The sequence below is a fragment of the Melanerpes formicivorus genome, unplaced genomic scaffold (assembly GCF_026170545.1).
Source record: "Melanerpes formicivorus ecotype bairdi unplaced genomic scaffold, bMelFor1.0.p_v2 SCAF_11, whole genome shotgun sequence".
NCBI classification, from domain to species: Eukaryota; Metazoa; Chordata; class Aves; order Piciformes; family Picidae; genus Melanerpes; species Melanerpes formicivorus.
Window position 1 is genome coordinate 16,838,993 of NW_027142363.1, and position 248,685 is coordinate 17,087,677.

Genomic DNA, 248,685 nt, shown 5'->3' on the forward strand with positions numbered 1-248,685 from the left:
GATCATGTCGAGTGATAATACACTGGATGATGTTTCAGCTCTCAAATCACCTAAGAGAAAAAGCAAATAGACTGGTATTTTCTATCAACTCTTGTCATCACTTCTGTTCCAAGTCTCACTTGAAGGCAGTCTTGATGTAATTAAAGCTTAAGGACCAAAGCGTGAGTTTAATTTTCAATGCAAATACAGCACTAACCCTTTCTCTCCCACATGTCCCTGGTTATTCTGTTCTGTGGCTCCTCCACTCAAAGAGCATGACAGAGCTGCAAATTAAGCCTCCCACTCTGAAAATGGCATGGTTTAATATTATTAGCCTGCAGAAACATAATTTGCTGGGTCACTAGGAGCTGGCTACCAATGCGTCTGCCACGCCAGCCATGTTGGGAGGAGAGTCCATATGGTAATACAGACAGCTTCTGGCTTCTGCTGGGTGCAGCTTCTGAAAACTTGGCATCTTGTATTAGATGTCTTGGGATTCTGCTGGCTTCTGCTTTTCTGTCTCACAGAAGGACCGGATTCCTGCATGTGCACCACCAAGACCTCACTGGAGGCTGTGTGTAGACAGAACGGTCTCCTGCAAATGGTCCTCACAGAACTGGAGCGTTAGGAGGGTAGCCCACTCTGCTAGTGCTGCCTTACCTGACCTCTTGTATTTGTGGGCAAACAAGCAGCTAGGGGTTTGTTTGCAAGGACAGTTGAACATCTGTGCCTTCGAAAAGTGCGTTCTCATTCATTTTTTACTTACAAGCAGCATAGCCTGGACCCTCGCCCCCCCCCTCCCCCCCGTTACCCTATTTCTGCATTTCAGTGTTTTTTGGATGTCCTTTTGGTGTATTTCTGCCGTTGATACATGGTAGCGTTGACATTGTAGTGTTGATTGCTTGGGCAGCCTCTCAAGTGCAGCAGTCCTTGCGCATGGGGAGGGCTCACATCTGGCAACCTGTCATTAATACCAGCCCCGGATTCAGCTCTGGGTAGCAGACATCACAGAGGGACGGTCACGAGTTGGTGGAAACTTGGGAGAGCCTGGCTGTTATTTTTGGTTTGCATGGGAACAAAGGGGAGCATTTATACAATTTCCCAAGAAGCCGGGTTGCCGAAGAGCGCCCGAGGACTCTTTTTTTCTCCCTTAAAACAAAGGAACTCAGTTTATCCCCGCTCTCTTTCAGAGACCCCGGCTTCGCCCGCGCCCTCGGAGCCCTATGCCTCAACCTCCGCGGTGCCCTCCTCGACCCTCGTCCGAGCAACGCCCACGCACCGCGGACACCCCCAGCCCCTGCCCGGCTCCACAGGCCCGCAGCGCGCCCTGCCCGCCGGCCGGGGGCTGCCCACCTCCCTCGCCCGTCGCCGGGGGGAGCGGGCGGCGGTGGGGCGGGCCGGGGCGGGCCGGGGGAGGAGTTTGGTGGCGCGGAGGAAGCGCCGGGCACCCCGCGGCGGCAGCGCCGAGCGGGCGGGCGGGCAGGTGAGGGCGGCAGGCCGGGGCAAGCTGGGGGGCGCGGCGCCCAGCTTATTTTTATAACTTTTCGGGGTGGGGTCTTTTTGTTGTTGCTTTGTGTCCCCACCCCGCGCCCCGCTTTCCCCTTGTGGTTTTCTTCTTTTTTCCGAGCCTTGGACGAGACGGTTTCTGCCTTTCTTCCCGCCTCTCGCCCCGGAGCCGTCGACGCGGAGCGGCGGGGAGGGGAGGCGCGGCGGCCGCCCCGCTGCGGGGGCGATGCCCCCGCCTGCCTTGGCGCCTCCCCGTGCCGGCCCCGCTGCTTTCCCTTTGTGCCGCCGGGCCCGGCGCGACGCCTGCCCCGGCAGCTGGCGCCCCGCGGCGCCCCGCGGCGGGAGGTAAGGGCGGCCGCCGCCCCGCGCCCCGGCAGCCATGCGGACCCTGCGGCCGCAGCTGGCCTCCCTGCTACTCCTCGGTAAGTGCCAGTTGCTGGCGGGGACGGGACAGGGGTCCTCGGGGCGAGACAGGACGGGGCGGGACCCCCAGGGAGTGTCCTCCATCGCAAGGCTTCCGGGGGTATCACCGCTGCTGGAAGTACCCCGCGCCTTTCCTCAGGAGTTGTCACGGCTGTCCCTGTTCCCGTGGTCGGAGGGAGAATAAATGCATGTGTGTGTGTGTATATATATGTATACGGAAAAATAAACCAGGGGTTCGTCTCTGCTTGTAATAGCCCGATGCTCTCTCTGGTCGAGCCCCGAGGCACGGCGCGGGGTCTGCTCGGAGCGGGCTGCCGGGGCGTGGGAGCGGAGGGATCGGGCACCTCCTTCGCGCCGGCCTCTGGCATCAACTTGGGAAGGCGAGCGGCCGGTCAGGGGCTGCTCCGTACTGGGCTCAGGGGGCGTCTCGAGGGGGAGTCGTGAGAGTAAGGAGTTACGGGTTGAAGTGGAGCTTGCACGATGAAGGCAGAGAAAATGCCTGGGGTAAGGTAGGGTGGAGAAACGAAGTCCTCCGCTTGGCTCTCGAAGAATACGTGGGAATGTAGAGGGCAGGCAGTCCCTGCTGTTGTAAAATGCAGTTTGATTGCTTTGTGCTGTCTCTCCAAACTCCTGGAGTCCCTTCTCTTCCTGCCTGCGTGTTGTAGCTTGTGAACCGTTAAACGTGTCGTGTTGTCCCATCCCACAAGTGCCTGCCCAGGGGATTACTGTACGCGATTCTGTAAAGTCCTTTGGGATCCTACCGGTAGGTGAGAGATGCTGTGGCAATGCAAGCTCCATTCCTACAAATTTGGGAAATCAGAATATGAGACAATGAAAATGCCTTTTAGGGGTTTTTTTTTGTGGCAGCCCATGTGCTTGGCTTAGTAGTGATGAGTCGATAGGAACGTTTGTGGAAAATAACGTACGGCACCCTTGCGCTGCTTTCTGCCTGTGTCTGTACAAAGCAGCCCCGGAGTTGTTTTGATTTGCCTTTTCACTGTTAAGAATTTCTGCTGGCATTAGTGGCACTGAGGGAAGAAGCAGCAAGGCTGGCGATTTTACTGTCTTGAGAATTGTCATCTTTGCCAATTTGGAAACAACATCTTTACTTGAAGCTGTGCTTCTGTGCCTCTAATTTGTCGCTGTGTGTGTGGTTTTTCATGCTGTCTGTCTTTAGGAAAAGAGAAAAGAGTGATGACTCTTTGAAATGGTTTTGGAGGGCGTTCAAGCTTCCCTTAACCAGTAGGGTTCTTCCTTGGGTTCTCTGAATAAAGCCATCTTAGAGCTAAGTTTATCCAGGGTGACTTTGCTCCACGAGTACAGGCAGTCTGTTGTAGCCCACAAGATGAGTGTGGACGAACGGCAGTTGCTTGCTGATTTGGCTTCACATGCTCAATCTCTGCTCTTGAAGAACAATAACACCATTCTGGATTAAGTCTTCCTAATATGGAGGGAGCAAGCGGTCGGTTGCCTGCATACTGCTCCAAAGCACGCCTGGCTACTGCAGCGGCGTAGCAGTAGAGGGCATCGCCTTTCTGGAGGTTTCCCACGGCTGTGGAGAAGTGGGACCTGCCAGCCTGTGCTGGACGCACCGTGTCGGAGCTCCCCCCGTGCCTGGCTGACTGCCAAGACTGCCCGGACGCTTTGCGTGCAGGAGCTGGCTTTTCCACCATGCCCTAAAATTAGCTGTAACGGGCTTTCAGCTTCCCCAGGGTGTAAGTTGCAAGGTGTCTTCTGCTACTTGGGGAATCAATTGCTTTTTAGTGGTCCCCAGTTCCCACGGACATACCTGCTTTGTAAAAACGTTGTGCTGGCCTCCTTGTGTTAAACATGGGACTGTTTTCAATGGTAGGATGCATATCATGTTAATGCTTGGAGTTAGTTTTCGTTTGGTGTTTTTCCCCGGGGTTTCTTTAGAGAGTTGCTCTGCATTTGCCCAGGTGCTGGTTTTGAACAAAGCCAGGGATGTGTGACCATTCATCAAAGCCCCGAGTTGCACAGCGGTGCTTTAAGTTGTTCTTTCTAAAACCGAGACGTTACTTGGCTCAATGAGGAAGAGGCAGGGCTGACACAAATCTCTTGAGTGGCTAGAAAAGGACTGTTGCTTTCCAAACAAGTAACACTACTGCTAAGATACATGGAAGAGGTACTATGGGTTGAGTATGCAGAGAAAATAAATACGACTTAATTTCTTCTCGTCCCTTTTGCAAACTCATTAAAATCACTGAAGGAGGAATTGTGGTTATGGAAGGAGCTGGTGGACGATTTGATGTATGAAGCATTTAGTAGCTGCAGGAATCCAAGTAACTGAAAAACCAGGGTTTGAAAACCCACATCTGGCCTCTGGGTGTAACGTTTGTAGATATTTGCTGGGTTATTTTTTCCCCCCCTCCCTCTTGCTGCAGTGTTTGTTACAGGGTTCTTTAAACAAGTGGCACTTCATCACAGCAAGTACAAAATAGGAAAATAGAGCAACTGCTGTAAATAATCCTCATGCAGCGATGAGACCATTAATACTTTTGCCAGCCAGTATTAATCCAATGTGTAGTTGCAAGATTTACCTTCCTTTTTCGTTTTTTTTTTTCCCTTTTGCAGGGATGCAAAGTCTGATACTCCTCATATTTATAGTGTAATATATAGGAAACACAATAGACTTCTGGGGAATGCTGAATTCATTCATGTCAGTGACTGGTTTATGAATAGTTCTGCTTTTGAGTCTCCTGCAGTCTCCAGAATACCACCTGTGAATGCAATTTACAGCTCTTTGTGTTCAAACATTGCATATGTATATATGTACATAGACTCATTACCCTCTTCCTCTCTCTATTCATGCATAGTAATTGGTGAATTATTTGTGATTCCTAGAGGGGAGTAGAGCCTGTGTAAGGTCTTGAAACGGCATCTTACTTGTAAATGGCATGTTGGAGTGAAATTATGATGCAGAGGTGACTCTTGGAGAAAGAAGGGATGATCTTAAAGGGCTGTCTCCTGGAGGGGAAGGGGTGCTGGCTGAGAAGCAGTAGTGTGCAGTTGATTGCTCCTCAAGTGTTCTGCTATCGCACCCTCCTGCCCTTCTTCTGCCTGCTCAGGTGCAGGGGCTGAAGGGGCAGTGGCTGACCACACGAGCCTGGATGCAGTAACGCTGAAGGCTCCTTGGCTGGAGGGGAGCAGACTGGCAAAACAGCAGAGTGGGTGTTTGCACACATGGGGTTTGGGGTTGTTTGTGTTTACCAAAGCTAGCAGCCCAGGAATGTTGCTGGCGCCTCATCTGCTCCTCAGTGCATTGTTAGCAGCAGTGGCCAAGATTGTGCTTTCTCCATCTGCGTCTGCCCAGAATCCTCTGCTGTGAGCTTCCCTTTGCAAGGGGGTGCTGCTTCCTTCACCCTTGTGTTTTCTGACTCTAGATCACTGTGGTGGGCAGTGCTGGACTAATCCCAGGTGCGTCAGGGTGGGCTGTGGCACTGCTGCTTTTGGGGCATGTGTTGGTGAGGGCTGTGCAGATGCCCCTGGCAGTTGCCTTGTTTCTGTGTGGGGTTCAGCTGGCTGTCTGGGTTTCCTAGGTGTGGCGGGAGGCTGCCACAGCCCTTGGTGCCAGGCTGGCAGGCTCTGCTCCCAGATACAATCCTTCATGGAGAGTCTCCCCTCCCTTGCAGTCTTGGCCAGACTGCCTGACATCCTGAGGCTCCTGCAGATCCTGTTTATTTACACAGGAGGTTTTGGTTTATGTGAACTGTCATCTTTTAGTTGACCTTCCATCAAGTTAGATGTCTTTATTAAAGCAGTTTTTATTGTAAATCGAATATGTACTTGGAACACTTTTACCAGACCCATTATACAAAGTGAAAGGCAGAATAAACAGCACTGCAGACCATAGGGCGAGGGGTGAGACAGAGAGGGTCAAAGGGAGAGCATTGCTTTTGCATTGGGAAGCTTATTGGATTGTCTTCTTATTTTTTTCTACACCAGGAAACTGCATTAAAAAAAATACATATTTTAAAGTTCTTCCTTTTGGTGTCTCTTGTCTGTCTCACCCCTGTAAAATCAGTTACCAGTCCAGCCACTGACCTGAAGGTTGTAGAGTCTAGTACGAAGCCAAAGATGTTTTAGCTGGTTTAATTCAGACAAATCAAGAGTGCTGTATAACCTGAAAAATAGCTAGTAATCTATAGATTATTTGCTAGTAATAGCTAGTAATCTATAGATTATTAGCTAGTAATCTATAGACACATCTCAGAAAACTATAACAAGGAGAAAGTTGCTTGAAAGGAAGGGGGAAACTTCTCCAGCACAGTTAGGTTTTCTTCTGGTTGCCTGTGTTCCTGTCCTTGTGATTGAATTTGTTTACTGATACCAAGGATGTTTAGGTGCTTCAGCCAGTGTCTGGAAAGCTGCAGAATTGTGAATTGCCTCTGGCTTTTAAGTTGCTAAATACTTTGTAATGATAACTCACTGAAATGGTTTTGACTCCCTTTTTATGTTGGCATCTCTTTCATAGCCATATAAAATCTTCTTAAGGAATAGTTCTCTGCTTAAATGTTAGAAGACATTCAGCATCTGTTTCTTATCATCTAGGGAGAGGCTAAAATGGAGTCTTTCTTGGCAAAGTGGGGTTTAATCGAATTGCAAGGCAAAGAAATCAGGTGTGCAGCTGTCTTCAGTGGGTCTAGGATGTCTGCATGTGTATATGTCATTTCCAGCTCTAGCCTGTTGCTCACCCTGGCTCTGTCAGCATACCAGGAATGTGTGCCCAAGTGGTCAAGAAGGCCAATGGCATCCTGGTCTGCATCAGGAATAGTGTGGCCAGCAGGAGCAGGGAGGTCATTGTGCCCTGTACTCAGCACTGGTTAGGCCACACCTTGAGTCCTGTGTCCAGTTCTGGGCCCCTCAGTTTTGAAAAGGTGTTGAAACGCTGGAAGGTGTCCAGAGGGCAACAAAGCTGGGGAGGGGTCTGGAGCACAACCCTATGAGGAGAGGCTGAGGGAGGTGGGGTTGCTTAGCCTGGAGAAGAGGAGGCTCAGGGGAGCTAGAAGGGGGGTTGTAGCCAGGTGGGGGTTGGTCTCCCAAGCAACCAGCACCAGAACAAGAGGACACAGTCTGAAGCTGTGCCAGGGGAGGTTTAGGCTGGATGTTAGGAAGAAGTTCTTCCCAGAAAGAGAGATTGGCCACTGGAATGTGCTGCCCAGGGAGGTGGTAGAGTCACCATTACTAGAGGCATTTAAGAAGAGCCTGGATGAGGCGCTTGGTGCTATGGTTTAGTTGATGAGATGGTGTTGGGTGATAGGTTGGACTCGATGATCTCAAAGGTCTAGTCCAATCTGGTTAATTCTGTATTCTGTGCTTGCAGTGATGTACATTAGTTAAGGTTTTTGTCATTAGGAGGTTAGCAAGTGGCAGTGAGACAGGAGGAAATCTCGCCTGTCTGGCTCGTGCCAAAGTCACATTTCAATAAGTAATTGAACATAAGCACAAAAGTAGACCATCTCAGCTAAGTGATGGGGAAGCTTTTCTCAGAAAGGGAGAGGCTTTGGCAGTCAGGACTTGTACTGTTGCTGCACACTGCTTGCATAAATATTAAAAAGCAGCGCTGCTTGCGAAAGTAGTTGTTCCAGGCTAGTTCCTGCCTGGCATGGGGTGCTCACATGAGGAATTGGTTGGAGGCACTTGCTTGATCTGAAAACTAACTTGGCAAGCCCAGTAAATACATAGAAGGATTTGGGGGCTTGTCTGACTTGAAAGTAATCAATTTTTTCACATGGTCCTGCAGTCATTTATGGGGGACCAAGGGAAGGGAAGGTGTTTGGGAGGCTAGAAGACACCGTGAATTGATGTGGCTGGGTTACCTTGGTTTGCTGTTCATGCACCAGGGCCTCAGCACCATAGGTCTGAGGTATGTGTCCAGCTGCCCAGCCCTGCCAAATAGATGAGGTGAATCCAATGTTTGACTGCAGTCAGTTTCTTGGTTGTTATTGGCCTCTGACTGAGGCTGCCTGCCCTAGCCTTCATAGTCCTTAGTCTGCAGTCTCTTGCTGAAGCCACTGCCTGTACTGTCCTGTGGCTCTTTCTATTTTACTCTGCAGCTGGTGGTTCTTTAGTTCCAGTTCCCACTCTCCTAGGGTGATGGTCCCCAGAAAAGGAAGATGTGGCCCACTGTGGAGTGGGGAAGAAATGAGCTAAGGGAGAACAGTGGCAGGAGAAAGAAGGTGAAAAATCTAGCTGTTAAGAAAGATAGGTGAGAACAGGTTCTGGAGGATGGATCTTACCAAGAGCTGAGCCCTGCACCACACCCATATCTTTCAAGATTCCAGAGTATAAAAGTGGAGACAGTGAGGATCCATCCTTATTTGTTCTTTTGTTCCTGTCCACTTACCACCCCTCTTGGCTGACTTCTTTCCCATCAAACTATTGATTCCATTTGGGACTCAAAAAATCATCTAGCACTTCTCCTGTCTCTTCTGATCTTGGCAGCTGTAATACTTGCCAGTCAGGAAGGGCTAAGAGGTGGCTGCTGCTGAAGTACAGGAACAAGGAGATTCCTGTGCTGTTTCTGGCAACAAAATTGACCTCACTGGGATAGCAGAAACCATCAGGATCCAGAGCCTATGCTGCAGAGCAACATGTGTGGCAGCTATGCAGCCATTAGGATTGTCAAGCATTGCACTAACACAGATTTTGTTTTTCTGGCCCTTGCAAAAGAGTTCATCAGGGTCTGACACGTTTGAAGGTGACTTTGATGTACAATTGTTGTGTCACTGCTAAGCTTTGTTTTAATTGGTGGACTCTGGAGTAGGTGCAGTTAGCCTGGTGTTCCGTGCTGCACACACAAGTGGATTGTTTCACTTCCCAGCAAATGCTGCCTCCTCTGGAGTTGTGATTACAGGAGAACAGCAGGGAATGGGAGATGCACCTGGGCTTTGGGGGTATTTGTTAGTTTCCTTTCTTTGTGGTTGTTTTCCCCCCACCAGTGCATTTGTGATATCTGCCTGAGGCATGCTGTCACTTTCATGGCTTTTGGGCTTTGTGTGGAAGGTAATAAGCCTTTTGAAGGGAGCTGGGAACACAGGATGAGCTAGATGCATTTTTCTAGGGACCCTGTAATGCTAAATGTTTGTTCTGTGTTTGAGAGGGTCTTGATGCTGACCCTGGCTGCTGTGTGAAAGGGATGGTTTCTGTAGCCTTCAGAGAAATGGATGCATTTACCTCTCAGGGAAAGAAGGGCTCTGACCTCTTCTTGTAGCGTGGCTATCTAGATTTTGCTGCTTAGATGAATTGGTATTTTGATTTCTTGAATGAATCTTTCTGTCTTCATTTAGTGTCATCACCCAGGTTCCTTTGGATCTCTCTAGAAGTGGAGCTGGGCATTGAGTAAGAGCCACAGGGCTGGGCAGGTGCTTGTAACCACAGGTTGTCCAGAAGCTCTTTACTCTGAAAATCTGTACTGCTGAAATCTGGCACTTATTAACTCAAGTTATCCAGTACCTAGGATCTAGCCAAAGGCCTGTGGCTGGCTGCCAAGCTGAAATTATCAGCCTGGGTGTCAGGCTTTCTTGGTTCCTTCTTGCTAGCTTGAAATAGGAGCTCCCAACAAGCACGTGTGCCAGCCCTTCTTCTAGTCATGTTTCTTCTTACAGCTTTGTAAAGTGTTTGAGGTAATTATAGTACTTACTAATATTTATTCTCTTCTAAGCAATTATCTGAATGCATTTATCTCCGGTGTGCTTTCAAAGTACTCTGCCCCCCTCACCATATAATTTCATCTCCCTGGCTCATTGCTTTCTTCTCCCTCTTCTCATACCATTCTTGGTCCTCAGCTTCCTCTGCCTCCTGAATGCACTGTAAAGCTTTGCTTTCCCTTCCTGGAGGTTCCTGTACCCCATCTTCCTGCTCTGCTGTCTAATCCCATTACAGAGGAGGGATGTTTGCTCTGTCTTGTAGGGTATGATTACTTAACTTCCCTGCCAGGTGCTAAGATGCTTTGCACCGAAGAGCATGGACACCAAGAGAAATTGGGCTGGCATCATGCCATCTCCCAGCTTTCTCCTGACTGCTTGTGACTTGCAGACAATATCGTGAGAGCTCCTGCTGAAGGGCTTGACCTTTATGCCTGCAGTGTTATCCAGCATCTACAGCTGGAGTCACAGCATGCAAATTCCAGTGCTTCCTTCTGGCTTGTGATACAATTGCAGATAAGTCACTCTGTCTGTGCTCTCGGCTTCTTGAAGTAGAGAGAGTGGCTTAAGCAGTGTCATGGGATTTTTCTGGAGGAACAGTGCAATGTTAGAGCTGAGATTTAGCTTGCTGTTGTTCAGCAAGCAGGCTGCTTTTTTCTTATACATGTTGGGACTGTAGCGTGGAAGAGATTGTTATGCCCTGATTGATTTCACTCTTTGTGTTAGGAAGAAGAAGAAAATTGATTTTTACTTGGAGCTCTGTGATGTTACTTAGCTACACAAGCTCTCTCACTTACCCTAGGTGATTGGAACCAGCCTGTCCTTGCCACCCCATTACACTCGTGGGGTGTAGCCCATGTGACTGTATCTGGGAGCTGCTGCCATTCATTCCAGCCGTCAGTGTTACAGCAGCACAGTTAATCTATGGGTCACTGGCATGTGAGAAGCTGTTAGCTCTAATCAGTCCCATGCCAGGAGCTAGTCGGCAGTTAAATCCAATCCAGAGTCTGTAGCTGCCAAATCCTTCAAGGTGCCAAGCACTTGCTCCTTTCTGCTGTAAATAAGGCAGACGAAAAAGATCAGCTCCGGGTGCCCTGCCTGCAAGCAAGGATCAGAGTTCAGTCTTGGGTGCTTGTGCTGTGGAGGGGCAGAGGTTGTCCAGAATCTGAAGGGCTGCAAGGGCGGGTTTACATCTACAACTTCATGTGTAGATATCAAAACACTTTCCTTTTTGTCACCTCACATGCTCCCTCCTTTCTCCTCACCTCTCACCCTCCTTAGGAGAGGGGTGTTCAGAGGTGGCCCCTCATGTACTGCTGTCCTCATTACACCTAGAGTAGAAAGGGTCCCTATCTGCATTCTTGCATGTGTTTGAAGTGTTGCCTGAGACGCCTGATTTTGTTCTGTTCTTTCCTAGTGTCTTCTGCTCTTACACCCCATCCACTCCTCTTGAATTTTCCACTTGTGCCTGCAGCCTCAGCTTAACCCCTTTCTCCTCCATAGTGAGAGCTCTCTCGCATGCTTGGAGGAGCATCTACTTCTGTCGCTGAAGTAGTGAGAGCTGAGGCCAAAAACTTGCTTCCTCTGCAGTTTCCTCTGCCTTTGTGGGCCAAGTCATGGGAGATGATCCCAATCATCTTTTCAATGGGATAACTTTACAAAAGTGAAAGATGAAGGCTGCCAGTTGCTATGCACATGGGTCTGCTGTCTATTTGCTTTGCCTTGGGTGCTCCCTGGGAACTTGGCAGGGGACTCTCGCTGCCTTGGGACCACCACGCAAAGGAAGGACAGCAGCAGCTGCTGATATTTGTGCCCTGTCCTAGTCCTTGGGATGATTTTTCTTTTTTTCCCCCCCCAGACTTCACAGGGGAAAGGGTGGCAGCAAACATACGGTGGCAAGGAGGTTGGTTTACTTTTGACAGGGGGGAAGAGCCATCTGAGAATTCCCCAGAGGTTCATAGAGTGGTGTAGGGTAGGCCAGGGGTCTGTTGCTGCTGCCCAGGGTCACAGAGCTGTGTCACAGGGTCACAGTCTGTTCCTGTCTTGGTTGGTTGGTTTTGGGGGGAGGATGTAGGGATGAAAGGGGTGACCATGAGGAAAGATGCACTGTGGTCAAATACCTAATAGCTGCTCTAGCAGATCCAGTGGGATACACTAATAAAAGCATCCTAATGATTCTGATGTAATGGGTTTGAGCCTTGGAAACTTGCTTGCTGGAAAAGGCAGCCTAAGGCTTTGTGCTCAGCTCCTGGAGAAAGGGGGCTGGGGCAGGTGTCATGAGTTGGCTCTGGGATGCTGATGGGTACCCATTCCTCTGTGAGAAGGAACTGGAGGGGAGCCACACACAGGTCTTTGGTATGGCAGAGGAATCACTTGGGAGGCTTACCCAGGCACTAACTACTGCTGTTACCTCAGAAATGTATATTACAGTGATTGCAGCTGTATGGTGGCCAACTGTAGTCTGAGCACAAGGTAACTTTCTTTATGGGGACATTTGAGTGTTGGTAGAAGAGAGGGAGATGTGTGCAGGAGCATGGCACAGCTGAGTCCAGCAGTCTCTAAACATGTCTACTGGACATGCAGGAGGGAGGGGTGCTGGGGGTTCTGACTCCCACCCTGGCTGCAGGAGCAGTACCTGGCTGCTTCTCACCTGCAAAACTGATTAATGCCAGGTTCATGTGAGAAAAGAGGGCTCATCAGTCCTGGAAGATGCCAGTGAAGTCATGAAGTCCTCCAAGATAGGTGGGAGGGGTCAGAATGAGGGTAGAAGACAGCAGGAATCCATTTTTTCAATGAATGGATAGATGTAGTGGAACACTGGAACAGGTTGATCAGGGAGGTGGTTGAGGCCCCATCCCTGGACACCATAGAATCAATAAGGTTGGAAAAGACCTCAGAGGTCATTAAGTTCAACCTATCACTCAACACCTCATGACTAACTAAACCATGGCTCCAAGTGCCGCACCCAATCCTCCAGGACTCCACCACCTCTCTGGGCAGCACATTCCAATGGCAAATCTCTCTTGCTGGGAAGAACTTCTTCCTAACATCCAGCCTGAACCTCCCCTGGCACAGCTTGAGACTGTGTCCTCTTGTTCTGATGCTGGGTGCCTGGGAGAAGAGACCAACCCCCACCTGGCTACAACCTCCCTTTAGGGAGTTGGAGAGAGCAAGAAGGTCTCCCCTGAGCCTTCTCTTCTCCAGGCTAAACAACCCCAGCTCCCTCAGCCTCTCCTCACAGGGCTGTGCTCCAGACCTCTCCCCAGCTTTGCTGCCCTTCTCTGGACACGTTCAAGTGTCTCAGTACTGAAGGTGAGGCTCGACAGGGCTCTGGGCAACCTGATCCAGTTGAGGATGTCCCTGCTTACTGCAGAGGGGATTGGGCTAGATGACCTTTGGAGGTCCCTTCCAGCCCAGCCCGTTCTGTGATTCTGTGTAAAAGAAACGCGTGTGTGCTGTCCTGGAAGTGCTGCAGTGGAGGTTCTGTGTAGTCAATGGGGTGATCAGCATCAGTTTCTAAATCACTGTCCATATGTGCATGCGAGTCTGGAGTGTGGGTGGGGTGAAGTGAGGCTTCTGGGGAAGTGTGCTAGCGGGAGGCCAAAAATAACTGATCAGAAGAAAGATTTGAGAAATTACCCAAACCAAACAGATGTATGCAGCTCCAAGAAAAGGGTGTCGTATTGGAAAGCATATTTTTGACAATCCATTTGCTTAGTCATCTTACAGATAACTTAGCTATTTTTACCACCTTCTTCTCTGATGGCACTTGGCTGTCTATATAATGGCTTTGGCATCTGCCCTCTATTCTAGTGCACAGGAAGAATCTGCTGGGTTGGAGTTAGCTTTGTGGGATTGCTATACCTCTTGGCTGTGAAATGAGTAAAATACTGTTCTTAAAACTATTTTAAAGGAGCATAGTTGGCATTAGTGCCTTTCCAGTCCTTGTTTTTACCCACCCATCTCCCATGTCTGCAATCAATTTTGAATAGAGAATATATTCCTTTGCTGTTTCAAGTGTAATAAGGATCGTGCTCTCAGCTGCTCCAAATGGAAAAGTAGTGATGCTTGGGTTCAGCACAGTAATCTACTGGGGAATGAATTCAAGATCAAGGGCATTTGCAGATCTTTATTTCTGTGTGTTTGCAGGGGCTGTGGTGTTGCCAGCAGGTCGTTCCCAAATGTGATAGCTTAGATTACCTCTCTCACAGGCATCGAGATTTGCATCTTGGCATTCGTGTTTGATCTGCGTGTGGTGATGAGAGCTGTATACTCAATTCTGATTTCCAGAGCAGCAGTCTGCAATCATTAGGGCAATGCTTAGACCCCAGAGGCTTTTTCCATGGTTTTTATCCTGTTTCAGTAACTATGGCTCCTGTTATCTTGTTCCTGAATATTTTCTCTTGTAAAAGGAGACTGTTTGTTGCAGCTGTTAAATCTCAAACGTCTTGAATGTCCCTTAGGGAAGTGGAGGAAGAGTTCCTGAGGTTTCTGCATAAGTAGACTATAGAAACACCTATGTGTCTTTCCCAAGTATACAGCCATCAGGTATTACTGGTGCTCTCTTAACCAGCTGATGGATTCTGGCTGCTTCAGCCTGCCATTCCTCCCTCCTGCTCGTTTGCTGTGTTGAAGGGGTTTAGTAAGGGAGCTGGAGTTTCTGTTTCTTTGGCATGTAATGGTGCTGGACACCTCTGCTTGCTTTTGTGAGATCAGTGTAGCTAGGAGATGTCAAAGGAAATTATGGATGTTTGTTTGGTCTCCTGGCTGGATATAACTATGCAGGGTTTAGGGAAATGTGCATTGAATAAACATTGGGTAGCTCTCCTAGGACTGGTGCTGCTTGGAAGGCAGTGTCACAGCAGCCATGCTTATCTTCATGGCAGGATTAAAAAAACAGCCCACCACATTTGTATGAGAAGAGTTTTGTACCCTGTGTTTGGTTTCCATCAATCAGTGGTTTGTAATGTTCCTCTTCATGTTTCCTTCAAAGCTCACTGGCCAACCTTAAAATCATTTGAGTAAAATTCTCCAAGGACCATATTGCTTTCAGAATTTCTTCTTTTCTTCTTTTTAATGGTGCTGGTGACTAACCCAGGTGCAGGAGTCACCCTGTCGTGCTGGGGTCATTCCCTGGGCTTGGTGGAGCCCCTTGGTCTTGCCTGGAGAGACAGGTTGAGCCGTTGGACTTGATCTTTGAGGTCTCTTCCAGCCTTGGTGATACTGTGATATTCATTCTGCTTTGCTATAGGTGGCAGTGGCTGAGCAGGCTGGCAGGGAGCCAGTGAGTCTGTAGCCTCCCAGACAGGAGAGAAGCTGTGTTGGGAGCTGCCAGCATCCTTCATCTGTGGCTCTGTCCCAGCTGGAGACAAGATGGTCCCTTCCTCCTCGTGGCCTGGCCCAGGATGGAAATCTGAGCAGTGTGCACCACAATCCTCTTGCTGCCCCTTCGGGTTGTCCCAGGGGGTGCCCTGGCAGCAGGAAGCCCCAGCAGAGAGGGAGTGCTGGCTTCCCCAGGGCTTGGTGGGGAGCTGGCAGCTGCAGTGGCCCTAGTGGCACCTCCTCAGCCCAGGATGACTGTGGCTTTGGGTGCCAGGGGTGGCTTTTGTGTGATGTGGGACACTGACCAGGAGCAGCCATGCATCAGGGGCACCCTGGCCTTACCTCACAAACTTGAGCAGGGCATAGAATCTTTTGCATCCTTGTCTGAAGATGGTGTTTTGTAGCTGTTGTGGGCAGATACTTTTGAAGCTGTGCTAGTGGGTGCTTAAGTCAACCCTCATCACTTGTAGTCCACTGCAGTAAACTGAGGAGGGGAGGTAGCATCAGTAGCTGCTTTGGACTTCCCTTCCCAGCTTCCTGGCCCTGCCTCATTCTCCCTCTCTTCTCCCTGTCTTTCAAATGGTCTCTTTTAGCTCTCTTGGTCCCTGACAGGTCTGGAGTGTGTGTGGTGGTTGGTGCAGTTGCTGTGTCTGTTCAACTTGCATCAGTTAGTCACTGTTGAGGCTTATAATCAGTATAAAATCTCTGGGGCACAGCTATTTACAGAAAAAAACACCCCACCCTTCCAGACTTGCATCAAACGAGTTTTATTCTCATTAATTGAATTCCTCTAGAGTCTGATAACTTGGGCATGTTCAAATCAGATAAATAAAAAGCCTCCCTCCCTGATAGCTATGTAAGCCTTTCCTTAACTCCCTGATCAGAGGGGTCTAGGCTCTGCTAAGTAAGGAGCTGAAGATCAAAACTTATGTATACATCTGCTCATGGGGGACTGGAGGCAGGATGATGCTCAGTGTGGTGCACTGGCAGAGGAAGGGTTTACCTCATGCACCCCTCCACTCCTCCTTTCCTCAACTGATTGGAAGGACTTATTGTTTGCTTTTAATTCAGTGACAGCTGCTGTTTAGTCACTCACAGATGCATAGTCTGTGTCTAGAAACTGGGGACAAGTGCTTTCTTCCAGACCTTCAGGTAAACCTGCAGCCCTATTGAAGAGGCAGGTCTGCTCTTGCTGCGGTCAGGGTGTATTGCCTTTGGAAGATCTCTTGGGCTGTGCTGCCCTGTTTTGTCACGTGAGTGCCTTGCTCTGGGAGGCAGGAGGGCACCTGGACTTGTGCCAGAGGTGTGGTGTTGCTGAACTGATGCTGTAACCCTGAAAAAAATCCAACTTGCAGCTTTTTCCAGACTCCATATATCAAATCAAACTTATGGTCGTTCAGGTCGTGTCCCTCCCTCTGTCACATCTCTTGTAAGTAGTTCTTGTCCTAGTGCTGAAGGCTGGGCCCCTCTCATTCAGCAGATGCTGTTGGTTAAGCCTCCCGGTGTCAAGGTCGCCCACGTCATGGTGAGGTAGTTGGTTTGCCAGCCAGTCTTTTGCTTGTCTTTAGAACAGAATTAACCACCCAACACCATCTAATCAACTGAACCATGGCACCAAGTGCCTCATCCAGTTTCCTCTTAAGCACCTCCAGTCATGGTGACTCCACCACCTCCCTGGGCAGCACATTCCAATGGCCAATTTCTCTTTCTGGGAAGAACTTCTTCCTAACATCCAGCCTAAACCTCCCCTGGCACAGCTTGAGCCTGTGTCCTCTTGTTCTGGTGCTGGGTGCCTGGGAGAAGAGACCAACCCCCACCTGGCTACAGCCTCCCTCTCCTCTGTATTTTCAGCCAATGCCACTCTCTCACTCTGGGGCCTTCCCCATACCTGCCACCCTTGGTACCACCTTTCTTTTTGCACCCTGGACTTGGATTTCCCCCCAAGCCTCCTCTTTGTTGGTGTTTGTATATCCCATACCACCGACACAGTGGCATCTGCCCCCACCCCCTGGGACAGTTTTTCCACCCTCTCTCCTGTCTCCCAGCCCTCACCATCTGCTGCCTCTGTTCCTGCTGTCGTGCAGTGGCGTGAAGCCGACATCAGTCCTCTGACTACGCTGACCTCTCTGTCTTGGTGCTTGGCTTCTTCTCTCTGCCTTGTTTCCCACAAGAGCTTAACTTCTCCTGCTTCATGGAATGCCTCTAATAATACTTCACCCCCAGCCCGGATATCCCCTTCTCCACCTTCAGATTTGTTCCCCAAAACTTGAGTTTAGCAAGGGCACTGGACTGGGGCATAAAAATGAGGGCCTGCCTTTATCTGGGGGTTCATCCTGTACTCCCCTCTTTATCCATGCTTTTCACAAAGGTTGATTTTTCTAACTCTTCTGCTTTCCTGAAGGATCCTATCTCATTTTCCCTTGTCTCTGTTGTTTGCTTTGCTACTTAAAGCCTGTCTCCCTCCGTGCAAAGCTGCTTTATCCCATCCTTCAGCAGCTGCTCTGTCCTCCGCAAGCCCCATGAGATGCTCTGTCTGGAGCTCTCGCCTCCCAGCTCTCTGTCAGTTTAGCCCATCTCTGATTTACTTTGCAAGGGTTTTCTTAACAGCCCACACTGCTCTGCATCTCAGTTGTGATCCAACATTGCCTTCCTTGACTTGGCAGTTGTCATTGCCTTAACTAGTTCTTGTCTCCTTCCAGAACAGTTTCTTCCAAGTCCTCTTTGCCTTCTGCCTGTGACAGAGCTTTCCTTACATCCTCATGAGGATACCCTGCTCGGCTTCAGGGGTTGATTTTTCTTGCTTTTTATTTTTTCCCCCCCTCCCCTCCTGCCTGTATGGGGCCTGTTTTGTGATGCTGTCCACCTACAATCCCTGCCCCTTGGTAATTTTATCCACCCCTAAAAATGGGGCTGGCCTCTTTCTCTGATGTTACACGTTCATAATCCTGTTCCAATTAAAATCTCAACCTCTTGTCTCTGGCACCTACTTAGCTGCATGTGCATGCACCTGAGTCTGCTCAAGAAGTGTAAGCTGCAGCGTTTTCTCTCCAGCTCTGCCTCTGAAATTTGTTCAGGGTTTTTTTTTGTGTGTGTGGTTTACTCATTTGTCTGAAATTTTAAATTAGTTCCTCCTACTCCTCTGCCCTGCCAAATACATGATGCTTGCCTTCCCTTTAAAAGCCCTCAGCCTTGTTCTACCTTGTCTTTTTCTAGCACTTCTTCCTTTCTGTGTGGTTTTCTATTCCCAGCTTCTGCCTCCTGTTGGGTTCCCTCAGGCTGGCTTCTCAGATAGCGATGGTTATCTGATCATGCTGCTTTGTCTGCCACCCCTTCCTGGATAACCTGGCAGCCCTTTGGCCAATTTCACGCAAATTTGATGGGAGCAGAGAGCTTGGAAAGAAATGTGTTCCTGCAAGTCTTGTGAAGAGTAGGTAGCTAAGTTGGGAGGTGTGGGACTTGGCTGTGTGGCAGGAAAGTTATGACAGTTTTCTTCAAGGGCTCCAGCAATGCCTCCAAATGACTGTGCCAGCTGCAAGAGAAACTCCAGCTGAAGCTTGCAGTCAAATCATTAGTCTCCAAGACAGCCTCCCTCCTGAAGGCATAGGAAGCTAGGCTTCATTAAGTCTCCTGCTCTTAGGGTTGTTTGCTGAGAATGGTGGCTTGGAGCTGTTTGCTTCTGCATGACTGGGAGTAACTGCAGCAAGCATTTGCAGCACTGATGCCTTGCTGCAAGGTCTGTTACAGACCCCACCGTCAGGGTCTCCCAAGCGGAGAGAGGCCACGGCACTACTGACCCACTGCTGCTCCCCAGCCTCTCTTGACCCATCTGCTGCCTCTCTGAAGGTGCTGTCTCACAATATGGATGAGCTGGTAGAATATTCCAGCTTCTAATGAAAAGGGTTGTTTTCCCCCAAAGAAAAAAATGTGTTCTTGCTGTCTTAGTGGAAACAATACTTTCCTTGGGTAATTCCTCTTTCAGCTCATTGAGGGTCAAGCATGGGAAGAAGAGTTGTCTGTGTGTTGCTAGGAATAAAGTGGGTGAGAAAGCAAGACTTTGGGGGTTGTGTTTTTTGTTTTCTCCCCGTGGCATCTGGTGCCTAGATCACTTTAGACTGCATTGTGACACTGGAGAAGAGGAGGCTCAGGGGAGACCTTCTTGCTGTCTACAACTCCCTGAAGGGAGGTTGTAGCCAGGTGGGGGTTGGTCTCTTCTCCCAGGCAACCAGCACCAGAACAAGAGGACACAGTCTCAAGCTGTGCCAGGGGAGGTTTAGGCTGGAGGTTAGGAAGAAATTCTACACAGAGAGAGTGATTGCCCGTTGGAATGTGCTACCCAGGGAGGTGGTGAAGTCACCATCACTGAAGGTGTTCAGCAGGAGACTTGATAGGGTGCTTGGTGCCATTGTTTAGTTGATTAGGTGGTTTTGGATGATAGGTTGGACTTGATGATCTCAAAGGTCTCTTCCATCCTGTTCTATTCTATTCTGTTCTGTTCTGTTCTGTTCTATTCTAGTCTCGTCTTTCCTTTTCCTAGTCTCGTCTTTCCTTTTCCTATTCCTAAACTGTATTTCCTGGGATGAGGGTGTTTCTGCTGCTATTTTCTCTGTAAAGGAGCTGGCACAGTGAGGCTGCTTTGAGTGGGGTACTTGGTGCTGAGCTAAGGTAATGAGCCCACAGCAGTGGTGTGTGGAATGTCCCCCTCAAAATGGTTGAAGTTGGGACTGACCTTTGCAGGTCATGTGGTGCAGGTCCCCTGCTGAAGCAGGACCAGCTTGGAACTGTTGCTCAGGATCAGGTCCAGACAGTTTTTTAATATCTTCAAGATGGAGACTCTACAACCTTGTGGGGCAGCCTTGTGCCAGTTACCTGTCATGGCTTTGAGGGTTTTTTTTTGGTGATGTTTTGGTTTAGGTGTGGGGTGTTGTGTGTTGGTTGTGTGTTTTGAAGAAAAATGTAAATTAAACCCCCCCTGCTTTCTTGTTCTGTGCAGCTGGTCTGTCTCCCCTGGTGTGTGGAGTTATTCCTACCCAGGAAGAAGAATCACATCTGATTGTCCTTCTTCCTCATTGGTAATAGCATCGTGCTATGAATGCGTGTAGAGGGAATGATTATACTTTTATTTCTCCCAGACTGTAAGCAGTAGTAATGTAAATGGTTCTGCATTTATCTTTCTTTTTTGTTGTTGTTCTGTTCTTTTCTCTTTTTCTTTGCTTGTTTTGTTTTGTTTTCCTTTCCAAATGCCAGGAAGCACCTGTCCTCCCATTTGAAATGGGAGCCTTGGTAATTTGGTGACAACTGCTGATAGTCTCTGTAGCATGTCAGGCTCATAAATTACAGTGTAAGGAGATGAAGAGTTCTGACATCTTAATTAGCAATATGAGGCAGCAGGTAGCTGAAGAATCTCCCTGGATCTGTGTCTTTTAGGGATGGTGTCTAACTGAATCACAGAGGTTTTGAGAGGCAGCATCTTGCTGGTGCTTAGCAAGCAGAAAAGAAAGCAAAAGGAAATAGGAGGTGTCTCTGCTGTACATTCGTGCTTTGTATTCTTGCGTTCAAGGGGGGATTGGATGTGGCACTTGGTGCCATGGTCTAGTCATGGGGTCTGTGTTGATAGGTTGGACTCAATGATCCTTGAGGTCTCTTCCAACCTTAGTTATACTGTGATATTGTGATCCTTTGTGGTGGGATGTGAAAACTTAGAGAAATGCTTGCTTTTAGCCAATATCCTTGACTTTGGGGATAACTTAATTTGCTGTTTACCTGAAAGCTCATTCTTCTACAGTGGTACAAGATGGCAGCTTTTGGATGTTCTCTCGTGCTTATGGACATGGATGAAGGACATAAATGTTTCTTTAGCGTGCCAGAAGAGAGTGGAATAGATTGCTCATGACCACATTAATTTCTAGCCATTACACTTGCTGCAGTGTCATTTCTTCAGAACCATATGCTCAAAAGGAGGTAGGGAGACAGTGCAGAGCCCACAGAGCTGGCATGCTGCAGGAACAGTGTTCTTTGGTAGTGAAGGAGGGATGGGCAACAGGGCAACTTGTGATTAGATCTTCACACCTCTTAATAGAATAGAATTAACCAGGTTGTGAAAGGCCTTCAAGATCATCAAGTCCAACCTGTCCCCCAACACCATCTAATCAACTAAACCATGGCACCAAGTGCCTCATCCAGGCTCTTCCTAAACACCTCCAGTGATAGTGACTTCACCACCTCCCTAGGCAGCACATTCCAGTGGCCAGTCTCTATTTCTGTGAAAAATTTATTCCTAACATCTAGCCTAAACCTCCCCTGGTACAGCTTGAGACTGTGTCCTCTTGTTCTGGTGCTGGTTGCCTGGGAGAAGAGACCAACCCCCACCTGGCTACAAGCTCCCTTCAGATAGTTGTAGACAGCAGTAAGATCTCACAGGTTATTGTTAAGTGTCTCTCCTTAGATTTTGGGTGAAGCAATTAATAAATGGCTACTTGAGGGTGCTGATTTGGAGGTTGAAAAGGGGATATTTTGGCTCTACCCAGAACAAGCATGCAAGTAAAGGTCATAGAGAAAGTCAGGCTGCTGAATGCCTGCCTGCATGCCATCCTTATCAAAGTAAGGGAGACCTTGGAGTCAGTTGGAGAAAGGGGAGGGGAAGGAAGCAGTTTCCAGGAGTAGGGAAAGATGGACCAATACACTGTGGAGTTTCTCTTTGGAGGTAAAGAGATGTGCTTTTCTTCAGGAAAATCAAATCTGAGGTAAGGTGAGGAAGCAAGCTCTCTGTGGATCAGAAGTACTTTGAGATACTTCTGCATGAAAGAGAGGGAATTCCTTTAATGAAAGGCTGGGTGGTAAATGCTCTTTCCTTTTGGCAAGGATAATTTGAAGGTGAGGTTTGGGACTCCGCGCTCTTCTGGGAGAGTGTGTTAAGCGTCTGGCATGTTGTGAGGTGAATTACAGCAGTAACAGGGACATGCAGTTGTTTAATCTTGGGAGGGATTGCAGAGCATACAGGAAAATGAAAAAAAGAAGTGACATTAAAACATTATTGACTGTGCAAGAGAATGAAGTTTCCTATTGTCTGAGAGTGACTGATCGCACAGGGAATAACGTTTGACAATTTGAGGAGTGACCCTGGCTGTTGAGCATGTAGGACCTGAAGACTAAAGAACAGTAATAAAAAGAAATACAGAGGCTGCAGGGCATAATGAACTATGTCAGAAATTTCCTGCCTAGCTTTGTTGCCTGAACGATTTCATTTCCCCTCCTTCTCTTGGTAGGTTGGGAACACATACGAGCCAGGAGTTCAGTGGTCTGAAATGTGTTTTGATGCTTCATAGCTTTGGTACTACCATGACAATGCTGAATCTTTCAGAGGTCTGGGAGCAGTACTGGAGGCACCAGGGTAAATAGTGTGTCCTTACTTGTATTTTAAGAGCTAAAAGAACAGAAGGAAAAGCCCCAGGAATCTTGGGAGACTTCACTTTTTGTGCAGGTCTGTGCTGAATCTTACAGTGGAGTACCTGTGGTTACAGCTTCAAAGCCCCAGAGTGGGTAGGCAGTAATGAAGCCATCACTGCTTTTCATTGGAAAACACAAAAGTAGACATTGCCTTGGGCATTCCAGCAGGCCACTGCAAATGTTGCTGTGTCTTGTAGTGTTTAACCAGACCTGGAACAGCAGTAGTGATTAAGTCACTAGGGCATCTATTCAGTGGGTTGTATGAAAAAAACAAACACACACAAAAACCCCAACTCCCAAGAGACAAGGAGCAGTGCAAGTTAGAAGTATTGCATGGGCAAACCAACACTTCCTGCATATTCCCAGTGTAAATATAATCTACAAGGGAACTTCTGCTTGCATAGAATCAATAAGGTTGGAAAAGACCTCAGAGATCATCAAGTCCAACCTGCCACCCAACACCTCATGACTAACTGAAGCATGGCTTCAAGTGCCACGTCCAGTCCTGTTTTGAAGACCTCCAGAGATGGTGACTCCACCACCTCCCTGGGCAGCACATTCCAATGGCCAATCTCTCTTGCTGGGAAGAACTTTTTCCTAACATCCAGCCTAAACCTCCCCAGCACAGCTTGAGACTGTGTCCTCTTGTTCTGGTGCTGGTTGCCTAGGAGAAGAGTGGAGTATTGTGTCCAGTTCCGAGCTCCTCCATTCAAGAGCAAAGGAACTGCTTAAAAGAGTCCAGCGCAGCGCCACAAGAATTATTAGAAGAGAAGAACAACTTCCATATGAGGAGAGACTGAGAGCTGGGGCTCTTTAGGTTGGAGAGGATGAGACTAAGAGGTGACCTCACAAATGTTTATAAATACATAAAGGGTGAGTGCCAAGGAGATGGAGCCAGGCTCTGCTCAGTGATTCCCAATGACAGGACAAGGGGCAGTGGGTGGAAGTTGAGGCACCTGTGAGGGTGACAGAACCCTGGAACAGGCTGCCCAGAGGGGTTGTGGAGTCTCCCTCTCTGGAGATACTCAAGACCCACATGGATGTGTTCCTGTGTGACCTGGTGTAGGTGATCCTGCTCTAGCAGAGGGTTTGGACTGGATTATCTTTCAAGGTCCCTTCCAGCCCCTGACATTCTGTGATTCTGTTTTCCCTGTAATGATAAGGGTAATGATAATATGGTGTGTAAAGAACATGCTGATTTGAGAGTTGGAAAAGGATTGGGAATGTCCTGTTCTGACCTTGGAGGAAAAGACACAGATTCACAGGACAGACTCTACCTTGTATACAGAAAACAGTCCGTCCTGCTACTGGAGCTCTTTGCTGATCTGTGGGGTTAGTCAAAACTGGTTTCTCTTTTGGGGAATACAAGGTTTGCATATTATAAGAGATTCTTTCCCACCACATTTTTGCAGGAAAACAGTCAAACTATAATAAGCAGTAAGTGTGTTGCACAAAAATATTTCAGCCCACAACACTCATTTACCAGCATGAATCTGAGCCAGGGGGACAGTGAACTCAGGTTTTCTCTTGTACATCAGCACCATTGTTCACCTTTTACATCAGGTTCACCTTGATCCACCAGCTTCTTCAAAGCTGGTGGGAAGTAAGGAGGCAAAGCGCCATGAGCTTGGGAGCTCAGGAATCTGTGTCCAGGAAGGCTGTCCTGTCATCCTGCTTGCTTTTGCAGGGTATCTATCACTTTTCTCTGACCACAGGCATGGCTGTCAGGCTTCTGGATGCTTGATTCTGACTTATCTAAGTAAAGCTATACTAGATTAAAAAGTAATTTCAGACTTCAGTGCAGCCAAGTAACTTTCAAATCTACTTTCTGGGTGGATGTTTAAGAACAACAGAACTGTAAGAGCAGGGAGATCTCATCTGGCACGCCCTATGGCAGGTATTCCTGAGGAAGGTAACTGTCTTCCAGAGGGTGCTGTACTGTGACAGAATTCAGCCTTATAAAGCACTCTTTATGCTACCTTAATTGCCTTGCTTCTGGAAAGTTAAAGATATACCTAGCTCCCATGTCCAGCTTGTATCTCTGCTGTTCAAGTCCATGACTATTGTTTCTTGTCTTCTGAGCTTCCAATGTATAGAGTAGAACAGAATTAACCAGGTTGGAAAAGACCTTTGAGATCATTGAGTCCAACCTATCACCCAGCACCATCTAATCAACTAAACCATGGCACCAAGTGCCTCATCCAGTCTCCTCTTAAACATTTCCAGTGGTGGTGACTCCACCACCTCCCTGGGCAGCACATTCCAATGGCCAATCTCTCTTGCTGGGAAGAACTTCTTCCTAACATCCAGCCTAAACTTCCCCTGGTGCAGCTTGAGACTGTGTTCTCTTGTTCTGGTGCTGGTTGCCTGGGAGAAGAGACCAACCCCCACCTGGCTACAACCTCCCTTCAGGGAGTTGTAGACAGCAAGAAGATCTCCCCTGAGCCTCCTCTTCTCCAGGCTAAGCAACCCCAGCTCCCTCAGCCTCTCTTCACAGGGCTGTGCTCCAGACCCCTCCCCAGCTTTGTTGCCCTTCTCTGGACACCTTCCAGCAGCTCAACATCTTTCCTAAACTGAGGAGCCCAGAACTGGACACAGGACTCAAGGTGTGGCCTAACCAGTGCTGAGTACAGGGGCAGAATAATGAATTATTCCTTCCTCCTTCCAGCATTTTTAGAAGTTTAAAGGTTGTAGTAATAGACAAGATCTGTGGCTCAAGAAGGTGCCATTCTAAGGGGATACTAAAACAAGTGAATTTGAACATGCATGATTGTAGACACAGAGAAGGAGCAGTTAGCAGGATGTGACATCCATGGAGTATGAGATTTGCTTGTACAATAAATAAATAAAAAACTCACAAGGGCAAATCACATTTAACACTGTGCAGCTGCAGAACGGCAGTGCTGTACTGGGGAAAGTAAGAAGTTGTCTGTCAATATAAGGACCAGATCTGAGAAGAACCAAAGGATGAAAAATGGCTCTGATCTTGGCGAGGGAGTTGGATGTCTGACTGACTGCATAATAATTATAGCAGAAGTACAAGACCTCTTTTGCAGTCAGGAGCTGGGAAGCTAGTCACAGGCCAGAATAATCTATGGTGATTAAAAGAAATGTCACCCCTTTCATATTTATTGAAAACATTTTTCTTAAAAGACAGTAAACATCTGCTGTAGAAGTGAGTGACTGTAAGACAGAGCAGCAAGCAGGGACGAGTGAGAGCGGTTGTGGTGGAAGAACAAAGAGCTTCATTGCAGCTCCTGTCTTGTTTGCCCATGCTTTGATATTTCCCCACTGATTGTGATATTTCCATACCAATTATTGTATAAATTGTTCCTGGCTGACCTCTCTACTTAGCCATCCTTGGCTGGCTCAGCAGTGGGAGGAATTTGAATGAGGAATTAGTAGCATTTTAAGTTGGTTCAGGAAGGACAGTCCATGTGCTGGGGTGGTGACAGGAGTGGAGAAGGAGGAAAGGGAATCGAGCACCCTGATGCAAACATCAAAGCAGAAGGGACAGAGTTGTTCTGCAGGTGGCTCCAGCCAGCCTTTCAGTCCACTGAGCTCTCCTGACACGACAAAAAAAATGCATCAAGTGAAATACTGTATTTTCCCAGAATGAGGCTTTACAGTAAGGGGGTGGGGGGAGGGTTGCCACATGTTTTCTTCTGATAGCATTGTTGTTGTTTTCCATCTGGCAGCAGGTTGCAATGTACAGAGATTGTCCCTGCTGTGTCTCATTTAAGCAAAAATTAAGCCTAAACCCAATTCCTATTTGTGCATGTTAACAGGAGATTGCACAGAATAGCAGGTGTGTGTAGCTAGAAGATTGTCTCTGTTTTGGTGTTGCCTATTGGAGCAGAGCCTCTTATAAGGACTTGTGTTAGTCTTTAGGCAGTGTAAAATAAAATGACCCTTTGGGGAAGTGTTCTCAGTGGCTGGACAGTGATGAGCTTGGAAGATCCTTCTTGAAACAAAACACTGTTCTGTGGATATTGGTCTTTGCTGTGAAGCTCACAGAAAAAGCAGGGCTAAGAAAGAGCTGGTCTTGGTTAAGAGCTGAGGGACAGAAGGGAGAGAAGGACCATCCCATGGGAAGTATCATGCCTAAGGGAGACTGAAAAATTAATTGCAGTTCAGATGGAATATGAGCTTGGAGTATGTTAACTGTCCCTCAGTGACCTGCTGGAAGCAAAGACCTGTGCAGGGCATGATGTCTCTTATGGGGTAGGGGAACGGAAAAGCTGAGGAGGAATGAGTTGCTGAGCTGCACTTAACTGCATGTGGCCTGTTAACTTGTGAAAGTAGTCAACACACAAACTGCTGCAGATCAAAGGCTGCTTCTGCCTGCCCTGCTGTTCCCTGTTGCCTGCTATCTGTGAGCTGTAGGCTATGGCATCGTCCTGCAGTGCTGCCATCCTTGTTTGTGGTGGTCTGCGAGTGTGTGGGAGATAGAGGGGAAGCAAGAAATTAACAACACTGCCTAATAAAGCCACAACACCCTTGGACTGGCTGAAAACACTTTCCTTGTGGGCATGGCATCCTTTGCTCACCCATGCTTACAGTGGGGGACAGGTGTGCTTGCTGCCTCTTGTGGCATTGGGCCAGGGCTGAAGATGCTGAGCACAACCAGAGGAAGGGTTTGCTGGCACTGGTCTCTCTTCAAACTGCATCACACAGTGCATTGGAGAACAAAAGCCAGCTGGGTGGCAAATCTGGGCTCCTGCACAGCTTTTGCCTGAGCAAGCCTGTGACAGGGCAGCAGTTGCCACAAGCTGTGATGCACTCGGCGCTTGCACCTGCTCTTCGGTTTTGTGTGCCCAGAGCATCTTTCAAGCTAGGAAGTAGATGCTTTAGCATAACTGCTCTTTAGCACTCGTGCCTTTATTGTCTTCATTACTGGGAACTGTCTGCCAGGTCCTGGGGTCTGGTGCAGATGATAATTTGTCATAGCCAAACAGGATTTATGCACGCTTCCCTTCCCTGCACAGGCTCCTGGTTCGGTTTTGCAGGTGTTTTGGGGGAGGCAGTTCAGTTGGCCATGTTCAGAGAGAGCTTCACTTCCAGAGAAAAAGCTGAGATGTTGTCTCTTTTAGCTTCTGTTGTGTTATAGCCAATGCATAGTCCACAGACCCATATGGTTGAAACAGCCCCCAATGACAGGTTGTGAGAGAGGTATGGGGAGAGCTGTACTGGTTCAGACTAAGGTGTCCTCCATTTAGCTCAGTGTTGTGTCTCAAAAAGTTGCAGGCAGACAGCCATGCAATTGTAGCTTGTTTGGGGAGCCTCCCAAACCTGGTGTGGTCTACCTGTTTAGTAGTCCTCTTTCAAGTACTTGTCCTACTCACATTTTGACCTGTGTAAACTTCCCATATTCACAGCATCTCTCACCAACGGCACCCCCAGGTCTACCATGTGCTGTTACAGGAACTGCTTCACTTGTTATTAAACTGAATCTGACCAGTTTCAGTTGTTGGTCCTTGGTGTTTTAAATGGAAGAGATGGTAAATTGTCAATTCTTGACCATTGTCTCCATGGCATGCATGTTAATATAGACCTTTACTAGATCTTTCTGAAGTCATCTTTTTTCCCAGGCCAGAGTCCTTGCCTGCTCTAATATTTCTCACATAGAAGTCATTCCCTAGTGTTTATCATTGCTGTTACTTTTCAGGAGCAGTTACAAATTGAGAAAACAATGGTGACAATAACCCAAGTGTGCTCTATTTGCTCAAGTGAGAGGAGAGGATAGTGAGAGGAGGGACAGGGGTGTTTCTGGAAATGTTTTCTGTCTAGTAGTTGTAGTCAAAGGCACAAAGTAATTTTTAAAGCAGAATTAGGATTAGCATTATCAGTTACTGACAAATACTTCTTTAGAGCTTCTCAGTCTGGGAAGACTGCTGTAAAGTTTCTGCCCCTAAAAGCATCTCCTTAAGCTATGTAATCTACTTGATGTTCAGCACTCTCAGACCTATGCTTCTGGAAGATGCTAAGAGTACAAAGACTTTATTTTTTTAATTGCTCTCTAATGATTAGAGACCCAGGATAATACTCCAAGAGCTCAAATTTCTCCCTTAGTTTAGAGGTCTACTGGCAGTGATAACAGTTGATAGCTTGATGCCACTTGCTGTTGCACCTGTGGGTGTGGTGCAGGCATGAGCAACCCTCTTGGAGATAAGGAGAGTGTTTGAGGGGGTCTTGGTCATTCTGTCCCTACCCGCCCTGGGCAGCCTGTTCCAGTGTCTCACCACCCTTACTGTAAATAATTTCTTTCAAATATCCAGTCTAAATCTACCCTCCTCAAGCTTCAATCCATTCACTCTTGTTCTGTCACTAGAAGCCCTCGTAAAAACTCCCTTCCGGGCTTTCTTGTGGGCTCCCTTCAGGTACTGGAAGGCTGCTATAAGGTCTCCCTGGAACCTTTTCTCCAGGCTGAACAGCCCCAGCTCCCTCAGCCTGTCTCCACAGGGGAGGTGACCCAGGCCTCTGATCACTTTGTGGCCCTCCTCTGCACCTGCAAACTTGCTGAGAGTGTACTCAATCCCACTGTCAATACACTAACAAAGATGTTAAACAACACTGGGACCAGTGTTGTTTAACCCCTGAGGGATGTCACTTGCCACTGGTCTCCATTTGGACATTGAGCCACGGAATGCAACCCTCTGAGTGCAACCATCCAGCCAATTCCTTATCCAGTGAGTGGTCTGTCCCTCAAGTCTGTATTTTTCCAGTTTGGTCACCAGGATGTCATGCAGGACAGGGTCAAACACTTTACACAAGGCCAGGTAGATGACATCAGTTGCTCTTCCCTTATCCACTGATGCTATTGACTCCATCACAGAAAGCCACCAAGCTTGTCAGGAATGACTTGCCGTTGGTGAAGCCGTGTTGGTTACCACCAATCACTTTTTCTTCATTTTCTGTTTTGCCTTAGCAGAGCCTTCAGGAGGATCTGCTCTGTGATCTTGCCAGGCACAGAGGTGAGACTGACCCACCTGTAGTTTCTGGGGTCTTCCTTTTTTCCCTTTTTGGGGATTGGGGATTATGTTTCCCTTTTTCCAGTCAGCAGGGGCCTCACCAGATTGCCATGAGTTTTCAAATATGATGGTCAGTGGTTTGGTGTCTTCATCTGCCAGTTCTCTCAGGGTGGATCTCATCAAGCCCTCAGGGACTTGTGCATTTTCAGGTTCTTTAGATGCTCTCAAACTGAATATTTGCTAATAATGGGTGGATCATCCTTTTCCTACTCCCTGCCTTTGTTTTCTGGAGCTTGGGCAGTGCAGCTAGAGCACTTGCCAGTGAACACTGAAGCAAAGTAGTCATTGAGCACCTCAGCCTTCTCCATATCCCTTGTGACCAGTCTCCAAGACAGGGCCTGGGAGATGGGTAAGCCAATGGAAGAGTTGAGAGCTGCCTGTCCATTGTTTGGCTTACTCTCAGCTCAGAAGGCAGGTAACAATAGCCCTCATGTGAAGGGGATTAAGATCAGGGAATGCTTCCTCCAGATTGTAGGGGATTTGCTGCTGTGTTGGTTTTATTTTGGGGAGGAAAAAAAAAAAACCAACCCAGATGCACAAACCTATAATTTCTTATTAATTTTAAAGTAGTTCTTGGCTCCCTACCTCCTTTGTACCAGCCCTTGCATTGTCAGTAAATTATTTTGGATTTGCAATTAAAAGCCAGCTGTGCCAGTGAAGTCCTAGCCAAATGCCACCAGAACTCTCTCCCAGGCCTCCTAGGGGAGGTGTGAAGCGCACAGCTCCTCTTCCAGTGAGCTCCTCTCTTGCTTTGAGAGGGAAAGATAAGAGTTTAAAATGGGATCTCAGGCACATTATTTTCGTTCATCAGAACACTTACTTGCTAAGAAATGCAGTTCTTCTCTTCATACTGCCCGCTGTTGGATACAGTGATTCCCAGAGCTTGGAAACTGCCAAACACCCTTCACTGTGCAGCAAGTTAATTGTTTGAGGAGAAGACTGGTAGTGGTGGATGCCTGTCTCAGGCTGATTGATTGCCTCCTCCTCTTTCTCAGTTAAAATGATTTTTTGGAGCAGCGTCTCTGCTTCTGCTATGTGGATTTCTTTTAAGTGTTGAAAAGCATTTGTGGCCATCTGTGTCAGAGCAGGAGTGTGATGAGGCAGGGGGAGGAGCGCTGGGGATATACTCCCTGCCCCTTTGGAGATCCACCAGCTCTGCTGAGTCTTTGTGTCTCGCCTCTCAAAAGCTGAACAGAAACTTGCTGCAAGTTGTAGCAAAATCCTGACTGTGTTAATCCTTCCATAGTGGAGCTGGGTAGGGCCTTTTCTGCACATCCTTCTTCAGTCCCTCAGCTACTTGGGCTTCTGGAGTTGCAACAAGCAAGAGCTTTTGAGCTCTTCCCTCAGACTTTTGACTGGATCAGGAAGGTGCAGAAATCCAGGACCAGAGGGAATAGGAGAGGAGGAACATAGAAAGTGGGTGCCTTTTGAGCCTGGAGCAGGTCTCTGGGTTGCAGGATTACAAGCAAGGAATGAAAAAAACCACTGGCTAAGGAAGAAGGAAGCCCACATTAGTGCTTGGTCATGAGGGTGGTGGGATTTGTTATCTACCAAAAGGCTGCATGCATCAGGATGCAAAGATCTGTGCTCTGGGTCTTTGAGGTCGTAATTGCCAGTGAGCTTTGGAATGGTCAGTAGGCATCTGATAAAATTGTTATTCACCTGGATAGTTGGAAAACTCCTCAAAGAATTCTGTATTAAAAAAAATCCAAACCAGCACTGCATTAAAACTCTGCAAAACAAGGTCGTGCACTCAGCTGAGAAATACTTAAATGAGTTTTGTGTGTGCCTCTTTTACTTCCCACCACTGCATGTTTGCCTTGTGGTGCAATTTGAATTACATGAAGGTTATCTGTATGCTGTAGCAAGGCTATATGTGCACAAAGAAATTGCATTATGGGCTGTCTTTAGGTGTGCCATAAAGGTCTTTCCCTTCCTGCTACTTCAAAAACAGTTCACTTCAAAAGGCTGCAGTATTTGTGCTTTGTCCTTTGGCCTTTGTGGGGTGAGAGAAGAGGCTGTCAGCACCTTAGATGTGTTAACTGTCTCTAGTGGTATCTTTCCCCAAGATGAAGAGATTGGTACAGCAAACAGTGCCTCTGCTGTTCCTCTCCCATTTGTTTTGGACGTGCTAGTTTTCCCTGTCCTCCCCTTAAATCACATTATGTTTCTTTTTACTCTTTATGAAATAATTTGGAGCAGCAGCGAGCTGAGCCCAAGTTAATAGTTTGAATTGCACTCCATCTGTTCAGCTGCATGGCCTGATGGATGTGCTGAACCCATTTTTCACAATTTGTTTTAAGCTGGTAAGAAGTATCTCTTCTGGCTCCAGTCCAGGCTAGCTGTAGAGAAGAACTTCGTATCTGGACATCCATGTCCAGAGGGTGGGATTGAGTCGGTAGTTCCCTAGATGTCAGCCTACCTCTTCCACCTGCAGGATGGTAGCTTCTGAAAGGTTAAATTCTTCTCTGGGCTTGAACGTTGTTGTTGAAAATAAGAGAGGGAGGGAGGAAACCCCAACATGCACTGGCACACAGAGGATGAAATTTGCAAACGTGATTATGCAGGACCGGCTTTAAATCGGCTTATTGCTGTTTTATAATGGCAAGCAAGCGGTCACAGAAGCCGGGGTGATTGGCTTCGCCATGTGCGCTTGCTGCCGGTAACTCAATAACCGATGAACACCCACCGTGGGCTCCAGACCTCCAGCCTTTGATGTAGCAACAAACAAGATAGATTGCTGTAATTTATCTGGCCCCTGGAGGGCCGTGCTGGTAATGTGCCATGAGCCCAAGGGCCAGCCATCCATAATCTGTGTAAAAATACAGCAGATCGCAGTCGCCGTGCTGCGGGATTGTCTTTGTTCCGTGCTGCAAGAGTTTGCGTGCGTACAAAGCGCGGGGCTGGGTCTTGATTTCCAGCAGCCAGGGGTCCTGGTGTAATATGTCCACTCCCTCCATTAACTTTAATTGGTTTTGTTATGTCCTAAATATACTCGTCTCCAATAGACTTAGGAAGGCAGTGCTGGAAATGTGGTGTTTTCCTGTGTGCTTTCACAAGTGTGACAGAGACTTGAGATGGTGTGCTGGGTTGAGGGGGAAAGGAATGGGATGTTGTTCCAGCCAAACGGCGGAGGCTGAGCACTTGTGCCATTGCTGTTGGGTGGCCCAGAAACCCAAGAAGAGGGAGCATAGCCTCCTGGTTTGCACATGAGCCTCCCTCCTGATGGAACATAGCCTTGATTGGGCTGGGCCAGGAGGAGCTGCTGCTGAACCAGGGAGCCCTACCAGTGGCACCAGATAGCTGCAGAGTGGCCATGTGCCCTCCAGCAGCATCACATGGCTGGGGTCACAGAGTGATGGGGCTGTAAAATAAGAGTAGCGCTGAAAACAAAGCCCTATTAGCTTGGCTTTCTGGATTGTTCTCATGAAGCAGAGTACCTCTTTATGCCTGGATTCTTACAGCTACAAAATGTTTTATTTTACTTCCACGGTACTTTTTTCATGGGGCGCTTTAAAAACACTTTGCTTGAGTCAGTAGGAAATCTGCAGCATGGCTCAGGGGCTGCTGTGCCAGCTTTAAAATGGGGTGTGAAGCCTTATGTTGCTGAGCATGGTTGCAGAAGGAGTAGGATGGGTACATCTGTGGGGAGGCAGTGGGGCTGCCTACCAAAAAGTAATGCTGGACTCTTCTTATCCTACAGGCATGGCCTTGGCCCAGCGGAAAGTGACAGTGCAGGAAGGACCTCTCTACCGCACAGAGGGATCCCACATCACTCTGTGGTGCAAGGTGAGCGGCTACCAGGGTCCATCAGAGCAGAACTTCCAGTGGTCCATCTACCTGCCCTCTGCCCCGGAGCGGGAGGTGCAGATCGTCAGCACCGTGGACCCCTCCTTCCCCTACGCCATCTACACCCAGCGCGTGCGCAGCCGAGGGATCTATGTGGAGCGAGTGCAGGGGGATGCTGTCCTGCTGCACATCACCGAGCTGCAGGACCGGGATGCTGGCGAGTACGAGTGCCACACGCCCAACACTGACGAGAGGTACTTCGGGAGTTACAGTGCCAAGATGAACCTCGTGGGTAAGCTGTCCTGCTAATGACGTGGCTGGGGGCAACGGGGTGGCTCCCAGCCAGTGTGCAGCACAAATGCATGAACCCCTCGTGTGCGGTGTGGTTCCAGAAGCTGTCAGGAAAAAACAGGAAGGGAGAAAAGAAGTGTAGAGCAGGGAACATGGTGGTGTGAATTGCAGGAAATCAGCATGCAGGGATGCAGAGGATACCAAGCTTTCTCTAGTAATAAGGGCCATTACGAAGACGAGACACCAGGCAGTGTAGCTGGGGAGGGGAACGTTTGAAGTCGTGGCTGAAAGCGAGAGGGATGTGGAACGGATTTACGCAGAGAGGTGTAGAGATTGCTCCAGATGGCAAAAGCTGCAGAGGAGAGAGACATGTGCCAAAGCTGGCAAAATAGCAGTGGGGAAGAAAGAAGCAATAACAAGCAGTACTTAAAGGGAACAGGAGGGATGGTTGTTTTCAGGCTCATAATAGAGGGCAGTGCTGATTATGTCCTGAAACTAAATCAAATTGAGTTGTCCGTGGATGAGCATGGGGGATTTGCTTTGGGCTGGTTTTTTATCTGTTAGAAAAATTGAGAACAAGCTCTTAAAAATCTAGAGGATTTCCATGGCACCTCTCTAACTCTTTCGACCTTTTCCAAGGTTCAGCTTGCTTTCTGTATTTCAAAATGGGACTGGATTTGAAGTCTCTAATTTGCTAACCAGCAGCTAAATAGCTTCCATCACACTCTTTGGCTGAAGGACTCCTAAACTCTGCCACGGCAGAGATGCCATGCTAGCAAATTTAAGCCCTCAGGCAGCAGGCTTGCTTTCTTTGGGAGCCCTTCCTGAGCCTGCAAGTCTCTGGCTTGGTAACCACTTTGCCTTACAACCTGCTAGCCAGTCAGGGTGTTGCCTTGTTGACACAGGAAACCCGTTGTGGAAGGAGCTGAGGTGTGAATTTAAATCACAATAGCCCTTCTTTAGGTTGGACTACTTGTCTCCATTTCATGTGCATTTTGGCTCGTTCCCTTCAGAGGTGCCAGCCCAGACACACTCATAGATGAAGCCCCACAGCCTGGCTGCAGGCACTTATTTTGGTGCCTGCTTTCCCATCTGATGTTCCTGAGCAGTGGGATATAGACACCTGGATACTCTTTTCTGTTTGTTTGCTTTTGTTGCTGTTTGTAGCTCTGTGATTTGCTTCGGGTGTCCAGGTTTGCAGTTCCCCCTTCAGTTTAAACAAGAGTGAGTCAGCACTGCCCCTGTGAAGTCACTTTAGGGAGCAGAGCCCGTTGAAAACCAACACCCACTAAAAGAAATTGCCTGAGGTCAGGGCGAGGTTGCAGTCAGAGTTTGCAGCTAGGAAGCTCTGCTAGGGAGCTGCACCCTCTGGAACCCAGTCTGTGAGCCTTACAGGTGAGCCCTTGGAACAAGTGAGGGTATCTGCATAAGTTGCTAGGTGGGGCTGCACAGGATGAGTATGTGGGTGTCCATAGCCAGCCTGTCTGATGGCTGGACAGCAGGAAGCTCATCCACAGCTCTCCCAGGAAGTTTAACCCTAGCTCAGCAGCTGCTTGGGTGGCCAGCCCAGAGCATGCAGTGTTAATATGCTTTTCGCTCTGTCCTACTCTTGCTACAGGGACAAGGCACCTAAGATCTGGAACTCCACAAAAACCCTGTGAAGAGTGCTTTAAGGATGTTGGCTATGGGGGTTACGGGTTTCGGGCATGCTCAAGGAAATTGATCTGAAGTTACTTTTAGTGGATTAGTTAAATCACATTATGCCCCTTCATGGATGCTTGGGGCCTTCATTTGGTTTAGCTTAATTAATTTCTGAAAATTCACTTCAGAAGTGACTTAGGGGCAGTTGTGTTTTGAATGTGTGCATCTGCAGAGGAGTTTTCTGTGGTTTAACCAAACTGGCAGGAACTGGATTTTCTAGAGTGTGTTCTGCAATGAGTTGTAGAGGACAAGTCATAGAATCAATAAGGTTGGAAAAGACCTCAGAGATCAAGTCCAACCTGTCACCCAGCACCTCATGACTAACTTAACCATGGCTTCAAGTGCCACGTCCAATCTTTTTCTGAACACTTCCAGAAACAGGGACTGCACCACCTCCCTGGGCAGCACATCCCAATGGCCAATTACTCTTTCTGTGGAGAAGTTTCTCCTCACCTCCAGCCTAAACTTCCCCTGGCTCAGCTTGAACCTGTGCCCTCTTGTTCTGGTGCTGGTTGCCTGGGAGAAGAGACCAACCCCCACCTGGCTACAACCTCCCTTCAGGGAGTTGTAGACAGCAAGAAGGTCTCCCCTGAGCCTCCTCTTCTCCAGGCTAAGCAACCCCAGCTCCCTCAGCCTCTCCTCACAGGGCTGTGCTCCAGACCCCTCCCCAGCTTTGTTGCCCTTCTCTGGACAGCTTCCAGCAGCTCAACATCTTTCCTAAACTGAGGGGCCCAGACCAGGACACAGGACTCCAGGTGTGGCCTAACCAGTGCTGAGTATAAGGGCAGAATGACTTCCCTGCTCCTGCTGGCCACACTCTTCCTGATGCAGGCCAGGATGCCACTGGCCTTCCTGGCCACCTGGGCACACTGCTGGCTCGTGTTCAGCCTACTCTCAACCAGTACCCCCAGGTCCCTGTCTGCCTGGCTGCTCCCAGCCACTCTGTTCCCAGCCTGTAGCACTGCCTGGGGTTGTTGTGGCCAATGTGTAGAACCTGGCACATGGACTTGTTCAATGCCATCCTCTTGGCCTCTGCCCATCTGTCCAGCCTGTCAAGGTCCCTCTGCAGAGTCCTTCTACCCTCTAACAGATGAACTCCTGCTCCCAACTTGGTGCCATCTGCAAATTTACTCATGATGGACTCAATCCCCTCATCCAGATCATCAAGAAAGATATTGAACAGGATGGGACCCAGCACTGATCTCTTGGGGATGCCACTAGTGCCTGGCTGCCAGCTGGATGTGGCACCATTCATCACCACTCTGTGGGCTCTGCCCTCCAGCCAGTTCCTAACCCAGCACAGAGTGCTGCTGTCCTTACAGAAGGCCTCCCCTGACTCCCATTTACATGACCTGGTACTGACTCAAGCCCTGTGAGACCCACAAGTCCTGCTAAGGAAAGGAGCCTCTCTCTGCAGGACTGGGCAGAGCATGCACTTTTGTTTTCTGTCATTTTAGCTCTGAGCTACAGGTCATGGATTTTCAGGCTGGCTTTGTTTGTTGCTGCAAGAAGAGGTACCCAAGCTAAATGAGAGTTATTGTTCTCGTTTTCTCAGAAACAGACTTTTTTTTGTTGGCTTTATGAATTTTTAATTGACTCATTAGATTGAGTGGCTCATTTTTGGCAGACTCAAAGCCTGGAGGGAGACAGGTTTGTTAGCACCTCTGTTCTCTCCATTTATGTGTGAAATAGATGGGTTTGGAGCACTGTTGATTTTTAGACTTGCTGCTCTGTGAGTCTTGTGGTTTGGGGAAAGAGCTGAAGAGTTCCTTTCCCCTTTTGGCCTGGGTGACACAGCCCTGTGATGGGGAAGCTGGGAGCTTTTATGGAGGCTGGATGGGACACTGGTTAGGGCTGCTGTCTGCACTGTGACATCCAGAGCAGCTGGGCAGTGTCTTTGCTCCTGCCATCTGAGCAATGTTGAATGCTCTGTATCCAGGGCTCTGCAGCTGCTAAAAAATAGTCTTGTCGACTTCAAAGATGTGATGGGTGGGCTTGAAAATTACATTTCCATCATGAACAGCAGGCATAGTTGGTCCTTCTTTCATTTTTGGTGTTTCCACTTGGAGTTCCTTTTCTTTCATTGAGATCTTGTCCAGGAACTAGTACCAGCAGGAGCAGGGAAGTCATTCTGCCCCTGGACTCAGCACTGGTTAGGCCATACCTGGAGTCCTGTGTCCAGTTCTGGGCCCCTCAGTTTAAAAAGGACATTGAGACAGCTGAATGTGTCCAGAAAAGGGCAACGAGGCTGGGGAGAGGTCTGGAGCACAGCCCTGTGAGGAGAGGCTGAGGGAGCTGGGGTTGCTTAGCCTGGAGAAGAGGAGGCTCAGGGGAGACCTTCTTGCTGTCTACAACTCCCTGAAGGGAGGTTGTAGCCAGGTGGGGGTTGGTCTCTTCTCCCAGGCAACCAGCACCAGAACAAGAGGACACAGTCTCAAGCTGTGCCAGGGGAGGTTTAGGCTGGATGTGAGGAAGAAGTTCTTCCCAGCAAGAGAGATTGGCCATTGGAATGTGCTGCCCAGGGAGATGGTGGAGTCACCATCACTGGAGGTGTTTAGGAAGAGACTGGATGGGGTGCTTGGTGCCATGATTTAGTTGATCAGATGGTGTTGGATGATAGGTTGGATTCAATGATCTTTGAGGTCTCTTCCAACCTGGTTAATTCTATTCTATCCTACCACTCTGAGGACCTGTGTTCTCTGGTGGCCTGGGGTAAGAAGTGCTCTCCAGGCATTCTGTGGGACTCTTATCTGAATTTAGGCATGCAGTGCAAGTGCTAATTTCACTGAACCAGGGATTGAGGCCAGTGATGCATTCCAAGGGCCTTCTCCACTGGGAAATGTGTATCAAGACTTGAACTTTTTCATCAGTCTTCAATTTCCTTCACCAGCTTGTTTTTGAAGCATTTATACATCATGCTGTGTCTCTCTCCTCATCTCCTCCTGAATCACATCATTTGCTCAGACTCCTGAGACACATCTTTGAAAAGAAGGAGCTACACCTGAGCTGCGAGATGTGTTAGGAGGAAGAATTTAGGACTCAGCTGCAGGTGCTGAGAGAGGTGGTGGAAAATAACCTCACCAGGAGTGTAGCTCTTCAGGATGTCATGAGACCATGGCCTTATGGTTGATTTATGAGAAAGGATTAGCCCATGTACAAATCTGCAACTTCATTGCTTGCCTTGAGAGTTCAGTTCCTTGAGGCTGAGACAAAATTGTGAGGTTAGTTCATGGTCTTTTACTTGGGGAGGGAGGAAGTTGTTTAGAAGATTGCATGAGTGGCCTTCCAGTCATAGAATCAATAAGGTTGGAAAAGACCTCAGAGATCATCAAGTCCAACCTTGTGCTCCAGATTTCTCACCAGCCTCGTTGCTGTTTTTTTTTTCTTCACCTGCAAATATTTTGCTGTCCATAACTTCTCCAAAAGAAGGAGCTGCCCACATAATTCTCAGATCCAGCAGTTAAAAGGCCAGGACCCTGATGCAGTTGTCAGTCAGGTATGCATGTTCTCCAGATCTCCCATTTAACTGATCTTGTTTTGTAACTCCCCTCTTCAATATGCCCATGTGTCTTCCCAATTCAAGCAGAAGCCTAGAGTTTCCATCAATTGCCTAGAAGCCCCATGGGGGGAGTTTCCAAAAGCAGCCATATTCTCAGCCACTGCTGGAAGAATTCATTTAGCTCAGCATCAGCTGCCTAGCCCAAGTCTAACATATAGGCACTCTCTCTTTAGTCAGCCTCAAGAAGGATGCAGTGAATTTCAACAAATAAAGGCTGCACTCCAGATTTGTCTCACTCTGTTCTCTTATGGAAGACACTGCCTTGACATCTACTGCAGGCAATGTGCCTTGTGTTAGATGAGTCCTGTGTCCAGTTCTGGGCCTCTCAGTTTAAGAAGGATATTGAGACATTGAATGTGTCCAGAGAAAGGCAACGAGGCTGGGGAGAGGTCTGGAGCACAGCCCTGTGAGGAGAGGCTGAGGGAGCTGGGGTTGCTTAGCCTGGAGAAGAGGAGGCTCAGGGGAGACCTTCTTGCTGTCTACAACTACCTGAAGGGAGGTTGTAGCCAGGTGGGGGTTGGTCTCTTCTCCAGGCAACCAGCACCAGAACAAGAGGGCACAGTCTCAAGCTGCACCAGGGGAAGTTTAGGCTGGAGGTAAGGAGAAAGTTCTTCCCAGCAAGAGAGATTGGCCATTGGAATGTGCTGCCCAGGGAGGTGGTGGAGTCCCCATCCCTAGAGGTGTTCAGAAAAGGATTGGACATGGCACTTGAAGCCATGGTTTAGTTAGCCATGAGGTGTTGGGTGACAGGTTGGACTTGACGATCTTTGAGGTCTTTTCCAACCTTATTGATTCTATGATCCTAGTAACAGCATCACCACTGGCCAGGCAGCAGGGTTTTCCACGTTGTCACTGGAATTACTGATTGTCTTAACTCTAGCAATATGGGCAGAAGAGGAGGGCTTTGTGTAACAATTTCGGTGGTGAAGCTGCAGAGGAGTTGTGTAATCTTGGGATGTTGATTTGAGCTTCTCAGGTTGAAGGGTAAATAAGTGCTGTGCTCTGCTGTGGGGCAGAAGTGAGTGGATGGCAGAGGGCCTGAGTCACTGCAAATTTGTACTTCACTCTATCTCTGCAACGAGTTGGTTGTGTGCCTGTACCCTTCCTTAGATAACAGCTTAGAAGCCTAGGTCTAACCTCTTCAGAAGCTTCAGACTTTTATCTCAGTGGGTTTTTTTATCTGTGTTCCCAAAAATGTTGAGCTGTTATTCAGAGTAAGTGATTTGAGGGAAGAAATCAAGCTTTAAGGTTTTTCTTTAACAGATAGTGACAGAGCAGTAGGAAAGGTTTCAAAGTACTTGAGGAGGTGGCAGTTCTTATACTTTTTATTTTGGGGGAAGCAGCTGTACAGCATCAATCCTAAACAAGTTAAAGCAGGGAAAAAAAAGAGGAGTTTGTGTGGGAGGAGAGCCCACAACCTCCACTGTACTGCAGAGTGGGAAGGAACAATTTTGCTGCAGACTTAAGAAACAAGCAGCACATAGCTGTCTCAGCAATGGGCAGGAGCTGGTAGTGCCTGCAAAGATAGTTGCCAGTGTCTTCTTCCTGCTTGGGTAGAAGGAGGCCAGAGAGGATTCACACTAACTGGGTGCCATACAGTGGCTTCTCTTTCTATCCTCTCAGCCCAGTCATGCTTCTGGTCTCTGCTATTTCTCACTGGTCTCACAATGGCCTTATAGGTAGATGCCTTGATGTCTGATCTGTTCCCCTGTATCTTGTCTGACTGGGTGCATTTTTTGGTTGCCAACCACACTGCAGTGAAGTTTCAGTGTAAGCACCAGCCATGAGAGTGGTGCTGGGCAAGGGCACTGCATAAGATCAGCAGAAGGTGCAGCTGCTCTCGGGGTGGTCTCGTCTTCAAATGCTGAGCTGTCAGAGTCACTTGCAGCTCTCTCCAGACCAGAGCTCAGTCCACAGGTGCTCTGACCATGCCTTTATTAATGTGTCTTGTTCAGGTCCTCTGTGCCCTTGAACTGTGTGGCAAGCTGTGAGCTCATGGCTGGAATGGGAAGCTATAGAGTGTATCTGAGAGGCTTTGGTGCCGTGAGAGATGAAAGAATGGTTTATGCATTCCAGGCAGCACTGGCAGGGAAGGAGTTGCATGTTTCTCAGGCAAGCATTCAAGAGAAGCAAGCAGGTCTTTTTCATTGAACCAAAATTTTCTAGAATCTCTGTGGAGAGCTAAAGGGCATGTAATGGGCAAAAAGGAAAAAAATTGCTTTTATTAGCCTGTACCAGCTGCTGCTGCTTGTTGCCAGCAGCTTCCTCTCTTCTTCGTCAGTGCTGCCGTACGAGATCTGTCTGCACACAGAGCAGAGGGAGAAAGTCATGTTGCAGGTTTGCCACGTTCAGAAGAGCACCATCTGCTCCTGGGTACCTAGAGGGACTCAGGGCAAGAGCAGTCACTTTTGCTCACATGGGGCATGTGGACCTTGGTGGGTGTGTTTATTCCAGCCGTCAACTGAGCCAAAGGTGGCTTTGCTTGAGGGAGATGTCAAAGAGAGAGATGGCAATCTTGCAGACAAGGATCTACCAGTTTTGATAGAAATCTTTGGGGGCTCTTCTTTCTGTGCTGCCTTCTCCTCCTGAGAGGCAGCAGAAAGTGTTTGTACGTGAGCAAGCAGCTTGTGTCCTGGGGAGGTTAGGCTTTTTGCTGATGAACAGCAGCAGGCAAAAATCAAACCAAGAAGTGTTCAGACTGCCTCAAGAGGTTGTGCAAGCTCCATGTCTGGAGCTTTTCAAGATATGACAGGATCAAGCTCTGAGCAGCCTGGTCCAACCTTATAGCTGACCCTGCTTGACCCCATAGTTGCACTACAGATGCCCAGAAGTCCCTTCCACCCTGAATTTTGCTATGGTCCTGCTATGAACCACTTGGCTGCTGTGCAGTGGGAACCACTGTTAGAGAGAAGTTTAGAATAGAATAGAATTAACCAGGTAGGAAAAGACCTTTGAGATCATTGAGTCCAACCAACACCATTTGATCAACTAAACCATGGCACCAAATGCCTCATCCAGTCTCCTCTTAAACACCTCCAGTGATGGTGACTCCACCACCTCCCTGGGCAGTACATTTCAATGTACATTCCAATCTCTCTTTCTGGGAAGAATTTCGTCCTAACACCCAGCCTAAACTTCCCCTGGCACAGCTTGAGACTCTGTCCTCTTGTTCTGGTGCTGGTTGCCTGGGAGAAGAGACCAACCCCCACATGGCTACAACCTCCCTTCAGGTAGTTGTAGACAGCAAGAAGGTCTCCCCTGAGCTTCCTCTTCTCCAGGCTAAGCAATCCCAGCTCCCTCAGCCTTTCCTCACAGGGCTGTGCTCCAGACCTCTCCCCAGCCCCATTGCCCTTCTCTGGACATGTTCATGTGTCTCAATGGCCTTCTTAAACTGAGGTGCCCAGAACTGGACACAGGACTCAAGGTGTGGCCTAACCAGTGCTGAGTCCAGGGGCAGAATGACTTCCCTGCTCCTGCTGGCCACATTGTTCTTGATGCAGGCCGGGATGCCACTGGCCTTCTTGGCCACCTGGGCACACTGCTGGTTCATGTTCAGGCAGCTGTCAGCCAGTTCCCCCAGGTCCCTCTCTGCCTGGCTGCTCTCCAGCCATTCTGTCCCCAGCCTGTAGCACTGCATGGGGTTGTTGTGACCAAATTGTAGAACCTGTCACTTAGATGTGTTGACTGGTGTAAAATGGTACAGAGTGGTGATGTCAGTGCTAAATAATGGTATAACATAGGTGTGTCCAGTTCTGGGCCCCTCAGTTTAAGGACATTGAGACACTTGAACGTGTCCAGGGAAGGGCAACAAAGCTGGGGAGACGTCTGGAGCACAGCCCTGTGAGGAGAGGCTGAGGGAGCGGGGATTGTTTAGCCTGGAGAAGAGAAGGCTCAGGGGAGACCACCTTGCTGTCTACAACTACGTGAAGGGAGGTTGTAGCCAGGAAGGGGTTGGTCTCTTCTCCCAGGCAACCAGCACCAGAACAAGAGGACACAGTCTCAAGCTGTGCCAGGGGAAGTTTAGACTCGAGGTGAGGAGAAAGTTCTTCCCAAAGAGAGTTGTTAGGCTTTGGGATGTGCTGCCCAGGGAGGTGGTGGGGTCACCATCCTTGGAGGTGTTCAAGAGGGGATTGGATGTGGCACTTGGTGCCATGGTCTAGTCATGAGGTCTGTGGTGACAGGTTGGAGTTGATGATCCTCGAGGTCTCTTCCAACCTTGGCAATGCTGTGATACTGTGATCTCAACCAGGTGAGAACAGCAAGCTCAAACTCTTTTTTTCCCTGGCATGTTGGGGGGTTTTGGTTATTTGTTCGGGTCTTGGGGGGGGGGGGGGGGGGGGTGTTATGTGCTGTGGTTTTTTTGGTTTTCATTTTTCTCCTCTGGTGTATTTAAGGTGGAATTTGGACGTCCTAAACTCGGATGTTCTAATCTCTGTGAGGCCATCTCCGTGGCTTTGCTGCCTTCCTGAAGCATGGGTATGCTTCCTTTGGGCAGGCTATCAGTTAAGCAGAGTGAGTGGTGGTGTTGAAATTCCTGTGTTGTGAGTTACATTCATCTTTGCCTGTTTGGGCTGTGCTTTTGTTGCAGTAATTAGCTCCCCAGAGGAGTAAAATGTCCTTCACTTTGAAATTACCCTTTAGCTGACATTAAAAAAAAAAAAAAGAGAGAGAGGAAAAAAAAGTTTAACAACGACAACAAAAAAAATCAGTCCCTTCTCTTGGGTGGTCCTTCACAGCTAGACACAGGGTATTTTGTTCTCACTGTCCTCCTTTACCTGCCTAAATCTCTCTGTAATAGCCTTGGGGGGGTATGGGGGGAAGGTAACCTATGTTGCTCTGCCTTCTTTTTTTTCTGTTCCTGCTGTGGATAGAAAGGAAGCATTTGTCTGTTAGTGGGGGAGGATTGAGGAGAGGTAAACATTTTTACTTCTGGCAGTTCCTGTGGGCACAGCCTGGGGAATTGCACCAGCAAACCAGAGTACCTGCTTTCTGATGCTTCACAGCAGTGGGGGGCTGCAGGCATCAGGTCCTAGCATGCTGCCAACTGGCTGCGAGTCACTGGGTATGATGTTCTCTGCCTTCCTCACCATTTTCCTGCTGGTAAAATTGGGGATAATAGCATACAAGCCCTTCACAGAGTCTAAGCTAAATAATTGTGAAGTGCTTTAAGCTCCTCAGATGGTGGGAGTTAGAAACAAAGGCTTGTATTTCAGCTCTGCCTGGTAATGATGCTGAATAAGATTCATCTCCAGTCCTGCTTAGTCATTTCTGATGTCTTTAAAATAGAGCTGCTAAGCTCACCCAATTTTGCCCTTGCAGAAGCTGTGAGGCTAATAGGCTCTGCCAGACTGAGTGGGTTACTGGTCTGTGGTGCTGTGGGCAGGTTCTTGGGGACCCAGCACAGGCAGCCCTGCAGCTGGTGGCTCTGGAGCTGGCACTGAGGGGGCTGCTTGCTCACACACCCCTGCAGCACCAGCGCATGTGACACTAGTGCAGAGGCTCCATGCCCCTTCCGCATACAGCAAGAGTTTTAAATCTGGAAGTCACTCAGACCTATTTAAATTTCCAGTGGGTTTTCTTGTCTCTTTCATCTTCACTTTAGTCATGTAGCGTCTTGCACAATCTGGCAATGAATTGCATGGGCTGGTTCTTCCTTGTGCTTTCTAAAATGCTGCTTTTGTTGATGCCATTCAGGTTGTAACTGAAAGCTTATAACAGAAATCTCTGTACATGTCCTCACACTGCTAGACAAGGTTCACTCATCCTTTTGTGTATCTTTATCTCACCCTCTGTTACTGTATTTTCTTGCTAAGCACTTACAATTATTCCTGTTTTGCTGCAGTACACTGTTTCCTATTCTTTCCTGTTGGAATCTCTTGCCTAACTTTTACTGCTTTACTGTTGCATTATGTGACATCACTTCCCCACCTCTATCTGTGGAGGAGAAATGGAACAAATTTGAGGCAGACTAAGCCTGCAAAAATGCATAATCCATTCTGTCCACTCTCCCTTCTTTATCCCCTCTCTCTTTCCTGCTCTGTCCCTCAAAACTGTGGGCAGCTTGGTGGCATGACATGCTTTGTGGAGAGGGTTCAGTTGGGGAACTGATTCTTTCCTTCTTCCCCCCATCCACCTACCCATTTCTCAAAACCCCAGAGTTAGACACATTTGGGGCACATCACTGTATCCCATATGTTTTTCCTACATTGTCCCTTCTGAGACAGAGGTACTTAATGAAATTTAGCTGGAGTGTGGAGAAAATCTCCCCTCAGGATTAGGTGCCCTTTTTTTGTGTGGGGCTGGAGATTTATACCTCTGCATTGTAAGACACAATGTATTCTGAAATGCATTTCTAAAAGTGTGAATGGTGCAGCCTCAGGTGACTGCTCAGCCCTCACAAATCTAGGCAGGTCTTTAAATGAGCCCTCTCACTCCCAGCCTTTCTATGTCTCTTAACTTGTCAGGGAGGGAGGTGTGGAAGCCCAAATACTGATTTGCCTTCAGACTGTAAAGAGCTGTAGTGTTTTGCTTGGGTAGGTTTCTGTGCAGCACTGAGCTGTCAGTTAAAATGATCTTTGAAAACTGAAGTAATCTTTCCTGTGAAAGCTGCTTTTCAGAACTGAAGACTCAGAGCCTTGCCCTCTAGTCTGCTGCTTTACCAGCTCCAGCTATGCATGACTCCACTTAGGTGTCTGGTGTTTGGGTCTCTCCCTTAGGTGTTTGGGTCTCTCAGCTTGATGGCACCATGGCACTTACTCTTCCCCCTCCCCCCCAGCTCTCTGCCTCTGGTGGCAGTGAGGCTGAAGACTGCAAGGCTTGGGGTCCTCTGCTGTCCTGAAGAGTTGCTGCAAAAGCAACACTCTGCTCAGCTCATGCTCCCCTTTGCTTATCTTGCCAGCCCTTCTCTCATGTGCTTTGTGAGTCCCTGTAGAGATGAGATATTTGGTAGTCTTAACTTCACAGATGCACTGGGTTGGAAGGGACCTTCAAAGGTCATCTTGTCCAACCCCCCTGCAGCAAGCAGGGTCACCTCCAACTAGATCAGGCTGCCCAAGGCCACCTCAAGTCTGATTTTGAATGTCTCCAGGGACAGGACCTCAACTACATCCTTGAGCAGCCTATTCCAGTATTTTACCACTCTCATTGTAAAGAATTTCCTTATGTCCAACCTAAATCTATGCTGCTCCAGTTTAAAACCATTGCCCTTTATCCTATCACTTCAATCCCTTCTAAACAGTCCTTCCCCAGCCTTCCTGTAGGCCCCCTTGAGATACTGAAATCTAGCTCTAAGGTCTCCCTGGAGCATTCTCTTCTCCAGGTTGAACAGCCCCAATTCTTTCAGCCTGTCTTCATAGGAGAGGTGCTCCAGCCCTCTGATCATCTTTGTGGCCCTCCTCTGGACCTGTTCCAGCAGGTCCATGTCTCTCATGTTTTGGGGACCCCCGAGCTGGACACAATACTCCAAGTGAGGTCTCACCAGAGCAGAGTGGCAGTATCACCTCTCTTGACCTGCTGGCCACGCTTCTTCAGTTGCAGCCAAGGATGTGATTGGCCTTCTGGGCTGCAAGTGTGCATTGCTGGCTCATGTCCAGCTTCTCATCCACCAGTACCCCCAAGTCCTTTTCTGCAGGATTGATCTCAATTCCATCATCCCCTATCCTGTATTGATACTGAAGATTGCCTTGACCTAGGTGTGGGACCTTACACTTTGCCTTACTGAACCTCATGAGATTCTTCTCAGCCCACCTCTCCTGATGTTAGTAGTAGTATTAGTAGTAGTATTACTAATAACATGTCCTGCCATGTCCCATTTATTTATAGGTTGCTTCTCAGTCTCTCCCTCTGAGAAAAGCAGTCTGGAGTACAGACTGTTAGTGCAGATTGCCATGAAGTTTGGATGTTAAGTGCTAATAGGAGATAAATGATGCAAAGGTTTTTAACTAGTATAGAAAAATCTTTAGCCAGAGATCCTGGTGCATTTGAAGGCTGGCTCTAACCACAGCTGGATTACTAGGGAGTCTGGGTTCAATTCCTGAGTTCTCTATCACTTCCAAGAAAGTGAATCAGCATGCAAGGAAGCTCTTTCAGGTCAGACTCTGCTTGCTAATCATGGGAAGCCAAAGGTTGTCTGCTCTTAGAAATAGTCTGGTGCCACCTCCCATCCTGAATTGAACATTTCCTCCAAGTGTCCTCTGGGCAGCTCCCAACCTCTTTCCCCCATCAATGGGTTACTTTTCACTCCATGCACAACTCGGAAAAATCTGTAGAGAATGGGGAAAAAAGCCAGGAGCACAAAAGGAGAACTGGAAGGAGTTGGGCTGGGTCAGGCAAGCAGGTGGTGGAACCAGCAGGCTATAATGTGAAATGGGCAGAGCCTGGTACCTGCCTCCTATCTCCAGAGCACTTGGCAGCTTTCCAGGTGCTGCCTCCAGCCCTATTGACCACTTCACTGGAGGACAGCTGAGGGGCACTCATCTGTTTTGCCTGTGCCTCCCCACTTGTGATGGGTACAGGCAGGCCTGAGTGACCAGCACGGTTTGGTGACTCCTGGCATGGGGGACTTGCCCCTGGACTCACTGGCAGAGCCTGTTGGCGTTTCTTGCAGGTTTGCCAGAGTACCAGGTCAGAGGGAGAGGCACAAAGTGTGCAGGTTTCTCTACTTCTGTGCCTCCAAACAGTCTCTCAGCATTAAATGGGGAAAGTGATAACTGTGAGTGCAGCTGGTAACATATGGCACCCGTCCCCTGCCTTAGCAATTGCTCAGTGAACTCTGAAAGTGGAATATGGTCCCTGTGGCTCCAGCCAGCTGCAGTGCTGAGAGATCCCACAGTAGAGCACTCCCTTACTCGATTACCAGTGAACACTTCACGTTCCACGTTGCCTGTTTTTCCTGCTGCCTCCCTGGGGAGGTTTTTGCTATGCTTACTCCTTCCTCCCACTCCTCCTTTTCTTTCTTTCTTTCTTTTTTTTTTTTCTTAATTAATTTCCCCCAGAGCATTGCTTTATTTGTTCTTTAGTTCCAGCCCCTTTAACTTGGTTGCTCTGCATTTCTGTCAGTCCACTGCTCTGAGAAGCAGGGGCAGCTGTTTCTGCTGGTGGTGCTTTTCTCAGGTCCCCTTGGAGAACAAGTAGGATCTGGTGGAGTCCCCATGTAGCAGAGGGGAAGTGCAGTGCCTATTGCTGAGCCAGCCTGCTTCTGTGCCATGAAGCTGCATGCTCATTGTGGTGTGGATGTACATCTTTTTGTTGAAGAAATACAAAACCAAATAAAGCCAAACTGGGGGCCAGTGCCTAGGTGAGCCACAGAGCAACAACAAAGCCAGAAGCCCCTAGCAGCTTTACCAATTGTAAATCAGATCTTTTTTGCCCAAACAGATGTAATAGCATAGAAGCTGAAAGCCTGCTGCTTCTGTCTCACCCTTGGGAGGGCACAGAAGTATAAGGGGGTGCCCTCTGATTTGGACTTCTTAGGTACATGCTTAGAGATGTTGCTATTGAGCATCCGAAGGCTGGGGGCAGACTTCCCATTTAAAGCATCAGAGTCCCTCCCCTGTTTCTACTGCCCACTGGGGGAGTGGGAAAGGGAAACCAAGGCTTTCATGCTCCATGGATAGGCTTTGGGTCCCAAGGCAGCCAGTTCCCACTTCTCCAGCCCAAAGCCTGTCAGGACTATCCTTTCCACCCTTCCTCAAGCTCCTTCCAGTCCATACTGAGAGGGAGAAGGGCAACAAGGCTGGGGAGAGGCCTTGAGCACAAGCCCTATGAGGAGAGGCTGAGGGAGCTGGGGTTGCTTAGCCTGGAGAGGAGGAGGCTCAGGGGAGACCTTCTTGCTGTCTACAACTAACCTGAAGGGAGGTTGTAGCCAGGAGGGGGTTGGTCTCTTCTCCCAGGCAACCAGCACCAGAACAAGAAGACACAGTCTCAAGCTGCACCAGGGGAGGTTTAGGCTGGAGGTGAGTAGAAAGTTCTTCATACAAAGAGAGATTGGCCACTGGAATGTGCTGCTCAGGGAGGTGGTGGAGTCACCATCCCTGGAGGTGTCCAAGAGGGTATTGGACGTGGCACTTGGTGCCCTGGTTTGGTCATGAGATCTGTGGTGACAGGTTGGACTTGATGATCTTTTGAGGTCTCTTCCAACCTTGTTGATTCTGTGTGATACAGGGTTTTGCTTCATGTTCTGAGCAGGAAGCTTGACCTGTACTGGGGCAGAGTAGGGAGAAGCTGGGAGGAGAAATATTCCATCTTGATTCTGTGGCTGCCCTGTCAGTTTAGCCTGATAACAGTTTTACAATCTTTATCTGATATAGGTTTAAGAGGATTTCCCTGGGTGCAGTGGGATTATTATAAGTCAGAGAGCAGTCTCCAGCTGATATTCCTTCAGCAAGTATTTATTTTAAGTGGGTTTAACAGTATTTAATTTTTAATTTTTTTTCTTTCTTTTTTTCCCCCCCTCTGTTTTTAATTTTTTTTAATGGGTTGTAAGTAAATTGTTCACTTTATCAGAGAAGTAGAACCTGGATAAAATGAAGACATGTGTTAGTGCTTTCCAGGCTAGGGGTGGTGGAAGGAAAGCAGCAGCTGGAGGTGTGGGGGAAAGGAGATAAAATAGTAATGTTGAGGGAAATGTAACATTATTCCACTGGTTAGTAATGCTGCCAAACAGCTGTTTATAAACAGGAGATGTGATGGGGAGGAGGGCTGCAAGGAACATGATAGTGCTGCAGGCAGCGCTGGCTCATTGTTTGAGGGGAGGGGGATGGCTTCTCTCAACCATGTATCTGCCCCCAGAGGGGACCAGAGGCTGTGTGGAGGTTACCAGACTGCTGCAGCATGGGGGGCTGGGTGTGCCCCACACATCCTCTTCAGCCCTTGTGGGGTGGCACTCAGTCAGGGTTACACTAATGTTTTACCTCCAATTTAAGGTTTTCATGCCACCCTCAGGAGCAAAGAGCAGTGGTGACCCTTGGCGTTGGGAAAGCTGTGGCTGTAGGGGAGAAGTCTCCTTTGAGCCACGTGTGAACTATTTCCTTATCCTCTCCCTCTCTCCAAGAGGCTTTGTTTTGGCTGGATGGCTCTGGGAATGGATGTGTGTGCACACACATGCAGAAGTCTCTGGCTTAGGGAGAGCCACCTTCTGGCTGCCTCTGCCCAGAGAGCATCCCTAGTCCTTGGTGTATTTCAGAGGATGCTAATGGGATAGGATTAGCTGCCCCACTTGCCCTTGCCATCAGCAAGAGACCCTACAAAGAAAATCCAGAGCGGAGCTAACTGGGAGAACTTGAACAAAAGCTCTTTTGAATGCAGAGAGCAGCCTGATTTTTACCCTCTGGCCCTGTGGAGCCAAGAGGTGGGGCTGCTCTCTTCCCCCTTTCAAATCTGAATGAGTTGTCAGCTGAGTTGGTACTAATGGGCTGGATGCCCTTCAGTGTCCCTTCCCTGTCCTGCTCTAGTTCCCTGATGCTGTGTTTCAGCATATTGTGCCCTGTAGTTCTTTGTTCTTTACTGTGTCTTAGTTAAAATGATAACACAGGGCTGTGCAGAGCAGTGCTGTGGCCGGGGCAGCCTGCCTTGGGGCAGTGTGTCACGGCAGGCAGCCCTTTCTGGACAGGGATGCCTCTGTCACAGGCACAGTGTGCTCTGAACACTTCACTTTCTCAGACCCTGTCAGTTCTCATTTTTAGCTGCCTATTCAAGAGAACAAGGCTTTTATAAAGCCATTCCTCACCCAAAGCATTTAATAGCTGTAACTTCAAATAATAGAATCAATAAGGTTGGAAAAGACCTCAAAGATCATCAAGTCCAACCTGTCACCCAACACCTCATGACTAACTAAACCATGGCTTCAAGTGCCACGTCCAATCCTTTTTTGAACACCTCCAGGGACAGGGACTCCACCACCTCCCTGAGCAGCACATTCCAATGGCCAATTACTCTTTCTGTCAAGAACTTTCTCCTCACCTCCAGCCTAAACTTCCTCTGGCTGTGTCCTGTTGTTCTGGTGCTGGTTGCCTGGGATGTTCTGGGCCAGTGTGTCATTATTGAGGGGTGCTGCTCAGGCCATACCTGTGTGGTGGCACTGCAGAGCTTATCAGATTACTAAAGTTAGGAGCCCTTCCCATCATTCAAAAAGCCTCATTCAAGCTGTGCAGCTGAAACCACATGAGTGTATGAGCAAATGCACAGAACAAAGTGGTTGGTGCAGGTGGTGTTGGGGGGATAGTATCCCTTTGCATGTGGGCCTCTTGCCTTCAAGCCTGGTCCTGAGGTGCAGGGTAACCTGAGCCTTTGGCTGCAGTGTGGTTGGGGAGAATCCAGGGTCTCCTGCCCTTGCTGGGGAATGGGAAGGTGGTTGTCATCCTAGTACTGGACTGAGTGGTGTGAAGGGGAGTGAATGGAGGCTACAAGGCAGAGAGTGAGTGGCTTGAGGGATACTGGAGGTGAGGGGGTTAAGAACAAGCAAAAGGTAGGGAGGAAGAGCTGAAAAGAGAGCAGGAAGGAAAACTGGAACACCACTGGGAGGGCAAGAGGAGGAGGGAATGTGGAAGTGACAAGCAGAAGACCTTGGGCAGGAGTTTCTGTGCTCTGGAGAGCAGCAGGCTGTGTAGGAGGGTGGCATCCCAGAGGTGGTAGAGCAGGGGAGTTGCACACAGGGAGGGACTGTGGCTGGAGTGGAAAAAGCATCATTGCTTCCTCCTGCAGAAGGAGGAGGACCTAAAGCTGCCAGAGACATGGGTCCCAGCCTCTCCAGCTGTCATCCTTCTGCAGGGGCCTTGTGGGAGTTCATGTTCCATCCTTTCCATGCATCCTTCAAGTGTCTGAGGTACTTTTTCAGGCTCTTGACTCCAGAGCAGACAATGCTGGCTTCACTGCTGTCTTCCATCAGGGCCATCAAGATACAGTAGTTACCTTTGTGCTGCCACCTGATACTCTTTATTCCTGTCCTCTTGTGACTGGGAAGTCAGAGATAGGGATGGCACTTTGAGGAGCTGCTTTTGAAGTGACTTTGTGAATCACAGGGGCTGGCAAGTGGTGGGGAATGAGATGTTGGCGCCTGGCACTCTCAAATTGTTCCAGCTCCCTTGTGTCTGTGCATGGAGCAGTGCATGCTGTTTGCCTGTCCTCAGAGACACTGGACTCCTCAGATCTCATCTCTTTCAAAAGGCTCCTGCTGTGGATAGAGGGAGGAGGAGAGGAGGAACTAGGACATCAGATGTGTCCTAGTGTGTGTGCTGTGCAGCAGTGCAGTGGCTTTTGGTTGTGTCCATGGGGTCAGGCTTAGCCAGAGCCTAAACATGCATAGTGCTGTCTCAGGGTGCTGCATGGGTGCTGAGCTGCCCCATGGCATCAAGTGGGGTGAGTTTCTACAGGCATCCCTGTTGCAGACCATTGGTACAGGAAGGTGAACTTGTCATGTTTTGTGATATGTTCAGGGCTCAGGATGCTCTGGTAGGGCTAATACAAGCTGGAGAACTGTGCACAGTTTGTACTAATAAGATGTTTTGGATGGCATATGTGCTCCAGGAGCCACCCCAGAACTCTGCTTCTTGGACTTCTCCCCAGAAAGCTAGGAGGTGCTTTCTGTTGCTGCTAATGTGTAACGGATTTGAGCCAGCCGTCAGAATCCCAGTCCATGGAGCTGATGCCCAAAAGGCTACCCATCCTGTCCCTTATTATCTGCTGGTTGAAGCTGTCGAAGCTGAAATGCAGATCCTCCTGTTGGATGCCAGGATGAAGTGCTGCTGCTGAGCATTCAGGGATGTTGTGTGGAGCAGCAGGACAGCCAGCCTGCTGGTAAAACCCCTGTACACCAGCCAGAGCAGAGCCTGATTAAACTTATGAAACCTGACAAGATCACAGCCCAAGGTGGTATTGCTGGAGGCTGCTTGACTGGGAACCGTGCTCTCAGTGCAGCAGCACAAGCATTAGGGATGTGTCACTTGAAGCCTGTCATGACACACATCTAACTGTTGAGCAGGGAGCATGTGAAAGTCTCTTGCAGTTGTTAGCCTGCCAGCAGCATGCAGAAAGAGCCTCCTCCCAACAAAGGCATTGGCTGCATCTGCCTACAGATGGAGTGCCTCTTGTTCTGTGCTAGGTGATGCCCCATTTCAGCTTCATATGGGTGGTCACCTGAACAAGCTTATGGTGGTCAGGACACAACACCTCCACTCAGGTTCAGTGACCCCTCCAAATAGGCTGGTGTATTGTCTCTCCCAGCTCCCCTGCAAAATAATCAGGCTGTGCAACCTGTGAAAGGCATCCACATTGCCCTGCTGCTCTGCCAGTAGGCTGTGTTGCCTTGACCCCAAGCAAGGAGCTGTTGCCTGTTTGTCAGGGCATGGCAGTCAGTGCCTAAGTCAGTGCTGCCTGCTCTATGGCTGGCATGTGGTGGAGCAGGCACTGGTGAACTGGACCCCATGCCTGCTCACCGTCATCTAAAATTAAAGCAATGCATCCTATGGTACCACCTGGGTAGGAGCCTACCTGACTTGCCACCTCTACTGTAATAGAATAGAATGAACCAGGTTGGAAAAGACCTCAGAGATGGTAAAGTCCGACCTGTCACCCAACACCATCTAATCAACTAAACCATGGCACCAAGTGCCCCATCCAGGCTCTTTTTCAACACCTCCAGTGATGGTGACTCCACCACCTCCCTGGGCAGCACATTCCAATGGCCAATCTCTCTTTCTGTGTAGAACTTCTCCCTAACATCCAGCCTAAACCTCCCCTGGTGCAGCTTGAGACTGTGTCCTCTTGTTCTGGTCCTGGATGCCTGGGAGAAGAGACCAACTTCCCTTCAGGTAGTGTAAAACAGAATAGCTATAGAAGGGATCTCCATGCTGCATGTTGTGGATCTGCATAAAATCAGAGGCTTGTGTTTCTTAGCAGTCAGTATTTCTCATGTGGGTGCTGCCCTCGTTTCTGCCGGTCAGATTTGTGTTCATCTGGGAGAAGCAGCAGCAGCAGCTTCCTAAGCAGACCAGCTCTTATGCCTTTGTTTTCTGCATACCCACAGGGTTAATCTCTCTCTTGGCACCTGGTTATTTGCTGCTGCAGGGAATGCACATGGGTTTGATGGATGTGTGTTTGAAATTCTCATTTTGCTGGCTTTAATCCCTGTCTGGAAGCTGTAGCCAGGTCCTGAGGGCCGGGTTAATACCTGAGCCCCCACAAGAGCCCTCTTATGAGCATCTCTGTTGCCTTTGTCTCTCCTCGTGGCTGGTGGCTCTTGGGTATCTCTGAGGGAGGTATGGCAGTGAATGGACCACTTCCCAAGCAGTTATTCTGTGTTTCATGTTTCCCATGAGGCCAGTGAGCATCTGTATTGCTAGCTTAGCAGCAGGCCATCTGAAGGACAGGGATTGGGGCATGCAGGACTGTGATATCAGTGTGGTGGGTTGAAATTCCATCCCCCCCCCAACATTAACTTTGCCAGACCAGCCCAGTTGGAAGCAAATGAAAGCTGTAGAACAGAATGGAATAGAATTAACCAGGTTGGAAGAGTCCTTTGAGATCAAGTCCAACCTATCAGTATAATGTGAATTCCCATGATATTAGAGGAGAAAAAGCTGTGAAGGGACAGGGAACTTATGAACTCAACTGCTGGTGTTTTTAGTGGAGGATGCATGCTTTTGAACATCTCCATAATAAATAATTACCATATTTACAGGCAAACTACACTCTACAATGGAATGCAATGAATATGTACAAAATATACAGAAGTTAGAATATTGACAGGTATTCACAATTAATAAACAGCACAAGGAATCCCCCTGGTCAAAGACTTGGGGAAGCTATTGGCTTCTCCTTTTCTACCCCCTGTGCCCTGTACAAAAGAAGGGAGGAAGGAAAGAGCAATTTGCTGTTAGACTTAACCAAAACAATGCAGCCAAGGTCAAGCAGAAGCAAGTTAGGATCTCTCCAGAGCAAAGAAGCGAGAAGAGAAAATTGGTTTGGTACAACCAGTCTTATGGTAAGATATTGTGGTGGTTTAAGCCTTAACTGGGAGTTTAGAGCTCAGATGGGGGCAAGGCTGAGAGTCTCTCCCCCGCTCCCCCCTCCTCCCTCCCAGCAGAGAGGGGAAAAAAAAGGGAAGGAGCAAATCCACCAAACAATAATTTGGAGTTGGCTTGGAAATAGAGAGGTAAAAAGTTTTCTTTAAACAAAACAACAACAACAACAAAATATATGTATCAATAACAGGTAAGGTTCACAAGGGCAATGAACAAGGATGGATGGGAGGGGGACAAAGAGGAAGAATATAAAACCAGTCTCTCTCTGAAGAGGCACAGAGGCAGCAGGGAGAAGGATCAGGCCTGATCACGTGGCAGAGGAGCAGGAAGGCAGCCTCAGTAGCTCTCATCCAGGAGAGGCATGAGCCAAAAGGAGACCTAATGACTGCAATGTCCTGTTTTTTATACCCTAGCTGGGCAGGGAGGGGGGAGTGGAATAGGCTCAGTTTCCCAGGGGGAAAATGCCCTGCAGGGAGGGCAAAGCACTTGCAAGCCCTCCCCTCTGTTTTCAGAATGGGCATTAACCCACCACAGATATCTCTCCAATGGAATTGTTGAGAGTTATCTTTATTTTCTGTTTTACACCCAATAGTGATTTATTTACATTCTACTACTTTTCTGCTCAAGATTTGTGAAAAATTTTAAAGGCGTAGCCTAAAACTACCATAATCAGGCAAGGGACAGAGCTCACCTTCTGCTTCTGCCCTGAGCTCCACTCCTCCATCTCTAAAATGCAGTGCGTGCTGACACAGCTGGCACAAACATCTCTATACCTCCACAATCCACCAGGTTCTCTTCCCCTCCTGCAGCTCCAGGTCTTCTGCCTGGTGCTTCTGCAGGAAACAATCTCCAAAGCTTTGCAAGCTGATTCTCTATGTTGCTGCCACTTCTCCCTCTGGGATTGAGGTGAGGAGAAAGTTCTTCCCAGAAGGAGTAATTGGCTATTGGAATGGGCTGCCCAGGGAGGTGGTGGAGTCACCATCCCTGGGAGGTGCTCAAGAGGGGATTGGATGTGGCACTTGAAGCCATGGTTTAGTCAGTCATGAGGTGTTGGGTGGTAGGTTGGACTTGATGACCTCTGAGGTCATTCCCAACCTTATTGATTCTTTGATCCCAGGAGATGCCTACAACTGCCCTTTCAGTGGTGTTGTTCCACCCCATTTCATTGCTGCCTGGGCAGGGCTGTTCCTGCTGTCCCCTTCCCCTCTTCTGGGCACCCCTTGCTGCTGTGGGCAAGACCTGGTGGAGCTCAGGCTCTGTCCCTTCATGCGTTACCCTTTCTCCCCCAGCCTCATGAAAAGCAGGTCTTTTTCTCCCCAGCTCCTGTCCCCCCAGGTAAGTTATCCATTTGATTCTTAGGACGCTGCGCTTCCTCCCTTCTGCGTAGTCCCCCGCGCAGGTGCTGTTGTCGGTGTGTCACTGGCTGGCGCAGCGCTGAGCCGGCGCTCCCCGGAGTGCTCTCTGGCTGACACGAGCAGCAGACGGTGACTAAAACAAAAGAGGCAGCTCGGCGCGCACCAGGCGCTGGCTTTGTGCGCCTCGGCGCTCCTGGGAGCTCCGAAGGGATCGCAGATGTGGAATAAACAGGAGTGCTTTGAACGAGTGGCACTGTAATCCCTCCCTGCCCCCACCCCTCTACCCCCCCCCCCCCTTTTTGCAGACATTAGTTTGATTAAAATTGCATGAGCCCACACATGGGTGTATTTTATTTTCTGTATTTCCTGCTGGCAAGAGGCTGGTTTGAGGTCTACCCTGTGGGAAAGCAGCCGGGGGGTGGGGGGTTGCTGGGGAATTTGGGGTGTTTTCAAAACCTTTCAGGCTGTGGAGCTTACAGCTGGCTGCTGTGGGTCTGGTTGTACTGGTGAGACCTGCTTTTCCTGCAGCACACTGAACGTGAGCGCATTCTTCCTTTCAGAGCCTGACTTTGGAGCTTGCTGGTGGTGCATGGGTGTGCACCAGGCAGCTGGGAGCCCCTTCCAGCACTGGTGTGGGGCAGCAGCATCTGGAAGGGTGTGGTAGGTTTGCTCTAGCAAATCTTCACCCAAAGATTTCTAGGCTGTTGAGGGCATCCCCATGGCTGAGGGTGGGTGCAAACAGCCAGTTTGAAACCTAGGTGACTGCAGAAATTAAATGGAATAGAATAGAATAAACCAGGTTGGAAGAGACCTTCAAGATCCTCACATCCAACACCACCTAATCTAAACTAAACTAAATCACCTAAGCATGCAACCAAGCACCCTATCAAGTCTCCTGAACACCTTCAATGATGGTGACTCCACCACCTCCCCAGGCAGCCCATTCCAATGGCCAGTCTCTCTTACTGTGAAGAACTTCTTCCTAACATCCAGTCTGAACCTCCCCTGGTGCAGCTTGAGACTGTGTCCTCTTGTTCTATTGGTGGGTGCCTGGGAGAAGAGACCAACCCCCCCTGGCTACAACCTCCCTTCAGGTAGTTGTAGACAGCAAGAAGGTCTCCCCTGAGCCTCCTCTCCTCCAGGCTAAGCAACCCCAGCTCCCTCAGCCTCTCCTCATAGGGCTGCCATGCATATCAAAATATTGATCCTGCATATCAAAATATTGATAAAACAAAGAGATATTTTCTGTTTTCTTTATCACCCAGGCTTGCACCCACTCTTTGCTACCATTTACAGAAGGCTTCTGTCCCTAAAAACAGGGAGAGAGCATGGAAAGTTAGGAGATTACTTTAGACTCCAGTCCTATTCCACGCTGTAAACACAGTATTTTTGCCAGTTTTGTGGCTGTGCTCTGTCAAAACAGCCATGTTGCTCAGCATTTTGGGGATGGGCTCTGTCTTACTGCCCCTAATGAAATTCAGTAAGGGCAAGTCCAAAGCCCTGCATCTGGGGAAGAACAACCCCATGTGTCAGTACAGATTGGGTGCTGACCTGTTAGAGAGCAGTGCTGAGGAAAAAGACTTGGGAGTCCTCATATTGAACAGGATGCCCGTGAGCCAGCAGTGTATCCTTGCAGCCAGGAAAGCAAATGGCATGCTGGGATGCATTAAGAGGTGTGCAGAGAATAGGCTGAGGGAGGTTAGAATAGAATGGAATTAACCAGGTTGGAAAAGATTTTCGACACCGAGTCCAACCTATCACCCAGCACCATCTGATCAACTAAACCGTGGCACCAAGCACCCCATCCAGCTTCTTCCTAAACACCTCCAGTGACGGTGACTCCACCACCTCCCTGGGCAGCACATTCCAATGGCCAATCTCTCTCTCTGGGAAGAATTTCTTCCTAACATCCAGCCTAAACCTCCCATGGCACAGCTTAAGACTGTGTCCTCTTGTTCTGGTGCTGGTTGCCTGGGAGAAGAGACCAACCCCCACTTGGCTACAACCTCCCTTCAGGTAGTTGCAGAGAGCAAGAAGGTCTTCCCTGAGCCTCCTCTTCTCCAGGCTAAGCAACCCCAGCCCCCTCAGCCTCTCCTCACAGGGCTGTGCTCCAGACCTCTCCCCAGCTTTGTTGCCCTTCTCCGGACACCTTCCAGTGACTCAACATCTTTCCTAAACTGAGGAGCCCAGAACTGGACACGGGACTCCAGGTGTAGCCTAACCAGTGCTGAGTACAGGGCAGAATGACTTCCCTGCTCCTGCTGGCCACACTCTTCCTGATGCAGGCCAGGATGCCATTGGCCTTCTTGGCCACCTGGGCACACTGCTCCCCTTCTATCCTGCACTGGTGAGGTCTCACCTGGAGTACTGTCTCCAGTGCTGGGCATCCCAGCTCGAGTACAAAGAACTATTGGAGAGAGTCCAGTGCAAGGCCACTAAGAGGATTAGGGGAGTGGAACATCCATCATGTGAAGAAAAGCTGAGAGAGCTGGGTCTGTTTAGCTCGGAGAAGGGGAGGCCAAGGGGGAATCTTATTAACGCTTGTAAATATCTGGGGGGTGGGTGTCAGGAAGATGAGGCCAGATTCTTCTCAGTGGTCCCCAAAGACAGGACAAAATGTAATGGACATAAACATTGTGAATTCCATCTAAAGATGAGAAGGAACTTCTTTACTTTGAGGGTGGCAGAGCACTGGAACAGGCTTCCTAGGGAGGTGGTGGAGTCTCTGTCTCTGGAGACCTGCAAGGCCTGTTGGGACGTGTTCCTATGTGATCTGCTGTAGGTGATCCTGCTCTGCCAGTGGGGGCTCAACTCGATCTTCAGAGATCCCTTCCAACCCCTGCCATTCTGTGGTTCTCTGATTCACTGAGGGGCACAGGATGCAGGATTTGCATGTTTTCCCCTCTTTCAGAAAAGGAAGATGATGCTGTTTTCCTCCCCTCAGAAGGACTAATTTAATGAAACGTTTGCGAAGCACTCTCCATGAAGGGTTCCGTTCCACACCAGGCGTGGTTTCCTCGTGTGCCTGTTTGCCTTGTCCTCCTTGTGCCTCTCATTTTGGTCAAGAGGAGCAGTGAAGAGGGTGGCAGCTCCTGCATGTGCTTATCTCAGGGTGTGTGGATTTAATCTTTCTTTCCTTGGACGTCAGCATTCCACCAGGCTCTGGGGAGTTGGGCAGAGGAACTTGGCATCCTGGGCACTAGCTGGCTGCTCTGCCAGGAACTCCTCCAGCTCTATGGGCTGTCAGGTGTGGCTCAAAAGCCTGGGCACGTTTTTGGAAGGTAGAAATCTGCTGGGAGCTGTACCTTGCCAGCAGGAGATGGCTTTCTCTCCTCCTCCCTACCTTCAGGGGTGAAACTGTCATTAGTACTGTTTAGAGGACAGTGAGGTTGCATGCAATAAAAGTGCAAGACCTTGGTGAGCGCTCTGGATTCAAAACCCTGGTAGGTCCTCCCTAAGGCAAGAGGAGCCCCCCACAGCCCTTCTCACCAGCTGATGCATTATGTGACTGTTTCTTGGTGTTCCCTGGCACTGAGGCCAGCCTTCAGGGACACCCCCACTTACCCCCCCCTTCAGGGGAGTGACCCCTCCACTCCATGGTGGGACAGAGTCGTGCCTCACAAGAGGCTGTGCTGATGCCCCCTCCAGCAGTTCTTGCCTCAGGACAGCGTTATCCAGCTTTGATGGGTGTGCAGCAGCTTGCCTGCACAGTGGACTGGAAATTTTAGGCCAGCCAGAAGAGGTTAGCATAACAAGGCAGCAGGTGAGAGGGAGGCATGGAATTTCAATAAACCAGCAACTGGGAAATGAAATCTCCTCACTTATAATTCACGCTCCCAGCTCAGACTTCTCTCTCACTTACCTCGGGCAAATCTGCTGTAATGCATAGGAAACAGCTCAGCAACTGCAGTCCTGGCTGCCATCAAGACAGAGGCTGAGTTTTATTAAAGACCTGCAGAGCTCTGGAAAAAAAAATAAATTATGATCTTCTTGGACTTAATCATTAGAAGTCAAATGTTTGAGTAGGTAGGGGCAAGTGTTTTGCTGAAATTGGATGATGCCTTTCATATTTGTGCTTGGTTACGCTTGCTCCATGTGTATTTGGATGCTTGGCTAGGAGCAGGAGGGCAGTGAGGGATGAAAGGGACTTAGTACAGAGTGGGGAAAGCAGGAGCAGGGAAAGATGAGAACAGAGAAGAAAGCAAAGGGAACAACTGAAGGTTAAAATAATAACAACAATTAGGCTGGGGGGACTGAGAAGAGACATAAAAATAAAGCAGGGCCTTTGAAGAAAGAGAGGCTAGACAGTGAAGCCTCTTATGAAAATTTAAATGGCTGAGTCTGAAGATAAATGAGGAACCTGCAAAGAGGCAACAAAAACAATAATAAAAAAAGTGGAAGACAGGAAGGAGGGAAATATTTAAGAGGAAAATTAGAGGGTTTTGCAGGTGTATGCTGTTGAGCATGTCAGCAGAGATGCTCCATAATCTCTTCCAATAATGTGACCGGTGCTGGAGGCTTTGAAAAAAAGCAAAGCCAAAACCTCACAATTATTTTTTTTCAATGAGGTGAAATGTTCTGAGCATCTAAAGCTGACAGTGTCCTCCTTTTGTGGTCTCCTTACCTGCAGGTTATGATCCAGACTTGCCCTCCTGAGGGGATTACATGCTAGGAGCTGTTGCTGCCATTACTAAGCACAGCCTCTCCTGGAGCACTGTTTGCTTCCTCTCCAGATGCAGAGACCAGAGAGTTGGTAGCTCAGTGCTTGCCTGGGGTTGTACAGCCAGTAAGGCACCCCCTATCAGGCAGTGAAGGAAAGGGACTTCGACTTTCTTCTTCACTTGAAAGTGTTTGGCTGCAGGATGCTGTTTGCAGTGGTCTGGTTTTCTTTGCTATGATTTCACAGAATCACCAAGGTTGGAAGAGACCTCAAAGATCATCAAGTCCAACCTGTCACCACAGACCCCATGACTAAACCATGGCACCAAGTGCCACGTCCAGTCCCCTCTTGAACCCCTCCAGGGATGGTGACTCCACCACCTCCCTGGGCAGCACATTCCAGTGGCCGAATACTCATTTTGGGAAGAACTTTCTCCTCACCTCCAGCCTAAACCTCCCCTGGCACAGCTTGAGACTGTGTCGTCTTGTTCTGGTGCTGGTTGCCTGGAAGAAGAGACCAAATAATCAAAGTAAACTCTGTGGATTAAATTCTGTAGCAAAACTGTTCTAACAGGCAAGCAGAAGAGGCTGCATTGTTTTAACTGAAATCACTTTGCATGGATTTTTCTGGCATAAACCAGTCCTTAATAGATCCACAATGTCTGAGGATGATTCAGTACTCAAATAAACTTGCAATGAATTTTAAGGGGAAATAGCTTTCTGTCCTTTTTGTGTGTGTGTGTGTTTTTGGGGTTTGTTTTTGTTGTGGTTTTATGGTTTGTTCTTTTCCAGTGATAACTGGAAGAATGAACAAGGGTATTTGGATTTTCTCTTCTCTGCTTATTTATTTTAGGGGAGTAGTATAATTAATAATTATACTACTGTATAATTAATTTGGCTCTGCATTGGTGGTGTTTGGAAGAACCTGCCCAGAAGAAATGTTTGGAGCCTCAGGTGTGACAAAAGAGCCTTCTCCCATCTCTTCCAGAGGGTTGGAGGTAGCAAGTCTTTCCCAAGGAAGTTTTTCTCCCAAGTGAGGACTTGGAAGCTGTAAGAGTCCAACTGAAGCTCCCTTTCCTTACTAATTTCCCTGCTGCCTTCTGTGATATTTTGATTCCATTAGTTCTTCAGTCACCCTTGTGTCTACCAGGCTAGAGGAGACCTGAATACCTAATGTGCTCAAGCAAGGGTTTTTTTCTGGCGGGGGGAAACCCAAACAAACAAACAAAACCCCACAAAACAACAAAATAATTAAGGAAAAAAAGTATCTTTCTTGCCATTTTATTGTAATAGAAAGAGGAACAGGCTAAAGCTTTTTTTTTTTCTTCTTCTTTTTGAAGGTTATGTTTAAAGGAATTTAGATGTGATCTGAAATAGAATAGAATTAACCAGGTTGGAAAAGACCTTCGCGATCATCAAGTCCAACCTGTCACCCAACACCATCTAATCAACTAAACCATGGCACCAAGTGCCTCATCCACGCTCTTTTTAAACCCCTCCAGTGATGGTGACTCCACCACCTCCCTGGGCAGCACATTCCAATGGCCAACCTCTCTTTGTATGAAGAACTTCTTCCTAACATCCAGCCTAAACCTCCCCTGGTGCGGCTTGAGACTGTGTCCTCTTGTTCTGGTGCTGCTTGCCTGGGAGGAGAGACAAACCCCCACCTGGCTACAGCCTCCCTTCAAGTAGTTGTAGACAGCAAATATGATATATATGATAGCCTTTATATGATAATATGATAGCCTTTAAAGCTGTCCTGCTTTATATGTCTAGGCTACAGTGAATGAAACACTGATAGGCAAAGAGGGAGGACACGTCCGAGCTGTGCCACAAAACAAGCCTTCTGAGTCTACCTTTGGTGATATGTTGGTTGGTTTCAGTTGATGAATGCCTGTTCCCTGTTTTAGATAGGAAAGTGTGTTGATACCAGTGCTGACTTTGGAGATTTCCTTTATCAAAGAAAGAATACATGTGAGCAGAGGAACTGGTGAAGCTTGGTTTTCTTTTACAGGTTTTCTTACAGGTTGAACATCTAGGTGTCTAATGCACTGTAATTGTTGCTTTGCTTTGATTTGGGGTATCTCCATGGTTGTCTTTCAGTTGAATTCTTCGCTCTCTAAGGGTTGACCAAAGGCTGCAGAGAAATATTAATATGCAGTGGGTATCTCCTTTACCACTCCAGCTACTTCATGAAACCTGTTGTCCTGGTTTGAGGCTAGGCAGATCCTCTCCTGCCCCTGAGAAGGGCTTAAGAGTGGCACTCATCACACAAATGGGTTGCAGAAGCGATGGAAAGTTTAAATGGAAACACAGTTAGTGTTTTACAGAGCTACAAGCATAGTAAAAAAAGAATCCCCAAAGTGTACAGAATCCCCTATAGCACACCCAAAAGCCTCCCAAACACTTCCCTTCTCCCCACCTGAGGGTATACCCAAGCCCCCCAGGGCTCTTTCTTACCCTCTCCACTGCTAGGCTGGTCTCAGCTGGCCAGGTCTGAGACTGCCCCTCCCCCTTCTCCTCCTGAAACTTCCCCTGAGGCTGCTGTCCATCTCTCAGTATTTGAGAGTTTATAGCCACTTGCTGAAGTTAAGTGGGAGACAGGTGCATACACCCATGCTGTAATTGCAGACTCATTTCATCAGTGAGGACACACACTGTATCCTGCTCCTCTTCCAGTTAAGGCAGGAGGGTGATGCCTCTGCAGCATGCACGCTTCGGCACCTGGCTACTAAGCTGCGCACAGGGACTGTGCTACAAGCACGCTCCCAGTCTCCACAGCGGTACTGAGAGGGAATAAGCCAAGCTCCCTCCCACTCCAGCTCAGGTTGTGTAGCAGAAGATCCAGGAGCATCACTCAGACCATGAGAGGTGAGGCAGCAGCTCTCTCGCTGCAACGCAGCCAGCGGCGCAGGTGAGGTTGGGCTGCAGAGTACAGCAGCCTCAATGGCAGCCTGACAAGACCACTGGCAGGAGTCAGGCAGGCTGGGTGCTGAGAAAAATTAATGAAAAAAAAATTAATGAAAAAAAAAAATTAAAAACTACCATTTGTGGTGGGTTGAAGTTCCCCCCCCCCAACATTAACTTTGCCAGACCAACTCAGTTAGAAGCAAATGGAGCTGTATTTACAAGCAAAATCTACACTCTACAATGAAAGGCAATGAATATGTACAAAATAGACAGTTGGGCACTTTCTGAATGCCACTTCCTCCAAGCCCAAGATAGGTGTGTTCCCTTGATTAAAAAATGGGGTAGATGTGCCAGGAGACCTGCATGGATGAGCAAGGAACTTCTGAAGGAAATCTTAGGGAAGAAAGAAATTCACAGAAGAAGGGACTTGTCACATGGGAAAACTATAGAGAAGTTGTCAGAGCATGTAGGAAGGCAACAAGGAAGACCAAAGCCCTCTTAACTAAAACTGGCAAAGGAAGTAAAAGAGAACAAGAAGGGCTTCTTCAAGTATTATATCAGTAGGAAAAGGAAGAATAGGGCAAGCGTGGGCCCACTGCTGAGTGAGGTGGCAGCCCTGATAACTAAGGATGCAGAGAAGGCAGAGTTGCTAAATACCTTCTTTGCTTTAGGAGTCTTTACTCCTAAGACCAGACCCTGGATGAAGGAGAGAAAGCCTGGAGGAGGGAAGACTCTCTAGTGGTCAGTGAAGATTGGGTTAGGGATCAGTTACATAAACTGAATTTTCACAAGTCCATGGGGCCTGATGAGATGTGCCCAAGAGTGCTGAGAGAGCTGCCTGATGTGGCTCTACCACTTTCCATGGTTTTTGCAAAATCCTGGCAAACAGGAGGGGTGCCTGAGGACTGGAGGAAAGCCAGTGTCACTCCAGCCTTCAAAAAGGGCAAGAAGGAGGTTCCAGGAAACTATAGATCAGTCAGCCTCACCTCCATCCCTGGAAAAACAATGGAGTGGCTCACTCTGGACTTGCCGATCTCCAGAGATCCCTTCCAACCCCTAACATCCTGTGATCCTGGGTTGTGAGTCCATGCACTTGCCCTGAGTTAAATAATCTGCTCTGACCATTTGCTATTGGTGTGCTCTGCCTCTTAGTAAGTTAGCCTGAGAATGCCTGCTAGCCAGGTGCTGATACAAAAGGTAGAGGTGCAAGAATGTCCTATGCAAAGTTACTTCAGTGCTGAGAAGCCCATCCTGAGATTCCTGTCTTTCAGTGGTCTTAAAAGCATAATCTTTGGATCTTGCTCCCTTATTTTTCTTTTTTTGGGAGTCCAGGACATTTACAGATCATAGAATCATAGTATCAGTCAGGGCTGGAAGGGACCACAAGAATCATCTAGTTCCAACCCCCCTACCATGGGCAGGGACACCTCACACTAGATCAGGCTGGCCAGAGCCTCATCCAGCCTGGTCTTAAACACCTCCAGGGACGGGGCCTCAACCACCTCCCTGGACAACCCATTCCAGGGCTTCACCACTCTCATGGTGAAGAACTTCCTCGTCACATCCAGCCTGAATCTACCCACCTCTAGCTTCATTCTATTCCCCCTAGTCCTATCTTCTTCTGAGAAGAGCTTCCTGCTTTTCAGATTGATGTGAGTTGGTGATATTTCCATTATGCTTCCCTCAATCTGCTGAGCAGACAGCAACCAGCAGAGTGTCTGCTGCTGCTCCTGGGCATGCCTGTCTTTAGTGTCTGAGCCAGTTAAACTCCAGAGCTTACCTCAGTTGAAGGCATGCCTGAGAAGCAGCAGCGTGAGTGAAATGCTTCATTTTGCCGTTTACCTACAGGGCAGCAATAGCAGCTGGGAAGCTGGCAGCTTGCAGAACCTTTTGCACTTGAATGCAGTGGTGAAACAAACACTGACTGGGAAAACTGGGGCTGTCTGGAGACCTGGGGACAGTAGTCTGCCAGCTGTGCTTGGCTCTGACTCAGAGACTTCCACCAGTCGAAGGATGGAAGTGCTATAAATACAATCTTGGGTCCTGCTGGAGTCAGTGATATCGATCCTTCACTGGAGACACCATGGAAACTTCCTATTTACTAGTTTGTTTTGTGACTTATTTACTGCTTTGAGTGGGGTTTTTAATGCAGTACTCTGGTGCAATGTGTACCCTTGGGTTACTGATAGATGTACTGAAAGCATCTTCTCCTTATTTTAAAGTGATGAGAGATGTAATTCCTGAGTGTTTCCTTATACATGCCCACTGGCACCTGCAAAGGATTTGGATAACTTGGAGCACTGTGCCCCAGGACACCTACCTCTTTTTTGCATGACTCACACTGTTCCCTTTCTGACTGTAACCATCAGTGATTGGATTAGTTGATAGGTTGGAGACGATGATCTTGAAGGTCTCTTCCAACCTAGTCTGGTCTATTCTATTTGTGCTGCTGGCTCTGAGTGAGCCATCTTTCTACAGGGCTGCTCGCCTCATGGGGCTCACGTGGTGAGCAGGACAAGCCACCAGTGGCTGTGAAGCTGAAGAAAGTGTCCATCAGTGTTGATTTGTTAGAGGATAAGGGAGCTCTGCAGAGGGACCTTGCCAGGCTGGACAGATGGCCAGAATCCAAGGGCAGGAGATTGAACACATCCAAGTGCCAGGTTCTACACATTGGCCACAACAGCCCCAGGCAGTGCTACAGGCTGGGGTTGGAGTGGCTGGAGAGTAGCCAGGCAGAAAGGGACCTGGGGGTACTGGTTGAGAGTAGGCTGAACAAGAGGCAGCAGTGTGCCCAGGTGGCCTAGAAGACCAGTGGCATCCTGGCCTGTATCAGGAACAGTATGTCCAGCAAGAGCAGGGAAGTCATTGTGCCCCATACTCAGCACTGGTTAGGCCACACCTTGAGTCCTGTGTCCAGTTCTAGGCCCCTCATGTTGATGTTGAGTTGCTGGAAGGTGTCCAGAGAAGGGCAACAAAGCTGGGGAGGGGTCTGGAACACAGCCCTGTGAGGAGAGGCTGAGGGAGCTGGGGTTGCTTAGCCTGGAGAAGAGGAGGCTCAGGGGGGACCTTCTTGCTGTCTCCAACTCCCTGAAGGGAGGTTGTAGCCAGGTGGGGGTTGGCCTGTTCTCCCAGGCAACCAGCACCAGAACAAGAGGACACAGTCTCAAGCTGCACCAGGGGAAGTTTAGGCTGGAAGTTAGGAAGAAGTTCTTCCCAGCAAGAGAGATTGGCCATTGGAATGTGCTGCCCAGGGAGGTGGTGGAGTCACCATCACTGGAGGTGTTTAGGAGGAGGCTGGATGGGGTGCTTGGAGCTATGGTTTAGTTGATTAGATGGTGTTGGATGATAGGTTGGACTTGATGATATCAAACGTCTCTTCCAACCTGGTCTGGTCTATTCTAGTCTAGTCTATTCTACTGTGCATTGGAGAATGGACAGTTTTCCTCTCTTTTCTTTCTTTCCTTCCTTTCCTTCCCATCTCTTTCTGAGATGATGCTGCCATTTAGAATTTAGTGCATTGTAGATCAGCTCACTGAGGTTGTGTGAAGCGTTCAGTGCTGGGGAAGAGTGAACCTTCTGGATGGTTGTCACAGCTTCAACACAGAAGAGGGCCATTTCAAAAACACTTGGAGTACAATTTGTATGGTGAAAGCTAACTGTTAAAGGAATACTATCTGCCAGCCTGTGTGGTTTAGGAGCTGCTGTCTTAGAGATACTGAACAAAAAAAATTCTTCATGCACCTTGCCAAGACAGTGCAGAGAGGAGGGAACTGTCATCATTTCCATCAAATGATTGTTATTCATAGCTCTTCCCACTGCCTTGACACACCCTGTCATCTTCCTCATCTCCTTCAAATTTAGCATAGTTTGTAGGAAAAACTGATGTTCTCTTGTGTAGCTGTTTGGAAATGTTGCTGAAGCCTTGCAGACAGTGCCCTTTGGTGGGGAGGGCAACTTCCTGGTGGCCATCTGTCATCGGCGTGATAAACAGAGTGGGTTACAGAAACCTGAGAGAAGGTGGAACAGACAAAGGGCAAGAAAGGAGTGGCATTGTGTGATTTGAATTGCCCAGATCAATGAATAAATATGCAAATAATTTATTAAAAGATTGTAAACTAAAGATGTCAATCACTGTCCTGCTGAAAGTCAACTGGTTGTGTGTGCCAGAACAGCTTTTCCAGACGAGCTGATTGCTACACTGCAGCAAGAGAGTGCCCTTCTGCAGTCTCAAAAGCCCTTCCAAGCACAGCACTGCATCTCCTCTCTTCTTGTCTTCTCTCCTCCAAATTGCCACCACCTGAGCATGAAGCATGAAGGGTTTAAAGAGGAGAGATTAGCATTGCTGTGTGCATAAGAGACAAAACTGCAGAAGTACAGTAGGAAAACCAGCGTCCTGAGCCAGCCATGGGCAGCAGGGGAGGTTGTCCTAAGATTCAAAAGTTCTCTTGGAGTAAATTAAGGTGAACTGACACCAAATGGCTGATGACTTTGGTTTGTTAGGGAATAGAATAGACCAGACCAGATTGGAAGAGACCTTTGAGATCATCAAGTCCAACCTATCACCCAACACCATCTAATCAACTAAACCATGGCTCCAAGCACCCCATCCAGTCTCCTCCTAAACACCTCCAGTGATGGGGACTCCACCACCTCCCTGGGCGGCACATTCCAACGGGCAATCTCTCTTGCTGGGAAGAACTTCTCCCTAACATCCAGCCTAAATCTCCCCTGGCACAGCTTGGGACTGTGTCCTCTTGTTGTGGTGCTGGTTGCCTGGGAGAAGAGACCAACCCCCACTTTGTTTGGCTTGGGACTGTGTCCTCTTGTTCTGGTGCTGGTTGCCTGGGAGAAGAGACCAACCCCCACTTTGAAGGGCTCTGTTGCTCTTCTCTGGACACCTTCCAGCGACTCAACTTCGTTCCTAAACTGAGGTGCCCAGAATTGGACACAAAGGAAACTGATCCAATGTAAAGTCTCAGTAATGGGCTGGAGAACAGGGGAAATGGGAAGAAAAGAGAGGGAGAGAGAGAGTTAAGAAGTCAGAAAAGAAAGACATCACCACTCCTTGGATCCAGCAGCAATTTCACAGGAATAGTCCAAGGTCTTGGTGGTGGGTGTGCATTCCAGCAGGGTCTTCTGTGGTAAATGCAATGTGTGGACCTCAGAAGTTGTGGTCTTTTTATACCCTTTGGCAGGGGCAAGGCGGAATTTAAGGTTGGGGGGGACATGGTGTCTCTCCAAATCACAAAGGGAGGTGTGTGGGTGTGAGGTGTAGACAGAGAGGAGAGGTGAGTGCTCCAGTGCAATGCTTGCCACTGGTCTTTCTGTGGCACTGTTGCAGTGGTTTTAAAATAAGGAAAGGGGGGATTTCCTGCTCCTAGAAATTATGTTTTCATTGTTAAGCCATTCTGCCAGACCAGCAGCTCTTCTCCAGAGCTGTTAAGGGCTATCAAAGCCATCACCCTATCTATTCGGACCAGGTATGTCACATTGTTTTGAGACAATAGTCACTGGGCTCTCACATACCTTGATCAGAGGGCCATCAACTCTTGGCTGAATCTGCATTACTCCTGTTGCTCCTGCTTTCACAGTCTCTTGTGCAGGAGGAGAGCAGGTGGTCCTCATGGCTGGAGAACTTGGACTTCATCTGCAAGAGCCAGAAGCTGTCTTTCATTCATCAAGAGAATGGCAGCTTCAGAAAAATGAGCTGCCAGAACCTTTGTTGGAGGAAGGTAGCTTGGAAACAGGCAAAAAGATCCAATATCCTTCATTCCAGCTCTCAGAAGTCCCTCCAGCTCATGCTGACTTTGTGGCTCAGTAGGTCATTGTTGTCTGGTGAAGATGTATGCTTGTATAGTATGTCACAGATATTTTCTGTACTTCAAACAGGACTAATAGAGAAAGAAAAGACTTCCACTGGTTTATTTTATATGGAAGATGCTTCTGTTCTTAGATTTCAAAATTCTTTTTCATCTACTTATTACCCACTCTGTGTCTCTTAGTAACCTGCCTGTGAAGATGAGGTTTTGGTCTCTCCTTTCCTCTCTGTGTACCAGAATGCTGTCATTTTCACCTTGTCATCCCATGGGAACTTCAGACCCAGGCTGAGCAGAAATGTGGCCTATTGAAAATAAAGCCTAATACTGTGCTTCTTTCACTGCTTTGGTTGTGAGGAATGAAATGTTCTGTGTGTTGAGCAAGTGGGTTTTGGAGGGGGTGAACTCAAATTCTTTTGGGAGCCATTAGAATCCTTAGTTTAAAAACTGCTGCTTGCAGAAGTAATCTCCTGTGTGTGTCTTGGTCTGTGCCATCTTGCCCCAGAGGCAAAAATAAATTATTGGTGCTGGTCTTCAGGGAGTGACTGCTTAGAAGGGGTCATTGGAAACTCTTGTCTGGGCTTTGCATCTTTCAGGCCATCACACCCCTGAAAGCAGATGAGATAGAAGCACTTGCCAGGTCTCAAAACCTTCATTATTGCATAACTGAAGGGAAAAACAGTTCTGATGTTCATGCCTGGACCTCCTGTGTGATAACTGCTGACCACTCGAAGCAGCGGCACCGGTTTCTGAAAGCAGCTCTTGCACTCTTCTCTCCAGTGTTGGTCCTGAGATTGAGTGCACCCTCAGTAAGTTTGCAGAGGACCCCAAGCTGGGTGGGAGGGTCAAGCTGCTGGAGGTGAGGAAGGCTCTGTAGAGGGACCTGGACAGGCTGGACAGATGGGCTGAGGCCAACTGTATGGCATTCAATGAGGCCAAGTGCCAGATCCTGCATTTCAGTCACAAAAATCCCATGCAGCACCACAGGCCTGGGGAAGAGCGACTTGGAATTTGCTTAGCAGAGAAGGACCTGGGGTTATTGGTTGTCAGCTGACAGAACACAAGCCAGCAGTGTGCTCAAATGGCCAAGAAAGCCAACAGCACCCTGGCCTGTCTCAGGAATGGTGTGACTAGCAGGAGTATGTAAGTGATTGTGCCCCTGTACTCAGCACTGGGGAGGCCTCACCTCGAATACGGTGTTCAGGTTTGGGTTCCTCACTACAAGAAGGACATTGAGGTGCTGCAGCATATCCAAAGAAGAGAATCCAAGTTGGTGAAAGACCTTGAGCACAAGTCTTACCTAGAGTGGCTGATGGAACTGGGGTTGTTTAGCTGTCAGAAGAGGAGGCTGAGAGGAGACCTCATCACCCTCTATAGCTACCTCAAAGGAGGTTGTAAGGAGGTGAGGGGTCAGTCTCTTCTCCCATGCAACAAGTGACAGGACAAGAGGAAACAGCCTCAAGTTGTGCCAGCTTCAGATTGGATATGAGGAAAATTTCATCACAGGGTTATCAGTCATTGGAAGAGGCTGCCCAGGGAAGTGGTGAGAGTCACCATCCTTGGAGGTATTTAAAAGACACATGGATGTAGTGCTTCAGGGTGTGGTTTGGGGATACTGGCTTAGCAGTAGTGGTGGGATTATGAGCCCTATGTGGGTGGTTGGACTTGATGATCTAAAAGGTCTCTTCCAACCTCAGTAGTTCTGTGATTCTGTGAAATTACACTCTGTGCCTCTGTGTGTATTGCCTGGCTCTCTGCCTAAGTCTGCTAGGCTTAAAGAAATAAGGCTTTCAAAAACATAACATAAAAGAGAATCTTCTAAGCTTCCTATCTATATAATTTCTTAACTTCATCTTTAGAGGTGTAAAATATAAAGGCAGTGTTGCATCTACAGCTTCAGAAGAGCCCAGGCTGCATCAGCTCCTCGACTCTGTGTTTACTGTGTTGTTTTTTTTCCTTTGTTGGCTGTCCCTGGCTTTCCTGCAGGCTCCAGGAGGCTGTGGCTTAGCAGGTTGCCCTCTGCCCATTTAAGCTACAGCAAATTCCCGTGACCCTGCTCTTAGCTCACAAGTGCTGTTAAGTAAAACACATCAGCTTAACCCTCAGTGGAAGAGGTGCGTGCTGATGTGCTCTGCCCTCACATTTGTAGTGGCTTAGGCTAGTCTTAAGCTGCAATAGCTCACTGGTGATGCTTAGGATCAGCAGGAGAGTTAAATCCTTACAAAGGTGAGATGGTAGAGGAAGAGAGATGGAGAAGAAGGGATTTGTGAGCTAACTCACCTTGGCTTGCTGCTGGAGGTTATTGCCTCTGTAGATGAGCGGTCAGTGTGGTTCATGGTGGTCTGCAACCCTATGCTGCCCAACGTGGATGTCTTCCTCAGGCTCGTTTCAGAGGGGGTTAAGTGGGGTGCTGGCCTGACAATCTAGGCAGGTGTCACTGAGCAATGCAGCTGGGGCACAGGGAAGGGAAAATGCCTGTCCTTTTGGATGTCAGCTTTTCCAGTGCCTTGTGCCTTTCTTTTTGTTTCAGATGCAGGCTGGTTTGCATGCTTCTCCTCACACAGAGCATCTGCCTAGCAGAGCATCACTGCAAAAAGAGTGTGCATGTGTGAGGGATTAAAGGTTTACCTCCCTGCTGCAGCTGGGAGAGGGAGTCAGACCCCAGGCCTGTGCTCTCTGCCCCTGCCGTGCACCCAGCTCAACAGACTGTTTGGGCACTTCTGCATCCCCAGCATCACTGTCCCCCGGGACTCACATTGTCAGTGCTTGCTCCACTGATCCTCCAGCTAATGTTTGCTTAATGAACAAATGATGACTCTCACTGCTGGCTGCTGCCTTGTCCTTTTACCACCTCCTTTCTGGTTTCTCCTCTTTTTTATTTCTTTTAATGAGGTAACTTGAAGTTTTCTACTTGAATTAGCTGTCCTAATAGCCAGATGTTTCTTAGAGTGCTTTGGGATCAGGTTGGTGGAAAGTGGGGAAGCAGCTTGTTAGTAGAAGCTTGCCTTACTCTGCTCCCCAAAGTGGCTTTAGCTGAAGGAAGAGGAGTGATGAGGCACAACTGAACAGGGATCAGTGAGCATGAATGTGCTGCTGGCACCACCACAATGCATCCAAAGCAATCAAGAGAAGGGAACCAGCAGATTTGGAGAAGCATGCAACACTTGTCGACAAGAGGAGGCTTGGAGAACTGCTTTAAACAACATCGTGCTGGCAAGGCTGGAGCCTCAGAGTAAAGCCTGCAGGGAAAGGGTGAGTGTCCTTTCTCCTGGAGATGAGGCACTCAGCAGCAGCTGGGAAAAGCTGTGGCCCTCCTGGGCTCATCAAGGACAAGCTAGAGCTGGGTCTGAGCATGTCTGTTCCCTTTGCACGCCTTCTCTGGGTGCAGATGGAAGGGATTGCAGGTGAGGCCACAAGGTGCCTGCTGCCAGCCCCTGTGGGTTTGTGTCAGGCCTGGGAAGCTGTAGGAGAGCATCACCTGGCGCTTGGCAGGTGGACACACTGGCTTGCAACTGCGCCATCCAGCTAGGGGGTCTGACAGGGCTTGGGTGCACAGCTTTGGCCAGGAAGCTCCTCTCACAAGGCACATCATGGAGCAGGAGCAGGTTGTGCAATGGGATCCTCTGCCATTGCCTGGGAGGGAGCATGGTGGCAGCCTCCAATGTGCTTGCAGGGCAGGCTGGGTGCACAATGAATGGTGCCCACTGCAAGCAAAGAAAAGTTCAGGCCCCGAATCAAAAAGCTGAGCTGATTGCCAATTTTGCATCTTCTGTCTGATTCTCTTTTTCACTTTCTTCTATGTTAGTTGCTTTGGTTTTTCCCGTGCCCTTTCCCTTGCCCATTTGATTTTGGAGATGCATTTCTATCGGCATAATTGTTCCAGGCCGTCGTTAATGTACATACAAGGATACCATTGTAAACTGAGGATTTATTACTACTGCTGTGAAACAACTGCCATGCAGTCTTGCTTAACTCTTCAGCTCCCCTCTTGCCTTCTGCCAGCAGCTGAATCAGTAACAAACTGCCCTTTAAAAAAGCTGCAAGCATGCAGACTGGGGACGTGGTGTTTTCATTTTACTGCTTTTAACACAGATTGCTGCAGTGCTCGAGTTGCAGCTTCAGTGCAGCAGCTGAGAGTGACTTCACAGCTCAACTTCTCCTTTAAAATAAGGCTTAACAATTTGCACCAAGGGTTTAAAGTATGTTCTGACTGCCTTTCTTTTGACCACAGTGCAAGTTCTGCTCACCTCTTCTGGAGCTTGAAGGGAATTTACTGAGCAGTTCAGAAAAGTGTTTGATTTGTTTTTTAATTTACTTAATTAGTGGGTCGTTTAGCCTCTTTTCGTTAAAACCTGTCTTTATCTGTCCTTGTTTCTCAGTGTAGGTGGGGCTTGACTGAAGGAAAAGTAATCCCCAGCCAAACCAGTTTATTAACACTTGCTTTACATTTTCCCCCTGGTACCAGGAACCTGTTGCTTTGTGTGAGGAAGAGAAGATGGAAAGTTTGGCACAGAGATCCCACGCCCTCAGTCACAGCAAAAGTATATCTTGGGGTGGTAGGTTTGCCTCTTCGAATTCTGGTCTCAAGCCAGAGGTTAGGCAGTGGAGGAGGCTTAAAAGTAGCAACCACAGGACAAAATCTTTCTTTCATCTGCTCGCCTCGGGCCACCTGCACATGTCTGGTAGGGATTTAGAAAGCAAGGCAAGCAAAGGACACTACTAGCAGCAGTTTTGTCCACTTGCAAAGGTGACATTTGATGGTCTTCATCAGTATTGCAGCGTAACACAGCATGTGTTTCCCTCCATGCTGAAGGCATTACACAAGCTTGTGATTGACGAGGGAAGAGTGGTGTCTGGGGTGCTGCAAGCAGGTATAGATCGGCATGGACAGCTAATTAGTAGGCATGAGGGCTTGAGAGGATTACATTGCTAATCTAGATATCTTTCCTGCCTTATCACCACCCCCTTCCTCCTGCCACACACATGCACACACATTTGAGTCCTGTAAGGAATGGAAATCAATAGCAGTGTGGGGGAGGGATGTAAGGAGTGTGGTTCCTTGAGAGATCGCAGTGGCCAGGAGAGGACAGGTCTCTTCCAGCTGTTTCTGTGGCACCAGGGGGGCTGTGCTGGCAGACCCTGCCTCCTTCCCTGGGATGTCACAAGTCACCACAGGAGGGTTAGCAAACTGCAGAGGGTGGTAACAAAACACTGTGTATCCATGCCTTGCACTCCCACCTGCATTTCTGTTCAAGGTGCTGCTTGGTGTTTGCTGGTGCTCACCTCTGGACTTGGTGGCAGCGGAGTTGTGGTTCCTTCCGAGGGCTTTTTTCCTGTCTTGCACGTACAACTAGGGGTCTGGAAGGGGTCCATGGCACTGGGCTGGGATCCCTGCTGGTCAACAGCATGTCATGAAGCAGATGGAAACATAACTCTAGCACTAATTTCCTACAAAATCCAGAGTGGTATTTCTCAGCCAGAAGCAGATTCCCTAGGAGTTGGGAGTACATGTATTTGTTCTTCCTGAATAGCTCTCACTTGACAAGCTTAGCTCTGTCCAGGTGGTATGAAGTGGGCAGTTGGGAACAGAGAGTAGCACCAGAGGGTGCCTCTAAAGTGTATCAGTGACTAAAAGCTGTAATGAAATCCAAGGGAAGAAGAGGTTGGTGAGTTTTGTCTGTTCTGCTGTGAGATGGTCCTGCTGTGCTGAGTAGCCTGCATAAGTTGTTTTATTCCGGAAGAGCCTCCGGTGTAAGGATACTCTGCTGCTAAGTGATTTTCACAGCTCTGTTTTACAAGCCTGAGCTAAGGAGCCTCTGGCTCCCAGCCTGATACACCTCCTGTATTGGTTAACAAGAAAGCAGCATCTCAAGCAGATTTGATGCTTTACCTGGGAGCAGATGAAGGGTTGGTAGCTCACGGGTTGGTAGCTCACTGGTTTGTGAATGGCAGATTAAAAGCTTTGATAGCCTACCCCCTTGGAGGTTGTTGGGATTTTGGGTACTCAAGGATGAACCAGAGCCAGCCTGGGAAAAATGGAGGTGCTTGGGTCGTCGTTGTCTATGTGAGCAGAGTTCAGCACGGTGCCAGGAGCTGCTGGAGATGGAGCTGGTCCTGAGGTTCAGTGGAAAGCGTGTTGAGGTGTGCACCATTTCTAGACCCAGGAACTCCAGTCTCTGCTCTCCATTTGCTTTCTGGGAGAGTGTAAGCCCGTTCTTTGTCCTAAAGATAGCCTAAATTAGCAGACTGAGTGCTTGTCGGTTGCACTTTATTGAGGGGTGTGCATTTGAGGTGGGTTTGACTGGAGCTGTATTTGCAGGCTTCTCCCTCTTCCTGGTCCGGGCAGCAGGGCCCTGGGACTCTCCCTGGCTGGGTCCCTGACACCCTCTAGTGGCAATATTTACATTTAATACTTCAGGAGCTTTCAAAACTCGATGGGGGTTGTGAGCACCCTGTGCTTAGCAGCCCACTTACCACTGAGTACTTGTCCCAGTGCCCTCTGCAGTAACCTGTGTCTTGGAGACTAATAAGAAGTGCATTCTTTCTTGCTCTTTTTTTTCAGTGTAAGTGCAAGTTCAGTGCTGTTGGTTGTGGTTGGGCTCAGCAGACTGGCTCAGGGATGGCAGTGATGCAGTAGGCTGGCTCCCAGTAAGTGTTTTCAGCCACTCATCTTTTTGTCCAGCCACTCACCACCAAGCCTAACCTTAGTATTGGAGAGAGGGAAGCTCTGCTGACACATTGGGGGAGTCATGACAGCTACTGGGACGGACTTGTGTTGGGACACAAGGAGGAAGCAAGACTGGGCCCTGTGGCTGCCTGGCTGCCACGTTTAAAAGAGGGGAGAAACAAGCAGAAGCTGGGCAAAAAAGACTGGGCAAGAGGATGTGTTGTGCAGCATCCTCCTTGGTTTTGATGCAGGTGTAGCCCTGCTCCCTTTTATGCAGTGAGGACTCTTAACTAACCTTACCCTTGCTTTCAAGTGGAGTACAGCATGCAGAGTGCCCTTAGAGCTATTGTGCTTCCCACAGCAGGTGGCTGCAGAATGAATGTGGGCAGCTCAGCAGTGTAATGCCTGGCAGCAGAGACAGGGCTCCTGGATGAACACCATGCAGAGATACTGGTGCAAACTGATGTCTTTGAAGCCTGAGCAGGGTAACTGGATTCTCTTCTGATAACACACCTGCCTGTGCCCTGGAGAGCATGTTCACACCATCCCCTGCTTACTTGTGCTTCCATGATTTCCAGGTCCGATCTGCTCTGGGCTGATGAGTTAAGTCATGCCCATTGCCCTCCTGCCGGTGCAGGCCATGAGGGTCTGTGCCTTGCCTGAGCCCCAGCAGACCTGCAGACCTGCTGTGGGAGTCCCCAGTGTTCTGCAGCACTCAGAACAAAATACACATTGGGCTTCTGAAATGAGCTGTGATCTGCTGCCACATTTGGCTGCCTCTAGGGAACGGTGTTTTCATCTTTCTCCTACCCTGTTCCCTCCTCCTCAAAACCGGTACCTCAGTGTAGCTGAAACAGTTTTTTGTGCATCACTGGCCAAGCATGAGTGGTGGTGTGAAGCACAGAACCTTCCTTGTGGCCCTGCCAGATCAGATCTTTTGCCTGTCCTCCCAGCATTTGATCCTTCAGGAACTGGACTTTCATTTAGCGAGCATCTCTAGTCCTCTTGGTTAGGAAGGTGACACTGACTGAACGCATCTCAATGACCTTGGCTGTGTGCAACCCAAAATGTCTTTACAATTCCTTTAACCAAGAGGGTCTTGGTTGGCTTTTTTAACCAAAGGAGCAGGAGGAATGCAGCATGATGTATCAGGTGTTACCATAGCCAACAGCACACTGCTGCCTCCTGATTTTTCTCCAGGAATGCATTTTGCAATAGCTTACCTAGGTGGGGTAAAAGATGCAAACCAGACAGGTTATGACCTGGAAATACAAAGTCATGGTTCCAGGTGGAGAAATGGTGCCTGTGCCAGCCTCTAACCTGCTCAGGGAACAGCATGGCAAGCACTTGCTTGAGGACCAGCCTTCAGACAGGCTTCCTGGCATTACGCCCAGGGAGCGGGCAACTCCACATCTGGCAAGGCAAGTGCCTGCCATGTACTCACCCTGTGGAGCCAGGCAGGCTCCAAAGGTAAGTAGGGCAATGCTTTATCAGTGCAGGAGGCTCAGGAGGGAGGCATGCTGCTGAGCAGGGCTGGAGGGGTACAAAGGCATCCAGTGGGGTACCCAGGGCTCTCTGGGGACAGGAGATTGGGCATGCTTTCTTCATGGGTAACCATTTTCACCCCATAAGCTGTCATGTGGAGGCTGGTGTAGCAGGGAGCTTTGCCTTTGAAGCAGCTCAGCAGGAAAGTAGCTCTGGCAAGATGATGATCAGGTTTAATTTATTTAAATAACGTAAGAAAAGTTGTAAGAACCCATGGCTGGAGGGCAAAGAGAATGGAGCTGTGTGGCTCTGGAAATTATTCAGAAGAGTTAGAAATGAGAGATTTAAATCTCATTGTGGAGGCGACATGAGCCAGCAAAGGTAGTTGCTGCTGTCACCACTAATTTGGGAGTCAGAGGAAAGGGGAAAGGCAGAGTGAGGCCAGCTCCCGGCCACGATCTGCCAAGACATTATTGCTGGTGGACAGGAGATGGGAGCCCTGGTGAGGAAGATGAGGGGAAGAGAGGAGAGGAGGTGGCTGCAGGGAAGAGGGCAATGGCTTGTGATGTAAATGGCCATAGCAGGTACTTTCCCTGTCGGGGGCAGTAAATTCCCTGGGCAGTGAATGTGTGGTAAAGGTGAATGCTCTGGGCTGGGCTGCACGCGGGAAGATTTCCCTCTCGGTTACTCCATCTCATGGGCTTCTTTCTTTCCTCTTTCTTGCTTTGACTTCTTTGCCAGAAATAATGCCAGCAGTTATCTTTATGGCAGTTCATTGCTTTCTGTAGCTGTGCCTGAATGAAACAGATGCAGCTTTCTGCAGCTCAGCTAATTTCATCAAACCTTCCATTGCTGTCAATGAAACTGAACTGAGATATGTTAATTGTATTTCACCAGTATGCAGTGAAACATTAACAGGCTTGCTGGTGCTGCCTTGACTGCAGAGCTGAGGAGAAGGTTTGCATTCTTCTTTCCACATGATGTTTCTTATAGAATCACAGAATGGTATGGATTGAAAGGGACCTTTAAAGATCATCTAGTCCAATCTCCCTACCATTGTCAGGGATATCTCTTCTTAAATCGGGTTGCTCAAAGCACCATCTAACCTTGAACACTTCCAGTGTTGGGACATCCACAACTTCTCTGTGCCAGTATCTCACCACCCTCACTGTAGGTAATTTCTTCCTTACATACAATCTGAACCTCCTCCCTTTTGGCTTAAAACTATTACCCCTTGACTTTTCACTACAGGCCATGGCAAAAATCTCTTCCTCTGTCTTTCTTACAAGTCCTCGTTAGATATTGAAAGACTGCAGTAAGGTCACACTGGAGCCTTCTCCAGGCTCAACAACCCTAACAGTCTCAGCCTTTCTTCACAGCTGAGGTGTTCCAACCTACTGATCCTCTTTGGGGGCCTCCTCTGGACCTGCTGTGTTAGGTCCATGTCTTTCTTGTACTGGGGACCCCACAGCTGGATACAGTGAAGTCTGTCTTGTGGTGGTAGAGCCTCTTGCTTAAAATCATGCAAGCCTGGGGGAGAGGGCCTGCAGATTTCCCCCCCACACACATCATTGTAGTAGCAGTACTTCCTTTCCTCCAGTTCCTCAGTTGGAAAAGTAGCCAGCAGTTTTATTACCAAGTGCCTTGCCATGGCTGTGTCCCAGGAGCAGGCCCTCAGAAAGTCACTTTTCTCCCAGTCCAGAAACCTCTTTCTTTGGCCTGAGGGGGGCCTTTAAGGATATAAACAAAGGAGAAGGGAATTGCATCTCCTGATTTTTTTTATGAGAGAAGATGAACTAAACAGGTGTAGCTTGGGCCTATGGAGACTGATGAGACAAGGGTGAAGACCAGGGTGCAGGGCTAAGGAGTGGCTGAAGGATGTGGACAGGAGATGATTTGTGAAGCGTGCTGTGGGGGCACATGATGAAAAGGGAGGCTGCCCATGACACAGTACCTTGATGGGAAGCAGGTGTATTAATCTACACTGCTCTGCAGGGTGATGGAAAACCCTGGGAGTTGCTGGGGCCATTGAGCAGGAATTGTCATCTTTCTCAGCCAAGGGCTTCAGGGACGATTCTCCTCTTTTAGATGGCTAGATGTGAGCTCAGACAGCTTTGCTAGTGCTTAACAATTGTAAAGTGTACAAGTGTAAAAAGGAACCTTTTCCCCAGCTCTGCTTTAATGCATCTGGGCTGTAGACTCAGTGTCTTGGCATTGCTAGCTCTCAAGTTGTGTTTCTCTGTCCCCCTTTGCTGCAGTGATCCCTGACTCGCTGCGAGTGACAGCAGTCCCACAGACCCTGAACAAAGTGGAACACGACTCCCTGGAGCTGAAGTGCGAGGTGTCTAAGAGCACAGCCCAGCACAGCCATGTCTCCATTGCTTGGTACCGGCAGCGAGGCAGCGAGGCACCCGTGGAGGTCATCTCCCTCAGCCGCGACTTCGTCCTGCGAGCCGGCAGTGCCTATGCCCAGCGGCAAGCCACGGGGGATGTTCGCTTGGACAAAGTTGGGGATACCACCTCAAAGCTCACCATCTATAACCTCCACCCCTCGGATCAGGGCGAGTTTTACTGCGAGGCAGCAGAGTGGATCCAGGACCCAGACAAATCTTGGTACGCCATGACCCGCAAGCGTTCCCAGGGTGCCATTGTCAACGTGCAAGCCACAGGTCAGTGTCTCCTCTGCCTTTTTATGCTGAGCTGGGCAGGGGGTGGGGCTGCCTGCAGGCAAGGAAAATGTCAGCAAAGTGCAACCAGGAGACACTGGGGTAGCAAGGGGGCTCAGGTGGCAGGCCTCCTGATTTGTTCAGCGATCTGGGGCTGACACAGGAGCTGAAACGTACGTCTTAAGCACTTGGTACTACCACAAGCAATGTGAGTTTTGCTAAGTGAGGAACTAAGAGTGGCATAGCAGAAAATAAAACTAAAACTAAATCCCTCACAGGAGGTGTGCAGGCTCTCCTGATGAGCTTTGCCATGCTGACATGAGTTGGTCTGTCTCTTCTCAGACAAGGAGTTCAGCGTCCGGCTGGAGACAGAGAAGCGGACGTATATTGTGGGTGAGCCAGTGGAGTTTCGGTGCATCCTGGAGGCACAGAACGTCCCTGACCGCTACTTCTCTATCTCCTGGGCCTTCAACAGCTCACTCATCGCCAGCCTGGGGCCCAATGCTGTGCCAGTGCTAAACAACGAGTTTGCCCAACGTGAGGCTCTGGGCCAGCTCAAGGTAGCCAAAGAAAGTGACAACATTTTTGTGCTGAAGATCTACCGCCTGCGCCTTGAGGACAGTGGCAAGTACAACTGTCGGGTGACCGAGCGAGAGAAGACCGTGACAGGAGACTTCATCGACAAGGAGAGCAAGCGGCCAAAGAACATCCCCATCACCGTCCTGCCACTTAGTAAGTAGAGACCTGCCCATCCCCTCCTGGGGCCGTTGCTCCACTGGGCAGCTAGCTGGTGAGGCTGTGATGTGCCTGGACTTCAGCAGTGGGGAAGAGGGCAGATAACAGTTTGCATGTAGTGGAGGCTTGAAATCCCCATTGGCAAGTTTGGTTGGTTTATTTTATGGGAAGGGGATTACAGAAAAGGAGGGATGTGTGTCAGGTTTGTAGGTGGGGAAACATGTCCCCACTTTGGTATGACAGCTGAAGGTGCTCATGACAGCATCTGATTTGCTTCTCACACCGTTCTCCTCACCTTGCTCTGCAGGGAACTGGGTGCTCTCAAGTATGCTTCAGGCATAATGGAGAGACCAGCTTGGCCTTGGTTTTATTCAAAGAGCTGCTAAGTTGCTGCAGGCTGTTGCTCAGCTGTCTTGCCAGACAGCTGTACTGGAAGACACCAAGGTTCATGTGCTCCTTGAGCCCCTCTTTGCTCCTTAGTGTGGATCTCTGTTGTGGTCACTGTGTGTCAGCCAGCCCTGGTGAAAACAATCCTGCCGGCGGCTTTCCTGAATGCCTTTTATGTTTGACAGACAAACGTGAAAAATACAGAAATAATGGGGAGAGGAGAGGGTCCACTGACCCATTCCTGGGTTTGCTGTCTGAAACTCAGGTAGCTGTGGCATGATGAACCATACACATGCCCAGGCTACCCTGGCAGTGCATTTTGACCAAGAAGAGGGTGACAGCGAGAGGATTTTGTGTGATGTTTGTCTCCTATCTCTTATATTTGTAGGGAAATGCAGCTCTTCCTTCTAAGCTTTTTTTTCCCCCTCCTCATTTCTGCAAGAGGCATTCTATTTCTTTACTCTCCTACCAATATTTGGTCTCATTTGTTTGGCTTGGAAGATTACTTTGTCTAGAAATCTTGCAGTGGGCAAAGGTCTGAAATGCAGTATTTCTAAACACAGCCACCTTTTGGGCAGATCTTTGTTCTTGCCATTCGATGACTCATCAGCTCTAGGAACAAATGTGATGGTTTTTCAAGGGTGCTGTGTCCATAAATCTGATGGAAGACAGCAGGAGTAACCAGTGCTCTCTGAAAAAAAACAGCTGTAGAGCCTTACATCTCTGGGAAGCTCAGGATACACCAGGGGTTTTTGAGGTCACCCAACATAGCTAGCTACCTATAGTGTCAGCAGTGATTGGAGTTTGGGAAGGCTTCTCCCAGAAATGGCTGTAGGAATGGACATGGCAAGGCAGTGATCAGGATGACATGAATTGAGAAGCCCAGGGATCAGGAAGCTTTTTTTTCCAGCAGAGCCATAGCATGTGGTGTCCACTGTAGCAACACAAATTCCCTCAAGTTTTGCTGAGCTCCCATCTGGACCTGCAGCCAGAAGATGTGGCAGTGTCTCCTGAGCTGTAGGCAGAGAGATTTCTCCCGTGTTTGGCCTCCACGTGCTTTGAGTGTGCAAGTCACCAGGAGCAGCTCACTGCCCACAAGCTGGTTTTGAACGTGGTCATGCATGAGATAGAGACGTGCCTGGACCCAATTGTGGGGGCAGTTTCCTGCGCCTGGTAGAAAGCCGCTCTGGCCAGCAGCGTCCTTCTTGCAGACTGAGAAGTGGCGAGTGTGTGTCATCTCCCCTGTGTGTATGCGTTTCTCTCCGTAGAGACCAGCATCTCCTTGGAGATTATCAACAACGCCAGCAGTGTCTTGGAGGGTGAGAGCCTGCGCTTTGGCTGCAGCGTGCGCTCGGCCTTCGGGCCCCAAAGCCGCTTCTCCGTCACCTGGCAGCTGGTGGACAAGCTGAACCGGCGCAGTGAAATTGTGCGTCTGGATCGGGAGGGCACGCTGCAGCCGGGTCCCTCGTACGCCGAGCGCAGCAGCTATGGGGGCATCCAGGTAGAGCAGGTCCGCCCTGGCTCCTTCACCCTGGAGATCTTCAACAGCGTCAAGGCGGATGAGGGCCACTACGAGTGCCGGGTGGTCGAGTGGACACGGACACTGGATGGGGAGTGGCAGATGGTTGGGGAGCGCCACACGGGCACCCTAGTGTCCATCACTGCTCTGGGTGAGTACTCAAGGTACAGGGGGCCGTGAGCCTGTGCTCCCTGTGTGCCTGCCCTGCCCAAGGAAATCACCATGAGGTTGCTTTTGGCACTCCTGCCTTTGCTTGCCAGCAAAATGGAGCTACCTGGCAGCCTGCTCGTGCTCGTGCTAGGTTGGTGCAAAACACCTGCATGCCCCATTGCATGTGAGGTCAAAGTCTAAAGAATGGCAGGAGCAAAGCAGAGCTAAAGAGAGGGGCACTGCATCCAGCATCCTTCCAAGAAGAAAGGCTAGCAGTCACATGACATGTCTGTACAGGATTGAAGCCACTTTATGGGCAGTAGTGGTGCTCCATTGGCAGTCTGTGGACATTGAAGCCTCCTTGCCTGCCTTGGGTGAGCCTTACCTCTACTTGCCAGACCAGGAGAGCAAAATACTATTGGCCTGGCTACCAGAAATGGTGAAAATCTCAGACACCGTCAGAAGCCTCTGCAAGGAGGCACTAAGCTGTTGGCCCACAACTACAACATGACCAAGCTGAACTAAGATCTGGGATCATTGCAGTTGGTGCTCTGCTCTTCCAGAGGGCATCTCCCTTTCAAACCCATGAAACTGCATCAGTCTAAGAGAGTGCAGGTAGGGCATTAGGGTTTTTGCATGGATTGTGACTTACTTTGGGAACTTCTTCAGACCTTAATATAGCAAGGCCTGAATGGGACCAAAGTGCTCTGCAGGACACTGGAGAAGGGTGACTGTTCCTCTGAGGTTACTAATCTGCGGAATCCCAATGCTATTAAAAATTGGAGGAGCTCTCTTGAAAGATTGAGTGAAGAATTTTTGAGGTCTGTTTTTTGTGAGTTTTTTTTTGTGGTTCTTTACAGTATAAATCTCAAGCTTTGGTAAGATATATGAGAGACCAGATTTCTGAGTTGTTTTGTATTCTGATTTAAATCTTGCTTTTTTTCCTCCTTTCCTCCCTTTCACTTCCGACTTTCTTTCAGATGCTGCTCTGCCTGGAGCTAGAAATTTTTGCTATATAGCTTCCAGAAGTAGGTAGGGACATTAGTTTGTAAAGAACAGATTCTCATCTAGTTTCAAGACTGTCTTCATGAGGTCAGCAGCCTGTGGCCTGCTGAATGTCTGTTTCCTTGCCACTTGTAGGAGTGTGGAGATTCACTTTAAATCCCGGTGCTTCGTCGCTTTTACTCCTGTTAAAATTTAAAATGCTTGGAATTGCCCAGCAGTTCCAGAAGATGTCCTTGTCCCAGAGTAATCACTGGCTGCTGAGCACATTCTGTCAAGTCCTAAGAAATTGCTAGGCCCTCTTCCTACAACCAAAGCTGAAGTAGCTCATGAAAATTTATTGGAGAAAATATTGACTATTATTTCATTGCCGCTGAATCTTTTCGTTCAGTGTAGCACTTTAGAGGTGTCCTGAGAAACCCAAATGGAAGGTCCTGAGAAAAGAGAAGGAGAGGTTTATGGCCATAGAAATAGCTCATAATTTTTTTTTATAAAAAGCAATAAATGTAATGACACTCACATTTCAAGTTAAGGTCTAATTATTTTCCAGTTTGCCGGGGTGTAAGGAACTCTTTAGCTGATCCAGCGCGGATGACGTTCAGACCCATAAATCTATCTAGTAGGCGTTTCAGAAGCAATAGCCAGAAGGGAGATGTGCTGTCAGATGAGACCAGCTGTCCCTGAACTTCAGAGGAACTCAAGTGCCCAGCAGGGACATCAGTCCCTGGCTGGCTGGGGAAGGAGGGGGCAGACAGGGTAGGGGGAGACTGCTGTGTTCTTGCAGAAAAAATCTGCCCTCTTTTATGCATAGCTTCTCCTCTTTTGTACCAAGTCCTGAAGGAAGGAGGGCCTTTGTGTGTTAACCTAACTACCATGAGTGTGTTGGTTGAGTTGAGGTCCTGAGAGACATACCTGGCTTTTGCACAGCACTCGAAAGAAGGCACTTCAAAAGCTTCCTTGCCCAGGCAAACTGGAGGTTAAATGTAAGAAGTCAGCTGATGTTGGCAAATTAGGTGGGTTTTCTAGGGCTGTCATCGGCTCTGCAGTGCTCAGAGCTGGGCCCAGTAACACAGTTGCTGGGGCAGAAGGACTGCTTTGGGGTCTGATGGTCAGGGCTTATGTGGGAATGAGATGCAGCAGTCCTGCAGGAAAGAGAAGCCTGTGTCTCGCTCTCCTTTCCTGGGTAATCACTGAACATGTTGGAAGAGGCTTTAATTCCAAGGATTGATCTGTTTTCTCAGAAATTAGATGTCCTGGTGCTCTGGCTCTGTAACACCGTGGAGCTGCAGGAGCTGCAAGCATTTGGATACATCAATATCCATGCTGTGGCCAGTCTGGCCTGTGGCAGCAGCTTTGTGGGTTGTGATGAGCTCCCAGCTCATCTCTCTAACTGTAATTTCGAGCCAGTGCCAAACTGGAGCTCTGTGCTGACCCAGGAGATGTTCCTCTTTCTACTGGGCACTGGCTGGAGTCTTCTCCTCCACAGCAGAGTCAGCTGTGCAGGGTGCTAGGATGGTCAGCACTGCAGGGGAAGGGAGGAAAGCTGCCAGCCAGCATGGGATACCCCATGCAGCCTCTTGGGAAGAGAGTGGGAAGGGAGTGCTTCTTGGGCATGTTGCTGGTAGAAAACCAGATCCCTGATAAATCTGCTGACAGCACTAAAGTGATTGGAAGAAAATATTTCTCTCTGCGGCTTAGAACAAATGATCAATGGAAGTAGTCTGACCCAGCATGTAAGCCACTCAACTGGGAACAAGTTATCTTCAAATTACTAAAAGGACTGCTGGTTTTAAACTCCCCTAAACAAAGTGCTGAGGGTAAACAAGTCAAAATGTATTGACTGGCTTGCAGAGTGGTGGATGTGCAAGGATAACTGCATGGAACTGTCCTGAAGCTGTGATGTGGAAGAGAACAAAAGCCATGCTGTGCAAAGGAGAGGAGCAACCAGCTTCACTTTCAGCTGCCTCTCTCCTGGGTTTTTATGAGCTCTGCCACCTCTCTGATGTACGAATGAAGGCTGCTGCTTTTCACTTTCCCCATTTTGCCTTCACCTGCCACAGCCAGCCACAGACCTGGGGACAGGGGACAGGGTGGGAACCCCCTGCCAGAGAGGTGGATCTGAATTGTGGAGTCTTGTGAGCAGTCAAGGTGGTGCTGAGTGTCTGTTCTGCCTGGTGCTGCTCCCATGCCATTACGCAGCTGCATTTTTGTATGGGACTTTGGCGTCCTGTGGGAACTGGCTGCTTGCTCTTCAAGTCCCAGGGGACCTCAGTCCCAGGGGACCCAGGGGCAGGAATGGAGTGTGGTCGTGCTGCTGCTGCAGGCAGCTGTCACCATACAGGCAGTCACTACCACACAGGTGCTGAAGTGCATTTTTGTTGCTCCATTTCATGACACTTTGAAATTGCAGCAGAGGAGCCCACACAGCATGAGTGGCTGATCACTGTAGCCCACAACTGAGTGCCCACACCCAAGCTTTTGCATGCTAACAGCAGGGCCTGTTTAGGCAGATGTCTCTCAAAGTCCTTTTCTCTCTTTCCACAGAGGCCGGCTTTGCTGTCACAGCTATCTCCCGCACCCCTGGGGTGACCTACAATGAGTCTTTCGACCTCCAGTGCATCATCAAGCCCCACTACCCGTCATGGGTGCCGGTGTCGGTGACGTGGCGTTTCCAGCCAGCAGGCAGCACGGAGTTCCATGACCTGGTCACCTTCACGCGCGACGGCGGGGTGCAGTGGGGCGACAGGTACGTGGGCTTCCGCACCCGCACTGCCATCGAGAAGGCTGAGTCCAGCAACAACGTGCGCCTGAGCATCAGCAGGGCCAGTGACACAGAGGCCGGCAAGTACCAGTGTGTGGCTGAGCTCTGGAGGAAGAACTACAACAGCAGCTGGACACGGCTGGCAGACAGGACCTCCAACCTTCTGGAAATCAGGGTCTTGCGGCCAGGTGAGTGCTGAGAGTGCACGGGAGGGGCTAGGGGTGTGTGTTACGGGGGTGTGGCAAGACCCTGGTGCTGAAGTGGTCTCTCTGGAGTGAGGACTGCTCTGATAGCTGCAGCTGACATCTCACACATGTGCACAGCTGAAGGGGGACTGCGTGTCTCTTTGGCCATGTATCTTATGGAGCTCTGTTATCCAGCCTCTGGGGAATTGGGTCTTCTCCTTGCTCCTCGTGTTGTTCATGGTGTTTTCTTCGGGCAACTGAAGTCACTGAAGCTCAATCCAGTCTCTGAGCTGTTCTTAGAATCATAGAATGGTTTTGGTTGGAAGAGACCTTTAAGACCATAAAATCCAACTGTTAATGCAGCACTGCTAGGTCACTGCTAAACCTGGTCGCTAAGCACCAAGTCGACACACTTCATTTCCAGAGACGGTGACTCCACATCCCTGGGCAACCTGTTCCAGCTCTTTCTGTGATGAAGTTTTTGCCTAATACCCAATCTAAACTTCCCCTGGTGCAACTTGATGCCATTTCCTTTTGTCTTATCACTTGTTACTTGGGAGAACAGACTTGCTTTAACCTCCTTTGAAGTAATTGTAGAGAGTGATACAGTTTTCCCTCAGCCTCCTTATGTCCAGGCTAAACAACCCCAGTTCCCTCAGCTGCTCTTCATGAGGCTTGTTCTCTAGACCCTTCGCCAGCTTTGCTACCCTTGTTTGGACACACTCCAGCACCTCTGTGACCTTCTTGTAGTGGAGGGCCAAAAACTGAACACAATATTCAAGGTGTGGCCTCACCAGAGATGAGCATAGCTGGACAATCACTTCCCTAGTCTCGTTGGCCACATTATTTCTGATAGAGGTCATGATGCCATTGGTCTTTTTGGCTACCTGGGCATGCTGCTAGTTCCTGTTTAGCCAGCTGTTCAACAGCACACCTAGGTCCTTTTCCACTGGGCAGCTTTCCAGCCATACTTCCCCAAGCTTGTAGTGTTGAATGGGGTTGTGTGTGTCTTGTGAGACAGAGGTTACTTTCAGGTTTCCACCTCCATTCATAAGAGCAGACTGACCTGGGGATGAGAGGAGAAGGACAGGGCAAACAGGATCAATGAAGAAAGACACACTCCCATCAAAGCCTGCACATGCACCACAGGTGAGGTACTGGAGGTCCTGCTTAGTACCTGGCTACATCTCTTGCTCTGCTGGAGGCATCTTCAAAAGCAGCTAGTGATCAAAGAGCATGACTTCCATGCCCACCAGAAACCAAGACCTTTTCATCTGGAAGTTACCAAGGCTTTCTACACAAGAGTGTGCAACAGCTAAGCGGCAGATACCTGGCTGGGCAGGGAGAGTCAGGAAACCTACAAGATGTTTATATTCCCTGTGCAGCCGGTGAGAGAGTTAGGCACCTTCTGTAGGCTTTGTCTCTAATATTTTGGTGATGCCTTCCATTGTCCGTAAAGGGTGCAAAAATATGTGGTTGGGACAGCTCTGGGTCATTGCTGGGCTGTCTATTGCTGTCTTGGCCTTAAGGCTGTTCTGGCTGAGCCTTTTAGCACCTTCCAGAATCTCAGCTCAGGTCCTTGCAGCATGGTAGTCATCTCTGTGTTTCTGTGCAGAAGGGACTCTTTCCCAGGGTCTGTCTTCTGGCTTGGGCTTTGTGTTTTCCCCCTCAGTGGTCCTTCTCATACTCTCCTCCACATTCCCCAACCCTTAGCATGTCTTTAGAAAAGTCAGGGGATGTTGTAACCTTCAGGCATCTCATGAGGCTTTGTCATCTTTCTTCCCTCTCTGCTTCCTTATCCTCATCTCCAGGTTAATTTTTCCCCATTTATCTTGATTATCCTGCCTTGCAATAGATGTTTTATTGCTCACAAGGTCAGGTTGGAGATGTTCATCATTTTAGCCTATTTCCCTGGAAACAGCACTGGCTGAGTATGTGTGGTCCCTGGAGTAACATGCTGCTTCATGGCACATCTCTGTGCATGCCTATGTATTCAGGACAGAGGAAGAAAAAGAAGTCCTTGATAAGGGCTTCCAGAAGGGAGCCTCTGTGTCACAGCTGAGGGTCATTTAAAGGACATTTCAACTGTGCTCTGGCAGGCAGTTCTTCTTTCTTGGAGTAGTAACCTTCAAGTGGTGCCTTAACAGTTGTTCCAACTGTTGTGCTGGGAACTGCTGTGATTCTCTCTAGTACTGCAGGCTGCAGAGGGTCGTGACACTTTGGGACATGGTCATGGTGGTATTGGGTTGATGGTTGGACATGATGATCTTAGAGGTGTTTCCAGCCTCAATAATGCTATGATTCTATGTCATTGTTGAGTCTTTGGCTGGATCATCTCCAGAGAGGATCCAGGATAAGGTGGGAGGTCTCATCTGCAGACACCTCTGAATGAACACCCTAGAGCCCTCTCCCCTCCCAAGTCAGATCTCTGCTGATAGAGTAGAATAGAATAGAATAGAGTAGAGTAGAGTACAGTAGAATAGAATAGAATTAACCAGGTTGGAAAAGACCTTTGAGATCATCAAGTCCAATCTATCACCCAACACCATCTAATCAACTAAACCATGGAACTAAGTGCCTCATCCAGTCTCTTCCTAAACACCTCCAGGGATGGTGACTCCACCACCTCCCTGGACAGCACATTCCAAAGGCAAATCTCTCTTTCTGGGAAGAATTTATTCCTAATATCCAGCCTAAACCTCCCCTGGCACAGTTTGAGACTGTGAAGCAGGTGCTAGTTTTCAGATTCATATTCAGGGCATCTTCAAAAGTGGTCATTCAGGAACCCTGAAGGAATGAACACCTGAGAGTGCTCTCAGTCTAATTCTGTCTTTATAGGCACCTTAATGCAATATAAATTCAGGATGCTATTTGGTGCCTTAGTTCTGGCTTTCATTCTCCTTTGCCACCAGCCATGGCTTCCTGCCTTGACCCCTGTGCCAATGGGTTTGGGGCAAACGATCTCCAGTTCCAGTCCACTGTGGGACACTATAGAGAAGAGTTGTTTGGAGGTCTTTTGGCAAACTGAGCCAGCATGTTTCCAAATTGTAAGTTAATGTTGGGATTCTGGTTTCCTCTTAAACCCCTGCTCCCTATTTGTCAGAGTGACCTTTCTGTTTGACAGGTTCCAGGTGCAGACGTTGCAATCAATATATGTCAGCCTTTAAAGTATGTTCAGGTGAGAGAGGTAAAATAGTGGCTGCCTGATTGCTTCATTAATCTCTCTGCTTTGTGAAATCCCACATCCTCAGGGGACAGGGTGCTGGAGCTTCTCCTGGTGTGTCAGTTTGCCGCTTCAGTGCTCAGGCTGTCTCTTCTTGGCGCTCGTGCAGTGGGTAGTGTTTGTAATTGTCATCCTTGCTGAGTGGTAACTGCAGAGGTTGCAGCACTGGGTTTGAATTCTGTACATTAATGTGGCTGAAAAGTAATTTGACCTACAGCTATCTCATGGCCAAGGTAATGATAAGTAGCTTGAAACATGCCAGTCCTTTTGTACTCCTTGGAAGAAATGAGCAGTATTTGAGAAATGAAACACATAGCTCCTGAAAGAGGGAATGAACAGGGCAGGCAATGGCAGTATTAACTCAGCCCTGAACACAAGGTCTGGAGGCAGGTGTCCTGCGTGGCATCTGGAGCCAGATTTGACATTCTGTGGTGGGTTCCCTCCAGCATTAACTTTCCCAGAGCAGCTCAGTTAGAAGCAAACGGAGCTGTATGTACAAGCAAAATCTACACTCTACAATGGAAGGCAATGGATATGTACAAAATAGACAGGAGTTACAATATTATACAGGTATTTATAATTAATAAACAGCACAAGACCCCCCTGGCCAAGGACCAGGGGAACTACCAGCTTCTCCCTCCCTGCCTTTCCCTGTACCCCCCTGTATAAAAAGGACAAGAGAGAGGAGCAGAGAAGTTAGACTTCGCCAAAGCCAGCTGATAAACAGGTTATCTCTCCTGAGCAAAGCAAAAACAGCTGAGATCAAAAGAGAAGAGAAAAGGGCAGAATTGTTGTGGTACAGCTCCCCTTATTCCAGATACTTACCCAATGAATTTGTTTGGAGTAATCTTTTGTTTTCCTTTCTACACCCAAGAGTGATTGATTTATATTTTTCTACTTTTCTGCTCAGAATCTGTAACTGAATTTTAAAGGCACAGCCTGAAACCACCACACATTCCTGGCCCCTTGTTGCATGAAGCCTTCTATAAGGACTGGGAGTGTGAGGAGGAGCCCACGTGAGAGCTTATAGAGAATTCAGGTATTACGAGGGCACGGTGTTTATCATTTGTTGGTGTGTGAAAACTCAGCAGCAGTAGGATCTGAAGCTGCCTTTCATGACCTGATCCTGCATGTTGTGCAAGTCTGTGCATCTTGGGTCACAAAATAGAGGGAGGGTTGTGCACAGGTAGAGACATGCAGCCCTAGTAGCTTGTATGTGCTGTGCAGGGAGAGAGACCTGCACTACTGCAGGGTGAGTGCTGGGTTTTAAATTCTGCAGGCTGGGGCAGAAATCCAGGCTGGTATGGGGTCTGTTGGGCAGGACTTTGGACCAGATTGGCTAGACTGCCTGTGGCTGTTCTGTGTCCTTACAGCACAGTGCTCTCCTTTTTACTTCCATCCCTCAAGCTGCCTGTTGTTTCTTTCTTGGTGAGCTCATGTGCAGCAGAGGAACAACAACAATTAAATTACGGCTCAGTTCACACCAGCTGCTTTCCTGAAGTCAAAGCTGGCAGGAGGCCATGAAGAGGAGCATGGGTTGACCTTAGAGCAATCCCCAAGTGCAGTGGTGAAGATTTCTCTCCACCCACATCCTTGTGTTTGCTGCTTCCCTTCTGCTGTGGTTTCTGGCCCCACTCTTAAATCCTGGTTCTTTCATCCCTGAAAGCTGGGGCTTGCCCCAAAGGCTCACCACCCTCTTCCCCCTAGGATTCACTCCACCCTTCTCCTCTAGTGATGTTGCCTTGCTCTTTGCACACTTGACCCTTTCCAGTGGAGAAGAGTACCTTCCATGCAAGCTTTACCAGGCTGATCTACAGGCAGTCAGGCAGGACAGATATGTCCTGTCTTTGGAGGGGACAAGTGTGGTGACTCCTTGGCACTGGCTAATCTCATTGAGGAAGAGATGCAGGCGGTTCCTTTTGAATCCAGGTGACACTGGCAGCATTTAGACTTGGGCTGAGCTCTTGGTGTGAGGGTGCCCACTGAACATTAGCCACTCGCTATGGTCTGTCCACTTCCTTACACAGCATGGAAGGGGACAGGTGCCAGGCTCGGGGACCTGCCTGAGAGAGGAAGGTGGTAGATAGATGCAGGGGGAGAACTGAGAGCTGCCAGGCTGCCTCTGTTCCTGACTCTTGCTTGGATCTTGCTTTTCTCTGCCAAGTTTTCAGGGAGGGAGCATCTGAGCTGGGAGGTGCTGTCTGGGAACAGCACATGTCTATGCAGTCTACAGGACTCAGACAAGGGCAGCAGTCAGTCACTGATGGCATTGTGAATGATGAGGTCTCTGCTGAGATCTGGGCAGGCTAGGACATCTGGATAGGACTATTTTGGCAAGGAGGCTTGAGCAGATTTGTGCTGGTGTATTACATTGCCATTATCCTTGTACACATAACCACACTTACCTTTTCCCTGCAGCATAAGTGAGAGGGTGATTTGGCAGAGCTTTGGGAGGGCCTTGGGCCTGGCTGTTGGGAAGTCTTTCTGGCAACAGCAGAATAAAAAGGTAGAGCTTTCACACAAACAGGAGGTTGTGACAATCCCCTGCAGAACACCTTCCTCACCCCTTTCATACTCAAGCACAGACCTGCCCATCCCAACCTGCAGGTCACCCCATGGCTCTGCGCTCTCCCCATCCCTCCATCTTGGCATCATTCCTTTGGCCAGATCCTTCATGACTAACCCTGAGTGGGCACACAGGGAGATGCTGCAGTTTCATCTATAAATCTGCCCTCTTGCTGCTGGGTTTTTGACAGTAATGAGTGTGGGAGGAGGGATGGGGAGGGGTGGCAGAGGATGGTAACTGAGCAGACACCCTGGGTGCTGGGCTCCTTGCTGCTTTTTTGCAAGCTGGGCTGTGGCAGATTGATTGACCTGGGAGCCACTGAGCAAACAAGGCTCTTCATTAGAGCATTAATTAGCTTCCAGGGGCTCTCCAGGGGCTGCTTCCTAAAGTTTGGTTTATTAGAAGCTGTCAGGTTGAAACTGTCATGGAGGAGGGTGGAGATTCCTCAAGATGGCCTTGGAGCTGCTGGGGAAGTCTTGTTCCTGTACTTTGCTTTGAGAAGCAAGGTGAGCCAGAGCTGTGCTTTCCCTGAAACTCTGCAGCTGGGTGGGTACAGAGCACTTTGCCACTCTGCACCTGTCCATGAGAAACCACTGATGGCAGCCTGGCTGCACGGGATTAGCACTGGCCAGAGAAACCTAAGGAGTGAACAGCAGAGGACCCTTACCTCTTTGTCCAAATCCACCCCTGGCAGCCACAGAGATACTGCTCAGTATCCTGCTCATCCTTCCCTCTGAAGACTCAGTGAGCAGCCAGGCACAGAATCATAGCATCAACAAGGCTGGAAAAGACCTCAGATCATCAAGTCCAACCTATCACCCAACAACTCATGACTAACTGAACTATGGCTTCAAGTGCCACATCCAATCCTCTCTTGAACACCTTCAGGGACAGGGACCCCACCACCTCCCTGGGCAGCACATTCCAATGGCCAATCTCTCTTTCTGGGAAGAATTTCTTCCCAACAACCAGCTTAAACCTCCCCTGGCACAGCTTGAGACTGTGTCCTCTTGTTCTGGTGCTGCTTGCCTGGGAGAAGAGACCAACCCCCACCTGGCTACAACCTCCCTTCAGGGAGTTGTAGACAGCAAGAAGACCTCCAGTTTAGGAAGGATGTTGACTTGCTGGAGCATGTCCAGAGAAGGGCAACAAAGTTGGTGAGGGGTTTGGAACACAAGCCCTATGAGGAGAGGCTGAGGGAGCTGGGGTTGCTTAGCCTGGAGAAAAGGAGACTCAGGGGTGACCTTATTGCTCTCTACAACTATCTGAAGGGAGGTTGTAGACAGGCAGAGGTTGGTCTCTTCTCCCAGGCAAGCAGCACCAGAACAAGAGGACACAGTCTCAAGCACTGCATGGGGGTTTAGGCTGGAAGTTAGGAGGAAGTTCTACACAGAGAGAGTGATTGCCCATTGGAATGTGCTGCCTGAGGAGTCGGTGGAGTCACCATCACTGGAGGTGTTCAGGAGGAGACTTGATAGGGTGCTTGGTGCCATGGTTTAGTTGATTAGATGATGCTGGGTGATAGGTTGGACTTGATGATCTCAAAGGTCTCTTCCAACCTGGTCTATTCTATTCTATTCTATTCTATTCTATTCTATTTTATTCTATTCTATTCTATTCTATTCTAAGTGCTTAGTGACATGATTAACACTGGGAGGGGAAGAAGGATCTTCTAACAATTCCCCAGACTCTTGTGGAGTAGAGGGAGAGGCTTTTCCTTGTATACCAATGAGGTATTTCTGTTAATGTCTTTCTTCTGTCTTACCTCTTAGTAATGTCTGCATGTGAGGAATCCTCTCAAGGATGGATGTGAAAGATGTCTTTTCTGTGGTGAGCAGCCAGTGGGGTACTGACCAGACTCATGAGTGGATGCTCAAACAAGTGTCTTCACGGGCCACAAAGTGCATATTTTCAAACCTGATACTTCTGCTGATAGCATCCAGCAATAAAGTTGCACAAGGAGAGCTAATGAGCTGGAAACTTCCTTACAGAAGTGAAGTTTAGAAACTTATGTTTACTGCTTGCTTGATCCCAGAGTGGTTTTGCTCTGTAGAATAGCACTGCTTCCTGGCTTCAGCTGCCTGCTCCATCTGGCAAACAGTTATACACTTGCTTGAGTGATGGAGGAGTCCAAGAAGTGCTGAAGAGAGACAGGAGGCTGTTTATCAGCAGCTGCAACTGTGGTGCAGAGCTGTCACCTCTCCCCTGGGTGCGCAGGGTCTTGCTCCTTTCCCTTCACCACCAGCAGGGTAAGATCTGCTGTTGTGCCTCAGAGCTGCTGTGTTTTCATACTGGCTTCCAGCACACTGAACACAGGAAATGAAGGCTGTCCTTTTGCACAGACCTGTGTTAACATCCCACCTGGAGCCCTTTTTTACCAAGTAGCACAGGTGGGTTTGCTTCTTCCCTTTCATACCCCTGGTAGTCTCCTACCTCAGCACATTTATCCCGAGGAGCTCTGTTCCCACACTTGCCGAGTCCTCTAGGACAGCTTCCCCACTTAGATTTGCTACCACCTCCTTGGCACAGGAGTGTTTTCTGGGCTGGCACTCCAGGCTTCTTTTTTCTTTAAGGGCAACAAAGTTGTGAGGGGTTTGGAGCACAGCCCTGTGAGGAGAAGCTGAGGGAGCTGGGGTTGCTTAGCCTGAAGAAGAGGAGGCTCAGGGGAGACCTTCTTGCTCTCTCCAACTCGCTGAAGGGAGGCTGTAGCCAGGAGGGGGTTGGTCTCTTCTCCTAGGCAAGCAGCACCTGAACAAGAGGACGCAGTCTCCAGCTGCACCAGGGGAGGTTTAGGCTGGATGTTAGGAAGAAGTTCTTCCCAGAAAGAGACACTGGCCATTGGAATGTGCTGCCCAGGGAGGTGGTGGAGTCACCATCACTGGAGGTGTTTAGGAAGAGACTGGATGGGGTGCTCGATGCCATGGTTTAGTTGATTATTTGGTATTGGATGATAGGTTGGACTTGATGATCTCAAAGGTGAGATCATCAGGTTAATCAACCAGGTCTATTCTATTCTATTCTATTCTGTTCTGTTCCGTTCTGCATACTTAGCCATCATACCCTGCTCCAAACATCCCTGTTTCCAATCTTCTCCATATACCATCACTGTCACACACACCTGAGGGCTTCCTCTTCTTGCTGCCACTGTGGTGGATAACATATCCTCTGGTCTTTGGGCACTGGTTTGTAAGTAGAGATTCAAGGTGGGGTTTCACCTGTGGGCATGCATTCACTTGAGGGTGCCCTCCCTGCTCCATTCCAAGCAAGGTGCCTCCTGGCTGACCGTGATTTTGTGCTCATGGGTATCAGAGGGATGCTCTGCCACATCATTCAGATGGGCAGATCTGGCCCTGTGCACATTACATATTGGCATGAGCTTACTTACATTGGTGTCAGCACAGCTGAATTAACCAGAGCAAATGCTACCTTGATCCCATAAAAAGGGTGCCAGGTCAAAAGGAGCTCATTGACATGAGCAACAGGGGAGGGATCTCATGTTGAGTGCGCTGCAGCATTCCTGACCAAATGCTGGGGATTCTGACATTGGCCTTGTGGGGTCAGAGCTGTGATTTACCTCCCCTTGCCTTTGATTTCCTATCTGGGAGCAGTGATATTTGGCTCCTCTGCAGGTTTGCCCTTGAAATGTTTCTGTCAGAGCTGAACATGTTGAGATGATTGCAATCCATTATGTTCAGGGCTTCCTTTGGGGCTTCATCCTGGAAATGCACCCAAGGGTATAACCTGAGAAGTTGGACACATTTCTTGGATGCATTTCACCAGGGTGAAGGGGGTGGGAATACATCCTTGCTCCCAGCAGGACTCTAACCCAGCTCCACCTGCTCTGTGTGTGCCCATTGATCTCACTGCAGGCAGTCTTACTTTTCAGCCCTCTAACAAGACTGACAATGCCAGGAGACCTGGGCTGTATTCAGAACGTGCTGCTCTCTTCAAATTAACTCTCTTCACAGTTACTTTTTTAGGAGCAATTTTTTCACTTCAATTTCAAAGCACTCTCTGCTTCTGTCTCTGATATCTCCTGAGCAGTTTTCCATTCCCATTTGCATGGCATGCAATGTACAGAACCACAGTGTCAGCCTGTTTGCAGTCCGTGCACATGCAGCTGCTTTGATGTTGCCTTGAATGTCTTCTCTCCACACACTTTAGCTTCTCATTGATTCCCTGTTTGCTCTCCTTGGACTAAAACACTCTGCAGTGAACAGTACTTAGACACTTAGACTTATAATAGCTCTACAATTTTGTGCATCCCTCATGTCCTTGAAGACTTCAAAAAGAGTCAGCAGGGTCAGCCTTTGTGGGAGAGAAAGCACTGGTGGGTTTCCAGCCAGCTGTTGATCACCATTCTTCTCTGATTAATGCATGGAGCCCTAGCCCCTCAGCTGCCCTGCTGGTCACCACAAGATAAGTGATCTTGGGACCAACAGGCTCAGTTTTTCCTCTTTCTGTGTTCTTAGCCCTCCAGTCAGAGCAGTATGCAGTCCTGGTGTCACTCAGCATGTCCAAGCAGCAGCTTTGGCTGCCCATCCTTCTGCAAGGGAACTGTGCCATTTTTCTAGCTTCCATATCACATGAGGTGCTTCTTTTGGGATGGGAAGGTTGCCCATCAGTCCTTTGCATAGCCAGGCCGTCTCCTGTTTGGAGAACAGTGCTAAAGAGACAGGCAGAGAGGTGGCTCAGCCCCAGTTACTGTATGTCCCCTGTGTTTGGCCTTCCTGAGCACTGGTTCAGCTGATGGCCTGTGAGTGTTCTCTCCTGGTGGGACACAGCTGGCTGGACACAGTGGCTTCACTCTTCAACGTGACAGTGAGTTGCATGGCCAGGTGGTGCAGCAATGCCCACATGAAGGAAACCACTTCAGTAAATAAGCCCAGTCCTTTCTTTCTGCAGTGACTTTACAATATGAGATTGATACCCGTCTGTCAGCAGACTAAACAAGGACAGTTTGTCACCAACTGCTTTCCAGACCCTTGGTCCATAGGGGGATGATTATTTTGGCATTTCTACCTTTTCCAACATTGGGCAAAGTCTAAACTTCAGGTTCAGGGAACCTGCATCTGCTTCCTTACAGCAAAATGGTAGGCCCTGGACATGCTGAACCTCAAGGTGTGTTTTTTAACATGTCTAAATAAAAGCTGGCTCCCAGGACCATTTTATTTGCTTAAATTTGGTGTGCTGTTAAAGAAAATTCCTACAGCTTTCTGAGTTCCATATAACAGAAGCAAGGGACTGCAGGCTATGATGGGTCTGTAGCCCATCTTGCTCTACTACTTCCTCTGTTGTTAAGAAGTTCAAGAAGATTGTTCTGTGAGAAACAACAGATGGCTTATTTCTCTTAGTTGTTTTTCCATGCAGTAGTGGAATTGCCCAATAAATTTACAAATGCAGCAGCAACATGAACATTCACGATACAGGTGGAGCTGATCTAGCACTTGGTTGCACAGGAGATGATCCTCATCCCTGAGGCTTGCTGCTGGCTGCATGGTCCTGTCCCATTTTTGTGCCAGCATTGATGCTGCTGTGCACCAGCTCGGTTTACTGAAAATGCAGAGAATTAACCCAGTGGAAAGGAGTAGTTAAAGGTGAGTGGAGCAAGCTAGCTCCTGGATGGATTTACTCAGATCCTTCTTAGGGGACTTTGTCTTTGCACAGACAGTAGCAATGACAAGCTGAGTTAGGCAGGACTGGTGCAGACAGCATCCAAAGGACCTAATGATCCTGCCTGATACCTGTCACCATCACTGGAGGTGTTTAACAAGAGACTTGATGGGGTGCTTGGTGCCATGGTTTAGTTGATTAGATGGTGTTGGGTGGTAGGTTGGGCTTGATAATCTTGAAGGTCTTTTCCAACCTGGTTTATTCTATTCCATTCTATTCTGTTCCATTCTATTCTATCCAGAGAGCTTGCTCTCTGGGTAGCAAGAAAAGGCATTTCATGCCACCCTCAGCCTAGCACCAGCTTTGCAGCAGTAGCTGCTGCCAAGCACAACTCAAACACAGCATCTGCCAAAGTCAGCCAGGTGCTTCACAAACTTCTCAAATGTCTTTCTGATGCCCTGTTTCTGACACAGGAAATTCATCTGTTAATGGCCAGCCTCCAGAGCAGCATGGGAGGAGTCTGTGTGTGGTGCTGCTGCATGTGTTATAACTTGCTCCTCGGGTACATTTAATTACTTTTTTTTTTCCCCTAATTGACAGAGCACCCCTTTGTTTGAAATCTTTCTGATGAGAACTTGATTAAATATCTCAGTATGTTATGGGTTTTTTTCTTCTTGGTAGCTGTAGCTTGGTACTGAATTCATTTTCCAGTGATGCTATCTCCATATTTTAATTTACAAGGGATCGGTGAGCCGTGTATTGTTTTCCGACAGCAAGCACAAGTCACGCTGGGAATCCTCTATTCTTCCTTCCCCTCCACTCCACTCTCTGCTGCAGAACTTCTAGATGCATTTCAGGGCTTGGCAGGAAGGTTTCTTGCTTTAGATTTGTGGTGCATTTTGCTTTGGGTTATGTTTATTTCTTGCTGTCCTTCAGAGGGAGATGGTTATCGCTTCCCGGGGAAGCTCTTGCTTTTTGCAGGCTAGTGGCATGTCCCAGATGGTGGTCTCTGGCTCATCTATAGCCAGGCCTTGGAGGCTCTGAGCTTCACAAATTTTTCCATCTCTGCAGCTACACATGCAGCCTTTTGCATATATGCTCACAGATGTATGGCTTCTGGGCTTTAAAGTGACTTTCTGGGTCACATATGTGTGCTTCCCCAAGGCCCCACTTGGTTACCTGTTAGTCTGTTAGCTGCTCCGCAGACGCCGGTGTGGCATGGCTAGTGATCCCAGGCTGTCCTCTGGCTGAGCAGATGTCCTTGTCATTGCCTGCAGTCTTTCTGCCACAGTATAAGGTGTGCAGAATGGACTTGACCCTCTTTCTATGTGTTTGGTAGTTTATTTCTGGCCTTTTTCTGTCCCTGAGAGGAGCTGGGTCGTGGCCAGCTCCTCCAAGGCTTGCTGCTGGGGCTGGGAGTCCATGCTGCAGGAAGCATTGTTTGCAGCATTGGTACAAGGATCAAAACATTTTGGAGAGAAGTGTTATGTGGCTGATCTTCAGCAAAACAGGAGCAGTACTTGGCAGGCAAGCTCAAGCCTCTTGAACCTTGTAGGAGTTGGGGTAGCATCCAAGTGGCACCCAAGGGGCATGGCCTGGGTGGGTGAAGGCATGCCTGCTCTTTCCTGCCCCTTGCAGGGCACTCTGCCTTGCCACAGCCCTCTGTGGAAGGGCAATCTCACCATCTCTGCAGGAGAGCTGTCAGAGGCAGAGCAGATTGCAGAGAGATGGTACTGACCCTGCAAGGGGAGAAAGGGGGAAAAAGAGATGACTCACATCCATCTAGATTGGCATTCTTGGTGGCTTGTCTGGGTACCTGTCTCCTCTGTATCAGAAAGGAGGAGCATGCAAAAGTGAGGATTTAACTTTATGGATTAGCAGGCTACAGAGGTTGCAGAAAGACCTGCAAAGATGAGAGAGCTCAAGCTGTGGATCTCTATCACTGCTGCAAACAGACACACATTCTCCTTTTGTTCACATATCCAACCGAGAGCAGCCCGGCTGTGACCAGAATCTGAATGATTTGGGGACCGTAGAAACTTGGCATTGCTCTGAAACCAGCACTGCTGAAGGTCAAGATGGCAGGTTGGTGTTCGCAGTCAAAGCCTTGACTTTCATCCTGCCCTCTTGAGAGGGAGGGGGCAGCAGCTCAGCCTTCCTCAGGAAAGGGTTAATGTTGTCTTTCCTTCCTGTGGAGCTCCTCTCCCAGTAATTCAATCATGTCAGCCTGTTTGCAGGCAATAATTCATTGTTACATGAACACTACAGTGAAGTGACAAGTTAATAATGGCAGTAATAATGGCAGGCAAAGTCTAATGCTATTTCCCTTCCTCCTGCTCCTGTTGCAGCAGCAGCCTCCCATGTTGGCTAATGCAATTTGCAACCTCACTAATCCAGTTTCAGGAGGAATTGTGTTCTGTTAAAAGAGAATAGCAGGAGGCGAGAGCTGTGCTGCCATGTTCCCGCCCTCCCCTGGGAGGCTGCCCTGATGCTGGAAGCCTTTGTCTTTACCTTGCTGTGATTTCTATGCCATGTTTAAGCCTAAGGAGCAAGGTCCTCTTAGGAGCATCTCATCTTCACTGTTGGGAAGTTCTTTCCTCTGGTGCCTCCTCCTCTCTGGACAGGCTTGCACACCTTTCCCTCTTGAATGCTGGCTCACGTTCAGCTAACCTGGTAACCATGAGTCACCCTTCTCTCTCCATGCTGAGTCAGAAGGCCAGTGTGCACTTGTTTGACTTGCATTGTCCCAGCTCCCCATGGTCACTAGTATGAGTGTCTTGTGTGTGAAGGTGGTGGAGGCTCTTCAGCCTTGCCTTGTTTAAGAGAAGGGCTGGCAGCAGGCTGGAGATTGGTGCCTCTCCAAGCCAGGACACAGCAGGGACCTGCACAGCATCTCTGGAATCCCAGGCAAGCATCAGGAGGAATTTGGGCACTGAGTGCTTTTTAGGCCCTAGTAAAGAAAGTGATGAGGCACTTTTGGGTTGTGACTGCAGGCCAAGGGATCTGCTGAGTTTGTGCCAAAAGCTTGTCCAGTGCCCTTCTGTGTTGTACACTGAGGGTGCTGGGAAGAGAGGGATTCCTTGCAGAAAGTCACCCTGGGGCCATGTTCCTGGAAGTGAGTCTCTCCTGATCAGCCTAAACCCATCCATGTCTGGTGTTAAACTGGGGCTGGATTTGGGTTTGGCTGGCCTCATTTCTGCTCAGACACACACACAACCCCCCAGCACAATTAAATCCCAACAGAGGCTTTTAAAAGTAGGACATTCCCTAGGAAAACTTCTTGAAACACTTCATTATTTCTCTACAGGCAAGACCATCTTCTGGAGGAGCAATAGCCTCCAAAGTGGAACACTGCCTCCCTGCTACAGTGATAGGGAGGACTCTGTGGCCTGGTGGTGACCATCTTCCTGCCCATCCGTGCACCACAACCACTGGCATGTGTGGAGCTGTGTCTCCTTCCCTGGTCTGCAGCCCCCTGCAGTCCTCCTCTTTCACTGCAGTGCAAGAAGCTAGGGTTTTGTATGGGGCTTTTTTGGGGGAAGGGTATCTTCAGCTGCAATTAAACATTGCCATGTCCAAGGTTGGTAATAGAAGCTCCCAGGTGGGGATGTTAACTCCTGACGTTATATTTTCTTACTGCCTACACGGGAAGATGATGTATAGAAAAGAATAGAATTAACCAGGTTGGAAGAGACCTCAAAGATCATCAAGTCCAACCTATCACCCAGCACCATCTAATCAACTAAACCATGGCACCAAGTGCCTCTCTTCCTAAATACCTCCGGTGATGGTGACTCCACCACCTCCCTGGGCAGCACATTCCGGTGGCCAATCTCTCTTGCTGGGAAGAACTTCTTCCTCACCTCCAGCCTAAACCTCCCCTGCACAGCTTGAGATTGTGTCCTCTTGTTCTAGTGCTGGATGTCTGGGAGAAGAGACCAACCCCCACCTGGCTACAATCTCCCTTCAGGGAGTTGTAGAGAGCAAGAAGGTCTCCCCTGAGCCTCCTCTTCTCCAGGCTAAGCAACCCCAGCTCCCTCAGCCTCTCCTCACAGGGCTGTGCTCCAGACCCCTCCCCAGCTTTGTTGCCCTTCTCTGGACACCTTCCAGCAGCTCAACATCTTTCCTAAACTGAGGAGCCCAGAACTGGACACAGGACTCAAGGTGTGGCCTAACCAGTGCTGAGTACAGGGCACAATGACTTCCCTGCTTCTGCTGGCCACACTGTTCCTGATGCATGCCAGGATGCCTTTGGCCTTCTTGTCCACCTGGGCACACTGCTGGCTCCTGTTCAGCCTACTCTCACCCAGTACCCACAGGTCCCTTTCTGTTTGGCAGCTCTCCAGCCACTCTGACCCCAGCCTGTAGCACTGCATGGGCTGGTTGTGGCCAATGTGTAGCCAATGTAAGGACTCTGAGAGAGAGCATCTTTTTACTTACTCATTTTTAGGTACAGATTGCAAAATGATTTGGTAAAGGTAAGTTTTGTAATCCCCATTTGATGATTGGAAAACAGAGGGGAGGGAGCCAACTGGCTTCACTGTGACAGCAAGTCAGCAGAAAAGCTGTGAATCACATCACTGCCTCTGTCCTCCCCTGATGATGACTGCTTTCCCTTCACCCAAATATTTGTGTAAGTGCTTACCACATGCCTGGCTGGAGGAGACTGGTTGCCTGCTTGAGGCTGTGTAGCAACCTCTACCATATATACCAGCTTGTAGAGCACCTGGCTGTGTCGTAGCCTGTTGTGGTTGTAAGGTGTGTCTGACCAGTTCAGAGGTGCAAGGTTTGAGGACCAGAGGCTGCTGCAGGTATCCTGAGACGATGTGTGTCCCTGCAAATGAGTGCAGACACTTTCCTCAGCCTGGGCATTAGAGAAAAGGGACTGTGATGCTGAGAAGTGGAGCTTTGGAGTGAAGTGTGTGGTAAGTGTATTAGCTTGCTGTGGACACCTAGCATTTCTGCCAGCCTCTTGACCCTAACAGCCAGATAACATCCCCTACCTCCTGGCCAGGCTCCAACATCACCCATTTAACCTCCTGGAGCTTCTCCAGCAGATGCATCAGGATGCCGTCAGCAGTGTGGGAGGGTATGTCTGTGTGTCAACAAGAGATGGTCTTCTGTCCTGGCACTGCCTGGGGGACCACTGCCGAGTTCATCACCTTCACATAGGTTGTGTGGCTTCGCAGGAGCTGGAAAACCAGGCTGGCTTATGAAAAATAAGAGAGTTGTAACCATGACGTGTTGCTAGTGCAAACTGAAAGCATTAATAGCGTCTGTAAGGCCGTTTACAATACATCAAGGCACAATATCCTCTTTACTGGCACGCTCCAGGGAGCCAGGAGACTGGCAACAGGATTATGGTTTGCAGATGATATGCATGATAACTTCACCTAGACGGATGCACCTGTTCCCCTCAGCAAGCAGATGTTCAGGAGGCTGTTAAGAGAACATCGGCCTCTTGACATGCAGCAGAAGATGCCATGTAACCCAGCCTGTTCACACTGCCATGCCCACCCCCTCCACTGCTTGACAGAGAGCTGGAGCAGCCCTGCCCTGACACACCAAAACCTCAAGCACGTGGGGCAGATTGGATCAGCTCAGCATTTGAAGGCAGAGCCTCTACTGGCTCCCTGCCCAGGCAGATCCCCAAACCAGGAAAGGCAGTTTCCCCTGTGTCAGGAGGGCGATGTCTGTTCGGCTGGCTTGGTGCCTGGGGTGTCAGTCTTCTTGCAGTCTCACTCATGTGCCAGCTCCATGTCACAGTAGGCATCTTTAAACATGACCTGGCAAGCTGCACGGGGCAGAGAGGGACCTGCTTCGTACCGGTGTGAACTTGCCACCAGCATGGGAAAAGCTGCACTCTGACCTCGTATCGTACCATCACCATCACCACACCCTGGGACACTATCTTCAGGGTTGGGGTTTTTTTTCTTCCCTTTGAAAATTCTTTTTCTTAAATGCCAAGTGAGCCCTTTGGATTAGTTTGCATCTCTGTGAATGGTGCATGATGCTCATTCTTATGGGAGGACAAGCATGTGAGCCACCTCACAAAGCTTCCCGTGTCTTCACCAGGCTGTGGTCAGAGGATCTCTTCCCTGCATGAACAAGCAAACCAGCCTGCAGCTCAAAGGTGAAGATGTCCCAAGGAACCTTTTTTGCCACAGTTTTTTCAGTGTAGCATTTTTCAGTTGTAAAAGCCATGAATTACTTCTATGGGATCTGCAAAAGGTAATGAAGAAAACATCTGTGCCCACTTACTGTGCAGGAGCCAGCCCCTGGCTGGAGAAACGTTAGGTGTTCACAAATTCTTAGCCTGGAGAAGAGGAGGCTCAGAGGAGACCTTCTTGCTGTCTACAACTATCTGAAGAGAGGTTGTAGCCGGGTGGGGGTTGGGCTCTTCTCCCAGGCACCCAGCCCCAGAACAAGAGGACACAGTCTCAAGCTGTACCAGGGGAGGTTTAGGCTGGATGTTAGGAAGAAGTTCTTCATAGAAAGAGAGATTGGCCATTGGAATGTGCTGCCCAGGGAGGTGGTGGAGTCACCATCACTGGAGGGGTTTAGGAAGAGACTGGATGGGGCCCTTGGTGCCATGGTTTAGTTGATTAGATGGTGTTGGGTGATAGGTTGGACTTGATGATATCAAAGGTCTTTTCCAACCTGGTGAATTCCTATTCTATTCTATTCTGTTCTGTTCTTTCTGTTCTATTCTATTCTGTTCTATTCTAATTGTAAAAGACTGAGAATGCCCTCTTTAATTCTGTGGGAGGGAGACAAAATCTGTACTTGCATTTTCCTTGGTGTGCTTCTGTTAGGCAAGTAATTCATGTTAGATGAGAAGCTCCCTGGCAGGGGTGTCATTACATATCACTGATACCTCTAATCTGGATGAGACTTTGCAAAGGTGTTATGAACCGGTGTCAGCCCGTGCGGTCTATCAAAGGGGAAGACCAGTAATTCCCTGCCAGGGCCTGCTGCACTTACTGTAGCAGCAGCAGAAGGGATCATCTCATCAAGATTTGGAGGAAGCTGTGCATGCGTGGGCAAATTCCTGCAGGCTGGCTGCAGTGGCTGCCAGGGAAGGCTGAGGTGTGTGCATGGAATTGAAGATGTAATTTTCACCAGAGTTAATAAGCTGTCTTCCCCACCTCCCTCACCTCCACAAAAGCAAATGTCTTCCCAGGTGTGGTGGGTTGAAGTTTCCCCCCCCAGCATTAGCTTTGCCAGACCAACTCAGTTAGAAGCAAATGGAGCTGTATTTGCAAGCACAATCTACACTCTACAATGGAATGCAATGGATATGCACAAAATAGACAGGAGTTACAATATTATACAGGTATTTGCAATTAATAAACAGCACAAGGACCCCCCTGGCCAAGGAGCAGGGGAAGCTACCAGCTTCTCCCTCCCTGCCCTCCCCTTACCCCCCTGTACAAAAGGGACAAGAGAGAGGAACAGAGAAGTTAGACTTAGCCAAGGCCAGCTGATAAGCAGGTTATCTCTCCTGAGTGAAGCAAAACAGCCAGAGATCAGAAGAGACAGAAAAGAGGGCAGAATTGGAATAGAATAGAATAGAATAGACCAGACCAGACCAGACCAGACCAGGTTGGAAGAGACCTTCAAGATCATCGCGTCCAACCTACAACTCCTCTTATTCTGGATATTTACCCAGTGAAATTGTTTAGAATTGTCTTTTGTTTTCCTTTTTACACCCAAGAGTTATTGATTTATATATTTCTACTTCTCTGCTCAGAATCTGTAACTGAATTGTAAAGGGCATAGCCTGAAACCACCACACCAGGTGCCACATGGAAGCAGGGAGAACTGCATGGAGGCCACCCGACAGCCCTTGGATGACCTCAGGGGGTGGTCTGTGATTTTCCTAGACAATGAGAACTGCTGTGATTATGGTCCAGTAAGAAGCCCTCTCTGCTTCAGTGGGATGCATCTGTCACACACAAGCTGCGAGGTCTGTTGCCCCAAACACCAGGCTTAAAATTCCTGCGTGCCCATCCTCCTCATTGTCATCCCCTGGAGGTGCTGCAAACCGGGCAGAGTGCCGGGAGGGATGCTCGCACTTCAGCAGCAGCTCTGCTCTCTGCATACCCTGGCTTTGTCTCCAAGTGTGTTGATATTGAGCCACCCCAGCACACGCCGCATGTGGATATACTGCATTTTAATAGATATAGGGCTCCTGACTTAACATACACAGTTGCCATAGTAACAGAGGTTTCCTTAGTAACGGTTGCAGAAAATAATCCAGTACCAATTAAAAATAAACTGTTTGGAAAGGGGGCTGGGGGAGAAAGGAAACTGCTGTGTATCACCTTCCCCTTTATTGGTTCGTCTCCCAGGGACTTGGAAGATTGATTAGTGCTTGAAATAACCTTTCTTAACCACCAGTGAATGAAAAAGGTGGGGTGAGTGTGGGTGCTGTGACTAAGGCTGCCATCCTGAAGTGAAACAAAGGGGAAAGAGTCTGTCTGGGGTACGGCAGAAATACAACAGGGTAGTGCTACGTCTCTCCATTAGGTTGTAGTCCCCAGGGAGGAAAAACAAGGGACTGTTTCCCTCCCTCCACTGTCTGCATGCCATACTCCTAACACAACTGTGGAGTCCTTACTAGCCATCCTGATTAAAGCCATGGGTGGTGCAGGCTCCAGAGGAACACCTAATATGATACCAGGATGCCTATCTCAGATGCTGTGTTAGAGCAGAAAGCGTGCTGTGGTGGGAGTTCCCCCCTCCCATCCAGTGCTGTTTGCTGTGCCCAACCTCTCTCTCAGCACTCACTGCTTGTGCTTACAGGCATCCGAGACCCTAGGGCCCAAGAGAAGCTGGAAACAAAGCATGATGGTGAGGAGCCTGTGCCTTGGTGAGAGAGGAGGTGTTACTTCCTCACAAACACGAGATGTGTGGGACATGTTTCCACGCTGCAGATGGGCACAGCTCCCCTGTCAGCCTTCACTTTTGTCTGTCTGTGTTGCCACACTTCTGTTGTGCCACTGGTGCCCAGGGTGCTTCCTAGGTTTTAAGAGATGGAAATGCCTCTCCTATGAGGACAGGCTGAGGGAGTTTGGATTGTTCAGTCTGGAGAAGAGAAGGCTCCGAGGAGACCTTATTGTGGCCTTCCAGTATCTGAAGGGGGCTACAGGAAAGCTGGGGAGGGAGTTTTTTAGGGAGTCAGGTACTGATAGGACTGGGGGTGATAGATCCAAGCTGCAGAAGGGTAAATTTAGATTAGACATTAAAAGGAAGTTCTTCCCCATGAGGGTGGTGAGACACTGGAACAGGTTGCCCAAAGAGGTGGTAGAAGGCCCATCCCTGAAAGTTTTTAAGGTCAAGCTGGATGTGGATCTAGGCAACCTGGTCTCATGGAAAGTGTCCCTGCCCATGGCAGAGAGTTTGGAGCTAAATGATCCTTGAGGTACCTTCCCACCCTGACAATTCTGTGATTCCATACCAGTTGTCAGCAGGGTCCCTTCACCTGGTGGCAAGACAGCATGCATCCTTTCAGAGGGAAGCTGCCATGTGAGGAGAGGCAAAGGAAGGGAGGTGGTGGCAGAGCTACTGGGACAAGTGATGTATCCAATGACAGGAGCTGTTCCTTGATGCTGTAGCCAGCAGGGCTTCAGGGCACACCAAACACAAGTGTCACAGGAGGGTGCTTCGTGTCCTGCCCTGGAGATGGGAATGCCCTGGGTCAAGGCTTTGGTAAGAAGCACAGCCTGAACACATGCAGCAGGGACCATATCATCTGTTCTGTAGTGGGAGAGGAATCACAAACTGGTGTGTCTCTCTCCTTGCACGGGCAAAAGCTAAGGACACTGCTGTGTCATCCTTGGCTCTGTGTGAGCACCTAGCTACCCATGTGGGAACTGCTGCTGGCTTGGGAAGCTGAGGGAGGTGGCTTATCCTGGATGTGTTGTCTGTGGTGGACCTGGATCCAGATCTGCTAGCTGCTGGAGCTTGCTCCTGCTGATCCTTTGCAGTCTGGTGCTCCTTCTTTTCTAGTTGTGCCCACACTGGCACCCCTAGCTATTGTGTGTGTGGGTTCCGTGTCACCGCGGCGGCTGGCCTGTAACAGCTTGTTTAATTCGCTCTTCCTGGAAATGGTTTTGTCTTGAACTGATAAGCATCTCATTGCCCTGAGGTGCAAGTGGTGTGATTGTACCATGAAAAAAACCCACTGAGTTGAAGTGTAGCCTTCTTGCTAGATTTGATGCCTTAAATCATACTGAATTAAGAAAGGGAATTTTTGTAAAGGACAAAGTGAAAAGGCAGGTTCTTGCAGAGGGACACGGTGGGAGGAATTGAAAGAGAGAAGATCTGCTAAGAGAACATCTAAACATCTTTGCCTTAAAGGTCTAGTGCAAGTGGGACCCAGGCAAGAGCAGCCGTGCCTGCAGTTGTGGGATGACTCTCTGGCCTTCCCTGAACCAGGTGAGTTTCTTTTCTGTGTTAATGATCCACCTCTCCTCATCCTTCTCTCTTCCTCTCTTGCAGTGACCAAGCTGCAGGTGAGCAAGTCAAAGCGGAGCATCACGCTGGTGGAGAACAGGCCCATACCCCTCAACTGCTCGGTGAAATCCCAGACCAGCCCTGACTCACACTTTGCTGTGCTGTGGTATGTCCACAAGCCCTCTGATGCAGATGGCAAGCTCATCCTGAAGACCACCCACAGCTCAGCCTTCGAGTACGGTACCTATGCGGAGGAGGAGGGGCTGCGGGGCCGGCTGCAGTTTGAGCGCTCGGCGTCGGGCGGGCTCTTCAGCCTGACGGTGCAGCGGGCCGAGGTCCGAGACAGCGGCAGCTACTACTGCCACGTGGAGGAGTGGCTGCTCAGCCCCAACCATGCTTGGTACAAGCTGGCAGAAGAGGTGTCGGGCCGGACAGAGGTCACCGTCAAGCAGCCAGGTACCACGTGCCCCACCAGAGGGATCTTGGCGTCAGCTGATGTGCATGGCTCACAAGCTCAGTGAGCTTTCCTGGAGTAGCAGGAATCCTCTGCTTTGCTTTCTGCTACAGCCAGGTCACCTCCTCTTTGTGTCATTATCCCTACACATCCCTGCATGAAGGAGGGATGTTTTCCACCTTTGATGTGACCCTCCTCCATTTAGACTGGGCTGGTGAGAATTTCACTGTCCCCACATGAAGGCTGTCCCTCCACTATGATCTAGAGCTGCTGTATCCAGCCAGGTTTCCTTATCCTCAAGAGCATCATGTAGCAAGAGTGTCGACTAGCGACCTTCTGAGACACAACTGCTGTGTGCCTGCCTGGGAAAGCATTTTTACATTCTGCACACAGTTTAGTGTTACTCTGTGCCCATATCCTAGCAGGCCTGGGGAGCTTGTCTTCTTCCTCTGTGCTGGGCACATGAGATACTAGTAACAAGTTTCATGAGGTGGGGAGCTGGCTGCCGGGAAAGGAGAAGTCTGCTCTGATGGTGGTTTCTGTGGCAGCGGGCATTACTGGTAAAGGTGGACTGGTGGAGGATCTAAAGATGACCACCACAAGCTGGAGACAGCCCTCATTTTGTGCAATGCAGGGAGGTATGGAGGGAAGTGCTTTCACTGAGAGCAGCCTGGGCCCCTGTGTGCTTTGGAGGCAGAGCATCATCAATATTTCATGAGGAAGCCTTGTCACTGCTTATTCCAGGTGCCTGGAGGATAAAATCCCACATGCAGGAGGGACACAGCTGGATAGCAGGGCTGGACTAGGATGCTCAATTCTTTTTCTGGGTCTAGAGTTGGCTGGCTAGACACAAGTTCTGTGGATGAGGAAGCAAGAGGGATATTGAGTACAGTCCCCAGTGCAGCTTTGCCTGGTTGCACAAGGAGCACAGCAGGCCACAGCGTGCCACTCACTGCCAGTCCCAGCTCCTCCTTTCTGTGCAAAGTCCTGTGGGGGGCGGTCAGGGAGTGGGGAGCTGTGATCTGCCTCCCTCTTTGCATTGCCTGTCTCTCTGGGAAGTACAGTGCCCACCACTTGCTGCAGCAGCTGTAGGAGGGAAGTCCAAACTGTGCCCCTGGAAAGAAGCCATGGAGTCAGGAGTGTTTAACACGTCATTTCGCATAAAAGAGCTGACTGCAGTCTCTCCCTCAATGTCAGTGAAACTGGAGTGGAAACCAGGGACATTCCCAAGGCAGCAAAACACTGTGTGTGCCTGTGCCTTCATGCCACTTCTCATTTTGCAGTGGTGGTTCCTTCATGGCTATCGGGTTTCTGCCTTGCTTTTTTCCCTTTTCCCACAGCAGGAGAGCTTACTGATCAGGGTGTCACAGGGCTCCAAGAGAACGATGAGAAAAGTTGGAGGTGTGATCTCCCTTGACAAAAGTGTCTTAGGACCCCTCAGGTCCTACTGGGAGATTGTGTTCCCAGTTCTCCGTACTGAATGGGGCATTGTGGATGGCTATCCTGAGACTTTCAGAAGGCCATAAAAAACACAAAGCTTGGCTTCTTTTCCTCCTCTTTTTTTCCTTCTTTTCCCTATAATTTCTTTTCTTCCCCTTCCTCATTTCTTTCATCATACCCCAGGACAGTAGCAGAATACAGAATAGAGAATACAAAGTGAACCAGGTTGGAAAAGACCTTTGAGATCATCAAGTCCAACCTATCACCCAACACCATCTGATCAAATAAACCATGGCACCAAGGGCCTCATCCAGGCTCTTTGTAAACACATCCAGTGATGGTGACTCCCTGGGCAGCACATTCCAATGGCCAATCACTCTTTCTGGGAAGAACTTTCTCCTCACCTTCAGCCTAAACCTCCCCTGGCACAGCTTGAGACTGTGTCCTCTTGTTCTGGTGCTGCTTGCCTGGGAGAAGAGACCAACCCCCACCTGGCTACAACCTCCCTTCAGGTAGTTGTAGACAGCAAGAAGGTCTCCCCTGAGCCTCCTCTTCTCCAGGCTAAGCAACCCGAGCTCCCTCAGCCTCTCCTCACAGGGCTGTGCTCCAGACCCCTCCCCAGCTTTGTTGCCCTTCTCTGGACACCTTCCAGCAGCTCAACATCTTTCCTAAACTGAGGGGCCCAGAACTGGACACAGGACTCAAGGTGTGGCCTAACCAGTACTGAGCACAGGGCAGAATGACTTCCCTGCTCCTGCCATGCCGGAGGGGTTTGTGGGGAGACAAATGGCCCTTGCAACCTTTGTTCACCTGGCATTTCTAATGGCCTTCTCCCGTAGATAACCGCCTGCAGGTGAATCAGACCCACAAGAACATCACGGTGCTGGAGAACCAGTGGGTGAGCCTGGAGTGCCTGGTGAGCAGCCGAACCAGCCCCTCCTCTCAGCTCTTGGTGGAGTGGAACATCTGGCGGTCTGGCCACCCAGAGAAGGAGGTGGTGGCCCGGCTGAGCCGCCAGAACACCCTGCGATACGGGGACGTGGCGGCGCTGGGCGACCTGCGGAGCCGGCTGCACCTGGAGAGCCCTTCCCCAGGTCTCTACCTCCTCTCCATCCAAAATGCCACCGTACGGGACAGTGGGGCCTACGACTGCCGTGTGGAGGAGTGGCTCCTTGACCCCAGTGATCGCTGGTACAAGCGAGCAGAGGACATCTCTGGGCTCATCACCCTCACTGTCAAGCAACCAGGTGAGGAAGATTTCCTGCCAAGAGCTTTGGGCAGTGCTCTGCCCTCTTGGACTGAAGGCATGTGTCCTCATCTGTCTGTCATTGACAGCAGGCCTGGGCAGAGAGCACAACTGCTGTGCTGCAGACAGTGCTGATGCTTTCTTGTATGTCTTATTGGGTGCACCGTTGCTTTTGTGGAAGGAGTATGGAGCAAGTTGTGCAAGATGAGCTTAAGAATTTGTCACTGCTGCATCTGCAAATGCTTTTTCTTTTTTCAGCACTTGGGAGAGTCAGTAAGATGGGCTTCTGATTTTATTCACATCTTGATTGAGAATGAGATGGGAGAAGCTATCTGTGCTTCCCAGGCATGTACCCTGGGGAAAGGCCCTTGCATGAAAAGAGAACAGCAGAGAAGGTCAATGTCCTTGCTGTTGTCTAGGCAGCTTCTTATTCTGCTGATGCCTGTTGCGTGGGTGGAGAAGTAGATGTGGGGTGTCCAGCTCCAAGAGTTCTGTTGGTTGGGGTGGGAGTTTGGGCTTCTTGATCAGACAGGAGCTGACTATGAGGACCCTGCCTCTATGTGGCCAGTGGAGTACATAGGGGCTTCCTCGCCACCTTCATGCCAGTGATAGTGGTTCAGATGGATCCTGCTGCCTAAACCCACTGTTCTGGCTGCCCACAGACACAGAGGGGCAGGCATCAGGGATCACCATAGGTGCTTCTTGGTCTCTCCAGGATTAGTGGGGAACAAAGTGCTACAGAAGTTCAAACCAGGGAGGAAATGCCAGTTTCAAATGGTTGTGAATGGAATAGAACAGAATGTGACCATTTTGGTTGGAAGAGACCTACAACTGCTTCAGGGCTGACCAAAAGTTAATGTATGCTATTAAGGTTATTGTCCAAATTCCTCTTGAACACTGACAGGCAGGACATACCAACCACCTCTCTAGGAAGCCTGTTCCAGGATTTGACCACCCTTTCAGTAAAGAAGTATTTCCTAATGCCCAGTCTGAACCTTCCCTGACACAGCTTTAATTCCTACACATCCTATCACTGAATCCTAGGAGTCCAGAAGAGATCAGCACTTCCCTCTCCACTTCTCCTCTGCAAGAAGCTGTAGAGTGCAATAAGGTCACCCCTCAGTCTCTTTGTCTCCAAACTGGAGACATCCAGAGTGCTCAGCCACTCCTCACAGGACATTCCTTGCAACACTTTAAGCAGCTTTGTTGCCCTCCTTTGGGTGTATATAAGGACCTTCATATCTTTCTCAAACTGAGGGGCTCAGAACTGCACACAGCACTCAAGGTGAGGCCACACCAGCATTGAAAACAGTGGAATAATCCCCTCATAAGCTGTGGCTGCTGGGACACACTGCTGACTCATATTGAGTCTCCTATCAACCAGCACTGCCAAATCCCTTCTACAGGGTTGTTCTTTAGCCTCACCTCTCCCAGGATGTGCACATGCCTGGTGTTACTCTATCCTAGGTGCAGAATCTGGCATTTGGACTTGTTAAATTTCACCCCATTAATCACTGCCCAATGCTCCAAACCTCTGCAAGGCATCTTGTCCTTCAAGAGAGTCAGCAGCACTTCCCAGCTTGGTCTCATCATCAAATGTGCTCATGGTGCATTCAACTCTTGCATCCAGCTAATTGATAAATACATTTAAGACATGTGGCCCTAGAATTGAGCCCTGAAGAACACTACTGGTAACTGGTTACTAGCCAGATGTAGCCCCATTCACTGCAATCCTTTGAGCTCATCCCTTCAGCCAGTTCTTCATCAAGCACACCATATACCTCACCTTGTCCAGAAGGATGCTGTGAGGGACAGTATCAGAGGCCTTACTAAAACCCAGAAAAACTACATCCACCACCTTCCCTTCATCCATTAGCCAGGTGACCTTATGACAGAAGGATACCAAATTAGTTCAGCAGGACTTTTCCTTGGTGAACCCATGCTAACTGTACCTGATGATTGCATTCTTCTTCCAATAGTACGCAGTATAATCTTTTCCATAATTCTTCCAGGAACTGACATTAGACCAGCAGGCCTGTAGTTCCCTGGGTCTTCCCTTGCACCTCTTTTGTAAATTGGAACAACACTGGCTAGCTTCCAGACCTCCTCAGACTCCCAAGACTTTTGGATGATGGTCAATAGGGGTCCTGCCATAACAGCCACTATCTCCTTCAGTACTCTAGAAGAATCTCATCAGGCTTCATGGACTTGTGAACATTCAGCTGATACAGCTAGTCACTTAAAATGTCAGTGTCCACAAATAGAAAGTCACTGTTCCCACCCCCAGAGTCCTCTCATTCAGGGGACCAGGCAACCCAAAGTCTATCAGTACTGTTGAAGACTGAGACAAAAAAACCACACTGAATGCCTCTGCTTTTTCTCAGTCCTGTTAGTCAGATGACCATCTTCAACAGGTACTGGTCCAATCTATTCCTCAGACTTCCTCTTGCTATGAATGTACTTAAGAAAGCTTTTCTCACTAGCTGATACAGCAGTGGCCAAATTCAACTCTAACTGCGCTTCAGCCTTTTGTGTCTTCTCCCCGCAAACATGAACCAAAGCTCTGTAATCTTCCTGCAAAGCCTGACCTCAGTTCCAGAGATGATACAATCCCATTTTCCTCTTGAGCTTGACGAGGAGTTCCTTGTTCAACCAAGCTTTTGCCCCACTTGCCTGACTTGTGACACAATGGAATTGCCTGCCCCTGTGCTTCTAAAAGATGGTTCTTAAAGGCTGACCAGGACCTGTGGACTCCTCCTGAAGAAAGTTCCCAGGGTACGCTGCTCAGTTTAGTCTATTTTAACAACAGATAAACTGAAGGGACAATTTACCTTGGAAAATGTGGATTCCTTAGCTTTCGTCTGTGTTAAAGGCTGTAGGTCAAGTAACCAAGCAACTGTTACAGTCCTCAATTGCTGGGTGCTTTCCAGCATTTAAATCAACTACTACTGTGCAAGTACTGCTGTGGTGCTTTACACCTGCCCATCCAGTGAGTTACCACCCTTCTAACTCTGCTGGCAAAAGGGTAGCATTCTGTAGAGGTATTAGAATAGAAGAATAGAATAGAATAGAATGGAATGGCATGGGATGGAATGGCATGGGATGGAATGGCATGGGATGGAATGGCATGGAATGGAATGGCATAGAATAGAATAGAATAGAATAGAATAGAATAGAATAGAATAGAATAGAATAGAATAGAATAGAATAGAATAGAATAGAATAGAATAGAATAGAATAGAATAGAATAGACCAGACCAGGTTGGGAGAGGCCTTTGAGATCATCGAGTCCAACCTATCACCCAACACCATCTCATCAACTAAACCATGGCTCCAAGCACCCCATCCAGTCTCTTCCTAAACACCTCCATGGATGGTGACTCCACCACCTCCCTGGGCAGCACATTCCAATGGCCATCTCTCATTCAATGAAGAACTTCTTCCTAGCATCCAGCCTAAACCTCCCCTGGCACAGCTTGAGACTGTGTCCTCTTGTTCTGCTGCTGGTTGCCTGGGAGAAGAGACCAAACCCCACCTGGCTACAACCTCCCTTCAGGGAGTTTTAGTGGTCATCCTGGCAGAGAAAATTTGTACTGCAAAGGAAGATATCTCTCAGGTGACAGCACAGCCTTTATCTGCCAGGTCCTTGCTTGGGAAACTTTGCTGGCCAAGGTGGCTTGAGCAGAGACACTGCTGTCCCTGCCAGGCAGTCCCCATACCCTGCATGCCCACATGGTTGTAAGTGCAGCTCTTCATCCGGGATGAGAATTGCCAGTCTTGATGGAAGGAGAAATGAACAGCAGGGGAAATCCTTGAGGCTCATTTTGAATTTCAGAAGGATATGGAGTGGGAAGAAGAGGGGGAGTTGGGGGTGCACTAATTCAAGCTAATTTTTTTCCCCTCGAAGTGCTTTGTTGTTGTTTGTTTTTCTTCCATGGCAGCCAGTAGCTAACAAAATGACTAAACTTAAAAATAGCACAGCTTGTGACTCATGTCTCATTAGCAAGGATCTCCACATTCATCTTCCAGGACTGTAACTGTGAGCAAAGTGGGGCAAATAAACCTCTCAGCACCATCAGACAGCATCTGCTGAACCTGTTGAGGTGGGGGAGGCTTTGTATTGGTTTTGACAAGCCATTGTCCTTTCTGTCCTCCTACATCAGTAGTCCCCAGAATCTCAGGACTTAGCTCATTCTTGTTTCTGCTCAGGAGTCTTCCTGGGGAAGCCGTGAACTGGAAATCCTTGTGTGGCCTGCAGAGCTCTGGTCTGAATGAAGATTTTCTTTATGGGAGCATTGTGAAAGCATAGGGCAGGTGGTGTAATGAGAAGTTCTGCCTGGGCACAGCAGATGAGTGGCTGATGAGAGCTGGGGGACAGCAGCCTCCTTCTGCAGGGACACCCAGGGCCCCAGTGAGGGAGGGTTTGCCCAGCTATCATTGCTGGAGGAGAAAGCACTTCTGTCTTCAGTGAGCTATCAGATTGCCCTTCCTGCTTAGCTTCCACGTCAGAAATGGCTTTTTAATCTTTAAATGAAAGCTTAGATCCAGACTGATTGCGATCCCTGGAGTATGTGTTCCCTGGCATGATGACTAAACCAAATGTTAATTGCTCTTGAAGTCAGCCCTTAATCAACTCATCTTGGGTTCTGGCCATGTATCTCAGTTGGGTAAAAGCATCTCTAGCTTTGCAGCAAGCACTATGTTAAAAAAAAACTAGAGGGAGACTTTTGAAGCCATCCTTGCTGTGTCTGAGCTGAGGACATCTCCACAGAGTCACCTCTTAACTAAAGAGCTCCCCAGATTACTGGCAAAAATCCTCTCCTCTTCTGGCACATTGATTTTCAAGTTCTGTGAGTGGTCCCAAAGAAATAAAAAAAAATCATCATGGAGTGCAGTGCTGTCTGCACCAGCAGCTGAGGAGCAGGAGTACACAGCTCCTCCACAAAGCCTCGGGATTTCTTGACATGTTTCCTCATCCAGAACATCTGGATGAGCTGCAGCAGCTTTCTCCCCTCACACTCACCCATGTTTTGGTGTGGGCAGGGTAGTAACATGGTGCTTGCAGCTAACTCCTGTTCGTCCCTGTGCCAGACTGTGTGCAATGAGGTGAGGATGCTGCTCCTGCAGGGTTGACCACAAAGATACCAGTGGGACTGGGCAAGCTGCCTCAAGGCCTTGGGCTTTGCTTAGATTGTGCCTAGTACTGGAGTGTGACAGTCGGTTTGTGCCGGGGCAGGCTGGCTTTGATGATAGCATTTTGTTCAGTGCTCACCTCTGCCTTTTTGTCCTCTCAGATCCCACGTTGCAGGTGGACACAGCCACTGCCAATCTCACAGTGCAGGAGAAGGAGTCCTTCCCACTGGACTGCAGCATCCTATCCCGCTCCAGTCCAGAGTCTCACTTTGCAGTGACATGGTACAACCTGCGGGCCAAAGAGCCAAGTGGTGAGGAGGAGGAGGAGGAGGAGGAGGAGAGGGAAGCAGTGCTGAGTGTGGGCCCTGATGCCATCTTCAGCCCGGAGGCTGGTCGCTGGGAGGGCCGCCTGCGCTTCCAGAGGCTCTCAGCGGTGCTGTTCCGGCTGACGGTGCTGCAGGCCGGTGGTGCTGACACGGGCAACTACTCGTGCCGCGTGGAGGAGTGGCTGGCAGACCCCAACGGTGTGTGGTACCGGCTGGCAGAGGAGGAGTCAGGGACAGTTGCTGTTCACGTGCAGGATGCAGGTGAGAAGAGGCAACAACCCTTACGGAGGCATGGCCCTGCCGTCCCCCTATGTCTTTGGTTCAGCCAAGACAAAAAGGCCAAGGAGGAGTGGGACTGGGAAAAGTCTGTGGTGCCAGTGCTTTCCCAGTCACCTCAGTGGCTTGTAGACCAGCTCTTGCTTGGGCATGAGCATCTGCACTGCACAGCACATCTGTGTTTCAAATCAGTGGAGGTGCCCCCCTTTGGAAAACCCCATGGAATTTGGTTAGCTGTGCACAAGGGTGCAGGCTGTGGCATGAGGGTCTCCTCCCAGCAGCTCTTGAAGTCATTGGATGGTTTAGAGGCCCCAGAGATAAGATAACTGAGTTCATGAGAGTTCTGTGGACCTTTTAAGGAGATACCCTGGGATACTACCTCTGGATACACCACTGAGGGAAGCAACACTGCAAGGCCTCCCCACTTTGTAAGACATCATAAAGACACCAGGGAGGACTCTTTAGCATTCAGGAAGCTCCTGGGGGAATAAAACCCAAACATGCCCTGCAATAACTTTTTTCTGCTGCTGTGTTTCCCAATATTGGCATTTTTCTCAGAGCCCCACCTCCTGCACCAACACAGATTAACACCCCTGGGGTTTTGTTTCTGAAGAAGTTTGTGAGCCCTGCATTGCAGATAAGCCATGAAATGTTACTATCTTGTGTCTCTTCCCAGGCTCCACCTTGCAGTCTGTCATCTGCTCCAATGATGCCCTCTTCTACTTTGTGTTCTTCTACCCCTTCCCCATCTTTGGCATCTTGATCATCACTATTCTCCTGGTGCGGTTCAAGAGCCGAAACTCCAACAAGAACTCAGAGGGCAAGAATGGGGTCCCCTTGCTGTGGATCAAAGAGCCTCACCTCAACTACTCTCCCACTTGCCTAGAGCCACCAGTCCTCAGCATCCACCCAGGAACCATGGACTAAAAAGGCAGAGGTGCCCAGGAGGACACAGAGAGAGAGAGGAGCAGAGACACACCAGGAACCCTAAGGAGTGGAGTGGGTTTTGATGTTCTTGTTTCATTTGCTTCAGTGTCTGTGTGCTCTGGTGCAGCAGCTGAGCTCTGCAGAGTGCCCAGTCGACAGGGACAGAAAGGTCTGAGGCTTACTCCAGCAGCTGTGGGAATGCATCCCCTCACCCCAATGGACAGAGGGTCCCTGCACTTGCTGTACATAGCAGATGTTCCTCTAAGATTAATTTTGCTCCCATCAGTTCCTCTCTTTTGGGCCATTACTTTTATGTTGCTCTTTATTTTTCAGTCACTCAACTGTAGGCTTCCCCAGCCCTCCACACAGTGAGATGTTCCCAGGTGGTGGTTGGTCCTGGGATGAACTTTATGGAAGTTGATACATGTTTTCCAAACCAGACTGGTCTTCCTCATCAGATTCAGTGCTGTGGTGAAGAAGGCTTTTTCCCAAGGTACAAGGAGATAGCTTCTCCCTCTTCCAGAACAGACAAAGCCAACTTCACCTCTGAAGAGATTAGCTGGGCTATTGGGAGGTCCATCTCAAAGACTGGCTGTAGCCTCAGCATATTCTCTCCTTCATCTTGCTGTTCTCTCAGGAGGAAACAAACCACCTTTTGGGAGCATTCCCAGGTCTTGGAGAGACTTAATATTCAGCTCACTTGTGGTCAAGACAAAAGTAATACAGTTTGTCACCAGGAACTGAAGTGGGAGATAGAAAGAGGACACCAGAAAGCCCTGACTGTGTTGGTAGCAAAGAGGGTCCTTGTATGGTCCATCTTAGCAGAGTTGTGCTCCCTGGTGTTCACGCTGCCACCTCTGATGAGACGTGTCCTCTCTGTGCCCCTGTCACCTGGGGATGGGTGGCTGGATCTGGTCTCTGAAGACTTCAACCTGACCAAAGTAATGACTCTAAGAAGGGAAAAAGGGGAAGCTCCACGGTTGGGTTCATGGCCCCTGAATGGTTCTACTAAGGAATCCAATTTCAGCCATGCCACACAGAGGGGATGTGCAATCAGCTACCATGTGTCACGAGTTTCCTTGCGGCTTCCACTACTTCCTCTTGGGAGGTTGGACAACACAGGAAGCGTGCACCACATTAGCACCCTGGGGGCTTCCTCATCTCCTGGGCCGTGAGAGCTCTGCCCCTCTGTGTGCAAGCATCTGCCGTGTTTCATTCCTGGGGCTTTGGGAGCAGAAACCATTTCTCCAGAAGCTCCTCCTCCTGGCAGTCACGGTGGCAGGAAATGCTGTTCTTTCTGTGAAAGATATGGCTCTGGCGAACCAAACCTGGGCTCTAGCCACTTGGGGCACCTGAGCTCCCGTACCCTGTAATGCCAAGTACCCCTGCCCTGTCCTGTGGAGGAAACCGCCTCCTCCCCGCTGCGCCCCGAGCGTTATGTCTGGCGGAAGAAAATGTTTGCCAAAAATGGCCTTTTGTTGTCTTCCTTGATGTCTTCCTGGCAAATCCAGCCATATATTTTTTGCAGCATGGCTGAAGCCAGCCGGGGGCAGATGGGCACAGCTGCAAGATCCCCCTGCCTCGCGTTAGAGTGGTGCCATACCCACAGACGTTGTCCTCTTCGGGAGGGTCAGCCTGTTCTTTGTGAAGAGACGGGGACCTCAGCAGATGCTCTGTAGCACTAGTTGGTTAGACCCTGATGCCTTGATTTGTCAGAGGTGGTGCAGCCTCAGGTGGGAGATCTGCTCCGTGCATCCTCTCTCACACCTGGGAGAGGACCCATGTGGCCACAGACATCCCACACCAGGACATTCAAAGTCAGCCACCTCTGTTCCTCCACCACAATGGCATTGGTTTCTTCTTCTGCTGAGACGCCCCCATTTCACTCGTTCCTCTGCAGAGTCTGCCTCCTGAAGACATAACTGCTTATTGGCCCCAGCATATGCATAATATCACACTCCTATATATATGTGTATCATACACCCACACACTTGTCTTCCCTTTCTGGATGAGGCGTCTGCAAAGAGTGGATGAGAGTGAATGGAATTGAAGAACCAAGGTGCAAACGGCAGCAGCAGCAGCCAGTGGGTATCGTTCCCTAAATGTGTTATCTGTTGTACATTCTGCTCCTGGGCAGGAACTGCAACTCATTTCAGCTTTAAAGGAAAAGAAAGAGAGCAAATGCAGTTGACAGGAGCCATTCTCTCCTGGGAGAGCACGGTGCTGCATCTGAGCCGTGCTCTGCTCACCAGCCTGTCTGCTTCAGAGCAGGGCTTTCCAGGAGGAGGGCTCTCCTGCGGCCCCCTGCCCCTGGCTGAAATGGGTCCGCTCCCAGCCTGTGGTTCCTGCACCAAGCCCAGATGTTCCCAGGAAGTGACTCCCAACGTGGTCCCTGAACTTGCTGGTGACATTTCTCCGTTGCTCTGGCAGTGCAATGGTCCCAGTTGGCCCAGTCTCAAATGTTTGTTTTTATAAGGCAGACTCTTCCTGTTAACACGTTTTAACAAAGCTTTTCAAACCACTCTCTCTGCTGTCTCTTTCTGTAAGGAACCTGAAGAGAGCTACCCTAGCCGTGCATGATGTGGAAAAATGTTTGGGATTTTTTTTTTTTAAACAAACAAAACAAAAAACCCCAACTTTGTACTATGTTGCACTAAAACATGTTTTATACAACACACCTGAGAGCTGTAGTAAACCGTGTTGAAATTGTGACTCCTCTCGCTGCTGCTTTGTGTCAGGTTCGGGCTCATTACACCGTTGTGAGCGCGCTCTGCGGAGCGGTGCGCTGAACTCCCCAGTGTCAACAAGCCTCTCTCCTACCACCCCTGTTCCCTGACAGTAACTTTCTTCTCACTGTGGTGTCCAGTTCTGGGCCCCTCAGTTTAGGAAAGATGTTGAGTTGCTGGAAGGTGTCCAGAGAAGGGCAACAAAGCTGGGGAGGGGTCTGGAGCACAGCCCTGTGAGGAGAGGCTGAGGGAGCTGGGGTTGCTTAGCCTGGAGAAGAGGAGGCTCAGGGGAGACCTTCTTGCTGTCTCCAACTACGTGAAAGGAGGTTGTAGCCAGGTGGGGATTGGTCTCTTCTCCCAGGCACCCAGCACCAGACAATAGAACACAGTCTCAAGATGTGCCAGGGGAAGTTTAGGCTGGAGGTGAGGAGAAAGTTCTTGCCAGAAAAAGTAATTGGCCATTGGGATGTGCTGCCCAGGGAGGTGGCGGAGTTACCATCCCTGAAGGTATTCGGAGAAGGACTGAACGTGGCACTTGAAGCCATGGTTTAGTTAGTCATGAGGTGTTGGGTGACAGGTTGGACTTGATGATCTTTGAGGTCTTTTCCAACCTTATTGATTCTATGATTCTATCTGCTTAGTGATTGTGCAGTGGTGAGGAGTTGAAACAGGTTGCCCAGAGAGGTGGTGGAGTTGCTACCCCTGCAGGTGTTCAAGAAGTGTGTAGATGTGGCATTTCAGGATATAGTTTAGTGGTCATGGCAGCTGGGTTATGGTTGGACTCAATGATCTTAAAGGTCTTTTCTAACCTTAATGACTCTATGACTATAATTGTAACATTGAACAGAGTCAGCTGAGTTTTTAAATGGCTTTGAAAATAGCAAGTACTTTGCTGTGTCATAGTTTGAAGGAAAAAAAGAGAAAAAGATACTTTTTAATAACCTTATCCATAGCAAAAGTTGAACAAATCTTCTTTGGTAACCTTGATGTAAGAATACAGTTCACTACAGAAGCTGCTTATGTTGATATAAAATGCAGACTGTTGATTTTCATTATCCATTTCTACCCTGAGTAAGAGTTTGGTCAATGGCAGGATAGGATAGGATAGGATAGGATAGGATAGGATAGGATAGGATAGGATAGGATAGGATAGGAGATGGAATGGAATGGAATGGAATGGAATGGAATGGAATGGAATGGAATGGAATGGAATGGAATGGAATGGAATGGAATGGAATGGAATGGAATGAACCAGGTTGGAAAAGACCTTCAAGGTCATCGAGTCCAACCTATCACCCAACACCATCTAATCAACTAAGCCATGGCACCAAGTGCCCCATCCAGGCTCTTCTTAAACACCTCCCCCCATGTTATCTGAAATAGAGAAGTGGTCTGGTCCTCTCTTACCTGTATAGTGAAAGGGCTGTGAAATGTGCAAAATGCACTGCTGATACAGCTGTAAGGTTGGGTTGGGGTTTTTCTCACACCTATTTGTAACAAAAAATAGCCTCTGCTGAAATAACTGTGAGAAAACTCTTGTGCTCAGACACAGCTGGCTGTTTGCCCCCCCCACCTCCCCACTCCCCCCAGTATATTACCATGGGCTGTTTCTGCTATAGACTGTGCTGAGGCCCAGAAAGTTTAGCTCTGCTCATGTAGATGTCAGGTGGTGTCCCTGGCACTCCCCATTGACAGTGGCAGAGAACGAGCTTTGGCTACCCACCCTGAAATTGCTAGGAGGCAGCTCTGCCAGCTCACACATGCTCCCTGCCATCAGCCATGTGTCCCTGAATCCCTCTAGCAGGCTTTATGGGCAGAACCCTAGTTTGGGGCAGCTTGAGTGGGTTTGCTGCCTGTCCTGCTGCAGGAGCATGGCTAGCAATCCTGGAGCAGGTGCTCCTGTTCCTATTGAGGAACAGACACTGTGCAGCAAGCAGAGGAGGGCTGTCTCAGGGCCTGGCTGCTCAAAGGACTATTGGGTGCTCACATCAAGCCACCTTGTAACTGCTTCCCTTCCACCCACACGCCCCAAACTGCCAGCTCCAGAATGGCCAAGCCACTGAAGCCAACACACAGAGAACAGGCACAGGTCCAGCTTCCACTTGTGTGCTTTAATACAGGAGCTTTGCAAACAGTTTGCACAACCCTGAGTTAGTGAGGGGCAGCAGTTGAAGTAAGAGTGCCCCTGGAGGACCTGGCCACCCCCACCTAGGCAATGTGGTACAAGTCCTTGGCCACCTGTTCCAGGCGGTCCCTGTATTCCAGGTGGGCATAGAGAGAGGCATTGACCCCCTGGAAGCCATGCATAGCACCCCACCAGCAGGCTGCAATGGCAGCAGTGGAGTCACTGTCACCTCCATGGAAGAAAGCCCGGTGAGCCAACTCTTCCCAGGAGTCCCCAGCACCCAGGAGTGCATCATAAGCAATCATGGGGGCATCGTGCCCACTACTTCCCCCCCAGCCATCATAGCTGAGGGAGGTGTAGAATGAGTCTCTCTCTTTCACACCATACTTGCGGGGGAAGGTGGGCGGAGAGACCCCATCCGAGATGCCTCGCTCCATCAGGTATTTTTCCCATTGCTCTTCAAAGTAATGCCTGCAAAAGAGGAGATGGCATGGAGGGGCTGTAAGAAAGATCCCATGGCAGAAGCATGAATCTGAGCTCCCCACAGGCAGGCCGGGCACTAGCTGAAAACATGCCATGTCAAAAGCCAATTGTGATGGTTTGGCAAAAGGGCAGATGTCCACCCATGTGTCTCTGCATTAGATTCCCCCTCCCTCTAGTCACATGGAAGAATGCAGTCTAGCACCTGCTCCTGTCGAGCTCAGAGCAAGATCTGAGTCATCCTCCCAAGTTCAGAGTACCTCTCTAACCCTGGCTGGACGTGTCCCTGTGCACACAGCCACACTGAATCTGCTGCCAGATTTGGGTATGACTTTCAAACGGAGCTCCCAGTTTCTATCAGATCATGACTGCTTGAGATGACAAGTCTGGCTGCCTCATACTGGATCTAAAAATGTCACAAATACATGACCCAAACACTATCTGCTTTTTCCTTTTGTCCTTTTAGTTTTTTTTAATAACTGGCTGTAGTGGTGTGATGCTTTAGCCCACACACACTGACCAAAAAGCACAGCTGAACTCAGCTGGAGAAGTGAAGGAAAGCTGTATTTTGCAAGCAATAATGAAAGGCAATGAAGATATACAAAACACACAGTATTTACAGTATCATACAAGAATTTACAGGAAAGAAAACAACACAGAAATCCTCCCCAGGAGGATCCCACCTCAGGTTCCCCCCAACCTCTCTCCCCCTCCCCTTTAATCCCTCTAGCTAATGTGAAAGAAAAAAGAAGAGGAAGAAAATTGTTAAGGGAATTTTTCAGTTAGGCTCAAAAGCTTTGTTAGAGAAAAACTAGTATGCTTATCTCAAAGTTTGCAGATAAGAGGTCTCCCTCTCTGTCCAGAACAGTGCCATGTGAGCAGCGAGAGACAGAGTGCTGGAGTGAGTGAGAGAAAAGAATGTGAGAGAGATTTGCTATGGTACATCTCACATCTGACCAATGAAATTCATGTAGAATTAATCTTTGTTTTCCTTTTTTTTAACACCCAAACATTCAGCTAGACAATTCTGCAGCTATCCTTTCCTTAAAGGCACAGCCTAAACTGTCACACTGGACTTCAGGCTTTCTGATTGGGGCTGTTCAGTCTGGGGAAGAGAAGGCTCTGAGGTGACCTAATTGTGGCCTTCCAGTATCTGAAGGGGGCCTACAAGAAGGCTGGGGAGGGACTTCTCAGGATATCAGGCAGTGATAGGACTAGGGGGAATGGAATGAAGCTGGAGGTGGGGAGATTCAGGCTGGATGTGAGGAGGAAGTTCTTCCCCATGAGAGTGGTGAAGCCCTGGAATGGGTTGTCCAGGGAGGTGGTTGAGGCACCTCCCCCTGCCCATGGCAGGGGGGTTGGAACTCGATGATCCTTGTGGTCCCTTCCAGCCCTGACTGATACTATGATACTATGAATCTATTCAATCCCACGGCAGGCATGTGCCACTCTAGGAGTTTACATAACCTGATGACTGAAGCTTAAGTACAACCAGGGTTTACCCTCTCTTACATGAGGCTCATTTTCATTTGAATAAACGCTGGTGCAGGGAGCAGAGCTTACCATTGTGCCATGTTCTCCTTCACGAAGAAGCCAGTGTTCTGCACGTAGGCTTTCGCCCGGGGCAGCACCTCCAGCAGGCCCTTCCCCCAGGCTCGGGGGGGCACATTGTTCACTGCAAAAGCTGTGAAGAGGGCAGAAGCGAGGGACCCCAGGTAGCCGGTGGGGTGGTGGTGGGTCATGCGCCCGCTCTCGATACTGACTTGCAGGAGAGTCTCCAGCTCCGCAGGGTGATGGAAACGCAGCCCGATGCACATGGAGCGCATGGCAGCCCCGCAGCCTCCCGCCCGCGGGCTGAACGGCATCCTCCAGCCCTCCGGCCGCCCCGGCTCCAGCTTCAGCGCGTTCTCCTGACATGCAACACCTAGGAGCAGCAGAGCCCGAGAAACAAAGGAACAGAAGCACACATCAGTAGGAGACAGGGTCACACAGCTTGGAAACTGAGGGAAAATAGGCAAGGTAGTGGGGAAGGAAGCAGTAATCTGCATAAGCCCTATGAGGAGAGGCTGAGGGAGCTGAGGTTGCTTAGCCTGGAGAAGAGGAGGCTCAGGGGAGACCTTCTTGCTCTCTAGAACTACCTGAAGGGAGGTTGTAGCCAGGTGGGGGTTGGTCTCTTCTCAAGGCAGCCAGCACCAGAACAAGAGGACACAGTTTCAAGCTGTGCCAGGGAAGGTTTAGGCTGGATGCTAGGAAGAAATTCTTCCCAGAAAGAGAGACTGGCCATTGGAATGTGCTGCCCAGGGAGGTGGTGGAGTCACCATCACTGGAGGTGTTTAGGAAGGGACTGGATGGAGTGCTCTGTGCCATGGTTTAGTTGATGAGATGGTGTTGGATGATAGGTTGGACTCAATGATCTCAAAGGTCTTTTCCAACCTGGTTAATGCTATTCTACTCTATTCTAAGGGAGTTGAGCTTCCCTTTGAAAACATCAGTTGTCTGCTCACATACATATATATCCGTGCCTTAATTAAATTGCTTGTACATTCTGCAGACTCCCAAGCAGACCTGGTAATACCTGTTTGTGAAAGTGATTTAAAAGTTTAAGGGGGTAAGAAATGCTCCACTGATTATTTATTTACACTGCTTGCATTTAATGTTATTTGTTTAATAACTGACCTACAACAAGCCAAATATACTATATGTGTATATATATATATATGAGGTATATTATGTACACACATATCTAGGCATCTAGAGAGACACATAAAAATAGAAGAGGGCATCTGGAGAATCCCTGATGCAAGGTAAGGCAATATACCTTTGCTTTTTGACTTGTTTAGCCTCATCCCACAAGCTCCCCACTGTCACTGTTACAGTAAGGGACAGAATCGCCTTACATACACAGTCGTAGTGAGCAGAGTACTGTTTATTTCTTCAAGCAACACATAGTTGTGTGTTTGTTATGCTAGTGTGGCTACTTCTAATTGGTTAATAACTTGTTTATAAGATTCTTACTGGTTACTGTCACATTGCTGCAGTTATTTGCTGAAGCTTCTTCTCCTGAAATTCTTCTCTCTCAATGCTGCGGTTTCTCTGTCTCAGCAAGTTACACAGTAGTCTGTCACAAGCTATTTGTACTTTCAGCTCAGGGGCTTCTCAGACATTCAAGGGTACAAGGCAATGTGTTCAAGGCCAATCTCTTCTTGGCCCATCAAAGGGTCCACAGATTCATCACAGTTTCCCACACTCCATGAGTCTTTCCCATTGCCTTGGTGATAGGAAATGGTTTCCAGATCTCCCTTGCTGCAGTTTTGCCAGAAAGCACTGAGTGCAGTATCTCTTCCTCCACAACGTGGTCTGCAAAGCTGGCTTTAGTCTACTACCCTTCAGTAAACTGATGAACAACTCTTCTAGTGAGGCCAGACATTTGTCCAGCCCATTGGCTCATCTCCAAACAAAAAAAAGGCAACCATAAAAAACAAGGCAAGTGCAACATTTCCTCAAGATGACCTGCCTGGCTTACAGCAGACAGAGGAGCACAGCCCCCTTGAGTCAGAATACGGATCAAAACCAGTGTGTTCAATAACCCCCCCAGCAGACCTACCACCATGAGCTGGTCTCCTTAGCTTGAACCCATGCCTGTCTTCAGATTCCTTTTAACATCCCATGGTAACCAGAGCCAGAATTTCATTATGCAAAGCATTTCCTTTTGTTTCAGACTGCCATTTGACAGTTTCTTAACTTCCCCTCTGATTCTTACATTACAAGAAATAATGACTTTCCATGCTAACACACCATTCAAGATGGAACAAGAGGACACAGTCTCCTGCTGCCTGGAGAAAAGGAGGCTCAGGGGAGACCTTAGTGCTCTCTACAGCTACCTGAAAGGAGATTGTAGATAGGTGGGGGTTGGTCTCTTCTCCCAGGCAACCAGCACCAGAACAAGAGGACACAGTCTCAAGCTGTGCAGGGGGAAGTTTAGGCTGGAGGTGAGGAGAAAGTTCTTGCCAGAAAGAGTAATTTGCCATTGGAATGTGCTGCCCAGGGAGGTGGTGGAGTCCCCGTCCCTGCAGGTGTTCAAGAGGGGACTGGACGTGGCACTTGAAGCCATGGTTTAGTTAGTCCTGAGGTGTTGGGTGACAGGTTGGACTTGATGACCTCTGAGGTCTTTTCCAATCTTATTGATTCTGTCATTCTATGATGGTACCAGTATAAGGAAAGAAAAGATATAAGCAGAAAGTGGTTTGTGAAGAAAGACAACCTGAAAAAGTTCCAAGTATAACCGCACACTATTTCTAGACTAGGCTTCCTTTCCTCCTAGACACTTCATGAGCTCAGACACTAACAGCTGTTGGGGATCAATCAACCGACATTTTAAAAAAGGCAAGTTAAAACAACTGCTGAAGTGGTAAATAATTCTGCAAGGAGAGGACTTGGAGCAAGAGTTTTGAAGCGGTTTCCTGAAGACCTATTGAAGCAGATGTAGTTGTGCCATGAAAAAAAGAAGTATATGCATGCTGGCTTATTTCATTTGATTTTGTTATCTGGATTTGGGGCTTCAGCACATCACCAAGCAATACTGGAAGTGGAGATTAACTTGCCGTTGAACTAAAACTGTGAGTATTCTCCTGGGGCTGCATACTTGAGGGACCCTCTGATGACTTTGTTACTTAAGGCTTTGGGTTCAAGTCTGGTCTCCCTTGTGCAGGGCAGCAATGTGACTTTCCCCCACTGTTCTGGGCGAATCTGTTCTCTGCAGCATCAAACTTTCCATCCACAGCCTTAAAGGCTGCAGTTCCCCAGTGAGTACTTACTTTGGCCTCGGGTTATGTTCTCAGTGAACATCCTTTTACTCTGAACTGCCAAAAGAAGTTATTGAGATGCAACTTCTATCATTAGGACTTATCAATATGGCAAGGAGACTCTAGGCTGCAGCCAGCTTTTCAGGATATGTAATGGGTATTCCCCTAGGTAGTATGTCAGTGGGCACTAAACTGTTGTCAGGATTTAAGCTCTCAGTGCCTTTCCTACCGGCTGCAGCAGGAGCATGTGTACCTTGGAAATGCATAGCTCTATCACACTATGCTCAATGGCCCTAAGCAAGCAGTGCAGGATTTGGCCTTTCCCATTGACATATTTTGTCCACTCCAAACAGTCATGTCTCGGCAATTTCTTTTTGCTGTATAAACTTTGCACAGGGCTGCCAAATGTGAGTGTTTCCTGGGTATTTCACACTGCCTGCGACAGTCAAATTAGAGCCTAGCCTCAGTAGCTCCAAGTTAGAATCACAGAATTGTTAGGGTTGGAAGGGGCCTCAAGGATCATCGAGTTCCAACCCCCCTGTCACGGCCAGGGACACCTCACACTAGATCAGGTTGCTCAGAGTCACATTCAGCCTGGCCTTAAAAGCCTCCAGGGATGAGGCTTCCACCACCTCCCTGGGCAACCTGTGCCAGCGTCTCACCACCCACATGGGGAACAACTTCTTCCTAACATCCAATCTGAATCTACCCATTTCTAGGTTTTTTTCCTGTCACTCCCTGACACCCTAAAAAGTCCCTCCCCAGCTTTCTTGTAGCCCCCTTCAGATACAGGAAGGCCACAATACGGTCCCCTCAGAGCCTTCTCTTCTCCAGACTGAACAGCTCCAACTCTCTCAGTCTGTCCTCATAGGAGAGCAGCTCCAGCCTTCTGCTCATCCTTGTGGCCCTTCTCTGGACATGCTCTAGCATCTCCAGATCCTTCCTGTAACAGAGGCTCCAGAACTGGACACCAGGTGGGTCTCCAGGTGACTCCACCTGACTCCAGGTGGGGTCTCACCAGAGCGGAGTAGAGGTGAAGAATCACCTCCCTCGACCTGCTGGCTATGCTAAGTTCAAGCACCCAGAACAGAGTGGGCCACAAGCACAGGGACACATGAAGTCCTCAGGGAAGACCTGGGTCAGCAAGCCTGAGTGAACTGTAAACTTACAGGAGTATTTTGTATATGGGTTGGTTACTGCAGCCCATCAAGGCAGCCTTCCTGAATACTCAGTATCACAGTATAACTAAGGTTGGAAGAGACCTCGAGGATCATCGAGTCCAACCTATCAACACAGACCCCATGACTAGACCATGGCACCAAGTGCCACGTCCAATCTCCCCTTGAACGCCTCCAGGGACGGTGACTCCACCACCTCCCTGGGCAGCACATTCCAATGACGACCAATTCGCTCAGTGAAGAACTTCCTCCTCACCTCGAGTCTAAACCTCCCCTGGCGCACACTGCCAGTCTCCACTGCCTGTGAGCCAAACTAGGCACCACTGTGTCTGTGCAAAGAAAAGACAGATGATGGAAATACAGGGTTTAGAAAAGGAAATTGTGGCTTGACAATCCTGTCACAGAATGCAGAGACGTGGAGCTAGCCAAAAATTTGGCTTAGTGCACTTTGTGTTTAATGGGTTTAATAAACCTAACAATTTCAAGGAAGGATCTTTGTGCTTTTGAAGTATATTTTATGTGTAATTTATTGAATTTAAGTTCTGCATTAATTCTTTATTCAAATGTGTTGTTTTAATACAGCACCTCAGGGCGTGCATTATACATGGCTGAGTTTCTGGTTTTCATCCATGAGTGTAGGAAAGGACACATCCCCATCACAAAACCCAACATCCTTCCCCTGAGTTCAAAGCCAGGCCTCAAACACTCCTGTATGAAAGTTTTGTTAACAGGGGCAAAACAGTGTCTTTTTCATCTAATTCTGAGAAGCCTACACCACTTCAGCTGGCTTTATTCTGTTTTCTTTAGATGATCCTGAAACAAATACCTTGCCTTTACAAGAAACACAGTTGCCTTTACAAGAAACACAGTTAACAATATGAACAGCCTTTAGCAAGAGGCCATGTAACAGAAGGGGTTACCTGGGGCTCTGCCGTCCATGTCATTCATGCACTCCTTGTAGTTCTTTGCAATCAGGGAATAGAGATTCGCTAAACTTGGATTTTTTCCAGCAGCTACCAGGGCTTCAGCTGTGGCCAAGTGCATTACTGTATCATCACTGACTTTCCAACCTTGAATGCTGAAGTTGCCAAGTCCCCCCATCTCTGCCACCTCCTTGTGGATGGCGGTGCCACTCTGCAGGAACTCCCATCGCCCATTGTAATAGCCCAGTGTGTCGCCAACTGCGCTCAGCACCATCGATGCCACGTAGTTTTCCATCACTTTAGGGCACATTTTTTGCCCCAGGGCTGCGTCAATGCAGAAAACACTGTGGGGGGAAAAAAAGAAATAAAGGCAGGGAAATTGACAATTAAGCCTTTCCCAGATCAGCACAAGCCTCTACTGCTGCAGCAGGCTGGATACCCAGCCTAGCACTTGCTTCTCCCTCAGAGGATGCACATGCTGCCTCGTGGCCCTTCAGCCATGTGCGCCCGCTGGTGCGTGGCAGCTCCCGGGCACCCTGCCCCAGCGGCTGCCGGCATGTCCTCACAGCAGCAGCCCAGCACAACGCTGTGCGTCTCAGCCGGCTCAGAGACCAAACGGCAAGAGCAGAAACGTCTGCAGGTTATGTGACCACAGCCACGTTCACCTCTGTTTCGCATGTAGCCGAGGCCGAGCTCCTGTTCTAGCAGGGTCTGGCAGAGGTAGGCACATGGCCTGGGCAATGCCTGCCTTGTTCCACCGGCCGGCTACCACAGCAGGTGAGCTCACAGGCTGAGCTGGCTCTCCAGGCAGGTACTTTCGACGATGTCCCCCGAAATAAAACCCCCACACTCCACATTGTGAGCCTCACGGCGCGACTCTCTTTCACTTGGGCGAGCGAAGGAAGCCGGGGCCGGCCGAGGCCTCCTCGGGGATCTGCACTAGCAGGTGCGGCGACCTCCACCCGGCCCCCGCGGGTACTTACACTGACAGCCCTGCGAGCAGGAGCCTGCCCCCGCCCGCGAGCGACAAGCGGCTCCCCGGGCACATCCGGCGTCACGGGGACCCCGCAAGCCTCGGCGCCCGACGCCAGCCAGAGGCGCCTCCGCGCGGTCCCGCCCCGCGGGGCGCTGCCACAGGCCCTGTAGCGGCCGAGGCCCCGCCCTGCCCCGCCGGGCGCCGGGGTGTGGCTCCCGGAAGAGCCGGGCGCAGCGCCCGCGCCGTCCCGCGCCGCCGCGCCCTCTGCCTTCCGAGCGGTGGCCGCGCTGTGCCCAGCGCTGCCGGCGGCCTTGGCCCCTGGGCTACGCAGGCAGGAGCTGGGGGGGCAGTTTGGGACTGCCTCTCTCCTGGTGTTCTCAGAAGCACAACAGTCGACTCGGCAACAAAGCTGCCACGTGGAAATTTAGTCACCACATGGAAATGACTCCTTTACCTTTTAAACAGCAAAAAGTTAAAGATTTCCCTTGTTTTCTCTCGGTGTGTTTCTTAGTGCTGTGCTTGGCACTGGTGAAGCCACATCCTGGCCAAGCTATCAGCCCCTGGCTTGGCCAGCAGCACTCTGAGCTGGGTCAGGAACTGGCTGGAGGCTGAGCCCAGAGAGTGATGGTGAATGGTGCCACAGCCAGCTGGCAGCCAGGCACCAGTGGTGTCCCCCAGGGATCAGTGCTGGGCCCCACCCTGTTCAATATCTTCATTGAGGATCTGGATGAGGGGATTGAGTCCATCATTAGTAAATTTGCAGATAACACCAAGCTGGGGGCAGGAGTTGATCTGTTAGAGGGTAGGAGAGCTCTGCGGAGGGACCTCGACAGGCTGGACAGATGGGCAGAGTCCAAGGGCAGGAGATTGAACACATCCAAGTGCCAGGTTCTATACCTTGCCACAACAACCCCAGGCAGTCCTACAGGCTGGGGTCAGAGTGGCTGGAGAGCAGCCAGGCAGAAAGGGACCTGGGGGGACTGGTTGAGAGTAGGCTGAACATGAGCCTGCCAGTGTGCCCAGGGGGCCAAGAAGGCTAATGGCATCCTGGCCTGCATCAGAAATAGTGTGGCCAGCAGGGGCAGGGAAGTCATTGTGCCCTGTGCTCAGCACTGGTTAGGCCACACCTTGAGTCCTGTGTCCAGTTCTGGGCTCCTCAGTTTAGGAAAGATGTTGAGCTGCTGGAAGGTGTCCAGAGAAGGGCAACAAAGCTGGGGAGGGGTCTGGAGCACAGCCCTGTGAGGAGAGGCTGAGGGAGCTGGGGTTGCTTAGCCTGGAGAGGAGGAGGCTCAGGGGAGACCTTCTTGCTGTCTCCAACTCCCTGAAGGGAGGTTGTAGCCATGTGGGGTTTGGTCTCTTCTCCCAGACATCCAGCAGCAGAACAAGAGGACACAGTCTCAAGCTGTGCCAGGGGAGGTTTAGGCTGGATGTTAGGAAGAAGTTCTTCCCAGCAAGAGAGATTGGCCATTGGAATGTGCTGCTCAGGGAGGTCATGGAGTCACCATTACTAGAGGTGTTTAAAAGGAGCCTGGATGAGGCCCTTGGTGCCATGGTTTAGTTGATGAGATGGTGTTGGGTGATAGGTTGGACTCGGTGATCTCAAAGATCTTTTCCAACCCGGTTAATTCTGTATTCTGTAAATACTGGTTTGGGTTTTGGGCCCTTCAAGAAAGACACTGAGTTGCTGGAGTGCATCAGGGAAAGACAATGAAACTGGTGAACAAGTCTTGCCAGGAGCTGCTGAAAGAGCTGGGATTGTTTAGCCTGGAGCAAAGGGGGCTGGGGGTGGTATTGCTTTCTACAAATACCTGAAAGGAGGCTGTAGCAAGGTGGATATTTGTCTCTTCTCCCGAGTAACAAGTGGTAGGACAAGGGGAAATGGTCTCAAATTGCACCAGGAGAGGTTTAGGTTGGACATTAGGAAAAATTCCTTCACCAAAAGGGATGTCAAGCCTAAGAACAGGCTGCCCAGGGAGGTGAAGGAGTCACTGTCCCTGGAGGTGTTTAAAAGAATTGGAAATGTTGTGCTTAGGGATATGGTTTAATGGTGGAGGTGACAATGCTGTGTTAAAGGTTGTTACTATCTTAAAGGTCTTTTCCAACCTAAACAAGTCTATGATTCTATGAATGTATTGGGCCAGCAGTTGAATGTGCAGCCCTGTTCTGGGCTGAGCCCCTGCCGAAGAATCTGTCTCCAGGCTGAGAGGAGGGCATGGTCTATAGGCCCAACTCAATGTCTGTGCTTTGAGGAGACTCTGCAGAGGCTTTCCTCAGCCTTGTTTTTTCTTTCTCCTACTATTTCAGCATTAATTCACTGCAGCCTGAGCACAGCCTCCAGCCTTTACTATGAGCCTTTGCCTATGTGCCTTCCCTGTGCCTTGGTGTTTTGGGGCAGCATTCTCCCCACTGCCTTCAGTGTGGCCAAAATCAACTCCATGGTGATGTCATAGTATCATAGTATCAGTCAGGGCTGGAAGGGACCACAAGGATCGTCTAGTTCCAACCCCGCTGCCATGGGCAGGGACACCCCACACTACATCAGGCTGGCCAGAGCCTCATCCAGCCTGGTCTTAAACACCTCCAGGGATGGGGCCTCAAGTACCTCCCTGGACAACCCATTCCAGGGTTTCACCACTCTCATGGGGAAGAACTTCCTCCTCACATCCAGCCTGAATCTCCCCACTTCCAGCTTCATTCCATTCCCCCTAGTCCTATCACTACCTGAGATCCTGAGAAGTCCCTCCCCAGCCTTCTTGTAGGCCCCCTTCAGATACTGGAAGGCCACAATGAGGTCACCTCGGAGCCTTCTCTTCTCCAGACTGAGCAGCCCCAACTCCTTCAGCCTGTCCTCATAGGAGAGGTGCTCCAGCCCTTCACAGGAGAGGTGCTCCAGCCTCTTCCAAACCAGGGCTATTCTTTACTGTGTCTAGTGATGCTGCTTTGCGTTGCATCTCAAGGCGCTTGGTGATCCCATTGCTTTCTTTATCATTTATTTTAATCATGGTAGTGGTTAGGCAGATGAGGGCATCTAACGAATGGGTGAGGAAGGGACATAACAAGGAAGCAGGAACAAGAAACAGGAGCATGGCTGGGACTGCATTTTGTGGAGGCCAAATCTTTTTATCAACCAATGGTCTCTTGACATGACACATGCCAGGTCTTCAAAGCCCCAGTTCACCTCAGCCTTCACCTACCAGCACCTTTTACATGAAGGAAAAGAAATACACACACACACACACACACTCCCCACTGTGCCTGTGGGAGAAATCCATGGTAGTTTTTAAGCTGCAGCTTTGGGGGTTTTCAGGGCCATCAGGAATGTATTATTGGGTCACAGCAGAGTCCCTGGGGAATTTGGGGGTGAGAGCTGCAGGTTGGAGTGGGGTCCTGGGGGATTTCAGGTAGCTGAGTGCAGGGCTGCACAGGACAGTCCTCCCCAGCAGCTGTGTTGGTTCAGTATGCTCTGCCTATTCAGATATCTGCTGCTCCTCTGTGCCTCACTGCAAATGTGGACTGTGAGAAGCATGTAGTAGAGAAAATAGTAACAGAAAAGGAAGTGGGGAAAGAAGCTGCTGTGTCTCAACAGTGCCAGTGGTGCCTGCTTACCTTTGCTTCTCTGCTTCTTTCTGGTTTATAGAGAACAACTCAGAATTTACTTGGTTTAGGTGCAGAGCTTACAAGCAAAGCAGGGGATTAGTCTCCTCAGATTTGGGCCCATGAGAGGAAAAACCCCTCCTGCTTGTCACTGGCTATCTGTGAGGAATGGATTGTGATTCAGCCTGCAGGGCAAAGGAACAGATAAGAAAGTTACAGGGTTCCCCAAACGGACAGGAAGATGGGGAAATACTTCTGCAACAGCACAAAATGTCTGAGACACTGAGCTCTTTGGATCTGGTCATTTCCTCCTGCTTCCTGAGTTCTTTCAACTTCCTAAAAAATCAAACCAAGATTCACAATGCAGCTAAGTGGCAACTGAGATCCATCACAGAAAAGTGTTGAGGGATCGTTGCTAACAAACAGCCAGCAGATGATGAGCCAGCAGAAGGAATCATCAGAAGGATTCTGCAGAGTTGACATAAAGAGAGCAGCAATCTTCAGGCTTCAATGTGTGCTTTGATCCCAAAGGGATTTCCTTGTGGAAGTCCCACAGAATGCCCACAGGGTGGGTGAGAAGAGTGCTGTCTGTCTGAAAGCACCTCCAGCTCTGAGATAGTGCAAGGCAGTATTGCCCTGTGCTTATGGCACTGGGAGGCAGGCAGGACAGCTCCCCATTTGCAAGGATGGCCTTCTAGTGCTGGGCCATGCCAAATGTTAAATACTCACCACGTGGAACCTTTTTTTTGAGTTTTTGTTGTGCTTTTGTGTTGTTTTTTTTCTAAAGAAGATGTGGGCTGTGGTGGACCAATGGCCAGATTATGCTTTCTGGAAAGTACCACCCTGGAGCAACTCGACAGTGTGTGCCTGCCATGTGTTGGACACTGTGGTTAGCACTCACTTAGACTCAGAATTTTCCTCCATATTCATCTGGGAGAAAAACAGGGTAATTCTTTCTGACTGGGAAAGAAAAACATCTGCCTTTCTGGATGAGCCCAGGGTTGAAAGCTCCTGTGCAGAGGGACTGTGAAGGGTAGCATTGCAATGCTTCAGCTACATACTGGTTTAGATCCTGTGGGATACTTCCTGAGGTCTACAGGAGACCTTCAGGCCAAGAGCTGTAAGAAGGTGAATGTAAGAAATGCATGGTGCACCCTCTTGCTGTGGGGGCATATTGTACCCTACAACATCCTGCTCACCAAGTTGGAGTGATGCAAATCTGATGGGTGGACTGTTCAGTAGATAAGAAATTGGCTGGATGGTTGCATCCAGAGGATGGTGGGCGGTGACTCGAAGTCCAGATGGAGAGCAGTGACAAGTGGTGTCCCTCAGGGGTCTGTACTGGGACCTGTGCTGTTTAATATTTTTATCAATGACACAGACAGTGGGATTGAGTGCACCATCAGCAGGTGTGCAGATGACACCAAGCTGAGTGGTGCTGTCCATACACCAGAGGGACAGGATGCCATCCAGAGGGACCTGGACAAGATGGAGAGGTGGGCCCAGGTGAACTTCATGGGATTCAATTCTATGATTCTTAAACACAGCAGTGTGCCTGTTCTAGATCCTACAGCTGTCCTTAAAATGGCACTGTGAGGGAACATCTGAAATTCTCATTTTTCACCTCTCCTATCATCTTCTTAGTGCCCCCCATGTTCAAAATTAGCTTTCCACAGGATCTTCCGGGGCTCTCAACCCCATTCATTTTCACAGTATCACACTATCACCAAGGTTGGAAGAGACCTCAAAGATCAGCAAGTCCAACCCATCACCACAGACCTCATGACTAAACCATGGCACCATGTGCCATGTCCAATCCCCTCTTGAACACCTCCAGGGATGGGGACTCCACCACCTCCCTGGGCAGCACATTCCAATGGCTAACAACTCTCTCTGTGAAGAGCTTTCTCCTCACCTCCAGCCTAAACTTCCCCTGGCGCAGCTTGAGACTGTGTCCTCTTGTTCTGGCACTGGTTGCCTGGGAGAAGAGACCAACCCCCACCTGGCTACAACCTCCCTTCAGGCAGTTGTAGAGAGCAATAATGCAGTCACAGGATGCTCAGGGCTGCTTCAGTCACTCTGGTTGGATGTTTGCAGCAGATGATGGGCACCCAGTGGCACCTTTGCACTTCTTCATCCTAGTCACAGCAGGGCCTTGCTTTCTCCAGTTAACCCTTGTAGGGTGGTGACCCTTGCTTGTTGCCTGACTTGTCATGGTGATGACAGGGAGCTGGGGGACTCACCTCCCTCTATCCTGTCCAGAGCCCTGTCTGCAAAGACAGTCTGGGCCTAAGGTGAAGATAGTTGTGGAGATGCTTTGGCCTAGACATGGGACTGTATGAGGAATAGGGCTTGGCTGAAGCCAGCAGAAGAGGTGCCTGTCATCAGTCAGATTTGTTTTAGGGCATACTGGACTTTGGCCTCTTATTTGAGAGATCAGGCTTAATTACAAAAATATCTTCCTCTTCCTTTCCAGGCTTGCTTCCTTCCACTAACTGTCTGAGAATGGGTCTGGCTCTCTATCCAGTGCAAAATAGAAACAGTGGGAAATCAGTGTGATCTGTACACTGTGGCGTCTGCCAGTCTCCTCAGGATGCTTCCAAAAGCCCTCTTTAACACAAATGTAAAAGAAAATTAAAACCAACCAACCAGACAACACTGTTTCTTGAGTCTAAGTGTATCAAACTACCATAATTCTGCAGGGTGGCAGATAACCAGGATAACTGCTTCGCCACAGAGAGGACTGCTTTGCCAAGCTTGCGACGGCCAGCAAGGTCAGTGACATAGGGAACACCTCCTGGGTGTGCTGAGGGCTGTGATCACCTCTTCCATATCCACATTTAGCAAAAGGATCTGCAAACTCTTTCAGTTTATGGCTGACATGCTGGTAAACAGCTGTGTGTGTGCACGGGGACCCCCCCCAGCATGCTTCAAGTCCTGCTTTTGAGCCTGGGGACACCAGTGAAGCAGTACTGGACAGGTTCTGTGGACTTGTGGTTTGGCTCGAGCGGGGAGTAAGGTCTCCTCTTTCTTCTGCCAGCAAGTTGCAAGTGTATTCAAGCTGCCTAAGGGAATCACAGGTTTTGTACAGGCATGAGAGCTAAACTTGAGAAGGAAGAGCTGGAAGTGTTATCTGAGGTCTGGGGAAGCAGGTGGATGGAAGTGGTGCTCAGAAATGCCTGTTCGCTTATCAGGGAATGTTCATAGCACCAGGACCTGCCAGGCTGAAGGATGACTTTCCTCAGCTTGAATTACTTAAACTGAGACTAGGCAAAATCCTAGTTATGAAAGGTTAGGAAAAGCCCAGTGGTGGCTTTAATTGAATTGGGTGGTTATTTTCCACCACAGGGATTTCTCTACAGCTGGATTGTGACCTGAGCCTTCTCTCCTGCCTTTCTCTTCTGGCTGTTTCTTCATTACCTTCCTTTAAAACACTGCAGTTCCTGGGAATGACTCCTGCTTTTGGGCATGTGCCAAAAGAGCAAAAGGGCATGAGAGTTAGTGGTAAAGGGCTTCGAGACAGCATAATATCACATTTGAAAGGTTACTTCTGCATTTGATTCTTCATTAATTGAATTTCAGAGAATTGGGAAGTACTGGCGTGTGGCAGAAGAGGAACACATGAATGAGATCACTGAACCCTCTGTTTTATCCGTTGGTCCGACAACGGATATCAGCCTGCATCCGTTCCGTACTTACGCACTTTGTGTGATGCAGTTCCATGCTGACATTGCCTTGATGCACAGAGCACTCCTCCTGGAAAGAGGAGCTGGGAGTTGTTGCAAGTACATCAACTGCTAGCCCCCTCTGTTCCAGATTTGCCCTCACACCATGCATGTACCTGAACTCCCAGGGGAGCAAAGCTTTTGGAGGAGGTCACCAAAAACAGTGAAGTGCTGTGCTTAGCCCTCTGGTGTGTTCCCACAAGGGTCTTAGTCTGGCAGAAAGGAAGTAGCAAGCACTAGGCAAAAGAAACTACTAAGAAACCTCTTCCTCTTTAAACAGAGATAGCATTCAAGATCATTTGCCACAGCAGTCCCATGAAGTGCTACAGGCTGGGGTCAGAGTGGCTGGAGAGCGGCCAGGAAGAAAGGGACCTGGGGGGGACTGGTTGACAGTAGGGTGAACATGAGCCAGTAGTGTGCCCGGGTAGCCAAGAAGGCCAAAGGCATCCTGGCCTGCATCAGGAATAGTGTGGCCAGCAGGAGCAGGGAAGTCATTGTGCCCTGTACTCAGCACTGGTGAGGCCACACCTTGAGTCCTGTGTCCAGTTCTGGACCCCTCAGTTTAGGAAAGATGTTGAGCTGCTGGAAGGTGTCCAGAGAGGGGCAACAAAGCTGGGGAGGGGTCTGGAGCACAGCCCTGTGAGGAGAGGCTGAGGGAGCTGGGGTTGCTTAGCCTGGAGAAGAGGAGGCTCAGGGGAGACCTTCTTGCTGTCTATAACTACCTGAAGGGAGGTTGTAGCCAGGTGGGAGTTGGGTTTTTCTCCCAGACATCCAGCACCAGAACAAGAAGACACAGTCTGAAGCTGTGCCAGGGGAGGTTTAGGCTGGATGTGAGGAAGAAGTTCTTCCCAGCAAGAGAGATTTGCCATTGGAATGTGCTGCCCAGGGAGGTGGTGGAGTCACCATCCCTAGAGGTGTTTAAGAGGAGACTGGATGAGGCACTTATTGCCATGGTTTAGTTGATCAGATGGTGTTGGGTGTTAGGTTGGACTTGGTGATCTCAAAGATCTTTTCCAACCTGGTGAATTCTATGTAGTCTAGTGTAGTCTAGTCTATTCTATTCATGATCTGGGAGGAGATGGTCTGTCACTGATCTGCCAGGTATGTGGCTGCACAGAGATGCAAAGATACTGTAGAGGATCCGGTTTGGGGGAAAAGTAAATCTATTTGATTGGTGATATATGTCAGACCACATGTTGTCAAAAGTCAGTTGGAAGTTGAGAAGATCACAGCTCCAGGAGAGAGAGAGGCATGGGAATAAGGATTCTGCCCCTTTTGTAGGTCCAGTAGTGCTAAGGACCGTGGCCCCCAATGACAGTGGCTCCGCACTACTGAGCAGCCACTTCTTGGAGCAGAGGTGAAAATACTACTTGCACTTTTGTTCTGTGCTCCACTCCACACCCTCAGCAGGAGGAGTGCAGGAGAGCTTCTTGCTTGACATGGATGTGACAAGGGCATGAGCTCAGGCATCAAGTTTTGTGTCAGAGCAGGCACTTGCAGGGTGTGGGAAGCATGTTGGTCTCCGGTCTGTCAAGGCTGCTGTCATGCTGGAGTAGCTGGGGAGCTGTAAGAAGCAGAGGAGTGTGGGATCTTTTTGCATGCTGTTCAGTCATCTGCTTGCACTGGGTCTGGTGCTTGGGAAGTGAAATGCTTATCCCATCCTCAGTCTCCAGTGTCTTCTCATTTTTTCCACTGAATATCCCTGACATGCCAACCACTTTGATATAACCTAACCATGCATGGCTTAAGTTGTCTTGACTATGTTAGTAAAACCTGTGAAGCCATGCTTGAACTGACACAAATGTGTCCAGCCATAATTGAAGCTGATATGAGGAACACTTGGGTGCCTTGTACCAAGGCCAGGAGGAATCAAACTAGAAGAGCTGATGTTCCCCTTGCAGAAAAGGGGGGTGGGGGTGGATGATGGGAACAGGCATGTGAAAACACAGTATGGTGGTAAGAATTTCTACCAGCTGAATGGACCATAGCAAAGGTCATTGTTATAATTAAGAAACTGAGACTGGAGATGTATGTGAGCTGGGATCTCCAAGGAGAAGAGAGACCTTCAAGATCATCAAGTCCAACCTATCGCCCAACACCATCTAATCAATTAAACCATGGCACCAAGTGCCTCATCCAGGCTCCTCCTAAACACCTCCAGTGATGGTGACTCCACCACCTCCCTGGGCAACACATTCCAATCTCTCCTTCTGGGAAGAACTTCTTCCTCACCTCCAGCCTAAACTTCCCCCCGCACAGCTTGAGACTGTGTCCTCTTGTTCTGGTGCTGGTTGCCTGGGAGAAGAGACCAACCCCCACCTGGCTACAACCTCCCTTCAGGGAGTTTTAGACAGTAAGAAGGTCTCCCCTGAGCCTTAGCCTCCAGGCTAAGCAACCCCAGCTCCCTCAGCCTCTCTTCACAGGGCTGTGCTCCAACCCCCCCCCCCCCCCCCCCCAGCTCTGTTGCCCTTCTCTGGATACCTTCCAGCATCTCAACATCTTTCCTAAACTGAGGGGCCCAGAACTGGACACAGGACTCAAGGTGTGGCCTAACCAGTGCTGAGTACAGGGCAGAATGACTTCCCTGCTCCTGCTGGCCACACTATTTCTGATGCAGGTCAGGATGCCCTTGGCCTTCCTGGCCACCTGGGCACACTGCTGGCCATGTTCAGCCTACTCTCAACCACTCCCCCCAGGTCCTTTTCTGCCTGGCTACTCTCCAGCCCCTCTGACCCCAGCCTGTAGCACTGCATGGGGTTGTTGTGGCCAATGTGTACAGCCCTGCACTTAGATGTAGCAAACTAGCCTCATCTCAGTAAATGGGAAATGAGATAAAGCACAAAATGAGTCTACCAAGGCTATTTTGTGCCAGTCTATCTCAGTAGGTTTATTTTGATATGATGATTAACTGTGTAGACAGAGGGCTTCAGAAAGGCAGTTCTTCCAGTGCTACAGGCAAAACCATTAAAGTGGAGCACAAGAAATTAATGTGAGTGTTGTAAGGATTTATCTAAAAAAATTATGTCAGGAGGTTGAGTCTCATTGGAAGTGAGTAGAGTGGAAAGGGGTTATTAACAATGCTCTTCAAAGGGGTGATCTTGTTTGCCCAGCAGGAAAACAAGCTGTAATCAGATTCAGTCAGATTTGAAGGGTTAGTCACTGCAGAGGTTCCATAGGCTACAGCACAAGAGCTGATGGCATCAACTGGAATAGGGGGAACAGGATGAAATTCAGCAGCACAGAATGCAACCCTGTGTGTTCAGAGAGTAGCTGTAAGATGCTTTGCTCCCAGCTTGCCCTCTGCCATTCAGAAATTCCAGAGGATGGCAGTTTTGATTAATTGATGGTGAGTTTGTTGCAGCAAAAAAAGAGACATGACTACAGGTGAGATCTCCCCACCTGGTTTAAAGGCATCTTTGGATGGTTGTGGAGGGAGAAGACTGCTGCAGGGGAGAGACCAAAACAGCATGGCCAGCACCCAGAGGTGTGCAGGGGCATGGCTGCTGTGTGGGAGATCTGTGGCAGTGATAGCAGGGTGCTGATGCTGGAACATGCATGGTGCCAGTGTCTCACTAGAGTGTGAGGGAGCGAGTCTGAGGCTCCATGAGCCTACTACAAAGCCACACTCACCCAAGAGGGTTGTCAATGCTGGACATCCACTGCTCAATGGTCCTATTGTAGCCTGCACAGGGCTGAGTGCTCAGGAGACCTCACAGAATCACAGAATCATTCCAGTTGAAAAAGACCCTTGGGATCATCAAGTCCAACCATTAACCCTACTCTTCAAAGTTCACCCCTGAAACATATCCCCAAGCACCAATGACTTTTGGTGACTCAACCACCTCCCTGGGCAGCACATTCCAATGCCTGACCACTCTTGCTGGGAAAGTTTTTTTCCTATTTCCTGATGTCCAGTCTAAACCTACCCAGTTGCAGCTTGAGGCTGTTCCCTCTTTTTCTATCACTGATTACCTGTGAGGAGAGACCAGCGCCAAGCTCTGCACAACATCCTTCCAGGTAGTTGTAGAGAGCCATGAGGTCTCCCCTTAGCCTCCTCTTCTTCAGACTAACCATCCCCAGCTCCCTCAGTCGCTCCTCATCAGATTTATTCTCTAGGGCCTTCCCCAGCTTCCTTGCCCTCTTCTGCACTGGCTGCAGCACCTCCACATCTCTCTTGTATTGAGGTGCCCAAAACTGAAGACAATACTTGAGGTGTGGCCTCACCAGAGCTGAGTACAGGGGGGCAATCACCTCCCTACTCCTGCTGGACACAGCATTTCTAATCCCAGCCAGGATGCTGTTGGCTTTCTTGGCACCTGGGCACACTGCTTGCTCACATTCAGCCACTTGTTGATTAGAACCCCCAGGACCCTTTCTGCCAGGCAGCTTTCCAGCCACACTTCCCCAAGGCTGTAGCATTGCATGTGGTCCACGCTCAGGACCTGGCACTCGGCGTTGTTGAAGCTCATACCATTAACACTGGCCTGTGGATATGTCTTCCAGACATGTTTGCTTCATAGAATCATAGAATCAATAAGCTTGGAAAAGACCTCAAAGATCATCAAGTCCAATCTGTCACCCAGCACCTCATGACTAGACCATGGCACCAAGTGCCATGTCCATTCCCCTCTTGAACACCTCCAGGGATGGTGACTCCACCACCTCCCTGGGCAGCACATCCCAATGGCTAACAACTCTCTGAAGAACTTTCTCCTCACCTCCAGCCTAAACTTCCACTGGCACAGCTTGAAACTGAGGCTTATTTCGAAAGGCAATCCTAGACTTGCTGATGGTAATTGCAACCTTCTAAAGGTCCTCACAGTGGTGCAGACTTCATCTAAATGTTTCAAACTTCTGAAAACCAAGGCTTGGCTGTGGGACACCGGACAGGGAACCTGTTATGGGCACAGGCAGCACACCTGCCAAACAGGCCCAACACAGCACCTGTGCTGCACGATGGCTTTGTCTCTTCTCATGGCATCTTGTGAGTCTCCCCTCAGCCTTCCCCATGTCCTAGGTGGAAGACAAGTTGTAGGGAGAGAGAAGCTGAATTCAACAGACAGGCTCATCTGAGTGTTGTAGCAGGTGGATGGTGCCTCTGAAGGAAGGCATAACCAAGTAAAAGGTACCCATGTACCAGAGGTGCAAGGGTTTCTATCAACAGTGTAATACTCCTGTAAAGGGGAAAGTCCCATGGCTTGCACTTACAGAAAATCACTCTTTTCTAGATTTGAAGGGAAAAGAAACAAAGCAAAAGCTGGACACCACATTTAGGTTTGAGTTTCTAATGTTTTCAGGTTTGGTTCTTGTTTTAAGCTTTGGGGCTTTTGTTTGTTTTGTCCTTAACCCCCACCTCCCACCTTCAAATGTCAACTTGGCAGGTTTCTGGAATTGAGTCCTTTTGAGCTTTGCTTCCTGAAAGCCCAGAATTTGCACTTCCCATGTTGCTGTCTGATTTGTGCGTACACTAGAGTGAGCATTGATGCATCAGAAAGGACAGACACATAGCTGTCTCTAAATGAGCAAATCTGCCAAAAAAATTATGTGTTTGGCAAGCAAACTACTCCAGCGTGAGCACTGACCAGTCCACAGGCTGCCAGCACAACCTTGCTGCAGATGGAAGTTTTGGAAGCTTTCTGTGTGGTCCCTCTACTGAGCACATGTAAACTGCTACCAGCTAATGCTTTCTACACACATGTTTATTTTCTCAAAGGATCACAAAAGGCAAAGGCCCTGACAATACTCTTCTGACCATTTAATTTCTTGTTCCAACACAGAAACAAGCCAGAGCCTGGTAAAAATCCACTGGCACAACCTCAGAAAAAGGTAGAAAAAGCTTACTTTCTTATTGCTAGTCTTAGAACTAAGAGCACATTCTAAGAACATAGTCGTTGTCTTCTCCTTCTTCTTCGTTGTCATCTTCATAATAGATTGATCTCAACTGTAACTGGTGTATAAAATTTCATCCCAGCAGAGCTCATGCCTTTAAAATGAAGCATAACCATAAGCACAGCAGTGGATAGCAGTGCCTAGGAGCGCTGATTGCAGGTAGTGCTTTCAGCTCTGTTTTTGACAGAGTATAATTCTGTTCTGGCTGTGACTCCCACTGAAACCAGTGCTGCGTCATATATACAAATCTGTGTCACAATGGTATTCACACTTCCAGACACTGTGCTTCTCCACATGGGGAAATGGCAGGTAGGAAGCCAGTCTGCAAAACAGCAGCATGTCACTGTTTCTAATGAACTCCTCATTTACATGCTCTTAGGGGGCACTGGGTGTGGTTTGCCTTAGAAACACAGGAGAGGTCATAGAATCAAGTTGGAAAAGATCTCTCATCAAGTCCAACCTTAGAATAATAGAATCATAGAATCAATAAGGTTGGAAAAGACCTCAAGGATCATCAAGTCCAACCTGTCACCCAACACCTCATGACTAACTAAACCATGGCACCAAGTGCCACGTCCAATCTCCTCTTGAATACCTCCAGGGATGGTGACTCCACCACCTGCCTGGGCAGCACATTCCAATGGCAAATCTCTCTTTCTGGGAAGAGCTTTCTCCTCACCTCCAGCCTAAACTTCCCCTGGTGCAGTTTGAGACTGTGTCCTCTTGTTCTGGGGCTGGGTGCCTGGGAGAAGAGACCAACCCCCACCTGGCTACAATCTCCCTTCAGGTAGTTGTAGACAGCAATAAGGTCTCCCCTGAGACTCCTCTCCCTTCTATCCAACACCTCCATGCCCACTAGACCATGACACAAAGTGCCACTTGTTTTTTGAACACCACCAGGTGTGGTGACTCCACCACTTCCATGACCAATCTGTTAATAGAATAGAATAGAATAGAATAGAATAGAATAGAATAGAATAGAATAGAATAGAATAGAATAGAATAGAATAGAATAGAATAGAATAGACCAGGTTGGAAGAGACCTTTGAGAGCGAGTCCAACCTATCATCCAACACCATCTAAACAAATAAACCATGGCACCAAGCATCCCATCAAGTCTCCTCCTAAACACCTTCAGTGATGGCGTCCCACCTCCCTGGGCAGCACATTCCAATGGCAAATAACTCTCTATGAAGAATTTCTTCCTAATATGGAGTCTAAGCCTCCCCTGATGCAGCTTGAGACTGTGTCTTCTTGTTCTGGTGCTGATTGATGCAACTCACAAAGATAGCCAGGCAAAGCAAGTTGTGATGCTTTGGTTTTTTTCTTTTCTGAGTCAGTGTTTTGGGCCAGACTCCAAGGGGGCACTGAGAGACAAATGTTCCAGGGTGAGATTTGTCCCTCTCTCCAATCAACTGTATTGAAGTAATTCTCAGGATTTTTGCAAGCCTGCATCTTAGAAACCAAGCATCATGAGAACCTACTGTGGATTACTAAAATCAAACCAGCATTCTGACAAGCAAAACCCACTTAACAGGCTGTCAGCCCTTGGTCATCATAGACCTCTGGAAGACCTCTAGGACTGAAGTCTGATGACAACTCAGAGCCCTACAGTTTCTTGCCCGGTGAATGCAAGGGCAGGCTTCATTCTCCAGGTAACACAAAGCAACACTGTCCTGTCTGGATAAGAACCAGAATGAAAATCGTCTTCCCCTTGATGCAGTCACTTGTGCCAAATAGCAAAATGCCTGATTAGACAGTCCTTCCAAGGACCTGGCTGTCCTCAGCTGCACTCCAGCACTGCCAGTGCCTGGAGCAGGGAGCACAGGTGCTCAGCCTGGCAGGAGAGACAAGGTTCCAGCAGCCCTCTGAGGCAGGAGATCAGGGTAGGGAGCACATTGGAAACATGCACCCTGGCATACTACTAGCAACCCTCTGAGGTTAGGCAGGTTCCAATCCCAGGCACAAATCCAGGCTGGGCAGTGACTGGCTGGAAAGCAGCCCTGAGGAGAGAGACTTGGGGGTGCTGGTGGACAAAAAGCTCAACATGAGCTCTCAGTGTGCACTTGCAGCCCGCAAAGCCAATCAGGGCCTGGGCTGCATCAAGAGAAGTGTGGCCAGCAGGTCAAGGGAGGTGATTCTCCCCCTCTACTCAACTCTGATGAGACCCCACCTGCAGTACTGCCTCCAGTTCTGGAGCCCCTATTGCAAGAGGGATCTGGAGGTGCTGGAAGGTGTCCAGAGAAGGGCCAAAAGGATGATCAGAGGGCTGGAGCACCTCTCCTATGAGGACAGACTGAAGGAGTTGGGGCTGTTCAGTCTGGAGAAGAGAAGGCTCCAAGGTGACCTCATTGTGGCCTTCCAGTATCTGAAGGGGGCCTACAGGAAGGCTGGGGAGGGACTTCTCAGGATCTCAGATAGTGATAGGACTAGGGGGAATGGAATGAAGCTGGAGGTGGGGAGATTCAGGCTGGAGGTGAGGAGGAGGTTCTTCCCCATGAGAGTGGTGAAGCCCTGGAATGGGTTGTCCAGGGAGGTGGTTGAGACCCCATCCCTGGAGGTGTTTAAGAGCAGGCTGGATGAGGCTCTGTCCAGCCTGATCTAGTGTGGGGTGTCCCTGCCCATGGCAGGGGGGTTGGAACTAGGTGATCCTTGTGGTCCCTTCTGACCCTGACTGATTCTAGGATTCTGTGATTCCTTTCCTTGCTCACTGTTGCATTTGTAGCTCTTCTGTGTAGCAGTATTAAAAAAAAAAAAAAAAAAAAAAAAAAGCAGCCTGCTATGCACTACCAGGGGCTGCATTTGAGTGATGCTGATATGATCACTCACCTGCTGCTAGTGGTGCTGTGCTGTCCCTGCTTTCTGTCTCGAGGCTGCAGTGAACACAGGATGAGGCCATCTCAGCCACAGACATCCTTTTGAGGGGACTGAGTCCATCACCAGTAAATTTGCAGACAACACCAAGTTGGGAGCAGGTGTTAGAGGGTAGGAGAGCTCTGCAGAGGGACCTTGACAGGCTGGACAGATGGGCAGAGTCCAACATGAAGGCACTGAAGAAATCCAAGCGCCAGGTGCAGCACTTTGGCCTCAACAACCCCACTCAGTGCTACAGGCTGGGACAGAGTGGCTGGAGAGCAGTCAGGCAGAAAGGGACCTGGGGTGCTAGTTGATAGTAGGGTGAACATGAGCCAGCAGTGTGCCCAGGTGGCCAGGAAAGCCAATGGCATCGTGGCCTGCATCAGAAATAGTGTGGCCAGCAGGAGCAGGGAAGTCATTCTGCCCTGTACTCAGCACTGGTTAGGCCACACCTTGAGTCCTGTGTCCAGTTCTGGGCCCCTCAGCTTAGGAAAGATGTTGAGCTGCTGGAAGGTGTCCAGGGAAGGGCAACAAAGCTGGGGAGGGGTCTGGAGCACAGCCCTGTGAGGAGAGGCTGAGGGAGCTGGGGTTGCTTAGCCTGGAGAAGAGGAGGCTCAGGGGAGACCTTCTTGCTATCTACAACTCCCTGAAGGGAGGTTGTAGCCAGGTGGGGGTTGGTCTCTTCTCCCAGATATCCAGCACCAGAACAAGAGGACACAGTCTCAAGCTGTGCCAGGGGAGGTTTAGGCTGGATGTTAGGAAGAAGTTCTTAGACAGAGAGACTGGCCATTGGAATGTGCTGCCCAGGGAGGTGGTGGAGTCACCATCCCTGGAGGTGTTTAGGAAGAGACTGGATGAGGCACTTGGTGCCATGGTTGAGTTGATTAGATGGTGCTGGGTGACAGGTTGGACTTGATGATCTCGAAGGTCTTTTCCAACCTGGTTACTTCTCCTCTCTTCTCTTCTCTTCTCTTCTCTTCTCTTCTCTTCTCTTCTCTTCTCTTCTCTTCTCTTCTCTTCTCTTCTCTTCTCTTCTCTTCTCTTCTCTTCTCTTCTCTTCTCTTCTCTTCTCTTCTCTTCTCTTCTCTTCTCTTCTCTTCTCTTCTCTTCTCTTCTCTTCTCTTCTCTTCTCTTCTCTTCTCTTCTCTTCTCATGTGGTTATGAATCCTCACTGGAGAGTAAGTGCTATGTTTTGGTTTTCAGTATTTATCCACTTCTGCCCTTACCGTGTTTCTGCAGTGGCGCCTCTGTCATTTGAGAACAGGTTGTGATGTGAGTGGGTCTACAGGAAAAACACAGCAATGGTATATTTGAGCAGCCTTCCCTTTGAGTGAAAAGGGTTTTTACCACAAGTGCTGATTAGGGAAAATCATTTCCTCTGCACAGCACACACTGCAAATCTTCTCCTGTCTTTTCTGCTTTATTCCTAATGGTCGTGTGAGAAAGCAAAGGAAAAATGTGGGGTCTGTGATGCTCTCACATCTTCCTCTTTTCCACAGTATGTTTTTATCAGAATTTAAAAGCCCTTTCTTATTAAATCCAAGCTTCCTTTTTCGGGCTGCAATGGTGCTTCTACCCATTTAAACCTGTTTCTGGAGCACATATAGGTGAGACGCTGAGGGCCTGTTAAAGCGTGTGGGAGAGCAGAGCTTATTGCTGTGGGGATTTTGCTGTGAACTAGTGGGCTTACATTGTCTGCTGCTGCAGTCATGCATAGCAAGGAACCTGTTCTGAACTGTAAGCTCAATGTGCATGAGACCTTCAACTTCATTAGCAACCTCAGGATGTGCAATACCTCTTCCCTTGAAGAGGCAGCTACCAAGGATCAAGAGTATGTGCTTAGGGAAGCTTTAAGTGGTGGAAAAACCATGACGTCTGCCTCTGATGAATGCAGAACAAAGCCCTTGACTGCTACACACTCTCTGTAATTGCAGTCTCTTTGTAGTCAGGGAACTCTCTGAAAGAGAAGATACCAAGAGCTATGATACCTAGAAAAACAGGAGGAGCTCTGATGGAGAATAGCACCCATGAGTTCTGCTGTCTATCTAAAACCTGGCAGCATTAATGAAGTGATTAGCTGCTCTGGGTTCCTCTGTTGCTAAGAAGGGGTTATGATGCCTCCTCTCTACAGACTGGCAACTGATGAGCTCAATCACTTTCCCTGGGACTGCTTGTCTAAGAGCAGGATTAAACATTGAGGAAGCAGTGCAGATGTGGGTATAACAGGCTGAAGTTTCATTCTATTTGTAATATGCTAATGGAAGAACTGTTTAAATAAACAAGCAAACAAGCAGAGATCAGCAACAAAGCTGGGGAAGGATCTAGAGCAGAACTGTGTGAGGGAAATGTGGTTGTTTAGCCTGGAAAAAGGAGGCTCAGGGGAGACCTCCTTGCTGTCTACAACTACCTGAAAGGAGGTTTTAACAAGGTGGGGCGTGATCTCTTCTTCCAGGTAACAAGTGATGGGACAAGGGGAAGCAGCCTCAGTTTGCACCAGGGGAGATTTGGGGTGGAGAGTCATTGTGCCCCTGTACTCTGCACTGGTTAGGCCACACCTTGAGTCCTGTGTCCAGTTCTGGGCCCCTCAGTTTAAGAAGGACGTTGAGACACTTGAACATGTCCAGAGAAGGGCAAGGAGGCTGGGAGAGGCCTTGAGCACAGCCCTGTGAGGAGAGGCTGAGGGAGCTGGGGTTGTTTAGCCTGGAGAAGACAAGGCTCAGGGGAGACCTTCTTGCTGTCTACAACTCCCTGAAGGGAGGTTGTAGCCAGGAGGGAGTTGGTCTCTTCTCTCAAGCAACCAGCACCAGAACAAGGGGACAGAGTCTCAAGCTGTGACAGGGGAGGTTTAGGCTGGAGGTGAGGAGAAAGTTCTTCCCTGAGAGAGTCGTTTACCATTGGAATGTGCTGCCCAGGGAGGTGGTGGAGTCACCATCCCTGGAGGTGTTCAAGAGGGGATTGGATGTGGCACTTGGTGCCATGGTTTAGTCATGAGGTCTGTGGTGACAGGTTGGACTTGATGATCTCGAAGGTCTCTTCCAACCTTGGTGATTCTGTGATTCTGAGATAAGGAAAAATTTCTTTACCAGAAGCCGTGGAACAGGCTGCCCAGGGACATCATGGAGTCACCATTTCTGGAGCATTGTTAAAATAAGCTGGAGACATGGTGCTGAAGGACATGGTTTAATGGTGACTTGGAAGTGCTGGGTTAGCAGCTGGGCTGGATAATCTTAAAGATCCCTTCCAATGAAAACCATTCTATGATTCTCTGATAAAGTGCACAGCTGTAGCATGGCTGCCAATTAACTCTATAATGATGCAGGTTTTATGATCCAGTAAGCCCAAATCACTTCTGCACTAGTCCATCTAATCCATCTAATTCCAGGGAGCTAAACTGACAAAAAACTCAAGCAACAGAGTGGCAAATCACTTCTGATAAAAAGGAGCATTTTCTTTAAATAAAAGTAATTCAAATAGTAAGCCAGAAATCTGCATTTGAACAAATGGGTTTAATCTTGCTTTGCATTTGCACTTTCTGGTTTTCTTTTCCTTGAAGAAAACCAAGTTTTCATTGCTTTCTAAGCCTCTCATTGTGATTACTACAGTTAGTGTAACTCCTCACACCCTGGTGGGGTTTGTTTTTGCAGGAGAGTGTGTGGTACCTCCACAAATCTGCATGATTTACCCTGTGTTATCCCCTCGGGCTCTTATTTACTAAGTGCTTAGGAGTTGTTTCAGACAGGTTTCACCTGTTTCACCTTGCTTCTTGAGGGCTCTGCCCTTTCAAGCTTTAGGGAGAAGGGTGGCTCACACCTCTCTCCTGCTCTGTCTGGGAGCAGAAGGAAGGGGCTGGCAGGGGGTGCTGTGGGAGAGCAGTGCCTGCCTGCTGGAGGAGGAAGGACCTGGTCCTGTTTCCTCCACCTCTTCTGCCAGGACCCATGAGTGCTCTTCAGAGCCGTTTGGTCCTGGTGGCACATCCAGCAGCTTCTCCCTGTTGGGGTGCTCAGCCATGATGACCAACATGAGAAGCTTTAGCAGTCTGTCTTTAATTTTCTTTACATAACTGGACGTGATGAAGTGCATCTAGATGGGCCTGAAATGTTGGTCTGTTTGGGTTTTTTAATTTCAAACACTGGTTTATAAGATTGTTACCAAAGTGCTGTCAGGGATATTTAATCAGCTGATTTTAAACTCCAACCTGAGATGCCCTACCGGTGCGGACACTGCCAAACACACTCAATGTCCGCTGGTCACGGGCTGGACCCTTTTCTGCCTCCAAAGCACGAAGCCCTCCTGCCTCCTTGCTGGAGGTGTATGCAAACCAGCCTGGAAGGACCAAAGTGGCACCCTTGCCCATCCTATGTGGCCCCGGTGTCGGGCAGCCACCCCTGCAGCCTTACACACGCCCCACAAGGGGAAGCCGTGGGCGGGCATGAAGTGCTGAGCGCTCGTCCGCTGCCTGGCATTCTTCTCCGCCGACGCCCCCAGCAGGGACTGATTGTCTTGGTGGCCTCCTCCCTGCCGCAGGGGGTGGCCTCAGGACCGCTTGCCCAGGGAAGCCACAGGTACTCCGAGGCACTGGGAAGGGAAGCAGGGTGTGTTGGGCTTGCTTGTGGCTTTGGGGGCAGCAGCAGGCAGGAAGGAGCGACGCGCAGCGGCAGATGCTGTGGCTCCGCAGGCACTGCTCCTCTAACCGTGTCCCCCTCTCCTCCCGGCCCAGGAGCTGCGGGAAGAAGGTGTGCCTGCCTGCCTCCCTGCCGGTGCTGGCCATGAGGTGGTGGCTGGGCCTCGGGCTCTTCGTGCTCCTCTACCTTAGTTTAGGTAAGCAAGAGTGGCTGGTGTGGAAGTGCGGGAGGGGTGGTGCTGGGCCTCGGCAAGCAGCAGCATGCATCTGCTGTTGGCAGGGGACAGAGCCCCCAGGACACTCGTTCTGGTGTTTTCTGCCAGGGCTGAGGCTGGGGCAGGATTTGGGGTGGCTGGCTCTTCTCACCATGGTGATGAGCGCTGAGGAGCCAGAGGAGCAATCACATCGTAGCTGGGGTAAGAGAAAGGAGGGTGTTTGGGGGGCAGCCGACACCTGCTGGGAGTGTATGGTACAGCCCCTCAGGCTGCAGCGTTGGCTACGAGGCGGTTTCTGCAATGTTTTGAATGGCTAAAATTGACTGTGCAGTGGGGAAGATAGGGCAGAGCAGCAGGTCAGAGGGCTCCCTTCTGTCTGGGCGCATCACACAGCAAGCTTCCTCCAACAAGTCCCCATCAGAGGACTGCGGGGGCTGTGCCCCGTCCTTCTCTAAGGACCTGCCACAAAACTCATTGAAGTCCACAGGTCCCTCCTGACCTCAAGAGGCTTGGGGTGAACCTTCTCAGCTGTGTGAAATGTTAACCTTGAAACCACACAAAACTCACTGGGTTGAGGGTTTGTGGATGAAAAATAAGCTGTGCTCATTGGTGTTTTATTGCAGCTAACAATACTCTAGAGCAAACCTGGGCTGAAATTAGGCTTTGATTAAAAATCAAATGATACAGAATGAGGAGTGTTTCATGCTGATGTTGTGAAACTGGGAGATACTTGATGCTGAGTTTCGTTTTGAGTTTCAATCTCAGAATCTAAAGACTCCAATAATTTAGCAGGGATTGAATCACAGAGCTCACTTGCAAAGAAAGTAACCACTTCAAATACTGCTTGTGAGATTTCCGCTCTACTCTCTTCCCTTCCACTCCTTCCCCCACTTCTGTGCTTGCAAAACATGTATCAAATATGGACATGCTGCAGTGGTCAATCTAGTGCATGTAGAATCATTTCTCTTTCTGTACTTTAAGAGCTTGTGGTATGTCATTAGTGTAATTACAATCATATGTAATTTGCCAGTCCTGTCATTGCTCTCAGAAGGATGCTGATTCCAATGCCAGATGTGGGCAAAACTTCGATATGCAGTGTGATGTGTGCTGATATCCAGTATTAGAAACAGGAGTTTGATCATGCAAGGCTAGGTGTTCCTGTAATTGTCATTTTTTTCAATGTGGTTTACTAAAGGAATGATAATTTATTTTGATTTCCATCTCTCCATTGTGTGCCTAGGCCCCTCCTTGTAACTTTCAAGTCACCTGCCCAGTTTCAACCAAATTTGATAGGAAGGCAGAGCTGGCAGAGATGCAGTGTCCCTGCCCAGTTGGGTATCCACAAGCAGCACCCAAACATCTGGAACATGTGCTGTCCCTTCACATGCCCAGCCATCTGAAGGGGCAGGAGGCAGCTGCAAGGGGGACTGTAAGGAGCATGATGACACCGAGAGCTTGGGAATGGGCTTCCAAAGCATAGGAAGAGTTGTGGGGAGAGGTGCTTGGGCTGGCAAACAAGGCACAAATCCATCAGCCAGCAAGATTTGGTCATTGTGTTGCTGAGAAGACTTACTTCAGCAAATCTGATCCGTTTGAAAATACTGAGATTTAATTCTGTAAGAGGCAGCATTGAGAGGCTGGAGGCAGGGAAAGCTATTTTAAAAGCATTTTATCAGCTTTTGTGGCATAATTGGTTGATGCTTCCTACACAATGAGCCCTGGTGCCCCCGGGAGCAGGTTGTTTGGCAGACTTGTAAGAACAGCACAGCCAATGCACTTCCTTTCTGCCTCTGTGTGCACACGTACACACTCTGCCATCTTTCTCTCAAAAAAGAGGTGTTCCTGCATTAGTGAACCTTCACAATACCTGGTACAGTACCCACCAACACGTGATTTTAAAAGCTTTGCTAGGACTTGTAGGTGATGTCTTCCCTAGGTTGCCCGTGGGGACCACAAGGACTGACTTCTGACCTTGTCATGGAAAAATGAAGCCCTGAGAACCTGCCATTGCCCTGCCAGTGACCTCCCACACGTTATTAAGTGAGTTGCCGAGGCCAGCATTTACAGAGCTGACACCACACAGGACTGTTTGTAACCACATCAAGTCACAGTTAAAGCCAGAACCCAGAGCCTGTGTCTACGTCTTGCCATCCTTGGGTTTACCTCAAGTGTCGTGGTGCTTGCACACCTCCATGCTGTAGCACTCCAAAATGTCAGGTAGCATACTGTAGGTGTTCAAGAGGGGATTGGATGTGGCACTTGGTGCCATGAGTAGGCATGAGGTATGAGGTGACAGGTTGGACTTGATGATCCTTGAGGTCTTTTCCAACCTTGTTGATTCTCTGATTCTATACTAGTATGAAAGCAGGTGTGCTACATAAACCCTGTGTGAGTAGTAATACAGAGAATGCCACGCTGAGTTTTTACATTGTCACAGCAGAAGGCATTATTTGGGGCCTTAATTAAAAAGGAAGATTTGAAGGTTATGTTTCACAGGCAATTGTGTGTGCCCAAGCTATATAGGTACATTTTGTTTCCTCTTGAAGTGAACTTTGGTACTTTGCAGTTCACCTGAGGTGGAACCCCCACAGACTTGCTTTTCTCCTGCCTTTGCACCTTCACACCTACCTACAAATTGCAGTGTGTTCTCAGTCCCAGTGTGTTACACGAGGAAAATGTTGCTAGAAGTGGCCAAGGGTCTTGAGAATAAGTCTTATGAGGAGTGACTGAAGGATCTGGGGTTGTTTAGTGTGAAGGAGTCTGAGGGGGGACCTTACCACTCTCTACAGCTGCCTGAAAGGAGGTGGTAGAGAGGTGGCGTTGATCTCTTCTCAGAAAACACAACTGAAAGAAAAGGAAAATGTTACCAAGTTACACTAGGGGAGGTCTAAGTTATACATTAGGAAAAACTTCTCTGCTGAAAGGGTTCTCAAAGACTGGAACAGGCTGCCCAGGAAAGTGGTTGATTCCCCTGAATGTACGTGAAAGCCGTCTAGATATGGTGCTCAAGGATATGGTCTACCACCAAGCCCTGGTGGAGTTAGATAACACAACCACTGATGATCTTTTCCAGCCCTGGTGATTCTGTGATTTTGTGAAGTCACTCAGGATGACCTTTCCACACCCTGTGTGCCAATGCGGCACAGGCGCTGATTGCAGGGACCCAGTGAGCCAGGCTTTGTGTCCAAGAAGTATTCCTTTTAAGCCTCACGGAGATTTTTCTGCTGATTGGGGTCCACATAGTTCTTGATTTCTTCCTAGTGGTGAACTTTTGTGGGAAGTTTGGAGGAAAATCCCTACAGCTTTTCTGAGGTGTTGGAGAGATAAGAGGGGAGGCAATATCCACTTCCTTCTGCATTGCAAATGAGCATTGGGTCACAAGTAACTGACTCTGGGAATCCCCTCTCGCATATTACTGCCAATAAAGAGTTTGGAGTGGTGTCTCGGTCTGGAGAGGGAAAGAGCCTCAGTTCTTATGAATATTCCCGTGGTGTGAAATTAGAGGCACAAACGAGGCCAAAATATCAACAGCCAGGCTATTTATTACATAAATAAAGTGGATGGATCAGAAGGGGAGAAGGAGAAAATAGAGAGAGAGAAGAGAGAGAGAAGAGGAAAGGAATTATATTACCACACCCCTCACCACCCCAAGACAGTTTAAGTCTGTGGAGGAAAGGTGCTGCAGGAGATGTTGGGTTTATACAGGAACGGTGCCGAGGCTTTGACTGCAGAAGAGATGTGGTCCTCTGGGCAGCTCCACAGCCTCTTTTCTCCGGAGCAGCATTGTCCTGGGCTTTTTCTTCTCAGCGGCATGGTCCGTCTCCTGTGTTTTACTCCGTCTCCTGCACTTTTCTTCTCTTAATCATCCAGTCCGGGGGACACAGTCCCCCACATTTTTCTTCTGCAAGCCAGTAGTTGCTCAAGTCTTTTATACAGTTTTCAGTCCTTAGGTATGTATCCAAGTATTGTCCCTCAGGAATTCCAGGGCCAGGAAATCATCCTTAGGTAAATGTCCAGGTATCGTTCCCCCGGAAATCTTTCTGTGCATTTCTGTGAGTTTGGGCAAGGATGAGGATGGAGGGGGGGGGGCCTCCGCCTCCTCCATCCTCATTTACATGCCCCCATACTCATTACACATCAGGAAACAGGTGGTGAACCCACTGTCTACCCTTTCCAGGGTACTTGATGGGTGGAGATTATCTTGCCCTGAAGGCGTGATGGCTGGGTCATTGTTGTAGGCCAGCTGCAGTCCAGTGTTATCACGATGCAATCACAAGGTGATTTGCATCCAGGATTGGTAGACAGGATTCCTACATGATCTTTGCACCTTCCTTCCAGTGGCTCTGCCCAACACATATCAGCTATTGTCTGAGCAAGCAGCAAGTGATTTTATCTTTGTTGAGTCACACCAGGAGAACCAACTTTTAGTCTCTCACAAGTGGGACTGGGTTTCAGAAAGGGACAACGAGGGAGAATGTGAAAAGATTCCACTCCCAAATACCAAAGTGTCAACGAGCTTTAGGTGCTTGGCATCTAGTTTCCATGCTGGCTGCTGTATGGGTCATGCGTAGGGCAGATTTCCTGGCAGAGAGAGCAGAAGTCTTTCTTTACATATCGGATTTGCCCACTTGATCACTGGTTGCAAATTGAGTTTCCATCTATTGCTCTTGCTGCCTTCAGCTGGGTTTTTTATTTATTCTTTTTTTTTTGGGGGGTGGGGGGATGAGTTTCTGCATCCTCCTATTCCAGACATGCAGAAAAGAGATGTCAGTGGTGTGAAAACAAGAGCAATGGAACTACAGAACTCCTTTTTCTCTCTGTCTGTCAATCCAAAGTGAAAGCGGCTGTAATATCTTGTCTGGAGAAACAGAAACCCAGCTAATGGCTCCAGCTTTTGGTTAGAGATGTTCTTTCGCTTCTGTTGTCTACTTTTAAAATGAAAATATTCTTTAGGATAGCACAGCTATATGCCTTGCATACTGAATTTGTATAGGAGCAGGTCAAACAATCATTTCACTCACGTTGTTGCCTGTTTCCAGTTAGCTTAGAATGAGACCAGATAGTTCTGGAGAGGTCACATTAGTCTGAGGCAACATCTGCTTTGCATTTTTTGGAATACTGAGATGTTTGTAATCTTTCTGCAATGTGAGTGTCAGATATTCCTGCATTTAAGCTTGCAAAGTTTGGGGATGAAGATGTTACAGGCCAGGTGGGTTACCAACCAAAGTTGCCACCACACATGCTCACGCCTTTCCTGTCCATTGCTGCCTCAGTTCTGAGTTACAAGTGTGGGTTAATGGGCATAATTAACCTGACATAAATGAAGGCTGTCACTGAGGGAGCTACTCCCCTGCCTTGATTGTGATAAGTTAGTTTTCTGCAGCAGTCAGCCCGCTCTCTTTAGTGCCAGTTTGCTCTTACACTCAGTACTGTGTACCACAGAAGGGGATGCAGATCAGCTGCACAGCTGAGATGGGTAAAGAGGTCACTGCCACCATAAGGTGTGGTTCTGCTCCTCTCTCTCCTCTGCTTCTAGCTACATGATCCTCCTCTGCTGTGCACTGGTTCTGGTATGTGTCTGATCCTTGGATGATCTAATTCACCTTCCACCTTAGCAGGAAGTTTCCTTTTTTCTGTTGTTTTATGCCAGCCTGGTGTACTGAACCAGCATCTGGAGAGCCCTGCAAGGAAAGCAGTGGAAGCATATAGGGTTGGAAGTAAAGAGGGAGCCATATTCCCTCTGCTTATGTGGGGAAGGCATGAGTTCAGTGCCAGTTTCCCATCTGGCTGCACCCTGAGGTTATGCCACGTTGGAGGAGAATTTCCACATTCAGAGAAACCTCCTTCCTTTCAAACTTGTTCCCTACTATAAGCACTGTGCACAGGTAGATGTGGTATTTCCCATGGGGTGGCAAAGCAAATGCACTGAATGCAGTGAAGTCTGTTTGCTCCATGAAAGGAGGCCAGTTTTGTTTTTAAAGAGATGAACTTTATGTTTAATCGTAGCTGTTCTGTTTCCTTGGAGGGACATCACCTTTGGGAGCCTCAGGAGGTCAGCTGAGAATATGTTAATCCTTCCCAAGGCAGAAGTGCCACCAGCCTTGCTTCTGCTTTCTCGCTGTTATGCCATTAGAGTATCATTGGTCCCAGGGGAGTCTTTGGCTGAAAATAAAAGTGCTGACTACTGGCTAAGGGTGGCATCTCTAGCTGTACTGTGCTCAAGAGGTGTTCACTTTTGGTGAGCAAGAATGCTCACCATGTCATGTAAAGAGTTGTGAGAAAGAACCGCTCAGTTAAGTGCCTCTGTGCACCACTGCTCTCGCCATTGCAGGTACTCTTTGATGCAGTTCTAAATGCCTTCCAAGCAAGGATTTCATTCCTATGCTGAGGGAAGTGCTTCAGACTGAACAGACCTCACTGTCCACTTCCTCCCAGCTGAGAGAGCCTCTTCCCTGCACTGCCTTGTTCTGTGATACTCTCAGCTGGTACCTCCAGCAGCTCCTGTCCAAGTTTCTCATTTCATAGAATCAATAAGGTTGGAAGAGACCTCAAAGATCATCAAGTCCAACCTGTCACCCAACACCTTATGACTACTAAACCATGGCTTCAAGTGCCATGTCCAATCCCCTCTTGAACACCTCCAGGGATGGGGACTCCACCACCTCCCTGGGCAGCACATTCCAATGGCCAATCTCTCTTGCTGGGAAGAACTTTCTCCTCACCTCCAGCCTAAACTTCCCCTGGCACAGCTTGAGACTGTGTCCTCTTGTTCTGTTGGTGGTTGCCTGGGAGAAGAGACCAACCCCCACCTGGCTACAGCCTCCCTTCAGGTAGTTGTAGACAGCAGTAAGGTCTTCCTTGAGCCTCCTCCTCTCCAGGCTAAACACCTACAGCTCCCTCAGCCTCTTCTGACAGGGCTCTGCTCCAGACCTCTCCGCAGCCTCGTTGCCTTCTCTGGACACATTCAAGTGTCTCAATGTCCTTCTTAAATTAAGGGTCCCTCTGTGGCTATTGCAGCTTTCAGACATCTCTGGACTGCTTTGGTCTTGTTCCGTTAGCCACCCTTCAGCTAGTTACCATTCACCAGGCTGCACTCTTAGATGGGGCTGTTTAATCTCTTCTCTAGCTGCAGGGTTACTGTCAAGGTTGTCATCTGCAGGGTGTTCATGAGTTAGTGCCTGTGCAGGGACCAGGTTTTTACAGCAAGATATTGCCTGTCATGCCCGTGGCACTGTAAGCTGCACTGGTGGGCATTGCTGTTGGTGAGTACTTTAGAAGGAAAAAAAAAACCCAGAATTGTAATCTTTCCAATTTTGAGTGGGCTTATATGAGAAGTATCATATTTGATTTTCCTGGTTACTGGGCACTTTCTCCTTCTGTTAGTTTCCAGAATGGGCTGGCTACTCGGCGAGCATGCAAGGCAGTGAGATTTAGCAAGCACTGAAGAAAAATGTGGCCTTAAGCAGTGGGGAGGACCTCGACTTCAAAAGCTGTGCTGCAAGGCCAGCAGTATATGCATGGCAGTGGTACTGGAGGAATTAGGAGAATTATCTGAGAACATCTTCAGCTGGGAGGAAGTACAAAGTGATCCAGTCAGCAAGGGACAGAGTCTGCAGGGGGAAAAATTAACACATTTATTTTTATCTTTGTGTGTGACAAATCTCCCCCAAAGGCCTCTCTTACACAACTACCACATCTAGTTTCTGCCCCCAAACTGGGAAAGCGTAAGAGTGCTGAGCCAGTGGCAGGAAATTGATCTCAAAAGGAACTAAAATATGCAAATCCTCTGAGGATATCCAGATTTAGTGTTTCCCTTGCTCTTTTTAATTTTAGTGGAGTCACCCACTCCACACTCTGGTAATGCAGAGTGGGAGCAAGTTCAGAAAGGCTCTTCCCTTCTCTCCTTTCTCCAACTCAAAGATGTCCTTCTGTCCCTGCCAATAATATCCCTGCCTGCACCCAGCACAGGAGAGAAACAGGACTCTCTTTCCTCTCCTTCCTGAGCGACACCTGTGTGGAGAACTCTGCAGCACAGGGGAAAATCTTAAGACACAATATAGTCCCCCCCATCCCACCCCCACATAGCTTGATGTCTCACCTCCTGCTCCTCACTTGGATCTGACCTCCTGGCTAGTACCAAGTCAGAAATTTGCCAGCTGGCTTGGAATAGCTGCAATCTCCTTCATGTTATAAATAGTCTGGAGATACCCAGGCAGTGGCCTTGTCCCATCCAGGGCAGTGTTGACTCAGAAACCAGTAGATATTTCTCTCTATTTATTTTATATCTATATCTATATATATATATATATATGCACACACACACATATATATATATATATATATATCTTTATCTCTATTTATTTTTATATACATGTATATGCACACACACACATGTATATATGTAGATCTTTATCTCTATTTATTATCTATTTATTATCTATTTATTTGCAGATGACACCAAGCTGGGGCCAGGAGTTGATCTGTTAGAGGGTAGGAGAGCTCTGCAGAGGGACCTCGACAGGCTGGACAGATGGGCAGAATCCAACGGCATGAGATTTAACACATCCAAGTGCCAGGTTCTACACATTGGCCACAACAACCCCAGGCAGTGCTACAGGCTGGGGTCAGAGAGGCTGGAGAGCAGTCAGGCAGAAAGGGACCTGGGGGGACTGGTTGACAGTAGGGTGAACATGAGCCAGTAGTGTGTCCAGGTGGCCAGGCAGGCCAATGGCATCCTGGCCTGTACCAGGAACAGTGTGGCCAGCAGGAGCAGGGAAGCACTGTACTCAGCACTGGTTAGGCCACACTGGTTAGGAAAGATGTTGAGTTGCTGGAAGGTGTCCAGAGAAGGGCAACAAAGCTGGGGAGGGGTTGGAGCACAGCCCTGTGAAGAGAGGCTGAGGGAGCTGGGGTTGCTTAGCCTGGAGAAGAGGAGGCTCAGGGGAGACCTTCTTGCTCTCTCCAACTCCCTAAAGGGAGGTTGTAGCCAGGTGGGGGTTGGTCTCTTCTCCCAGGCAGCCAGCACCAGAACAAGAGGACACAGTCTCAAGCTGTGCCAGGGGAGGTTTAGGCTGGATGTTAGGAAGAAGTTCTTCCCAGGAAGAGAGACTGGCCATTGGAATGTGCTGCCCAGGGAGGTGGTGGAGACACCATCACTGGAGGTGTTTAGGAAGAGACTGGATGGGGTGCTTGGTGCCATGGTTTAATTGATCAGATGGTGCTGGGTGATAGGTTGGACTCGATGATCTCAAAGTTCTTTTCCAACCTGGTTAATTCTGTTCTATTCGATTCCTACCTGCAAAGGAAGCCAGAGACAGGGGAGGGCTTCAGCTGGAATATTGCTTTACTAAGAAACTGGGCCCACACTGGACACTAGCACATGTTCAGAACACCCTGTGAACCACTCTAAAATGAGTGTAACCCACAGTACATGACTGCTTAACAAAGTATACTCAGGGAGACAACTTCATTAGGGAGGTAACTTCATTAGTCATCAGTAGGTCCTCGAGTTACATGCTGGTGGAAAAAAAATGGGTGTAGTGTGCCCCTAGTGTGCTGTCTTTCTGTCTATGGATGAAAGAAGATGTGCTGTGTTTTTTCCAGCTGCATCACGACTTCAAGGATTTCTTCACTAAAGGCTTTGCACATGAAACAAAAGTATTATTAAAATGGAATAAAGGCTGCTGAAAGAGTCAGGCACCCAAATGCCCTGAGGGTGTTACAGTCATTGCCAAATCAAGCAGCACAGAGACAGGCAAAGCAAAATTACTGTTTTGGGAGGGAGGAATGTGAAGATGGGAAATGCATAAAGCCTTGTAAGGGGTGCCTTGCCCTTGCTACACTGCTCCAAGAAGGGCACCCCAAAGTTACTCCACATAAGCAAACAGAGATCAACTTCTAGAAAAACCACCTCAAACCCTTTCCCTCCTTCAGATCTGCCATGACATCATCATAAACTGGGATTAATGCCATCACTTAACTGCTGCTGCCATGCTTGAGAAGCATGAGCAGCTACGGGGAAGTGAGACTGAGTGGAACTGCAGCCACATGAAGTGTATCTCTGTTTCTATTTGCTCCTCTCTCTCACCACATCAGGAGGAATAAGTGAACCTCCCAAGAGGTCACCATGGCACAAGGGAAACAATCTGTGTTTGGAGCTACTTCTCTTTGCCAGAGCAGCCTAGAGCAGCAGCAGAACTGTGGTTCATGACCAGGAGGTTGGGCTTGGATTGTGCAATGGGAAAGGGCTGATCCATTCCTCCTTTCTTTCTTTGCTGAGCCCTCCCTTTGCATGCCTCTACCTGCTGGAGTGGAGTCTGAGTAGAAGGAGCCTAGAAGTCTTGCCAGGCACTCATGCATGGGTTCATAAGCAGTCACAAACACCTTAAAGAGGACAACAAGCAGGACCTGGCAGCACTCACTTTCCTCTGTTTCAATCCATCCTTCTGATTGCATGGGGTCATTATAGTGAAACACAGAAGCAGGCAGTGTTTAATGCACCGCTGAAACAATAGCTCCACACAGGAGTTAACTGCACATCTAATGGGATCTTTCTGTGATCAGTGTAATCACAGGAGTGTGTCACAACACAGAGCATTTCCAGCTCTGCACAGATGCACGTTGCAGTGTAGCACAGGAAGTGCCAAGTGAATGTGAAATTTAACTCCATGGAAAGCTTTGGGAGAGTCTACTTCCTCACTAGTAAAATCATCTGGGGTAAAGAAAAGACCAAAGGGAAGTATCCACTCTTCTAACAGCTCAGCTTTTCAACATGTCTCAATTTTCAACTGACTATCTGTCTTGCTCAGAAATCCCCATAAAATATTGTGTTTCTTCAAGGGATAAACCCTGCAAGTCTGAGGTGAATGTGCTCTTCACGGAAAATGAGGGATGTGAGATGCAGAATTAGCAGAGGGATGTTGGATGTGATTCCTTAGCTGACCCCAAGAGATGGCCACCAGGAGAAAGCTGCAGCTTCACAAGATGTGTAGTGCTGGGTGCTGCGCTTTGGTCACAACAACCCCATGCAGCGCTGCAGGATGGGGTTGGAGTGGTTGGAGGGCAGACAGGCAGAAAAGGACCTGAGGGTACTGGTTAACAGCCAGCTGAACATGAGCCAGCAGTGTGCTCAGGGGGCCAAGAAGGCCGATGGCATCCTGACTGGATCAGGAATAATGTGGCCAGCAGGAGCAGGGAAGTCATTGTGCCCTGTGCTCAGCACTGGTTAGGCCACACCTTGAGTCCTGTGTCCAGTTCTGGGCCCCTCAGCTTAGGAAAGATGTTGAGATGCTGTAAGGTGTCCAGGGAAGGGCAACGAAGCTGGGGAGGGGTCTGGAGCACAGCCCTGTGAGAAGAGGCTGAAGGAGCTGGGGTTGTTTAGCCTGGAGAAGAGGAGGCTCAGGGGAGACCTTCTTGCTGTCTACAACTACCTGGTTGTAGCCAGGTGGGGATTGGTCTCTTCTCCCAGGCAACCAGCACCAGAATAAGAGGACACAGTCTCAAACTGTGCTATGGGAGGTTTAGGCTGGAGGTGAGGAAGAAGTTCTTCCCAGCAAGAGAGATTGGCCATTGGGATGTGCTGCCCAGGGAGGTGGTGGAGTCCCCATCACTGGCATTGTTTAGGAAGAGCCTGGATGAGGCACTTGGTGCCATGGTTTATTTGATTAGATGGTGTTGGGTGATAGGTTTGACTCAATGATCTCAAAGGTCTTTTCCAAGCTGGCTCATTCCATTCCATTCCATTCCATTCCATTCCATTCCATTCCATTCCATTCCATTCCATTCCATTCCATTCCATTCCATTCCATTCCATTCCATTCCATTCCATTCCATTCCATTCCATTCCAATGGAGCTGCATTTACAAGCAAAATCTACACTCCACAATGGAATGCAATCAATATGTACAAACTATGCAGAAGTTACAACATTATACAGATATTTACAAAATCCCCCTGGCCAAGGACCAGGGGAAGCTACCATCTTCTCTCTCCCTTACCCCCCTATACAGAAGGGCCAAGAGAGAGAAGCAGAGACGTTAGACTTAGCCAAAGCCGGCCGATAAGCAGGTTATCTCTCCTGAGCAAAGCAAAACAGCCAGAGATCAGAAGGGAAGTGAAAAGAAGGAAGAATTGTTATGGTACAGATGCTCTTATTTCAGACATTTACCCAATGAATTTGTTTAGAATAATCTTTTGGTTTCCTTTTTTACACCCAATACTGATTGATTTATATTTTTCTGTTCAAAATCTGTAACCCAATTGCAAAGGCACAGCCTCAAACCACCACAAGGAAGGATTGGTTGGGGTTTTTATTTCTAGAAAAGTCATTAAAAATTATTTCTGCAGTGGGTACATCCACCACTGCCTGGTCACAGAGAGCCTTCAGCACAGAGAAGGGACAAAACTGTGTTTTCATTTTTGCTTTGCAGTTCACCTTTAAACTGCCAGGGGACTTTTGTGGGGCTGAATGACTCTTTGTGGACTTTGGTTCCTTCAGGCTCGCAGCATTCAGGTTGCAGTTTCAAGGCAGCAGAGCCTTTTAAGGGTGGGTGTGACATCAGCAGGAGTTTCCAGCTCCCGCACATGTACTGCCTAGAAGGTTTTTGTTCTCCTTTTGGTTGCAAAGGAGACCCTCAGGGGCGAGATGCAGACAACTTCATGCAACTCATGATGCGATGTCACCCTGACATTTACTGTACACCTACTCTTCCCCTGTTGCTGCAAAAGAAAACAGAAAATTGTCTGTATCAGGCTCCACAGTCCCCAGGTTTAGCTGGCTGCTTTTGTGAGTCTCTCCAGCAACACTAAAACCTGAACTGTGGCAAGTAAAGATGTGGTCGAGGGAGAAAACACACACACACACGCATGACTGACATGCAGGAAAAGGAACTTCAAGAAGCACACCCTAAAGTGGGCTGCTCTTAAGGTGAACAGAAGGAAATGCTTTTTCACACATGTAATCAAACTGTGCAACTTCTCATCACAGGATGATTCATAGAGTTTATAGATTCGTGGTTTGGGTTGGAAGGGACCTTGAAGATTGTCTAGTTCCACCTGCCCCTGCCATGTGTAGAGACACCCTCTGCTTGACCAGATTGCTCATGGCCTCATTCACCCTGGCCATGAAGACCTCCAGGGAGAGGGCATCCACAACCTCACTGGGCAACCTGTTCCAATGTCTCACCACCCTCACTGTAAAGAATCTCTTTCATATATCCAGTCTAAATCTACCCTCTTCAAGCTTCAGTCCATTTCCTCTCATCCTATTACTACAAGCCCTTGTAAAAAGTCCCTTCCTGGCTTTCTTGTAGCCCCCCTTCAGGTACTGGAAGGCTGCTGTAAGGTCTCCTTGGAGCCTTCTCTTCTCCAGGCTGAACACCCTCAATCCTCTCAGCCTGTCCCCATAGGGAAGGTACTCCAGCCCTCTAATCATCTTTGTGGCCTCCCTCTGGATCTACTGCAGCAGTCTGGTGTGGCTCCTATGCTGGTAACACCAGAACTGGATGCGGGACTCTAGTTGGGGTCTCACAAGAGCGGAGTAGAGGAGGAGAATCACCTCCCTCATCCTGTGGGTCACACTTCTTTTGATGCATCTGAGTACACAGTTGGCCTTCTGGGCTGCAAGAGCACATTGATGGCTCATGTTGAGCAACTGAAACCCCCAAGTCCTTCTCCTCAAGACTGCTCTTTAGCCAGTCCTCTCCCAGCCTGGATTTGGGATTGCCCCAACCCAGGTGTAGGACCATGTATTTGGCCTTGTTGAATTTCATGAGGTTGGCTTGGGGCTACCTCTCAAGCCTGTCCAAGTCCCTCTGGATGGCATCCCTACCCTCACATGTGTCAGCCAGAACACACAGCTTGGCGTTAAACTTGTTGAGGGTGCGCTCAATCCCACTGTCCATATCACTCACAATGTTCAATAACACTGGGACCAGTACTGACCCCTGAGGGAGGTCATTTGTCACTAGTCTCCATTTGGAGGCCAAGCCATTGACCACAGCTCTCTGAGTGCAACCATCCAGCCAATTCCTTATCCAGTGAGTGGTCTGTCCCTCAAGTCTGTATTTTTCCAGTTTGGTCACCAGGATGTCATGCAGGACAGGGTCAAACACTTTACACAAGGCCAGGTAGATGACATCAGTTGCTCTTCCCTTATCCACTGATGCTATTGACTCCATCACAGAAAGCCACCAAGTTCATCAGGAATGATTTGCCCTTGGTGCAACCATGCTGCTTAGCACCAGTCACCACTTCTTCATTTTCTGTATGCCTTAACAAGGCCTTCAGGAGGATCTGCTCTGTGATCTTGCCAGGAAAAGAGGTGAAACAGACTGGCCTCTAGTTTCTGGGGTCTTCCTTTTTTGCCTTTTTGGAGATGAGGATTATGTTTCCCCTTCTCCAGTCAGCAGGGTCTTCACCAGTTTGTGATGGCTTTTTGATATGATGGTCAGTGGTTTGGCAACTTCATCTGCCAGTTCCCTCAGGACCCATGGGTGGATCTTGTTGGGCCCCAGGGACTTGTGCACCTTCAAGTTCTTTAAATAGTCCCAAACCTGATCTTCAGTTATGGTGGGCAGAAGTTCTTTTCCCCACTCCCTACCTTTGTTTTCTGGAGCACAGGCAGTGCAGCTAGAGCCCTTGCTGGTAAACACGCAGGCAAAGTAGTCACTGAGCACCTCAGCCCCTTCTCCATATCCCTTGTGATCAGGTCTCTATTTTCCTTTTGGAGAGGCCCCACATCTTCCCCAGCCATCCCATTGTCACTGATGTGGAAGCCAAAAACATAAGTGCATTCCTGAAAGGGCAAGAACTCTTCCTGGAGGACAGGTGTATCAGTTACACCGCTGATGTCAAGAGAGCCCTAAATTCGTGGCTGCCCGAGGTTTGTAGGGTATGGCAGTTCCTATCCCACATGGTGTGGAAGAACAGGCTTTTCAGCCATTCTCTACTGGTTGCTGGATGACATAGATCAGTGGTCTGAGTAGGATCTTGGTTTGCCCAAGTCTGGTTGCTCAGTTTTCAGTGTACTATAAGGGGAAGTATAGGTACTGGGTGGGGACACACACACCTGTATTTGAATCTCTTCCTTTGGAAGACCAATGAATTGGCTGAGTGGAAGGAAACTAGTTAAATGAGAGGTTGCTCCTTTAATTACATACTCTGATTTATTTATTTGATATTAAATCATTCCACAGTGTTGCTGGGACCGCCTCAGTGTGTTTCCTACAGACTTAACAAAAAGAGGACAAGAGGGAAAGGGGTAGGTGTGCTGCAGGGAGGGGGCTGAAAGCTTGTTTCGTGTTCTGTCCCAGCCTCTCTAGCTGGGCTCATCTTCAACAAGCAGCCCTCAGTGCTGCCCCAAGATCTGGCTAAGCATCTGCTTGTCTCCCTCCAGCACTGGCAGTCATAGGATTGTGAAGCACATCACTGCTAAACAAATGAGCTCTGGCAGACAGCAAGCTCGTGGCAATTTGAACATCACAACATCCCCATCACATCCTGAGCAGTGTATTGTGAGCCTGTGTACAGTGTAGCTGCTGTCAGCCATTGGCTGTGATAGTAATATGTGAGCCAACACCAGCCAGACTTTACTGGAAGTGGGTGGTGGTTCCTAGGCTCATCTTTGTTCAAGCATTCATTTCACACTTCAGGCACAGGCTGTGCACATGGGGTCTCACCTATACGAACGGCCGATGCTGCGCTCTCCCTGTCAGCCACACTCTGCCTGGGCAGGACTTTCCTGCTTTCTCTCTCTGACATGTTGACTGAGATCTGTTCTGCAGGGAAGGAAAAATGAATTTGAATATTTTCTGTCCTGAGGTCAGCTATTTCTTTGGGTTTTCTGCTCTCAGGGGAGTGCGACAGGCTGGTATCCCCCTTTTGCTGCTGTAGATGGAATCAGCTTTCCCCTCTGTTCTCTCTCTATATATTGGTGTAATCTCATACCTTCATATCAGAGGAGTAAACTATTTTGTGTAAATCAGCTAAAACTCTCTCTCTCTACCTTTTCTTTTTTTTAATCTCCCTTTCTTATCTCTCAGTAAGGACAGAGAGGAAGAGAAGAGGCAGGGTAGGGAAGAGGTATCTTGCGTTACGCCCTGACAGATACTTACGTAATGAGGCTGAGGCAAGCAGGGCAAACATAAAGCAGCTCAGCCTTCTGGACTAACAAAGCAGGGTGCACAGGGATAAGCATCATCCTGAAGGCTGCACAGACCTAGGCCAAAGCCCAGCCATCTGCCCTGGCCTTGTGCATCACAGGGCTGTACAGCAGTACTAGGGTCACTCTTCCAGCGATGGCAGGGGCTCCTTGCTAGGCTCCTGTGTGTCAAGAGCTGCCTGACTGGAAAGACAAAGGAACTGGAAAGCAGGACTGACCACGGGAGTGGAGTGCATAGAAGTCATAGTGAGAACTGTGGCCCTCAGTTTAGGAAAGATGTTGAGTTGCTGGAAGGTGTCCAGAGAAGGGCAACAAAGCTGGGGAGGGGTCTGGAGCACAGCCCTGTGAGGAGAGGCTGAGGGAGCTGGGGTTGCTTAGCCTGGAGAAGAGGTGATTCAGGAGAGACCTTCTTGCTGTCTACAACTCCCTGAAGGGAGGTTGTAGCCAGGTGGGGGTTGGTCTCTTCTCCCAGGCACCCAGCACCAGAACAAGACGACACAGTCTCAAGCTGTGCCAGGGGAGGTTTAGGCTGGAGGTGAGGAAGACATTCTTCACAGAAAGAGAGATTGCCCATTGGAATGTGATGCCCAGGGAGGTGGTGGAGTCACCATCACTGGAGGTGTTTAGGAAGAGCCTGGATGAGGCCCTTGGTGCCATGGTTTAGTTGATTAGATGGTGCTGGATGATAGGTTGGACTTGATGATCTCAAAGTTCTTTTCCAACCTGGTTAATTCTATTCTAACTGGTTGGACTACTGAGGATCTGCTCAAAGTTATGCCTAATTTTCCCCTGCAAGGGTCTCAGCTTGCTATTGTAGGCACTTGCCTGTGTACCAGCTATGGAACCAACAGAGATGCTGAGCAGGAATTGGGCTGGTTTGCAATACCAATACCAAAGGAGGCCCATGGACCTTCACAAATATAAACCTGTTTTAGCTAGACGAGAAAAATTGTTCATTTGCTAACACACAGAGGCTGATGGACAGTGTGGCTGTAACCTTTGCTTGTCATTGGAGAGTTGCTTGTTGTCATGGAATCATCTAAGTTCAAAAAGACCTTTAAGACCATTGAGTCCAACTGCTGACCTAGCACTGCTAAGTCCACATCTTGAAAGGTTTAGGGTTTTATCTCTTTTTGGTTAAACAAAACAACACAACACAATAAACCCAAACTAATATTCTGCAGTGGCCTTGTTTGGCATGCAGGAAATGTACCAGAGGGTCACACAGACTGCCCAGACACTGAGCTCTCAAAAGGGAGAGGAGAGAACACAGAACTTGGAAGATGTGTGTTTTTATTCCTTTCCTTGAATAATGGTAATTTTTAACTTATTTTTAAGGGGCCAGCAAATTTCTGCTCAGGCAGGTAAGTCTCTCTGTCTTTAGCCTTCAGTAACCCACGAGGAACTGTTATGTGCTGCTAGCTTGGGATCCCAAGTAGGACTGGAGCAATATTTAAAAGGCAATGCCAAGGGAAGCTTCCCTTCAGTGCAGAGCTGAAGTTGTAAGCAGCTCCATGGGTGATGAGGTACATTAGTGGGTGCAGACAGAGACAAACTATGCAGCAGATCCTGGCACAAGACTATACACCACTGTCTCAGTGACTTTCGTTTGCCCCCCATCTACAGGCTATGCACTGGAAACGAAAGTAATCAGAAGCAAAATGGGGGAAAAAGTGGGCCTGCCTTGTTGTCATGAAATTCCCAGCTTTGAAAGCCTGCAGAATTACCGAATCTACTGGCAGAAGGGCACTACAGAGGTAGTGCTTGCCTATGCAAAGGGGAAGAAGATCTCCAACAATGAGCGGTACGACAACCGCACAGAGATGGACACCAGGAACTTCACCCTGTGGATCTCCCCTGTAGAAATCCTGGACAATGGCTCTTATCGATGTGTAGTTCAGGAACTCAAACCTTTGCAGAACTCCTATGTTGTGTGTGTTAAGCATGTGACCTTCTTCGTTGCAGGTAGGTGGGTTGCCTCTCAACACCTCAGGCTTCCGGGTGCTAACCTCTGGGTGCAAAGGAAACTCCTCCAAGCTCTAGTTTTAGTGTAGCAGAGATCAGCAAACAGAGATCAGAGATCAGTCTTGTTTTCATCAACAAGCCTAAAAGAGTGCCAGAAGGTGTCTTCATTATTTCCATTCTAGCAGTCTCCCTCCTCACTCAAAGCTACTCCAGCCTAACATCCTCTCCTTAATGTCTCCCTCTTGGGAAAGGACCCTCCCCAAGACGTCACTGCTGCTGAGTGTCCTATACCACCTCTGCCCTCTGCTGTCTTTTGGCAAAGTAGAGACTAAGTCCTTGATGCATGGAAAACATCCAATTCAAAGAAGGAATGGGGTGGCATTGCTCCTCTGTGACCACAGCAACATCCCAGTCCTGAATCCAGCCCCAAATCCAGCCCCTGGGGAGCCCGGACTCTCTGGGGGGCTGGCCAGCTCACTGGCTGCACTGCAGCTCCACAACCCAAAGCTGAACTCAGCTGAGATTTGAGGGGTTTTTACCTTAAAGAAATATCCTGAGTTCCTTTGCTCAAAACGAATCTGAATCTTTTCTTGGAGGCTGCAGAAAGTTCCATTGACATTATTTTCCATTTCTACCACTGGTTTTGTGGCAGTGAGTTTCAACCAAAGGCTGGTAACATACATAAATATACACAGACATTTGAATACCTTTAGCAGCTGAGTTCCAGGCATCGTACAGACAAGCCAGTGGACGAGCATGCCTGATCTGGAATGAGATTTGGCAACAGAAGAACACAAGCTCCTCAGGTTTGCCATCACCTCCTTGTCTGAGGGCCTGGTGGACATATGTGCGAGCAGACAAATTCACTGATCTTTATGGGAACCAGTCTGGAAAAAGGGAAGTGTGCTGCCAGCACCTTCTTTAGCCATGAGGCCTGAGGAGTTAACTGCGTGAAAAAATGTGAAACAGTAGATCTCTTTTCCTCCCTGCACCTACTCCTTGGTTTTTCTGAGTAATGAATGGGTTGCCCAGAAAAGTTGTTGATGTTTCATCCCTGGAAATTTATTAAGACCAGGCTGGATGAGGCCTTGAGCAACTTGGTCTAGTGGGACGTGTCCCTGGACTAGATAATCTTCAAGGTCCCTTCCAGCTCAAGCCATTCTATTATTCTATCTTAACAGGCCAGTTGTAGTAGAATTCTGCTCCCTTTGATGAAATGGCATCAGTTATTGTGGGGATCAGGGAAGAGGAAGCTCCCCTCACCCCTGCTGGAATCAGGCTAATCTGAGAGAGGTGGAAAGGAGTTATTCTCCTGTGTCTGATCAGGGAAGTTCAGTAAAGCTGGCTGGGATGTTTGGGTTAGGAACTGGCTGGAGGGCCGGGCCCAGAGAGTGGTAGTGAATGGTGCCACATCCAGCTGGCGGCCAGTCACCAGTGGTGTCCCCCAGGGATCAGTGCTGGGCCCTGTCCTCTTCAACATCTTCATCGATGATCTGGATGAGGGGGTAGAGTCAGTCATCAGCAAGTTTGCAGATGACACAAAGTTAGGGGCAGATGTTAGTCAGTTAGAGGGTAGAAAGGCTCTGCAGAGGGACCTCGACTGACTGGACAGATGGGCAGAGTCCAATGGGATGGCATTCAACAAGTCCAAGTGCCAGGTGCTGCACTTTGGCTATGGCAATCCCATGCAGAGCTACAGGCTGGGGTCGGAGTGGCTGGAGAGCTCCCAAACAGAGAGGGACCTGGGGGTACTGATCAACAGCCACCTGAATATGAGCCAGCAGTGTGCCCAGGTGGCCAGGAGGGCCAATGGCATCCTGGCCTGCATTAGGAATAGTGTGGCCCGCAGGAGCAGGGAGGTCATAGTGCCCCTGTACTCTGCTTTGGTTAGGCTGCACCTTGAGTACTGTGTCCAGTTCTGGGCCCCTCAGTTTAAGAAGGACATCGAAACACTTGAACGTGTCCAGAGAAGGGCAACAAGGCTGGGGAGAGGCCTTGAACACAAGCCCTATGAGGAGAGGCTGAGGGAGCTGGGATTATTTAGCCTGGAGAAGAGGAGGCTCAGGGGTGACCTCATTGCCCTCTACAACTACCTGAAGGGTGGTTGTAGCAAGGAAGGGGTTGGCCTCTTCTCCCAGGCAACCAGCACCAGAACAAGGGCACACAGTCTCAAGCTGCACCAGGGGAGGTTTAGACTCGAGGTGAGGAGGAAGTTCTTCACCAAGCGAGTCATTCGTCATTGGAATGTGCTGCCCAGGGAGGTGGTGGAGTCACCGTCCCTGGAGGCGTTCAAGAGGAGATTGGACGTGGCACTTGGTGCCATGGTCTAGTCATGGGGTCTGTGTTGATAGGTTGGACTCGATGATCCTCAAGGTCCTTTCCAACCTAAGTGATACTGTGATACTGTGATACTGTGAAGATGTGGTCCCACAGAGATTTTTCCAGAGAGTTCCCTTAAATAGTCCCTTTGCCACCCCTTGTGTCCTCCTCCTCCTCGTCTGGGGCTGTTTATTGCAACCTGTGGACATCCTTACTTGTACCAATGCAGCCACTTACATTAGCATCGTAAACCAGAATGGCAAAGGAAAGCAGACTGAAAAGGACACAACCTTTCTTGTCCTACTTATCAGAGGACTTGTATTAGTCCTCTCATCCACTTCACCATGCAGCCTCACAAACATTTACAGCAATACATCCAATCCGGTAGGAAAGGCATGGAATAGTCTTTGAGAGTTGGAAACCTTTGAGACTGTCTTTGGCAATGAGAGGAAAGTCCATCAAGAACATAGTCAGAGAGGAGCTGTGTATTGCTGCACATTTTTCCAATGACTAGTATGACTCTCAGCTGAGCCTTTTAGAGAGGCTCTCGTGTAATATGTAATTCAGTCTCTTGCTGGAGACCTTGGATGAGAGGTCAACATGTGATTCACCTCCTTTCCCAGAAGAGATGAAACTTCTGTGAACTTCTGACTGGAAAGGGATTAATGAGGGAGGGGAAAGGAAATTGTCTGCCATTGCCCATAATATAGATTTTGATTCAGTTCCATGTTTTTCCTCCCTGCTTTATGATTCCTTTAGTTGTTCCACAAATTGCTGTATGTAGAGAGAAATGGTAGCACCAAAGTGATGGGAGCCTGAAGTCTGTGTACTGTCCAGGGAGGAAAAGAAGCAAAGACCAAGGCCTTATCTAGTCAAGGTTTTGGGGGGAATGCCAAGGCACGAGGGAGTCCATACAGATTATGATAGAGGAAGAATGCCCTTGGGGGGGAGTCTTTGCTTTGACCACAAGCAATCAGGACCACAAGCCTCACTGTAATCTGACAGAATGGTAACTAAATCTTTCTTGCTTCAGCTGACTTCAGTAAGCCAAATGTAACAGCAGAAGAATTTGCTAATTCTTGTGAATCAACTGAGATGATGGTAACATGTTCTTCTCATGGAGGTTTCCCTAAACCCAAAGTCTCTGGAGCCCTCAACAGCAAGCCTGTGGTGTGGAATGCCAGCCACGTGTCTGAGTCCAGCCTCAGCCTGTACAACGTCACCGCCCAGCTGTGGCTCAGCATGACTGAAGACATCAGCTTCACTTGCTCCATTGAATATAATGGCTTCATCCAGTCCACCACTTTGCTCCTGAGTAGGTTTCATTAACAGTTTGTGTTACAAAAGTGTAACTGCTGAATCTGAGTTGCCTTTCTCAGAAAGTAGTAGACTGTGTGTGTCTGTTCGTGCAAGGATGACCCAACCATCCCACCTGTGGGCTGCATGCCAAAGTAGTTCCAAATCTGTGAGGCAGCAAGGGTGGGGGAGGAGAGGTACAGCAGTGACATCCTGCTGCTCTAATGTCAGTCACGATATGAACGGGCACCTGAATACCCTTGTGATCTGGTGATGTCAGCCTTCATGGCTCCCACAGGTTGGTGTCCCACCCTTCAGTGCTCCTCTGTACCAGCATGGTTTGCTGCCAGTTGTGTGATGGAGATATGGTATCCAAATGGAGGGACCTGAGAAATGTGTGTGCCTTAAAAGCCTCCTCACAGGGCTGTGCTCCAAAGATTGAGGCACAAGTGGAAACAGCATGGGGGAAGGAAGCACCACTACAGTCCAGGTGTTTTGCAAGAAAATGGTTGTTCTGAAAAAACAGTAAGAACAGCATGTTGTCTGCCCTGATGTCCAAGTGGCAGAATGGTCATCTCCAGTCTGGAAAGCCAAAAGCTCCAGATCCACTGAAACTGAACTCTGCCATAACACTCTTCCTTCTGCCACACAGAAAAAAATTCTGTCCTGTTCTGTTTCATGCATAATTTGCCATCACCTGCAAATTCAGAAGGGAGAAAAGAAAAGCAGCATAAATCTGGTGAGACCAGTAGGAAAAACTGCAGAGTACCTTTGAGAGTGGAAGTTTTCTAGGTACATACTCAGACATTTCCACCAAGCCTAACCAATTTCCTTTAAAACAGCTTATGTATTTTAATGTGTTGCCTGCCTCAGGCCTGTGCTGGACAAAGCTCCAGCACTGCAGATTCTGTGGGGGTGTTAAAAATCTCAGCACATAGCAAATGCAGAGGGATGGAAGAAATTTTGGTGCCAGCTTTGTCTGCTTGTTTGCAGAATAGGTGATTTTTCAGGCTGAATATCTGCGTTAGAATTTGGCCAGCATCACAAGAATTCACTTGCCTGCTCTTACATAAAAGTGTCAGTACGGTCTTGGCCCCTTTGTTTATGTTTTATTTCTTCTCTCTCAGGAAAAACAAATGACTGCGTTGTCCCTGCTGTGCCTCCACCTCATAATGTCATTATTGCTTCAAGTATCATCATTATTATGTTCCTTTTGGCTCTCATCCTAGCAGCAAGATACCTCCCAAGGCATGGTAAGTGTCACTCCTTTTTCCAGAAACCGTTTCTTAATGCTGATGGAGTGTGGTGGGTTAACACCCATTCTGAAAACAGAACCAAAACAGGGGGGAGGGCTTGCGAGTGCTTTGCCCTCCCTGCAGGGCATTTTCCCCCTGGGAAACTGAGTCTGTTCCACTACCCCCTCCCTGGCTAGCCAGGGTATAAAAAGCAGGATATTGCAGCTATTAGCTCCTTTTGGCTCCTGCCTCTCCTGGATGAGAGCTACTGCAGCTACCTCCTTGCTCCTCTGCCATGTGGTCAGGCCTGATCCTTCTCCCTGCTGCCTCCGCGCCTCTTCAGAGAGGTTTTGTATTCTTCTTCTTTGTCCCCCTCCCGCCCATCCTTGTTCCTTGCCCTTGTGAACCTTACCTGTTATTGATATATATATATATATTTTTTTTTTAAAGAAACCTCTTTACCTCTCTACTTCCAAGCTGACTCCAAATTATTGTTTCATGGATTTGCTCCTACCTTTCTTTTCCCTCTCTGTTGGGAGGGAGGAGGGGGGAGTAGGGGAGAGATTCTCAGCCTTGCCCCCATCTGAGCTCTTAACTCCCAGTTAAGGCTTAAACCACCACATGGAGGTTCTATGGAAAGCATACATTTATAGAAACTACTGACACGCTATGCACTTCTGTACCACCTTTTCCTTGTTTTGTTTTCTGTTTGTTTGGGTTTGGTTGGATGGTTGGTTGGGTTTGTGTTGGTTTTTTTTCTCATGCAGCATCTACTGTCATAAAATCTAACTCCACTTTAAGACTTTTCCTCCATTTTGTGTGCCAGCGGCACTAGGGTTTGGATTTGATAGTGAAGGAGTAATGGGGATTTTTGACAGCAGATCAGAGTATTTCCAAAATACAGAACTGAAGAGATTCACAAAGTTTCATTTTTATGTGTTCAGATGCTTGAAGATGCCAAGAATCTTGGTGGTCTTGATAGATGCAGATGAGCACTAACAGTTTCAATACTGGATCTCTCCACACACCCTACATAGATAATTCCTCAGAAAATTCACAGAGCCAGTTACAAAATGCATAGTGCTAGAGCTGCAGAAAGCATTTCAGCATAACAATGTCCCACTTTTAGAGGAAACCCAGGCAGGAGAGATGGATTCGTGTAGCCAAAACTGCACAGGTGAGGTGCACTGTCCAGCACTATAAAGTCTCCAGTAAATCCATACATGACTCCAGGAGTTTTTCAGCAGCAATGGAGGCCTCAAGTGTTTCAGGGCTAGCTGGCAGCTGAATGGATTTATTATTTTGTTTGGCTCAACAAAGTCTGAACTGTTTCTTCTAATCATATCTAAGATGGCCTAGCCATAAAGCCCCTGAAGATGTGAACAGACATTTCATGAATGTACAAAGGCAGCTAGGCATCCAGCCAGTATTGAAAGTCAACAGCAGTAGATGTCCCATTCACACCCTCCTAGCAGCTTTGGAAAGCATTCCAGGATAAAGACTGTAGGATTTGCAGAACAGCATAAATATCATCCAATAAAATTCTGTCAGCTCACTGGGGAAGCCAAGCCTAGAGAGAAGAATGGCAAACCGGGAGTGCTCTGTGTTCAGCACACTTAAATCAGAAGCCACCAGTCCGTGCTGAGCATCTGATCTCATGGTGGTTGCAGTGGTCTGCCCTGCTGGAAAGATGTTATTTGCCAGGCAGCAAGGACTGCGTTCACGTGGGGACACCACAAGACTGTTGTGCTTGTACCTTCTGCTACCTCTATTTCAGCTTCAGACAAGTTCAATCCCAAATGAGAAGTGTGGAGGCAGCTTTACCATTTTTCTTTTCCTCTTCTCACCAACCACATCCCTTCAAAAACAAATGTGACCACTGAGTCAGGCTGGGCTAATTGTCAAGTTTTACCACAAAGAAAGGAAGCTTCTGGAAGGCAGTGACTACACCTGTGCACCTCCTCATTTTCCACTCATGTGCCCCTATGATAGCAGTGCTGGTTGCCCCCTGCTGTTCCCTGGGGCTATGTCAATGGGAAAGCAGCAAGCAGGTTGAAACTGAGAAAATCACCGCTGATCACAGCCTGTGCTGCTATCTGCATGGGTAATGAGCTTCTAGTTATAGAAGAAAATGAACTGGAATTCAAAGATTTGGCTCTAAACAAATATAGGCTGGAAATGGAAATGGAAATGTTCTTTCCCACTCAATTAGTAAGATCCTGGAGCACTCTGAGACAGCTTTTTATATAGAACCCATATTGCTTTTAAAGGAGCTGTAAAAAGCATGCCAGTGTGGTAGGATGGCATCAGCTACAACAGCACGGGACATGGCTGCATGAGCTGGAGTTTCCCTTTCAGTCCCATTTTCCTAATATGCAGGGGGGAGCCGATTTGCCAGTTCAGGTGGTGCTATTTTGTACAGCCACTTTCCAGACCAGGCATGGACTGTAAAAAAACTGGAGGTAGAAATTCCCAGTTTGCACAGTTGTCATATTTCAGTGCTGCTGCACATTGCCACCTGCCTGGGAAGGGAAGTGTCTGTCCTAAGAGCTGGTGTTGCTACAGATCACCTTTCAAGAGCTATTTTAGGAGCTTAGAATAAGTCTGAGAGTACCTCTGTTATGCTGGAATATGGAAAACTGAGTCAGGAGCTGCCTTGAAGATAAGAGTGGTTTCTGGGCTCATAATGCCGTGCTTCAAAGAGCTGAAGTTTGGGAGGGAAGAATAGAGAGACAGAGTGAGGTGGAATTAAGAGTTCTCAGATGTGTGATGGTGGTGGTGACAAAAATGTATAGATCCTTTGTTGAGGGTCACAACTCCCTGCTCTGAGATGTTCATAGCATATCTTTGCAGTAATTTAAGAACTGACTAGATCTTCTTCATATCTTCAATTAATTTAACACCAAGATGAGGCCAAGGTTAGAGGTCACATAGAATAGGTTAGGATCCGTGTTGTGAAATCTGTGCAAGTACAATTTCCTGTGATTAGCACAGGGAGGTTCAACTCCAATTATTAAAGTCAAAGTCATTCATAGATACTGAGACAGCAAGGGGACCTGTTTAAGCTGAACTCCTTTTAAAGCACTGAAGGAACTGTTTGACTGCTTCTAACACTGCCATTCTTTCACTCTCATGAGAAACTGCATTTAGTGACGTGGAACCTTTGCCATCATTTCCCTTCTGACACCGCCGTAGCATGTAGCAACCTCTCTTGGTGCCAAGCTGAGGTCCTGGCTCTGTACTAATGGGACCCATTCTGCCCATATGACACTGTATAAATAAGGTTGATATATAACAGCTTTCTGTCAAATCAGACAATGGCTCTGGGCCAGCCCTATTCAGATATACTGCAAGGAAAAGTGGCAGCAGCTAGACTTAAAAAAATGATTGATCTTTAATTTCTTCTCTCCTTTCTTCCCACTCTCAGTTACACTTTGTTGAGGAAGACATTTGGATACAACATTTCTGTGTCTTCTGGAATTTCAAATACTAATGGGGAATCTTCTTTTGCAGTTGGTTCTCACTGTTGTAAGCCTCAGGATTCAGTGGAAGAGGATGTGAAAGAATGCACAAAGCCACCCACAAGTTCTAAAATGACATCTGAAACATCATCTGTGTGATCAGGTCACACCAGCAGGTAGCTTTGTTCACCATTCTTCTCTTGGCAAAGTAGCTTCTCAAATACTGTTAGATTCTTGTGTGATGTTAGTTCCCAAAACCACATATGGCTTTTCATAGGATGTCTGCTCTCCTTTAGGGAAAATAAAAGCAGGAGGGCCCCACTGCCAGCTTAGACACACGGTGTTTCCCGCTCAGGTCACTAAAGGAATGATGCTCATGTTGCTTGTGGGGCATTACTTTGTTTAGGTTATTTCAAATGTCTAGAAATTAATGTAGCAAAAACCCTTAAAGGACCAAATTTCCTGGGTTGCTAAGCTGTTTTGTCCACAGAATGTGCCCTGCATGGGGGGGGGGGGGGAGCTACAAGTTTCTGTGGCATTCATTTCTATAATTAACATAAAAATTAAAGGACTAAAGGTGAGAGAAAGAGAGGTGAAAGAAAAGGAAGGTTTGACAACTTTGACTGTCAGTGTCTTCTCTGAACCTGTGTCAGGAAGCTGGTGAATAGCTGAGAGGTGAGTTTGTGGCATGATCATGCATTGACAGGCTGGAGAGGTGGGCACAAGCCAACCTCATGAGGTTCAACAAGACCAAGTGCAGGGTCCTGCCTCTGGGTCGAGGCAATACCAGGCACAAATCCAGGCTGGGCAGTGACTGGCTGGAAGCAGCCCTGAGGACTTGGGGGTGCTGGTAGACGAGAAGCTCAACATGAGCTCTCAATGTGCTCTTGCAGCCCGCAAAGCCAATCAGATCCTGGGCTGCAGCAGGAGAATTGTGGCCAGCAGGTCAAGGGAGGTGATCCTCCCCCTCTACTCAGCTCTAGTGAGACCCCACCTGGAGTCCTGCCTCCAGTTCTGGAGCCCCTATTACAAGAGGGATGTGGAGGTGCTGGAAGGTGTCCAGAGAAGGGCCATGAGGATGATCAGAGGGCTGGAGCACCTCTCCTATGAGGACAGACTGAAGGAGTTGGGGCTGTTCAGTCTGCAGAAGAGAAGGCTCCGAGGTGACCTAATTGTGGCCTTCCAGTATCTGAAGGGGGCCTACAGGAAGGCTGGGAAGGGACTTCTCAGGATCTCAGGTAGTGCTAGGACTAGGGGGAATGGAATGAAGCTGGAGGTGGGGAGATTCAGACTGGACATGAGGAGGAAGTTCTTCCCCATGAGAGTGGTGAAGCCCTGGAATGGGTTGTCCAGGGAGGTGGTTGAGGCCCTGTCCCTGGAGGTGTTTAAGCCCAGGCTGGATGAGGCTCTGTCCAGCCTGATCTAGTGTGAGGTGTCCCTGCCCATGGCAGGGGGGTTGGAACTAGATGATCCTTGTGGTCCCTTCCAACCCTGACTGATTCTATGATACTATGATACTATGACCTTTTGGGATCTGCAGTGACATCCTCTGCTGCTGCCCTTGTGCTGATTTTATAGTCCTCCCAACTAAGAATTCAGCAGTCCTTTAGTTCCTGTCCTGTTGGACTCATTTATGAGTAGTTCATCAGTGCTGCAGGTCCCACATATGGCTCTATGCCCTGGAGGTTATTCCTGGCTGATGCCACATGAGCCATGTGCCTGACCTGATGTGTAAGCATGGGAACATCACTGGCGATAGAACTGAATGAGTGACCAAACGGTAGTGAGAGAGAGGTGAACAACAAGAGAACAGCTCCAGCTTTCATAGAATCATAGAATAAGGTTGGAAAAGACCTCAGAGAGCATCAAGTCCAACATATCACTCAACACCTCATGACTAACTAAACCATGGCTCCAAGTGCCTCATCCTTTTTGAACACCTCCAGGGATGGTGACTCCACCACCTCCCTGGGCAGTACATCCCAATGGCCAATCTCTCTTGCTGGGAAGAACTTTCTCCTCACCTCCAGTCTAAACTTCCCCTGGCACAGCTTGAGACTGTGTCCCCTTGTTCTGGTGCTGGTTGCTAGAGAGAAGAGACCAACCCTTTTCTGGCTACAACCACCTTTCAGGTAGTTGTAGAGAGCAGAGCAATGAGGTCACCCCTGAGCCTCCTCTTCTCCAGACTGTCCTCATAGGGCTTGTGCATGAGACCTCTCTCCAGCCTCGTTGCCCTTCTCTGGACACATTCAAGTGTCTCAATGTCCTTCCTAAACTGAGGGACCCAGAACTGGACATGGTACTCAAGGTGTGGCCTAACCAGCGCTGCGTACAGGGCAGAACGACTTCCCTGCTCCTGCTGGCCACACTCAAGACCTCTCCCCAGCCTCGCTGCCTTTCCTGGTAAGAGCAGCAATGCCAGGCCACTTCTGAGCTATCTCCATTTCCTTCAGCATCCAGAGAAGTGGAAAAGAAAAATGTTCTTCCTTAAGGCTTGCCCTGGCATCACTCATATTTTAAAGGAGTTACTTCTAGTAATGAGGTGTTGTGAAGGATGGGCTGAGGAAGAGTCAGCTTTACCAAGGTTTTATGACTATAAAGCATTCTTTTAATTTTGCCCTGAAAGCTCAGCTGTGATCTTCAGGAAGACATTTTACAACTTGAGAAAAGATAATCAGCTAACTGTTCTTATTCACATCATTATCCAAGTTACTGCATTCCCTGCTGTCACCACAGCATGCTGAATTGTCAGGGTGATGCTGGAGAGTAGCAGCTGCAGAGTCCTAGAAGTCATGAATTTGTCACACTGTGTGCTGCAGCAATCTGAAAGCGATGGAAAGGAGGGGAAACCGTAACACACTTGGCTCATTTCCAAACCTGACCACCCACTCATGTTTTGCTCTGGGGAAGACCCTATCTGGAACAGATACTAGAGCCTTGGTTAGCATGAATTCTGTGTGGTTTTGTGATGGGAGTGGCAGGAGTTCACCCACTGAATAAATCCATTCTGCCACATTCCTCTTTTGTCACCAAAGCTTGTTGGGCTTTTCCCATTTTTCCCAACTCCGCCTGTCTTCCTCTAGTAGCTATCATCTCTTAACTGGACACAGTACTCAACTCTTAACTGGACATAGGACTCAAGGTGTGGCCTAACACTGTACTGGTAAGGCCACACCGTGAGTCCTGTGTCCAGTTCTGGGCCCCTCAGTTCAGGAAAGATGTTGAGTTCCTGGGAGGTGTCCAGAGAAGGGCAACAAAGGTGGGGAGAGGTTTGGAGCACAGCCCTGTGAGGAGAGGCTGAGGGAGCTGGGGTTGCTTAGCCTGGAGAAGAGGAGGCTCAGGGGAGAGCTTCTTGCTCTCTCCAACTTCCTGAAGGGAGTTTGTAGCCAGGCGGGGCCTGACCTCTTCTCCCAGGCAACCAGCACTAGAACAAGAGGACACAGTCTCAAGCTGTGCCAGGGGAGGTTTAGGCTGGATGTTAGGAAGAAGTTCTTCATAAGGAGAGTGATTGCCCATTGGAATGTGCTGCCCAGGGAGGTGGTGGAGTCACCATCCCTGGAGGTGTTCAGGAGGAGACTTGATAGGGTTCTTGGTGCCATGGTTTAGTTGATTAGATGGTGTTGGATGATGGGTTGGACTTGATGATCTTGAAGCTCTCTTCCAACCTGGTTTATTAGAAATTAGAAATTAGAACTGTGTGTTGCACTGAGCCATGTTCATTAGTTGTCTTCACTCTGCAGAGGTATAGCAACCTTCATACCGTCCAAAGGTTTTCACAGTGAGCATTGAGCCAGTCTGCAGCTCCACTGCAGCGCCTGTCTGGAGCTGTCTAGCTGTGAGCAGCTCTGCCTTTACTGTTGTAGGAGCCCTCTTGTGGAGGGCCATCGCAGGTGATACCCGTTTATCTCGAATGCAACATTCAGGCTTACACTTAGGATTAAGGAGAAAGGGCGGCAGAAATCAGTAAAATCTTTTCTTTCTCCCCCTCAGGTTTCTTATCCTGTGTATTCTGCACTGCGGTCCCCACTGTTGGTTGTACAGCAATGCCTGCTCCGTTAACCCTTTGGCACTCTGAAAGGGGATGATGGAAGTAGAAAATTGTGCTCAAGAAGTCTGACAAAGCAATCTTGTGTGATTGAATACAAACCCCCACCTGTGCCACAGAAGCTGTGAGGTGGTGGTGTTATAACAGTCACCATTATTCCAACCGGGAGGACCATCAGTGTTCCTGCACCGGGACAGAAGAAGAGCATCGTCAGAGTTTGGGATCCTGTGGCTTAATGCTGCATCTATGAAAATTAGGGAACCAACAGAGCCCTAGCAGATAGCCCATGCCCACCTACCCCTTCAGGAATGCAGAGCTGACCTTTGGGAGACCCTGGACCCTGACAGAATCTCCAGTGAGGCCTTGCCTCCAAGTTGCAACTGTGAGCAGCCCAATTTCTTTTGTATTCAGCCTTGGACAGGTACCTGCCAGCACCATCCTTTGTGCTGGAGGACTTCGGGTTTGGACTTGACCACTGCAGATACACAGTCTTTCTCCCCTACAGAGGCAATGTCACACATGCTTTGCAAGAAAAAGCACCTTGAGGTGGGATCCTGTGCCTCACGCTCATTCTCATTGGTAAGAGACATACACACTGACAGTGCCCCTGACGGCTGATTAGCAATATTGCTTGGCTACAGCAGTGGCACAAGTTCTCATCACCTTTCTCTCCTGAAAGGGCATGCTTGCCAACCCAGGTACCAAGATACATCTCCCTCCTTACATTCCTGAGAGACACAACAGCCCATCTGGCATGGCACGGCACAGCCCGCCGGTGCGTGCCTGTGCCCACCTTGGCACACACAGCTGCTGGTTGTGTGCGCTCCCGCCTGCAGCAATGCCCAGCCTGCCTGCCGGCACGCCAAGCCACCTTCACATCCCTGCAGCAGCAGTGGCTCCCTCACATGTGCCTGCTGTAACACAGGGCCTTGCTTCACAAACACAGGACAGCTTTTGTTTGTACATTTGCCTAGGAATACTTGGCTAGGGCAGACTCTCCAGATTCTTGGGACTTTCTCACAGGGACATTGGGATTTACTTTGCTTGGAATGCTGCTGCTTTCTGCCAGAATTCTCTCAGCCAGGACTTGAAAGAAGTTCCCTACAGGATGTTAACATTGGATAGGGCTCATCTGATCCAAGTGATATTCTTGCCTACTGTGTAGGAAAAAGTGGTTTCTCATTTTGAGGGGAAAAAAAGAGGAAAAAAAACCCAGGCTCTGCAAGCTTCCTAAGCAGCTCTGCATACTAACCTCACTCAGCCCTGACCCAGGGTTGACAGATTTGGGTTTCTCTTTTGCTTTGTCCCACTGCAAGCTGTAGCCCCTCCCTTGCTGCTCTATCCATGTGTGGATAGCAGGGAAAACCAAAGGCCGAAAGCACCAGGCCATCTGCTTTGTGGGATGTTTTGTTGCTTGAGCTGTTTGCCTTGCTAGGTCACAGCAAAGGAACAGTCCATCCATTTCACCTCCTTCTAGCAGGCACCTATTGCTGCAGGAAATGGGAGGACTAAAAGTGGCTTATAGAGGATTGAGCTACAAGAGGCTAAGGGATCAAGCCACTGGTAAAAAGACACTGCTCCCTTCCTACTCCTGCTGCCCCATCAGCTTTTGTACTGCCTTGCCATGGTATGAAGTGGGAACTTCAGAACATTCTTTTGCAGGATTTTTTGATGGAGAAAGGAGATAATGTGGGTGAAAAGGAAAAAAAATCTCTTTGTGCCTGTGCATTGTGGTTGATAGCAGAACATAGGTGGTACAGAAAGCGGTTTCCAAAAGGCAGCCTGACACAGCGTATGGGCAATGCTGTCTCATAGATGTCAAGTTTCTTTTTCTTCCAGTCTATGTTTGTTGTTTCCAGCACAAACTACTAGCTTCTTGCAGGCTGAACACCCACTTTTCAGCATTCACTTTGCTCATTTTCAACGCTGTGCTTCCTTCACCTACTCTAACTATGATGCATTTCCACCTTACCAACCGCACCACAGCTCTGACAGCTGTACCAGCGCATTTCCTTCTGACTATCCCATGCTCTGCTTCTGCTCCTGACTGGTGAATGCACAGCCTAGCAGAGCAGGGCTTGTCTTTTGCTCTGCACCAAACCTTTCCACATCACCACAGACTCCTGTGACACTTTAACTCCTTCTAAAGGGGACAGAAATCTTCACTGACAAGTGTGTCCAGCATCAGTTTGGCTTTATATGCTCCATGGGCAGGTTATTTGGTTTCTTTTTTTTCCTTAAGCACCTATGCTGTGCATCATGTTATCTATGCTGTGCCCAGTGAATTGCACATAAATGGTTTCTGTGAGACCTTCTCAGCTTAATATATGGGTCTTCATACCAGGTGAGCTGCTCTGTTGCCACAGGTATTTTGTATACAACTTTCTTTTTCCCGGGGTTCCTCCTTTAATTGTGTTAAAAATAAATGGCAATAAAGGATGTCTGCTCCAGGTGCAGGGATGTGGTAGAGCCTTTCATTTATTCCTGACCCCCAGCCATCATTCCCCTCCTGCTGAAAATATACCTTGTGTAGCATCAAGGTAGGTGATGCGGCTCGTTGTCAGAACTCCAGCAGGTACAGGTGGCATCAAGAGACAGCTCTGTTTGCTGTGCTCAGCAGCAGTGACAGAATGGCACTCAGGTTCCCAGCTTGTCTGTACATCAGATAAATACATCTTGTGTCTGTCAATTTGTCAGTGTAGCTAGGGTGTGTGTGACACTCAGTTTGCAGCAGGTCTTCCTCCTCCCTCCCAAAAAGGGAGGCTACCTGCAAAAGCAAAATGCGGTCTCAAATGCTCTCACTGTATCCCTGCCACTTGTGTTACCTGAAGATGGAGGGCTGGTGACTTCAGTGTGGTGCTTTTGCTGGGGCCATGAGGGGAGTGAGAACATGAGGAATGCCTTACAGTTGTATTTAAACACAATGCTGTTTGGCCTGTGACCTTGAATAGAAGAAACAAGCAAGTGCAGGGAACTAAATCCTGCACAAAACAAGCGAAAAATGGCTACTGAGTGCAGGTGGAAGTCTCTGCTTCCCCTTTCTAATGTGCAGCATAAGGAAAAATGTGAACACACAGGAAAACTTTTTAACTGTGAGGCTGACAGAGCACTGGAAGAGGCTGCCCAGAGAGGTTGTGAAGTCTCCTTCTCTGCATATGTTCAAAAGCCCCCTGGATGTGGTCCTGTGTGACGTGCTCTAGGTGACCCTGCTCTGGCAGAGGGGGGGTTCGAATTAGATGATCTTTCAGGATCCCTTCACAACCCCTAATGCTTTGTGATTCTGTGATAAGGACCCAGAGCAGCACTTCCCTTCCTCACTTAATAGAGGAAATCTACACAACTTCCACACCATGGTATCAATGGTCAGACACAAGAAAATCAGTACTCTTCACACATCACATCCAACACCATTACAGAGGAGTAGAGAGAGACTGAGCACTGACACAGCTGAATGTCATCGGAACTGCTGTACAGCTGAGAGTGTGGGACAGCGGGCGGGAATGCAACAGCAATAAAAGGAGAGGAGAAAAACCAAACCAAAACACCTACCTCTGCATAACCACAATGGCAAAAAAGTGACTCAGAAAGGTTGTTTTGATGTGTGAGGGGGCAGAAGGCAGTAACACTGCTGCCACTAACACATGCTGAGCTCAAAACAGGGTGGGTACAGACATGGACTGTATTAGGAATAGTGTGGCCAGCAAGAGCAGGGAAGTCATTCTGCCCTGTACTCAGCACTGGTTAGGCCACACCTTGTCCTGTGTCCAGTTCTGGGCTCCTCAGTTTAGGAAAGATGTTGAGTTCCTGGGAGGTGTCCAGAGAAGGGCAACAAAGCTGGGGAGGGGTCTGGAGCACAGCCCTGTGAGGAGAGGCTGAGGGAGCTGGGGTTGCTTAGCCTGGAGAAGAGGAGGCTCAGAGAAGACCTTATTGCTGTCTACAACTCCCTGAAGGGAGGTTGTAGCCAGGTGGGGGTTGGTCTCTTCTCCCAGGCACCCAGCACCAGAACAAGAGGACACAGTCTCAAGCTGCACCAGCGGAGGTTTAGGCTGGATGTGAGGAAGAAATTCTTCACAAAGAGATTGGCCATTGGAATGTGCTGCCCAGGGAAGTGGTGGAGTCACCATCCCTGGAGGTGTTTACAAAGAGCCTGGATGAGGCCCTTGGTGCCACGGTTTAGTTGATGAGATGGTGTTGGGTGATAGGTTGGACTCAGTGATCTCAAAGGTCTTTTCCAACCTGGTGAATTCTGTATTCTGTATCTGTACCTCTGCTTGCTCAGTCCCTCACTTACACATGGAAAAGGAAAATCAAAGCTGGTTGATGATAAACCCTGTCATCAAATGTGTTTCTTCTTTAAATGGAACAGAGGTGTTTAAAAAAGAAAATGCTCATTTCAGAAGCCAGGAAACAGAACACCTTCCTGGAGGAAAAGGTGTGCCAAAAAGCTGCTTTGGGTGGGTGGAATATGCTCTGTGGAATTGACTGTTGCTATTTCAATCACCAGTAATCAGCTGTAACACAGAAAAGCATTCAGTCAGAACAGATTTACTGCTCTTTACTTGTGGAGGGAGATCCAAACCCCCTGTTTGGATGCAGTTCCCTTTGGTAGGAGGAAAAACTCCAAGGAAGAAAGGGCATCAGAATTCAGACCTTCTGCTTTGATGGCTGTAGTGATAAGCCACCAGGCCCTTCTGGGTACAGACCACTGCTGCTTTAACTTCAGCCCTACCCATAGCTAACAGCTAGGACTTAACATCTGATCAAAACAGGACAAAAGAGCAAACAGAACAGGTATACTCCTGGCTCTTCTCTTTGTCACTGCCCAGATGGTGCTCTGCACTGAGACACATTAACACTACACTTTGGGAACACAGCTATTTTATACTTGCTTTGCCACAATATAATGGTAAGACAGCTTACATATTCTCAGGCCCCTGAAGAACCTGCTGCATAGACAGAAGAAGCTGATGGATGGAGGGAAACTTACAGTGATACATCTAAGTGTCCCAAACAAATGGTTTTCTATCTAGAACAGAAAATGCAACTCTGTCATAAGTGTGGAATGAAGACCCACACCTCAATGTCATTTGAGTAATGCTCATACAACAGATGAGATTTTTATCACAGTACCACAGTGTAGTAGAGGTTGGAAGGGACCTCAAGAGATCATGGGGTCCAGCACCATCTGGCAACAGCAGGAGACTTTACTGCTCACTGGTGGGACCTTGATGCAGCTGTTCCCATGGGGTATCACTGAAGCACCTTTCCTAACACAAATACTGTAGTCACACAAAGTACATGATGTACTACAATAGAGTACAGACACAATCACCACTGCTAGATGGCTTTATTGAGTGTCTTCAACCACATTTCCTCCAAAGGTAATTCCCTGACTCCCAATCTTCAAATTAAATCAGAGGCCTTTTTATTGTCACTGAAACTGTCCACAGTGCCAGGTCTTCCACCATCAGCCCACAAACAAGTCATCATTTTCTGTACCCTCCTTAGCCACACTTCTGCTAGGCACCCAAACCATGTGTCTTTCAGGGTATTCACATATCATCCCCAGCTCCTCCACCCTTCCTCAACACTGCAACATACTCCAAGCACTGTAGGAAACAACTGTGGGGGTTTTGCAAAAAACCAAAAAGGCCTGCAGAAACCACCAGCAGCAAAACAGCCTGGGTCCCTGCCAGGCAGAGGCAGGCTGTGCCAGGGGGGTGACAAGGAGAACTGCTCACACTGGTGTTGCCTGCATTGAGCTTCAATGGCAAGTTCTGCAGGCACTGTCTGAAGAGCAGTGTCAAGTAGAGCATAATTAGCTTTTGGAACCAGGGTACCTTTAGCATCCAAATTTCTACTAGGCTCCATCATTTCTACATCATTGCTGGTTTGGACATTTTCAGCAGTGAAATGGGTTCCAGACAAGGCTCTGGGGGCACCATCAACCCCTGCCAAACTTTCTAGCCTGCAGAGTCTGTACTTCAGGCTTTTCCTTCTCAGGTGGAACACATTTAGCCCTTCCAAGCTCTTGTGCAGTGATATGCATCCATGAACAATTCCAGCAAAATGCTTTCTCACAAGTGCATAGGACATAACTGCATTCACAGAAGACTTCCACAGCCCCTGGACTGAAGACTTATACAAGCAGAATCCAAGTCTTTGTTTCTGCTTACAACAGAGATCTGGGGAAGACTCAGTAGTTCTTAGATTCTCTTGTTCATGTCTGATCCTCCCTGGGCATTGCTTTCTGTTTGGCCTATGACTTCAGTCACACTGAGCCTGGATTGCCTAATGAGAGAAGAGAGAGTGCAAAGTAAGTTAATGCTGTATTGTCTTGACAAAGGCATCACTGCAGAATCCCAACTCTTGAAAAGGTTCTCCCAGAACAGGCATTATTTGTGAGTTCTTCTAAGTCACAAAACCAGTGTCATAGCCTTTTCTCCTCAAACCCTCCAGCTGTTCTTCTTCTTTCCTCTCTTTAGCAGGGATGGAAAGAAGGCAGCAATGAATGAAAAGCCAGAGTTCTGGCCTCTCCCAGTTTTGGTAAAGAAATGTTACTGTGCTTGTCCTGCTGATCCGTGTGGCCACTGCAAAAGTGACAAACTGATGTAGAGTCAGTGGGCATGAATACCTGGAACACAATACCTTGTTACAAAGTAAGCAGGAACATCTGAGGCTAGGAAGACTAAATCAACAGCTCACCAACTGGCAAGTGAAACACACCAAAAGCCAAGAGCAGAAGAAGCAAAGTTTAGAAAGTCTGTGTGTCATGGCTGTTTCAAAAGATTTGAGCCACAGAGACTCAGAGACCTAGACAAAGACTCAAAACAGGCAGAGCTGCTCCTTACCACTCTGCTAACTTTTGTTCATACAGCTCCCTGCGCTCACGATTTCTCTTCTCCTGCAAGGTCTCACCAGCAAGCTTCTGCATCATTATTAAGAGCCCCCCTGCAGGGATGCTAGAAAAGAAAGCAGAAAGTCACAAGTCAAGGGGACATACAACAGCAGTAACCTACCAGCATCAGCAAAAGGAGCATGCAGGGGCCAGCCAGCAGATGAACAGAGCAGTGCTCCTCAACACTCACAACACACCACAGACTAAGGTAGTCCTGCTCTACTGTCAGCCACCAAACACAGCCTCTCTTCAGCTGTGACTCACTGCAGCCCCTTCAATAACGTATTTGGAATTTACTCATTGACAGGCAGCCATAGGGCAAAGAAGTAGAAGGAGTTAAAGTGCCCCAACAACTCCTGTAGATCCTCAGACCCATAATTTATTTGCACTCCTGCTTATCTTCTAACCTACCTCTGCAGGTACTCGTGCTTTCATTGGCAAAGCTCCCAGGCTGCATCCAAGCATGCCCACAGCTCACATCATCCTGACAGTGCTATGTAGCACATACAAAGCTCATGCCCTTCTTCAGGTATGATCCCCAAATCCACTTGTGAGGATAGTCACAAGTCAGTAATTTGAGAAAAAAATCCCAGTCAGACTTCTCCTGAGTTAGGTCACTGTCTTGACAGACAGAGCTCTGAGAGAGAACCATGTGTTCCTCCATGCCCCAGGGAGCTTTATGGGATACACAACTGCAAGGCACACACAGAAATGTGCCACCTGACAGTCTTGGGTGGTGATTTTCTAAAAAGGTAATTTTTTTTTTAACATTTATTCCTAACCCAGGGGCTGCCAGTTCCCAGGCTGTCATCAGGATGTCAAACACCCCTTGGGCACTGTCAGGATCCTGAGCTGCAAGAGGAGCAGTTGCCAGAGAAGATGAGAAGGGAGCTCAGAAGTTGTGTCTTACACCCCTGCCTTTACCTCCAGACAACACAATTCCTTTCAAAAGATGTCCAATGGTTCTGAACTCAACCATGGGGCTCATCAGGGAGAATATCAAGAAAAGGGGACAGGAGATGCCTATAAACCACCCTCACAATATCCTGTTTGACAGGGGTTAATGTTTTCTCTACTAAGCAAAGAGAAGCAAGTAAGATCCTCTGCTGAGGATCACTGGGGATGCTGCACAACACAAATCAAGGAAAAAAAACCAGAAGAAATAACCCAACAGTTTCTAAAGGCTGGAAGAAAAGTCCTTGTCATGAGGTCCCAAGACACAGAAAATCCCTCAAGGAAAAAGAAGGGAAGTTTCTGTAGCCCCATCCAGGATTCATGGCTTGGTGTGCGTGGCCACCATCTAACCAGGACCCTTGAAGAGCAGCTGTGCTCAACCACTCCTCGGCAGGAGCCACAACTCACCCACATGCTGTTCCGAACACAAAGCCACCTGCCAGTCCCTGCAGGCCCAAGTGCATTCTGAAAAGGGCTCCAGTGAAGCCTAAAAAAAACACAAAACCACTGAAACCACAAACAGCCCCCCACCATCCATTCTCATACACATACAGGGAGGGAGCTGCTTTGCTGCATTTCTCTTCATGAGCTGACATCTACTTTTAGCAGAGCAGAAACCATGCACTATGGCCAGCAGGAGCAACTCTCATCCTATAGTCACCATGGTCTTTGTTAAGAAAGCATTGCACAAAGCTCCTTCTGCTTCAGAAACACTCCTTGAGATATCCTGGAGACATTCAAGGTAAGACTCAACAAGGCCCTCGGCAACCTGGTCTAGCTGGGGATGTCTACGCTGACTGTGGGGAGGTCAGACTAGATGACCTTTGGAGGTCCCCTCCAGGCTGGACTATTCTATGAAGTGTTAAGAAGTTACCTATGAAAGCAAACCCAAGCTCTCTCCAGGCTGGAGCATGACCCTTCCCCAGTCTGGGGCATGGATGTGGCACTTGAAGCCATGGTTTAGTAGTCGTGAGGTGTTGGGGGACAGGTTTTTGTGCTGTTTATTAATTGTAAATACCTGTATAATATTGTATCTCCTGTATGTTTTGTACATACTGATTGCATTCCATTGTAGAGCATACATTTTGCTTGTAAATACAGCTCCATTTGCTTATGAGTTGGTCTGGCAAAGTTAATGTTAGGGGGGGCAAATTTCAACCCACCACACCTGATAAATACATGCTTATGAGAGCAGGTTATGCTTCAAGCATTGTCTTGACCCTACACAAGTAGTCTTCATTCCAAAAACTCCTGCAACTCCTAATGGCTTCACAAGCACATCAATGTTTCCTGGGAAGGGAAGGGAGAAGGGAGAAGGGAGAAGGGAGAAGGGAGAAGGGAGAAGGGAGAAGGGAGAAGGGAGAAGGGAGAAGGGAGAAGGGAGAAGGGAGAAGGGAGAAGGGAGGAGAAGGGAGAAGGGAGAAGGGAGAAGGGAGAAGGGAGAAGGGAGGAGAAGGGAGGAGAAGGGAGGAGAAGGGAGGAGAAGGGAGGAGAAGGGAGGAGAAGGGAGAAGGGAGGAGAAGGGAGAAGGGAGAAGGGAGGAGAAGGGAGAAGGGAGGAGAAGGGAGAAGGGAGAAGGGAGGAGAAGGGAGAAGGGAGAAGGGAGAAGGGAGAAGGGAGAAGGGGAAACAGGGAAGGGGGAAGAGAAGAATCAAGAAGAGGCGAAGCATGCAGGAGCTATGGAGGAACTATGGAATAAAGTCATAACGGCAGTTGGTAGAACGTGAAACAAAACCCAGGAGCACAGAAGCTAGACAACTGGTCAAATCCAAGAGCATCTGCTTGTGCTTTTCTGCTTATGACTCTTGCCCATAAAGAGAGAAGTAGAGAAGGTGACAGCAGTCTTACCTCCTGCTGAAGCAAAATTACCGATGGTGGTCTTATTGCGGTACGCAGACAGCCCCGTGCTCACCACGCTGCGAAGATAAGGGACAGAAGAAGTCAGCAGCTGCACGTGGGAAAAGATGGGTAGCAAAACAGTCTGAAATAAAGCTGGGTTCCATTAAGCTGACCCTCAGGTTGCCTCTAACAGCCTTGTTGCCCATCTGTCCAGTGCACACACGTGCCAGACTCAAGTGCCTTGATTTCTGCAACTTCACTGCAGGCAGCTGCACAGCCAGAGGCCAGGGAAAACCAAGATTCCTGGCCTGGATCTGGCGTATTCCTTCTTTTTCTGATCAAAGACATTTTTTCTCTTGTATAATCAAGGATAAAAATAATTAAGCAGTGAAAAAGTACAGTCAGTCTGTCCTGATATAGGACCTTTACCCCCATAAACTGAATTTGTGTGTCAGTAACATCTTACCTGATAGACAGCCCTGCCACACACACACTAGAGGTAAGGCACTCATCATGTCAGCAGGATCACCTATTCTTCTTACCAGGGTAGTACAGCTAAGCCTCAAAACAATCCCTGTTCTCGGTTCAGTAGCCACATTTACAGGCTGGACAGATGGGCAGAGTCTAAGGGTATGAGATTGAACACGTCCAAGTGCCAGGTTCTGCACATTGGCCACAACAACCCCAGGCAGTGCTCCAGGCTGGGGTCAGAGGGGATGGAGAGCAGCCAGGCAGAGAGGGACCTGGGGGTACTGGTTGACAGTAGGCTGAACATGAGCCAGGGGTGTGCCCAGGTGGCCAAGAAGGCCAATGGCATCCTGGCCTGTATCAGGAATAGTGTGGCCAGCAGGAGCAGGGAAGTCATTGTGCCCTGTGCTCAGCACTGGTTAGGCCACGCCTTGAGTCCTGTGTCCAGTTCTGGGCTCCTCAGTTTAGGAAAGATGTTGAGATGCTGGAAGGTGTCCAGAGAAGGACAATAAGGCTGGGGAGGGGTCTGGAGCAGAGATCTGTGAGGAGAGGCTGAGGGAGCTGGGGTTGCTTAGCCTGGAGAAGAGGAGGCTCAGGGGAGACCTTCTTGCTGTCTACAACTCCCTGAAGGGAGGTTGTAGCCAGGTGGGGTTTTATCTCTTCTCCCGGGCAACCAGCACCAGAACAAGAGGACACATTCTCAAGCTGTGCCAGGGGAGGTATAGGCTGGAGGTTAGGAAGAAGTTCTTGTCAGAAAGAGAGATTGGCCTTTGGGATGTGCTGCCCAGGGAGGTGGTGGAGTCACCATCCCTGGAGGTGTTTAGGAAGAGCCTGGATGGGGCACTTGGTGCCATGGTTTAGTTGATTAGATGGTGTTGGGTGATAGGTTTGACTTGATGATCTCAAAGGTCTCTTCCAACCTCGTTAATCCTATCCTATCCTATCCTAGCCTAGCCTATCCTAGCCTAGCCTATCCTATCCTCTCCTCCTCAGCACTCTATAAGGCTCCTGCACCACTCTACAAGCCAACACCAAACTTCCTCTCCTCTTCAACGCTGGAATGGCACCCAGCCTTTGCACAGGGCAAAGCTAAAACAGCTTGGTTTGAAATGGCAAAAGTCAAAATTCGCTCAACTGCAAGACAAAATCTTCAGCTGAGTGAAGTCACAAGGCCGAGTGGTAAGTACCTTCCTTCAAAGCTCCTTACAAACGCTTGGTGAAAAGGACGATGGTCTGACTGCAGGGGAGACACCTGGTGGAAGATGAGGAGGCTACATGTCAAGCCCAGGAATAGCTAAAGAAATCCAAAGTACCAGGGGAGAAAAGTGAACGGCATACTAACTAAACCTCAGAGCAAATCCTAACCCAAGAACAGCCAAAGAAGAGCCAGAGAATTTGAGGAAGAAATTCAGGAAGGAGCAAAGTAATCAGGCAGCCAAAAACATAAACCAATGGTAGTCAAAACTGCTGGTGTCTTCAGAGCAGGTGGGAAATGTAAATAGAACATACCTGCAGATAGAAACAGTACAGTTTAGGACTAGACATAAATTTGCCCTTTTGAATTTCAGGGAAGGAGCTATTCCTAGTTTAAAAGGGCTTTACTCAGAGCAGTGTGTTCAGTTTGATGTGGTACTGTCAGAAATGTGCTGACATATCTGAGGGAGAAAATCACAGAAGCAGAACCAGTGCCCTCAGGAAAAAGGTGCCCTGGTTGTGTGCTTAGGAAAAATGTGAAGACCTAAAGAGGTACATACCACTGGTAGGTCTGTCTGTCTAGTGGCTGCTTAACAATGAGATGATCATCTGCAGGCATTTGAGGACAAGAACCAAGAGTTGTGGGCAATGCTAGAATACACAAACTATGAGTAATGTCCCACAGCAGAAAGAGACAAAAATTACTGTGGGATGAAAAGCTCTTCCAGCAGCAGTCAACACACTGTAACATTCTCCAAGAGAAAAAAAAAACACACACACAAGAAAGGGAGATGAAGCAGAAAGAAGCCCTCAAACAGAGGGGAGAACAGTACTCAAGCATGAATTAGATGTATGGAGCACGGCCTTTCCAGCTTTAGTTTTCAGGTTGGTTCATTAGGAGACTTGAATTCTGGGATAATTATCACAAGTTAAATCCTCTTCACCTTCACACCTTATTAATCAGACTCACTGCTAACACAGCACTTTGAGTCTCATCACTCACCACTGCTCTCGTGAGCACTGCCAGCATGAAGGGATCCCTGCCACTGGGGGGTTAAGCCTAAGCCACCTCTTCTCCCATGACTGTCACGAAGCACTTACTTGAATACTGTCACAAAAGCAGTCACTCTCCAGCTCCAGCGCCAGCCATAGCGGAGGAAACTCCTGAGCCCAGCCCGATGCGCAGATTGCTAGCAGCAGAGAGGAGACAGGTTACGGATCACAGCCCTGCTCCCCTTCACCAGCACAACCAACCAGCCTGGGGGGCTCACAATGGGTCATGGCACCGGCATCCCTTGGGAATGGTACCCTGGAGCCTGAGGGATCAAGTCAGCCATCTTCACAGGGAAAGCTGCTCACGTTTACCCCAGTCACCCACAAAAACCAAGAATTAATCCCACTCATCTTTCTAATCCCAGTGCTGAAACACATCTGGGAGGGGCAGGGAGAGCTTTCTGAGGACAGCATGGGAGGGGGGGTCAAACTAGAAACTACTTCTCAATTATTACAAGTATTAATAACCCTAATAAGCAAGTAACAACCACCTATTTAAATGTGAAGTGGCCATCAAGCTCTGCAATTTAGCACTGGCACTTAAAAGTTTGGGAATAAGTGGCTTTTAAAAAGATGTGATAAACAGAAGCTTCAGAAAAATTAAAACCATTCCAATTAATACCATGAAAGACAATTAATTTGCTCTTCCCCTGCATGTGGTGCACGTGCTTAGCCTGGGCCCTGAGACACAGAAAAGTCAGCAGAAGGGCTGAGTGATGCCAGGCGCCAATACTTTGCTGGGTGCTGGGTGAGAGCCAAATCCAAACAGTGAATGAAGTGAAAAATAGGCAGATTTTTAAAGGGCTTTCTTTCCTAATAATCCAGTTAACCGACAACTTCATTAACGGGAAAAAACCTTCCAATACACCTATAAAACGCCAAAAAAAAAAACCCAAAAAATGCTGTTGCGAGGTGCAGTGATAAGCTGAAAGGATTTGAAATGGTTTCATGAAGCTCACACGCACAAGAGAACACCGGCTTGGCACTGGGCAAAGTCTCTTGCCAACGTACTACAATGCACAAACCGAGACGCTGCTCAAGACACATTAATTGGCCATTCATCACCCACTCGGATTTGCGTGTAACTCATACTAACACAAGGTCATTCGCTCTCCTGCATTCCCGTGCCCGTAACGCGAAGAGGCGCCCCGTCCCCAGAGGCCCGAGGCCGCTCCGGTTCCCACCGCGCAGGGCGCTGCCCTTCGCTCTGCCGGCAGGAGCCCGCGCCGCTCCCCGTGTCACACACACGCACACGCACACAGGCAGAGCGGGCGGCCCGGCCCCACGGGCGGGCGCTGCCAGGCCGGGCCGTGCCGTGCCGCGGGACTCGTACCACCGCATCGGCGCGGTTCTGGAAAAGCTCCCCGTGACTACCCGCGATGAAAGCCTTGCGGGCCTGGTGGAAGGCCGGCAGCCCGCCGTACAACCAGCCGACGATTCCCGCGGTGAAGGCCTCCTTGAAGATGTTCACCGTTTCCTCCGGGTACTGCTGCCGCTCGCTGCAAGGGAAGGGCAGAGCAGGGCTCAGGGCTCGGCCAAGAGAGGCATGGGGGCCCCGCGGATGCCCACCTTTGCCCGCCCGCCCCGACTCGGCCCGGTCCTCACTCGCGCCGCCAGAGCTCGCTGAGCCGCTCCCAGCCCGTCTGCGGCGGCGGCGCCGGGCGGCCGAACTGCGACCCAGCGCCCAGGCCCTCCGCCATAGCCCTCCACGCCGCCGGCAGCGCTGGGCGGCCTCCGCAGCGCCCCCTGCCCTCCCGGCGGGGCACGGCACGGCGCGGCGGCAGCGGCCCGCTCCACGTTGTGCCTCCGGGAACACTGGCGGCGGAGCCCGGCTGCTCCGTAGGTACGGACGCGGGGCTTTGGCAAGGGGTCAGGGCTGGTTCAGCAACGGGGGGAAAAAAAAAGCGTATGGTACAGAAAAGTGCTCAGTTCCCACTGGCGACTGCCCATAAGTTTACAGCCACCTGAGGCTGGAAGAACAGACACCCTAGGCAGTGCTGTGACCGAGGAAAAATGTAAGGACACATCTCACCCTCTTGGCAAAACAGCTGGGGCTACCCCGTGCTATTACAATTCTGCTAAACAATGCTACATGCAGCAAAACTTTGGTTTTGTTTGTTTTATTCCAAAAGCACTTCATTAAAAATGGTTTAAAAAGACATAACTATTTCAGTTTCTCAGAATACTGTTTCTCCATCGACTAGAAGTACAAACCCAGAACACCCACCCCTTCCACTCTTGCACAGTTCTTGTCCTCAAAGCCAGGCTAGTCTAACCCCCTGGTATGTTTCCCTTGAAGGCTGGGATAACCAAGGTGCCTGGAATCAGCATGTTGTTCTGGCCACCAGTTGCTTCCCTGGTGCTTGAGGCAGCTGCATTCCTGCACCAGGGCTCGGGAGTGCTGCGAGGCCTGTGTGAGCACAGATGTGTGGAGGTGCACTCAGTGTTACTGGTCCTTGCTGTGTTCTCCTCTTCTCTGATTCAAACTGCAGAAGACACCATGAGCTCTTTTCCATTAATGTGCTGCTTCCTAAGCTGTGGGGCTGCTTTGTCACCAAGGGTGCTCACCTGGGAGGCAACAGCCCTCCTGGGATCTCATACTGCTGCCCACACTCTTCTGAGCACCTGCCCCATTGCCAGAGAAAATGCTGCTTCCTACCTGGTCTCTCAAGGGCCACAGAGTATTTCAGAGACATCACTCCCTCTGGGCTGAGCGGCTGTAGTGAGCACAAGCAACCTGTGGCTGAACTCAAAACCAGCAACGTGAGGACTAGCTGCCACTGTATGGCTGAAGACAAACCCTCAACCAGACTCACAGAGATGAGGAGTGTCAAAACATTGGGAAAGGAAAGCAAATACTGAGGTGAGCAGTCTCAAAAAGAAAGAAAGAAAAAAGAAAAACAACCCCCCCAAAAACGGCCTCAGAAAGATTACAGAAGGAGATCACAACAGAGAACCTGTGACTATCTGGGAAAAAAGAACTGACTCTACCTCTGCAAATGCTTTCTTTGGGCTGTTAAATGTATCTGGCCAGCTGACCAGTGAGAGCTTGTTGACAGGGGCTCAGCTCTGTGTGGCTGTGCAGACACCTAGCTCATCTGTTGAAGGATCTCAGTTGCCAATTGTTTGTCCATTCGCTGCTCAGGCTTAGCGTGCTCCCCTATGAGGTAGGTAGTTTAATTGTGCAAGGATCCATCCAATAGCACATCAAAGCCTTGCCATTAACCTCTAAGATCATATCAACCTAAGCTCTAAGCTATCTAAAAAGCCAACCCTAAACCCAGTACCTGCTTTTGTCAGAGAACATCATGGCTTGGTGCCATGGGTTAGTTGTTTAGGTGGGTTGGATTGGTTGAAGGGTTGGATGCGATGATCTTGAAGGTCTCTTCCAGCCTGGTCTGTTCTATTCTATTCTATCCTATTCTAATATCCCAAGGTGAGAAAACACTGACCATTTGCCAAAAAAAAACAGGAGTCATCTATCTCCCAGCTGAGTGTAGCTGACAACCTCTGTTCCTTGCCCAAGAATGCAGTGGACTTAGTAAAAAGTCCAGCAAAATTAACAGAAAGGCTTCTCACTGACTGAGTGGGATTTAGGATCATTCTGAGCCAGGTAGTGATTACATCCCAAATGCTAACCACTCTCTTCCAGGAATGACCACAACCATCCCATTAAATAGCCATAATCAGCTTTCTCCTGGGTATTCTTATGGCAACAGTATAACCCTATCCCATTCTATGGGAGCAGTTTCAAAGCTAACCTACTGCTGTTCTCTGTAGTTCTAGCATAAAGGAGAGTAAGTCTGAGGGAACAAGAAAGAAGATACACTGATCTTCAGATTTCCACCAAGATCAGTCTGAGCTGAAAAGAACAACAGAGAAGTCTCTACAGTTCTGTTTTCAGCCATCCAGAAGTGATCTCGCTGTAGCTCTTCCTCCTTTTCACTTTGTAAGTCAAGGCTTGGGAATACTCCGACAGCAGATGCTCCCAGTAGCAAGAGACATCCTCCATCTTCAAGTGTTCAGTGATGAATTGGCGTCCCCTAGAGACACACAGCACACAGTCAGAAGCAATTTCCAGTTCCTACAAGAGCCTCTGGTTTTGTTTCATATGCATATCAACTTTCACTCTTCCGAGTTTCCAACGACAAACAGCACGCGCTGCTCTCCCTCTATTTTCATTTCACAATTTTCATTCACGCTCACAGCTCTGACAGTTGCAGTGCTTTTGTCATCCTCAAGATGGTATTTGTTATCTGAGATAATAAATATCAGATTTCACATATCAGATACAGCCTGAGCAGCACTGATGCATGCTGCTTCAGAAGCCACTTGCTGCCAGCCTGGATACACAATGCTTGCAACGCAGACAGTTCCCAGGGGTCAACTCACCTCATACTGAGATGAAAGCTCCTGACTTCTGATAGTCTTTAGTGGGGTTCTTGACACGGGTCAAATCTGAACCAAAGACCTAAGCATATAATCTGGTTCTCCACTTCCCCCTGCTTGTTACGAGTTCTCCAACCCTCCTGCTGTTATTGCAGCAGATCAGTTGCACTGCACCCTATTAATGCTAGGATGTCTTTGATAGGTAAACCTCACAAAAGTTGTGTAAGAAAATGCTTTGGAAGAAGACTGCCTGATAGGAAAGGACAGATAGAAAAGACACACAACTTACCTCTCTGAAATTTCTTGTGCTATGTCATCATTTTCCTTTACAAACTGCAACAGCTCCCTTAAATGAAGATGAGAAAGATGCTATGAAACAACCAGCTCGATGCAGAACATTGTCCCTTAGCTAAACTGCTGCGGAGGTTCAGGAGGATCCACAAGTAAGCCAGGGATCAGTGTTCCTCATTTCAGAGCACAGAAGGAACATGCCCTTCTCATTTGTTGGGCACACCATGCTGAAATTTGGGACCTAACATTTTTGGGCTCACTTGTAAGTTCCTTTCCCCCCCCTTATTTGTGCTGCAGGGCTCACTTGCAAATGCAAGTGCCTACTGCCCACTGATTTCAGTGTGGGTGACAGACCTACATATCCCAGTGAGACTGTACTAATATGAGCAAAGGATTCTTTGGGGGTAGTAAAAAAAGAGAAAATAATAGGATCTCCAAGAGCCTTTGGTGTAGGAGATGCCTAGAAGGGGAGGCACTCCTTCATGCAGTACAAACCAAACTGCCTTCCCTAACACAGCATTGTTTTCCTGGGACGTGCAATGCTCCGCTGAGCACACTTGGGATCTCACACCTGATGTTAGAGAGGTCTGACCGGACTGGGATGTAGTGGACCCAAGGCTTCAGCTGTGGGTAGAAGAACTCCAACCACTCTTCTCCAACATGAAAGACGAGTGAGCCACATAAGAACAGGTGTTTCAAGCGGAAACTGGCAGCCACTCCCCGGAAATTAAACAGATACCTTTAAAAGGATAAGCAAAGAGAGGGACCTGATTACACTTGGCATTTCGTGAGGAAGCACACTAAGAAACTGGGCTTTAAGTAACAGTCAACCTTCCCTTACAGCTGAGGGGGTCTCCCTCACACTGAAGGAGTTACTAAAGCAAAGGGAAGACATTTGAAGCTTAAGTTAGGGATGTGTTGGGTGAGTTCCTGCTGCCTGTCAGAACTGAGGGAGAAAAGTCACCTGCCTGTGACAAACCAAAGGAGGCCCCAGGAACAACTGCCAATACGGCATGGAAGGTCACCATGCAGATACTGATCCTGCAACTCCACACTTCAGAGACCACAAGGAGCTTTTTCCCAATTCTCTCTTGCCTTACAGTGAGCTTTTCTGTTCATTGTTCGGCTTTGACAACATCTATCTCAGCTTGGGTTTGTTGTGTTTTATTTCCCTCTGGGATTCTGCTTCAATCTGAATCTAATTGTTTCATATTAGCTTGGGAATGCAACCCTAGGAGGTTAAATGGGCTAGCACACAACAGATGGACTTTGCAGATAACAAAGGATCCACAATTTTGTTGTCAGTCTTTTCTGCCAAGTTAGTAAAGTGGGCTTGACTGGCGGCAGATTTCTCTTAGCTGTATCTCAGAGGGATGTTTGTTTGCTTGCTTGCCTGCTTTTTAAAACCCACATTTCTCCAATTATATGGAGTGTTGTTTTTCCTGTGGGTAAAACCCCTCAGTACATAAAACTAATCTTTGAAGTCAACCATTCTGGGCTGGGGGCAGGGAGTTCTTCCATTAATGAAGTTATTTTGGGTGAAATGGGAATTATATATTGTATATATTTAGGGTGAGATGGGAATTACAGCTAAACTTAGCTCAGCAGTAAGTTGACAAGGAGTAAATGTGAAATTGGTTTGTATTCTTTATATTACCTAGGAACTCAAGGCAAGAATGAGGAGCTCGTTGCTTTAAGAACTCAACAATGATATGTAGAGAGCTAACATTAACAGTGGTCTGGAAGTGAAGGAATGCCTCTACCCAATTCTAGACACAGCTACCACCCCCTGTGACTTCAGCCATATCACTGAGTGCTGCCCTCAGACAGCATGCTGTAGTACCTACACTGCAGGAAGCAGCAAGAAGTTCTTACTGACCCTAAGAGACCCAGGGCTACAACAAAGCATGTGAGAATGCCTCAGCCTACATTGTATGAGGAGCTTAGGAGGCATTGTTTGGGAAGTCTATGTGTAACAGAAGGGAGAAATCTGGGCAACAGTCTAGTGAAATATAAAATGAGACAAGTCAATCACATTCACACAAAACCAGAGATCCAGCCAAATGACTGAGTTCTCCTATGAGCAGATTCTAGCTGACAGAATCCTAACTAGGTAATTTTTAAAGGAAAAGTGAAACATCAGACATGCAAGTGCATACATACTAGGAGCTTAGAGCTTTTAACACAGAAACCCACCAAAATATTGCACCAACCCCCTCCCCTCCAAAAGCAGTTTAAGGAAAAAAGTCTTTGTAAAGCAAAACCACATCCTCCCAAACAACCTACCAAGTGCAAAACAATACTGTGTCTATTCAATCATTGAGAGGCTGAGGGAGCTGGGATTGTTCAGCCTGGAGAAGAGGAGGCTCAGGGGTAACCTCATTGCTCTCTACAACTACCTGAAAGGTGGTTGTAGCCAGGAAGGAGTTGGTCTCTTCTCTCTAGCAACCAGAACAAGGGGACACAGTCTCAAGCTGCACCAGGGGAAGTTTAGGCTCGAGGTGAGGAGAAAGTTCTTCACAGAGAGAGTCATTCGTCATTGGAATGTGCTGCCCAGGGAGGTGGTGGAGTCACCATCCCTGGAGGTGTTCAAGAGGGGATTGGATGTGGCACTTGGTGCCATGGTCTAGTCATGAGGTCTGTGGTGACAGGTTGGACTCGATGATCTTTGAGGTCTCTTCCAACCTTGGTGATTCTGTGATATTGCAGGTTCTCTCTTTCACTGTATTCATCTCACAGCAACACTTGCCCCAGCATGCATATGAAGACATGGTTCCTTAGCTCCTTGTGGCTTTGAAGACAGTCATGCTAACATTGTAGCATCAAAAAACAAAACCCCACCCAACAAAAGTTTGAACAGCTTGCAACAGAAACAAAACTGAGGGAAAGCTTTCTGGATTAAAAAAAATAACAATAATCAAAATTGATACATTTATTACTTGCCTCAAAGCACTTTTATTTCTCCTGATCTGACAGGGGAAAGCTGACACTGAAAGAGGGCATGCTAGGCTCCCAGATCTTACACCTGCCCACAAGTTTTCTTACCTGCATGGAGCTTGTTGCTGGAAGTAGACCTTAAAATAAAATGAGACCTTACACCATGCAAAGAAAGAAATAACCCACAGCCCTTGAACAGCTTTATGAATCCAAATTCTTACTTGTATTTGCAGTGATCAACCAGTGGAATTTCCTTTGCAGGAGGCTTCCCCAAGGTATCCTTAAGAGAATTTAAAACAATCAGTAAGCTTTACATGGTGAGTGCATATTTGTTTTCCTTCTCAGCTACAAACAAAGCTACTTCTGAGAAAGCCTTCTCTGGTGGGCTTTTAGAAGCATTATGAAGAATTCTCAGCCCTTCAAACAAGAAAAAGTTTGGTAAATTACATACTGCCTGTAAGCAAATGCCAGCACAAACACATTAAATGATAATGTTTAGTTGGCAGCTACAGAATGGAAACAGCTTGGGACAATGGGCTGTGTGAAGCCAAGTGTAAGTGGATTAGCCAACACCGTCTGGAGAGAGCTGGACTCTAGACTACAACCACCACTAAAACTAAAACGTTATCAGCAACAGTTATCAGAAAGTTATGAACAAGACCAAGAAACAGAGATGACACAGAAAGGTTCAAAGACACTGACATCACCACCCAGGCAGCTCAGGGCTAGAAGGTGAAGCCCTGGCTAATTCTTTTGTAATGGAAGAGGAGGAGACTGGCACAGATTGATTTGTTTACACGTGCTGTTTCCCTCAACAAAAAGTGTGAATGGATGAAAGCGTTTGGCCTGCCACGCCCTCATTTCATCCATCAGAGAGGAGCAGCCATCAAGGCAACAACAAGCCTCCCCCTTTCTAGAGGATCACTCACAACTCTCCAAGAAGAGGCTTCTCAATTATCTTGCAATGCTACCCTTTCTGGCCTTCACACTCAGACAGAGAAACACTCACAGACCTTTTCAGATTTCCAAGCCTGGTTTTTAGTGTACTCAGCATCAACAAGTTCTGGGTTTTCTCGAGACAGCAGAATGAGGGGATCTCTCTCAGGGCTTGTTCTGTGAAACAAATGCTATCAGTAATTGCCAACACATGAGCCAACACAGCTAAGAAACTACAAGACTCAGGACTCTGTTTCTTTAGGAGGTTGTCTCTCCCTTTGTGCCTGTATTAGCAGAAGAGAATGAATGAGCTGTGTGCACCAAAATCATCTGAGGCCATTTTTCCTTTTTTTCAATTATTAAATATTCAATAATATTATTCAACCAATTCTCAGGACAATTCAGCAGAAACATTGCTTCCTTCAGACTTTAGCCCAATGGGTGCCAACTACTTTATTTTAGAAAGGAATTTAGAACGGAATTAAACAGCTTGGAAAAGACCTGAGAGATCATCAAGTCAAACCTATCACCCAACACCATCTAATCAACTAAACCATGGCAGCAAGTGCCTCAGCCAGGCTCTCCCTAAACACCTCCAGGGATGGGAACTCCACCACCTCACTGGGCAGCACATTCCAATGGCCAATCTCTCTTGCTGGGAAGAACTTCTTCCTAACATCCAGTCTAAACCTCCCCTGGCACAGCTTGAGACTGTGTCCTCTTGTTCTGGTGCTGGGTGCCTGGGAGAAGAGACCAACCCCCACCTGGCTACAACCTCCCTTCAGGGAGTTGGAGAGAGCAAGAAGGTCTCCCCTGAGCCTCCTCTTCTCCAGGCTAAGCAACCCCAGCTCCCTCAGCCTCTCCTCACAGGGCTGTGCTCCAGACCCCTCCCCAGCTTTGTTGCCCTTCTCTGGACACCTTCCAGCAGCTCAACATTTTTCCTAAACTGAGTGGCCCAGAACTGGACACAGGACTCAAGGTGTGGCCTAACCAGTAACTCCTTTCTAAGTCTAAGAGTGGCTAAGCATTTTCAGCACAGATCCTTCTAACACTGACTTAAAACACTACTGATAACACATGCCCAAGACTTGCTCTCTATCTCCTGAGCCTACCTAGTAAGCTACCAAATCCTTCCCTGTTGGGGGTGGGGGAGAAACAAAGTACAGGTTTTTTAATATCGTGTTCAGACCATTGCTGGAGAGACGGCAAAAATAATCTACTCTCTCATCCACTCAGGAAATGTGGATTAAAAAATACTTTCAATTCAGTGTTGAGCACTTACACAGCAAATATTCCAATTGGCAGTGTTCAATCTTTACATTTGTACCATGCACCTCTGCAGGTCCCTTCACAGAACAAAAGAAATTGGTTCCTAGTGTGACAGTTTTATTAAGTAATAACAAAGTGTCCTGGTTTTGTTGGGACAGAATCATAGGCCAGACACGGGCTGCAGGCTGTTAGCAGTTTCCAGTCAGCTGATCTGAGCTGGCTCACAGGTGTATCCCAGACCATAAACATTGTGCTCAGTACAAGAGAGGGAAGTTTGCTGATAGTAAGGGCTCATCCTGATCCTACTCCTCCTCTTCCCTCTCCCCATGGATGGAAGGGCTTTCTTGCCATTCTGCTCCTGAGGACTGACTTCCCAGTTATTGTGACTGCTGCACCTTCACTGGGCTGAATATAACTTTGTATGTTTTTGTATTGGTATTAGTTTGGCTGTTTCATTAACTATCTTTCCATTTTAATCCATGGAACTTCTCTCCTTTACCTGATCCCCCTTCTCTGCTGGAGAGAAGTCACTGGGTGAGGGAGAAACTGCTATAGTTTAGCCCAAGCGACAGTAGTGGTGTCCCCCAGGGATCAGTGCTGGGCCCCATCCTGTTCTATATCTTTACTGATGATCTGGATGAGGGGATTGAGTCCATCATTAGTAAGTCTGCAGATGACACCAGGCTGGGGGCAGGAGTTAATCTGTTAGAGGGTGGGAGAGCTCTGCAGAGGGACCTTGCCAGGCTGGACAAGATGGGCAGAGTCAAGGGCATGAAATTGAATACATCCAAGTGCCAGGTTCTCCACATTGGCCACAACAACCACATGAAGTGCTACAGGCTGGGGTCAGAGTGGCTGGAGAGCAGCCAGGCAGAAAGGGACCTGGAGGGACTGGTTGAGAGTAGGCTGAACATGAGGCAGCAGTGTGCCCAGGTGGCCAAGAAGGCCAATGGCATCCTGGCTTGCATCAGGAACAGTGTGGCCAGCAGGAGCAGGGAAGTCATTGTGCCCTGTGCTCAGCACTGGTTAGGCCACACCTTGAGTCCTGTGTCCAGTTCTGGGCCCCTCAGTTTAGGAAAGATATTGAGATGCTGGAAGGTGTCCAGAGAAGGGCAACAAAGCTGGGGAGGGGTCTGGAGCACAGCCCTGTGAGGAGAGGCTGAGGGAGCTGGGGTTGCTTAGCCTGGAGGAGGCTCAGGGGAGACCTTCTTGCTGTCTACAACTACCTGAAGGGAGGTTGTAGCCAGTTGGTTTTTGTCTCTTCTGCCAGGCACCCAGCACCAGAACAAGAGGACACAGTCTCAAGCTGTGCCAGGGGAGGTTTAGGCTGGATGTTAGGAAGAAGTTCTTCACAGAAAGTGTAATTGGCCATTGGAATGTGCTGCCCAGGGAGGTGGTGGAGTCACCATCACTGGAGGTGTTTAACAAGAGACTTGACGGGGTGCTTGGTGCCATGGTTTAGTTGATGAGATGGTGTTGGGTGATAGGTTGGACTTGATGACCTCAAAGGTCTTTTCCAACCTGATTAATTCTATTCTATTCTAATTCTAAAGGTAGGCATATAACAAATCCACAGCTTCTATTTCCAGTAGGAGACCTATTAAAGTAGCTGCAAATGGAAGTTCTTATGGAGATTGACTAATGGTGAAACTCTGATGTGCCAAATGTCCTGCTTCCCTTACTTATAAAAAAATACATTCTGTGTTACACTTGTTTGGTCTTGGGGAGACAGGAATTGCTTCACACAAACAGTTGTCAGCATATATTGGTTTCCTGGTACAGGAATATACACTCACCTGGATCCTCGGAAATATCCTTTGGAGATTTTTTTCACCCAAGGCCATTTTTCTGCAGATCTGAAAATATTTTTTAGACATGGCAATAAGTGATTCAGTGCAACCATGAAACAGCACTCTCTTCAGATTTCACAGCGTGATCTCTTTTTATGATTCTTCATTTTTGATGGAAATTACTTTCTTCATTATAGCAGCAAAAAACTCTCAGCCAGGTCCAGTGAAGAAAAAGCTTTTCCTGTGAGTACTGTGCTTAAGGCAACATGACATAGGCTGGTTTTCAGAATACCATTCAGTCAAAACAGCAAATTGCACACAACCTCCTCACCAAACCTTTAAAGGTATTAAAATTTACCTCCTATTTGAATCCACTTTTCATAGAATCACAGAATCAACCAGGTTGGGAGAGACTGGTGAGAGGCCTCAAGCATAAGCCCTACGAGGCTGAGGGAGCTGGAGCTGTTTAGCCTGGAGAAGAGGAGGCTCAGGGGAGACCTTCTTGCTCTCTACAACTCCCTGAAGGGAGGTTCTAGCTAGGTGAGGGTTGGTCTCTTCTCCCAGGCAACCAGCACCAGAACAAGAGGACACAGTCTCAAGCTGCACCAAGGGAAGTTTAGGCTGGAGGTGAGGAGAAAGCTCCTCACAGAGAGAGTTGTTAAGCATTGGAATGTGCTGCCCAGGGAGGTGGTGGAGTCACCATCCCTGGAAGTGTTCAAGAGGGGCCTGGATGTGGCACTTGGAGCCATGGTTTAGTAGTCATGAGGTGTTGGGTGAGAGGTTGGACTGGATGATCTTTGAGGTCTCTTCCAACCTTGTTGATTCTATGGTTCTCTGATCATCCAGTCCAACCTGTCACCCAGCCCTATCCAATCAACTGGACCATGGCACTAAGTGCCTCATCCAGGCTTTTCTTGAAGATCTCCAGGGACGGCAGCTCCATCACCTCTCTGGGCAGCACATTCCAATGGCAAATCACTCTTTTTGCTTTGTTGCTTTATTTTGCTTTATTTTTCTGTACTTCATCAATTATGAGCAGTGCAAAATGACCAGAGGATTTTTAACCACTGTCATTCTCCATTCAAAAAAAACCCCAAACCCAACAAACAACAACAGCCCCTCAGCTAGTGTTTTGCATTTAAAACACAGGTGTTCCTTGCCTTCCCAAATAACTTTCACTTTAAATCTAAGCAAGTCCTTCAAAACAGCAGCTAATAACACAGAATCACAGAGCATTAGGGGCTGGAAGGGACCTTGAAAGACCATCTAGTCCAACCCCGTTGCCAGAAGAGAATCACCCAGAGTAGGTCACACAAGAATGCAACCAGGCAAGGTCTGAATGTTTCCAGACAGGGAGACTCCATAAGCTGTCTAGGTAGCCTGTTCCAGTGCTGTCACCCTCACAGTGAAAAAGTTTTTCCTAATGTTCACATGGAACCTCCTATGCTCCAGCTTGCACCCACTGCCCCTTGTCCTGTCATTGGATATCACTGAGGAGTGCCTGGCTCCATCCTCCTCACACTCACCCTTCAAATATTTATAAACATTAATGAGGTCACCTCTCAGTCTCCTCTTCTCCAAGCTGAAGAGACCCAGCTCCTTCAGTGCTCAGAGGATCACCCAGGGGATTCTCTGGGGAGTGAGTGACACAAAGGTGTTTTTTGTCTTGTACATTTCTATGTTCACTCACTGTTGCATACTGTGATGGGTTAATGCCCATTCTGAAAACAGGGGGGAGGGCTTGCGAGTGCTTTGCCTTCCCTGCAGGGCGTTTTCCCCCTGGGAAACTGAGTCTGTTCCACTCCCCCCTCCCTGCCCAGCTAGGGTATAAAAGGGAGGGCATTGGAATCATTAGCTCTCCTTTTTGGCTCCTGCCTCTCCTGGACAAGAGCTACTGCGGCTGCCTTCCTGCTCTTCTGCCACATGGTTGGGCCTGATCCTTCTCCCTGCTGCCTCTGTGCCTCTTCAGAGAGAGACTGGTTTTGTATTCTTTTGGTTTTTTTCCTCCTCCCATCCATCCTTGTTCCTTGCCCTTGTGAACCTGACCTGTTATTGTTATATATATATTGTTTAAAGAAAACTCTTTACCTCCCTACTTCCAGGCCAACTCCAAATTATTGTTTTGTGGATTTGCTCCCTCCCTTTCCTTTTTTTCCTCTCTGTTGTGAGGGAGGAGCAGGGAGCAGGGGAGAGATTCTCAGCCTTGCCCCCATCTGAGCTCTTAACTCCCTGTTAAGGCTCAAACCACTACACATACTTTGTCAGTCTCCATGGGAAGCAGCCCTTATTCTGCTACTAGTCAAAGATCCAGTCAAAAGCAAAACTCCTAGTCAGAATTGTCTTCTTACTCTCAGCCCAGTAACAATGCCTGATTCTTGGGAACTATTGCAGGTTCTCTATTGCACAATAATACTTAGGTAAAAGCAAATCTACAGAAGGCTTTCCTTTACCCTTCCAGAAGCTTATACAAACATCCTGGAACATCCATGCAGTTATTAAAAAAAATAAAGATAAAAAAAAAAAAATCACAGCTCCTAGAGAAGTAGTTGGAAACAAAGAAAAATATTCCCATATGCCAGGGGAGATTTCTGCAGGCAAAAGATAACTGCTGCTTTATTGACAAACTCTATCTCACCAAAAAATGATAGTAATCTGGCCCTGACAGCAAGAAGAATATATATACTTTGCCCTCTGCATTCCTTACTGAAGTGCTGGGAACAGAGAAGCTGATTATAACTTCTATTTGCATCATCCAAGCTTTCCATGGAGCATTCTTATACAGCACTTAGGCTGTATGTAGGCAGCAGCACAGATCACAGGCCAACAGACCTACGGTCCTGGACTTCAACGTTGGCCCAATGCTGCCCACTGCTAGATGGCTTTACTGTGATTTTGTCCTCCCACACATAACCATTTCCAAAACATACCTTCTGAGGTCCTCCCTCATGAGGTCCCAGCGTCCTAAACCTGTTGGGTAAATTGGCCAAACAGCTGGTCCTCCTTCCCAAAATGTCCAGGCAGGGTACATGATATCATTGTATTCAAGTGTCTTAAGAAAAAGGAGAGTAATGCAAGAGTAAGAGTACTACCTACTTCAGTTTACTGACTGAGCCCACCCCTAATGAACATTCCTTCTGGGAGTTCTGCCAGCTTTCTCCCTTACTGAGAGCCACTAGAGTTCTGCAGTCACCACACTGCCACTGGGCTTCACAGGAAGACAACCCAATATTGAAAAGTTTCAACTATTTCTGCAAGGCTGTGTGTTGCTTCATGACTTCAAGGGACTTTCCTGTTAGAACAGTTAGTGGTCCATGATATAGCTGCTTAGTAAATAGCAAAAGACCTCAGCTCCACTCACCTTTCTATAGCAGAAGTCCTGAGGTCCACTCACCTTTCTAAAGACTTGTGCCTATGTGTAGCTACAAAAGGCACTTCTAGACACTTCAACATTTAGGTTTCCAACACTCCAGTTCATTTCAGCCATCCCTGAGATCACTTAACAAGCTGACTGTGATAAATATCCAGGGCATGTAAGAACTTCAGTATCTTGCTTCTGCCTGGATGCTTAAAACCCCATATAATTGGAGGGAACACCAGCACTTAAGACTAAACCCTTTTATGAAACCAGACTACAGGCCACTGCTTTGATCTGGTAATAAAATCCCTACACAATTATCCATCTATCTGTCACCTGGAGATACTGGATAGAGTCCAAAGCCACAAGGCTACTTAGGAGGTTGGTGACACAAGGACAGGCGGAGGGAGCTGGGGTTATTCAGCCTTGCAGAAGAGAAGGCTCTGGGGAGACCTTATCACCACCTTTCAGTACCTGAAGGGGGCCTGCTAAAAAGCTGCAGAGGGACTGTTTATGAAGGCCTGCAGTGATAGGATGAGGGGCAATGGTTTGAAGTTAAAGAAGAGGAGGTTTAGATTGGATGAGGGTAGTTGAGCACTGAAACAGGTAGCCCAGAGAGGTGGTTGAGTCCCCACCCCTGGAGATATTCAAGGTCAAGCTCAACAGGGCTCTGGGCAACCTGGTCTAGTCAAGGATGTCCCTGCTCACTGCAGTGGGGTTGGACTAGATGACCTTTAGAGGTCCCTTCCAATCCAGGTGATTCTGAGGGATCTGAGGGGCTGAGGAATGGGTTTGTTCATGCACAGAGAAGAAGGAGGTGGACTCGTTTCTGGTGTGTAGAGACAGAATGGGAGGCAACAAGCTTTGGTTACAAGAAGGGAAACATCAATGAGACATTATAAACATGTTTTCATTTTGGCAGGTTAAACAGAGTCTGTGGACACTCTGGGGATGTTCTGATCTGGGCAGGACACAGCTTGTAGCACCCTGATCTAGTTGCCCCTGCTTTGAGCAAGGTGGTGTCATGAGGTCCCCTCCAACTTAAATGAGAGTGTATGCTTTTATGATCTGCTCCTTCTCAATACTGCTATAAACAGGTATTGATAACAAATCATGACAGCTCCACCAGCCCAGGGACATCTTTACAAGATGCAGAACTGGACAACACTACAATCCTTTCTGCTTCCAGCCTTGGGAAGCACCCTGGACCAGCATCCTGGAGCCTTCTTCATTCTGGCAGAGTAATTCTAACACTGGCTGGTTAAATGTGAGCTGTGCTTGGGTGACTGGGTTTCAGTTGGGCTTTAACTGGGCTTTAACCAAGAACAGGATCATGAACAGGGTTAGGTAGTGAGGGTGCAGGATTTGGTTACATTGGACAGGTATTAAGGCAAAGCAAGATTAGCGAAGCTTGAGATGTAGTGATATTTTGTTGCAAAGAATGAGATGCTGTGCTGTAGTCAAGTTTAACAATGGGAGGGGCAGGAAAACATAGAAGAGGGCTGTCAAGCCTGGGAACAGAGAAAAGAGAAAGCAAATGTGCCTCTATGCATGTGCATTCCTCTGCATGTGTGTGCATGTCTGCAGATGGAAAACTGAATCAAGGGAGAAAGGGTTCACAGGAGACAGCAGTATTACAGAAAACAAAATAAGAAACACTTATCTGTGGTACCAAAAAAAGAGTGCTAAAATATTCACATTAAATGAGATTAACTGTATGACAGCTGCCTGATGATGAAAAATCCTCCACAATGCTGCTAAACTGCAGCTACAATTTTAAGAGACCTTTTGTAGCAAATTACAGGGCTTCTGGCATATATCCCATCCAGCTGTGCATCATTCTGCACTGGAAGAGGTACATTTTTTGCCCTGGAAGAGGAGCTAATGGAGGAAAATCTGTTCTATTGAATAAATAGAACAAGCCTGCCTGCCAGAAAACTGGAAGTGAAAGGAAACATAAAAAACAGGAAGCAATTTTGATGCACAGAAAAATCTGTGGAGAACCATCCTGAAAAACACGTTCCCAAGAGAAAGGAGGGCATGCATGCCTCCAAAATGCTCAGTGTTTAAAAGGTGTGCATACCTTACTGAAGGAGAAGACTGGGATAATAGGTTTCATCCATTTGGGAACCTGGGGGTAGTCTCGCACATTGATCACCATTTCCATGTCAGGGAGGAGGTTGATGATGCCCAAAAGGAAATGCTCAACTCCACTGCATCTGTGAAGAAATGATGTATGACAAAGAACTTATGAGAAGGTAGAAACCTGCAGCCTTTTTCAGGCCTTTCTCTGCACATGAGCAGAGGCGATGGTGAGCCTGAGCCACACCACACTGTAAGCTGAGAACTGCCTATAGCAGCCTCTAAGCTCAAACACAGTACAAACACCAATGAGCCAACCAATACTATTGAATCTGGTCTCATCTGCAGCTTTCTCTGGGATCCCACAACCAATCGACCCTTTGTACACCCAAGTGCAACAACGTTAAGTGAAGTGATACTTACCTCTTGCTACATTTAACTCTCACACATGCATTTTCCAGGCTCCTGCTCTGATAAGGAGTTCAGACCTTTGAAATATAGCTGTGCTCAATGACTTTCAACTAAACAGAGCTTGAAGTACTTGTGTGTCCCTGCTAAGGAGAAGAGATCTTCTGCACACCTCTTACCTTGCAGGGAACATGCAGTCCTGCTCACGGTACAGTTTGTTCTGAATGATTTGGTAGTGTGTTCCGAGCTTCCGGCTCACCGCATCGGATATCATCTCCTTGGAAATGCCACCTCGAAAAGGAGCCAGGTCCTGCTTCCAGACACTGAGACAAAACAATGAGCCATTACTATGTACAGCAGGGGGGATGCTGTGCATAAATTACTGCAGTATACAGAACAAACTTCTAGCTAAAACAAGCTCCACGCAGCTTTCAGGAGCTCTGCTACCTGTGGCATAACACACCATTCAGCTTAGGTTGCTTGGAAGAGTCGTTACTCAGAGACTCAAAGGTCCAAACTTCCCTTTGACTCCGTGCTGTTAGCTGAAACAAAAAGCCCAGCACAGGATTCTGTGGCCAAGTCAACACTGACAACTCCATTTGCTCTCACAGAAAGCACCTTACATACTTACAGGTAAAAGCCTCCAGGATTACTTAAACTTTGAGTTGTGAAGCTCACGCTCTGGCCTTCCACAAATGATGGGCCACACCAGGACCAAATGCCTCACAAAATGTCATGCTATTTAGGCATTAAAAAAATAAGGTAAGAGTCTAGTTGCAAGTAACAGCATCACCTAATAATGCTGGGTGCTGTGAAAGCCTGCCCAGAAGGACAGCAACCATAACTTCATGTTACTATTAACCCTCGTGTTCTGAAGTAGATTTGGAGGTTGTAACCACATGGGAAGGTGTTCTTCCCAAAAATGGGCAGGAAAGAGTGGAGTGTATGCTTAAAGGTTAGGAGATGTCTTTAGGCTGTATCTGAATTGGAACATAGGAAAAAGACTGTGAGGCTAAGCTAGAAGAGACTTTTCCTCATCAATATTTCAAGAGCAATGAAGATCAAAAACTCCAAACAGAGCATGCAAACATTTGCCTGATATGACTCATCCAATATTAAAAGCCAATACAGTTCTCAATCTCACCCCCAAAATTAGTAAACACATCTGGTACTTTTAAATAGGAGGCTTGAAGTTGGGCATCTGTGTTTCAGCACTTGGAACTGTGGTCCTAAAGGTAGAAGAGTATGTTGGCTCTTCCCTGAATTCCTTCTCCTTTAAAATGCTGCCTAATGGTATTGAAAAAACACAGTCCTGTAATCCCTGTCCATATGGCAGTGATGATTTACCCACCTGTAATGTTTGCTGCAGCCACACACCATCAATGAAAGCAGAAAGGAAGTTTGGTTTGGCTCAGTCTACAAGACAGATCAGCCTGCATTTGTACTGCCTACAGAGGTCTTGCACCACGTACAAGCCTCTAGCACTGCATTAAATTCATTTTAAGAAGATTAGGCCAGCATTTCAAGATAGAGTGCTGGCATTATGCATAATACTCCATAGGTATAAAAAAATAAACAGGACTTGTGTCTTCCTGAATGAGCTCCTCTTGGATCATGCTTTAGCTGTGTGCAAGTCAGGTAGTTAAATATCTACCATCACTCCAATTCTCATAAACCCTGAACTAAACTCCTTAGAAAGAACACTAAAAAGTACAGCACACTATCATACAAAATTAATCTGTGTTCTGTAGCAATCTCTCTTAATCTAGCTATTTACAACACTTTGCACATACTTCATTTCTTTGCCTTTTACAGGCCCGTGAGAAAGACTTGCTAGCAACATAGCACTGAAAGAGAAGGAAGCAGTGGATTGTTAAGACAGGACTGTCACCAGCTCTGTGTAGGGTTTATTGCATGATCATGTATGAAATGCTGACATGGTGTATGTTCAGTAACGGAGGACAAGGAGTGTGATCAGTTTGCAAGTGAACACACTGTCTGTTGGAACTATGGAGGTCAACCTGCTTCACACAATGCCACTAACAACCTCCTCCTTACAAGTACAGTAACCTATGATGGCTCTGTATGTGACACCTCGGAGCCCAAATATTCTCTAGCCAATTCCCAACCACCAGTGCTGGCAAAATTATTCCCTCTCCTGGCTAGATGCCTGTGTAGTCTAAAGTCTCACCTTTGGTGACAGCTGCAATTCTCCTTTACACATGGCTTATAGGTTTCCACAGCTTTCTTAATTTGGTCAGTTAACGTTTTCCATTTTGCATCTAAAATACACAGGAAGGAAAAGTCAGAGGAATGAATCCATTAAACTGCCAGAACAACCAGCAGGAGGTGAACGGCATTTCTGGTCCAGCTGGCAACAGCAATACACCAGGGTCCCACAGGACACGCCAGTACTGCTGCAGTCCATACGGCTCACACGAGAGCCTGCCTAAAGCCAACAGGACAATGGGAAGCGGTGGCGGGCGAGCAGAGGCGCCACCTAAGTGAGGGCGGCCGGGGACAGCGCAGTGCGGCGGGCACCCCATGACGGTCCCCGGCTGACACACACAGACACGCACACCCCCGGCTTCCCTTTCAGCCCAGCGGCCGTCACCAGGTGCCGGGGGAGCTGCGCGGCCAGAAAGAGGAGGAAGCGGCGAGAGCCCCTCGACACGCTCCCAGGACGCGCGGGCTCCCGTCCCGGCCACCAACCCTCCCCGCTGGCCGCGAAGCGGCGTCACCCCGAAGCCTGGGCATCACGAGCAAGAACTCCGAGCGTCGCCCACCTGCCTGGCCGCCCGCCGCGGCAGGCTCCAGCCGCCACACAGCACCCGCCACCAATGCCCACAGGACCAGCGCCACCCGCCCCATGCCGCCACCGCCGACAGCACGACTCTGCGCATGCTCGGCCCTCTGCCAGAGGGCGACGGTAAGCGGGCGGTGGTGCCCCGACTAAAGATGGCAGCGCCCACTGTGGCCAGCCCCAGACAAAGATGGTGGCTCCAGCAGCGGGCGCCGTGCCGCGGCGTTGTCTGGGAGCTGTAGTTCCAGCAGCTGCGCCCTGGCGGCGCTGGTCCGCCCCTCTCAGGGGCTGTGTGTGGGGAGCCCCCCCGCGAGGAGCAGCTTTGTGAGCGCGTTTATGGCTTAGCGAAATAAAGGCACTGGCGTAGGGGGGAGCCAGGAGACGAGGAGGATTCTGCTGCAAATTGAGGTAATGGGTAGAACCTTCTCTTTGCAAAATGGTTTCTGGAATACAAGTCTTCAAAACTGCCCTCAGTGTTTGGGTCAACTCAGCCATATTGGGCCAGCCTTCAGGAGACAGGCTCGTCAGCCTAGCACTGCATATAATAACCATGCTGATAAGCAGTCAAACTGATGTAGATCAGTGGCGATGGGGCTAAGCAGACACTATCCTAGTACAAATCTAGACCAGTGTTTCTGCCCTGGGTTGAGTGTAAGAAGGTCTGCCCTCTCTCTGTGGGGTCTGTATATCATAGAATCATAGAATCAGTAAGGTTGAAAAAGACCTCAGAGATCATCAAGTCCAACCTGTCACCCAACACCTCATGACTAACTAAACCATGGCTCCAAGTGCCACATCCAATCCTTTTTTGAGCACCTCCAAGTATGGGGACTCCACCACCTCCCTGGGCAGCACATTCCAATGGCCAATTACTCTTTCTGTGTAGAACTTCTTCCTAACCTCCAGCCTAAACCTCCTCTGGTGCAGCTTGAGACTGTGTCCTCTTGTTCTGGTGCTGGCTGCCTGGGAGAAGAGACCAACCCCCACCTGGCTACCACATCCTTTCAGGTAGTTGTAGAGAGCAATAAGGTCTCCCCTGAGGCTCCTCTTCTGCAGGCTAAGCAACCCCAGCTCCCTCAGCCTCTCCTCACTTCAGTCGACCCTAAACCCTCACCTTTCCTAGTGCAGATCCAGTGGTGGTTTTGGATTCCAGGAGGAGGTGCTGTGGCTGCTTGTTAATGGAAAGGAACCACATTTACATTCAGTTTCTGCCTGTAGAGTGAATGCTGGGTGATTAGCCACACCAGCCACCAACTCAACTTGTCGTAAAAGCCTCTTTTGTGTGAAACTGAATTGGTCCTGTAGGTTTAGGTGGAGAGATAATTACCGGGAAACAGATCAAAGAGGGAAAGCATGTGCTGGGAAGGCGGGTGAACGTTTCCCAAGGACTGATAAATTCCGGAGACCTGCTGTCCTCCTGAATCTGCCAGAGCTGATAAACTCTAGGCACCGAGCCTCTGCTCAGTCTGTGCAAGGCCACAAGTGAACGCTGGTACCCACCGCAGATTTCTGTGACTGAAGGGCAGGGACTCCTACACACAGATGAGGACAGCAGGATTATGCATCCAGTGAAATAAATTCTTTTGAGGAACTTTCTGAACACTTGCTTGGGAGCTGCTAATACGTCATCAGAACCCTCTGAGTGTGCAGCTGGGCTCATCCTCCAACCATTGCTCCAACTGGGTGTGTGGGTGAAGTAAGAGGGAATATGTGAATGTTGTGTGTATTACCTGCTATTAGTAGTAACAGCTTCCTAGAGTAAAAACCTTGAGTACTTCTGCCTCATCCTAAACTCCTGTTGCACAGCCAAAGAAGTTTTAAGCAAATCAGGGGAATTAGTCTATTCTTTCTGTGCTCTCCTAGAGTCTCTCCTCCTTTTGATTCCTGCATAGGGTCTGCTTTCTTGTTTTTCCTCTACAGCCTCTCTCACAGCTACAGTAGTCATAGATCCAAAACTGGAGGCTGGTCTGAAAACTCCCCCAAAAGTGTGAACCTTAAGTAAGATAAAAGCAAAAATCTCCTGTACTCTTAGATATCTGTATTTGCCTCCATTGGCCTCACTCTGCTATCTCTGTGTGGCTAACCCACCCATTATTTTTAGCAGAGTTTTCTGTCTTCCCTCTTAGGTTTCAGGTCAGACTTTCCTGTTTCTTTCCCAGATGATTGAATAGAGACCTAAGTGCACTGTTCTGCCACCATTTCTGGTTGTTTCTCACAGCTCCCCGCTAGTCTCCTACACAGCCGGTAGAGCTGTAGTAGTTCACTCTGTAGCAAAGGTTATTTCGGGTGCTTTCTCTGAAGCAAGGAGTAGGAGTGGTAGTCAGCATAAATGTTTAATAGGCCCTGAGAGCTAAGACTTTAAGATGAAGCTCCTTTTGAAGCTACATTTACAGCCTCTGCTCTCCCAGGCTTTGTATAATGAAAGCACCCCAGGCCACTGTGGTGTGGTTTTGGCATGTGCTGTAGTTCCCCCCAAGCATCTTGGATGGTTGTAAGCTTCAGAACCCCTTGACTCTCACTTCAAACACAACCCTTTGCCTCACCTTCTCTACCTTCTTAATTTCCTGCAAATCCAGAGCTCTGTGCAGGAGCATCTGGCTCTGATCTTTGATACCCTCCCTCAAACACAGTCCCTCCCTCATTTTTTTTTTCTCTGCCAAATCAAGCACAAACACCCACAAATTTACTTTCATCATGTTCCATGTGCCTGGAGTAGAAAATCACTTAGCTGTAAGTCTGGTGTCCTTGCTTTACATATTCAACACAGGTTAGAAGAAAGGTGCTTGGGAAAGAGTTTGGTTCTGGAAGCTGATTGTAAGACTTGACTTACTCTCAGAGTAGTGGTCTGACTCTTCTGATTGCTACTATCTGCTTATGCAGCAGCGCCAGTGGGGGCTTTTCTTCTTTAATTCATTATTCTGTGCTAAAAGGAAGTCCTAGCATACATGAGGAATTCGGTTCCTGAGCTCCTCAAACAGTGGTGAATTTTTCATATGAAGAATAGCCATCCTACCTGCACTGAAGTTCTCCAGAAGTATGGGCAACTAGAAAAGATTTATGTGCAGCTGGAAAAGGTGGTTCTAGTAAAGGGGAAATACCCAGATATTATAAATAAACACTCCAATAGCTGAGAGAGACCTTGTAGCTCATAGCTTTCATGCTTGATCATCAGTGAGGCTAGGCTGCTGCAAAAGGCTTAGAGAGTCTCAAAGCTCAGTGGAGAGAGGAAGGAAGTTACACATGCTGTGGAGGTTCAAAAACCCATGATTGATGTTACCAGGGCTTCTGGGGCTGAGCCCAGTCTTTCCCATAAGAAGCCACAAAGATTCCAAAGAATCAAGGTTGTTTCCTGCTGGTGGGCTCCTCATGCACCCCTTTGGCTCTGAGCTGTGTCCTGTAACATGGAGACCTGTGGAATCATTGGGCAGTGGCTATTGGGATTCAGGAAAGCTGGCCACATCTACAGTATGTGGTTTGGGGATATTTGGTATTGAATATGCAACTATTTTATGGAAAGGTGGTTAATTATGAAACTGTTACCACAACTGGAGCACTGCATGAGAAGTGTGTGACTCTCAGTAAGGGCTGGGGTCATGAACTAAAGCTCCAACTAAGATGCTACAGGGCCTGCAGAATTGCTGAGTTGGACTGGGAAAACAAGTCTAGAAAATCTCAGAGTTTGGTCTTGTTGAAACCCCATCTGCTTCTGCCACTGAAGGAAGTCATTTACAGTATCACAGTATCACCAAGGTTGGAAGAGACCTCAAAGATCATTGAGTCCCACCTGTCACCACAGACCTCATGACTAGACCATGGCACCGAGTGCCCCATCCAGTCCCCTCCTGAACACCTCCAGGGACGGTGACTCCACCACCTCCCTGGGCAGCCCATTCCCAGCCCTTGGCCCAGTCTGAGGGTTTGTGAAGGCAATGGGAAGAAAGGGAAATACAAGAAAAAGTGGACAAGACATCTGTACCTCAAACCTGAGGTCGAAATTTAAGTACTTTAATTTAAATTTAACTTACTTGTTCATGCTGTGGGAGCAAGACAAACCAACATTTGGCGCTAGAGAGAAGATGGAAGAAATGCAATGGTTTCATCCCTTGGGAAATTTGTGTATGCCAAAGGGTGCCTGTGCTCATGACAGTGATGACAGTATTATAAGAATTTGTCATAATAGCAACAGAATGTAGCAGCCCCAAAAGGGAGGAGGGACACCTGTTCAGTGCGAGCTGTATGCGTAAGTGCATGTATAAATATGGGCCCAGGAACATAGTCAAGCCTTTTTCTGTGTACCCCTGGAGAAGGGAGCAGGCAAACCTGCCTTTATTGGAGGAGTTAAGGAAATGGAAGATCCTTGCTCAGAAGGATGAGATGAGGGCTTAAAAGTTATCAAGATCCCCCCAGAAACAGCAGGCTGGAAAAGGCATGGATTCATAATGGTGGAGTATGGAGAGATCTGGTAGATTTGGGAGGTTAAAAGCCCTTTGTCTCACCAAGAGGATGTGTTCAATATTTGTAGCCATTTCCCTTTGCATCTGAGTCACAGGGAACTCACAGAAGCTAAAATTGACTATTTTCCTATAGAATAGGCCTTGGCATTAAGGCTATGGCTGTAAAGACTTTCAAATCTGTTTGAGAGGCCATGTTAACTAAAACCGATCATAAATCACTTTTTGCCATTGCCGGTGGGGATCTGGCAAACACCTTCCTGCAAACAGAACGTCTCTTTCTTTAGCTACAGTTGTGTAACTTGCAAATTGAATGCGAACCTGAGAAAGATTTAGTAGTTGCAGGCACACTCTCTAGAGCCCTTGACAAAAATGCCGTGGAACAAAGTCCCAGGCTAGATTATGTATATGTCAGTTGGGGAAAACAAAACAGAAAAACCCAGCCCTGTCTGTTCTCAAATGAAATGCAGGATTTTATTGCTGGTGGTTTGCTGAGGACGAGACACTGCAGGATGTAATTAAGGTTCTACTAGAAAATGATTTGCACAGCTTACTCTGTCCCTGTTTCAGTTTAAAATGATTTAGATACCACTTCTGTGAGGCACGAAGAAAACTGATCCTTGAAGTGTTGCAGGAAAATAAAGACGCAGAAAACCATTTAGAGCCTGAAGGCAGCGCGAGACATTTCTGCCTCCCTCAATAGTCAGAAATACAAGTGATGTTAAATGGAAGAGCATGTGCTGGTGGAAAACACTCACCCTCTGGAAAGAACTTAGTGAAGTCAGTTTGTATCAGCTTGATGTGGGAGTCCTGAGCAGCCATTTTTGTATCACCAGGCAGTCTACCAGAAGGTACTACAGCATTGTAAGGGAGTGGGTCACTTGTGTCTGCTAACAACAGATTTCATATACATAACAATAACATCCACCAACGGTCTACACTGCAATGCTGAGCTTATGTGTATCAAAGCTAATTCCCAATATCTAAACCTATCATGCTGGGGGGAAACAATGTCAAAATACTGCCAGAAAGAGGGCAGTGTCAATCTGCAGCACTGCTGGCACGACTCAGTTGCAGTGGATTGTCACATCTGTGCTAGCAGAAACTGACATCATAGTAAGGGTGGGCTGGTTGAGATAAGTAAACAGAAAAAGTGGAACAAAAACGTAGTGGGATTTTGTCGTCTGTGACTGGCAGTGTCTCACAAGTGACAGAGATGCATAGTAACAGCAAGAAGCAATTACAGATGGGGTGTGCTCTGCGGAGACTTCGTGATCATGTGAAGTGGTTGTTGCAGGCAGTGTGTGCTGTGGAGAAATAGATTCACATTTCCCAAATACCAGAGTGCAGTGGGAGAGTATAAATTGCTGCCTTTCATGGCAGTGGTGTCAGCTTAGAGTGACTGTAGTCCAGAAGGGCAAGCAGCTGCAGGTAGCGGGTTTTTACTAACCATGGTATGGGTTTTCCAGAGGGGACACATAACATCACAGGACATCTGGGACAACAGGACGTTTATTGGAGGGAACAGACACCTTGAATGTGCTTGTCATTGTCCATTAGTTGGGTGTAGTTGAACATGGGTCCCCCTGAAAGCTTTGGGCACCTGTACCTTTCAGAGGAGGTGCCATTGTAAAAAAGCTCGTGCTGAACAGCACTGATCAGCTAGAGCTCATAGAGTGATTAATGTAAAGCTCTTTGGAGTTCGTCATTAGGAGTGACCTCTGAGCAACATGGAGTATGGGAGCTCTTGCACACTGATTCAGCTGGCAGCAAATGGTGTGCTCATGTACAAGGTGCACAGTGTTGAGAGTGCTCCAGTTTCTCCTGAACTCCCAGTGCTTGTCACTACCAGTGCCATTGCTTCAGCTGCTTTGTTTCCTGAAGATCGTCATCACTGGAGAATTCCTCGATGTTTATGACTCTGTAGATGTTAATTCATTCAAGTTGTGAAATCATTGAGCTGTAATTGTGAGCAGCTTTGTTCCAACTGCACTTCTTTGCAGAGCTGCACAAAATTAGTGCTTTTCTGTATCTTACCATCATTTGAATGTAATAGAATTTCCTTCTGATAATAAACGAAGGCATTAAGTTTCTAGTTTAGGGACAGGATGAAACGAGTTGTGCTGCGATTTCTCATCATGGGGCAACTCCTCTGCTGTGCACACCTCCTGTGTTTGTCTTATAAAACCAGCTTCTTAACAATGCCCATTGCAGCTAATTTGTAACTACATAGTGTAAACATTGATTTCTAAAGTTTTTTTAATAGATCCCCAAGCTACTTAATTATCACTTACAGACCCTCATTTCTAATGGTGATTAGTTTAGTTTCCTCAAACTTTGTAAGAGCTGGGTCTCAAGGGGCAGTGTATCTAATAGGATAGGAAGGTCTCCAAAGCATCACTAGTTCATTTCTTACCAGGAGTAGAATCTTCCCTCCATGCTAACAGTCCTCTTAGCTGGACGTCTAGAATGTTCTTTCTGGTTCAGCTAAAGCTTATATTAAAATCAAGGAGAAGCAAATTCAAAACTTCTCTGGGGTTTCAAAAAATTCTATCACTAAGATTTCTTTCCTGTGCTGGGCTTCTTTCAGATCTACCACACCTTTTGGTCTATGAATCAGTTGAATTCTTCAGTACCTGTGTCTATGTGAGTTGAGGGGAAAGAGCAACCTGCTTTCGGAGAACAATTTGCTATGAGGAAGTTGATTAGGCTAACTTAATTCCTCTTACAGTCACATTGACTTGAACAGTTATCAGAGCTGAACTTCTCTTCCACCGCAGCTTTGCAACCCACTACACTATTTAAATGTCTATCACATTGGCTGGAACATCACAGTATCACATCTTGCTCTGATCGTCTTATAGAGCAGATGGTTAGAGAGCAGTGCAGGGACTTGGCTACCTTGAATGAACTATCACCAACAGGAAAGGGGAAGGTTGTAGAAAAAGTTGTTCAGTCTCCACCTGCACTTGGAAAAATAAAATGTAAGACACATGGTGGGAAATTGGTGAAGGATAAGAAAAGTATAGAAGGGTTATCAGAGACACCACAGATTTCAAAAGCTTTCAAGGCCATTGCAGACCATAAAGTGCATTCCTTAGTGTCTTTGTTTTGCTGTAGTCTAATCAGCAACTTGTAGTGGGTACTAAGCGAGCAACTCAAACACATGGCCTCAGAGCACCTCCTGCACTGCCCGTGCTACAAAAGTAATAGATGTATTTTACCTGTCAGGTAAACTCTACAGTTTATAAAGAATGAATAATTGCCAGCTATTGAAGAGCTGAGTAGCAAGAAATGCATGCATCCAGAAGAGATTTGAAACAATTGACACAGAGTTCAACAGACGGCTTGTACTCTTCTACAGCAACCCAAGACATCTGCTTGAAACAGGACTGGAAAGAATATCCTTGGGCTATGAATCGAGGCCCTTGGACCATGTGCTGCAAGCAGCTATGTTGTGCAGAGTACTCACAAGGCTAACAGCGCTTGCATTATTCAGTCCTCAAAGCAAGATAAGTCCTGTCCTGATAGCATTGTTGGTTACTGAAATGCATTGTGAAGACTAAAAGAGATGCAGGAAGCATGGGGGAAAGTGCTAATTAAAGTATGGGGCACAAAAGAGAAAAGAGACTTGATTTTGACTCTAGGTAGAATATTTGGGAAAGGCTTTTACTGACTAGAGAGTAGGAGAGAGTTTCTGGAAGAGACTTCCAAAAGCACTAGTTGTTGGGTTTTATATTACTTCTTATCAGCAGAGGGCTAGATCTATATTCAAGGGGAGACTTAATCTGGCCTTGATGATAAGGTGTGGATCAGAGACATCACCAGTTTGAAACAGTGAAACTTTTCTTCTTGTCAAATGGAGTAGCACTGAAACCTCAGAAAATAGGACTGAAAGGTGCATTGGAATACCTTCTACTCCACCTCTCTGCCCGATAGCATGGCTAGCTGTAGCTGTCATTCTCGACTAATATTTGCCCTTCTCTTAAAGACATGAAATGATGCAGCCTGCTGGGACTTGTAGCTATTTTTGGCTCATTTTGGACTAGTTTCTGTGGTAAGTCCAAATCCTGCCTTCCAGTGCTGGTGTTATAGTGCTTGTGCAGCTAGTCCTGCCTCTGGTTTACTGCATTGGAATAGCTGATACTTCCTAAGCAGCTGTAGAATTTTGCATGTCTTTTTTGAATAACACTTTTTTCCCTCCCAGACTTTCTCAGGTATTCAAAGCTATTTTGAATACTGTTGGTTTTCCAACATGCCTGCAGTCTCTCCCAGCAAGTTGCCATCTAAAAGTTTAATAAGCTCAGCCTCTGTTTCTTCATTCTTGTAATTAAGAAAATATCAAATAATACAATTTCTGGGAGAATTCTTTACAAATATGTAACTTGATGCATCTCCCCAGTTAGATGGAGAAGTAGCAGTAACTTCACTGGGTTTGAAATTTCTCTCTCCTCCAACTGACAATCAAGAACAATTTGCTTTCACACGTTGTGAAGTGTTCCAACTTCAAAATCCTTTACATAGAAAAGTCTGTAAAGGCTGGGGAAGCACAGAATATGTCTAGCAGCAGAATTTACTCATCATAGATTGCAGAAGATCCATGCTCTAGCTGTAAAATCCATAAACATTTAAAGGGAGAGGATCTGCTCAAGGAAATTGTTTAAGTATTTATGGCACCCTGCCAGACAGCTACTAGTTCAAGACACCTCCTGGCCTTAAAGCTCTGGTGTTACAGAAATAGTCTCAGAAGATCATTGAAAAAAAAAAAAAAAAAAGAAAAGGAAAAGTGGATTTGAGTCTTTTGGAACAGGTATGACCTCTACAGAAAGCTTGGCAATTCCTTAAGCATTTCATTCTTTGAAAAAAGCTCTCATGATTTGCTGTGTTTGCCTTTTTGAGTCATACAGTGATCTCATACTGATGGCACATTGATCTGCATGCAGCTAAGTACTTCTCAGGCATACTTCTAAGTACTTATCAGACATTCAGATAACCAAGAAGAGCACTCAGTTTTTTCAAGGTAATGATTCCTTGTACCTTCAAGATTTAAGCCAATCTCTAACTTTTTGGTATGAGGAAGAACACTTTGCAGAAGGCAGATTATTCCCAATTGTTTTGCTGCCATTCAAAGGGATCTCAACAGACTGGAGAAACAGGCCAATGGGAGACTCATGAAGCTCAACAAAGAGAAGTGCTGAGCTCTTTCCCTGGTCAGGAATAACCCCATACTACCAGTACAGGCTGGGAGCAGAGAGTCTGCAAAGCAGCTTTTCAGAGAAGGACATGTGGGTCCTAGTGGACACCAAGTTGATCATGAGCCAGCAATGTGCCTTTGTGGCAAGGGAGATCAACAGCTTCTGGGCTGCATTAAGAAGACCACCACAAGCATGTCAGGCCAGGTGATGCTTCCCCTATGATCAGCAATAATGAAGCACATCTGGAGTGATGTCCAGTCCTGGGCTCCCCAGTGCCAGACAGATATGAGCTACTGGAACAAGTCTAGCAAAGGCCCATAAAAATGGTTAAAGGCTTGGAGCATGTCTTATATGGGGAAAGGCTGAGAAGCCCTTGTCCAGCCTGGAAAAGGGAAGGCTCAGAGTGATCATATCAATGTCTATAAATGCCGGATGCAGGGACAGTAAAGAAGACAAAGCCAGACTCTACTCCATGGTGTAGAGTGAAAGGGCAAGAGGCAAGAGGCACAAGCTAAATAAAACACAAGAAGTTCTGTATGAGCATTGGAACACACTTCTCTTTTATTTTTTTCCCTTTTTTTTTCCCTTTTTTACCTGTTTCAAGAGGTTGAACACCGGAACCAGTGCCCAGAGACATTGCAGAGTTTCCATCCATGAAGCTATTAAAAATGTGACTGGATATGGCCCTCCACAGCCTGGTTTAGTTGATCCTGCTTTGACCACGGTCAGATTAGGCAATTTTCAGAGGTCCCTTCCCACCTCAATGACTTAGTGATTCTTGGGGCATTCTTACATGTTTTTCTGGAGCATTCATAGGTGAAACCATCAGAAACAGAGGACTGACATGAGTCTCAGTTTGTAAAGAAGCCCCAATGAGGAATTTGCATTTTGATGTAAGAGAATGAAAGAAAGGTGTCTGTTTCCCATGTCTTTCACACTTAGCAGAGACACTTCTACATGTGCCAACTAATGCCAAACTAGCATTTTACCCATGACTAACTCTGGAAAGGGAAGAGGAAGTGGTGAAGGAAGCCTGTGTGATGTAGGTGCAGACTTTTCCATGTACAGGTCTGGATATATAATTAAGAATGCTCTCACTTAGTCATACACTTTATCTGTTGTTATTGTTGTTATTTATTATTAGTGTTTTCCTATCATTACCTGGTTTTAATTACAGTAAAGATGGATATGTGAATCATCCCGAATCTGACCTAATGATGAACCAACTGCACTTTTTTTCCCATAGTGGGAGAGGACAAAGAAGAAACCAGTGGCCCAAGCCACAGCTATGAGCACAAGGCAAACCACTGTTTGGATAAAGTGTCTTCCAGAAGGGACATGAACAGCTTTGAGAACCCCTGGGCATCCTGCTGCTGCTCTATGTCCAAGCCCAGCACTTTGACAAAGCCCAAGGGGTCAACGTATTGGCTCTTGCTGTTCTGCAGCAGGGCAAACAGGTACTGCAGGTGCTCACTGATGGTCCAGAGCTTGTAGTCTTTGTCTTTGCAGATGCTCTCTCTGGCCACATATTTGCTGGGGCACAAGTAGAGGGCTTGTCAGAGCTCCAGGCTTAGAAACCACATCTGTAAGAAGGTGTTGACATAGCAGATGGCTCCCGGGTTGGTTAAGCCCACAATAGTGTCCTCTTCCTGTGCTCGCACTTGGGGTCATCAACATTGTTGAAGCTGTTCTTGCTGATCTCACCCAGCTAAATGTGCTCCCCAATGCCCACCAGACAGTTGGGGTTTCCCCAGCAGCTCCTCTGGGAACAGTGGACATGGAGCTGGGAAGCTACTACTAGGAACAGTCACAGGAAGCATGGTCTGGTAGGGGACAAGAAATATTGCTTGTTCAAGAGGTAAACTCTCAGGGAAAGTGCCTGCTTTTGTGCATTTCCACAATATGCAGGGAAACAGGAGTGGAATGAAAGACAGAGGCTGTGTTATCAAGAAATGCTTTGCTGATGCAACTGATTTCTTCTCTATATAAGAACAACCCAGCAGAACCTCAAAAGCTAGGCAATGAGAAAACAGCATACTGGATTTTTCTGTATAGGTATATTAACAAGGTGTACTTTTCTCAGCTTCTCAGGGAAACCTTATCCTGTTCTAGTTCTTATTTCAACATCCTTTATTCCTCCAGGTTGTACAGTGTTTGTATGCACTGCAGAGCTGTTCTGTGAATATAGGACCACAGGTGACTCTCCCCTTCAACTCTGATGTTGTGAGACCCTGCCAGGAGTATTGTGTCCAACTCTGAGGCCCCCAACACAAGAAGGACATTGAACCGCTAGAATGGGACCAGAGGAGGGCCACAAAGATGATCAGAGGGCTGGAGTACCTCCCCTGTGGGGATAGGCTACAAGAGTTAGGGTTGTTCAGCCTGCAGAAGAGAAGGCTCCTTACAGTGACCAGTACATGAAGGGGAAAGCTGGGAAGGGACCCTTTACAAGGGCTTATAGTGATAGGACACAATACTCCTGTCCTGTTGCTGGGATGTAACCGATGCTGTGTGAGAAGGGAGAGCACCAAAAGAGGCCATTATATTGCTGCATCTGGACACCATGTACATTTTCTCCTTGACCCATCATCAACACCCGGCCTGCATGAACAGGTGGTTTGAACTGGAATTGCAAAGTGCTGCCATGATGCTGGTATCAGCAAGTTCTGGATGCAGAGGTGTCAACCTCTAAGTGCCACATTTTCTGGAGCTGAAGTGGCTTTTCCAATAGAATCCAAGATGCTGTGAGAACAGCTATCTGCCACTGTGACACCCAGATGACAGAGCATACTCTCTCTCTGGTACAAGTAGATGCTGAGGTCTCTGAATCTCAGCCCTGTGATTCTCAGAGGACTTCTGCAGTGCAAGAAAATGGCCTGAGGCGAGGCTGCTAGAGCTACCTCTGCTACTCCAGATCTGAGACTTCAGGAACAAGGAAGAACTCCTCCTTCCCAGAAGAGGGTTCCTCATCAGCCCTAGTTTCAGGCAAACAGTTTTTGGAGGAACTGGTATTCTTCAGCGGGACAACAGTACTTTAAGTGTGATTCTTTTAGGACCAACTGCTTTGTACATTAGTCCCTCCTGCCTTGAAAGAAGAGATGTCTGTATTTACAGGTTTATCTCAATACCATTGCCATATCCATGTGGAGCAGCATACACTGAAGCTTCAAACAGTGCCAGACTCCCCGCTGTTTTTTCCTTAAAGCTGTAGGGTGTTTCTTATTTGTTCCTTACTGTGCCCTCCTTGAAAGGGGGAAGTGTGTTGCTGAAGTGGCAGCCTCAGACAAGATGTGGTATGTGATTTCTCTCACCAGCTCTGGGGATAAGTGCCAGCATCAGGGCAGTTTGCCTTGCTCTTCTCTCTTGTCCATTTTTACCTCCCAAGATGCAGGGAGAAAATGCTGCCTCTGTTGTTAACCTATATCCACTTGGAGAACAGGATTTTCTGCCTCAGTCTCCAGAAGCAGAAGCAGCTCCTGTTGCTGGAGAACCTTCAGTTGCAGCCCTGCTGAGATGCTGGAGTGTAAATTCCAGTTGCTGTTTTAACCACCCTTCTCATACTACTTGAAAAATAACTTTCTCTTGTCATTAAGGGCTGATCTATAACCGCATTAATGTGTGAAATCACTGGGTGTGAAAATAGTGTACTAACCACTACTTAATGTAATATTACCACAGTAATGTCTCTAAAAATATCTTGTCCACTTGATTGCTTTCATTGTGAACTAGAGATAATGCACCACTTACAGATGATGATTAAAATTCATAAGGCTTTGGTTCTTAATTACAGCAACTTGCAATCAAAGTGAAATGTCAGATCCTGAATGTTGTTTATCTGTATACAAATCCACAAACCCAAGAAAATAGAAGGATTGTCTACACAACAAAACTGAGCTGCTTTGCTTTAAGGTTAAGTAAAATAAATACCCCATGTGAGTATTTACGGAGGCAGGTCGGGATTGGTGAGCGGGAGATCTTTGATGTAGCAGAACTCATCTCGGATGAAGCGCACATCTCGGGGAATATTCAAACTTCTAAATTATGGAAGAGGTTTGTAAAATATATTGATGAAGACGGGAATGTAAACTTCACAGAAGACGGTTGTGGGCGGATGGAATTAACTCTTTCATGTGCTACAGAAAGAGATTTTGCAATTCAAGCCCAACTTTACACGAAAGATGGAGGTGTCTGAAAACGCAGAGGTGCATTCTCTCCACCGTGGGGAATTGCCTACCCATGGTGGCTGGCAAGAGAGGGTGGGGTGCTTGGTTTCAAACATAAAAGATAACTGTAATCATGCTCTTGCTCAACAGTGGCACTGCACAATAAAATCACACTCTTGCGGGTGTCCTTAACTCTCCTTTGCCAGAGCCAGAATAAGAGGGCACAGTCTCAAGCTGTGCCAGAGGAGATTTAGGCTGGATGTGAAGAAGAAGTTCTTCACAGAAAGAGAGATTTGCCATTGGAATGTGCTGCCCAGGGAGGTGGTGGAGTCACCATCACTGGCATTGTTTAAGAAGAAACTGGATGGGGTGCTTGGTGCCATGGTTTAGTTGATTAGATGGTGTTGGGTGATAGGTTGGACTGGATGATCTCGAAGGTCTTTTCCAACCTGGTCTATTCTATTCTATTCTATTCTATTCTATTCTATTCTATTCTATGCTATGCTATGCTATGCTATGCTATGCTATGCTATGCTATGCTATGCTATTCTATTCTTTTTGGTTGGGTGTTTTTTTTTCAAGTTAATGCTGAACTCTGAGGGTTTACAATACTCTAGGATGTGTCTGACTCTAAATTAACACACACACACTCTCAGCCCTAACTCCATGTCAACACAGGTTCCCTTCTCAGCTTTTTTGCTTGGTTCTGCTCAGATACAGACATAACCAAGTGTAGAGACTACGTTTCCATTCCATTTTCAGTTGTACTTGTGTTCTTCATTTGTTGTATCTCTCTTGTGCCAGTTTGAAAAAATCCAAACCAGAGGGAACCAATTTCTCATACCATCAGTAAAACAAAATAACATTAGAACAATAGGTCACTTCCTTACTAAATCTGAGTAGCTCCATTTCTTTCTTCTGATTACATGTCACTTTGAAAGAGATCTGGCCCATCGTTTGGAAACTTCTTCACAAAAGCTAAGCTTTGTTCCACAGGATACTCCTGCTGTCTATGCACTATTTTTTACATCCTTTTTGCCTGTAAATAAAAAATAATTAGAATAGAGTAGAGTAGAGTAGAGTAGAGTAGAGTAGAGTAGAATAGAATAGAATAGAATAGAATAGAATAGAATAGAATAGAATAGAATAGAATAGAATAGAATAGAATAGAATAGAATAGAATAGAATAGAATTAACCAGGTTGGAAAAGACCTTTGAGGTCATCGAGTCCAACCTATCACCCAACACCATCTAATCAACTAAACCATGGCACCAAGTGCCTCACCCAGGCTGTTCCCAAGCACCTCCAGTGATGGTGACTCCACCACCTCCCTGGGCAGCATATTCCAATGGCCAATCTCTCTTGCTGGGAAGAACGTCTTCCTAACATCCAGCGTAATCCTTCCCTGGCACATCTTGAGACTGTTCTGGTGCTGGTTGCCTGGGAGAAGAAACCACCCCCCACCTGTCTACAACCTCCCTTCAGGTAATTGTAGACAGAAATAAGGTGAAATCAAACACTGACAATGGTGTTAACTTTCCTAAGCTTTCCACACCACCAGTTCCTCCAGGTGTTACTTACTCTTCCTGGTTATTTTGGTCATCTTTCCAGTGCCACTGTTGAGAGAAGGGTTCAGTTTTGGGGCTGATCCAGTACAGCCAGGTGTTACTCATTTGGCAGTTTTTCTCATAGACATTTGCTGTTTGCCTGCCTCTGTTCCAGCCACACTGGCAAACCTTCGTGAAACAGGAAAGCCATTTCCTACGCTGGCCACATCATGCAGCTCTGATTCACTGTGACTTATCCTGGCGTGGATTCTGTCCTGCTGGCTGTGGTAGCTTATGACAATTTTGTAGTTGTCTGCTGGTGTTTACACTACCTGTGTATCATGAGCAGCACAGCTAGTTTGCAGTGGAAAGGATTTCTGCGGCTCTGTGGCTTGATGAGTTCCTTAGTATGTGCTCTCCTAATATCAGCCTTACCCATCAGCAGTCCTAATACCTCAGTACTTCCATGTTGTCCCACTGCTAACAAAGCTCTCCTGCTTGGAATGCTGCTGCAGCAAAAGCTGCTCTCCATGTGAATTGTGCTTCAATTGTAGTGAGCCTGTTCCTATGCTCTTTTGTACCAGTTCATAGGTGCCATCCAGAAGACATGCTCAGAAACAAGTAGAGCAGAAGCCTCTGAGCAACAGAGGCAAAGCAGGACACCTTACCTGCCCACTTCTGTCCTGCCACAGCTTCAGGCCAATCCCTGTGCCTGGAGCATGGTATGAGTTTGCTGGAATGTTAGCTCTTTATAGCAGCTTCAAAAGGTCTCTCACTAAGTCCTGCTCAGAGCTGTCCCCTACTTAGTACCTGATCCCTATTTCAGTGTATAAGGTGTATGTGACACAGCCCAGGCCAAAAAGGAACAACCTCCTAAGAGAAAAAGAACAGTCTTGCTCTTCCTCTTGACATCCCAGACAGAAAACTTATAAGAAATTTGATGGTGTTCATCTCTATGTTGCAGACAACTTGGCCCCTCACATCTCAAGCAATGGGTTTGTAAAATATTACTTCCTGCAAAATCTGTAAGGCTGTTACCCACCCATTTTAGCACCAAGTGCATCATGGTTTGTGTCAGGTGGCTTGCAGCTGCAAGCAACATCTGTGCCTACCTCCAGAGCTCCAAGATTGCTCCCAGAGCCTGAAAACGTTAATCTGCAGGTAACTCAGTTATCCCTTCCCTCCACAGCTGTGTCCACTGTGGACATACCCCTCTCAGCTTACTTTTCATTCTTACTCTTGGGGCAATTCATAGTGCCTGGGAAGTTTCAGTGCTTCTCTTGGAATTTCATAGCCGTGGTGAGGATATACAACTTGGTTAAGCTGTGTCTACATTGAGCACAGGGGTACAGATAAATGCCCCAGTTTCCATGATCCACTTTCAGTAGGCAGAACCTGGCACAGCAGTGCAGAGATGGGTAACTGGGAGCTGCCTGGCTTGAGAGAGGAATCCAGGATTTTCTGAGCAGCCCAAGCCCACCAAGTAAAGTGTCCTCAAGAGGCAATGTCTGACAGCTATCCCACTCGTATGAAACACCACATGTCAAGGAGTTTAATGTGAGCACAGTGGCACAGGCTTGCATTCTGCCTGTTGCCTCTTCACACTTCCCAAATGCTGCAAAAAGGCCCTAGCATCAAATGGAAGGCAGCACCTTGCAGTCATGCCTTGTGCCACTGGAAATACTTCAGGCTCCCACTGCCATATGCTGCAGGTTGCTTGGGGAGGGAAGGCTCTCTTGTACCTCTCACATCAGCCTTTTACTCTGTGTAACAGGTTTGGGGTTGGTGATGACAGCTTCGCTCCTGGGGGTAAAACAGTTAATTTAGATTGGGCACCTGTGGCTCCCTTGTCCTCTCTGGCTGAGGATAAATCTCCTTTAAATACTGTATTCATTACCTACTCCATGAGCAAGAAATCAGACTGTGCAAAGGAGGCGAGGAGGTACAACATGTAAAAAACATGTCCTCCCACTCTCCCTTTTCTGCAGGATAGGCGATGTTTGACTTCACACTCAAGGAAGCAGCTGAGAAATCCTTCAGATGGTTAAACATTTCAAACAGTTTGGATGAGTAAATGTCCTAGATTTAAAAAATTTTGCAGCATTACTCGAGTTACAAAGTGGACCATGAAATGTTTGCAGAGATGTTCTTGCCCTCCAGCTACTGACATCAGAACAAAAACCGGAGTAAGGGAGGGGAGGTGGGAATCGTAGGGTAAGAGGAAAATAAATGGGTGGTGCTAGGTTTCAAAATGAATTTCTCATCCTTACAAAGGACATGCTACACTTGAGTTTGGTTTTCCTTGTTTCAGAGAGTATTTAATTTCTGTGAAAATTTGCCTTCTCAGTTTAACAGCATTTATATTTTGAGTGTTGCTTTCCCTTACAGAGGGCTGAGGCTTGGGCTAACCAGCAGTCACCAGGGAATTCAAAAGGGCAAATTGCCAGTGCTGTTAAACTATCATATGGTAAGAGGAAAATGTATTCTGGAATACATAATACTGCTCCTTGGTGATGCTCAGCTTCAGCTTCTCATTGTGCAGCACTGACACGAGTGACTTTTCTTTCACTCTGCAGTGAATATGATGTTGGTGAAGGGTGCTGGCCTGACCGTGCTGAGAACTGATCCCTGTGGCTCGGCAGAGGCAAAGGATCCTGGCTACAGGCTGTTCTTCTCATCCGGTTTCAATGATGGAAGAGGAAACAGAGTTTATACAAAACCAAGCCCAACCCCCAGAAACATCTTGCTTTGTTTATGTTCCGAGCCAAGCCTGTGACTCTCAGTGTTCGTAAGAGCTATCCAGACATTTCTCCATCTGACTGACTTCACATCTATTCCTTGATCTCATCGAAAGATCTGGCTTTTAGCTCCTGCTCAAGATGTCCCACTTTTCTCTCTTGCTCTGCTCTCCAGTGTCTGAAAGATCCCTGTATAACGTGATTATGCAACCATGCAAATGGACATGGTTATTTTCATTTACTGCAAACTCTGCTTCAGGTCTCCTGTTATGAAAATAAAATCGTTAGTGAGAGACACACTGTAGAAAGTAGCAGGAAGGGAGTTTTATGTGGCTGGGTTTGAATGCTGGAAGGTGGTATTAGATATGGAAACGGACTATTTCAACTAAACTGGTGTGCCACCATTTCTCCACAGGAACCAGCATCACTTAATAGACTCAGACAGTTGTCCTCTGAATCCTTTCCCCCTAGGAAATGGCAGATACTCGCCTTCGAGGTTGTTTTCCACAGCTGGAGGTCTCCTCCTTCCCAACCCCAAGCTGCAGGGAAATAAGTAGCGCAGCTCTCCCAGAAGGCTAATTTGCACCCTCCCACTGTAAACAGGCAGCTGCCTTCTTCACTTTGCACCCAGGCGGGAGGGCCTCAGGGGGCGGTTAACTACACTGCTGCTGCTGAACCCAGCGCTAAGCGCAAGGGCTCTCAGCACCTAGCCAGAGGCGACTGATGAGATGCGAAGGAGCCCCTTACGCAGAGAGGCGGGGGGGTGGGTAATGCACAAAGCACATAACACTTCGCTAGTAATTTGAGACGCCTTGGACGCCTCTTGTTATGCCTACAAGTGAAGATGCCTCTCTCCAGTGCAGTAGGAATAAGACCTGCTCAGTTCTCGTGGCCATTCTCACACGGTGCCTAAGTACCTTGCTTCACGGCCCTTAGCCTCTCGATGATCTCATGAATTGTCCTTGTGTTACATATGCTGAGCGCAAAGGTACAGGGCAGACAGAGGTCTGCCACTGATGTGGGCTGCAAGCTTGTGTCTGTCTTCCTCAGGCAGCCCTTTCCTCAGCCTCTGGCAGTGGTGCCATTGACTGCAGGGTGAAGGGGAGATGCAATAGCTGTCTCCAAGTCTCTCCAGAAAAACATTTTCCCATTTCACCGTCCTTGAGGAGGGCCTTACCAAACCAAAATGTTCCCCTTGTTAAGGAACCAGGGCTCCTGAATCCATCCAGGTCCCCTCACTGGGTAACTAGGGCTCCCTCCCAGATTTGGGCAGCAGTTTGCAGCTACTGCGATCTGAAAAGACAGCAGGAAGTCCTCTTGGGGCAAATGCAGCCGGAGACACCAGCCCTTGGCCCGGAGGAGTCGTAAGACGCAGGTGAGGCAGATCGGCACGACTAAGAGAAGCGGCAACTGGCACAGGGCCCCACAGCACGGGCGGGGAGCGGAAGGCAGCGGGCTGGGCTGAGGCCTTTGGGTACGGGCGGAGGGGCTCGCCGTGAGTTGGTTGGGGAACGCTCGGCGATGCCACCCGCCCGAGCCCGCAGCCCTGCAGGGGGCGCCCTCTCCCGGCGCGCCAGGACTGGCCGGGGGCAGGCTCGGCCCCGCCCTCAGCGCTGCCGCCCTCTGCCCGGACCGGGCCGGGAGCGTGGCCTGCTTGCTGCGGCTCTGCCAGGCTGAGGGAGCTCAGGAGCTCACCTGGTTCGCTTCCTCGCTTCACCCCTTCCCGCCTTTCCCCCTCACTTTTCTTCTTTTTTTCCTGGTTCACTCCGTTTCTCGCCTTCCAATTTGCCTCCCCCCCTCCTTTTTCTTTTTTCCCCTTCTTTGTCTTCCCTTGGAAGTGTGTCATTATCGCTGCCTTTCCCCTCGGGTTGCATTCGTCTCTCTGTCCTCTCTGCCTGCCTCTCCATTTCCTCCCGCTCTCTCTTGTTAGCTCTGTGTAGCCTGGCGTCTTTCTCTGTTTCTCTCCCCGCCACGCAGCCCTCCCTCTGTGCAGCTCTCTCCATGAAATGGATCTGAACAATTGCATCGGAGGAGCTTTTTCTGTTCCTGCCATATGTCCGTGTGTCGAGGCACCATTTCTCTTGCTATATTTTGGAAGTATTGGTGCTGGAAATACCAGGGCAGTAACAAAACTGTGAATTTTCTGCCTGTGCCTTTTTGGATGGTAATGAGATTTGAAATCCAGCATGAATGAGATTTGATGGATGGTTGTACTGGTGTTTTGAGCTGATTTAGTTCAGCGCCGCTGAGATGCTCAGGCTGGGTACTGATGGGAGGACCTTTAAGGAGGAAAGGAGAACACCCCCCTGAATGTTTCCAGCCATCTGACAACCAAGAGGACATACTAAGTCACTGAAGTGGCATCATCCTTTCTCTCTCTCTATCTCTATTTTTTTTCCCTCCTCCTTTTGGAGATGGATTCAGTTCTGCAATCAAAGAACTTACAATAATTGCCCAGTTCCTTAAATATGAAAGGATGATGTTTGCCTTCATCTGCAAAGTACCTGCAATGACAGTAGCTGTGATCAGTGAACACTGTCCTCCCTCCCCTTAATGTGGTGTTAGCAGAGGCTGCCTCTTTAGCATAACCCTTGCTCTTGTCCCATGATCTGCCCCCTTGAAAACCTTCCAGAGTGCCCCATAGGTCCAACTCCTCTCATGCATGGGGTGATGCAGAGCCCTATGTCCTTGCTTCTGGTAAAAAGGAGCTTTAAGACTGGGAACCATGCTGCCCTGTAATTAATGTACACTCACCCTCAAATACATAGTGACAACAATTTAAATGTCAACATTCCTAGTTAATCCCCTGCTGACAAAATATGTCTGGAAAGAGAAGGCTCTGCACAGTCTCCAGTGAACAAGATCTTGTTTTAGCAGTACAAGGACTTGGGAGATTTCCCCAGTTTGACCAATAAGCCAAAAGATTTGCTTTGGTAATCACAGCCGTAAATGATGCATTTGATCTCCTCAGTGAAAAAACCCACTGCATGTGGTAGAGCACACAAATCCTCTCCTCTGCCCAAGCCTTCTCCTTCATAGCAGGAGCAGGCTGGTCTTCTTGGGTGGTGTCTATATGACAAGGGATGTGAGTTCTGTCTCTGATGTTTACGGCTCCTCTCTCTGCTCTGTGAGATGTTCACAGACTCTTCCTGAGTCACATTTTCTAGCCCAAATAGCTAGTGATACTACAAAGGTAGTTACAGAGGGAAATTGATTTTAGTACCCTCTCAGGACCAGTGGAGCAGGGACCATAGGCATGTAATGTTTGGATTCCTCTCTTTATGTGTTGAGTCCTGCCTCACACTTACTCTGGGGAGCCCAGGCATATTGTGAGTGGTGCTCACATCATCTCCCTGGGGCTGTTTTAAGCCTTCATTGTAGGCAAAAGGCAGAGTACCCAAGGTGGGGAAATGAAGTTCAAAGCAGTCCAACGTTTTCAGTTCCCTGGCTCCCTGCAGGCAAGACAGCTGCACTTTCAAGGCTAACATCCTGAGATGCAGGGCAGCAGTATCACCCTCAGCAAGCTGCAGTGCTACAGGGGCACTGACACAGGGTTTCTTGCCTCGGGTGGATCACTGTCTGAGCTCTAGGCCCAGCACAAAAACACAGTCGAAAAGGTAGTGGGTCGTTCTTCTGGGGATCACCCTAATTTAACACACTGTCCTTGCATCCCTTGGTTATTTGTGTCTGTGGTGTGGAAGCACATGTTGACAGATTCCACTGTTCTGCCTGTAGTTTTCAATCACTAGATTGCTGCACACCAACATCACCTTACATTCAATGATAAAATGATAGCCACTTTTTTCCTCTTTTCTTTTCCTCTTTGTCACTTCCTTTCTGAAGGATGTCTGAGGGTTGCTCTCCCTGCCATAATTTTAGTCTTTCATTTCAGCCTGACCAAGCTCTCTTTCTCACACTGCCTCTCTTTTATTCTGCTTTGTTCTTCCACCACCACCTGTCACCAAAACCTCTTCCTTCCCTACTGCGTTATCTTCTAGAGACCAATTGATCTCCTTTTCCTCTATTCTTAATCTCTCCCTTCCCTTATTTTATGAAATACCTTCTCCATCTCCCCACTGACCAACACTTGCTTATGGCTTAGCCATCCCTTTCCAGCTGCCTGCCATGGAAACATCCCCCACTTCAAACTCACAGTTGCTCCATGCCTGTTGTAGGCCACAACAATCCCTTCTGCAGCACCTCAGCCCTGCTCATGTTCACTTGGTGCCCTGTGTGAAGAGCCTGTACACCCACTCTCTTCCCTGTTGACAGCAAGCAGCCATGGCTCAGGCTGAGAGGATGAGCAGTGGGAAGGCTGCTCACCCAATTCTGTAATTGTTCAACCTCCAGCATTTCCTGCTTGTAGAGATCAGAGGTAGGCTACTAGGTTGCCCTGAGCTTTGAGGCTTACTGGTGGACCTGCCCTCTTCTCTGAGTTTCCTTCTTGCAGCTTTTCATTTCCCACAGGAGGCCTTCCCCAAGGATGTATTTTCCTTGGTATTCCCCATTGCTCCTCCACAGGGGTCCTTAGGGCTGCAGTTATTGCCTCTCTCCAATGCCCGAGCCCACAGCTGCCTTTCTCTGCCTTGCCTGCTCCTTGCTTCTGGGGCCCAGATGAGCCTTGCTAGAACCCTCATGCTACTGGTCCTCTGGACCTTGGTGGGATGGGAATGCAAGGGCTTTATTCTGCTTAAGTCTATGTGGAGACGTGTGACTTCTGGGCTAGGATGGGCTGCCTAATTATTTTGTAATGAGTCTAAGGTACTTGAACCCAAATAATGTTAAAGATGGCTTTGTGTAGCCCTGAGCCACCCTTTTTACCATTTTGCTGTGCCAAAACAAGTGTGCAGTACACCCAGGCTCTGAAGACAACTGGATATTTTCAAAGCCTCCATTCCTCTGCAGAACTTGTGCTTCCATCTTTCTCTGCCCTTACTTTATTCCTGACTCTCTTCCCATCTACTGTGACTGTTTTCTATTTTTACTCCTGACAAAGGGTTGTGGGCTTAGAGGCTGCTCTTGTAGCTGTAGATGTAAAATGCCTGCTGTGTGGTGTTTGTAATGAAAGAACTGCTCCTGGAAATTAACTAATTCACAGACCTAACTAATTAACTCTGCAGCCATGCAGAGCTGTGGAGGAGTGTCAGTGTGGTTTCATTGCCAAGGGCACTGGGCTGGGGGAGAGGCAGAGAAGGGAGGTGGGGAGATGCATGTCTGTGATCCTCACTCTTTCCCCAGCCCCTACCACTGTAAGCCAGACATTTCCCAACCCTTTCGACCCTTCCCCATGCCCTCACTCTTTTCTTTAGTTGAGTCCCTCAGGGTAGGAGCTTCTTCTCATGATGCCTATTCAGTGCCTTGTACAGAAAGGCCTTGGCATTGTCAGGGGCACTAATTGCTGCTGGTTTAGAATATAATAGAATAGAATAAGCCAGGTTGGAAGAGAACTTCAAGATCATCCAACCTATTATCCAACACCACCTAATCAACTAAACCTTGGCACCAAGCACCCCATCAAGTCTCCTCCTGAGCACCTCCAATGATGGTGACTCCACCACCTCCCCAGCCAGCACATTCCAATGGGCAATCACTCTCTCTGTGTAGAACTTCTTCCTAACCTCCAGCCTAAACCTCCCCTGGTGCAGCCTGAGACTGTGTCCTCTTGTTCTGGTGCTGGTTGCCTGGGAGGAGAGACCAACCTCTGCCTGTCTACAACCTCCCTTAAGGTAGTTGTAGAGAGCAATAAGGTCTCTCCTGAGCCTCCTCTTCTCCAGGCTAAGCAACCCCAGCTCCCTCAGCCTCTCCTCATAGGGCTTGTGTTCCAAACCCCTCACCAACTTTGTTGCCCTTCTCTGGACACCTTCCAGCAAGTCAACCTCCTTCCTAAACTGAGGGGCCCAGAGCTGGACACAGTACTCAAGGTGTGGCCTAACCAGTGCTGAGTACAGGAGCAGAAAGAATACAAAGAATAAACACTGGAAAGACAAAGAATTACAGAGCCAGGTAGCTCCAGATATCAGTTTGTCCCTTTCGGGTTTTTCTCCCTTTGCTATATCTGCGTTGAGGAGAATGGCCACATGGCTTTGACGTGGGCAGGTTAATTCTTCCATGGTGGCACTGCCTCCCATCTCTTGTGCTTTCCTCAGGCTCAAATGCAGTCCTCCCTGGAGCCAGCAAAGAGATTCCTCTGGAAATACATTGGATGTGGACCTGGCTCTTCTGCCCTAAGGAGCATTATTTTGACATCAACTCCTCAGTGTTTAGAGCACACTGGGAGCCAGATGCGGTCACCCACACTATTTCAAGGCTAGGTGTTTAACAGAAGTTCCTCTCCATGCATTCTCCCATGGTGATTCAGTACATCCATGCTACCTGTCCTGGCACACTCTCCCCTCAGTGCATGCCACTGGAGCTCCCTGGGGAGCTCTGCTGGACACATGTGCAGCAATTTCCAGTAGCATATGGATGGGGTGGACCCACCACCCAGGGGCTTGCTGAAAGTCTACCAGGAGCTTCCCTGACCCCTGGGAAGGTGATCCTCTCCTTCTGCCTGCCACCTGCCCTGAGCAGGGCAGTACAGTATCCGTGGCTTTTCCTTGCTTGAATGGTGGCTAGGACTGTGCCTCGCTGAGTAATGCACAGCTTGGATGGGTTTCTGAGGCTCAGGGCAGCCAGACTGTGTGAACTAGAGAAACCATTCCACCAAGTCCCAGTGGGTCGAGGCGGTGACAGCTGGTGCTGTTTGGGATCAGGGATCATGCCTGATGTTGCAGCTGCATGTGCTCCCAGCTGACACACAGGGCTGAGCACTACTGGGACCACATCCAGCGTGCGAGGCGGCATGCGCAACGATGACTGTCAGGCTGGGGCTACATGAGTGTGTGCACTGAGGCATACCTGGGACTGGGGCAGGTGACAAACTGGACCTGAGATCATTAGGATTAGCATTCTGGATTCCCCATCAGAAAAAAAAATCTGATGTCACTCCTTCTTCTTTTTGCTCCCCATGGATATCGCAAACACCTTGACACCATAATGCAAAAGGTGGTGCAAGGATGTTTGAGCCACTGAAGACCCGAGCCACTATGCTGATCCATGAAGCCCCATAGACTTCAGAGCTCTGGCCTTGAACCCCTGTAGCCATAGTACCTTTAAAAACAAAAATAAGGGTAAGGCTTGTTACAGAAGGCATGCTGCTGAAATGAGGAAGCAGGACTAGTACTGGAACCAAGCTGACTTATCATAGAACCATAATATCATAGGATCATAGAATCATAGAATCAATAAGGTTGGAAAAGACCTCAGAGATCATCAAGTCCAACCTGTCACCCAACACCTCATAACTAACTAAACCATGGCTTCGAGTGCCACATCCTTTTTGAACACCTCCAGGGATGGTGACTCCACCACCTCCCTGGGCAGCACATCCCAATGGCCAATTACTCTTGCTGGAAATAACTTTCTCCTCACCTACAGTGTAAACTTCCCCTGGTGCAGCTTGGTACTGTGTCCTCTTGTTCTGGTGCTGCTTGCCTGGGAGAAGAGACCAACCCCCACCTGGCTGCAACCTCCCTTCAGTGAGTTGTAGAGAGCAATAAGGTCTCCCCTGAGCTTCCTCTTCTCCAGGCTAAACAACCCCAGCCCCCTCAGCCTCTCCTCACAGGGCTGTGCTCCAGACCTCTCACCAGCCTCGTTGCCCTTCTCTGGAGGGCATCAGCTCTGCTATGTCCCTGATACAGGCAAGCAGTAGTTCTAACTCTGTACTGCATAGGTGTCAGTGTCACCAACGTGGCAAATGCTGCCCAACTATGCAGATTGGCTCTTCAGGGCATTGGCTGAGCTGCCAGACGTGGGAGATGTAGCTTTCATAAGGATTGCCTTGTCACCAGGTATCATCCACATCACCACAGAGATGTATCCCACTGTGATTCCCAAGTACCTTTGGATGTAACTGGAGCATTGGAAGCCTTGTCCTCTTTGTAATTTTATCCTGCAAGACTTTACATGTTTGTCAGAGCAGACGGTTGGAGGTCAACTATGAGAGCAGAGCCAGAGCTGAGATGTTAGGACTGACATAGCAGAACCACTATGTGTGGTTCAAGACCACTTGTGCTTTCAAGTTCTGCCAGGCTGCCAAGGCTGGAGGTAGTGTCAGTCTCCTGTACCTGGCTCACAAATGACTTAGAGCTTGTGCTCCTTTTCACAAGGTCTGCCAGAGGCCTGGAGAACCAGCTATTGTCTTTACTATTCCCACATGTAGACTCTTTCTTTTGACCTGACAGTGCTCAGCACTGTCGTTATGCCAGTTTGGGCTTGCCCTGCAGTCACCTAGATGGTCTAGATACCAGCTCATGCTTAATCTGGAGCAGGTAGCTCAGGCTAACAACAGCAGAGAGCCATTACTTCAGCAGAGTTTTTTACCAGCAACTGTGGTTGTTAATTTGCCAGATAATAGCAAGAGATACTTAGGCAGCAAAAAATCAGCAATAAAATACCAGTTAGTAGTTTAAAGATTTAATTCCCCTGCTGCACCCACTCATGGCACCCAACCTCTGTGCTCTTTTACTCTGGGTCCTAGCTGTATGCCCCAGCTTTGATAGGTTTCATTGGACCATCACACACACAAGTACATGCCTTTCCTCTGCCTCCTCCTAGTCTCTGATCTGTTGTCCTGGCCTGGTGCGTGTCCTGAGCTCGTCCTGCACCATCTCAGGTGCTCCTGGGTGAAAAGTTGGGCTGGGGATCATTTGGGTTGGTGAGAGAGGACACAAGGCACTCTTTGACAGCATAAACTGTTCACTCACAAGCGACTTTGGAGCTTTGAGAGCAATTGGCTTAGCACTTGAGCACGATTGCTGGAAAACTCATCTGTGGTTACCAGCAGTAATCTAGGTTCATCCACCTGAACCCAAGCATGGACTTCTGCCTGCTGTGTAACTGTACTGTGCAGGACCAGCAGCTGGCATGCTACAAGCACCCGAACACCACACCTGAAATGTGCACAGCCCAGTCCACCCCCCCAGTCCACTCCTGTCTTGTGGAGCCTGGTGTGGTCACTGGTGTTGGTGCTGGTCACCTGCTACAAGTGGTGGATGCAGGCAGGGGGAAGGCAGCTGACTGTCTCTGCTGAGGACTGAGGGCTAGGAGCGAAAGGACTGTCAGCTCCAGCCTTGGTCTCATCAGTGGGGGGGGTGGGGGTGGGGGTGTGCAGCTGCAGCGTTGGGCAAGAGATGCTAATGGAAAACAGAAACAATTCAAACTGCGTGGTGGTGGTGGAAACACTAACAACATTATGAACTTGGGGCCTGTACCAGTCCTGCTGGTGAAGTAACTGCTTTTGCCTTTTCTTTTTTTCTTTTTTTTTCATTAGGACACAGAACTTTTTTGGCTTGTGACACCAGGCCAATAATATTCTTTGGTGTCAACAGGGTCTTGGGCAAGCCAACATTTTTCTTGCTAATCACTACCAGAGAAAGAGGAGCAGCACATTGTTACCTCCCCATGTGCTAGTCACTAGGAGCATCGCCCATCTCCCTGATCTGTGGGCAGGCAGAGGGGTCCTTGGCAGGGCAGCAGCAGCTCTCAGGGGCATGCTGTCCCTCTCTCCCAGTAGAAGTCTGCAGGGCAAGCACACCGTAAATGGCACCTTTTGGAGAGAGGGGCTGGAGTGACTTGTGGTTTGGGTTTTTTTTCCCCTCTGGGAGGTGGCAGTGCACATTCTGGATAATAATTTCATTCTGCTTGGGAGTGGTGTGCATTTTGGTTTCTCCTTGGTTGTGTTAATTGTGTGGTAAGGTGCCTGGAGCCTTCTATTGGCATCTTTATTTATTTAAATACAAACGAAGAAGGCATTAAATCAATTGTTCCTTTTTCTTTGCTCTCTCTTGTCTTATCATTGCTTCTATCACATACTCTTGGCCGTACCAGGCTTTTGGGTTTTCAGCTGAATCAGGTATGCTAAGTGAGAGTCCCAGGCTGAATTTCCTGCAGACTCATGGAGCCTGCTCTAAGGAGGCACACTTTGCATCACCGGCTTTCCCCTGCTGCAATTTCACTTACATTTCAGGGCACTTCCTAGCCTTATTTGCTGGCTGAGGCTTCAGTCTGTAACCCTTTGCATACCTAACCATCCCACAATGCAAAAATAAATAAAGCAAGCTGCAGAGCACAGCATCCACTGAAACTAGAACACAGTTCTCTTAGACCTTCAGCTACACCGCCTTTCAGCTGGATGGGCTAAGCCGCTGTGACGCAGTTGGCCCCTTTGGTATTTTAACCTCTGGGACCTATAGCTAGGAGAGGAACCCAGGATTCCTGGGCTTGATCATTCTGCTATTTAGCAAATACTTTGTAACCAAATGGCAAACTATGAGTCGAGGCCCTCTCTCCTCGCCAAACTCCATAAAAGATAATTACTCCTGTAAGTTCAAGTGGTGGCATGTTTTGTCAGAGATCTGGAAGCCTCGTACGCAGCTTTCAGACAGATGTTGTAATTGTGCCTATGATTACCTACCCTCACCCCCCCCCCCCTTTTTTTTTTTTTGTTCCCAACAATTTATTAAATTTGCACATTGAAAACTTGCTTGAAAACTACAATGTCTGTCAACAATCTGCTCCTTGTGGTGTGCCAGAGATCCAAATACCTGTATGCTGATCCGGGGGCATTTGTTAAACGTATGGGCTGGTGAGATCAGAAATCAGAGCTGAGGAGACGGCATCTATTGTTGTGGCAGCAGCAGGACCAAGGCAGCCTTGGTCCTTCCCAGAGGTACAGCTATATGTTTACCATGCAGAGGTCAGAGCAAGGGGCAGATTTCATTAGGGACTGGGTTCCCTCTGCTTTGACCCTGTGTGTTTTCTTTCAAACTTTGACTCTTCTTTGTCTCTGACAATAACTACTGCAGAGGGATGCTGGCCTCTTTGCTTGCCCTAAATTCTGTTGGACTTACCTCATTACTCTCCTAATGATGATCTGACAAATGCTTTTGCATGATTTACTGGCGGTGTTACAGGTGTGTGGAACACTTGTCAGTACCTTGCTACTACATGCCTAATTTTTCAAACGGCTGGGTGTGCTAGCTTCCTTTGCAAAACAGCCCTGCACATTTACCTGGTATTATTCCACTAACATAGGCTTTATCACATACCTGCACCCAAAGCTTCCACAGATATGCCCTAGGATTTCCTACCCCCCTCCAAAAAAATAAAAAAGGAAAAAAGAAAACCACACACACCCCCAACCCACCACCACAAAACCAACCAACCAAAACCCAAAGCAGGCCCTTCATGCAGGTGTTGATGTAACTGGCATTCTGATAAGAAGCAGAAAGCAGAGAAATGGCAGGATGCAGCAGCTCCCATCTGGCTGTGGTAATGTGGACAAGGAGGATCCAGCAACCACCCTGGGAAAGGCAGCAGGGCATTGTATGTCCCTGCTTCTCCTTATGTCCCTGCTTCTCCTACCCTTGAGAGGAGTTCCCAGCTGCTGCAGCCCATGCCACAGGTTTGCACCCTGCCTTTCACCTTTCATGCGCTTGTCTTTTTAACATAGACAAGGACGTTTTCACTACTCAAACCTCAGAAAACAGACCTTGCCACCACCTGCACAAGCACATCACTGAAATCAAACAGAGGTTCTGGAGCAATGAAGTGGGGAAAGTGAGAGGTTTCCAGGCAGTGCACAGTGACAGTGCGGGAACTGCTCAGGAAGGGAGGAACATCAACATTTTGCACACACATTTTTTTCACCATTTGGGCAAAGCTCTTCTGCTCTTCTCCTGGTTGTGTTGCTAGGAGAGAAGTGCTCGGCCCTCTTCGTGGCTATGAATAGCTCGTCCTTGTTTATTCAGCCCAGCTCCGCCTGCTGGTTACAACCACAATCAGCACCATCTTATTGCATGACACCACCATAAAACAATGCAACTGCAAGAGGAACAGTCCCCTCTCTGGCTGAGAAGACTTCAGGATACCTCTCTAGAGCACGGCTCCAGAGCCATCCTTCTCCTCTCACCAGACTCCACAACGCATCCCCTGCCTCCAGCAGAGAGGTATAAGCCCAGCCGGACAGTGTACTGTCATGCCCAGAAAGCAATGCTGAGAGAGGCAGGACATGCAAATCAGTAATCTAGCTTGAAAATACCTGCACAGTCACTTCAGGGTCCTTTTCTTCTATTGTAGTGTGGGAGCCTTTCATGAACTAGAAAAGTTAGTTTTCTTTTTTTAGTGAGCTCTGAGATTCTTGCATAAGCCCATGAATCTGAGATAAGGGACTTCAAGAAAAGTAACAGATGGCCTGAAAAATTGCAATAATGGGATTCACAAGGTTTTCTTAGGAATATTCTGTGTAAGATCTTACTGTGAAGGAAGCGTCTATGGAAATTGAATGAGATGGGCCATATTGACAATGGGGAAAACTAATAGGGCTGACCAAAAGTCTCTCCAAAGTGCTGCAAAATGTGACCAAGCACAGCATTTCAGAACATGTGCTCCAAGGGCTGGAGGGACAGACAGACAGCAATCACAATCAGCCAATGCATGATGAGATGGGTTGTGTGTGTGCAAGCAACCAGAGGGAGCCATGAATGTTCAGAGTCGCAGAGTGGACACAAAACTTCCAGCATCCAGAACAGTCTGGACACTCAGCTGAGAAGTGGTTTACTGTACAGGTAGAGATGAACTACCCCTTCTCTTTCAGCACTGTGAGCTTCCATGTGTGCATATTTCCATGGACGTTTCCTCTTTCTCCACCTGGGAATTTTGTTGGGATTAAATCTCAACACTGCCTACATGTACGCAGAATATCCATAGGCTCCTTGAGCCTTTCAGATAGCCAGGCTGCTGAACTTCCACAAATTCAGGACAGGTCAACTGCACACTGTGGATGTGAAATGTATAACATGCATACACTATGTCTAATGAATCAAAAAACTGTCATCCCTGCTGTGCATAGGCTGTGTAAATGATCTGCATAGGTACAGAACGCCCACCGTGCTCTAAAGGTGTTTGGTCTACCCTGTGTGCTTAGAGTATCTATATGGTGCAGCTGTATGTATGCCCACTTGGGGAACAGGACAGACATAGGGGCTTTTTTACACCTTCTTGATGTATTTGTAGAGGAGAGAACACCTGAATGCTTCAATGCAGTAGACAAGGAAACTTAGGCACATCCCTATGTATGGAGGCTAGACTATCCTGTTAGAGCAGCCACCTAAAGAGTATCAGTGTGTGGGGGGGTCCTATTATATAAGAGATTCTACATGCACGAGGTGAAAAAGTGCTATTTCCTTACTCCCCTCAAAAATCCCCCACTACAAATCTAAATTTATAAAAGTGCAAGAAAGGGCATTGCCATTCCTACTTGTCAGACAATGAGCCAATTAGAAGGAAGCTCTTAATTTCCTAAAGCAAGACACAGGTGAACTTTAGACATCTGAGTGCAAGTTCTGATTCTGCAAACACTTGTTCAGCTTGTGCCTGGAGCATGGGCCCAGACACCTCAGGCTCACCAGGGTTGACATGGACACGAGCCTAATGGAGCATACCTGCAGGATGGGCTCAGTGCAAGCCCCCAGACAGGATGACACTTCTTTTTATGGTGCAGTGTCCAAAGGGCCTAAAGCACTCATGGAGGATATGGAAGATCCAGCCTGTGCTGCCTCCTCTGCCCCAGGGTTTTCCTGTCTGCATCTCCCATGGATGTGCTCCAGCTCCTGAGCTGCCAATGCTTGAGAGAGAGAGGGCACACTCACCTCTTCTGCCAAAGGCATTGTGATTTTCTTAAAAGTGTTGTGGCTTCCTTGGGCATGCACACACCCTGGAGAGGAAGCATGTGCAGGAATCACCAGCCTGGCTATTTGAGGTTTCAGTACAGGAGGAGAAAGCTTATGCTCCAGTCCACTCTCCGGCAACCACTTCTGACTCCTGTCTCTTTAACATAATATTCAAAACCAGGCACTGGGCAAAGGGACCCATGTTTTCCTTCGTACATGAAGTACCATGAGATCAATGAGATTAAACATGTGCTTACATGCTATCCTGAACTGGGGCCATGAGGAGAGCAGTGGGAAAGTAAACAGAAGAGAAACATTATGGAAATGAAGAAAGAAGGAAAATCCATTCTGCCAAGAGCAGCAGCTCTCATTGTTGCAAGAAGATATGTCTTTACCCAGAGCTAATTAGGCATTAGGAGGTCCAGGGATTGGAAAAGACCAAGTCTTCTCCATCAATGTTCAAAAATGACTGGAAAGAGTGAGATTTTGAGCATTGGAGAAAGGCTGTCTATTAGGTCCAGCCATTCTCAGAGAAGGTAAGTTTAGCCTTGAGTTGATTTTCTCCATTAGCAGAATGTGGGTACTAGAAATGATCAGGCTTCAACCTGTTATACCACCAAGAGGCTTTTGTTCTCCCTTAAAAAGACTCAGAAAACATGAGATGGATGTTAGGCTCAGGAGATGTGTCAGAGTCTTTGTGAAGACCCTGTGCACCAGTAGGCACAGCTGCTGCATTATGTCCCCTTGCAGAGACAGTGGGAGACAAAGCTGGATGTGATGACCACTGTATAATCTGGTTTTGCTTTCAACAGGTTGAGCGTGGCAGCCATCCTCTTCTGAGCTCCTGCAACACCAGTTCCCAGCACTTGCCAAGGT

General features: G+C 48.4%; 5 protein-coding genes and 1 long non-coding RNA gene across 8 annotated transcripts; 3 read left to right on the forward strand and 3 right to left on the reverse strand.

The window, feature by feature from the left end:
• Positions 1 to 1,436: 1,436 nt before the first annotated feature.
• Positions 1,437 to 121,401, forward strand: IGSF3 (immunoglobulin superfamily member 3). Of its 2 annotated transcripts, XM_068144691.1 has the most exons (10): positions 1,437 to 1,907; positions 33,075 to 33,452; positions 79,878 to 80,288; positions 80,628 to 81,017; positions 82,676 to 83,077; positions 86,623 to 87,027; positions 108,933 to 109,343; positions 111,621 to 112,028; positions 117,322 to 117,747; positions 118,439 to 121,401. In XM_068144691.1, the coding sequence occupies exons 1-10, from the start codon at positions 1,865 to 1,867 to the stop codon at positions 118,687 to 118,689; spliced, it is 3,525 nt and encodes a 1,174-aa protein (XP_068000792.1). In that variant the 5' UTR covers positions 1,437 to 1,864; the 3' UTR covers positions 118,690 to 121,401. The 2 variants fall into 2 exon arrangements, with proteins under 2 accessions (XP_068000792.1, XP_068000793.1); XM_068144692.1 differs by lacking the exon at positions 82,676 to 83,077.
• A 2,104-nt stretch (positions 121,402 to 123,505) lies between these two features.
• ADPRH (ADP-ribosylarginine hydrolase) lies at positions 123,506 to 132,076 on the reverse strand. The gene is made up of 4 exons (XM_068144693.1): positions 131,907 to 132,076; positions 130,921 to 131,267; positions 125,584 to 125,944; positions 123,506 to 124,011 (listed from the first exon to the last, which is right to left on the reverse strand). Exons 1-4 carry the CDS (start codon positions 131,969 to 131,971, stop codon positions 123,624 to 123,626), a joined length of 1,161 nt encoding a protein of 386 aa, XP_068000794.1. The 5' UTR covers positions 131,972 to 132,076; the 3' UTR covers positions 123,506 to 123,623.
• Positions 128,623 to 185,735, forward strand: CD80 (CD80 molecule). 2 transcript variants are annotated; one of them, XM_068144696.1, is made up of 7 exons: positions 128,623 to 128,636; positions 152,681 to 152,781; positions 170,585 to 170,923; positions 174,276 to 174,557; positions 175,666 to 175,791; positions 179,287 to 179,410; positions 183,225 to 185,735. In XM_068144696.1, exons 2-6 carry the CDS (start codon positions 152,730 to 152,732, stop codon positions 179,391 to 179,393), a joined length of 906 nt encoding a protein of 301 aa, XP_068000797.1. In that variant the 5' UTR covers positions 128,623 to 128,636; positions 152,681 to 152,729; the 3' UTR covers positions 179,394 to 179,410; positions 183,225 to 185,735. The 2 variants fall into 2 exon arrangements, with proteins under 2 accessions (XP_068000797.1, XP_068000796.1); XM_068144695.1 differs by lacking the exon at positions 128,623 to 128,636 and adding an exon at positions 152,459 to 152,525.
• A 2,872-nt stretch (positions 185,736 to 188,607) lies between these two features.
• On the reverse strand, positions 188,608 to 197,428 carry TIMMDC1 (translocase of inner mitochondrial membrane domain containing 1). Its single transcript, XM_068144698.1, has 7 exons — positions 197,291 to 197,428; positions 197,019 to 197,184; positions 195,734 to 195,822; positions 192,980 to 193,047; positions 191,540 to 191,618; positions 190,131 to 190,241; positions 188,608 to 189,570 (listed from the first exon to the last, which is right to left on the reverse strand). Exons 1-7 carry the CDS (start codon positions 197,383 to 197,385, stop codon positions 189,486 to 189,488), a joined length of 693 nt encoding a protein of 230 aa, XP_068000799.1. The 5' UTR covers positions 197,386 to 197,428; the 3' UTR covers positions 188,608 to 189,485.
• A 370-nt stretch (positions 197,429 to 197,798) lies between these two features.
• On the reverse strand, positions 197,799 to 216,020 carry POGLUT1 (protein O-glucosyltransferase 1). Its single transcript, XM_068144697.1, has 11 exons — positions 215,929 to 216,020; positions 215,334 to 215,424; positions 213,322 to 213,465; positions 212,736 to 212,871; positions 210,225 to 210,346; positions 207,304 to 207,363; positions 204,316 to 204,415; positions 203,524 to 203,582; positions 200,937 to 201,104; positions 200,364 to 200,420; positions 197,799 to 199,728 (listed from the first exon to the last, which is right to left on the reverse strand). The coding sequence occupies exons 1-11, from the start codon at positions 216,011 to 216,013 to the stop codon at positions 199,572 to 199,574; spliced, it is 1,179 nt and encodes a 392-aa protein (XP_068000798.1). The 5' UTR covers positions 216,014 to 216,020; the 3' UTR covers positions 197,799 to 199,571.
• Positions 216,021 to 216,243: 223 nt separating this feature from the next.
• LOC137444226 (uncharacterized) lies at positions 216,244 to 234,232 on the forward strand. Its single transcript, XR_010988097.1, has 3 exons — positions 216,244 to 216,353; positions 233,691 to 233,769; positions 233,879 to 234,232. It is a non-coding gene; the product is annotated as an uncharacterized lncRNA (long non-coding RNA).
• Positions 234,233 to 248,685: the final 14,453 nt, after the last annotated feature.

What these genes read in the sequence shown, in the direction of transcription:
- IGSF3 (XM_068144691.1), top strand. Translation starts at nt 1,865, where the DNA reads ATGCGGACCCTGCGGCCGCAGCTGGCCTCCCTGCTACTCCTCG. An exon ending in AGTGTCCATCACTGCTCTGG is followed by an intron (nt 83,078 to 86,622) that starts GTGAGTACTCAA and finishes CTCTTTCCACAG; the next exon opens with AGGCCGGCTTTGCTGTCACA. An exon ending in AATCAGGGTCTTGCGGCCAG is followed by an intron (nt 87,028 to 108,932) that starts GTGAGTGCTGAG and finishes CCTCTCTTGCAG; the next exon opens with TGACCAAGCTGCAGGTGAGC.
- ADPRH (XM_068144693.1), bottom strand. Translation starts at nt 131,971, where the DNA reads ATGTGCCCGGGGAGCCGCTTGTCGCTCGCGGGCGGGGGCAGGCTCCTG. An exon ending in CATGGACGGCAGAGCCCCAG is followed by an intron (nt 125,945 to 130,920) that starts GTAACCCCTTCT and finishes TGCTGCTCCTAG; the next exon opens with GTGTTGCATGTCAGGAGAAC. An exon ending in AAGGAGAACATGGCACAATG is followed by an intron (nt 124,012 to 125,583) that starts GTAAGCTCTGCT and finishes CCTCTTTTGCAG; the next exon opens with GCATTACTTTGAAGAGCAAT.
- CD80 (XM_068144696.1), top strand. Translation starts at nt 152,730, where the DNA reads ATGAGGTGGTGGCTGGGCCTCGGGCTCTTCGTGCTCCTCTACCTTAGT. An exon ending in GCTCCTCTACCTTAGTTTAG is followed by an intron (nt 152,782 to 170,584) that starts GTAAGCAAGAGT and finishes CCCCATCTACAG; the next exon opens with GCTATGCACTGGAAACGAAA. An exon ending in AAGATACCTCCCAAGGCATG is followed by an intron (nt 175,792 to 179,286) that starts GTAAGTGTCACT and finishes CTTCTTTTGCAG; the next exon opens with TTGGTTCTCACTGTTGTAAG.
- TIMMDC1 (XM_068144698.1), bottom strand. Translation starts at nt 197,385, where the DNA reads ATGGCGGAGGGCCTGGGCGCTGGGTCGCAGTTCGGCCGCCCGGCGCCG. An exon ending in AGCGAGCTCTGGCGGCGCGA is followed by an intron (nt 197,185 to 197,290) that starts GTGAGGACCGGG and finishes CTTCCCTTGCAG; the next exon opens with CGAGCGGCAGCAGTACCCGG. An exon ending in TAATTTTGCTTCAGCAGGAG is followed by an intron (nt 191,619 to 192,979) that starts GTAAGACTGCTG and finishes TGTTTTTTTTAG; the next exon opens with GCTTCACTGGAGCCCTTTTC.
- POGLUT1 (XM_068144697.1), bottom strand. Translation starts at nt 216,013, where the DNA reads ATGGGGCGGGTGGCGCTGGTCCTGTGGGCATTGGTGGCGGGTGCTGTG. An exon ending in GGATATTTCCGAGGATCCAG is followed by an intron (nt 204,416 to 207,303) that starts GTGAGTGTATAT and finishes TTTGTTTCACAG; the next exon opens with AACAAGCCCTGAGAGAGATC. An exon ending in GCACAAGAAATTTCAGAGAG is followed by an intron (nt 199,729 to 200,363) that starts GTAAGTTGTGTG and finishes GTGTGTCTCTAG; the next exon opens with GGGACGCCAATTCATCACTG.